The sequence below is a fragment of the Poeciliopsis prolifica genome, unplaced genomic scaffold, assembly GCF_027474105.1.
Source record: "Poeciliopsis prolifica strain line A6 unplaced genomic scaffold, Auburn_PproV2 SCAFFOLD035, whole genome shotgun sequence".
NCBI classification, from domain to species: Eukaryota; Metazoa; Chordata; class Actinopteri; order Cyprinodontiformes; family Poeciliidae; genus Poeciliopsis; species Poeciliopsis prolifica.
Genome location: NW_026562410.1, coordinates 1,378,314 through 1,666,671, shown reverse-complemented (window position 1 = coordinate 1,666,671; position 288,358 = coordinate 1,378,314). Strand labels below are relative to the sequence as shown.

At 39.5% G+C, this 288,358-nt stretch overlaps 9 protein-coding genes across 17 annotated transcripts; 4 read left to right on the top strand and 5 right to left on the bottom strand.

The window, feature by feature from the left end:
* The first annotated feature begins 87,660 nt into the window (after positions 1–87,660).
* rapgef1b (Rap guanine nucleotide exchange factor (GEF) 1b) lies at positions 87,661–125,770 on the top strand. The gene is made up of 27 exons (XM_055052250.1): positions 87,661–88,619; positions 102,510–102,655; positions 104,625–104,803; positions 106,202–106,358; positions 106,442–106,530; positions 106,610–106,768; positions 107,059–107,109; positions 107,644–107,758; positions 108,021–108,201; positions 109,195–109,716; positions 111,030–111,232; positions 112,778–112,939; positions 116,139–116,285; positions 117,778–117,870; positions 119,353–119,438; positions 119,800–119,905; positions 121,043–121,118; positions 121,386–121,470; positions 122,168–122,260; positions 122,365–122,550; positions 122,648–122,732; positions 122,846–122,940; positions 123,017–123,095; positions 123,173–123,274; positions 123,867–123,964; positions 124,078–124,206; positions 124,893–125,770. The coding sequence occupies exons 1-27, from the start codon at positions 88,538–88,540 to the stop codon at positions 125,041–125,043; spliced, it is 3,657 nt and encodes a 1,218-aa protein (XP_054908225.1). The 5' UTR covers positions 87,661–88,537; the 3' UTR covers positions 125,044–125,770.
* Positions 125,771–126,128: 358 nt separating this feature from the next.
* Positions 126,129–129,335, bottom strand: uck1 (uridine-cytidine kinase 1). Its single transcript, XM_055052248.1, has 7 exons — positions 128,887–129,335; positions 128,273–128,432; positions 127,967–128,063; positions 127,735–127,877; positions 127,570–127,664; positions 127,445–127,493; positions 126,129–127,352 (listed from the first exon to the last, which is right to left on the bottom strand). The coding sequence occupies exons 1-7, from the start codon at positions 128,974–128,976 to the stop codon at positions 127,159–127,161; spliced, it is 828 nt and encodes a 275-aa protein (XP_054908223.1). The 5' UTR covers positions 128,977–129,335; the 3' UTR covers positions 126,129–127,158.
* Positions 129,336–129,424: 89 nt separating this feature from the next.
* Positions 129,425–130,596, bottom strand: dnlz (DNL-type zinc finger). The gene is made up of 3 exons (XM_055052249.1): positions 130,208–130,596; positions 129,876–130,015; positions 129,425–129,757 (listed from the first exon to the last, which is right to left on the bottom strand). Exons 1-3 carry the CDS (start codon positions 130,493–130,495, stop codon positions 129,610–129,612), a joined length of 576 nt encoding a protein of 191 aa, XP_054908224.1. The 5' UTR covers positions 130,496–130,596; the 3' UTR covers positions 129,425–129,609.
* A 2,615-nt stretch (positions 130,597–133,211) lies between these two features.
* On the top strand, positions 133,212–150,667 carry lrrc8aa (leucine rich repeat containing 8 VRAC subunit Aa). The gene is made up of 3 exons (XM_055052247.1): positions 133,212–133,372; positions 139,532–141,650; positions 144,089–150,667. The coding sequence occupies exons 2-3, from the start codon at positions 139,542–139,544 to the stop codon at positions 144,362–144,364; spliced, it is 2,385 nt and encodes a 794-aa protein (XP_054908222.1). The 5' UTR covers positions 133,212–133,372; positions 139,532–139,541; the 3' UTR covers positions 144,365–150,667.
* Positions 150,668–151,578: 911 nt separating this feature from the next.
* Positions 151,579–156,274, top strand: phyhd1 (phytanoyl-CoA dioxygenase domain containing 1). The gene is made up of 11 exons (XM_055052716.1): positions 151,579–151,693; positions 152,485–152,643; positions 153,188–153,263; positions 153,353–153,400; positions 153,496–153,551; positions 153,627–153,689; positions 153,777–153,798; positions 154,636–154,764; positions 154,847–154,963; positions 155,226–155,352; positions 155,544–156,274. The coding sequence occupies exons 1-11, from the start codon at positions 151,661–151,663 to the stop codon at positions 155,590–155,592; spliced, it is 879 nt and encodes a 292-aa protein (XP_054908691.1). The 5' UTR covers positions 151,579–151,660; the 3' UTR covers positions 155,593–156,274.
* On the bottom strand, positions 156,212–159,807 carry dolk (dolichol kinase). Its single transcript, XM_055052715.1, is given in 3 exon segments — positions 156,212–158,568; positions 158,571–159,176; positions 159,687–159,807. Coding segments are annotated over 2 exon segments (1,569 nt in total). The 5' UTR covers positions 159,046–159,176; positions 159,687–159,807; the 3' UTR covers positions 156,212–157,474.
* A 431-nt stretch (positions 159,808–160,238) lies between these two features.
* On the top strand, positions 160,239–174,546 carry nup188 (nucleoporin 188). The gene is given in 43 exon segments (XM_055052717.1): positions 160,239–160,310; positions 161,792–161,846; positions 161,978–162,051; positions 162,133–162,217; positions 162,302–162,382; positions 162,486–162,530; positions 162,614–162,706; positions 162,815–162,934; positions 163,465–163,676; positions 163,906–164,020; positions 164,166–164,362; positions 164,481–164,565; positions 164,639–164,725; positions 164,812–164,931; positions 165,010–165,136; positions 165,228–165,386; positions 165,932–166,058; positions 166,149–166,236; positions 166,565–166,641; positions 166,730–166,844; positions 166,925–167,045; positions 167,130–167,196; positions 167,706–167,831; positions 167,924–168,164; positions 168,242–168,448; positions 168,563–168,732; positions 168,820–168,889; positions 168,980–169,047; positions 169,553–169,748; positions 169,862–169,939; positions 170,018–170,103; positions 170,484–170,629; positions 170,708–170,886; positions 171,005–171,205; positions 171,296–171,388; positions 171,732–171,884; positions 172,066–172,203; positions 172,289–172,363; positions 172,443–172,676; positions 172,784–172,915; positions 172,996–173,069; positions 173,174–173,303; positions 173,952–174,546. Coding segments are annotated over 43 exon segments (5,253 nt in total). The 5' UTR covers positions 160,239–160,284; the 3' UTR covers positions 174,132–174,546.
* A 40-nt stretch (positions 174,547–174,586) lies between these two features.
* cdk5rap2 (CDK5 regulatory subunit associated protein 2) lies at positions 174,587–209,982 on the bottom strand. Of its 9 annotated transcripts, XM_055052713.1 has the most exons (52): positions 209,805–209,982; positions 206,186–206,241; positions 204,008–204,069; positions 203,295–203,405; positions 202,596–202,672; positions 202,369–202,492; positions 202,082–202,248; positions 201,516–201,654; positions 200,850–200,903; positions 198,189–198,308; positions 197,978–198,097; positions 197,800–197,896; positions 197,255–197,469; positions 196,989–197,159; positions 196,779–196,889; positions 196,559–196,696; positions 196,292–196,471; positions 195,956–196,150; positions 195,560–195,637; positions 195,012–195,203; positions 194,750–194,879; positions 194,515–194,654; positions 194,301–194,417; positions 193,594–193,737; positions 193,403–193,515; positions 192,860–192,999; positions 190,817–190,954; positions 190,629–190,738; positions 189,360–189,503; positions 188,740–188,844; positions 187,458–187,636; positions 187,034–187,367; positions 185,380–186,925; positions 184,971–185,075; positions 184,437–184,585; positions 183,491–183,885; positions 183,169–183,401; positions 182,846–182,897; positions 181,156–181,328; positions 180,329–180,667; positions 179,248–179,373; positions 179,034–179,147; positions 178,765–178,954; positions 178,368–178,486; positions 177,938–178,150; positions 176,963–177,049; positions 176,620–176,891; positions 176,392–176,541; positions 176,169–176,307; positions 175,758–175,804; positions 175,602–175,656; positions 174,587–175,034 (listed from the first exon to the last, which is right to left on the bottom strand). In XM_055052713.1, exons 1-52 carry the CDS (start codon positions 209,855–209,857, stop codon positions 174,907–174,909), a joined length of 8,886 nt encoding a protein of 2,961 aa, XP_054908688.1. In that variant the 5' UTR covers positions 209,858–209,982; the 3' UTR covers positions 174,587–174,906. The 9 variants fall into 9 exon arrangements, with proteins under 9 accessions (XP_054908688.1, XP_054908680.1, XP_054908682.1 ...); XM_055052705.1 differs by lacking the exons at positions 200,850–200,903; positions 201,516–201,654; positions 202,082–202,248; ... (4 more) ...; positions 206,186–206,241; positions 209,805–209,982 and adding an exon at positions 198,426–199,727; XM_055052707.1 differs by lacking the exons at positions 200,850–200,903; positions 201,516–201,654; positions 202,082–202,248; ... (4 more) ...; positions 206,186–206,241; positions 209,805–209,982 and adding an exon at positions 198,426–199,727 and having other exon boundaries at positions 176,620–176,882.
* Positions 209,983–212,152: 2,170 nt separating this feature from the next.
* On the bottom strand, positions 212,153–287,698 carry col27a1a (collagen, type XXVII, alpha 1a). Its single transcript, XM_055052378.1, has 61 exons — positions 287,313–287,698; positions 282,708–282,778; positions 277,503–278,986; positions 274,172–274,225; positions 266,652–266,705; positions 264,567–264,620; positions 264,431–264,484; positions 257,687–257,731; positions 254,066–254,119; positions 253,575–253,619; positions 252,401–252,454; positions 250,209–250,253; positions 245,205–245,258; positions 243,140–243,184; positions 240,473–240,526; positions 240,107–240,151; positions 238,095–238,148; positions 237,639–237,692; positions 236,541–236,594; positions 236,397–236,450; positions 236,103–236,156; positions 235,925–235,969; positions 234,206–234,259; positions 234,054–234,098; positions 233,887–233,940; positions 233,730–233,783; positions 231,174–231,227; positions 230,527–230,580; positions 226,773–226,826; positions 226,607–226,651; positions 226,027–226,071; positions 225,619–225,672; positions 224,772–224,825; positions 223,296–223,349; positions 223,152–223,205; positions 223,002–223,055; positions 222,784–222,891; positions 222,627–222,680; positions 222,401–222,508; positions 222,234–222,287; positions 221,300–221,353; positions 221,113–221,169; positions 220,949–221,002; positions 220,821–220,874; positions 220,641–220,694; positions 219,785–219,838; positions 219,000–219,107; positions 218,683–218,790; positions 218,464–218,571; positions 218,318–218,371; positions 217,678–217,740; positions 217,543–217,596; positions 217,416–217,451; positions 217,279–217,296; positions 217,129–217,164; positions 217,015–217,041; positions 216,840–216,890; positions 216,261–216,429; positions 216,064–216,173; positions 215,767–215,985; positions 212,153–215,651 (listed from the first exon to the last, which is right to left on the bottom strand). The coding sequence occupies exons 1-61, from the start codon at positions 287,363–287,365 to the stop codon at positions 215,505–215,507; spliced, it is 5,268 nt and encodes a 1,755-aa protein (XP_054908353.1). The 5' UTR covers positions 287,366–287,698; the 3' UTR covers positions 212,153–215,504.
* Between the last annotated feature and the right edge of the window lie 660 nt (positions 287,699–288,358).

Sequence of the window (288,358 nt, the reverse complement as noted above, 5' to 3'; positions counted from 1 at the left end):
TAACCACAGACGTGTTTATTGTGAATCCATGTGCAAGATGCACCGCGGTTGTGTGTGTTCGCTCAGGTGCTTCTCAGAGCACCTGAACCTCCTCTCTGTCCTCCTCGTTTGATGTGAATGTGATCGATGAGAACCTCTGAAGGTGCCTTTCACACGCATCCAAGTTCATTTCACTCACCAGCGGTAACTCGCTCAACATCTCACTCACCCTCTCGCTCCATGAATCAGTTGGACCCTCCCCATTCAAAGTGATGCAACTCGCTTAATTAGACTTTTTGTCGAGTGATTGTGTTCACAGATTGCCGACTGCCTTATTTAGTATTAAGCTTGATTGCGGCTTTTAAATGCGTGGGTGGAGGAGATGTTATTCTCACTCTGATCACACCATTCCCACTGTGATACATGGTGGTGGAAGAGTAATGTGTTGGCAATGCATGTTTTCAGCAAGAACATGGAATCTGATCTGACTTCCCATCAGGAAAAGTAAAGAAAACCTGTTAGAGGCTGAAAAAGGCTTGACAGTTCATGTTTCATTGAGAATAGTTTGATGATATATATATATATATATATAATATATATATATATATATATTAATATATATATATAATATATATATATATATATATATATATATATATATATATATATATATATATATATATATATATATATATATATATATATAATATATATATATATATATAATATATATATATATATATATATATATATATATATATATATATCTTGATATATGTCTGTGACGCATTGCATTACGAGCAATGTAGTCCTGCCATTTTGATTACATAAAAAAAGTAATTTTAGGAATGTACCAATGCAACACAGTATGTTTTGTAAGACATATTAGAGTACAAGTTATGATATTAGAGATTGTTAGCTCAGCAACACCTCAATACAACCACACATTTGTTTGTTTTACAATATATCCATATCAGACAAAGGAAGGTTGAACAATCCCAATGTAACTCTTTGAACTTTTATTGACTCATTCCTTTTAATGATGCCGTGTATTGATTTCCCAGTCACTACATCAGCACCTAATTAGCGCGTTTCAATCTTCAGCTGCAGAACGGCAACACGAGAAAAGCTAAACCTCAAAACCAAAGGATAAACATGCAATTTTTCATGTGAGCGCACACTCCCTCTAATTTCCAGCGGAGGTTTTGCTACATATTAAAGTCAGGAGGATAACAGATAGACAGTCTGTTCGCTGAAATGGTCTGCTAGCAGTCATTCAGCCTACTCACACCATTATACCCTTCATTAAATGAGCAGAAGAGGGGAGAATGAGATTTGTCCTGCTGCTCTTCAGGCAAATGGGGCACAGCCTCTTCATCTGACTGATGCTGCTCATTGACATTGAAGGGGATAAATCCAGCAGGATCAATACTAACTTTTCGTCTCATTGATTCACTGGTACAGTCTTGCCCTTGTTCCATCCCGGAGGTTCTTCCGCCATGTTGACCCCTCCTGTCACCTGTGGCTGCAGTTCATTCGTCTGTCTACATGTAGTGCCTATCCATTTCACACGCACAGAGGACAGAGACGCAGGACAACTGCAGAAGGTCTCTGAGGTCTTATGATGTCATGTTGCAGAATGGGAAGTAGAGTTGGTGTAAAAATGATTTCTGATACCTATGTAATCTGTGTGGTAGACAAAGGGAATATTATTGAAGTACTGTTTGTATTTGTGGTTTTGATCCAGAAGGAATGTCTGATTGCTTGCTTCATCTGAGTGCTTTGTTCACATGTTCACCAAGTGCTACATGTCAGAGCAGATTTGCACCCTCATTGCATCATAGTTGACCTTTACCCTTGGAAAAGGAAATCGCACAAATGTACTTTCTGAAAGTCCCTTGAACTGTACGAGACCGTGCACTGACATGTTATTCTCACGCACGTAAAAGAAAAACTTAGAATCAGTCAGTTTTTACAGATAAGATGTCTAAATGTGAATGTAGCTCAAAGTGGGGCAGCATAATAAGAACATAGGTTTGAAGTAAACCTTTTCTAGAGCAAAACAGGAATGTCTACTGTTATTTGTTTCATAGGACATTTTGAGGAGAAAATCATCTTTGCTGGCGAGTTTGTAAATTAGATAGACATGCAGACACTTTTGCGGTTACGTTATTTAACGCCGTCAGTCTGTAAATATTTTTGAATATGAAAATCCCATTTTCAAACTTGAGAATTATCATTAGAGGGAATAGTGAACATCAATACCTACATATATATGACCTCACGAAGACATTGTTTAATTCATTCAACTTTAGTTAACTTTAGAACATATTTTAAAATTATTACGTCTTGCTAAATCGTCTCTAATGTTATTAATGGCTCACCGCTTTACTTGCAGTTTGCAACTAACTGACATAATTTTCATGTGTACGGCTGTTTTTAGTGACATTTCTTGCATAACTGAGACATTGTCACAGATGACTGGAAGTTGTTTTTTTTTTTTTTTTTAATGACTGAAAGCCAGCGGCCACCGAACAGGATAACAGCCACTGTAACCTTTTCCTGCTACAGTGTTTTGTTTCCATCTCTCAATCAGTGGTGGTCTTTGTTTATTTCTGTCCTTCCTCGGGGGTATAAAAGACCTGGCTCAGCCAAAGAGAAGCCCGGGTAATGAGGCCAGTGTCTTTGGAAGCGCTACATCTAACAGGTCATGGGTCAGTTTGGAGATACGGGGGAAATGGATATGAGGCTGGAGGAATCTATTTATATTGCATTATATTTTTGTGTGTGCACATTATTTTCCATTATATAGTGTAATATTATCTGTGCTTGCCATTATTATCACCAGCACGCAACATTTCATGAAACAACATATTGACAAATGTGACAATCAAGCGATATGGATGCACGTATGAGAAAAATGGATCAACAGAACTGAAATATGACACAATTCTGGATTTGTTTATGCCAAGAGTTTGTTTATTTATTTTGAATAAAGTAAAAATACAAAACATTTATTTCAAAGTAAGAATGAGAAGAGTTTTGTAGTTTATGGCTGAAGTTACTTCATACATTTTAATATATAAAAAAAGAAAAGACAATTATCTATTTTTGTGGTAAAAATCAAGAAGCCAAATCGAATTAAACACGAGTTAAAAACAAGATTTAAACAACCAATTTATGTTTTTTCTGGTATATAAAGGTTGAATAAGATGAAAACTAAACTGTCAAGTCTCTTGAGTAAATATTTTATTCACAACAGGAAGCAAATGTTTTAATTGAGAAATGATTTCAGATTCAATTACTTCTTCAGGTCTCAAAATAATTCAGGTTAGAGTTTTTATGTGTTCTTGCAGAAACTGCATATTAATTTTGGATACTTTATTTTTGGAGTCTTGTCGCTATTTCACTATTTCATAACAACACTGTGTCACTTTAGAACATAATACATTTAAATTGTGTGGTGTTCATCATGCAGGTGTCAATGTGTTCACCAAGAATTTATTGTTGCTCAAACTAAATAAATCAAACAAAGACTTGAGAAAAAGAAATTATTCACTACATTACAGCAGGAGACAAATAAACAGTTTTCACAGCATCTTAAGGAACCAGAGTGAGAGGTTTTATTAATAAATATTTGTTGGAATCAATTTGGCCACTAAACTCTTATTGATTTCCAAAGAAACAAGAAAATTCAAATGAGTTGAGTCATTCAACTGTAAGTAATCATGCAGTACAATAACACAAGTTTTACTACAACTCCTACAAAGTTCGAAGAGCTGGAATTTGAGATTTGCAATTATGACATGTTTTATTAGCACAGGACCAGGGAGAAGGATTGTGCTTTCTTATCTTTCAGAAAGAAATGAATATTCCTATCTGGCACAGGTCTTCCTCCTCCTCAATATAAGGCAACTTTCCAACAGCTCACAATGTAAACATGTGTGGGCCATGTGCATCGTTTGTGATGTAGTGCTTTATGCGTCCTACATACGGGGCTTTCTGAAGGAGCGACATCGCTACTGCCGTGAGATTTTTAAAATTTAAATATCCCACAGTGGCTCCGAAACTGACACAGATTTAGCTGCTTGGTCTCCTCGCGACTAGAACAAGGACAAAGTGGGAAAATAATCTACTAGATACACATTAAGATTAATTACTGAAGTCAAAACATGCAGCAATAAAAACCCGTTTGTGTTCACATTCATACTGTGGCTTTCTGACGCTGGGCTACTGTTACTATGGAAGTGAAAAACAGGAATCGGTTCCGTCCTGTCCTGGAAAATTTCCCGATTAATGGGAAAGAGAGGAATCTCTATGTTTAAAGAGCAACAATGAACAGCCATCCTGAGGATCTTTATGAATCCTACATGATGATACAGATCCAACCATATATAGGCTATATGATCAAATTTATTCACGTTCTTTTTCTCCCCCAAAACAAACTTTGTTTTATTTTTGTCATAACTTTAATAAAAATCAAGTTTTTTTCTCATCACACTGTTTCCAGTTTTAGTCCAGCTGAAACTTTTGTATCCACTAATCTGTTGGCATTCGAATGTGAGTTTGATGATCCCTTCAAGGTTGAAGAGTTAAGCAATTTAAACAGTCCAGCATCTTCCTCCGTTTACATTTGTTAGGTGGACACAAACATTTTTTTTTTATTTTTTATATTAGTCAGTGTTTGTCATGTTGCTCAGATGTGGAGTTATTTATTTACATGTAAAATGTATTGTGCCGTGCTCAACAAATTTTGTGATTTCCTTTTCCTTGTCCCCTGGAAACATTAAATGAGTAATGATTGATTCTTAACGTTCTGGATTTTCTTCTTGCAACTATGTAAGTACTAGATGTGTGGACCATACAGCTAGTGATTATGCCAACAAATTATCCATCCTAAGCTGTGGATTTCTACAGTTCTTGCCTGCTTATAAACTTTGTCCTTCCTCAGATAAGTCTGGCTGGGTTTACATTTGTGTCATACGAGTTTAATTTTCACCTCCGTGAGAGCTTTAAAGCTTGGATGTTGTTTACAACCTAAAGCTGCTTTAAGCTGATCTGCTGTGTTTCTTGGTCTTCATCCTTGATTACTAATGTTCTGAAACAAATCCAGAGGCCTTCACTGAACACACACCTGTGGAAAATATTCACCATTCAAGAAACTTTGTGAAGCAGCTGCTTTGCTCTGAATCTTATGATGAAGTGAGGGCGGACTTAATACATGCATATTTGTAGTTGTTACTTCACAAAATACCAGATGAATTTTACAAAACAAAAATTAACGTGTTTGTACTTTCTCGCTCTTACGATCCTGTTACTGTTAAACTACCAACACAAACTAAGTTTACAACTACATCAGTGGGTTGCTGTCTAGCTATAATTTGCCACAGGCGTGCTTTTTATTTGAAAGTTTTGGTCAAAGTTGTGTTTTGCTCTAGTTGGCCACCATGCATCAAAACCTTTGAGCATGTTGGGATTTTTTTTGGTCTTTTTATTTTCCTTCTTGACTCCAAAGACTTGAAACGTCTGTGTGAACGTCTCATCAGGACCCCGCGCCGTCACGGGATGGAAGCTGTTAATTATCATCTGATCCCACAACCTACTGTAACTGCACACTGCGGGGGGTTTCGGTTTATGACTTCTGTGTTGACCCAAGGTCTGCTGGACTTAAAAGCATTTCTTCTTTCACTCCCTGATATCGCCCTTATTAGGCCCGGATAACTAACATTGATTCTCTTTCAATTATTTTTCCTGCTCTGCCACAACTGGATGATTTCCTTGATGCTTTTAAGTCTGTCTGCAGGGGTTTGTCAGAATGTGTGCAGGATTTTTATTTTGTGGGGTTTTTTTTGTACAGAATATGCAGCTCTCTCCAGGTAAGTGCATTTGCAATTTTTTATATTATATATTATATTACCTGTTAATGTAAACACGATCAATATGTTTGTTGTAGGACCTGCGCGACCAAGAATAGAAAGTAAATTCACAGAACCTGGCCCTACTGGCTTACATTCACTGTTCTACTAAACATTATCTTCATAAATTTGTATCTTTATTATCAATTTGGTAGAAACTGTGGATGCCGAGGGTTATGACAAGTCACACTTTCAATTTGAGAAACAAGTAATTACTCGCTTTATAAAACTATGGAGCTGAACGCAACATGTTCAGATTGAAATTTTACCCAAGGACCAAACTTGTGCGTGTCACCCAAGCAGCTCGAGCTCACAATGCCGTGGCGTGATCAGGGATTTTCTCAATTAAACACAAAGTAATCCTGGTTGATGGAAACTTTTGAAAGGAAGTGAAAAATTCTCTAAAGCAATGCGCTTGGTTTTTATTCTTTCATTTGGATTATTTAACAGTACAATGAGAAACCAAAGCTTATTTACACAGTGTTAGTGAAAACATGTTTTCGGCTGTAGAAACTCAAAATTATTTCCTATAACCGACTGAATTAGTTTTGTACCTCACATATCTGTCATTTGTCTTTTTTGCACAAACGCTCAAATTTTGGATTTTTTCCCCTGATGAAAACTAAGAGCCAACTGAAGATTTGTGTATGTACAAGAGTCAGTCCGCCTGCCCCGCCACGCCAGACGCTCAGTGATCTTTCATGCTGCTCACAGTAGAAAATAGAAAGAACTTAGTCATTGCAGTCATGAAAGCTGTCGACTCAAATGTTGAAATTGACATTATGGAAACATAATTTTTAAAGCTTTCAAGTCGATGTGGTCATTCAGACAGAGAGGATTTAAATGACAAATTTATTTTGCAGCTGTTCAGTAAACTGAAGCATGATTCCTGCGTAACGATTTTTAATTGCACATATTCTGCATGTGAAACACAAGGTTAATAAGGTTGAAAGTTAGCTTTTCTCACTTCTTAGTGAGAGGTTTGGAAATGTTTTTGTTTTTTTGCTTTTTACAGAAAGCACCCAGAAATGTAAGAAATTGCTTGACTAAAGAAAACTTACCAACAGGCTTCTACTTTTGAAGGGAGAATGTGTCAAGAAAAACATTCTGTTTTCATCCTTTTGATTTGTAACTGAGTAAATAATAGAAAGGAGTAAATAATAAAACCAAAAACAATCATAAAGTAACTCCCTGTGTTTTCTGGACCTAAAGAAAAGACAGACTTCAAAGGCCGTTTTCTTCCGTCTTGGGTTTTGACCTGCCAATATCTGTTTTTGCTGGTTTAGATTTAAAAGTAAGAGCAACTTTTCTCTTTCTCCTATTTGTTTGCTATGCCTGTCTTTTAAAACCAGGCAAGGAGGCTAAAGAAAAAAAATCTTTCACAGATTTGGTGATTAAGTGAAATAGCATCAAGCCACTGAATGTTTTTTGTGTCCATTTTGAAAAAATGGACACAAAACAAAACAAACAAACAAACAAAAAAAAAACATTCTCGTATATTTAACCAAATAGTTTTAGAAAATGTTTGATGCATGATAAAAACATGATGTATTTGTCCAGATTTCTCACTGAGGTTAAATTCTAATTAATGTTGGTTTGTCTTGTCGAGGTTCAAGTTTAACACCTGGAGGAGAAGCTGCACATCTGAAGATGGCACATTGGCTGTGCAGCAAGAGCTGCACAGCCAATGGGTCCACTGTGGACCATGCATTTTTGATAGGAACTCAGTTTGGTAGCTTTGAAGTTTTTCTTTTTCTTTCATTAGGTTTATGTTTCTGCAAATATTTCTTTTTCTACAAAACACCTTGGCTTCAATGAATGGAGAACAAAATAAGCAGAGTCACCAGTTGAATATCGAGGTGTGAAACTCCTCCTTCTGTCACATGGCCAAATCCTGCAGGGAGCAGCCGCCCCACTGTGCCTTTAAAGTAAACTTGAAAAAAGTTTCTGTGAAGTGTAAAACTTGCAGAAAGCTGTTTTGAGTTTCACTGAGCAGGCGAAAGTCTGACCTTGTTCAGAAAGCTGGGTATCCCTGAGTGAGTTTACCATTGCCCTTCATGTTTTATGCCAGAAAATCATCAGCCTTATTGTAGACTGATGCTGTCTCCAACTCTTTTGGAGAAAGTACTTTTAGCATCCCCACATTTTTCTAGCCACAAGGACATTTTTAAGGATATTCGTGTTGTGTTTCCTGTTGCTGTTGTGTTAGCTGTGGATTTGCAGCCAAGCAACTCTTCCAATTTGCAGTGTTTAAACTAGAAATTTAAAAGATGTGGCCAAAAGGAAAGACAAATACAGCTGCATATTTGGATGACTAAAGTGTGCCATCTGAAACGAGCTACCAGTAGTTTTAGTCGCACCTGTTCATCTTTTTTTTTCTTTTTGTTCACATCAAATTCATTTTGGTTTTGAACCTGTAGATTTGGACTCCACTCAAATCTCATCCTCAGCATCCCACTGCCGCCGCCTCAGAGAAAGATTTTAAAGGTTGAGCTGTTTGCTAAGCTTGTTTTCATAAAGTCTAAAGGGAATTGCACACTAACAATAGAAGCTCTGAGGAGTAGAAGTGTGGCACGACCCACTCTTTGTTCGGTGACATGTGGGCCCAGAAACATTTGTTCATCCCTCAATAAGAGTGGGCTGAGCTGATCATTCCCATGGGAACCCCAAGTGGATGCTTGCTCCAAAGCTCGGCGCATTTGTTTAATTGCTTCTTGCTTGCCTTCTGATTGTCCTGTTTCATTTCTATCAATTTGATTCTTTTTCTGTTTTGTTCAACTTGGCTTTTCAGCACCTCTGGTTCCTCCTAACTTTTAAAAATATTCATGAAAGCACCTGTACTGAACAGGTGCTTTCATAGATCCTGATCTATTCATTGTTTCTCTATATTTGTCTTCTACAAGGCCAGGCTTTTCTGTACATTTTAAAGTGGGATTGTGGTAAAAATTTTACAGCTTTCTTAGGTTTCAGTGTTTATAAAATGACCTGTCTTTTAGTCATTCAAGCCTCATTTTTGATGCACAAGATATTAACTTGCTGTCCTGTGTGTCCTGGAGGAAATATAACAGAAAAAGACAAAACATTCAAAACATGTTATGAAATCTGCCTAATTCAGTTGTTTTTGTTTATCCATTGAAATGCCACAAATTTTTGCATGTGTGCCACAAAATATATTTGTTCAAAAATCAATTTGATTCTTAAACAGTTCAGTTCACTCTGTATGCTGTTTACGTTCGCACTGTTCTCTGCACGGGTCTCCAGGTTCTTTTAAATACTAACTTAAATAATAAAGGTAATAGCAGTCTGCTTTCACAGCCTAGTCCGCAGTGAAAGGTCAGCTTTTATGACCTTTTCCGAGGTGACATGAAAACTGAGCAAATAAATGTCACAAAGTGTTTTCAGAAAAAAAAATGTCAGCAGTTTCTAAGCAATCATCTATCATCTACAACATCCCTCTGACGGAAATGTGGAAATCATCTAACCTGAAGCAGTACGCAAAATAACTTAACTCAACAATAGATAGAAAACAAAATGTGACAAGAAATATAGCAACTGTTTCTTGTTTTTTTTTTCTTTCAAAGTTTGAAAATAAAAAAGTTTTGTAATTTTGGGAAATTCTATTTACCACATTCCTTCAGGGAAACATTGAGTCGGGAGGCACACACTCTTCCACCAAAGACCAATTAACCTAGCAAGCACACTTCTTGAGCTGTGGGAGGAATCAAAGCACCTGGAGAGAACCCACACATGAGAAACATGCAAGCTACACGCAGAGAAACCTCTGATCAGGATTCAACCCCAGGACCTTCTTCATGAGAAGACAAGAGAGTAAGAACTTTATAAAATGTGCTGAAATCATGTTTATTATTTTTATTAATGCTTAGGAAAACAAGAACGCTTCATCCCCAGTCTCAATCTCTAAACTTTGTCAGCAGTTGCAGCGTAAGACAGAAATGTGCACACATCTATTCAGCAAGGCAGCGACACTCCTCGGTTTCTCTCTGGAGTCACTAGATCACTGTCGGATTAGCCCCCTTTTTTTCCCTGCAGGCATTTGTGGTTCCCCTAGTGTGTTTCTGCATGTCCCCACAGTTTGTGTGACTGCAGGCGGCTGTTTGTGCGTGCATGTCTGTGTGTTTGCACAGAAAGGAACGCGGTGATTAATGCTGGATGTGTGGTTGCTCCCAGGGCCAGCTCGATTGGAGAGCCTCGTAAGCAGCAGCATTTTACCCACTAAAGTAAGACTGCACAATGGAGACATCAGGAGGGCATTTTGCAGACCATGAGTTTTGATCCACCTCCTCTTTTACACCTGCACATAACTTTTTATAAACTACTTTAAGTGCTAATCGGTTGTTGATGAGTTTCACTAACTGGCTGGATTCATCCAGGCTTTGGCACAGTACAACAATACATTTTCCATGCAACACCCCAGATCTTGTCCTAAGTTTTCAGTTTGTGAACTCACTAGCAAGCATTGGCTATCTGACTCCACAGGACCAACGATTCAATGATCTAAAAGCTCGGCCATATTGATTTCCCAGGTCAAACTCCAGAAATATGCTAAATACTTTCACTGCATGCTAAATCCTGTTCAGCAACTGCATGGGTTTTATGCAGGGGTGTCAGATCAAAGAGGGGGACAAACATCTGTGGATTTTCATTTTCATAATTACACACCATGATGTAAAGACATTGAAATTTGTGGTGGTATCACGATCCTTGTGCAAAGGCAGTGGAGGTGAAAGAAAGTTATCCCAATTGTCAGAACGTTTGTGTATTTCGTCCGTTAGTGTTTTTCAGTCGTCGCCCTACATGTTGAAGATGCATCTCTACATCGATGAGGTCAGAATGGGTTTGTTCATGTCCCATCAAATAAAATTAAATGTGTTGAAGGAGGTACACATTGAATACATGAATTGGATCCCACACTATAGGAGCAAAAAAAAAAAAAAAAAGAGACAAAAAAACCCACTGACCATGCCTTAAAAGAGCAAAAATTGTGCTGTTCTCGTTCCTCTAAGTTTTTTCAAATACTAACTGTACAACAAATCAGAGATTTCATATATTTCAAATCATTAAAAAATAATATATATTTATTTATGCATCAATTTGTTATCTATTTCACCATTAATTGTACTAAATTTAGTAAGTCTGAGGTTTGGACATATTCTCTTGCAGGACCGGCGAGGCTGTAATAACAGTTTGTGCCTCAGCTTTAAAGCGCAGACAAATGGTTGAGCTGTTTAATAGTCTGGTTTTGTGTGTCTGTCAGCCTTTGTCTCTGAACTTTATATTAGTTTATTATCAGTTTATGTGGCGTGCTGAGCAGCGCTCTGTGCAGAAGCTCTGACCCTGCCAGGGTCTGGCGGTGATACCGGGCCACCGGAGGTCTCTCAAGTGTCTTCGAGAACCATTGCCCCATAATTTGATATAGCTGCAGTGGAGGATGGATTGAGGACAAACACAACAGCGAACCTTTAATTATGCACCTCTATCCCTCTGGATTTCCACTCAGACCCTTCAGGAGTTCAATTATTGCCATAATTCCAAGAAGTAACCAGAAACCTAGTTTTTTTGATCAGCCCTCTCCCGTGTGGCTCCCTGCTTTTTAATCACATATAAGATCATTCTTCACCTCAGCTCTTTCATGAAGACGTTTTTGTTTGCAGGGGTTAATTTGCCAACACCTATTACCCGACTTGTCACTCTTTAGTTAAATGATCTCCCTTGCATAGAAGCAGAGCTCTGAGTTTGTTCCAGCTTCCCCGTCAATCTCCGATGGCTGCATCAGATCAGAGTTTTGCCCACGCAGAGACTGAACTAGCTGGTGATCAGTGGTGTCGGAGAATTCCCCCCTGGCCTCCTTCCATCCCCAGAAGGTCACTTTGCCGCAGGCTCTCTTTCCTTTCTTTTGGCTGAAAGAGTAGCAGGAAAGCTAATGTCCCCAGCTAATGAGAGAGACAGACAGGGGCAAAGAGAGGGAGTCGGTATAGAGGGGGGAGAAAAAAAAAGGCCCACAGATTAGTTTCACATTTTGATTTAATATGTTAATCTGTTGTTTACAGGTGAACTCTGTTATAGAGTTGGTGACATGGTGAACGTGATCTCTCTCCATTACTGAGCGGCAGAAAAAGCCCAGCCACTGCAGCTGTTTGTGAGACTTCCTTTGTAAACCGGCTTTTCCCCGAAAGATGATTAAAAGCTGCTACTTTGCTTGTGTTCACATTGCAGAGTTGCTCTGCAGACTTTGTCTTTATCGCAGCATGTGTTTGTGTGACTGTGGCTAATGTCTGCTTGCGTGTGTGTGTTTGCTCCTGCACACACATGCATGTTAATTTTTTTTTTTTTTTTTTTGCTTTAATCATCGCAGGAGCCGAGGCTATGGGCAAAAGTCAGTGGTGACCCACCCACGCTTTATTCGGTGTGTTTTGTAAGCGTGTGTGCGCGCGCGTGCCTCGCTCCTCGCTTGTGGTGCAGAGCCGCTCAGCTGCTAATGACCCGGCAAAGCACATTAATGACAAGGAACACATACTCCCCGCTGCTCTGTGAGCCACAGCTAATAAGTTGGTCAGTGAGACGCTGAAAGTATTGTGAACCTTAACAAAACCAAAATCAATGAGAAGCCCAGCAAAGCATGAGCTGCAATAAGCCTGTACAATTTCACAGCTTTGGCACTAGGCGAAGAAAGCTCCCATCACTCAGATCAGATCAGCTCAGCTCAGGCTTTTGATGGTAAAGGAAATCAGAACGTGTTTATCTATTTTTGCTAATTCCTCATTAGAACTGGTCACAGGCAGCAGGAGGGCTTTGATAGTAAGCAACGCACTATTTGCTTTACTTTTCTAAGCGCCGTTTTCTTGCTAGGCCCACTGTGTGTGTTGGCGGCACGCAGCGGAAGATTATGCTGATTTACCCTATTTTTTTTTTTTACAACGCCACATTTACATGTTCCCTCTGTTGTTTTGTGGATAATTCTGCAGCGAGTTGTAAACTGGTGAAACAGAACATTTGACTCTGATTGGGCTTTACGTCAAATAAAGAAGCAAGTGTATTGTCCAATTTTATGTCTTACATGAAACACAGTTCCCCTAATTGCTTCGATGCTTGGCAAGGTGTGTGTGTGTGCGTAGGACTGCATGAGTTTGTGCACGGCCCACACTTCCATCGCTGCATGTGTGCACCAACGGCTTGTACTGTATTTAAAAGACAAGGCAATATTTCATAGGTCATTTCCCTCCGCTCCGTGAGAGCACACAAGCCGGACAGCGTCGGCCTTAAAGCCAAGATTGAGTTCTGCTCATTTTTCTACTGCGTCTCATGTCCAGGTTTTAATAAAGCCGCTGGAAGAGTTTAGAAAATATGGGGGCTGCTGGGCGATGGGGGAGGAGGAGGCGAGGGTGTGAAAGACGTTAATTCCAGCATCGCTTGGTGCTGGTTTGGGATCTCATTAGTGCTATGTTTTACTGTCACACACACATACACACACACACACACATGCACGCACTCAAACATATTACGTCTTTCCATCTTCACAAGGACTTTGCATTGACTTCCATTCACTTTTCACTCATTTCTCCAGCCTGACACTGACCCTTACCTTACATCTACCCATCAGTAGTGAATGTTTGAGTCTAAACCAGTGACACAAACTCAATTCACACAGAATTCCCCTCAAAGATGTGTTTAAATTTAACATTTTTTGGTCTCACAAAAGCATCTGGTAGAAGTGTAATATATATAAATAACATGATTGCGGAAAAGACTTGCATACTAGTAATGTCTAAACTCACAGTGTAGCGCCAGTTTCTACATGCATCTTGTGGAAATAAGTCTCATTTCAACAGCTTTTGACAAACGCAAAGTGTAGAACCGGTTGGAGACGGGGTAGCTCACAGGTGATGACGAGCCTTTTCACCTTCAAGCTGATTCATTGTCAAATAAATATTTTTCCCATTCTGCAAAGGTAGCTGTTTGAAACATCAGCACCTTGTCACAATGATAACAAAAGCCTGTAACAGGCTGTCACAAACATCACACCTGAGATTTCATCCATTACAGAGGCATACCTCTCAAAGTGGGTTACAGTGCCGATGCCTTTTTCATTTATTTTAAGTGGTCTTTAAAAAAATCACTATCCATGCATTCTGGAGTTTTATTTTCTGACTAGATTTATTCAGTTTTTAATGGATGAAGTTAAAATGAACAGAGAAAAATGTACTTTTGCAACGGACTGATTTCTGTGAAATCCAGGGATTCTGGGTTTGACTTTTGCCATGTCTAAGACTTCATTCAGACTCCAGCTTGAAGTTGGAGTCAATTCAGATTTTTTTTGACATAATGCAACCTGTGTCCGATCTTTTCATGGCAGTCTGAACAGCACAGGTCTGATTCTTTTCCAATGTGACCGATGCGTATCAGATTCAAATGTGACCAAATGTCCAGGTCGCATTCATCCAAACTGAACATCACTGACCCTCAACAAATCTCACTATTCTGCAAGATTATTCAGAAGATTAAGTTGTTAATATGCTGCTCCGGTCAGACAACAACTTCAAATATGTAAGCCACATTGAGCACTTCTTTTCTTAGCGGTTGGCAGAACACTATTGCTCCCTCTACTGCGCAGGAGGGACACTTTCAGGTCCGTTGCCCATTCACACTATGGAACACATACAGGTCGCGTATGTTTGGCAGTGTGAACGGCCCTGGGGAAAAAAATCAGATTTGACAAAAAACTGGAAGTGGGTCACTTCAAGCTGTAGTGTGAATGCAGCCCAAGTAACAGATTTGAGTCATTTAATATCAACTGTGCGATAATTCTGCATTTTGACCACAGTTAGCGAACTTCAAAATGTGAGTAAAAAAGTTATTGGATGGATGGATAGTTGGACAGAAAGAACACAATAATGAGTGAGAGTAAAATGTAATAAATATAATCAGTCCAGTGACTCTTTGACTGTATTAAATTGAAATTAAAGCTGGATTTTCCTTTTTCACTTTGATCTGCAGGTAAAACCACAAAAGAGATTCTCATCATCTGGCCCGGTCTAGTGTAGCTGCTTGTGTCTCATTTCCAGGTACGCCCATATCCTCCAAATTCCCATTTAAGACACCCGACTATCCTCTAACTCCACAAGGGTTTGATCATTAGGATGTACAGGAGGAATCAATCCAGCAGGTGAATTCACTTCACATTCACCTCCGGCTCTTTTCAAATGACCTTGACTGCTGCCTCCACCAGCATCCCTGGGTCTTAGATGAGAGTCTAAGTACGACAGTAAGACGTGTGATGTACTGATGAAGTGTGCTATTGCACATGAGTGTGTGAGAGGGATATGAATCCAGGAAGGCTAATGAATGTGCCATGCTGTCTAATTTAAAGTTCAGCCCCTATGTAAAGGTAATGAGAGCCTCTGCACTTGCAGTGTTTCACCGCAGGCCCAGGTCGCAGACTTATTTGAAGTTGGACATCTGCAGTGAGCTCCAGCGGACACGGGGGCGGCGCGCAGAGTCTCAGAGCTGTTTGTTAACCCTGTAGTTCACTATATTTGGATCCTGGTGGTGATTACCTCATCAGTGTGACACCACCTGATCTCTGGAGTCAGCTCCCAGATTGCAGAGGCCGCATTTCCCGCCATATGGAATTACAAAGACATGCAGCCTTTGCACATGTGCAACGCACACACTGCCCGCGAGAGATACCGCAAAGACTGTGCTGTTCACGACCTGAAAGCTCAGTGAGCATCTGTGCCTACCTAAGCTCAATCTCTTCATACGCAGCAGATCCGGGGAGGAGGAAGGGACGAGGGGCGGTGGCAACAAGTGTCGCCTGCGCACAGTCCAGTTATTTTTCCATGGAGGGATGCAAAAGCCAGCAGTTCTCAAGATGCAGGTGGTTTGGAGGTTGAGATGAGCGTTCTTCAGACCGGAGCAAATGTCGATATTACACAAACCGAAGGCTGGTACCGGCGACAAGGGCCGACGTGTCTGCTTTTCCTCTCATCTTCCGCAGTGTGCAGGAGACCGGGCAGAGTTTCAAAGCCTCCTCTTTTCTCATTCTGACTCATATAGAAGAAGGAGAGAGAAAAAAAGTATCTTTATTGCACATGGAAACAGGAAATGGATTATCCACTCTTCTGTGGATTTTAGGAGTGAAAAAATGCTACCCCCTCGGAGCCACGGCTGTCATCACTCAGCTTATGGCTCGTTGCTCAGCAAGTCTCAATATGGTCAAATAAAATACCTAAAATTGCTGCACACTTTTTAGCGAAAATGTTTTGTTTTTTTTTTCAAACAATTTTAACTTCACAATCTCCCATAATTATTTTTACTTGCTAATTATTTTTATTTCATTTTCATTCACATTGTTTCAACAAATGTCAGTGTATTTTAGTAAGATTTTTCTCTGCTAAGCCAATCTGAAATTTTGAAAACGATTTGGGAAATTACATGAGGAGAAAAATCTACATTCTTTACATTACCTTAAAAAGATAATTCCCCACTATAAAGCATGATGGTGGCAGAATCATGTCGTGGGGATGCCTTTCTTCAGCTGGGATACAGCGCCTGATTAGAGTTAAATAGGAAGATGAATGAAGCTAAATGTAGGTCAGACCTGGATGAAAACTTGTTCACATCAGCAGGATAACACTAAACAGAACACAAGAATTACAGTAAGGTGGAGAGCATCAAAAATGAATCATTTATAAGATAAATTATCCAAAGTTAAGATCTAAATCAAGTTGTCACTTTGTAGAAATACTTGAAAGCTGCTGTTCTTAGACACTTTCCATCCGATCTACCTGAGCTTGAGCAATTTTGCAACAAAGAAAGGGGAAGAATTTCAGCCTGACGATGTTCAAAGCTGTTGTGACACAACTATTTCAATAAAATGCAAGAACTGACTCAAAAGGGTTGAATAGGTATGTCACACTTTTCAGGATTTAAGTGTAAAAGCATATGACCCTCATTTTCCTGTTACATCACAATCACATATTGGTTTGTCTTTTTATTTGCACAGAGACCAAATAAAAACATTCAAGTTTTGAGCCCGAAATGTGACAAAACACGAAGGCTCGCAGTGCCCATCAAAACATTTGCAAGTTCTGCACCCAACTGGCTCGGCTATGCACAACATGTGTTGCCACGTCATTCTTTTAAGTTCCAGATCCTCGGTTGTCAGACACACAAGCGTGCAAACACGCTGCAGCGAAGATGCCGGGTTAGTCTTAACTACGCTCATTAGCTGCAGAAGGCGGCACAGGTTAATTAAAATAATTCCCGGTTATCGTGCATTGCTTTGGTCAGCCAAACGATACCAGGGGACTGCTATGCAGCACAGGCTGCTCGCACACCAGTGGACGGGCTCCACTCGACCACAGCTAGCACCTAATTAGTGCTGGAGGAGGAATATTTTACAGCGAATTAACATGCCGCACTTCGGCCCCGGCTCTAATTGACGAGCCTCATCTGAGAGCTGATAGAGGAGTGCAGTTATGCAGCGGCTCAACTTGAGCGCAAGAGGAAAACATGCATGGAATGTTTAACCATTTCATAATTAGCCGGAATCAAAAAAGCTGCTTGTTTGGTGGCAGATTGAAGCAGATTTTTTTTTCCTTAATGGATGTTGCATATTCCCTCAAAGGGATGGCCTGCTTACATTCTCCGATGACCCCTACTGCATCTTTAATAGGGAGAGGGATGTTACACAAATTACAGTGCAGGCGGTGGTAAATATCCTATAATATATGTTCAGATCTAAACTCAAAATACTCTCCTATGAAGAGTGGATGAGCCACAATCCGCCGCAATAGGAAGTGATCCAACAAGCAGTCTTTTTCATCAGGCCACTCTGATGAATAGCATTAAAATCCAAACAACCTTCAAAATGCATATTCAAAACCCTGGAGTCAGCAGCAGCACATGGCAGTATTTTAAAAGAAAAATCAGACGCACTAATACTCCGCCGAAGTTTCTTGAAGGGCAGTGGGATATCTTCAGGCTTTTAATAAGACGCTAGGATCAAACCTTATGATCAGGGTCAAGCCGTTCCTAAACCATCTTACATATTCCCACACATAAAGACTGATTGATGCAACGTTTGAAAGAGTTAAAAGTAGCTTAGAAATTATTGGGGGTTGGGGGGGGGGAATCAGTTACAGAAAAGTTGGAGTAATACATAATTTTTACAAAATTACAGGGATTTAAGCACTAAACGTTAAATCTGTCTGAAGATTAAAAGATTCAATAACAACACAAGCAAACTATGCTGACTTCAGCATCTGAGAGACATTTGGACATGTTATTCTTCTGCGTTAAGTTTGGAGACTTATAACATTTAACAATAATTTATTTTAAGCCATTGCCTATTTTACTAGATAGGCAATGGCTTATCCTCCACTCCTTTTGCTTCATGCAGAACAGGGACAGTTCGAAGGACTCTCTTGAAGAGCAGACTTTATTTTAAAAAATAATTTTTCATCCATCTATTTGTGTGTTGGTGTTTGTTCTCAGCACGCTAATCCAGCAGCTAACAGGTTTAAAGCCCAAGCTGTGTATTTCAGAGACCTGGGGATCTTTTGATCAGGCCCGCGGTGCCGGCAGAGCCCAGCCCCTTCTGCAACCCCACAGAGATTTGTATGCAGCTGTACAAACTGTAGATGTTCTCATACTGGGGTTACCGCCATGCATTCCTGCACCCTCACACACTTGAGCATTAACACTTGGGAAAGGTCTTTTTTGCTGTAAAGAGTATGTACGTTGGCTACGATGCACTTCCATTTTGGATGCTGTGTGACTCTTGGTACAAAGGGTGAAAACGGTACACATCCAATTATGTTGCCAAATTATTTTAAATATAATCAGCTGAGTTAAGCGCCTTTTGTGTTGAATATTACATGTCCAAAATGAGGGGTGGGTTGAGTGTACATGATGCTACATTATCAGAAGGATTGAAGATTCAGAGACGTTTTTAGAGTTAAAGCTGAAATGCTAACATCAAAAGCTTTTTGAAGTTTTTTATGGGAATAACTTCTCATAAGTTTCCTGTTTTCTACCAGAGCAGATATAAATTTCAAAAAATTTTAATCCACTTCTCATCTTTTTTGTAAAGTGTTAAACAGAAATTGGACTTTAAAAGCCGGTCAAACACAAGTAATTTTCAATCCTTTTGCCCCACCACCCCTTAAAATATCCATTGTATTTAAAGCTGCTTTAAAAAACTGGATAATACACTTTTAAATTAACACACACTTTAAACCCACTTTTAATCTGGTTTAAAGACATTTTATTCATGTATGATAAGCAGTTTGATAAAACCTCCACTGTTTTCCCTATCAGTTTCTATGTGTCTGTCAAGAAATAAATATTATAAGACTGTGAGTCATTTATTACTTGCTAAGCAAAGAGCCATTCTTCCTGCTTTGAGAAACCAGGTGTCTGTTGGGTTAAAACTGGAGGATTGTAAGAAAATCTGGTTAAAAGGGATGCACTACCGCCTGAAATCCAAAAACTATCACGTTAAAAAGCTGAATTTAATATTCAAAAGCATGAACAGTGAGAGGCAACAGGTAAGGTTCAAGGCAGAGGTTTATTCAAAAGTTTCAATACAATTTTAATGTCTCAGGGAAATGAGTGATCTTATTCAGCAGCACACAGGATGAGCTAAAGAAGAAAATAGGGGAATTAGAGAAACACTGGATTATTCACCAGATTTAACTTGTTCATTGTTCATTCATTTTGTCTGTTTTGAGCTTCTGGCAAGTTTGTAGAAAAATATTTGTTTTTTTTTTTTTTTCGTTTGGTGTTGTTGCTCAGTAGCAGACAGATATAGGAGTGAGCTGACCAGTGACAGGTTCTTGTGGAGACAGATGAGTTTGCCTCAGAGCATGAAAGTTGTGGTCTGAACTTTTAGGGAGACTCAAGGTGAGTCTGAAATAGGTTATTCACAGAGAACTGCATCAAAACAAATCAGTGGAAAGTTCAATGGAAGGAAAAAGTGTTCTCAAAGAAGATGGACAAGCAGCGGGAATAACAGCAGTCTTGATATTCAGATCTTTCAAAGGGTTTATGAGTAATAAACCCTTTTCAACAGGCTATAATGACTGACAACGTTACTTTACATTTGTGTGGAAATGCACAAATTCATGTTCATTCAGAGAATTCAACTGGAAATGCATCGTCTGATTTTTTTTGTGATTAAAATCACTGGCACAAACTCTTGGACTGCCCAATAATAAAACAGTTTTGATTAGATATGCAAAAAAAAAAGAAATTTATATTTAATGTTACATTACCTTTTTAATTTACTGTTTTAATAATGGGCAAAGCTGAAAGCAAACAGGCAACTTCTGTATAAAATTGTTCCTCACTTGTCTTGAAAAATGAATATTATCAACGACATTTGCTAAATATTGACTTTGCGTCTGCAACTATTTCGGTTGCAGACGTACATATTTTTAATACTGTGACCAAATTGATATTTTATGTTTATGCTAACCAAATGCAATGTGCAGAAGCCCTAAATTAGTTATGTCAAGATATGTCAGGGTTAAAAAAAAAAGGATTATGGGTTTTAAGCAATTTTCTTCATTATAGTTTTGAGGGCTAAATCTCTTCATATAACAACGCATCCGTTGTTCAACACACTCACAAAAAATAAGTAACTAAATAAAATACCCAGCAGTTTTGAGAATTTAGAATTGAGTCGCCAGATTTCCAGTTGTTGGGAAAACAGTTGCATTCCTTGTGTTTAACAATTTCAGTAAACAGTGAACAAACAAACATTTTTGATGAGTATTAAGATTAGCTTGGGTAGCAGCTAGAAAAAGCTGACATTTTCCACTCTTGATTTCCACTTTTTATTTTATTTTACATCAGTTCCAGAACAGATGAGGTGCGCATTACCTTTAAAAAAAAGAAAGAGAGAAAAAGGAAAAGAAAAGAAAAAGAAGCGCTCCCTTTGTGGGATCGACGTCCACAGCCGTACACGTACGCACACAAACATTAGAGCCCACTCACTGACACATGAAAGCAGACACAGAGACGAGTAGATCTCCGTGGGCCTCAGAGAGCTCTAATGGCCTGGCAGAGTGCAGTCAGAGAGAGTCAGGGTGAAGAGCAGGGCAAGGTGAAGGCGAACAGATCCGCTTCCTGGGATCAAAAAGCAACAAACACACAAGAACATCAGTGTGCTGGGAGCTCCGACACAGGTATGGCAAAAAGAACATGGGAGAGAGAAGGTACACAGCCACCAAAACATGCCACAACAGGCAGGACAAGGCGCATTGCTTACTCTCCTGCATAAACACATGAAACGCACACTGCATTGCTACAGTAAAGCAGCAGCCCTGTCCTGATGAAGCTGCTGTTTCTAAAAGCAGCAGAACATGAATTATGCAGGTTCGTCTTCACATAAGGGGCTTTTTCTCCTTCTTTGCCGCATTCCTCTCAGCCAGCTGTTTCCCCGTTTCTTCTCTGACTTCCCTCCACTCGTTCACTCTTTTAAACTGTTTCAAACTCCTCTATTTCTTTCGCTTTTACCCATGCCTTCCAAAACATTTCCAAAGCACCCCCCCTCTCCAATTGCCTGCCCGCTGCCCCCAAGGCTCCCCGCGCTTCTCCTCCTCTGCTCTCGGCTGCACTCGCTAACCTTTTTTCATCTCTTTATCTTTGTCTTGATGTTGCATACACACGCGCACGCAAACACACACCTCTTCCTCTCTTCTCTACCTCCATCATTTTCTGCTGTGTTTCTGCTCACTTATCCCAGTGGATGGAGTGCTAAGCGGAGGAAGAGAAGGAAACCAGTGCTGCTCCAGTGGTATTGGATTCTCATAAGTGAGTGAAATCAGAGAAGCGGAAGTCTTATGCTTTGTCTCCTGCCCCCTCTGCTTGAGTTTCCCTTTTAAAGAGGCCTTTGGTGAAGGCAGTCGTTGAGGGTGAGCCACTGCCATATTTTGGATGTGTTTATGAAGAAGAGCGCAGACAGTACGCTGTCAAAATAGTTAAAGATGTGACATCCTGCGATTTTGGTTGTACCGTATGGAGCATATCCACTTTGCTCTTCTAAATTAAATTCTGTATAAATGCAATGTTCCTGTAATTTATGACAAACTTGAAAACAAACTGCGTCCCAAACTGCAGTGACCTTGAGAAACTAACTAGAAAACTCTAATTGAACTTAGGCATTTTGACCATTCCATACATAAGGAATGAGGAATGCACTCACCGTCTCTTGCAATCGAATCTACACACGTTACACATTGTGTATAGCGTATTGATTTACCACATATGTTGCTTTGGGATTTGTGCAGCTGACCAACGCTAAGTAGATTATAACGACAAGGTGAAAAGAAGTTTTATACGTTTAAGAATCCAACAACTTCGATCAGCAAAGCGCAAAAGTCAACTGATTCATTAAAATATCTCAAAAATAAAAACAGTCTGGCACAGTTTGCAAAAAAGCAGCAAAAAGTCCCAGGCAGTCTTACGGCTCAAGTGAAAGAATCTTTCGATGGGGCAATTCTAAGTCATGCAGTTTACAAATATGACTTTCATGGAAGAGTGACAAGAAGAAACCCACTGTCAGGTGTCCTATTGATTTATCATGTTAGTAATCCATATTATTCCACTTTCCAGAGTTTCTGGCTGCTTCTGTTCATTTCATTATATAGAAAACTAAGGTTTCCTATGAATTAACATCAAGTATTTCCACAGTTCATGAACATTAGATGTAGAATTTGCAAAAATCCAGAAGCAGTAAGCAAGGACATATAAGAACAAGGCGGAAACATCATACGTAGGACAAGTGAGATAGGTTGCAGGAAAAAAAAGAAAGAATACAAGAAAAGTGTAATGTGAGAAGGAAGGGAGGTAGTGCACAACAGATTTAGAAACAAAGGATGCAAAGTTGGGAAAGAACAAGAAGAAGGAAGTAAGTACATAAGAAAGGAAGATATGAAAGTAAAAGGAAGATATTGTGGCAGGAAGGCAGGAAGGTTGGACAATGAAAAACAACAAAACCTGTCTGATTTAGAAGAAACCAGTTATGCATGAGGGTACTCATTTTTTGAATGTTGAACGCATCTAAACTTTGGTTGCCCAAAAACTGCATCCCACCAAACTTTAATTTTTTTTTCTTCTTTTGTTATGTCCTTGCACTCTGGTGTAACTCAGGCAGTAAAAACAATTCACCTCCGCTGCGAGGGCCAGAGGTAGAAGTTTCAGGAAGATAAAAGCAGCTGCCAGCTTACAGAAACACAACAAGGTCACCCTCCCTTCCCAGCGCCGTGGTGGAGAGTCACCAGTGGGCCTCTCACCAGGGCCATTTTCATCTCACTCTTAAAGCAGCTGCTGTGTCCTTGTGGGATCGATCTGCTGTGCCACTGTCGGGTCGGTTCTGCCGTGTCCCTGTCAGCAATGAATCCAGGCGTTCCTAACCGGAGCGTGTCACATGGCACCAGATCTCTCTTCAGGGTCCGGCTCCCACTGACTCCAGAGAACAGGAGGTCTGACTTGTGGCCAATTCAGAACATGCAAAATCACTATAAGTTCTTTGGTTTGACAATTTCCGGACAAAAAAAAATATTCCTTCCTCTTCCGTTAAAGATGATGTTTTTCTCAATACAAAGGTGTTGAAACAATGAGCCACAAAAGCGATTTAACAGAGCTTGTCAAGATTGTCTGACTGTTGGAGGCTTGAAATGAAAGTCTGAAGGTGACGGCAACAATCACTGAAGTGGTAACCTCATAGCATCTCTGTTGCCTCCACTGGGATTAAGTCACTCTGCATTGGGCTTAGCAACATACCGTCTTTAATTCATCCACCAGAGTTAAGAGTGCTACACACAAGTTAGAGAGAGAGCATTGGTGTACAGAACCTTGTATTCAATCCCCTCTACATATGACCTTGTCCCACTTCTTTACCTTCCTCTACTCTTTCCCCTCTGCCTCACCCACAAAGCATCCTCCCATAGCTACCTCAAGACCTGTTGCATAATGGACAGTAATTTTTTTAGCTCTCATTCGAACATCTTTTTGTGTTTAATCGTGAGAGATTGAAGGGATTAAGCGGGAGATTACATATGGCAGGATTACACTGAAGAATGCAGGAGGCTCGTGGGAAGAATTGTGTGGGGGAAGAGATGTTGCGTGAGAGGTGGATGTGGGAGGGAAGCGTTTGACTTTCTGGGTGTATGAGGCTAGAGAAATTAAGTGAGTGGAATCCAGACCCAGTGTCGCTGTGAAGATTGAAATTGTTGATGGCGAGGCTGCAGTAAAACAATTCAGAGAAAAATTAAAATTAGAAGAAAAAGCAGAAACGTTAATATATGAAAGAGTGGGATCTAAACAGGATGATCCAAGTCTCCTTATTGTCACTCTGGTTGTACAGTAAAAATCATTGCTCTGTGAAGCATTTGACCCATTCTCAAGGTTCTTTGCAGTCTGTCAGATTTTCTTTCATTGTTACGCTACACTTAGCTCCATCCTATCCCCATGCAGTGATCCGATCACCACCACTATGCTTACAGAGTGAGGTGTTGCATGGTTAAGTGCATGACTACTAGTTGTCCTCTGAACATGTTTTTCCAACTGAGCAGTGAATACCAGTGAAATTTAGCTCCATATTCCAATGCAAATTTGATTATTGTCCACAGAATTTGGGCCAAATTCTGACTTTGTCTGATTCCAAGTCATAATAAAAGTTTTTTGGTTTTTTTTCCAATCCATCAATAAATGCCATTTACTTGCTGTACATTAGGAAAGTCATACATATTTGGGTACTCACTTTTATTGTAAATAGGGCGACTATCTATTTTTAAAATTTCAAAAGGTTAAAGGTCAAAACACCACTGAAGAAAATATAAATAGAAAAAATGCCTGAACATTCTTTTCAAAGTTTACTACATCATATTCCGCTTCGCCACAAAAGTCCGCTTTGCTTCAGAATGACATTAGATGAAATGATCTCTTCAAAAATTGTACTAACTTTGAACAGATCATTTGCACGTGGGGGGAAAAAATTATTCACTGTGTCATGATCTAATATAAGCAATGACACATGCAGAGGCAATTACATGCACACAGGCGCACACTTTTCCACCCCTACAGGATGGCGTGTTGCAGATGCACTTTACATATCGGGGGATTTATTCATCGTATGATGTGTTAGCTCTGTGTATACATGTTTCATTCATTTAGAGCTGCCAGACTTTGTTTAACAGAAAGTCAGGGCAGATTTCTCTGAGGCTCATTATTATGTGTCGGAACAGAGCAAGGGAGAACGTGAGAGGACATGGATAGGCACTCCAGCAAACCTCGAGCATTACTCACGTCTGCCATGTCATGCTACTGTTATCGTAATAACAATGAATAAGAGTCCATTCATAAATGAGATGCTGCAAACCGCTGTTGTGCATCATGCACTGAAAAGCATGCATAGCACTCAGAAATCAAATTGACAGCCATCAGGTTGGAGTGACAGAAAATTATTTCGCCTCCCCCGCCCTCTCCCTCATCCTCTGCTGTTTACTGTGAAGGCTCTGTTTTGCATTGGCTACAATACCTTGATGTCACCCATCGATTGTCAGCAGTTAGAAAGACGTGCACTATGCCCTGATTTGCATACAATTAGGACTGACCTGCCGCCCCTGGGACTGGACTAAGTGAGGGATGGATGGAGGTCTTTTGAGGGAGTAAGAGAGGGAGAGGAAGCTGCAGCCTGACACAGTGGCTTCTGTTTCTGCTGACATTTGCAGGACAGTGGTGGGGTCTCAAAGGACACTGTGGGCCTAGGTGTGCCAAACCTGTATTGACATCTGGGAGAGGTGTCTCGACCGTGCTGACGGACGCCACAGTGAGGGCTTAATGACTGGCCCAGTCAGGGAAATGTATATATAAATATGTACTTGCTTAAATTACCATGACAAACTTTTAAACAATACTTTTTCCTCCGTTTGCAGAGCTTACAAAGACACTTTTGGAACAGTATGGGACTTCAACTAAATATTTCTTGCATATTCACTTGTCTGCAGTTGAAACCAGATATTTGCATACGCTGTATATGAAAATAGATATTAATTTCTCGCTGTCTGACATTGAATCAGACCTTAGTTAGGATTACCGAAATATTAAATTAATTTAGATGGCAAAATAAGGCCAGAGAGAATTTACAGAATGTTTTTATTGCTTTCTTTAAAGCCAAAATTTCATATAGTAAATATATATAATAAATACATATACAATATATATTTAGAGAGAGCTTTTCTTGGCTTTGAAAACCAAGAAAAGCTTTTTAAGTTAAACAGATATGTATGCATGGATATATTTTAAGGTGCGCCTCAAACACATTGTTAATGTACTGACCACTCAGCGAGGAAGAAGCCATTACTCTAAATGTAACATGAAAAGCCAGATTACAAGTTGCAAATGTAATTGACTGAAATTAAATTTGAAAAATGAAATAATTGATGAAGATGTGGGGAAAAAAGTACCTCTAGCCCACTTTCAGGTGTGGTAGAGGATAAGTGATGTTGCTGGGCTGCTTCTTCTTTAAAGACTATGGGGATCTTGTTAGAGTGCATGGATTAATGAACTATTTAAATACTTTGACATTTCAAGCAAATTTGTGGCAGACTAAACCACAACACCAAAAATGAGTTGTCACTGGGTCCATTAGCAGGATAATGATGCAAAACATTTAGCTAAGTGAACACAGAAATAGCTGTCCAGACACAAAATCAGCTTTGTTTTATTGTCATGGAGGAAGGAGAAGAGAAGAGACGAAAAGAGAAGAGAACTTTGTTTAGCTCCATTTTTAGACTCACAGCATGTCACCACCAAAAAACCGGCAACGGCGATCCTACGATGGTATATCTTCACTTATTTATTTATTACTTATATTAATAAACAAATAAGTAAACCTCTGTAACAGCAATGTTACTTAGATTGATTTGGTCCCGCTAATAAAAACTTTACTAAAAAGTTAAAAAATTAATTCCTGATTAATATTCTCCAATCGGCTCCAGGGTAAAACAAAAATAATAAATAACCTTTTTTTTAAAACTTGCAGGAATGTGAAGTGAATCAGATAATGTCGATTAACTTTTTATATGAACTTATATGAGCAGAGCCTCTTGAAATGTAAAACTATTCCTCCAAAGAGCAGCAATGCTCCAGAACAAAGAATAAATATCTCATAAGACTCCAATTTAAGTGAGATGCATGTGCTGTAAATGTGACCTTTCTTTCATCAAGGTGTTATCTTCGTCATGTCACCCCAGTCTTCCTCTTCTTCTCTCCTTACAGAGCTGCAGGGTCGATCGGCCTCTGTACATTGCAGCACCGCAGCCTCAATCGGAGGTGTGTGTGTCCATTGTATTGAACTCCTATGTCCCATGGCGTCTCTTCTGATTCATTGACGCATTATTGGCATAAACAGCACGGCCAGTGGTGACAAATTAAAATGTCAGCAGTGGCAAAGGTGAGCCTCTCCTGTCCCCTCAGCGTCCTCAGGCTGGGGTGACTGACCATCGGCAGAACGATTGGTGATAAAACGCTGACACCAGACTCATGCGCATACACACACACACACACACACACACATCAACAAGGACGTCAGTGACAAGGCACGCTGCCCGCCGGAATAAACTAAGAGAATGAGAGGAGGAATCACTATGATGAAATGGCTTAAATAGACATTTCTGGTTAGTGATGTTGGTTACAACGAAGTATCCACTAAAAGCAGCTCCTAGTTCTCTTATTACGCCATTTATCACTAATGAGCTGCTCAGCCATTACTTTGTGACTCAATAAAACAAAAGTAATGCGGCGATTATGCAAAAGTGAGCATTTTCCCAGGATTAGAAAAATTATCCTTCTTGTGAGGCATTAAGCATGAGTAGGCCTGATGCACATTGATTTTCTGCAGAGTGTTTGGAGGAGTGAGATGAAATCAGGGCACAGTGACGGAGGACACGAGTGCTAGGCATGCTGTCAACATTTAAATATCAGGTCTGTTGGTTCACTCTCACCCATCTACCCACACGCAGAACACACACGGTGAGAGTGTAGAATGATCTGAGCAAAAAAAATCACTGAAAACTTAAGCCTCCACGTCCAGCCTGGCTGCCTTTGGACTATTTCGATGCTTGTCCGCATGTAATTGCGGCTGCTTCTGAGTATGCATGTGAGCTCGTTAATCTGTCAATGTCGTCCTACCAAAGTTCCAGCTGTTCTTTGGGTTTTAATGGTGCTGCACTGTTGATGCACTCACTTCTGACAGCCAAATGTCCAGGAAAGCCGGGACAGCCACAGCAGTCCAGCCCTCAAGAGAATCCCCATCAACCAACAGGGGCCAAGGACTCCCACTGATTGACAGCTCTGTTTTAGTCTGCATTAAGTCGTTGTGTTTACATGACACGCATTCTAACTTTCAGGGAATAATGAGAGCCTTAACTGTGTTGGTGTCTAGTTTCCCCAAGTCTGAAGACTTGTTCTGCTATATTTAATGGACGGGGGGAAGTGGAGGGAAACTTTGTCCGTATCAGATTTGGTTTATTCGTGTTCTCTGCTGCAATATTAAGCCTTATATTGAGCCATCCTTGACTGACCTGAGCGTACTGGTGCCTCGGCAAAGTGATCAAATAAACACCTCGCCCCTGCAGCCATGATTCCACCTGATCAGCTTGTGATGTAATCTAATTTATGCATGGACGTGCGTATTACACAACATCCATTTGCATAGCATCTGTGAGCACAGTCCTGTGCATCAAGGAAGAAAAATGATTTAATATGCATCTATGTCATCCAACCTGCAACTTGTGAAATAAACCTGATAGAGAAGATTGGTTTACAGAAAGCGTTTTACCATTAGAGGTATCCCTTCGAAAATAAAATACAGGCTGCTGCTTCCCTTCCTCTCCCACCCTCCATTAGACAAACACATCAATTGTTCTGTCCTCTGCTGAAAGTCAGCTGTTGCTGAAAGTTTGGCATCAGTGAAAAAAAAAAAATCAATAAAGCAAATTTGCCGAGTAATAAAAGGAAATTAGGCATTATTCCATAAAAATGTTTCTATGTAAGCCATGCTGCTTTAACTTTGCTTGTATTTGTGACTGTTGGATATTTGAAGGTCAGACTTTAACAGTATTCAGGATTACTTGACTTAATAGGTCAATTAGTAAGGGTAAATTGAACAATATTTGCACCTTTGCACATTTGACAGAAATATTAAAAATTTTAAATATTCAACTATTTTTGTAAAGTTTCATTTTAAAGCATGCACAGCTAGACACAATTCCTGTCATCACATCTGCTAAATTGATGTAATTATCCCTTTGAAAAGTTTGCATGCTTTGCTTCTTGTTGCTCTGTCTAAAGCAAAAAAAGGATTTGTCTTGCAGATATTTACATACACTGTATATGAAAAACACATTACCTTGGCTTTTCACTGTGATACAAAATCAAACCAAAAATTATGTTTTTTGTTTCTACTTGAAACACCTTCGGATTCCTGTTGGTTAACTTTGCCTTAATGCCTTTCCAATAGTGATCTTCAGTTCTGTCAAGAGGAAAGGCCAACATTTTAGTAAAATATTATTAGAAACTCGTGAAAGCATACTAAAAACATTTGACTGAAGCAATAAAAATTATGATACTCTTGGGACTTGGGATTCTTTTTATTTCAACATAAATGCTCTTGAGTTAGGTTTTGTTTCAAAGTGACTGATAGCTACAGTCTCTTTTATCTAGATGATAAACTCAATTAACCAGTGATGTCATCTTTTAAATTGTAATTCATCTCTTCAATATGCATTCTCCCTTTTCAGTTAATACAATAGATGGGACGTAAAGGAGAGAAGTATTTTGTAGGTATGTTGCTGTGTGATTTGATCATATCTAAAACTTTGATAAAACTGCTCACAATTGCCTTAAAAAAAGTGTTGACCAACATGACATGTCAAGCTTAATTGTACTTTTCCACGAGTGCAAAAGCAACTCTCCATTGCAAACTTTAGACGTTGATCAATTAGACAGCAAGTGAAAAAACTAATTTCATTTTCTAAAGTTCTGATGGTTATAAAACAATATCATATTGTTTTGTATCACAGTTCATATAGGTCATGTATGCAATTCAACAAAAAAATAAATAAATAAATAAATTGACTTGATCTCCCTCACTAAGTAACTTTAAACATCATCTTTAAAAAGTTGGTACAGTGACATTGCTCTTAATTATATTTACATGTGCCTTAGAGAATATTTAGCTTATCTAGTCTTTGCAGCTATGTCTCATATTCATGTTTAAAATGCATACTGTTGACCAGGATGACTGAAATGAGGGGAGAAGGCAGGATGTACTCTGTTAACGTAAACAGGACTGTTTTAAACAGGTTTTTTTTTTCTTTTTGAAAATAATTATCTTTGTTCACCTTTGTTTCTAAGAGACTTTGCAACAAAATTGCAACAATTCCATCTTCTTTTTGTCTCCAATTAAACATCAAACTTGTGCAGAAAGAACAAGCAGCTAATGAGTCATTGTTTTATAAGAGCTCTGTTTTTTTTTCTCCATCAGATTCCAATGTGTGGTTGCTTTTGGATGCCATCTACACATTTATGCTCAGTGTTTCAAAGATATTATTTTTTTGGCTCAACAATTTCCTGGCTTTGTGTGACTTAAAATAGATTTAAAAAAAAAACAAACAAAAGCTTGATTTTATCAGAGCATGCACAGTGCCAGCAGAGTGGCCCACGATGGCATTTTATACATATTCCTACTTCAGTTTTAGGCACATTATGGTGTGCATTCTTTTTGGTTCAGTTCGAGGGCAATGTTTTATAAATTTCTCTCACCAAAATCTCCAACAGACTTGCATCTTACTGAGAGACAATCAACAGATGCTCTGTTCATTTCCCACAGAAGTTGTAGCTGCGATAAAGACAACTGTCGTGTGTCTTCCTCTTGCTGTTCTTCGTTCAGCTTGCTTCACTGCCATATTGAGAGAGAGACACCACATAAGTCCATGAGCAGCTTTTCAACATTAATTTACGCTGTTTTGCCATTGTACTGTCCGATGCAATTTTTTTGTTTTGCTTTTTTTCTAGAATTTGGCAGGCAACGTGTTATTTTTTCCCAGTAAATATTCCTGTTGAGAAAAGATTGGTGAATTTTGCATTGTTGTCATGTGACTAGCCTGTTCTGGTTTAGGATTCTATTTCTGGTGATAACACCACAAAAAAGAGAAAAAAATGAGATACAGGTTCTTGTTGGTGGTGGTTTTTAATTCAATATAGAATTACAAGAATCTATTAGATGGTCACAATTTACGCATCAACTCATCTCCTCAAAAACTGCACCTGATTTTTACTCATCTCAAGAAAGTGTATCAAAGTCTGCTTTCTGACTAAATGCCTTCAGAAAGCAGAGGGAGTTCTTAGGTTGTTTTCTTTTGATTTACAGAATGATTTTGCATCCGCCATGTTTTAAAATGAGAGCTTTGTCTTCAGGTTGTTGTGTGTAGGCCAAAACGTTCAACTTTGGTCTTATCTGAAAAGTACTTTTTGTTCAGTATCCTACATCATTGCTGCAACCTGCACAGAGCTGGCGGCTTGAAATCATCCTAGAGTTCAAGTTGCAGAGTTCACAGTTAATTATAGTCAGCAAATTCTCCCTCCTGAAATACAGATCTTTGCAGCTCATTCAGAGTTCCCGTAAGTTACTTGGCAGCTTCTCTAAAACAAAATTCTCACTGCCTGTTAGCTGTGCACGATGTAGAAAGCCGGTGGTCTTGTTTTACAAGCTACATCTCGTCTCCACCCCTGACGTGTCTGCTTCTGTTCATCGGTGCCATGCCTACGATACTTTTTCACTCATGTTCTTTTGCAAACCTCCTTGTCCTCAACAGAACAACTTGATGTGCAGAGAGATTGAGTTACACTCAGGTGGAATTCATTTCCTAATTAGGTGACTTCTGCTGCACTGGACAGAAAACTATGTACTAATTACCGTTCGCATAAACCCAAAAAGACACAATAAAGCTTGTGGTTTCATTGCAAGAAAAATGTGGAGATCTCAAGAGGAAGGAAGAACTTTGCAAGGGACTCTATGCACAGCACAAGGTGACGTTTTTATGTCTTTTCACTGCTCATTTTGTCTGTAATAAGGATAAATTTATGATAACTAAATGTCAAACTGCAGAGAATTAACCCACTCTTGCAAACAATATCTCTTAAAAAACCCCAAATGAGGCTACTTTTATAGCATCTACCTAAATACCATTTCCTTCGCTTAATGACAAAACCAGCTGTAGTTGCAGCGACTCATTTCTCTCTTATCACCCTTTACCTCAATCATTTCACATCTATTCTCATGTTGCTCTCATGTTTTCCTCCCTGCCTTGTCTTCCATTACCACCCTCTCATAGGGACTTTTTATTTTTTATTTTATTTTATTATTTTTTATTTATTTTTTTGCCCTTTACCTGCATTTTCCCGCTCTCTAAAGCTACCTGGTGGGAGAGCTGCGGCCTGGGGCTGGAGTGGTCATGAGGTTCCAGATGGTCTGACCGGCAGAAGGTTTCTAAAACTGACCCCTCTGCAGCTGATCCTGTCCTACCTCAAACCCCAGGGGCTCTGAGCAGGAACTTGCATCTCAAGCAAGATGAGAGGCAGAGGACAAGAGCAGGACTGGGGGGGCGGTGGGGAGGTGGTGGAGGTAGGGGAGTTACATAACAGCAGAACCTGTCATTTACTGCAACTCATCCACAAAACACTCGGAGGCTGCTTCTTTTTGAAAGTGCCGGCGCTTCGGAGTTGTTTGAAGTGCGAGCAATGCACACTTTGCTATCGCTGGAGTTGCTGTGTAATAAAAAAAATAAAAATAAAAAATAAACTGGCTTGAACCATAGAGGGTTGGGTAGGGGGGATAAGGGCGGAGGGGTGCAGACAGATCACATTAGAGACAGAAATGTGAGGAAGGATTTCAAGACAACGGAGGATGGAGAATGAAACCGGAGACTCAGCGAGGCATAGATGACAGCTTGTGACGCCACATTAGTCATTGTGCGAGAAGACGGAGGTGTCTGCGCGGCCCTTTTAGCTCCGTCTCCTCTCGTGGCGGTGCCTGGTTGAGAAGGTGCGGTGCCTTGTATGCAGCCTGCGTGGCGCGTCCCGGACTGTTTAGACAGCGGCTGCAGCAGTTCTGATGGACGCACACAGGGGAGGCAAGGAGGAGGGAGAGGGGGGTGGAGGGGGGAGCGGGGCAGTGCTAATTGGGACAGAAGATCAGGGTCAGGAGGAAGGAAGGAGAAGTGAAGAGGAGAGGGGAGACGGGGAGTCCTCGAGCCCTCCGGCGGTGCTCTCTGCTTAATGATGCGTCTCTCTCGTAATTAGCAGACGGTAATTAACGGTCGGATCACCTGGGTCTCTGCGGGGTCACACACTCTCTCTCTCCCTCGCCACTCAGCATCCACTCCTCGCGACGAACAAGCGTCGGCCGTGTCCCCTCGGCTCGGACCGTGGGGCCCCCCGCCGCCACCCCTCTCCAATCAGACTTTACTAATAAAAGCCTCTTTTTCCATATGGGACTCGCATAAATCTATGACTCTGTCTAAACCAGCTTGTGTTTATTTTTCTGTTGCTGCTAGTATGTGTGTGTGTGTGTGTGTGTGTGTGTGGGTGTGTGTGTGTGTGGGTGTGTGTGTGTATGTGTGTGTGTGTGTGTGTGTGTGTGTGTGTGTGTGTACTAAAGAGAGTTTGTATGGGAGGCAGCCAGTGTTTTGTACACATGGTCTGTCAGCCTGTGTTGGACTGGGCCTCACCTCCAGGCTGGTTTAAATATTAAGACCAACATGCATATTTTAATGCAGGCCTTGTGCGGACGCAAGAAGTGGCACAAGACTGATATATAAATGTATACTTTTCAGTATTTAAACTTTTCATTTTTCTTTTTTTTTTTAAATCCACATTCGACCCAGTCAGATCTCGACTCCGTTTACCTGAACTCGGTGGGCGCGATTGGCAGAAGCAGGCTCCCGTAGACACACGTTCGATCACGCACGCAAACGCATGCAAAGAAAAATACACACAGATGGCGGCGCAAGAGACAATATGCTTTCGCTGGCTCTCTCCGCGACCGTTAATAAAACATGTAGTTGCTGAGACATTCTTTCTAGGCGAGCCCGTCTCCGAACAAAGCAGTCGGCCTAATAATACAGATATGAATTTTATCCGCATCGTGTTCGGTTTCATCATTTGTGAGCCCTGGGAATGGGTCGTGTGGAAGTTCGTACCCCCACCCCCCTTCCCCAGCTCCACCCAAATCCCCCGAGGGGGCGGCAGCAACCCTTGGGACGTTCACTTTCTTATTAATTGAATTTTAAAGTGACCTTGCAGTGATATTGATCTGCATTTGATGAAATCCACAGTGACACACACCAAGAGAGACACATCAATCCTGCCTTATGCATCCTTTACAAGCTCAAGGTTAGCGTGGAGTACCAAAGTAAGCAGCGAGTCAGAGTGATTCCTTGTGTGGAATATTTGTCAGAGTTGTGCGACGGCAGAAGTTCAGGAGTTGTGCTGAGCCAGCCAATAACAGGGAGGGAGGGAGGAGGTTCGTCCAAAGTGCTCGGTAAAGCCTGATTGACTTTGTTGTGGACAGGATATGGAAGTGAAAGAGAAAGGAAGCGGGGTTCTCTTTTTTATTAAGAGCAAAGGAGGAAAGCCAGGCGTGACAAATGCAGGAGACCGCTTTGACCTATTTTTCCGAGTTTGAATGCAGCTTGCCCTCAAGTCCTCCACCAGCAGCTCCCTCTACTGGCTGAAAATTGGCAGCACAACTAACAATTAGCAGCATTAGGGGCTTTTATTCCTCATTAGTTGCAATAAAAGTTGTTTAGATTTTTTTTTCTTACCAATTACTTGCCTTGAAGCACACTCATCCATCACGTTCCCTGTTAACAGCAGCTGCCAGTGTGAATTATTGCCTTCAACAGTGAAGCAGATGACAGCTGATTGTGGGGAGCAGCTCAGAGCTGCACCTTCATGACCATTTGGGCTCAGGGACTTTTTTCTTTTTTTTTCCTTCCCTGCTCGTTTCAACCTCAGTGGCAGGATTATGTCGGATCACATGCGAAAGCATACGGGGCAAGTTTGGTGCATGTTTCAGCGTCACACCCACGGGTTGCGAGAACGAGGTAGCGACTGCATGTGTCCATGCGTGGGAGTGTACCCGGCTGTCTGCATGGGAGTGTGAGGGCAAGGAGGGAAAAAAGAAAGAAAGAAAAAAAAAACGTGCCAGCAGTGATTCTGTTTCCAATTGTGATGTTTTTTCAAATTCATGCCTTTTGGTTTGCCACCTGTTTCAAGATGTGAGGGTTAAATCATGTCTTGTGCTTATTCTTTTCTCATAAAGATAAAATATGTTACACTAAGACCCTGGAACAAGGAACTTATTTACGAAAGGCAATTGGTTTAACTGGATTCTATTTAGGAGTACCTGTACAAGAGGACAAAATTTAAATCTAGATATATTTCAAGAAATGAATACAGGTTTTAGAAAATAGACGGATGGATTAGGAAATATAAAAATTTGCAAAACGATTTGATATCAATGGGTAATTTTCCTTTCACTTCCCAGCTCTGGACTACTTCGAGTTGATCTATCGTGGTTGTAATGTGACAGCATCTAAAATATTCCCCGGGGTGTGAATGCATTGAGCAGACGCAGCAGCAGGTCAGATTCGGAGGCAGCAGTCAACCGCAAGTCTCAACTTTCTGCTTCTTGACACTTGTAGAGACAGAAAATTGTTAGCGAGCCTCCAATAATTTCTGAGATTTATCACAGAACTCAGTTCTGCTGATTGTGTGCTTCGCTGCCACATGCAAGGGTTAATAGCCATTGATTGCCGACCGTTAATCACCGTCGCTCGCGGTTACATGGGGGAGGCTTATTGATTCCCCATTGATCAGCAAGGAATCCACCACTTCCAGCACTTTACCCGTGAGCTCACTGTCATTTAGCACTTTGCTGGTGCAATATTGTCACTATGACACCCCAGGCATCTGCGTTGCTCGGTCGCTCCCTGGTGTCACATGTCTGCTGCATTACAGAAGCAGACTGTGGGCCAGTCAGCAAAACTCTTATTCGCACAAAAGTGGAGGGAAAAACCAACAAAGTGGAGTTAATGGACCTGAGCGGGGCTTCGGAGTCACCTCTGCTGGCTCGTCGAGGTAGTAGCTTTTTTTTTTTTTTCTATTTATTTATTTATTTTGACTTCTCAAAATTCAGCTCTCTGTCCAAGCAGGGCGTGGTGTGAATTAAGAGTAGAAGTTTACTGTCACCTCCCTCCCTTCCTTGTTCTCTGTCTCCATCTCTTTCTTCTTGGTGTGGCTCGCTCTTGCCTCCATTAAAACTCTGTCCAAAGCAATGAGTTTATAGTTAGGGTGCATGTCTCAGAGAGGTGTGTGTGTGTGTATCTTGTGCGTTTTATGAGCACAGATTGGATCGTGTGTGTGTGTGTGTGTGTGTGTGTGTGTGTGTGTGTGTGTGTGTGTGTGTGTGTGGGGGTGTGTGTGTGTGTGTGTGACTAGTAAGACTTTGAGGTATCCTTTGACAGCTGCGAATTTAATAAGCAAATGTTAAAGGTAGGAGAAGGTGGGGGTGTGCGGGGCTGCACTTATGAAATATGAATGACTGTATCTGCATCTTCTTCAGCAGGCCTCGGATGGTCTCTGGTTTGCATTTCCCCAGCTTCTCCCAGAAACGGATGTGCAGTCTTTTGAGCAGGGATGTCGTACCCAATATAAATATATCGTCTTGACTTGAATAAATGAGCTACAGAGAGTTTTGATAAGTTTCATCATGTGTTAGCATAAACGACTGTTTCTCTTTGGTTTGTAACTTTTACATGCATACCGAAAAGTTGCTCCATGAAGATAAAGTCCAAAAAAGTTAAGCTCTTTGCTCAATTTTAGCATTTTTTTTAAGGCAATATTTTATGTTATTTTTTTGGCTTCATTTTGATGCAAAGACATATTTTCTGGTGTGTGGTTAATTTGAGAACCATCTGGTATGGAGGGTTTTTTTTTTTTGACAGCATTTATTTATTTTTTTCTTCATGCATATATTTTATATTATTCTTTTTTTTTCTTCAACACTGTAGAGATGACTGCAAACAGAAACAAAACAATCTTACATTATCTCCGGCCATTTCTTCAAAATCATTCATGACCCGTGAGGTACCACCTTGAAGTTTTAGGAATAAAATATTAAATATTTAAAGAAAGCTGCATTAGAACGGTCACCGCATACAAATTCACCTTCAGACGTTCACGCGTTATTTTGCTCTGTTGAGTTTTATTGCATATAATAATACAGTTTGCATTTTACAGGACACTTTAATGTTATGAAAATGCCATCCAGATAAAATAAAAAATTTAAAAAATCAGTGATACCAGATTAAATGTTGCCACAATCATATTGGAAGGGAGGAATGAAAGTGGCAGCACAAGTGCCAAGAAGCCTCAGCGCATCGCAGTAGTTTTACATGCGGAGCTAAAAACTATTTCCAAAAAGTTCTGTAGTTATATGTTGCTTCCAGAGGATGATAGGAATCTCAGCACATGGATAAACATATGTAGTAAGAAATATTGCTCCGGATGGAGAAAAAATGTCTGCTTGTTTTCTGAAAACACAGTAAAAATTCACACCGACTCAGGAGCCATTCATTAATTCAGGCCCTTATCCATGTTGTCAGTGAAGGGCCGTCCGCGAGGAAAGCTATTCTCCTGTGGCTGGAATGCTCTCTGTCTTCAACAAAGCAGGTTAAAAACAATGTCATGTGGACTGCTGGATGTCTCTCAAAGCTTTAGCTGTGCAGGAATGCGTAGCCTGAGCTCACAGAAAGCAGCCCTGCACACGCTGGAGTGCCGTGGCTTTTTTTTTTTTATGCCCATATTACCGGTGCGAGACTGCTAATGAGGGTTGTTGTGTGTGCCTACTACACCATCAGTTTTAGCCTTTAGAGTCTAGCGAGCAAGCAGCTAGTTCTCTGCTACAGTGGGAGTTGTTAAAAAAAGTGAGTGTGCGTGTCTGCGTGCGTGCGTGTGTAATTAGGGTCGAAAGAGAGCAGTGGAGGGGTTAAACTGAACACCACGACATCTGGGAGAACAGATGAGAGAAAGCTCTTTTCTCTCGATGGTGATGCACAGAAGCTGGGTTCTTGTTCTTTCACATTTCATCACTGTTTTAGGGCTGCAGGCCTAGAGGGGGGGCAGGACCCTTCTTTTGGGACAAAAGAGGACATTTTATCTCCGAGATTAGTGAGGGGTGGAATTTATGTGCACCGGAAATGGGGTGGGAGAGCCCAAAAAACAAAAAGTTTTTTTCATCTCACGACCTTGTTTGACTCTAGATGAAATTTTCCCAGAATGCGAGAATAAACTACTTTGAATGTTTTGCCACATTTTGTCATCAGAAGCTGAGAAAATCTTTACCGCACACTGCTGTATCGCAGAATAATTCAAGATTTTTTTTTCTTTACTTATTAACATGAATTCAGTCAAATTTGAGGGACAATGCCAGACTTGAAAATCTGTTTCCAAGTCTGAATTTTGACTGGGCCACTCTAACACATGAACATGTCTTAATCTAAATTGTACCACTGTAGCCCTCACTGTACGATCGGAGCCATAATCTTTATTGAGATATAAAATAATATATTTGGAAAAAAAAACAGAGTATCAGAATGAAGGAAGCAGAGGCAATGTGTGCGCTACACTTTTCAGATTTTTGTCTGTAACATATTGAAAAGTATTCCCTTCTCCTTTTGTGTTGCTTTTTCACATTAAATTCCCAAAAAATACATTTAAATTTACAGAGGTAAGATGAATAAAAAAAAAAAAAGTTTGGAATATAAATCATTTTGTGAGGCTTTTTGATTGACTGAAATATAATCAATATATATGTCTATCCAAGCAGCATTTCAGTGAACAATGTTATTACACAGTGATTCAAGTATTTCCATTTGAGACTGCTTCATATTTCCAAAACTATATTCTAAAGCTCAGGCACTTTGCTGAGTTACTTTGAATTATAGAGCAACTTGACACCTACCCAAGAAATATTCTCGTGGATCAGTGTTTCTGCTCCTCTGAAGTTTTCAGGCACTACTGCAGAGAGAAGCTTCTCTTGGTCTACAGCTGTACTTTTCAATAAATATTCAGAGCGCAAAAGATTTTTCTCAGTCAAACCGAGACGTTACCACAGGAACGAGACCTCTTGTGAGAACCTTGGTGTGTGCAGTGTTGGTGTTTACAGCTACGAAGCAGAGTTCAAGTTTACTTTTGTTTTTTTCTAGGAACTCTTTTTTTTTTTTTTTTTTTTTAGAAAAAGTTGAACACATCTGGAAGGATCTATGGTGGCAAGAGGGAGTCAGACAGAGAAGCAGTATGATGAGTTTTTGTTTTTTGTGATCTGAGTGGAATTAAAAACCTTATCCACATCGAATCAGGATCAAAATGTGAAGAGCTGAAAAACGCATCAAGGAAAAAGTCTTGATCTTCTTTTACCATCCAATCTCAGATCCAATTGCTATTCACTGGTTTTTCATCACGACGGCATGTTTGGTTGCCATTTTGTGGTGGTCAGCAGTGGTCAACATTTGGTACCTCCTTCGCAACCAGAGGGTTAGGATTAGTCTTGCTTGACTTCCTGTTTTGTTCTCAAAACTTAAGATTTCTCAGATATGATTGTGTTTCCATGAAGACCTAGGATAGATTTCAGCGAGGTAGTAGAATGAAAATCAGGTAAATAAAACGCTTCTCTTCCCTCGCATTTTAGTTTTATTGATCAGCCTTTCAAATCAAATGGTAACACTCAATCTTTAATCATAGTTTGACAAAAGGGACTTAAACTTTTTATAATAATATGCCTCACATTTATTTTGTACTTTACTTATTCCATTAAGTCTCCATTTACTGAACCTGCTCATGTGGTGTTGTCCCTTCTTGAAGAAAGATTTAAAATGGGTCAATGACAAGTGATATTTTTCCACTGACCCTATAAGTTCTCTTTGGCCAAACCAGTCTCATCAGATGGACAACTTAACGCCGCAGTGGCATTGTGGGTGGTATGCCCTCCGGTTAAGCTCTGTTTTCCTCGCCATATTTACCCAGTTCCTGTTGTTCCCCTTGGAGAATTTTCTCAGAGGTGCTAAAAGCGCCCGTGATTTTGACAGTTTGCACTTGCGCTGTGAAAAAAAAAAAAAAAAGTAGATTCTCTCTTAAATTCATTACGTTTGTGCCTTGGCAACTTAAACCTGTTCAAGGTTTTTAAATCTTGAATAGGATGGGAACCGATCAGCCTTTGAAAAGCTGAATGCTCTTTTGTTTTTCATCAACTTAAAAATGAACAATATTACCACAAGCTCAAAAATCAGTTTATGCACCAGACTGTAATAGACTGCAAATAAGTATTTAAGTACATATTTGTATACTGTGGAATAATGACAAACATTTTGATACATTTATCTTTTTGTCTCTTAGTTTGTTAAAGGAAATTGATCATTACGTTATCTTTTACAACCTGAAACATTACTGACTTATTTCTTAGCAATTTCTTCGGGCAGATGTTCTCAACAAGATCACATGTAGTATAAAAGATGCTGAAAATATTTCACGCAAAAAGGCAACAACCAAATAATTACATAGTCGCAATAATTAATTCATTTTGATTCACACTTATACATTTTAAATGTTAATTGTGAGACTAAACAACCCACAACCAACAATGTTCATAAAAAAATGTAAAAAAAAAAAAAAAAAAAAACTTTGAGCAGTTTGTGGTGAAACCTTAGTTCATCAGTATTGTGTGACACTCTTTGAGTGCTTTATATTTCGGGACCCTTTCAAAGCCGGCTCTGGATGTGGGTGGATGGCTCTTGATCTTCCCTTGTTCATATTAAATAAGTCAGATACCAGCCCCCACCTCCTAAACCTCGACTCGCAGTTACACTGGGGGCTTATTGGATGTGAGTATGAGCTTGTGTGTAGCTTTCCTTTCAGCTCAGGCCAGTGCGTTTGAATCCTTTTGAACAGGCAGTAACATGAGGCAACTATGACAGCCCGGACGACCCTTGATCACTGTTAATTACCTAAGTGGACGTGAAGCTCCCAAACCGCCGGAGCAATGCCGCTAGCAGAATTTGTCAGGGGATGGTGTGCATATGAGTTTTCAAACCTGGTGTTGTGTGAGTGCATTCAAACATTTGGGCGCATCTTCGTGTTGCATCTTCGTGTTGCCGCCATTGTGGCCGTCTGACTTTGTGCCCTTCAAAGTGAAAGGGCGAAGCTCACAGGAAGACAATCGTGTTCTTAAACGGTGTTCAAAAGCAAAGCAGGGTTTGTCAAACTTGTCAAACACGAAGACACACAAAGCTCTTGAGCAGCATGTCTTTAATGAGGCAGAGGGCATTTAAGATTTATGAAAGGAGTTTTAAAACCCGACTACAATGGACTGTCATTACACTTGAAATCAAAATAGTTACATCATCTCTCAGGAAATGATCTGTGCAAGGATTACGAGGCTGACGCTCCGAATTCTCAGGTGATTAAAAGAGAAGAACAAGACGGGGTGCTATATCAGTTTTAGTCCTGCTCGGGACTATTAATACATTTTCAGATCTTGCAACATGAAAAGGAAACTTAAAAGAAACCACACAAAAAAGATAAAAAAGTTACTACTTTAAACTTTAAGCTTGTCCTCTGTCCCTCATTTACATTACGAGTCAATGTGGGGAGCTAGTGAGTCACAGCGGCCTATCCTGTGACGCATCCTGCTGGAAACCTTTGCTGCGGACGCAGATGGTCAAAGTGTCCTTGGTTGTATCGACTGGATTATGACACAGCTCCGATAGACAGCAGATGTAATCCCACTGTTTCCCATGGGGGGAGCGAACTTGTCAATAACAACTAACGGTATGTTTCACTCTTGAAACCAGTCGGCCACTAATTAATACATTAAGTTTGCAGTAAATAACAAGAAGAAGAACATAAAACAACAAAATACACTAAGCAGCCAATGAGTGAAGTTTATATAGCGGGGCAGAAAGAAAATGTAGGTGACTAAACACGGTTTTGGATGCCAGGTCACAGTGTTTGAGAAACTGCTGCTCTCTTGGGATTGTCAAGCAAACCCAGTGGTGAATGTATTCAGAGGAGAAACCAAGAAGTCCCAGAAATAAAAAAATATGTACATAAATAAATCAATCTGTTAATTAAATAAATAATAGTTTTATGTAGAAAATTTTATTCAGGAGTCAGAGGAAAGTCGTCTTCTAAAATGACAATGTGAATAAGCTTGAGTCTGAAAGTTGAATTCAATGGAATGTAATCTTGGTACTTCATATAGAAAAACTGTCAAAAAAATAAATCAAATAATTAAATCAAATCAGAAAATTCTGAAAGTGCATCAATCTCAGTAGTCACTGTCCTGAGTGCATTGTGTGCAGCCAGCCAATAAAATATGCCAGATAAATAATTTTTAAAAATGCTTCAGTCCTCAGGCATTAGGCAAGTATTAAGGGACTTGCCTAATGCCTGGGCAAACTGCAACAGCGTTGAGAGACGCTGCTTCCTTAGGAGAGCTAATTTTGAGGAACATTTGCCTTTGCACCTATTTTTACAAATTGGGAGCCCTCGCAAACTTGAGTTTGCAAACATTTAGCACCTGCTACTAGTGGTGTGCATCTGACCTCAACTTTCTGTCCAAGATATGTGCTTTAGTGTTATAATTAATAACAGTCTCTTGGTAAAGTTTGTCTACTCAGGGGCTGATCTGATCTGTATGCTGATCTGAAAATAAACAGCCTTTAAGTAAATAACAAAATAAATTCAAAAATGGCATTTTAATCAGCCAATCATATTTAGATTTGCTGTCAGTGGGTGTTCATCAGTCCAAGGCATTGTAGTGACTTTTTTTTCAGACATGAATGTCTCAAAATGTCATAAGTGACATACAAACTGGACATGGATTGTTATGTTTAGAGAAAACCATAAAAAGATGCCTCTTGAAAAAAACAAACAAAAAAATTACATTATTTTGTTTTTAAGTTCTGCTAAAATTAATTCTGATAGTTGCCGAGCGTATTTAATAAAGTGTCCTGTCAGTAAACCAAAGTGTGATTCCACTTCTTGCTCTTGTCGTTTTACCATTTCCATTTAGTTTGTTCATATGTTTATAACAGAGCTGTCACTCTCTTAACCAAATAACAGTCATTTGACAACTGGGAAGTTGTTGTCACTTTTCCTAAGCAAATACATTCTGCCAGAAGAAAAAGAAGAGAAAAAAAACTGTGAAGACCTTTAAATATACTCTGGGTTGAGGAAGGTAAACAGAAATGGTCTGTGACAACTGCATCTGCAAGGATGACGCTGATGGAAATTTTTTGGGGAAGAAAAATGGGCACGACGCACTCAATTTGTCATTTAGATCTAATGATGTAAGCCTACTAACTGAAAATAAACAAATCATTGATGAGACATAATATAAACCAGTTAATAAGTCGTGACCAACAACTCCTGGAATAACATGTAGATTTCATTTTTAGACCCACACCTGTCTTGTATAAAGTTTCTTTATACAAGGGAGATGACTCCGGTTCTGTTTGCTAAACAATTCAGGCACGGCTCTCACCACCTATGGCAGACAAAGTTCTTAGGTGAGTGAAAATGACTTAAAATCTGCATCTGCAAAGGGTATGAATAACTTTGGCCTGAAGAGTAACACTGGGAGACACATCAAATTCCCTTTTCCTTGAAAAACGCATGCATGGAGGTTTTATGGTACAGCTGTTGTGATCCGGACGCTGTTGTTCTATGCGTTGATATTAAAGGTTCTTGGCCCGTGGATTAGAGTGAATGCCACGGAGTGTAATGCGCCTATTAGATGGATCAGATTCGTGTTTGTGAGCCGTGGCTTACTGTCCGTGGAAAGAAGGAAAAAAGCGAGTGAGAGACAGAAGACGAGAGATGCTTTGGGAGCTCAGAAAACAACACTATCAAAGGAGGGCTTCAAAGACTATCAGCTGTGTCTCCTGGGTAATTTGCGATCCTGCATTCTTTCAACTTCAAAGGGCCGCTGTGTGTTGGAATACTGCAAGTGGGAGTGAAGCGGCGCGGGGAGGGCCAGGGCTTGGACGAGGGGGGAATCTGATTTCTCTAATAAATGCTGACACCAGGCCTGTTTGATATTAGATTCGGGGAACAGTTTGATTTGTTATCGCCTTTGAAACTCTCCGGACGTCCTTCAGCGAGGCAGGCTGGCTACCGTCTTGCCCTCCCACCCCCCTCGAGAGCCAACAGGGAGAGCAGAGATGACCGGGGCTGGTAGGACAAGCGGGCGGCTCAAAAGCTGACCATTAAGGTGCTATTGACCAGGAGTCTCTTTGTCTGAGTCTTCACTTCTGTCTCTTGAGGGATTCTTTCTGTACACCCCTTGGCTCACTACTAACAGCTCAATAAAGCTAAGTAAGAAACATTTTAGGCAACTAAGAAGCCTTATCACTGCTGGATCTGTCTGACTTATGGTTAGGACTCCTTAGATCTTATTTATTTTTAAAGCAGCAAGTATTTTGGCCCTTTTACAGATTTTCCACTTAAGGTTTATAATAAAACACAAAGTAGGCAAATTCTACAATCTTATCCAAAGAGTTTAATCTAAAGTAATCATAAAATATAATGGAAATACCAAGTGGGCTGATTTTGAAGGTTGAACTTAAGGTATTCAGAGAACGTTGGTGGTTCAATGTAAATTAGACAACCTAAACTAATTAAGTATTCAATGGTTTTAAAAGCTTTTTTTATTTTTTTTGACCGTACCGAACTGTTGGAGCACGAGCAGCTGGGACGGATTATTTCAATACCTACTAATAACAGCGAGAGGAAGATGAATATCAGAAGAGGAAACTCTCAGGGGTTGTTAGAAAGCGCTCCTGACAGGGTGGGTCTCTGCTGCAGTTTCTGCATACTGTCAGGATTTTTTTTTTTTTTTTTTCTTCCCGAACAACTGCAATTTTGGTGCAATGAAGGCTCACTGTCAATCACTCCATTTAGAATGGGAAAATAAACTTAGAAAATTGTATTTACAGCTCAAGTCTGAATTTATGACTCAACTGAATGTAACATAGAAGAGTCACTGTAAACATGCACATTATTTTCATATATTATAAACAAATGCAGAACTTATTAGCAATCTGAACATTTACTCACTATCTTTTGGATATTGATTGACTACACCTACCTACCTTGCCTTGCAGCTATCATGTTGCTAAGGTGAAGTGCTAACAGTAGCACAGAATGGTGATTGTCTTGTCCCGTGTTTCTCAACCCCCATCCATCATCCAGGTCCCTCACCGCCACCCATCAAAAAATCTGTAGGCTACTTTGCACTGAATATTATCTTATTACTAATATTACTATCGCTATTGTTGATGTTTTGATTTTTATGCTTGTTTCTGTATTTGTCATCAAAAATGATTTCCCAAAGTACTAAAAAGCAACGTGAATAGAAATTATTTTTACAATGGACATTCAGTTTGAAATCGGTAGGCCGATCAGCAGCCAATAAGAGTGGGGGGAAAAATATTCTTGTTCTGGGCCATTTTATGATGTTAGTTGTTAAATATTGCACAACATGACCAGATAAAAGATGTACAGCAATGCCAGTTTAAACTTTGATCTATTTGCAAAACGACAGCGCTCTGCAACATTAGAACATGGATGGAACTTCAATTTTGTCAATCATAACTCTTCTTCTCTTCAGTGTTTCTGTCCGTTTCTGGTGCTCTGATGTCCCATTCTTCTGAGCTGCCTTCAGGAGAATGGGACATCAGAGCATCATCTGTAAAATTTCACCCGCAAGGTGATTTAGAGCTTTCAGTGGAAAAGTAAAAGTTCCAGCTCTTCTTAATGCCATACAAATATGGGACAGAAACATGGATTATATCTTCATATTGACCTGTCTATTGATTTATAGATTAATAGTTTTAGTGGATAGAAACTACAAAGAACAATCCTAATGAGTCAAATTGAAAATGTCATGGAGTCACTTAGCACCATCATGACATTAATACTAATATGAAAAGTAATACTGAACAAATAAATAACTAAAATAAAATCTAATTAAAAATTATATTAAGTGATATGCTCCTTACTGTTATTGTCTTTAAAATATATTTCTTCTTAGTATTAGATGTGGTCTCAACAAACCCATCGCAATTCAAAGGATTCTCAGTGTCCCCCTTTTGTAAAAATTTCCCATAGCGCCCCCTACCATCCTCTGAGGTCGGTACCGCCCCGTTGAGAAACTCTAGCCTAGTCAATGCACTGGTTGTTTAATAATAATTCGAATGGAGAGTAATTTAAATGTTCATGTTCTTCCGAAACATCGGTATGTTCTTTGTATATCATTTGAATGAGTTATGCTTTGTAAATATCCTCTTGTTTTTCAAAGCCATTTTATAACCAACCAGCCTTAATTTAAGCAACAGATTGTGTTTCCAGAGCTTCCTGCTCTTCTTCAGGGGTTAGTAAAATGCAGCCTGTCACGTAGGCAGCCCCATCTGTTTGGACCAAACTACAATAAAAATCCTAATTCAATAAACCGTCAAGTCACATGTGTTTTCAAGGAGATGAAGCATTTAGTACTCTGTTGAGAGCAAACAAGTATGTCAAGTGGCTAAATTCTAATTTTCCTCCTGGTTCTGCGCTTCTTATAAACATGAAAGCATAAAAAGAATACTGGTCACAATATTTGTCTGAAACCAGGTTAAGTAATAATGTATGCTTTCATCGAGCAACGTGCATGCTCATCGTTATATTTGCATCTGAACATACTCTGAGAAAAAAAAAACAAGTATTTCACCTTCAGAGGAGGTGCTGCTTGATGGCACAAGTCAAATTTAAATATTCTTTCATCTTCAGGTTTGCAAAACAGTCAATTCTTACTTACCAAAAGTGTTGAGGAGAGAAAAATGTGGAGGACAGGCAAAACAAAACAAAAAAAGGACAGGGATTTCGCTTTCTGTTGTGACATCGAAGTCAGAGTTTTGACGTTTAAAGTTGAAGGATGTAAAAATGTCCACTCAAGCCAGAGGTTTTATTAGAAAGGTTGATTCCCCATTAAGCTCAACGTCAGACTCTGACATGGCTGCTCAATGCGTAACACTTACAGAGAGCAGCGATAAGACACCATTGATTTGCCTTTATTCAGTTGATATATCAGTCAGGAGCAATCTTGCACAAGCTCTACTAATGAATGTCAAGTGTTTGTAGATAAAATGCAAGCGAATGCATTGCAATTGACGTGTACTCCCAGTTGTAGTTACTGGGCATGGCAACCAGCAAATGTTTGTTTTTGTTTTTTTCACAGTCATATTCATAAAAGTGTTCAAAGGTTTATTTATTTCAGTAAATTAGTTCACCAAGTGAAGCAAAGTAGATTAGTCACACCCAAACTGATGTCTTAAAGCCTTCAATTTTATTGATTGATGACTTTTCTCAAACAGCTAATAAACACATCAGAACAAGAACAACTTTTGCAATACAGAAATATGAACTTAATGAAACGTGACCAATACCTGCTGCAAGGTTGTTCTTCTCCAAACAGAACAGTGAATCTGACAAATGATCCTCATCAGAATGCACATTTAGTATGATTGTAAGTAAAAACATCCACTCAGGTTCTTCTATGTTTGAGCAGTTTTTCACACATACAAGTACGTATGTTTTTGGTGTGATGTCGGTGTGAAATTGTAAAGTCAAAAAATGGCAGAGTCGACCTTTCAGCTGACAATTTAGACAATATGGTGACGTGGCCTTTATTGTCACTCGTATTGAAGTATTATGTGTTTTTCTTTACAGAGCATAGAAAACATTCCTTTCTGATAATTCTGAGAAAAAGTTCAACATTCGCCCAAGGTTTCAACACAGAAGAGCACAATATACAGTCAGAAGCCCTGGACATAAACACCTGCTGTGTCATTGCCTTGCCCACCCTGTGTAGGATTCACTGACCCTTGGGACCATTATACTGTTTGATTATTCTGCGGGTGATTGATGTGTTGAACACCACTGTGGACTCTATGCATATTAAAGCATGCTTTACTATTGACCCACTGATGCATGGCAATGTGTGATGAATATCCAAAACTGCAGTGATGCCTATGACATCATGTCCAACTCACAGATGTTTGACTCATGATATCCAAACAGGACACAAGAGGCTTGTAAATAAAATGTAATCAGCGCAACACTCCAACACTCCTGCGTCCGTGCCAACCGAAAAATACCCAATCATGCTGCCCCTCAATCTCTCACCCCCCTCCTCGCGGCCCCTTGCCAGAGTTCCTTCCCTCCATTTCCCAGTCTCTCTTTCAGCTCATTAGTGTTCGCTTTTCAACAAAGAGCCATCTGGGTAAGGCTACCTGGCAGCTCAGGTGGGCCTCTACACAGAAAAAGACAGCTTCTCCTCAACATCTGTCTTCCCAGATCAAAGATGTTTCTGTTTACCCTCTTTGACTCTTTTAGTTCCCCCCCTCCCTGTTTTTTTCCTTCCATCCCATCTTGTCTCTCACTGCCTAATGCCTGCCAAAACTTTCCATACATTAAACAGGAAGTTGACAAAATGTGGCATCCTCCTCCCTCTTCTTGAACAGAGTACACAGAGTACTAAATGCTTCATCTTCTCTCCACCTCTGTCACTTTTGTCTCTGTGCCCTCAGGCTGCAGTGAATTCTTCCACACAGCTTTGTTTTCTCTATTCAGATTATTTTTAGATAATTGTTTCCATGTATTCATAATGAGGAGGATACTATTTATGAATTTTGTCTTTGCTTTCTTTCTTAGCAGTCATTTTATGAACAAATTAGCTTTTTCTTTTTCTTCTCCCCAATCATCTAATCCTGGTTGCCTCAGGTTTTATGAGGGACAATCAATCCTCACAGACTCCTTATATTAAGATTTAAAAGCTGGATTGATGTGTGTACAGTGCTTTGCAAAAAAATATTCCTGAGATAAAATTGCACACACTAAACTGACTTTTGAATGGGATGCACTTTTATTTGTATGATCATGATCAGAATAAAGGTGGCTGAATACGAACGGACACCACCCTTTTCAGATTTTTATTTGCTGAGACGATCCTACAGTGTAAAAACACCTCAGGTTTTGTTGGCTGTCATGTGACAAGATGTGGAAAAAAAAAAGTTCAAACTGTATGAATATTTGTGCAAGGTGCAGTGTACTGAATGTTTGTCGCACGGTGTCCACGAAGATCAATAAAGATGTTGGGCTATATGCGTCGACGGTAAGAAATACGCCTTGGACAGATTTATAGCTTGTAATCAGACACAGATGGGTCCCCGGTTCTTTTGGCAACTGCAGTTTATGTCACGGAAAGCTTTGATGTCTTTTTCTTCCTAGAGAAATAACGCTGGCTGCTGTGGGTAACCACCCTCCAGCCCCCCTTCAGCAGTTATGAGATAGTATATTCAGCTGATCTGGCCCTGTAGGTGCGGCGGATCAGGGGAAGTGTTATCCTTTAAGCCAGGTGCTGCTGTTCAACACAGCCGGTTCCTGCTGACTGAAACACTTCCCTGCATGCTTCTGTCTGCTTGTTGGCTCGTCTGACTTGTCTTCTCACAGGCTCAGTGTGCGTGTGAAGAGGTTACTCAGGCCTTCTGTCTGAGCTGCGAGGGTGCAAAGCGCAAATCTGGTGCCGGCGTTTGATCGTCAGCAGAGCTCTCTGGTCGCCTCCTTTCACGTAAAAACTGGAGGCGCTCTGCTGGTGCTCCGAAGCTTTTTGCTCAGAACTAATAAAGATTGATTGGCCTTCCTTTCAAAATCGATGGCGACGCTATTTTAGTTATGCCTGCTTTGCCGGGATGCGCTCTGATCAATGACAAAGCTATTTTTTGTGTCAAGGGCAGAGCCCAGTTTACTTTCAGACAGGATGAGAGAAACGCGCCTGCCTGACAGACCGTTCAAGGCCACGAAGGCTTTGAATGCTCAAACAAGCGCCTCCCTTTCTGTCCCATAAATAGTCTTCTGCCCTGAAAGTGTTGATAGTGGATTAATTGTGAGAGATTTTGCACACATTACCAGTCGGGACAATTACATCACTGTCAGATCACAACACCTCACTCGCTGTTCTACTGGTTCAGAGAAACTCTTTGAGGAAACCCAGGCAGGAATGGTAGTCGTCCACCTAATCTCCCTCTTTTCTCTTTCTTCACCCCAACTCTGCTCCTTACACTCCAGCCAAGGCTTTTTTACTGGCTTGACTTGTGAGGTGGGAGGGGGTTCAGGTGGGTCATTGTCCATGTTTCTCCTGCATCGAGTTCAGCAGGAGACAGACAACTGGAGCATGAAACAAGACTGTAGTCTGCGGGTAGCCACCGGCTGAGCTCACCTGCCGCTAAATTCACTTTGACAGGTGAGATCACAGCCTCATGGCGGGGCACTGCGCCCAGCCGAGAAGCGAGAAGCGCGAGGCTGTCGGAGCTCAGCCTCAAAGGACCTACCTTTGCACTACAGCTCAGAGGAACAGGAACGTTAATGGTGAAATATCGCATAGGTTATGTGGCTGGCTGGACTTTCTGCAGAGTGAAAATGTAAAGGCCTGAGCCGAATGTCGTTGGACAGATAGTCACCCTTTACACAGACTCATTGTGTTTCATTAAACATTAAAGATGGTCAGTAAAGGTAACACCCATTCAAAGGGTGAATCTCATTTCCCTCCTTCCCTACAACGGCATGGTTCTAAAATTGTGGTGCGAGTGCTACTGGTGGTACTTGAGCTTTTTATCAGGAAAGCACAAAAACTAACCAAATTCACCAACAAAAATGCACATTATATTATAAGAGATTCAAATTTCCTAGTCTTATTTTCAGGTCAGTCCTTCTTGGATTGGTAAATTGTTCTTCATTTTCATGTTGCAGGGTCCAGTTCTGTGTCAAGATTAATTTTCTTTGTAGATGTTATCACATTTTCCATAAGTACCCTGGACAATAGAAAACTTATGGTTTCAACTGTAAATGTCGTAATAGTCTGGCCCTGGTCAAAGTCAATCTTATCTCTGTTAACTTTTGCCCACTTGTATTTCTAACTAATGAGACTTCAAGCGTGAGATGCAGGCTGATTTCTAATGGAAACATTATTTTGTTGGGTTAATGTGAGCAGAACGAGTCTTTAATCTTTCATGACTCTGCGGAGCTTGAAGCCTTCCACTCTTACAGAATCAAGAATTAAGGATACACCAAAAATATACTGGATTTTAGGGTCACGGCTTCCACTCGTTTGCCAGCAGGAGACGGCTTTTGCTGCAGGTCATCGAAACAGCGGAAGAGTCACATCATCTGTAATCCTCGGGTCTTCCTTATTTACTTTCACCCACGTTCAGCGGAGTGCTTTTTAATGTTTCTTTGAAAAGCCGAATAAATGAAAACGAAACCAAGCCTAAACTGAAACAGAGTCCTTCTAAACTTTTTATAAAAACAACTCACAAAAAAAAAAGAAACTACCGTTTTGCTGAACTCTGCATGAGTGTGTAGGTCACGTTTTCGGTTTCTTATTTGTTTCACTCAGGTGCAAAACACACCATCAGGAAGCACACCTCCCCCATCCACACACACACACGCATTCACACGCACCCCTCTCTCCTCAAACTTATCCCAGCTCCACAGCTGCAACTCAGCAAATGTGGTGGGCAAGGTTTAATTTTCTGGACCTCCGCTCCAGCTCCGGCCTCATGCATTTTTCATCACCACCATCCTGTTCCCACCCAGTCACTGCTGCTGCACAATGCTATTGATTGGCGATTAAGCCATCAAACTGTTATAAAGAGGCTAATATTTTAAAGCTGTTCCCCTCGTTTTTTTCATTGTTTCACATCAGTTCATAAAGCCGCTCCACCTCTTCTCCACTCTCTCTACCTCGGTCCCATCAATGTATTGCAATGTTTCAAGGCTTTCTAAGAGCTTCCGCTTTCGTGCAAGGTCAGTTTATGAATTTTTGATGTAATGCAGACGAGGGTTTTTTTTTTTTTTCCTTTTTTGTTCCTATGCAATGCTTACTCTGGCATAGAGGTGATGCATTCGATCAGCTGACTGAGCCAAAGGTTGAGAGGTAACAGAGTCAGTCAGCAGGTGGACTGGAGGAGTGTCATTCACTTCACTGCAACCCCCACATGTAAGGATGTGTTTAGTTGTTAACCCAATTTGCTTATGGTAATTCTGATGGATCTCTGGAGGCTGCCTGGTGATATTGAAGGTTCAGCATTAACTTTGACCACTGGGCAAAGAATCTGCAGCCTCATCTTGTTCTAGCAACCGATGAGCACCTTGAGTTTTTTTTTTTTTTTTTTTTTTAATAAGGAGTTAATTTGCAGTATTAAAGAAATACATGTAAATTGGTTTACTCAGAGCTCATTTGTTGTCACATTTGATGCTTGCTATAAGAAAATATGTCCAGGTGAGTCTCGTTTGTCACATTAAAAAAAATTTAGTCCTAAACAAACTTTAGTTTGAGCCCAAATTTCTGTTTTTAAAAATAGTTATTTCATTTGTCTGATGTAAAATGGTGATTTTAAATGGCATGTTTTTATTAACTGTAAGCAAGAAAATATATAATTATCAGACAAAATGGTTTTCAAACATACTTGTGTCTCTAATTAGTGAGAAAATTCCTGAACTATATAGACCTTATAAGAATATTCTAATTTACTGAGAAGGTCTGAATTGTTCTGCATTAAAAAGATAACTTCTTTAATCCATCCGGTGTCACTTTTTCTGATATTTGAAAAACAAAAAGTCACCAGCGTTATCATAAACTTTTTATCATTTACATTTTTTCTGGCACTGATGAGATTTTGGGCTTTTTGCTTTGACTTCTTCTAATCTTTGCTTACCATGTGAGCCATTTAAATTATTTACACTGCTTCATTTAGTCATAAAATAAAACATCATTACAGACATACTGTACAGATAGAACACTCTGCTTCATTTATAATAACCCCTCCATTGCAACATTACGATGAAGATTCACTTGTCGCACAATAAGCTGCTCATGTCAAATTTTGAAGTGCTTTTGCCTAATAGTTTTAATTTTGGACATCTCTCACTTTTTTGACTTTCTGACACATTTTGTCTCCCTTCCCTCTATCTGACCAACATGGCACTGGTGCAGTAAATGGGATTAAAAATGAGGATAGTGAAGGACAGGAGAGGAAGTCTCAGGAATAGGCATAACAGAGCATTATCTGAAAGTCTTTAAGAAATGTGAGGGGGGTCTTAATCCTGTAAAATAATATCCAAAGGTAAGAGAATCTCATAAAGGATTGCTTAATCTTTGAATATAAGGAGCATATTTCAAAGCAAACAAACCAAAATCAGAGCTCTGATCTCAGTCCCACAGAAACTTTGTGGACAGAACCGAAAAGATGTCAGAAACAAGCCTGATTCATTCACACCAGTTCTGCCATGAGGAATGAGCTAAAATTCCCAGTAAACAATTGGAGAAAGGTTGTGAAAAGATATCCAAAAGTGTTTGACCCAAATGATACAATAAAAAAATCAACTCCACCAAATATTAAGAAAAAAAAGCACAAATTGTATGTCTCTTATCTAATTAAACTGACATGTCTCTGCTTTCCAATTACCGTGCTAATGCAAATAAGGCATAAAGGCACGGTGTAAGGTATAGAGTCAAATATATCAATATGTGACAAGAGCAAAGTATCCTACAGAGGGAGGAGACTCGGCACCCTCAACAACACAAAATACAACACTGGACTGGAAAGATAAGACAAATAAATCACAAATGTTTCTTCTTTGGGAAGTCGTAAATAACAGAAACCACGATGTGACAGCTGTAATTGTTGTAGCTAAAGTTGTGGGAAATCAACTCATTAGAAACAGTCAGAGTGGTTAAATATATAATGTGGTCAGCGCCAGTAAAATGGATTACAGAGAGGTCAGCATGTTTAGGTGAGTAATTTGTCTAATGGAAGTCAGTTTCAGTACAGGGGGCCGTGACAGCATGAAGGCTCCATCCTGGTCCTGCGGGGCCATGTAGATCTAAATGACTCTCAGATGGAAACAAGGGTGAAGAGGATCATTGAAGGTCAGGTCTCTGAGGACGCTTATAATCCTGTGACTGCAGCAGGTTCTGCTGATGCCTGTCAGTGTTGGAAGTTGAGAACTATCGGCCCTCTGAGTTTCTTTAAATGACGCGATGCAGTGTCATAGGCGACCTCCTTGCTGTTATTTCAGTGATTATGCTTTTAGACTCTAGAAATGGACTCTCTGAACTGAATTCATGCTGCAATGGCTGATTTGAACAGGAAAACTGGGTTTCAGTCTACCGCAATCTAATATCAGCACTTTATTTTTTTTCTAGTGGTGCGGGCAATATTGCTGGCTTCAGCTTTCCAGCTTCACAACATCAATACAGTAGGTTTATACTTTAAGATCAGAAATTAGTTTAAAATGTCTCCTGTAAACCTCCTCTTCTTGCCCTTGGTGTTTCTCAAGTACTTGATGTTCTGCACCACTTCCCCTCCAGTCTTCTTCTTCACTTCATCTACTCCCAAGGCCATGCAGTGAACCATCTTTAGATTTAAAATTAGACGACAGAATTTTTTATTTGTCACGAGCTGCGTTTCCATCCACCATATAATTGTGCAATTTGCAATAAATTTACTGAATGGAAACGCACCACTTTTTAAAAACTGAGGCAATTTTTCGACTTTATCTAAATTTTTCAAAACTGCAATGGTAACACTTTTTTTTTGCATCGTGAGTCATGTGATCAGCAATGACTGGTACTGGAGGAAAAGATGGAGAAGACGACAGGAAGTGACACTGCTTGTTTTTAATGACTCAATTATGTTTCCTTAGTTAATGGAAACACCGTGATTGCAAAATTGTGTTATTCCAATATCAGCAGAATATCAAAAAAGTTTTGCACACATTTGTAATGGAAATGGAGCTATAATTTCAGATAAGATTATTTCAAAACATAATCTGGGACATGCTATGAAACAATTGAAACAATATATATATATATATATAATAATATATATATTATATATATATATATATATATATATATATATATATATATATATATATAATATATATGTAATGTTAGCAAGTAATGAACACAAGTTTGAATCAATGAGTTTTACATACAATATTTAACTGACTTTATTTTAAGCGGTTTTTTTCTTCTTGTTTATTTAAATTTTACTTAATTTATCCCATATATAAATATTGTCATTTAGTCACTTATTTGTGGCCCTTTTGTTTCCCGATTATCAAGGTCCCCAATATCTAGAATGTAAAAATCTACAATTACAATATTTGAAGTATTTTGGTCTTCTGTATCCAGAGCTAACGGTCATTTGGCCAATCATTTTCTTTCCAAAGTTTCATGAAATGTTGCACCGCTTTACCAATCACTGTGATATTTGACAAACAGAAGTAACTCAATAAATAATGTAGAACCAGCTGCACATGCATGAACGTGCACGGTCCCTCGGAGAGAGTGAAGCAAAGGTGACATGAACAAAGGCGCGGCTCTGAAGAGGTGAGAATGGACACGAGATGGGCTGTTTTCTTTTAGTGCCTCTGCGTGAACTCCTGGTTCAGGAACAAGAGGCTTCCCCGTGTTAGTCCGGCATGATGTGTGTGCCTGCAGGAGAGCGAGGTCAGAAAAGATAAGCAAGTGCGTGACAATTGAGTGAAAGCAACGCTTAGATAATCTGATATAGTCTGAGTGCCAATGTTCAACTTGACTGATGGTTAATGACATGTAGCGCAAGGCAAAGACTTTATGTGCAAACTGCCTTTGTCCACAGGAACAAACACATTCATCTGATATGTTACTTCAGCGTCTGTCAGTCATTTTTCAGCTCCATTTGACGGGGCAGACAAGTGACTCATGAAATAAGCATACTTTCCCCGTAGTGCCAGTCAGTTTGTGCTCTTTAGGTCCTTAACCGCTTCCTTCAGGGGAACGCCGGATAACACGCTCGAGCAGTGTCCCCATCATCGTGATCACCTGTGACAAACCACACAGAAACCCAATCAATACTCGGCTCTCCTGAGGGTGGAGGAATTAATGTTACTCTTTTGGCCCTGCAAGCCTGTGTAGGTGTGGGGTCTCTGTTTATATACCTTTTTTATCTAATCTAAAATAGGAATAAGTTGCAAAAAAACAAAAAAGATGTAAAGGAGAATCGGAACAAAAACTCATTGAATTATGCTGCGGAAGCACAAATGAAGGTGGCATGTCAGAGACTTAAGCTCACTCAGTAACTCCTTAGCGGAAATGTTCCCAGCTATATTAATAAAACACAGAGGGGAAGATAAAGAATCTTTGTTTGTCTTGGACTAAATTAACACCCCCTTGCTATCATAAAAGTCACATCATTACAGGAAGAGCTGGAGGAGAATTAAGGTCAATGTTTGTTCTCCCACTTAATAAGCCCGGGTTACTTCCAGCTAAAAATCTGAAGATGAAACAATAAAGTTTAGGACTTCTTCCGTTCTGCCATTGGTTTAAGATCAAGTTTAAGACTGACAGTACAGTTCCTGACAAAGTAGTCTTTTTTTTTTTTTCTCACACTTCACTCATTACAACCACAAACTTTAGTGTATTTTATTGGCTTTTATGGGATGTAATACAAATGATAAATGATGTGCAGGAACAAAGGATATACATGACTTCTAAACACTGTTTCATTATTCTGTCCCCTTTCCTTCGATGCTCTCTAAATAATATTGATTGTCTTTATAAATCAGCTAATTGTTTGTGATCTCGGTTTATCTGTGAAGATCTCAAAGGTCAAATGAAGCGGGATTATGTGATAAAACTATACTATTGTCGATACTTGTATTGCACTTTATCAGAGGACCTCAAAGTGCTTTACCAATTCATGCAGACACAGTGGCTGCATTGTAGCCACAGTATGACAACAGCGAGGTTGCCATGCACCTGCGTCACCAGGAACTCTGACTACAACAAGTAGGCAAGGTGAGTTTGAACCAGCAACTCAACAGTTACCGGACAAACGCCCACCACCATCGCCACTGAAGGACCCATGAGCCAAACTCCAGCATCTACAGATAGCCATTAACCCAAACTAGCAGGCAGAGCAAGGAGTGCATTAATCTGGGAAGTAGCCAAGAGGCTCATGTTAACTCTGGAGGAGCTACAGAGATACAGAGCTCAGCTGGGGAGAACATATTCACAACTATTTGTTGTACACTATAAGACATCATGGATGCTCTTCATCAAATCTGACTGAGATTGAGCTGCTCTGCTGGGATAAATGTGCAACAAATTCTGTTTCTAATTGTCCAGAGCTGGTTGAGACAAACCACAAAAATGTGCAGCTTTTATTGAAGTGAAGGATTGTTCCATAAACCCGTGCCACATTTTTCAAATTTTGCAGAAACAAATTGCACTTTGTGTTCTTTTATGTCCACATCACAAATGGCAACTCTTTAGTCCCACTGTTCCAAGATATGAAAAAGTTCTTTGGGCATGAACACTTTTGCAAGCCCCGTTGAAACGCATACACACACAAGCGCCCTGCATGTTTGCAGAGTAGCAGATGTCCAGCAGTTTACCATCTTCATTAATTTGTTGCGAGCTGTGTTTTTTTTTTTCTTACACTTGTCAAAACCATTTTGCTGCTTGTCTTTGTTCCCCATCCCTCTCTCCCTCCACATCCTTACCGGCTCGTCTTGAGCCTCCTGCTGCGGCTACCTCCAAAGCGCCTTCCTCACACAGCCCCCGCCGCCGCCATGCCTGGAAGAGTTTGTCTCTCATTATCAGCCCTTATTGCACCCCAAACCAACCTTCACACCCAGCATGGTGTGAGAACTTCAGTGCAGCATTGTCTCATTATCCAGCCCCATTATTTCCACAAACTCCAGAGGACCAGGGCATTGCGGGACACCCGACACTCCCCCTTGGTTAGTGGAAGAGGGGACGCCGGTGGGATAAGAGGGGACTGAGATGAGCCAAAGGTTTTCCCAGCTAAACAAGATGCAGAATGTTATTTTGTTAAATTAATATTAAAATTAAAATTGAAAAGGAGACTGTTGCTCAAGCTTTATTTGTTGCAAAAATAATCGTGGACTGTATAGAAGATAAATACTTGCACTTTACTTTCATCTTAGTGTCACGTTAAATTAGATCTCACCATCGCAAAGTTGCCTTGCAAAAAAGCACAAACAGAAAATGAAAAAAAAAATCAAAAATAGCTGTGACGCCTGTGAAAATTTTGCTCCATTCAGTTGATTTTCAAACACTTTTGTCTTGCTTTTCTGTCATTTTTGTTTGCTTCAAAGCGGCAACAACTTCAAAAAGCTGTGCTAACAGTATATTCCCTCCGGAGAAATATTCCTACAAAACAACCAAGATGCAGACTGAAAAGTTTACATGAGGTAATGCTGGCTCGATTTTCCTTCGCGGGAGCGTGTGTTGTTAAAAGAAACCCCTCGTTTCAACGCAAGCTGTCATAAAGAGAGGATGCATCATAAAACATGCACTGTGTTGTCATCTAGCAAAAGACAGGCGGTATGAGGAATATTTCTTAGTGTTGCTTTAGAGGAAAAGACTCTGGTGACCAGAGGAATAACAGTTTCATTTGTTTTCCATTTCACTTTTTGTTGACTTTTAGAAACAGAAAACATATTTACAGTTAAGTTCATAATCATTTTCAATAGCGATGGACTCCAACCCGAGTCGACTATAGACACCTTCAGTCGGCTTTCTACCACCTGAAGAACATCTCCAGAATTAGAGGACTAATATCTCAGCAAGACCTAAAGAAACTCATCCATGCGTTTATCTTTATTTGCATTGATTATTGCAACAGCGTCTTCACAGGCCTGTCCAACAAATCAATCAAACAGCTGCAGCTGATCCAGAACGCTGCTGCTCGCGTTCTCACTAAAACCAGGAAGGTAGAGCACATAGCACCAGTTTTAAAGTCCCTGCACAGGCTCCCTGAAGCTCAGAGAATACTCTTTAAAACACTGTTGTTAGTTTATAAATCTAGTGTTGAAACTTTGTACATATTTTTGGTCTTTAAACAAGCTAAAATATTAGCATGCTGCTTTATCACAGTGTTGTGTGCTTGTGTGAAAAGGTTGTGATGCTTTCATATTAACACATAAACTGTAATTTAGTTTTGCGATGCCCAGGGATGTCTCACTCCAATTACAGGAATGAGCTCTGAGGCCATAAACTTAAGCTTGCGAAACTTTTTTTAATATGCCGTGTTTATGCCTCTAATGTCACCTGCACCTAGGATGTCTAAATGGGTGGTGCATTTTATTTCATTGACCTAATGCCTTTGCCTTAATAACATGAGCATTTTAACTCTATTAATAGACATTCATAGTGAAAAGAGTGTGTTGGCAGCTGGAGTCCTCTGGCTTTCTGTCATCTGCAGACAGCAGACGTCCCCTGCTGTCCCAGCAGAACTACAGCTGTAACATTTGCAATTTAAATTTTACAACTGTCAAAGTAAAGCACTCAATTTTTGACACCAAAACATTTTTATATGGTTTACCCATTCAGAATAAATTAAAACTGCATAAAATATGCAAAGACCCAAATTATCAAGGTGATCCATCAAAAGAAAAAGTACAAATGTCTTCCACCTTAGCATTATTATTATTAGTAATCATCATATATTGATCAAACAAAAACTTTTTTTTTCTTGGCAATCAAATTGTTCTTAACTTTTCAATTATATCTCAAAGTGAAATCAAGTAAAAAGAGAAACTACAAATGCAGTAGACCTGCGTCTAAACATTGTCACGCTCTTTATTGTGTCATAACAGCTGCTGATGTAAGAAACAGAGAGAGCTGAGTAGAAAATAGCTAAAACGCAAGTCATCATGTTTTATGTATTCAGTGGTCAAAATAAAACATTTAGCTAGGAGGCAGAAAAGCAACTTTTTATGTGTATTTTGTTTGCGCAACTATGGTATGAGCTACATTATGAACAAGTAATGTCAAAGTGCAGAGTAAACATGTTAGCATTAGCCTAACAATGCAGTAAAGTTAACTAGTTAGAAGACTTTATAGAAACGCTCTATGTTTTTAGTAAGATAAATGGTTAACAATAAATGATAAAGCCATGTGCTTTTTTTTGGCAATGCCTTATTGTTTTTGCTTTATTTGTGACACTTTATTTATTTATAGTGCATAGTAAAAATGTATGGTCTCGAGAAGTTTTAATAAACTATAGACGCTGCAATATGTTCCTATGAATATTAACCCAGGTCATATTCCCTCCAGTGACCTTTTTCTGCTCATCATTATTTCCTTAATGTTGCCAAGCCCACCAGGGTCCCCAAAGCTTGCAAAGATAACATACATGAGTGGCACATTTTACAAGGTTTGTTTTTTCTTTTTTTCCGGCAATAACTACTGATTTTATGAAAGTCTATCTCCCCTCTCTTTGTGTTTCAGCTGCCTCTGAAGCTGCTATTAAAGCCAATAATCAAATAAGAAAACAGAACAGCATTCTAAACAAATCTCTGCTTCATCTTCTTAATGTATGGTGTTAAATGCTCTTGGCTCATATTCTCCGACTTGAGTCATCTCTCCAGTTTCCTTCTGTCTTCCCAGAGCTCCAAAAAGCAACACATAACATTCATGTAACCAAGCTATTTTTCTTTTTTTTTCTTCTCCTTATTAATTTATTTATTTTTCATATTATGGGGGTGGCGTGGCAGAGGAGCGGGGCTGGCGAAGACACAGCACTGAGAAGCAGGAGGAGAGATGAGAAAGTGGTGGTGGTGGGGGGTTGTCTGTCCTAGGAGACAGATGGCGTGGGGGGCTGGTCCATGATGGGCCGGTGCTGGACAGGCTCCATGTGCTGTAGTGGGTAACTAGGGCCCAGGGTGGAACGTAGGCGGCACTCTGATCCTCAGCGCCACAGTATTCCTCAGGCACAGGAGTCCACTTCCCCCGCCCATCTGTTCCTTCCATCCCAGCTATGGCAAATGCTCCTGTACACACATGCACGCACTCAAAAATATACACTGGCGTAACGTACGCCAGCGTTCGTATGCACACATACGTCAGAGACTTGCCCCCTGCTGATCCGCGATTGCGGGTTCAGTTGCAGTGCAGTGTTCCTCCTCTCCCTCCTATAAAGTGAACCTGCAGCTTCGACTGGATCCAGCAAGCTCCCACTAACGTTTAGTGATCACCAACTATAACTGTTAGTAAAATACACAATTGCATTAGATTTTTCCGACACATAGCTGATGGTCGCCACTTCGAGCAAGCGAGGCCATCCATCCACAGACTCATGAGCCAAAAGCGAGCTCAGGAACAGGAGGGAAAAAAAACCTAAACGATCTGGTTGTGCACACCAGATAAACATGTTGCCATAAGGTGTACAACGCATGTCGCGGGACGACGTGCGACTCTGACTGATGCATGTCTCCCAAGAATGTTTTCTCAAATCATAAATGTTTTCTTAATTGGTCTTGTAATGAACCCCTGACACATTGGCAGCGCTTGGAGCGATAATGACTTGAATAAGATTTTAAGCATCAGGATCAAAAAGCTGTCAGTGAGTCAAGGTCAGAGTTGGCAGAGGACAAGATTTTCTTTCTTTTTTTGCATTCTAAAAGCACATGATCATTGGTAGTTGAATCTTGTTTTCAACTATGGTCTGGGATGAAGAAAAGCAAAGAGATGTAAGTGTTGAGTCATTCATTTATTAGCTTTCTTCTTTTGTCTCGGTGTTGTAGATTTCGCTGTGAGACAGCAGGAAAAAGCCCATGGACAGGTTGTCATTGGGGAATCCTGATGTAAGATTTTCAAGGGAAGGAAACAAAGGCAGGAGGTGGAACTACTCACAAAAATGCACAAGGAGACTGAGGTGGAAATCTAAATTTTCTCCACATGTGTGGAGCTCTTCTCTTCCCCTGGAGAGAGATTCACATACTGAAGTTTACCTACATTTGTCTTATTCTTTCACTTCCTATTGCTGCTTGGCCAATGTAAATTTAACTTACATGTTATTTTTATTTTGTAAAGGGCATAATGCAAATTAATCAACATGAATACATTAAGTAAATATGCCAGAATTTGCCACAAAGGCATCTGTGCGATCTCCGGTCCACTTGGCGTTCCAGTATGAATTCGAGCCACGCCACAGTTCACTTCAACCAAACTGATCTCAGATTTTTAGGTGGACCAGATTTTGTGCATTCACACCTCCCCAAATGAACCTGACTTTCTGGACAAACTGGAGTTCAATTAAGGTGAACTAAACACGGCTGGTGTGAATGCACTCCAAGGATCCAAAGTTGACGTATTTGGAAAGAGAATGTCTCTTATCAGAGAGAATTATTAGAGAATGTCCCACGTAAGGCAAATAATGTGCCATTTTTTTCTTTTTTTGCCATAATTGTTTGCTATGCTCTATTACTGTGTGGAACATGCCTGATTTGTGATTTAAAATTATTCTAATTTTATTTTTTTTTAAAGATAAAATTTTACAGCCATTGACATTTAGCATCTCTTCGTCAGCTAGATGTGAGCCAGGCCATGTACGAGTGGAAATTCTCCAAGCAGCATTAAAATTTAATTATCATTGATCAATTTTTCCTTCCATTGAGCAAACATTTAACACAATACTAACATGTATGACACTCCACTGAGCAGCAAGCTTTTACGGTAAAGAGGGCCCCTTAGCCTGCTGTCTGAAGGCCAGTTAGGGAAACATTAGACTTTAAATATTAATACAGTAATAAGGCATTGTTGGAATACTTACTGAGCTGTAGGCTCCAGACCTGCTGGGTTATTTGTCACACTCCACAAAGCTCACAGCAGGCGCAAAAAAAACCCCTCTATGAATAGCAAAGCATTTTCATCTGATAATAAAAGCACACCGCCTCTCAATGTCTGTGCAACACTGAAATTTATTTGTGACCTTATTGCTTTTTATTAAATCGTTTGGTATTGTTTGAAAAATGCAACGGCTTATAAAGGCTTTTGATAAAAACGTATTCTTGTTACGTCAAACATCAACGTATCTGAATTGGATTTTGTTGATAGAACAGCACGAGGTGAGGGATGCGTTGCAAATAAAAGTGGCTAATTATTAAAGGAGTATAATTTACACTTAACATACATGAAGCTGGTCTGTGATGCCTCGTTAAGTTTACCAGAGAAACACTGGTGAAGAAGCAACATCAGGAAGACCAAAGGAAATGCCAGACAGATCAGAAAGAAAGCCATGGAGAAGACTGAAGCAGGGTTAGGTTATAAAACCCCAACCTGGCACGGCTGTAGATCCACAGAGACATGGTGGTCCACCTAAATCCGCAGGCCGAGCAAGTAGAGAGCATTTGTCAGAAAAGCAGCCAGCAGGCACACTGGAGCCGCACGTAGTCACAGTTCAGGTGAGAGAATCTGTTGACGCAACAACTTCATGGAAAAGGAAACCCAAAAAAGTCAATAACACTAGAATATTTTGAAGATAACAATGCCAAGCTGGAGCATGAGACATAATTTTCACGCGCGGATCGGCCACCGCAGAGGTCAGACCTTAACCCAATCGGGAGTCTTTGTGATGTTCTGGAAAAGGCCTTGCAGAGTGGTCGGACTCCGCTATCATCAATACAAGATTTTGATGAAAACTTGATGTGACTTTAGATGCTAATAAATCTTCTGTGACAGTGTACATTGAGGTTTGTGGTTGCAAAAGGATAAAATTTGAAAATCTATTTTGTTTTTGTTTTTCTTTTGTTTTTTGCTTTTTCTCCCTGTGTGACATTATGCAAAAAAACAACAAAAAAATTACTGAAATGCTTGTATTTTTAAATAATCCAAAAAAGAACAGGTACAAAACGCATTCAGTCATTCAGGCTCTTCTCATCTCTTGCTGTGTGCATCTTCCAGCAACAGATGGCCAAGTGGAGAAATCAGCAACACGTTTATTTTCTCCTTTCTTTATTTTACCAAAGAATGTGTCACAGTTGGACGGCTACCCGAACACATATTTTAGTGTATGTTGACTCAGTTCCAGGAAGACAGTTTAATTTCTCATCATTTAGTGAACTGAATGCAGTGGTCCTTTGGGAATAAGTTCATTTTCCTTGCAACTATTTCAAAATTTAGACACTATGTTGAAAAATTAAAGCCTGCAAATGAAAAAAATATATATAAAAATGTTTCACATAAGCTCATAGTCAGTAAAAAAAAAAAAAAAAAAAAAAGCACAGCCTTTAATATATTTAGTTAACCTTGGAGACACACCATGGTGCCTTGGTGAGGACTTGCTAAGATGGTCTAAACTCAGCAGGGAAGGAGATGATGAGAAGATGGAGGGAGAAGTACAAACAGACTTTAAGCTACGTGTAGGAACACATGTGTGCGTGTGCATATGTGTGTGTGTGTGTGTAGGTGTGTGCGTGTGTGTGTGTGGAGGGGGGGAGTTGGTGCGTCTTCAGTGAGGGGGAGGGCATGTTGGAGCTCAACATCTGCCTGATTGGATATGCAAAGAAATGCAAATTTAAGTGTAAGAGCTGGATGCTCGTGCAAGATTTCCGAGGTAGAGAAAATAAAGGTGGTGCAGAAAGGTCAGTGGCAGTGGGGTCGAGTTAGGGGGTGCATGCTGGCAGAAGGGCAGGGCAGGGTGGGGGTGAGGGGGTTCAGTGATGTGAATTACATTGATTGCCGGCTCCCTGACAAGTGTTCAGTGATTTTCTGTCCCTGGCAGAAATATTATGCTTGTTAATCCATTTGACTCAGAGCAACGAAGGGGTTCAGTGAAAGAGGTAGCCAGGCTTCGAGTGTGTGTGTGTGTGTGTGTGTGTGTGGTGTGTGTGTGTGTGTGTGTGTGTGTGTGTGTGTGTGTGTGTGTGTGTGTGTGTGTGTGTGTGTGTGTGTGTGTGCTCTGCTTGGAAACAGTAGATTGGGGTGGTGGGGGGTCACCACAAACAGGATGCTAATAAGGCAGCGCTAATCAATGTGTGCTTGATCAGCTCTTCAGCTCTAAGTGGGCAAAGGAAGGGCGGAGGACAGCAGCGGAAAGCGTGTTGGGAAGGGTTCATGAGAAAGTGCAGGTCCAACCTCTGATTCACTCCCTCTGTTGAGAACGTCAGTCCTCAGGAAGTCCTTCATGAATGCAAATGTGCTTTCCAGGAGACACGCAGCGGGCCCAGTTGACGAAATGTTTCAGCACAGCTGCTAAAATGATTTAATGATGCACCGTCAAAAAGATAAAACAGTGTCATTTGTCTGAATAAAGTAATTGTTAAATTTCGTGGAAAGATACGCACTGAGAGCAAACGACCATTTGTTTTTCCAGTGGTAGTGATCATTTTAAATGCTATTTGGCAAATTATGTGTTATTGACATTCAACTATATAACATTCAACTATATAACTTGTCTCCTGTTGAGCCACAAACCAGATTTTGTGGTTTTGAAAAGCTTTATTGAAACATTATAGCGGTGCATTGAACGGCAGTTAAAACCATTCTCTGTAAGTCTGAATGCCTTTTATTAGGGAAATATTTCATATTTATGGGAAGAGTCAATATTTACTGCCTTGAACCTTCTTGCAAGGTAGATGTCAACTGACAAGTGAGTGGTAGATTTCTGATATTCTGCTTTTATTTGCTTCTTTTTTTCAGATTTAAAATGATCGTTCACAGGGGTTTGAGGAGAGATTTTGTTAAAAAGTCAGAAGTCATTGAAGTCTAACCTGCATTAAAATTACTGCTTTGGAGTCTTCTTTTTGGAGTACGCCACCAATAATCTTCCATTGTGAAACGTATTGCAAGAAAATATGCAAAATGTTTTTTTGTTATTGTTTTTAATCAGAGTAACAAAAACCTAATGATAGATAGATAGATAGATAGATAGATAGATAGATAGATAGATAGATAGATAGATAGATAGATAGATAGATAGATAGATAGATAGATAGATAGATAGATAGATAGATAGATAGATAGATAGATAGAGAGATAGATAGATAGAGATAGATAGATAGATAGATAGATAGATAGATAGATAGATAGATAGATAGATAGATAGATAGATAGATAGATAGATAGATAGATAGATAGATAGATAGATAGATAGATAGATAGATAGATAGATAGATAGATAGATAGATAGATAGATAGATAGATAGATAGATAGATAGATAGATAGAATATTTCTTGACATGACCTTTGACATGTCACTGTTTCCATGCAGTGCCACCATTGTTGGCACTGCATTTACAAGTGTTGCTTTCCTTTTTCTTTTTTTTCTCACCCATTTTTAAATTCCATTCTATAATATATTTTTCTCCCTCCTAACGTTTGCACTGTTTTGTCTCGGTCCATCATACTCCATTGTGATAAAATTGCTTGTGTTCGTGTGATAAAATGTGGAAAGGTTTAAGGGGCATGCATACTTTCAGTGGGCAGCGGGCGCTGTGAGGAAGAAAAGGGACCAATTTAATATTTTAAAAATGTGACATCACTGCTTTCAGCAGTCCCCCTTGAGTAGCACTTTGGCATGCAGAGGAAGCTTTAAAAGCAACCCTCAGGCGCAATGGGACAAACGATGTTCACAGGGAGAGTTTAGTGAAAAGTCAATTGCACAGGTAAGCAGCACAGTTACGTTTTGCACTTTCAGCACTTCATAAAGTCATAGAAGTCTGATTATCATTTATTCATTTTAAAAGGTTGCACTATTATTTTCATGCACTTGTATTCCCATGAAGAATTAATAATACATTGCATAATTCTTTCGTTTATAGACCTTCATTATTTAACTTTTTCCCACAGGACATTTTCTGTGTATTTTCTTTCTCCCAACTTGTTGGTTTCAAGAGTTCCGCATTAATCCTGTTCTTTACCCACTCAGAAAAAGGCCACGACTCAATCAGTCTCACGTCCCCAGGAACAGCAGCCTTTTTAAAAAATGACTCCATACTCAGAGCTGACAGCCCAAAGATGGGAAGAGAGGAATTAATCTCACCGAAAGGCCCAGAATACAAAAATAATAAATGGGAAGGGGAGCCAAACAGAAAGCCGGGGAGGGTTCAGAAGCTGGCTGAGTTTTTTGGTGAATGCAGCTCACAAATTTTACACAAATCACGAGGCACAGGAATCCACATGCACCCATAATTTGTGTGTGAGAACGAGAGGTGGGAGGGAGCAGGAGAAGGGATCAATCCATATTACGATCTAATCTGTATCGCCCTGGGCCGCTGCAAATGCAGAGGTTTGGTGTTGGTGGGGGTGGGATGTTGGAGGTTATGAAGTGTTGTCAACATGTTGTTATTCCAACTGGAGCTGGCACGAGAAAATGGGGCCACTGCATTTGCCTGTTCATATTTTATAGCGGGCCAGGTCAGCGCACACACTTTGGTTGGAGGTCTCTGCACCTCCACGGTTATCCACTGGGACAGCCTTGATGGGCTGCAAAAACAGGTTGATATTTTGGGTCAACAAATATCTTTGAGATCAAAAGTGACGGAAAGAGCTGAGAGGCTGCAAAGCAGTGGAGTGAGGTAACGATATGTGCTGATTTATGGCAGCGCTGTACACTTTTGCTCTTATGGGGAGCGCTGGCGTTGGCATGCAAACCGCGTCAGAATTAGGACGGAGATCGGAGTCAAGCAGGAGCAAGGAAAATGGATGGGGAGAAAGATTGTGAAGTACAGTGCTAAAATATAGAAGCGCCAAAGGACTTCATTTTACGGTGCTTAACTTTCTGGAAGCAAAACGAGTAATTTAGCACCCCCCACACTTATTGGTGCTCCTTCAAGAAGGGAAAACCTCATTGTTTGAAGTAAAATTGCTCTGAAAATTTCAGATTTGTTTTTTGGGGGGAAAACTGACATCAAACATGTTGGGATCAGCAACAAATTCAATAAAACAAATGTCACGCAAAAGTATTGTTCAGAGTATCTAGATTGGAAGATGTTAGGTGTGTTTGGCAATGTATGTAGATTAATGAACTCTATACAATACCATGCTATTTTCAATTAGGAAACATGACCTAAAACAAACAAACAAAAAAAATTAAAATGGGTCACCCCTGAGTCTTTCAGGAAGATAATTACTAAAACAATTTGGCCAAATCAAGAAGGAAGTGATTCACTCGTCTCACAATCAACCTGGTTTAATATAAAACTACTTCAACTGAATGACTACAATCAAATGAAAAGTAAAATTTTAGATTTTCCCCTGAAAAGTTAATATTGTAGTAAGATCATCACACTGAAGGACACTGCCAATAATTTTTTTCATTGTACCAGTTCATTCTCATCAGTCAGCCTATGAGAGAGCCGCACAGACTGAACAACGACGTGACCGTATATTCACGACGTGACCAAGGTACCTCTGAAACAGACACAGTTCAGCCATGACGGCGAGTCATTCGGTTTGTGAAAGGAAATATTTGATAAGGCTCCATCTTTGCAAAAACTCCCATCTATTTATATGTATCTGTTTGTGGAAATGAGCAATGATTCTGTTTGAGGTGGAAAAGCCGAGCTGTCATTAGTCTGTCTCAGAATACACCCACTGGCTCTAATGATGCAAAAAAGAGAAGAAAAAAAAACGCCCGGCTGTGCCTGAGCATGAGTCTTTTGATGGCTAAGAAGAAGAAGAAAAAAAAAAAACGGAAATAAGATTTGATGAAAGATGGATGGTGGCGACATGCACATCTTAAGGTGGAGAGACTGTGTTCCACTTGTCATTCCATTTGTCAGGTACCACTGTGCTGGTTTGCCCTTTGTGTGTGTGTTTTTTTAATTTTATTTTATTTTATTTTAACTGTGAATCTGTCTGTCTTGTCATCCATTCTTTGATGTCCCTCCTCTTCTGGAGCCTTTGAGGGAGTTTGGATGTGATTAGGCACGTTCAATGATTTCCACAAAGAGAAATGATCAGTGAAGATGAGCGAGCCCGAAAATGCAGTTAACTGTAATTTACTTATTTACCAATAAAAAGCCTTGCCCAGAATTCACCAAATTATATTCCTTGAGCATGTTTTTAAAAAAAATAAAAAATAAAAATAAGACAAACTCACTCCTCCCCTGTCTCTCCTGCTGCTTCATCACTGCAAGCTCTTTGGTTGTGTGGTTCATGTGAGTGATATGAGGCTAATATGTGGGGAGCTAATGCATGCCAGTCACCGGTAAAAGGAGAGCGTGAGCATTCCAAAGTGCACCGCATGCTGAATCTGAACGAGGGTTGGGGAAGACATTAAATATTCCTTTTGATTACATCTCCAGCTGCATACGCTCACATAGGGATTTTGCTTTTAACAGAATGTGCTGTACACAAGCACTTTGCAGTTTAACAAATATTTCTCCCCTGGCAACGTCTCAGCCCACTGGTGGTTTAGTACTTAATCCTTCCCAACAAATCCAACTACGAGATCCACCCAGGGCGGGACGGGGAAGTGCCATCGCTACAAAGGGAATTATTGACAGTATTAAGCTGTCTGTTTACAGTAGAAAAGGCATTTTGTATCATCAGCTAATGTATGCTTTCTATAACCCTGCAAGGGCTTTTGTAGGCTCAAACTTAGTTGCTACTGTAATGATGACAGTGACCTTGCATCTGGAGAGCCGCTTGAGCAGGTTTTACTAATGTAGCAGGGAATACTTAAGGGAATACTAATGTTAGCTGAAGCAACATCTCAGTCCTGCTTACAGCAGTTCTTACCCCATGTCTCCTTTTAAAAAAAGAAAAAAAGGGCCCGTCTTCTCATCTTTGGCTGTGTTCTGAAAACTCATTAGGACCAGAGATCAAAGAGTGGGGCAGCAGGCCTGTGAACTGGACACCGTAGGCTATTTCGAGCTATTTACTACCAGTGCGGCTATTTTGGCCCTCAAAGCGATGGCCGTCCAAATCGTACCACAGCTTTCCTCTGTAATCATGCCATTTTGGTGGCAACCATCTGCAACAAGGCTGTTCTGGAAGTGTGTGGCTGCAGAATTAAAAAGCATATTAACTGATTTGAATAACAAACTGTTTCTGTTTTCTCCCGTATTAAACGTAAGCAATGTGTTGCTGAAAAATATATTATATCGCCAAACGTGGTGTGTCCGACGCAACAGAGCAGACGGCAGTTCTAGCACACAATAATTTGTACCACCTGAACGTGTCCAGTTAGACACGTTTATTTTAACTTGCTGAGATTTGATGTGATTGACCAACACCACACAGCATATAACTGCTTAGTAGACAGAAAATGATAAATGGTTTTAAGAGTGGCATGTTTTATTGTTCAGAGTAATGGATTCGATACAAAGATGCAAAAAAAACACAAACAAATTTTATTTATGAAATATAGTCATATGCAATAGGGGTAGTTAAAGTCAAACTCTGGATGACTACTCTTCCCACTGAGCCACTGTCATCCAACATGTAACTAATACAGTATTTTATATTGTCTGTAGGAAACACAGAAATTTATGGAAGTAATGTGACAAAATATAGAAATTTATCAAGGGTTTATCAAGTATAATCGATAAACATGTCATAATGTTATTCCCTCATTAAAGACATACATGGAGTGTTGCTTTGATCGTTTTATGCATGTTTGAGTAATCCTGTAATCGTTCTACAACACCACACTTTAAAAATCCTAAAGTATCCCCTTTCATATTTTCCATATTTAACCCACTTTATTATCAATAAATATGATGTCTGAACAGAGCTTTAAGGCTTCAGATGACTATCTTTGGAGCTGTCAGTCTGCTGAGCTTATCATGCAAACTAGTTTTCAGGTAACAATGATTTCAAACAGCATAATGGAGGAGCATTGTTGTGATGACGGGCTGAAGGAGCTTCTTTAAAAAAAAACAATTTCAAGGGGTAAATTTGCAAAGTCAAATTTATTTGAAGTCATATTGTTAAGCAATGTTTTTATAGCAACTGAAGGTAACATAGTTTCTTAATTGTGCCATAAAATGACTCCATGTCCCTGGATGATACAAAATGCCCGCCCTTGAAAGCTAATTCCATGAACAGGAAATGATATTTAAACCTTCGCCACAAACACAATAAAGCCGAAACCTTCAAAAGAATGAAAATTTGCAAGATTAATAATTAATTTAATGACTGTTAGCAAGGGAAAAAAAAATATGAGCATATTTTCTTTTAAATTTACCTTCCTCAACATCTCTTCTCTCTTTTATCTTTTATTTCAGCTGTAACAGCTAAAAAAAATGACATTTTTCTGTCTTGTTTCCAAATGGCTGACCTGATCAGCTGTGCATCACGGGTTCAGGGCAAACAGCAAGCTTCCTGTCCGTGTCTCTTCACCTTTGGACAAACATGCTATACATGGGCTTGAACACATATTTGTTCACTTACATCACAAAATGACCTTAGACAGCCCACAGAGAGCAGGTGATGAGCAGGACTAACAGGCCATCTGTCTGACATTGCACATTCAAACCAAACACATTAAAGGCATGTGAGCTGTATGAGCAGGCCTGAGCTGTAGGTGTTTCTTTCTGTTTTTTTTTATGCAACTCTTCTCTCCCTCTGGGCACAGAAAGGGGAGCACAGGGACATATAGGGTTTATATTTAGGCTTTTTTCTTTTTCTTTTTCTGCAGACGCTTGTGTCCCAATCATACAGACGTACTGTAAGTGTAAAAAAAAAGAAAAAAGCAACAAAAAAGTGACTCTTAGAGGAGCTAGCAAATGATGGATGAGCCATGTGAGCAGGTGTATGACAGACAGCCTCATGTTATAGTAACCTCTTTGTATGTGTTATAGATTTTACATGACAGGCCTGCACTCCACATGCACACGCAGCCTTTTCACTTGTACTTGTCCCCTCGTCCATGTCACAAACACCCGCTCATACCAGTACAGAGCAGGCGTTTGAGCTCTCGCAAGCTGTCCAAACCTTTCATCCTCTGAAGGCCAGTCTCAGTCTTCTCTGCCTTCGTGTTGTACCTGGCTTCTTTTCAAAGCAGCGCACACTGCTGATGCACCAGCTACTGATGCAATGAGATACTTCAGAGGGAATGGATCTGCGTGGGGGAGAGACTAGTGGCCAAAACCAAGTTAATATGTGTGTGTACTGTGTGTTTGATGGACTACATCTGTCGTTTAGGTACCAGGCTGGCAGACAAGCACTGCAGGGTTAAACTGGGACACCTCCAGAAAACTTTCTAAGGAATGCCCAGATGAAGGCCTCTGTAGATTTATAGGGGTTGGCAGAGCACCACCAATAATCATCTCTTGTGAGACAAGTATTAAAAAATGAGCAGCAAAATCTATTTATGTCAGAGTGACTGACAGACAGAAAAAAATATTCAAAAAAAAAAGTAAAAACACCATCTCTTCATTATGTGCCATCATGGTGCAGTTGCGTCACAGCAAGAAGATCCTGGTTTGAAACCCATTCTGGGCTCTGTCTGTATTGAGTTTGCAAGCCTTAACCAGGCATTCATGTGTTCACTTGTGTCTCGGTGTTGCACCATAATGGACTGGGAACTCAACTTGTAACCTCCATCTTGCCCAATGGCCACCTATTGACTTCCCCAACAACCCTGACAAGGATAAAGTAGGTATAGCAAATGGATGGATGGATTTTGCCATAAACACAATGAAGTAATTAGACTTGAAATGAATGACTGAAAATGTTCAATCTTTTTGCCCATTATTTGCCCATCACTGCTTCCAACCTCAATTTCCTGTGCAAATAATTGTCAGTTCTCATCTAAATAATTGCCCAAATAAGTATAAAGATGGTCTAAAGGCTGATAAAGCAGTGCTTCATCAACCTCTGTGATGGGTGTAAGATTGAACTTGTTTAGGATCTATCCCTTAGTATGAATTTAAGACCCCAAGAGAGTTACCAACTACAGATCCGATATTAACTGCTTGTAAGTTTATTGTGCAAAACCTAACCTGTACTATCCATTTCATATGATCCAGGTTAAACCTCCCATAGCAATAAATATGATGCCCGAACAGAGTTTTAAGGCTCCAGGTCACTATCTTTGCAGTGGAGAAAGCAAACTGGGTTACTGTCTTCATTGAACCATTCATTGCAGCACACTGGAGCTGTGACATCCCAAACAAGCAATTAGATATCATTGGAAACCAACAGATGTAGCTTTATATTTTTTGGGGGGGGGGCTAAATCATCCCTTGGAACGTTGTCAACAGAGCTCTGCCAGAGCTGCTGTTTCACCTCTTTTGTCTTTTGCTGTAGTTGCCTTTTTTTCCCTTCCTGTTGCCTCAATAGTTTTGTTTGCAGATGGAATGCAGAAGAGATAATGAGGAGGATGTTGTTTCTTTTTGTCCTTGCATCCATGTCCTCCTTACGTAATACGGCACACATTCATAATTCAGAGTATTACAACACAGCATGTTTGTGTGGAGATTGTGTCTGTGCGGAAGAACGTGTCGGTGGTGCACATTCTTTTTTAAAGATCCTATAAAAGGAGTTTTTTTTTGACTGCTGAGATTGTCAACAGAAAGCACACAAAGTCATACCTCTGGTGTACTTCCTCTTACGGAGGTCATGGTTTGTTTTTTCACTTTTTAATAACCTGCCTGTTCTCATTTAGAAAGATGCTACAAAAGCTCCTTAGCAATTATTACTGAAATTCGGTGGAGAGGTGAAACTTGTGTGAAAAGAGTGTTTTTGCTGAATAACCCTAAAAAACAGCAGTGTCACTAAGACCTGGAATAGCAGTCAAGTATGCATATTTATGTATCATTAATCATTTAACGTTTAAATCACTTGTCTGAATGTTGAATATGGCAGTATGGCTGGATCACTTGGATGAAGCCAAGTTGAACTTGACTGTTAGTGACTCTTCCATGTAAGGTTTTATGAAATAGTTTAAAAATATGAACGCAGTCGATGTATTTCTCAACAAGGGCTTGTTAGACTCTGCAGCCCACATTTGATTGTGGAAATATTTCTTGTTGAAAAATACATAGCAAGATACGTCAATGTTGTTCCATCTTGAGGCAGTTTAATTTGATCGAAGTCAATTGAATGACTTAGCATTAATAAAATAAAACAAATCAAGCTGAGCGTGTAGACAGTTTCACAAGGACTGGAGTGATTCCATATTGTTTTCTCAATTTATTTGAAAAGGAGGGACATTTTGTACTACAATGCGGATGTAAAAAAAATATAGAAGAAGCATGCTGGACCATTTTTATTTATTTTATTTTATTCCATACTTAAGTTGCACCACAAACAGGTTTTCCTGGTGTGCATTTTCAGATACAGAGAGTGGGGAGTGTGTGGCCTCCTGAGTTTAGCACAGTGTGAGTTATGTGAAAGACGCTGATGTTGGTACCAGTAGTTTGGAACTTTTATTTAGGATTATTTATAAAGGAAAACTATTAGAGAGTTCTCCCTCTACTTTGAACTTGGATTTTCTGAATTCTCACAAAACGACTCCATAAAATGTGGTGAAGTTTGTTTAGCATTTCTGGCATTTTATTTGAACAAACCAGCCTGCAAATCTGCTTGAGAACACGTTCCTTTTGTATTTGAAACCCCTCAGCATCAAACAGAGAGGAATAATGTTGTTAGCTTCTGACATTTGTAGTGGTTAGCACTAGAACAAAAAGAGAATCTGACTGGTTTCCAGTTTGGAATAAAACAATGCCCAAATATAACCTTTGACATTTGAGATGAATCGAAAAGACTATTCTAAAATACTTAGACAGAATCAATTTTGTATGTCATAAAAATTACTTTTACTGTTGGCAATGTTTTTGATGATTTACATTAAGAGTATTTTGCAGAATGGACTTTACTGGGGAATGGGCTCAACAAGAATGGGTGTGCAGATGGACAGCTTCCATTGCTCCTAAGAAATATAAAAGTGAAAAGCAACTAGCCATTGTTATGATGGCTAAGAACAACTTAGATGGACCAATTAACCTAACAGTCATGTTTTTGGAGTGTGGAAGAAAGCTGATGTACCTGGAGGGAATCCTGGCATGCATACAAACTTCTACCAACTGCACAGCCTGTGTTTTGGAAATATCAAAAGAAATTGTAATTTTGTTTTGGTGATTAGAAAAGGAGAGACTGACTTTGACCGCAAAGATGTTTAGGTTTAATCCTTAGCTTTGCGTGGAATCTGATTGTTCTTCCTCTCTTCAAACTGGTTCCTACTAATTAGTCTGCCATCTATCTTCTCACAAACCACAGAGATACAACCAGGTGGATTAGAAATGAGAAATTTCTCCCGGGAATGGACAGGATTGCATGTTTTTATCTGTCAATCTGTGTTAGCTCTGTGGTCCATTGGCAACATTTCTGGGGCTTTCACTGCCTTCTGTGCAGGAGAGCAAAATTAATTTTTTCCTCCCTTATTACCTCCCAGCAAATCCCCAAAAAGAAAGATATGAAAGTCACACTTCCCATACGATGTGTCTGAGTAATTTAACTAAATTTTAAGAATTTAAGAGAGTACTTACTGTAAATAGTACATGACTGTACACAGTGGTGTACTTCCATATTAAGAAATTCATCTTCTTTTTCATATGAGCCAATCTTTATAACATTTTTAGATTTTTTTTAAACATTAGTTAATTTGTTGTGATCTTCAGGATGAGTTCTGAGAGAACCTAACATTTTCTTTAGAAAGATGTATAAGCTGAGAAAAAAATACTTATTTAGGTGGAGAAAAAAATATTGAAGTGCTCAAGTAATTATTTACCAGATTATTCAAGTAGTAAGATGGCTTTAGTTTTACTTTCAGTTTCTGTCATTCCCCCTTCCAATTGAGTAAAGCACAATAAAACTCTGTGGTGAGATTAAAGACAAGCTTATTAGGATTAATTTATAAAAGATGGTGCAGGATCATCAATCATTATGTTGATTATGATTATAAAAATGACATGTTGATAGAAATAGCGTGACAAGTGTAGTAAAAAAAAAAAAAAAACAGGATCAGGTTTTTTTTTTACTGTATTTGTAACCACTGGAGTGATTGTAAATCTCCACAAAAGTAATTTCATATCAAGTTGTTCAACCTAAAGTGGTGTGATCTGGTTTGTTCTCATCATCAGTTCAACATTAACATTGCTATAAATTATTATATACAGTTTCTTGAAATATATAATTATGAGTAAATAAACAAAACAAAATACTTTTACTATTTTTATTCTATCACTTTGGCATCAGCCTACCATCTTGACTTGATTACTCACCAGTGATCCTGATAAGTGACCCTTTGCATTTCACTTTTACTGCCTCGCAGCCGAAGCAGGTTGCAGAACTTCTCTCCCCACCCTGCAGGTACCCTTCTCTCCGAGGCGCCGGCACCAGCTGAAACGTGACACCCACAGACCAAACTCCGTCACTCCACGCCTTCATAATAACTGCTCCTGTGAAAGACCAGGGCGGCCCAATGTGAATATACGGTGACGCATCCTTGTCAACCGCTGTGTTTACTGATGACACCTGCCAGACAGTACAAATGACCGGTGTTTCACTCTGAAATGACTGGAAGAGTTGCACAATGAGGCACGCAATGATCTATTTTTAAACGCAAAAATAGATCAGTCCGAGAATTAAAATGTTACAAAAATACAAAGTGCTAAACATAACTAAACGTGTATAAGCCCAAGAGCAGTGAGTGAAATAAGAAAATGTTAAGTGTCATGAAGGTGATGACCTTAAACAGCCATTAAATGCCTCTGACCCGCTGAGCAACACAAAGAAAAGGATGAATGGTGACATTTAGCCTTCTAAAATAAGGAGTGGGTGGAGGATAGGAAGCAAAGACTCTCTGCTAACCTGATCATCTAAAGACCTGTTATTGTTCACTGCATTGCCACATCACAGGGCCGCTCCACTCTTTCCTAAGCTTTGTGTGCTTTGGCAACCAAAGGGCCTCAGGCTCACCTTTCAGGCCGAGGGTGTCCTTCCGTGGAGTCCAGCGGCTAATGGAGGCGCAGGATGGCAAGTGGTCAAGTCTCACTGTGACCCCCTGCGGCTCGTCTCATTTCATGCTCTTTGCCCTCGTTAACCTTGCCTCAGAGTTAAATGTCAGTGGAAGGATGGATGCCTCTTCTCCGAGAAAGGTCGACCCTGCCATTTAAAGGAACCTTGAGGAAAACAAGGATGCGGTTTTGAGAGGGGAGCAGCAGACACAGGGAGAGGATGTGGCCATGTTGAAAGAGAAGCAGCTTTCCAAAACCCGCAGCCCACCACCCCGTAGAGCTCTAAAGAGCACCACAGCAAAACCCTGTGTCAGCACATTAATAATTTCTCACTGTATGCAAGCTAATGTCTACTCCTCTATGTTTGCCTTCACGCCAAAATTTACCGTAGAGCTCCTTTACGTGTTCTGACAAAGTAAACTGTTTACAGTGTTCTGTTTGCAGTTTCCAGTTCCAAGTTGGAAAACCAGTGGGATTTGCTAGTTGATCCATTTGGTGATCAGCCTGACAGCTATCAACAACACAAGATGGTCGGGCTAGCTGCAATTACCCATAGATGTGAGTTACACTGCATGCCTCACATCTTTCAAACACTGTAAGATGTACACTGAAGGAGGTGGTATATTACAGTGTGTGTGAATTATCCGAAGAAAGATAACTCACTCTGTGTGTATCTATACTAAATCCAACTTTTGTTTTGGGAAATTTCAATTTTAAGTCGAATGAACGCAGTTAAGTTAAATGAACATATCATTTAACTTCAATCATGCAGTATCTGCCTTCGAAGCGTTCTTACCTTTTGTGTTTGTTTCCATGCTGTACCAGAGCAAAAGTCTATTGTTATGAAAAATCTCTGAAGATGGTGCTTCCAAATGTGAGACAAAAAACATTGGATTACTGAAGAATCATCTCACTTCCCCAATCAGAATTATTATTGTTGAAATACTCATGAATGCAAATGAAAAGTTTTGTTTGTTTGTTTTTTTTTATGACAGAAGGTTGTAAAAAAAAAACTCTCCAATTCCTCATGTCTTCCTGTTCTAAAGAGTTAGTAAAAGTTGATTACATAAGCTATTAAAGTTGGAGGTCAGGGTTACTGAAATCCCTGTGACATTCTGAAAAAATTCTGACTTTTATTGATCTTTTACATTTTACATTTATTTATTCTAATATTTTATTTATTTATTGATTTTAGTACATTTCAAAATTTTTATACAAACCTCATAATTATGCTGCATCCTTCAATCAATAATGCAGTTCCCATAACTACAACTTTTCCCTTTAAATTTGTTTTTTATAAACTGAAGTAATTGTTACTTAAGTAATTATTCTTGAGCTTCACTTTGCCGAGACTATTTCTCTATTTTCATTACGTTTGTAGAAAGAATGATAATCAAGAAAATAGCACTGTGCATCATTCACTGCGGTATAAAAAGTGTAAGACTGATGTACAATCAATAAATAATATATGCTAATTTAAAAAGGTTTTAATGAACAAGTTATAAAGATAACTCGCTGTTTATAATTATTTGCTCATTATTTCTAACTTTATTGGGAAAAATTGTTCCAATGTTCTATTTTTTAAAAAAGGAACTTAAAAAAAGTGACACATTAGATCAGATTAATTAATGTTTTTTTCTTCAGCTGTTTTTAAGTGTTATCTGTAAGTTACTTGTGTCCACATGAGGAGTGCGTTGGCCCAGTTCGTTTTTCCACTTCAGCTGCTGCTGACCTCCCCCGTCTGATTTTTTCCTGTCTGCATCAACCAGGGTCCCAGTGTATTTGTTGCAGTGACAGAATCCTCCATTCCCATGGAGCATTGACCAGGTAGTGACCTGCACATCATGTGCTTGCCAATCTTTGCCTTTCATGTTCAGTTTCTTCGACTCATGTCAACACTGACACTTATACCTCTAGCTTTCCACCTCACCTTGATTCTGTCATGGAAAAAAAAGAAGTTAATTAAAAGAAATCCTCTTCTGACAAAAGGAATAAAGCCAGAGGACCCCAACTGTTTTGTGGGTATCCCCCCCCTCCAATTCATTTAAATGTATTCAGGCTTTTAAGGCTCAGTGATTCCACCCCTCAGCCTCCAAGTCCCGGGTTTGTGACAGACAGAGGGGCCTGACCGCTGGCCAAGGTTAACAGAGCCTTAAACTGGGTTTGAGCTCTGCATCGCACGCCCACCGCCGCAGAGATCAAACATCGTTCTTGCCCCAACTCACAGTGACGACTCTCAGCTAACCAAGCTGCTTAGCTTCTCCTTTCTTTCCTCAGCCTGCAGGGAACCGCATTCAGCCCCACAGCAGACTCTAGTCCCAGTGGGACATTTCCCAGTGTGCAGGAGTACAAACCTTCCAAAACTCAGTGTGAGACTAAATGATGTCTGTGTCTTTGTGGATAAGTCTCCATTTAGGAATAGCAGTTACCACAAAATAAGAAAATGTGTCTTTTAAGATCATAAACTCTTCTTTTGTTTCTTTTTTCTTTTTACTTTAAGCAATCTCTCTCATGTTTGCCCAATTTCAACAAGCAGGCTCATCAAGAAAGCAACTATTTTTTTTAATTTTTAACCTGTAATTAATTTCTCTTTTACTTGTATTTTTACAGCATCCTGTTTGTTGTGCCTTTCCTTACATAGCAAAACATTATTAAAGTTAAACATCTTACAAAACTGAGCGTCAGAACAAAGGTTGATTTGTAGTTCAAGGCCACCATCTTCTGGTAGAAAAGAGACTGGCAGCGTCTGGATGGCACATCTTCACATGACCAACAGATGGCAGCATAGAGCCACTTAGGATTTCAATTTGCAGATTTGGGGAAATTACGATTGTCATTTATTTTTTCAGTTAGATAGTATTAACTTTAAATTCAAAACATCTGTAGTATGTGTGGTGTAACATAATATTTAATTCTATTAAACAAAACTAGTAGAGCCTGTCATTGGAAGTATTATGCTAAACGTCTAGACAAAATCTGTTGTGCTTTCAGAAAAATAGTGCCAGACAACATAAACTTTTATTTATTCAACTTTAAAAAGTTGAATAAATACATTAGTGTGATTCCAAAATGGCATAAAGCTGAAAAACACCCATTTTCTTTTTCATCTTTCAAGGGAGGATTCAGCTTGTTTTGTACTTTATTTTTGTAATGTCGCAGTTGCAGAAGTTACAAGGTAATGCCAAAATTTCTTTTCACAAAAGTATCTGTCAGGGGAGGCACACAGAACAGTGTAAATTATATTTCATCAACAACAAACAAAATGAAGGGAGATGTTTCATTTGAATAATTATTTTTAAAGAATACAAGTTAGAAACTGGCAGGGATACAGAAGTAACTTCATGAAATTTCCATAAAAAATTGAGCATGCTCCACATGTGACAATATCTCATGTCAGCCCAGTCAGTTGCATGGAGTCTGTAGCAATCCTTGAACCTGAAAAAGCACGAGGTGGCAGAGGAAAGCAACACCTTCTTTCTCAAAAGAATGAGACCTCCAGTAGAACCAGGCCCAGTAAGAGTACACCGGTAGAAGAGCCAGTCCAAGATACTTACTATGTTAGAGGAAATTAAAGGGAAAAATACTTTTAAAGGGAAAAATAGTCTGACATTTTTAAAGACAATCCTGTGCAGTGGTGAATTTCAACACGTCTCCAAATAGCAATGACAAACTTGGAGGGGAAAACATGCTTATTTTACCTCTTAAACGTCTTGTTCATAAGTTGTGTTGTCAGCATCTGTTGCAACCAGACAGAGGGAGGGATTGATTCTGCTAAGTCCTGCTTTAAACATCAAATCTCCTGCAAAATGTCTGAAATTGAAAAGAAAAAAAAAGGAGAAGATATCCATGCCATGTGGAAAGCATGTCGTATTTGCACATGTCAGTCTTTTCTGAGAGGAACTGTGATTCTAATTGGGTAACCATCTATGTAAAAAAATAAATAAATATCAGAAGCTACGGAAGTGTTGGGGTAACTAAATTTCTTCTGCACTAACCATTAAGAAAATATTTTACTCTATTTCTCATAGATTGTTATTTTTAATACTTGTGGGGCTTTCCAAGGTAATAGAATTTTTGACTTTCCCGTACCTCTACATCCTGCCCCAACTGGTCTCTTACCGCACGGCAGTTCATAGTCTTTCTTCTGTGAATTTTATCATTGCCTCAGGTAAGGTATTTCACTCCTTCCGCACCTTCCCCCGGTGCAGCAAACACACCCACACTGCTCTCGTGCACAAACAACAAGCACTTTGCACTCTGGGTGTGGTTTCTGCAGAGCAAGCAATAACACGAAGAAGGAGGCACAATGGCAGCTGGCGTGAATAAGACTCCTTGACACTCAAGGCCTGGGTTTGATAACTGATTAAAAGCAGCTGATGACTGGGTGAGCGGCTCAAGCCGAGGAAGAAAAGAATCCAACAACACATATTGAAGTCCTCAATGCATGCCTCTGCTTTCAGGAGCGCGTTGCATGAGAACATGCTGACCCAGATCTCTCAGAGAATTAAGATCATTCTGTCAGACAGATAAATTATTCATAAAACGATGACATTGAATGCTTCCTTGACATGCGAGAGACATAATAATGGTTGCTCCTTAATGACCAGGATAAGGTGCAGCATCAAAAAGGCAAGCGGCCCAGTCAGCAGTTTACAGAAATCAAGGTTAAATCAGAAGCCGTCCCTCTTCCTGCTCTTTCAGTTTTCTTTATTTTCCTGCCATGGGAGCAAGTGATGGGATGTAAACAGCTGAATGTGTAAAAATAAAAGTGCGGATTGAGTAAAACAAAGTTAATCACTGTGTGTTCTTTAAAGTTTTTTTTTTTATTTTAAAAAATAAAGGATTTCATATCAAGATAACTGTGCAGGAAACATTACATGTTGATCTTTACTCCTGTTTTTCAAGTTAAAAAAGATGAACAACTGAAATATTAAAATGACAAGCAGCATTGTGGTGTTTTGCAAGCTGGTGTCTTTACTAATTCAATTTATTGCAGTCTGTTTAGAGAAGTCACAAATAGAAAATGAAAAGGCTCTTATCAGAAACACTGACTGACTCAACTAAAGCTCCAAACATAAGAGTTCGAAATAAAAAGTTTTTCTTATAATTAACAAGTGTTCTGATTGTTCAGACCTCACTGCCGAGAGCTGATGGTGAACCAACACTTTCATTTATCAAGAAAATACTAGTGGAAATCAGAATGGTGGAAATGTTAAAGTCAAAATATTACTAGGGAGTCCAATGCTGCTAAGCGTTTAATGTACAGCTCCCTCCTCTGATCTTTTCTAAATAAAAATTGAAAAACTGCTTATAGATGGATTGATGGATGACAAAATTATTTGGCTAATTGATATGATAGGCTAATGACCAAAAGCAATCTGGGATATTTATTTAATCCCACACTGTAACATTCCTTAGATATGGATGTAGAACAGCTAATTGTGTGTAATTGAAACAATAAAAATGAAACATAATTGAAGTAGGTCCTTCAAACATGCAGAACCAATTTATATGTTTTTTTTTACTTAATGAACAAAGCACCTCACAAAATTAATTAGTTGCGCATAATAGCATAGTTAATAAAAAGCATTTCACATGCGGCAACTGTAAAATAAAACTCCTGAAATTTTTAATGCATAAAGTTATTCCATAAGCACCACATGTATTTTTGTTTAAAAAGAGCCCAACAAACTAGTGAGGATTGGTATGCTGCTCTTTGAATTGAAGTTACAACACGCCCATTGCCTTGATGTCAAGCTGACGTGTCCAATTCCTGCCACCAGGGGGCGCTGTTACACCAGATGGGATTTTTTTTTTTTTTCTTCTTTTTTCCCTGCCCGAGTCTGGGATCAGGGCATTAACGTGTGTTGTGCGCGCTTGTGTGTGTATCCAGCGAAAATTACCCGGAGACGGACGGAAACCGCTTTTGACCGTACCAATGTGTCTGGCCTGTAGATACAGCGCTCTAACCCCGACGGAATCATCTCCTGGACACGGTGGGACGTCGACAATGAGGGAATAATCGGAGGACTCGCGCGGCGAAGGCTCGTCTGCAGCTACCGTTTTTGTTGAACTGAGAGCGGGGATCACAGCTGCCGCTGCTGCTGGCGACGAAGATGTCGAGAAAAATAGAGAGCAAGCAAGGTAAGTCCTGCCCAGGCTGGACTCAAAGCGTCCTACTCCCACCCCGGCATACTGTAATAACGGGATTCCTCATAAGCTGTGGATGAATTTAACGCGGGATGTGTGTGGATAAATCTCCAGGCTCCCGGATAACGCTGCATGAATGTGTCCAGTGTAAATGGTGGTTTAATTGGGCCTCATGGATTGCTCTTTTCTCGGCTATCCAATTGAAAATAAAGCGTCTCTCTCCGTTCTGCTCGCTGGTGTTAGCTGGTTTAGCAAGCCAGTGTAAAATCAGGCAGCAGTAACATCACATATAGATGCTGTGGTTCTTAAGCTGGCGTGGGACTCCACCGGCATTTTATCAAGACTCTCTGTGATTTTTTTTTTCTTCTCATTTCTACGGTCACATAAATATAATCGTTTACTGTTTGAAAACCGCTTCAAAGAAATCTCAGACGGTTTTTTTCTGGGATGAGGAAATACCTCTGAATCCTTTGGGAACTCGCCAAGTGTCATTTAAAATGTTTTCTAACGTGGGTTTGCTGCTGGAAGCAGCGGCTAAATGTTAGCTTTTCGAGGCTAGCGTTAGCCGTGTCGACACCTGGAGTTAGTTCACGCCCAGGACCTCCGTGTGTATCTGTGCTAAACTGATTGTGCATGTGGCAATTTTTTTTCTTCTTCTTCTTCTTTCATGGCTTTGGTCGCTTGTTGTGTCTGCCTGCCTGCCTGCGTGGCTCGTTTTGCATGCAGGCGAAAGGCAAATAAAGCACTGCATTGCACTCTGGAGTGCAAACAGGGGTCGTCTTCGGTATGTATGCCTTTGGGAAGGAAACTTTACACCCGCCAGCTACACTTGCATCCCCATTCCAGCAGCTGTCTTCCCTGCCTGGCCTTGCTCATGCATCTACAGTCCTGGCCGGTGTCGCCTGCAGTGATCGGGACTCCCATTAACCGACAGGCGGGGAGGGAGTGTCATCATCCACCGCCAGCCTCACTCATTCCTCGCAGGCGTAAAAGTTTCCGATTCCTTTCGTGTCTTGCGGACAGATGACTACATATGGTCACAGCTAAATGAAAAGTCAGAGGCAGTGCAGATTCTGACTCGCACATCTGCTTTCCCAAGCTTTCCTAATTATACTTACAGAACGACTTGTAGGTCTCGTCAAGGCGCAGATCCATCCGACGCATAATTTGCATCTGATTCAGATTTTTTTGTTGTTGTTGCCGATTCCTGTCTGTAAAGGATGATAAAGCATAACAGTATTTTACTGACATGACAAAAAGAGGAAGGAGTTTAAAAAAATGCTTTCTTTAAAAAAACAAAAAGTTGGTTATTTTGGATCATTTTTTTTGGATCATTTAAAAAAAATAAAGCAGAAAAATCTATCTGTAACAATATTTTGCAGGATATCACATTTTTCTCCTTTCATAAGGTTGCAAAGTATCCTCTTTTATTTTTATTTTTTTTACACACTTAAAAATATAATGTCCACCTTGCAAGACTTTAATTTTGGGAAAAAGAATAAGTAGTATGGACCTTTTAATATTTGAGAGGAAAAGCCTCTGAGTTTTATATGTTATGCATTTACTATGTTTTATCTATATAAAGAATCTGCATTATTCAGCCAGGTTGAGAAATAAAATTTTAGCAATATTTCAAAAATAAAAACATAAAATCACTGCAGATTTTACTTTTAAACAAACTGGCATTTTAAGCTGTGTAAATTCCTATAAATTTAATGAACTTTTACCTGTAAGCTTTAAAAAAAAAAAAAAAAAAAAACTACCAGTATTTTGTAAGTAAACGTGATCCGTTACATTCAAATTACTCTTAAATATGTGTAAAACGGAGGAGGTTTGCTGGAATATCTTCATCTTCCTGACAGTTTTCCTTTCTAAACGTTTCGTGCACCTTTTGTTGGTGCTTTTAGTTTGTGACTGATCGAGTCACAAATCAAGTCACTGGAAGATGTTCTCTGCATCTCTAATTTGAAACATTTTCTGACTTGTAAAGCTTCCAGTTGTGAGCAGATGGATTTTCAGCCATCGACTGAAGAATAGCAACATGGTGCACGGGATAACTACTTAAGTGGTAACCATGGTGCGCAGATTGTCTCGGTTTATCAATGCAATGCACACATGGACCCCAAACTTCCACGGGAGAGTAATGACCAGATTCACTTGCTACATAAACATACTCCCCTCTCCCCATGGTAACTGTGTCCCAAAGTCGCCAGCTTCTCCTCTTCAGGGATATGACCCGTTCATTAGAGTTGGCTTTGCAGCTTGTTGTGTGGCGCTCCATTTTGATGTCCCATCCACATGCATAAAGGTAAATAAATAATTAAAACATCCAAGTGGGTGGTTGATTTATCTTCTGTAGCATGTATTTCTTTGCATACGCACCCACATGACCTCACCGGTGAGGCACCCGGGACTGTAATCCTTAAGCAGATACAGAGTCTTGAGAGTTGCCCAAAAACGTTGGAGCAGCTGACTTGCAAACTCACTGCTCCGTGTTTTCCTCAAGGGAGCAGGAACCGGGTGGAGAGGCGCAGAGATTTACAGCAGTTTCGTCAGTTCACATTTAGTATGCTGTGCTCTCCTTGCATGTCTACTTAAAAGTTTGGGAAGTTTCTGTGTCGGCATGCGTGACAGCGACGCGTAATGAATAGGTGATGAGCTAATGATGGCTGTTGTTTCTATTGTTTTCATAGAAACTATAAATATGATCCAGCTCAGAAACCTCACTTGAGTTTTTGTTTCCATCTGTTTGTTAGACAATTTAACATCTGAGCAAAGCACCGAAGACATTGAAATGGCAAAGATGTCCATTTTCAGCTCAGATTACTTGTTAAGCATAAATGGAGACAGTCTTTTAGTTCGTTTGATCTGCTTTTTACCTCTGTTCCAGGCATCCAGTCCACTTGAATGAGCCGGGAATAGAATATAAATGAGATTTATTACCTTTCTCCTAAGGCTGTCAGTTATATAATAATGTGGTGTTTTTCCAGTTCGGTTCGTTCACATGTTGGCAGCCGTGCTGGACAGTCTAGACACCATTTGTCCAACCTCTCTGATTCCAGATTCGTTAATCTATCAAACCAAAAACTCTCAGCATTTGGTGTTTGGCAGGTGTAAACCTGAAATATATGATTTGTCAACAACACTGCTTTCTTTAAGATGAGCAGTTTTCTATTGCTCGTCTCACTGTGCCTTATTTTTATTTTTCCAACAATACTCCCTTGGTATAGGTGGGAGGAGCTGCTTGTCATCGCAACACATCGCAAAACTGTGGTGACATTCATGGGTGTGTGGAATGGGTATTGGTGTGAATGCGAAATGCCTTTTTACTACAGAAATGTGTAATTTTCTTCATGGAGTTCAGAGTTTGTCACTGTTTGTAATTGTGACTTTCGCACCAGGAGGTAACAATAGCCTGTTAGCAAAAATTACTTTACTGAAACAAGCCTCAGATGAATAATAAAGCTAAAAACTATTTTTAGGTACAAGTGAACTTACTCTAATTTGCAGAAAATGAGATTTGGATTGTTCTGCAACAGAAGAACTCATTCTGATGCTAGGATGTTGTGTTTTTTTATTTGTATGAGCAAGAAGCTTCTTATTTCTATTTTGTTCATAAGAAATTGTCTCTTTGTGCTTTTGTTCCCTTTTTTTTAAATAAATCAGAAACTTGTGATGAACTTGCATCTTTTCCTGGGTGCAAAATATATTAATCTGCATGTTTTAAGCCATAGAAAATAAATCTTAATCTGTCACAACAGCTACTGGCACAAAGAGTATATATCAGTATCGACTAGGAAAAGCCTGATTCATGCATCTTTTTACATTTTTGTATGCAGAATTGTCCCTGTCTGACCTTCATAAATGAATCTTGCTTATGTGATGTCATGAATTTGTAGTTTTCTATGTGAGCATTGTGGCGAGTTGGCATAAATTGAAATGTTGGAAGAGAAAAGAGATGGCTCTGCATTACTATTTCCTTTTTATTTTCTCCTCAGCTCTTGAAAAATCTTTGTTTCATTTTCGACATGGAGGCAGAAATCCTGACACTAGTTGGTAACAAAGCCGTGGGAGTAACTGTGTTTTAAAATTAGCCTGTGGACTGCTCTCTGACTGGACAGTTGATAGTAGTAACCAGCCACAGCGGAACTGATCCATCACTTTCCTATTTTAGACTCCCTGCCACCCCAACTCAACCCCCCCACCCCCAGCCCTCCGTCCCTGCAAATAATGGGAGTGTGTATCTGTGTGTTTAGCTGCGATGCAAGGAGTTTCCTCTCTAGCATTCCTAGAGTTAACGCCGAAGTGTGAGTTATTCGGACGCCTTTGTGCTTCTGAAGTGGTGACTGGAATGCTTTAAGCCTCAAAATATATTGTTGTGTGATGTACAGAAATAGCAAGGCCTGCGTGCCTTAGTCGCCAGAGCTAAAGAAGTTATGATTACAAAACGCTTCCTGGGACAATTTGGTCAGCCCACATTGCTGATGAGTGATCCCACTGTTACAGAGGGCAGGCTACGGGTCCTGGTTTGACATGCTGCAATTTTTGAGGTTTGATGGGAGCAAGCTCTTCGCCCTCCCTGCACCACAGAATGAGAGGCCTGCTGCTCCCATATAGGTTTAGCAGTGTTGTAATTAGATTTTCTTTTCTTTCCTTTTTTTTTTTTCCTTTTTTTTGTGCGTGTGTTCTGTGTATGGGAAAGCAAAGAAGAGGGAGGGAATATGGTTCAGGGATGAGAAGAAAGAGGGTGGAGAAAGATTAGAGGAATGGGGTAGGAAAATGGATTGATTGCATGTTTGGTAACGACTGGGGCCGAGGCAATCGATGGGAAGTGGAAGCAGTCGGGCATTTGTAACATGAAGGTTTTCAAGTCCTTTGGTCTTCTGCGTCTTTATCAATGTCTTCCAAGGAGCAGAAGGCTGCAATAAAGGTCGTTTTCGGAGCGTCTCGTTCGTAAGTCGATGCCAGTTCTCTTTGCAGGTTTATGTCTCAGGCTCATGTCCATTTTCTAGACGCTTATCGCCTGGATGCTTCATTTGAAGCTGTGTGTCACCAACTCCACCAGAGAGGTCACTTATTCCCACAGGTGGACAGCTGTCTTCTTCATGGCTTTCCCCAGTGCATGTCACTGGGAGTTGGTTCCCTTTCATGGACTTTCATGACACTACCTTCTTGACTCAGACCAGGATTTTTTCTTTCCCTTCTCAGGGTTTGCTTTTTCGAAACAATCGACTGCGTTTCAGAGCCTGTCGACTTCTGTCAGGTCTATTTGTGGCTCTTTCCTGAGAGGCGCGATGCAACATGGGTGAGTCAAGTGGGGACGGTCACAAGGACTAGTGAGTTCATGACTAAAAGTCAGCAGTCCCATTGAGGGATGGCTGTAAAAACGCGAGGTTGATCGGCAAGCCTCAGCTCGCAGAGAACGGAACCATCAATATCTCCAGGACTAAGCTCTGTGGATAAAGGATTCTTGCATGGGCAATATAAGCTGGAGGAGCCAGGGTTCCTCCGAGGACACGGACTCCTCTCTACGGGAGGATGTGGATGAGGACGCAGGTAAAGAAACTGCAACACACAGAAAATTACTGTAGATCTGCCTTGTCAGAATTTTGTGGTTAAATGCTGTTTTTTGAAAAGCTTAACTTGTGATTTTATTAACAGATATTTTTTTTTAGCCTTCTTGCTACACGAGCAGAGGCAGTGTTATATTATGTATCTGTGCTTGGAAAAACAGACCTTCACTTGAACATATTGTCAAAGGCTCGTTCCACTTGACCGCTGCTTATGTTCTGACTACAGAAGCTTTACTGTATAAAAATGCTGCAGCGGGTTTTATGATTTAATTGTTTAGTTTTAATTGTAGGGGTGTGTACGTCTTTATTTAAAGCTCTTCTTACCAGTTTGGAAGTTTTTTTTATTTTTTTTTTTAACTTTGGTAAAATAGGTTCACTGGCAGAATAAAGTGCAGGGGACATTCCTCGCTGTGCTTTTTGTGTCATGTGGCTTTATAGAAAGTGCTCATTTGCGCTGCTGAAGCCTTGGGCGGACCCAGCTTTAAGAGGCGGCTCTGCAGGCCCGCAGCCCTCCATCACAGGCTGCCGCTTGACCTTATCGCCTCCACCATTCGTAGACAGAAGCGCAAGCCTCTCTAATTCCAGCTCTTCAGGTGACGACTTGCCACAGTTGCCTGGATGTCATCTTCGTAATCCTGTTGCACAATAAAAATTTAAAAAATCGCATAAAATAATGGTAATAAAATTGCATCGCTTACACGATGTGGTTGATTTGCTTCACCATGGTAGCTGAGTATGTTTGTTGACCCACACGTAGGGGTTAGCGCCGCTCGGGTTATTAATGTTTGTTATGAGCCGGTGCTACCCCAGTCACACTGTGTGGAATGATCCACCCTGGTGAGCCAGTTGCTCGTACAGGCTCCTAAATTAAGGGAGTTGAGTCGGTTATTGTGTAATTACACAGGACTGAGAGACCTAATGCCTTGTTTTGAAAACACACACGCTAGTGCGCTCAGCTCAAAAAAAAAAAAAACATGTATGCACCGCAGTTGGTGTTTGGATGAGTTTGTGTATCATTTGTCTGAAATAATTTGCTCAGTATTTTTAGCAATATTAGGTCTGTGTGGTGACATGTAGATTCCTCGTGTGATTCACTTACTATAAAGCAATATAAAAACGTAGACTATTGATGTTTTTAACATTTGGTTGGAACTAATTAATTTGTTGCCTTCAATTTTACAGAAAATGCTTAGATGCTTGCTTTGACTATTGAATCAAAGATGGAATCAAATTTGATATCACACCAAATGAAATGAAATTTGACATCATCTTATGTTTAGCTATGCAACAGACAATCATTTTAGTTATTAATCTGTCAATTATTTTGACTACTAATCAAGTTGATAAAAATCTGGCATATTCTGCTGATTTTCCATTTGAATTATTTTTTTATACAATGAGATTTAGAAATGTGTTCAAAATGCAAATAAACAATTCAGTTATTTAAAACATAACTGAGGTTCAGATATATTAGATGACATTGTTTTTAAGTTCTTGGCTTGCTTGAACTTGCAGATTTCAATTTGGCTTTTTAATGTCGTTTTCCTGTTAAGACTTGATTTTAGAAATTAGGAACTCATGACTTCCTCCGACGTTTGATGTTATTGTCGAATGCTAAACTTAAGTTGTTTTGAACAATGAATCGCGCTCATTCTCTGGCTGCAGTATTACTCCTGATTTCGGCTTTTTTAAAAAAAATGTTTGTCAATCCAAAATATGGAAGACCAGAAAAAAGTTTTTCTGTTTTTGGCTGAGCTGAGCTTGTCCGCTCGCTGAGACCCTAAAGTGGCGGGGTGCCGGCGGACAAAGAAGGGGAAGCTTTACAGTTGCTGCCAGTTTCTGATGCCACTCCAAATCAGGAATGAAAGGAGAAGTTGGCATTGCTTGCAAACAAGTCACTGCTGCTGTCGAGGTAGATCTATGTTTAGACGGCTTTGTTTGTTATTGGCTCCATCGATGATTGCGAATCCTTAGATTGATATCTTTTAATCCTGCCGGAACTGTAAAGTGACTTGCAGGCACACAAATTGTGTCAGCATGCATCGACCCACTTCTTGTTGGATTTTTCTATTTTGATCCGATTTTAAAATAAAAAAATATTAACTCGAGTTCAAAATATTTAGATTCATGTATTTATTACTCTTTATATAGATTAAACATGTGATAAAATGTTTTCTTTCGGTGTCAGCGCAAACCTTTCCAAACACAGAAATGTCTTGTATTTTTTTAGTTGTGGGTTACAGACGTCCTATTAAGTTAATCAAATCAATGGCATGTTTATCTATGAAAGATTTGGCCATTTGGTTCATTCATTGGCGTGGCTGCCAAGGATACATCCAAGGGAATGAAGTTTGAGACCTTTAAGCTACAGTCGTCGCAGCAGTTAGCTGTATCGCTAACCTCATGCCATGGCTTGTTACACGTTTATGTGTTCTCATTACTTTTGCTTGTACTAAAGTTGTGTGGAAAAGTTCACCTCCTTAATAAATGTAAGACTTTCAAAATGTGACAACTTATTATTGTTCATGAACATTTCAGCTGATTTTTATGTAACTGTTTATCTGCTTGTGCAGTTAGTATTGTTTGTGTTTTTTTCTCAGCAGATGTATTTAATGATTTAACATTGTAGCTAGTTGAATCCATATTGCCAGGCTTCAGGTTGGGCTTTATGTTCATTCGGTTGTAAGTGCTGACCAATCAACTGTCTCACTGGAAGGTGCAGGTTTCATAATGAAATACTGGCAAAAGCTCTTCCATATACAACATCTGTCATTTTTATGTTTTGGTGTGACAAATTAGTTTTTGGTTGTTTTTTTTTTTTTTTTGAAATGTAAAAAAAAGACTTTTTGAACATTTTATTTTAAATAGAACTCTGTATAGACTGTCTTACTTATGACTAATCCGACACCCACACGTAGCCATTAGCTTCAATCACAACTGGTTTTTTTCTGCTTTGCTTCACCACAAACATAAAACAATAGGTTTTAAAGCAACCTGCCAGCTTTTTGTTTTTGTTTGTAATGTATCAGTTGTATTGAACCTTCCCATCAGCCCTGTCCAGCCTTTATGCACAAAGGTGTCAAGAGGTTGACAAGTAGGCCACTGTACAGACAGAATGAGCTTTGTGCAGCTCTAACAGGAGGAGAGTGGTACCACTCTTCACTGCTTGAGGCCATTTACTGTTTCCTATGTTTCTGTCTCTCTGTAGCTGTCTTCTACTCAGCACTGAAGTGATCGGTTCTATTGTGGCTGTTTGTCTCTGTGGTTCAAGATCTGTCTCGTTTCTCGAGTGCTTTATAGTGAATGTTTGCTTTGTGTTCTCCTGCCAAGCAGCTGCCATTCTCTCAGAACTCCAAATTCAACCAGCAAATCAGCGTTGTTTTATTTTAGCTGTCGCAGTGTGTTCTCTGGTGCTGTTTGATGTCAGAGATCCTGACAAGTGGGGGTATTTATAGCTCTTTGTGGTTTCGTTAGTATATTGGTTTCACCCAAGGGGAACCTGCTGCCTGCCAGCCGGTACGCGCTCACTCTGCTGAAAGATTCAGTTCGAAAAGTGAGCTTTAAATGGAATCCTAAATTAAAAAAATGCGGTGATATGCTGTCAGGCGGTCACTTTAAAGACTTTGAGCTTTTTGGTGTGTCTTGGATAAATGAGGCAAACCATTTTGAGAGATGCTTGAGAAAATCCAGAGACGTACCGATTTTGGGAAAGCCTGGACTGCGAAGAGGAAGCGGCATTCGATGATGGAGACAAGGGACAGGAAATTGTACCAGCGGCTTCGGCGTCAGTAGGGAAGGAACAGGAGGGGTACCCAGGATGGAGTGTGTGTGATTTTCCATTTTCAACAATTTGCATCATATAAATTTACACCCCACCCTGTCAGGAAGCTTGGTGAATAAGACTCTTTGGAGTCTTATTTGGTACACAATAAAATAATTAAGTTATTACTTGTATTAAAGGGAGGAGGGGGGGGGTGTGTGTGTGTACAAGAGAAAGTAATATGTCACTGCTTTCAGGTTAAATAAGCAAACGCATAGAATTTCGTTTCTAATTACAAAATCCAAAGATTTTATGAATTTTTTTGGCACCTGTCATACAAGTTTAATTAGGAATGTCACAATAACAATTTTTTCTGGACGATAAATTATCCCAGACATTAATGCGATAACTTATAATATTGTCTTGAGACCATTTTCAAGTAATATAGTGGTAATGGCATAATAACACATGAATACTCTCTTAAAGATCAATAACTTTTCATTTCACTTAACATTTAACAGTGGAACTGGAAGACATTTTAAATATCCAAAATTATTAAAGACACAAGTGAAACAACAAATAAGAAGATTAAAGGCTCTGTAAAAAAAAATGTCCTTAGTGAAAGTGCTAGTTGAGACCAAAAGACTGAAGACTTTTGGCATCCAGTTTTTAGTAGAAAGAGAGAAAATAGAGAAAAAAACCCCAATAAATGATGCAAATACAAATTATTGAGCCCATTTTGATTTATTATGCGATAGTCTGACTTACTGCTTGTTGAAAGAAATCTAGACAGTGTTGAGGAACATCCCCAGACTTGCTTGTAAGATGACATCTATTTCATTTATTGCAGAAACAGAAGATGTAAACAAAGGGGTACATTTCAGTTTTCTAGATGTACAGCAAGTTGTTTACATAACATACTAGTTGCTTTGCCACTGAATGTACAATTATCAAATAATGGAATTGTTTCTGCAACACAATGCACAGCATATACATTCAATAGTGCATTCCAGTGTTCCGAGGATAGTGTTGATATTTTTTGGAAGCATTCAGGTTTTCAGAAATTGCTTGGAGAAAATGGCAAAAGCAGCCAAGTAGCTGCTTTTGCCATTTTAAGTTCAAGACTCAAAACTGAAGCTGCTTCTTTCTTTGTTTGTTTTGTGTTTTTTATGGGAATCTGAAATTAAATCAAACTTTCAATGAACTACGGCTGTGCCAAAGATAGAAACATCTTGTTTACAGTAAACACAGACAGACAGCATAGTGCAACTTAATTAAACGTGTCAAAAAGGTGAGCGCTATTTAATCCGGAGCCTTGTAGGATTCATGACACATTACCAGTGTTTCACAAAACAGTGTTTTTCATTCCACTGTTTGCTGTCTCATTATCGGTGGGTTTTTAAAAGAAACCGGGACCATCAAAAGCTTGCCGCTCGTGCGCCACAGACCGTGTTCTGCTTGTCACTGGTGCTGTTGAAAAGTCGCGCCCCGGGGGCAATTCGCTCTTGCTTCTGCTTGCGGTTGAATGCCTTTCAGAGATGAATTGTGTGCTTATTTGTTAGTGTCGCTGGATGTGAATGTGTGAGTGAAGGCCTGTGTGTTCTGTTGTACACAGGACAATTGAATCAACTACTCCTTAGGGTTCGCTGCGTTACTTTCAATGCAGCCCCAATAAAGGGATTTGCCCAGAGCTCCCATGAATATACGTTCCATTAGCCTGTCCGGTGGCCGTAATGAGATGTCGACCCATATTGAAACCATCCGATTTGTACTCCAGCTGGCAGAGAGGCTGGATTATTTGGGCACACACACATATTATGATAGAGGTCAGTCACAGCCCAGAGTAAGCACAATGTGGAATGTTTTTTTTTTTTAATAGCTTTGTTAGAGTTGTTATGCAAAAGTAGAGGGGTAAGTGATGATGATGCTAGCTTGAACTCAGATAGCTTGGGGTGAGTTTAAGTGTTCCAACAAAAGGCTAAAGTTTTACTCCTGAACTATTTCAAGAGGTGTATTTTGGGGTGTACTTATTTGGTCGCAGTCTTAACATCTTGGTATGTGTACTGGCCATTGGAGGTTGTCGTAATTTGAGAATGTTTTAGGGATCAGAGAGTTTCTGAGTGTCCTTCTGCCTCAGCTGTTGAAAGTGATTTGAAAGAGGATGTGGTTACTTTTTTTAATATTGACACTCTTACACATCCACATTTATGTTGATAAATACAGGAATGCTTTGTTCATTCTGAAAATGAAAGTAAAGCTTTAACTTGATTAACCTTTTTTTTAATTAATTTAATTTAATAGCTTTACTTTGTAGCAAAACCTAATTATGCACAACAGACTTTGTATTGCAAAAATCTTACCCATTGCGCTTAATGTCTGCATAACATTGCATTTCATCCAAACATTTAATATTAAATGCATGGGGAATTGTAACCTCAGAAATCCTGAGGTCATGCATTGTAGCTTATTTTAAATGACTGTTATGGCTGTAATTTATGATATTTATTATTCTTTGTTCTACCTTGTTCTTTATGCGGCTGTAATGGTAGACTGCATATAAAATAACTGCAACTCTGCCTGACGGTGGATGCGGATGGCAGTAAATGTATTGGCATTAGCTGCTGCCTCATTTCCCATTAAAATTCTGGTTTAGTTTTTATGGGCAAAGGTATGTTTCTTAATCCGTATTGATGTTTCAAACAAACACTGAACAAGCATAGGTGCGTCACCTGGGGATTAGGTTGGATTTGGGTTTGTTTTGTTCTAACATTGCATGTTTGAATAATTGGTCAAGTCACATGTTTTACATTGTAGTTTCTCATCTTACCATTTATTTGTTTTCTGCATGTTTTTACACTTATTTGGGACTCGGCGCTCATAAAAATATGCGCATGTCTCCCGTTATTGTGGTGAAAAACCTGACAAAGTGGGCCAGTTGTTCTATGTTTAGAGTAAATGTAATGATTTCTTTTTTTGGCTTGTCTCCTCAGATTACCATGTTGTCTGATATAATTTAGAAGAACTGTTTTTACTCTCAAACATAATCACACCAAGCAGTCAAGTATCTGATGCGGTGCTTTGTGATATGGATCTGCATCATAGATTGTCTTTACTGTGTGGCATGCTCTGTTAGTCATGGATGACCAGGCTGTCTGTGCTCATCCCCGCTCTGATATCTACTCCTGAGCTGACCCGCGGCTGCTGGTTCTGCTTTGCTAGTCATCGACATACTGAAGAGCGTGTTTGTGGAAGCCGCTGACAGCTTACCATAGCGCCTGTGGTTGATTTTGTTTTTTATTGTTTTTATCGCAACTGAGATGAAGAAAAACAAGTTGACTCACGTGCCCTTGGACATTGAAAAAAATGTGTAGTACAATAATTACAAGTACATTATATATTTCAAGTAAAAGCTGCAAGCGCTGATATAAACCACCTCATTTAGACTTTGATTGGATCCCAGTGCAGTATTGATAAATCTTTCTCACTGTTCACACATCATGCTTGCTTTGACTCCAGAAGTCATTATAAAGAATGTTAATGGGGAGATCAGTAAAGTACATTGCCAACCATGTAGAAACCCTCTATGGTCTCATTTACTATTTTGTTTTGCAGAAAACAATATGTGTTAAGTGGGCTAAGCATTTAGCATCCACTTTATGTCATTCAGTTACTCAGTAAGTGAAGCTGATGCTCTCTTACTGAGTCTCCCTGTGGCTCTCTATTGAACACCATGCCTAAACAGCACAGCTGGAAAGCTATAAAACACACCATTGGACTTCTGCCTCCATTACTTCGTAAATCAGCTGTAAGCCGTGCTCCATGCCAAGACTTTTTCTGTTGTTGCTGCTGCTGCTTTGCTATCTCTCTCGTAGCGTTAGTTCACCTTAGATATCTACAAGAGCAACATACAATGTTTCCTGCATGTCTTCTGTCAGAGACCAATTTTTCTGTTTTTAAAAACTGAACACAAACCTTTAGAAATTCCTAAATAAAGAAATGAAATGATCACAATGATAGTGAATCACATTTTCTTGTTTACTTATCCCTTTTAAGTCCCTTTTGTCTGTGGCATGGTCATCAATTAGTTATTTTAGCAGAGGCAATGTCATGCCACACATTTTAATAAACAACAGTTATTTCAGAGTTGACATTTGAAGCCATCTTCAGCATCTTAATATTGCCAAAAACCAAGGATGGCATTACTAAGCATCTAGAGACAAAAAGTGTTGGTGTTGGTGCAACCTGGTAGTGTTTAGGTCGGTGCTTTCACCATTTGACTCCTTAGTCTAGTAAAACTAGTTAGTAACTAATTTTATTTATTATGAATACATAATGGAACTAAATTCAATGTCTCTCTTTTGGAAGATTTTTAAATAATGTTTCCCTTCATAGGGTAGGATATCAAACAGCTGTAGGGAAACTGCATCTGGGATCAAAAGTAATTTTTTTAAAATTGAATTTGGTCAGCACTGGCCTGCACCCTATCTCCATGGTAACATGATTAATACTTTGGGTTTTTGCTCAGATATGTGTCACAGCATCAAGACGTGGGATTTTGCACCATCTTTTTCTTTGTACAATGTTAGCCACCAGCTTGCTCATAGCTCTTGCTGCGTTTTGAGATGTTGCTGTGGAGTAAATTCAAAACAAAAACATATCCACATGTTACTTCTGACTATGCTACGTGTGTAGTCTTTGCTCAGCTTAATCAGCAGATGGCCATGCTGCTTCTCTTTTATATTAGCTTCTTTGTTATTGTTCATACATAATTAAGGGTTTTCCTAATCTCCCCTGGGCAGAAAAAAACTACATTGTAGAACATGCAATAATATATAAAATTATCTGAGAGAGAATTATTTTATTATTCTTGTTAGTTTTTAATTCTTTAAACAGATTACTAACAGTTCTCTATTACTTTGGAGTAGGACTTGAAATCATGTTTATGTATTTTTTATTGCATTTATTAAATTCATACTTTCAGATCTGTTTTTTGTTTCCCCCACCATCTGCTTTTTCTTCTCCAAAGCTCAAACAATGACCTTTCAGACTCTTATTGCACTCCTCCTGAAGTCGGGAAAACATGTCTGTAAAAGCGCAGGGTTCACACACACACTTTCATAGACATAAGGTTCAGGAGGAGACGGCAGCTGTTTGTGTAACCCGAATCACAACCTCTGCTCTGTATCCTTTCACCCTGCAATCGTCCTGTTCTACCAGTGGAAGGAACTTGTGATGGACGCAACAGCTGTCTTAGAAGGGTAACACCTTAACTTGGCAGTTTTAATCTTTTTATACAGACCTGGACCAAACACACACAACCACCCAGCAACTGCACTCACTGCCAGGAATTGGTCAGAGATCAAAATTTTGTGGCCAATTCGAAATTAAAGATACATTCTAGCCTTCCTGACATCGTTATTCATTACTTTCATTTGGATCAAAGGCATAAGGGAGCTGTTGCTGTAAAACAAAGTTTGCAACAAAGATAGAAAGCACAAAAGGGTAAAACCAATTAACTTTATTATATTTTGTCCATTGTTTTTGTTATTTACTGAAAGTCTTGCTCTCTTGTGCTCTCTCAGAGCTTGGATGAACTGGACAGGCTACCAAAGGCTTTCTTTTAGGCTGCTACATCACTGCATAACCTGACTTCATCTATACCTCACTAATGTTGGAAATGGATGCCTTAGGGTGTTTTCACTCATGGTAGTCTCATAGACTTGGTTCGATGGGAGACTAAAATTTGTGTTCACACAAACGATCCAAACTAATTAAAATTCTCTTCACCCCCTCGCCTTTGGTTGCGATGGACCAAGAACCGCTGACGGAAACAGCGCAAAAAGCTTTAAATAAGACTCTCAGCACAACTTCCTTCTTCGTGAAATGTAAACAAAGAGTAGGGTCGGATTTTAGCGGTTATAGGATATCTCTTTTGCCTTTTGCAAAAGACCACAATGGCTTGCTAGTGCAACACTGGCAAGCCATTTCTCTTGCTAGTGCTCGACATGGCCGTTTGTTTTGGTTGCATTTACCCAGAATGCCCTGCGCTGCCGTTGCTTTGTGCTTTTGGAGCAGTCTTTGGTATGCTTGACATTCACATTCAAACTACACTAGAATTCACGCCTATTGAACTGAAATCTAGATGGTTTGGCAGACCACAATTTTCTTTTTTTTTTTTCCCTCATCAGAGTAGGATTATGCATTCACACCTCCCTACATGAACCAGACTGTCTAAGAAGACAAACTAGTTTAAGTTTGACCAATTAAAGCTGGTGTAGGCATACACAATAAAAGCTGTAGCATGGGACAATAAACTGGCAATTTTAGAGATCAGGTTTACTGCCATCCTAAATTAGTATTCAGGTTAATGCTGCTTAACTTGTAGTTTATGGATGAATCTCGTCAAAATACACTCACATTTTCTACATTAGGTGTGTGTTTGTTTACTGATTGTGCAACAAAGCCTGGCTTTGAGCACCTTGAATGCTCTCTAGACTCTCACACCACAAATCAGTGTGCAGTGTGTTTTGTTAAAGATTTGCAGGGTTTGTAGTACTTGTTTTTAAAGATCTACAAGTATCAAAGAATTTTTAAAAAATTAAGGGCTAAAAGAAAATTTAATTTGGTCAATATCTCACTGGAACTGCTCGTCAGTCAGCCTTGGCTTTCTCTTGTAGCCCTTTCAACGTCAACGTAAGCTACTTCATGATACCTGCGTCGTCGCCTGGATGGCTGAAAGAAAAGTTTCTTTCACTCTTTTGCTTAGTCCATGACTGGTTCGATTCAGTACAGGAGACCTTGCAGCCCATGACCTCACCCGCTTCCAACTGACGCCAGCGGCAGACAGGAAGCCGCAGAAAGCAGGAGTGATGGCCTGGCTGCTGAATGGTAAACGCAGAGAGGCCTGCTTGACCATAACAGAGAACCTCACTGTATTCCCTCTCTCTAGTTTATGCACCCCCCCATTGACTCTGTTTTACACAGCTTATTTTATTTCTTTTGTCCATGTAACGTTCATGCTAGAAGCTTGACTTTATATTGGAGAGGCGTTTCCGTTCAGAGAACCGATCTCAGACAGCAAAGCTTCAGGGACTGATGATGTCTGCCGAACCAGCTGCATCGAGCACGGTGGTGAATCATTTCACTCATGGCAGTGTTGCTCTACTCCGCAGCTGCAGTCTTGGACGTAGTCCTTGTGGGACTTTGTAAGCTGGAACTGAATGTCGAGCAAACTCTCGGTGTCTGCTCTCATGGCTCTGCTCTAGTGTACGCCCCACCCCGACGTTTGAATAGATTATTGGAGGGTACAGTTTTTATTCTTTAGCCCATTGGATGGAGTCTTCATGCAATAGATGCCCCTGCCTGACACAGATTGCACTATGATGCTAAAGGTTACACAGAGCATTGAATGCTCACATGAGAGGAAAAAAAATGAAAAGAAGGAAATGGGGTTTTATCAAAACTAATATTGTCGTCACAATATTTACCAGTGACGTCCCTATCAAAGGCTTTTCTGACATATGATATATTCAAATTTAAAAAGTAGCTTGTCATCTATGTAAAACCAAATAATTAGGGATATAGTGATAAATTTTTTACATAGCAATACTGCACTACATGTTGAAATTCATACAATTGAAATGAGAAAATTGTCTCTCCAGTTGTCGTAGTCACAGCGTCTTGTCCTGTCTCTGTCTCATTTAATCCAGGTTAAATGAGATGGTGTTTTTTTTTTTTTAACCAACGATTTATTAAAACATATTGAGGTTTTTTGTTTTTTTCTGCTCGAGCTTGGTGACATAATGACTACTTATAAAACTTGATGTAATTGTATCTTTTTGTTGTTGTTTTTTTGAACCAGCAACGGCAGCATATTTATGTGTGGAATGATTTTGGCTCCCATATTCATGTGACTGATTTGACCCATTTGGAAACTGAAAACTAGGTCAAATGAATTTTAAAGGTAAAGAGGTGCCAAGAGGTACATTTCCAGTAACTCTGCACATTATTAAATCAGCGTTGCAGCATAAATAAGTCATTCACTCTGACAAAGCAGCCAGTGTTTTTTTGTAGTTTTTGCTCTAAATTGCAAAATACAGGGTTTTTTTTCCCCTCTGACTGTTCAATGTAAGACGAGAAGAATATGTTCTTCATATCCCTCTTGCATCTCCGGATCAGGAGGAATCGCTGCTGGGACCGTTCCTCATCAACATTTGGCTTCTTCAGCGCTCTGTAGCTTCCACTCGGTGTTGAGGATGAGGAGGATTAAGGGCGGAGAGCGGGAACAGAGGGGCGGATATGCGCACAGCCCGTTGATCGATGGCGCCGATGAAAGCACGGCGTGGCTGGAAGTGTGCTGTGTGCCATTTACCTGCTGTTGATTGCGGTTCGACGTTGTTTTGTTCATTTTTTACTCCGCTGGCCCTGAAATGCCAGACCCCGCTGTCGTTGAGCTAAGGGGAGATCACTGCCGATAGAGGGGTAATTTTGTCACTGATAAAACCCACACTTCCTGCTGACTCCCGGTGCTGTTATTAGCGTTTATCTCTTGAATTACTTTGGGGTAGCGATATAGAGAGGGAGAAAGAGGTGAAAACAAGCAGTGAGTGAGCAAAGGATTACACAGAAATCAAGAGGTGCTCAATGTTCAAATGCAGCTGCCTGGCTCTTTTTCAGTTGCATCATTTTAGTAAATCATTTAGCCATAATAAAGCTACTGTTAGTTGTGTGCCTTGGAGCGATTTTATTGCTCTATTCACCCCTCTCGAGTCAATAGTTTATATAAGAATGTTTCCCATCAATTACAGCAGCAATAAGCCTTTTGGGGATCTCTATACTAGATTTCCAGAGACTGAAATGGCTCTCCTTCCTATTTTGCAAAATAGTTTAATCTCAGTTTGATTGAATTGAGAGCATCTGAGGACAGCAGTTGTCTTGTCATGGCCTCCATTAAGCCTGCATTAAGAGCCCTCCCAGAATGTTGTGATGGCAACTATTAATGCAAATTCAGTCATTGGTTTCAAATTTTGCACAGACTTGCAATTTCATAGAAACTCTTTTCACAAACTGATCAATTATGTCAAAGTCTTCTGCTTTTTCTTCTTTTCTAACTAATCACTGCATCTTGACTAAATTTTGATCAATTCACTTAGCCCTCTTCTAGTTTAACTTTTGGTTTCATGACGTCCCTTGAAAGCTGAACCTGCAAGATGAAAGCTTGTGGCGCTAAATGATGACATTTATATATATTTTTTTCTTTTGTAAAACATTATTTTAAGATGTGCTGTAGGATTTGCTTGTATGGTGTGTACAGTTTATTTTGACTTGAATAACCAATATGAAATTATTCTTTTGCACTTTGACAACTCCTCACTGTATGATTTTGTTTTTATTAAGGGTTCTGTTTCAAGAAGGTACTTGAAAATGTTAGTTTTTTGACTGCAATTTTTTGAAAATGGTAAAAAAAAAAACAACAAAAAAAAAACATTACAACATCCTGGAGGATTACGACAATTAAGCTCTTCCTTGCCATTTCTTAGAACGGCCCCACAACATCTTACATAGATGCTGTGGGGGAGTAAGGGATCCCCACAGTATCATACTGCCACATCAGTTTTAGGCTGAATATTACACTTTTAAATGCATCTGTCTCTGTTCTCTGTAAATGAATCAAATTGGCAAGTAATTTAACTCTGGTAAACTAGAGTCCATGTCATTGTTTTCATTCTGGCCACGTTTAACTGTTGTGTTCTTGCCTTTGACTCGCACACACTCACAAACACACGTAGGGGCCGCTGGAAGAGCATTGACTGTCCGACAGATTTATATCCAAGACAAACAGAACAGATGAAATACAGATGCTGCACATACTTGATAAAAATCCCTGGTGCACCGGCGTCTTAAGATTCCACTTTCGTTCCGGCATCTTGCTTGTGTCTACATCTGATCCTCTCTCTTTAGCTCCATTTCACAAGTGCGCCATTGTGAGATAGTGGATTTAGCTCTTCACTGAGCTTGTGCCATCTGTTTATAGATCATTTCCATTCTCTCCCCTCAAGCATGTTTACGTCGTGACTGACCACTCGGCTTCCTTTGTTTTCCTTCTGTCCGCAGATTCGCAACGATCCCATCTGTCCACTTTCACCATGATACTGAAGGACAAGTTCCACTCACCCAAGATCAAGAGGACTCCATCCAAGAAGGCAAAGCAGCTGCAGCCAGAGCCAGCAGCCAAGAGTACTGAGAAACCTACTAACAAGGTGACTGTGCACCTTGTTACCCACCTCTTATGGGAAATTCATCTGTTTTCCTACCTGCACCGTTTGTTTAGGAGTCTATTGTTTTCCCGTTCTGTATTTTGTGCCCGCTGTGGCCTTGTGTCCCCGCTGTGGCCTTGTGTGAGAGTTTTTCTGTGGGTTCCCACAGTTTTCCAGTTGTTGTGGAAGCAGGCTCCATAAGAGCAGATGTTTTAGTTTATAAAGACACCAATGACTCTTCCCTGCTTCCTGATTGAGCAGCTCTGGTCCGTCTTTAGGGTTCAGAATGTTCGAGTTCATTTGCCAGAATGATGCAATGAGGCTTGGGACATTGTTTGGAATGAGGCTTTGGACAAGACGTAGCTTGGTAACAGTTCTGAACATACAACTGTTTTATCATGTTCTCCATGAGCCTTTTTTTATTTTTATTTTATTATTATTATTTTTTTTATAATATCCCACTCTAAGTATCAAAATTCCAAAATACAAACTTTATGGCCCATATCTTCAAACATTCAGAGAATTTAAATTAAAAAATGGTTTGGGAAAAAACTTCACTTTGTGGAAGCGAGTAAATAAACCAATGCAATATTTGTGGATTTTTACACAGAAAAACTTTTCTTTCTCTGTAAAAAGAAAAAAAAGATTTTCTATGATTTTTGGTACATATTTTATGAACTTGTAATGAAATATTTCATATTCAATAAAACATGTATCGGTAAGATGCACAAATGTGTAAAAGCTTTTTTCCAAACAGTGCCTGCAGTACGGCTACTTAAAAAAAAAAATATTGATTCAAATTCAATAGCCTCGTAGGAAAAGTCATTGATCACTATCTTCATCTTTCTCCTGCACACTACAACCATTGAAGACATCAGTGTTGTAATTGAGCAGCCTCTGAATCACTTTGTGACACACTTCCTCAGTCTCTCTTTTGTTGTCGCTCTCAATGCTCACCCATCACTTTTCAGGGCATGTGAAAAATGTAGCTGCTTTTAGTTTGGAAGCTATGCTATATTTAATGTGCAAATGCAGCAGTGGTGATATTTTTACAGAAGAAAACTGGAAGTCTTATAACAGCGGCTTCTAAACTTTTTAACTTCAGACTAAGGAAACGCAATTTGAAAAAAAATATGTGATTACTACTACTTTACACCAATACTGCTAAAAATTGTGATTTACCTTCAATTTCTAGATTATTTTCTGTCTTTTCAAAATGAAGAACATTCCCAACTCTCTCTGAGCTTTAGCATCTTGACTACTTAAGAAAGACATCTAGTGTTGGACCTAAGAGTAAATTGACTTCATCCAGCTGACCATATGAATTATTAATGTGAGAGCTTAAATCCATGACACTAGAAATATACTATCTTACCAAATACTGCTTCCAAGCAGTCCATCGTGGTTGTAAAATGACATGTTTATACTGCGATGATAATTTGCAGTTTGATTTATTGTGCAGCTCCACTTCAGCCTTTCTTTTGATCCTAAATGACAATATAAAGGCATCAATAGCATGAATATTATGTTTATCTATTTGTTTATCAATATTTTTCTTATACATCTCATTCTCATTTTTATTTACATTTCTGAAGAGGATCTTAAAACCCAGCAGTTTTTGGTTTCTGACTGAACTTGTTGCAATAAGCAATCAACCTTATGGCAAAATAAAATGAGTTCAATAATTTCCATTCTGAATGTTTTATGAAGGGTGATTTGGTTACAGAGATGAAATCATTTTATTCATGGCTTCTGTTCTGTGTGTATTCATTGTTTTTTTATTTTGGATATTTAAAATGTCACCCAGTTGTTTATGAACCTTAAGGTCCTTAAGGAACCACTGAATTGGAGAACTGTGATACTAAATATATTGGGTCGCTATAAAAAGGGTGAATTATTGTTAGTTGGCATTGAAAATGTCAGTGGTTACATCCAAAGCTACTATTTGATGACGCATCCACTTTCTTCTCAGAAGGTTAGCAGACTGGAGGAGCACGAGAAGGAGGTGGTCAGCGCTCTGAAATACTTCAAGACAATCGTGGACAAAATGGTGGTGGAGAAAAAAGTGCTGGAAATGCTGCCGGGCTCCGCCAGCAAGGTCCTCGAAGCGATTTTGCCTCTGGTCCAAGTCGAGGCCCGGATACAGCATAGGTATGTATAAAAGTAACCACTGCTGAAATTCTGGACTACCTGTATCTTCAGTTTAATCTGCAGAAAACGGTTTCCTGTATATGTACATTTATTCAGCATATTTATTTTTGTGCCTTGACACAGTTTATAGCCGACAGGGAATTTTATAGGATGTTGACTTTACCGACCAAGATTGCCTGTTTCGTGACTGACATTCCTCATTTTTTAGCTTCTCATACATTTAATGTGGGGTTTGCAGTTGACAACTCATTGACTTATTTGGTGCAAAGGTTATATTTTTAGATTTAATGCAAGTTTTACTTTTGTGTCTGGCTTGTATGAGCCAAACCTTGGAAAGAAAGCTCACCTGCAGTTTTTTTTATTGTTGTTGTGGACTGTCGGGGCATGTTGGAACCTCTCTGTCTTTTGTCTTTATCCTTTGCGTCTCCATCAGTGCTGATAGGAATGGAGGCCAAAGGTGGTAGATTTTTTTGTCTTTTCACCCTCAGCCCTGTATCTAGAAGCAGTCGATATTTAGTTGCTGTAACACTCATGACCTCAGCCTGTGAAGGAAAATCCTACTAGTTTACAGCTGGCGTTTGTCCACCAAGATTTGAGTTTTGGTGAATCAAACTGTTCTATGCCAAAACATGTTAACACTACTTTTCCATCTAAAGGCGCCCATTTTCCAAAAACAGAGCTTTATTATTCTATAAAAACTAAACTAAAAGCTGCTTTCTTTGTTAAGTTAACAGTATACCCAGCTGTATTGTAACCTATAGCTCATATCTTTCCATCCCTCAAATCCTTCTAATTCCAGTAGATTCAGCTGTCTCCCACGTTCTTCAGGGATAAGCCCTGCAGAGACAGTCGAAGAATATTCCGGCAGTGTGAATCAGTCGCAACACGTTGCTACAGGCTTATGCCACACCTTAGCATTGGATCTGAATGCACAACGAGCTGCTTGGAGAAACTGCATCCCTCTTCCATGTGTTGCTATCCATGCTGCTCTCAAGGCTACAAAGCTTACTTTAATACACCACACACGTCTCTCATGGCTGACCAAAAAGTCAGCCATGAGAGCCAAAAGTATTCCTTCTCTTTGAACTCTTTCACGTTTTGACTACACCCACAAATGTCAGAGTATTTTGCTGTGATTTTATGTGATGGACTAACAAGAAGTAGCAAAAATTAATTCTTGTCAATACACACATTTTAGATGTTTTGTATTTTGCAAAGTGTCTTCCTGAAGCATGTTTTCTCATTAATTTTTTTCCCCCCAATCCCACTTTGTTTACCAATCTCTCTGTTTTTTCACCATCAATTACTTTACTACCCCACTTCATTCATTCCTTCCTGCCTCCTTACATTTTTTCCACTGATGTCTTCTTTCACATTAACCCTCATCGTCGTCGTCAGCTCGGCGCTCTCTTCGTGTCACAGCCGCGTCTATCAGAGTCTGGGCAATCTCATCCGCTGGGCAGACCAGGTGATGCTGGACGGCATCGACTTGGACGACAAAGAAAGCGTAATCGCAGTGACCGGCGTCATCAAGGCGGTGCTGGATGGAGTAAAGGTACACCGTCTGCCATTCTTTTTTCCTCATGTAGAGTATTCACGAAGGAGTCCCAAACTCTGTTTTTGTATTTCTGCCAACAGGAACTGGTGAAGCTGACCATTGAAAAACAAGAACAACCATCGCCCACCACCCCGAGTAAACCAGCGCCACCTGTTACCACCGCTGAGAGGTGAGCATAAAACACACTCGGTTGACTAAAACCAGCACATGAAGCAGTTAATTTACCCGGACGGCTTTTGTGTGCGCAGCAACGTGTCAGTGGAGGTGCCCTTGATAGATAGCGAGCAGGAAGTGTCGAATAGGACGGCTCCAGCGACCTCTCCTGCTAAGGCTGCCCCTGAACTACAAGACGAGGATGTAGCCCCACCCAAACCTCCTCTTCCTGAAGCCAAAGTGGCAGAACTCAGGTGACAATCTCACACCATCTATTCGGAGCATTACGCCTTCTTTCTAATCACTGAACATAAAAAAAATTTGAATTTCACCAGAAGTCCTCAGCAATCCTCAGATATAGATGCTTGGGGGGGGATTGAGTGTTTTTGATCTTGATTACGGTACACTTTCTATGTTCCCAGGTTCTTGCACAACTTTCAAACTGTTTTAAGCCTAGTGCTTCCTTTTTTCTTACTCTTCCTGCTATTTCTCTCATTTATTTATTTATCTTTGTTCCGTCCTTGGTCTCTCATTCTGGGAGCAGAGCACAGTTGAGTGCTGACGCTGGCCAAAGGAGACCCTCTCAGAAGGAGAAGTATGTCGGCCCGTAGGGTCGTCTGATTTCATTATAACATCCCACCCTCGAACCTCACAGCGTTTCTGGATTGGATGAAGGCATTTTGGCTTGCATGGTTGCATTACCCTGACATGTGTGTCGTCCTTGGTAACCCTCCGAAGACTTCCTCATCCAATCAGAAGGCCGCCTGGTGCATGAGAGTGTGTGACTGACCTCTGAATTGTCGTTTTGCTAGCTTCCATATCATGGTCACCTTTGTTGGCTCGTTCCCTATTTGTTTTCCTGTTTTGACCTGATATTAACTCTGAGAGTGTTTAGGTTGGCAGACAGGATGACTCCATGCCATTTACAAGAGTGGCTTTCATGAAACATTTCATCTCACCTTTAGAGAGCAGGGATGATAATGTCTGTGTTCATGTAAATATACATGCATAAGCAATGTGCATATAGGCTTAAAGGTGTGTTTTTATGCTTGTGCGATTGTTTTAAGAAAACTTTCATCACTCATTTTGTATTTGTAATTTTTTTCAATGTGTTTCCCCCTCCCTGTAGTCCACCACCAGCACTTCCGCCTAAGAAACGTCAGTCAGCGCCTTCACCAACACCAGTCGCAGTGGTTGCACCGATGAGCCGTGGCTCCAGTTTACCATGCAGTGACCACAGACAGGTGATGGATTGATTCAATTATGGATTTACCAGAATAAAATCGCTTTTCTGTTTACAGTATCTTGTGTTTTCTCAACTTTTTCAACTCAAGGAGCTACAAAAGCAATTGCCAAAGTGTGTCATACAATCTCTCTCCCCTTTGGCAGAGTGTCAGTGTTCTAATCCTTCACAATCTAACTATGCTGGGAACATGTAGGCCACAGCAAACAAATGTTTTCTAGCTAACGAGAATCACGACATGGGAATCTTCTCTTTCCGTGCAGGAATATGAGCAGGAATTCTTCCAGAGGCGCTTCTCTGGGGGGAGCCATTCCTACGGCGGAGACTCCCCTCGCCTGTCGCCCTGCAGCAGCATGGGGAAGCTCAGCAAGTCTGACGAACAGCTTTCTTCCATGGATCAGGACAGCGGTCAATGTTCTCGTAACACCAGCTGTGAGACGCTGGGTAAGGACGCAAACAGAACTCTACCGGGTGGCATTCAGTGGATTTTCACATGGGACACTTGTGGTTTGTTTTTGGATTTTTCCTATGTTGTTCAAAATTAAGGTTTTAAGAAATTTTCAACTGTAGACAAGTATGAAAAAAAAAAAACAGAGTTCAATTTCCAGACTTTCATTTCATCCACGTGACCAGCATCTGTTTTCATCTGTAGATGCATCCATCCCTCCTCCTGTCTATACATTCATCCAGCCATACATGCATAAAATTCTCACATCTGCCTCGCCTTGCTTCCTGGCTTTCTCCCTCTCTTCCTTTCCTCCAGTGTCTGCAGCCTCTATTTAAAGCTTGACCACTGTAAAAAAAACAAAACAAATGTCTGCCATGAACTCATAGTAAACTTTTGCGTTTGTATTTTCAATATTTATAAAGTGATTTAGAACTGTGGAAAAGCATGGAAGATATATGGAATCAGATATTAATTTTGGTGAAAAGTCTCGGGACGCACCGATTCAGTTTTCACTTCTGATACAGATATTTTGGGTTTTGTATCTGCCAATACAAATCCTATGCAGAAAAACAGTGCTGAATTGCTTCTGAAAGGCTTATTCTTAAAAAAAAAACCACACAAACATAAATGTACCAAATTATAAATTTAGCACATTTAAATACATCAATACAAGTCTGGTCAAACATGTGAAAACAAGAAGTGCAATTAGGAAATATAATGTAAAATAATTAATAAAGCATGATGTCACTCTGAGCACAAAGCATAGAATTAGACTGAGTAAATCTGCCCTTATGGACCAGGCATATTGATATAAATGCATATATTAATATCGAATCGGTGCTTTCCTAGATAGATCATAAACTTTCGTTGGTATAAAAAATGAAGTTTTATAAATACTTCTAATTAGTAAAAACTACTTTTTTAGAGTTAGGATGTAATAATTTTATCACAATAATTTTATTAACTTTCAGCTGTCTTTACTTTTCCAGACAACACAGAGAGTTATGACCCGGATTACGACTTTCTCCACCAGGACTTGTCTGCCGGGGACAACCTACCTGCGGTACATGCGGGGGGCTGCCTGAGCCCCCTGCCCGAGTCTCACAGCGAATCCTCGTCCCCTGTTCCCGGACAGCATCTCACGCACCCTCCTCTGAGCGCTCCTCCCTCCCAGCAGCCAGAATACTGGACTCCACAGCTCAACCAGAGTAACCCGCTACAGTCATGTCGCACCAGCGCACCCCCCGCTCTGCCCCTGAAAAAACGACGCAGCACGCAGACCTCGTCCTTCTCTGACGGGGGTTCCAGGGTGCTGTATGAGCGCTACCCCTCCCAGTACGACAACTTGTCAGAAGAAGAACTTCATCCTACGCCGCCGTTCCCCCTTTTCACACCCATCTCCCCCATGCCTCAAACCAACGGGGGAGTTTTTGTCTCCCAGTACATGGCTAGCGAGAACTCAGATGTCCCCACAAACCCTCCGCCACTTCCTGAAAAGAAAAACAGACACAGTAAGTGGAGTGAGGGTGGCAAGGGGAAAGGCAATACTGTGGATGGAATAGACCCAGGCGATAAAGCGAAAGCTAATATTCTGTGACATGTACGACAATAACCATAACTGCATTTTTGGTGTCTTTAAACAGTGAAAAGTTGTCTTTGTCCTTTTACTTGGCTGTAGGTAGGCTAGTGTTATCCTCCATTTATCCTTATTGAGGCGTACTGCTCAATATATCATGACATTGATTTTCCGCCATATTGCCCAACCCTAGGAAGTAATGAAGTATGAAGGTCAAAAAAAGGACGCCCTCTGATTGAGATGAATGTAGGACACGGGAGCAGAAAGCAAAGTCAAGAACAAAGACTAATCAAGAGAAGAGTAAATAATGAGGTTGATTAGGAAAAGGAAAGCCAGACATTTTCAGCGCTTAGTCATCAGTTCATTGTTGCATGTTTTATGTCAAAGAAATATTCAGTGTGAATAGAGACAGGAAGTAAATACTAGGATGTGCCACAATAGAGTCTGGGAGAGAGGCCACAAAGGGCAATATTTGGTCACTTCCTCACGAGCTACTGTATTATGTCATCCATACAATCAGCCCGACCTCATTGTTTAGACCATTTTCTTCTTTTTTTACTGAGTATGACCGCAGTCATGCAGAATGTCAAAAGTACAAGAAGCTTCCTGTGAGTTTACAGATAAGTTCTGCTCTTTGGTTATTATTATTCACTTTCGTGTCTATGGAGGAGTTTTGTCAGCAATAGAAATCTTAACTGGGTTATTTAATCATCAAGAATGTATTTGTGGACCTTCCTTTTGTGGATGACAAGGATTACATACACATTTTGAAGCAGGAAATACAGTTAGTAGAAGTTTTTTTTTTTAACCTTCCTGTCATGTTGCAGCAACAATCTTCAATGTATATTAGTGGAATTTTAAGTGATAGTTAGACCAACACAAGCAAGAGCATAAGTATGAACTGAAAGGAAAACTTGATTTCACAAATTGTTTAACAACTGGTGAATGGTTTATGAATAGATGCATCTTTCTATTATTGCAGGTAATGGTGGGTTCAGGGTTTATCTTTCTTAAAAGCGTTACAATTTGTCACTGCTTTGTTGGTTAAAATCTCAGTAAAAAAATATCAAACGTGTGCTACGCAGTGTTGTAAGAAGACGTTGAAATATGTTTTAAATAAATAATACATCCACAAGAAAATGCATGAATAGGATCTAATAGACTTTAGTGGATGAAATCAAATTGTAAAGAAGTCTTTCCTTATGCAATTGAGTTCACAGCGCTAAATCTTTCCTCTTCCTCCTTCAGTTCTCCAGTATATGCAGTTTATGGAGGACTACTCGGAGCCGCAGCCCTCCGTTTTTTACCAGATGCCACAGAGCGAGAGGATCTACGAGCAGCATAACAAGCTTTTCCAGGAGGTCTACGGCTTCAACGACTCGTTCAGCAGCACCGACTCGGTTCACGAGCCCCTACAGCCGCCAGCCTTGCCTCCAAAACAAAGACAGCTGGTGAGAAGCGCTCCGTGCGGGCAGCCTTTCTCGAAGTTTGCAAGCCAGTTGGTTTCATACTGTTCCCGGTCTCGTTTACCACTGTGGTTGGAGTACATAAACAGCTGGATTCACTAATTTGAGCTGCATGAGCAGAGGTGTAATTTAAATTCCTCACATTTTTTTCCCCGCCCAGTTTAGACTGAGTGGATGTGATATATTAATCAATGAAACTCCAGGCTTCATCTAAACACAGGAGTTTTATTCTTGAGAAAAGATGGAGAGTCTGTCATCCTTTTTCTTTCTTTTTTTTTTTTCTTCCCAAGGCTTCCTCTTATCTTGTCATCTGTCTGACCCACACAGCTCTCTCTACGTCTTTATTCTTGGCTATTTTTGTAGCCAAAGCAGACAATTGTGTGCAATCCTGAGGCGTTAGCTCGCCGGCGAGAGTCAGGACAAGATTTTATCAGCCAGGCATCAGATTCAGAGATTTTATCTTGATTTGAGGTGATGTTTGGGTTAATTGAGTCAACCGCCTCACAATGAATCAACGGTAAGTGAAATACAAAGGATAGATTACTGCAAGCAAAGGCTTTTTTATTTATTTATTTTTTTAAATTATTATTAGTTTAAACTTAAAACTTTTGAAGAAAGTTTAGAAACGTATACATTTTTCTTTGATTGACAACTCCTCTATATGCCTATAAGGTGACAAATCTATCTATCCTTAAGCTTTTTGTTAGTATTGCACTGACATATTATAACACACCTCATCAGTGTTTGTCCTGTTTTTTGTTGTTTTTTTTTTTACCACCGTGATTGTGTATTTAAAACAGATCTTTATTTTTATCATTCTTTTGTCTGTGAGTGGTCTGGTCACACTGCACACATTTGTGCCGCTGCTGCAGGCCCTAATCCGGCCTCGTGTTTTTTGGACTTTATGAGCTCGAGGCCTGGTGGAATAAGCCTGTTTGCCCCCTGCATAAACCCGTGTTACAGGCTTACATGCTTTGGCGACTTTACACAGCTTTGCAGAGAAAAAAAAAAAGTAATTCCAGCTGCTGGGTGGATAAGGGCTGGAAATAAAACCCAGCCCATATATTGGCCATCATATTGGCTCTGTTTGGACTATATGGTAGTTGGCCTGGTTATCTCTAAAGCTTAAAAGTTTAAAAGCAAATAATATCTAAAGGTTTATTTGAGGATCGCTGATGATTTGTGTTACCTGAAAGCCTTGGAGGACGTAAGGTTTCTAGAGAGAACTCCGAAGAAATATTTCGGAAGTATTCAAGCTATTTATTCTTAGTCTTGAATCCGGCAGGCTGAACTGATGTGTCTCAGCTTTTATCTCTCTGATTTTACCATTCTGCTGCTGCTGAACATTTGATTCAGTCTGCTCTAACTCAATCTTGCTTACTCGAGTAATCAATTGTTCACTCTTTTTCTTTTCTTTTTCCTTTAACATCATTTACTCCCTCTTCACCTGCCCTTGACCCCAAACTACTCTCACTTCCTCTATTTCTGTTTATCTTCTCTATATCTTCCTTCTTTTGTTTTCCTCCTCAGGCTTCACACTCCTCTTCCCCTTCTTCCTCCTCCTCCTCCTCTCTCTCCTGCCACCTCCAGCCGTCTGTGGCGGCCCTGGAGGAGGCGGGCTCTGGGCTGGGCCTCAGCATATCCGTCTCTAACTCCTACCTGATCGGCCAGGCGTCTTTGACCACGCCCACGGTGAGTCGCTTCCCCCTCTCCTCTCCTCCTCCTTCACATCGGCGGTCCTGGCATAGGTGCTGCTTGGCCCAGTGGTCCTGAGGTAGCTCGACATTTGAGACTCTGTTCACCTTTTATAGTTACTGACGGAGCTCAAACATCACTGTTTTTGTTGCTGTGTGGTTCTTGATTTCATTCATTCATCCAACCACCCATCCATGTGCTGACAGATGTTTTTATTATTATTATTATTATTATTATTATTATTTGTTCCTTGAAAGAATATTCAGTTATGATAAAAATGCACTTTTTGTGATTATGAGCACTTGCTGCTAGTTTTTGTGATTGTGTGCTTCTGCTGGCTTGTAGCTATCCCACTTTAGAAGCATTTCACAAAGTTTGACTTGGGACCAAGTCAACAAAACTGGGGAGTTCTTAAGCTTGTCTTCAGTAATCAAAGTATATACAAAAAAATCATTTCAAAAATTATATTACAAATCTTGCAGGAGACAAAAATAGTACAGAGAAAAGGATAAACAGTATTTCAGTAGTTGATGCTGATCATATTATGTGTAAGCCTGACACGATGATGTATTTTGCTGGGCGATAAATTGTCCCAGAAATTATTGCGATACAGTAAATGTCAATATTGTTGATAATATAGCTAATGTAATGATGCTGGCATAAAGATGCAAGAACACCCTCTTTAAGATCAGTAAACTTTCATTTTGTACGGAACGCTTAACACTGAAGACATTTTAAATATGCAAAATAAATGAAACAACCAAAATGACAAAATGGATTATTGAAGTCTCAACAAAACAAAATGACCCTTCAAATCATATTAGTCATTAGTCAAAACTGCATGATTTCCTTGTTTAAGGACCTTGTTTGCACTTTATGTTTAACTCTAGTTAAACATAAAGTGCAAACTAATACTGTACTATGCCATGTGTCAAATATTGTCAGCATTTTTCAAAAAGACTTTTTACCTATAATATTATAGGGCAGCATCTCTTAAATAAAAATGCGAACTGCACAAACAAGCATGCAGATGAAAATTAACGTGGATTTTAATTACACTCGCGAATAGTTGATTTATTGCTTTGTTTTACCAGCTTAATTGTGTGGTCACAAGTCAGGCTGCACAATATATTGTGAATGTATTATTGTCATAATATTTCCACATGCAAGACCTGCTTAGATTGCAATTAGTGCGTGGATGTTACTTTAATAGTTACCACAGAGCCGTCCTATGCCTGTATTTGGTGTGATGTGTTGTTTATTACAGAAGAAGATGCTTTGGAAGGTAAAGATAAGGAAAGGTGGTCAGAAAACTGCAACTAAGTGGTTTCAGTGCTAAAAAATAAATAAAACAGAACAGGAGCAACACTTTCAATAAAACCTCCTTATTAAGGTGGATTTCTTTTTTTTTTTTTAGTAATGCTTTTATTTACTCATAAACGGGGTTCTGTTTTCGACGAACTAATTGGAAAAACATTCAAACTTTGCAGTTTGTTGCAAGTCATATTGTTTATTTGTCATCTGGAAAAGAATGGAATGGCATGCTCCCATTAAATCGCCCCAATGACAGGTCTTTCATAAAAGAGTAGGAAACACCCGACTTCAAAATAAAGGCACACATTTTAGGAATGGTTAAACCAAATCAAAGGTATTTTATGCTTTGTGGTGTCGCATCAGATTGCCAGTTTTCTGACCCACCACAGGCTATCTAGTTGCGGTTTAAATGGATGTGTTTGGTCTGCTTTTGATAGCCTCCATTTCAAAATCCTTAATCTATAAAACACTGATTAAAGTATAGCTGAATTCATCTGTGGGGGAAGTACAAATATTCTTTAAAACCCAGTGTGAGATTTATGAAGCATATTTTTTTTTTTGCTATAAATAGGAAAGATTTATAACGTTTGGAAACAGAATCAACCAAGAATAAAAAACCCAACTTAAAGTATTAGTCAGCCTGAAATGAATTATTTTACACTGATTACAGATCATTTAAAACCAAGTTTGTGATTTACGAAACATGGAAACGACCTAAAAATATTGCATATTGTCTTTTTACCTGGATGAATCATTGCATCTCTTTTTATTTTCACGACGGGTGTAGAAATTAGAGATGTATTGAATCTTCTGTTGTTTTTTCTGCGTATCTTGAAACTACAGTTATGGAGTGAGTGAAAAATCTAATTGGAATCTGGCTCCTTTTTGAGCTCGTGACGAACAAAACATTTCAGCCTCTAACCGGTTTGTATGAATTTGATATTTTGTAGTCAAAACGTCCCTAACTTTAGCCTGGTGTGGCTAAGTGTAAAAACCCCCTCGGTGTGTTTTGGAGGGTCGACCCATGATAACCCCACGACATGGTGCGTGAGGCACGTCAAGACATGGCGTGGATTTCCCCCGGGATATCTCTGGTGGAATGCGGCACCAGATGGGCCTGATGGAAAACACATTCCCCCCTTTTCTTCTGCTCCTCTCTTCGTCCTCCAGCGTCAATCGCTGTCCTCTTTCTATCGACTGAGTTTTGCGCAATTTCCCTTTAGTGAACTCCCTTACAATAACTGCGTCATTTAGCTCATCGGAGGCCTTTCGATATTTGGACATATTTGCTCAAAGATTTTTAATGGGGCTTTTTTTTCTTTTCTTTTTTTTATGGCCTTGACCTTGTTTGAAAAATAAAATAAAATTGGTGTGCGCATGAGCGTGTGCAGCAATTGCCACTCATCTGTGTCTGCATGGCTCGGTGCAGGTATGCTCGCACAGGTCTGGTATGTGAAACATGTTCTAACAGGTTACTGCTACCTCCCTGCTGACAGGGATCTCTTATGCTGGCAACACACTTGTACACTGAATCATCTCCGGTTTCAATTTATAATCCAAGCTAATCAATGTCTCTGCAAGATTTGCCTCCTACCCCCTTTTTTTTTTTTTTACTGTAAATCTATTAGTCATCTTTGTCTGTAATTTTGTGTATACAGATATAGGTGTGCATGCAGCGCATTTCATGTTCAGACACATTCCTTCCATAAATCCGAGTTGGCAGAGGTGACACTACTTCCCATCCCGCTTTCTATTCTGTTTGCTCTGACTTCTCCTCTCTGATCTCTCAGTTCTCTTCTGTATTTTTATTTATTTATTTTTCACTTTTCCACTCTCTTTTTATTTTTTTCCCCCTGCTTTGGTTCCTCTCTACCAATCGCAGAGCTTGGACCAGGTCGCCCTGACCAATGCCACCGTTCTGGATGGTAGTGGGGGCGGTCCCAATGGTTCCCTGGCTGGCTCAATGGGCTCTGTGGCCGTCTGTCTTCCCTCTGAGTCTTCTCTCACTGACTCGCTCCACACCTCGGCGGTGAGCTCATATGACGGACTTCTTTAGGCCTTAATGAAATCTGAACGCCGACCCTCCTGCCTCTGCAGATTCAAGTTAGATAACAGCTGTTTGGGTTTCTTCTACTGCAGCACATAATGAAAATATATAGTGAGTCATTCGCCGTGTGGCATCTAGGTGTCATTATCACGTCCCGCAATCTGTGTTCAGTCTTATTACTAGTCTGAAAATAATCCCAGTGGATGCTACACTGCCTTTTTCTTTTGCCAGTAGAATTATTTTTTTTTTTCATATGATACAATCCAGTGCCACCTGTAGGTTATGACGACTCACAGCTGTTCCTTGTAGAATTGAGGTGCACTTCAGTGAATTAGAATTGTGATTGAAAAGTTATTTCAGTAATTAATCCCAAAAAGAGAAACTTGTTTCACTTAATTACCCACAGTATGATTAGTTTATTTTTTATGATTGTGGCTAACACAAGACCCAGTTGTTCTGAAAATTCACCAATAAAAAAGCAATTATAGAATTAAAAGGGTGGCCTTTTAGAAACGGTGTATACAGTCTCTTTTTGGTGGGACTCCTTTTGCATCAGATATTGCATCAGTAATGCAGTACGGCTTTGACGAACTTTCAGCTCCTCTGCGTTGTTTGCTCTGGTAATGCAATATTCAGGTGATAATACTTCATAGAACATTTATCGATTTATCAAATCTGGACTATTTTGTCACCAATACACTCACTGGATTTCTGCTGGCATGTTTAAGGCCTACTACCACCTTCGACAAGAGTTTTAAAGCCTCTATTGTAGTATAAGGAGAATAAAGTAGTAATTTTATAAGAATGCCAATACTAAAAGTAAGAAAATTAATATGAGGAATATTGAGCATGTTGTAGAGGAACACTTTATACATTTTACAAATACTTAATGGAAAATTTGAAATCTTTTAACACATCATCATCATCAAATTATTATCAGTAGCAGAACTTTGACAAGATAACGCAAACAACTACTTTGAAGAAAGAGTTTCAGGTAAAATTATATTATTTTCTGCTAATATTCTGACTTGATTCTTGTAATTAAAAGAAATTCTTCTAGGATGGCTCTATTACTGTCATATCACCTACAGAAGGGATGATTGAAATAAAAGCCACTTTTTGAAAGTATTTTCCGTCATTTGTGATTTCTCTTTCAGAAGAGAAATCGGATTTGAAAGAATCTGTTTTTATTTTTAAGCCATATCACGCAATTCTAATTCTCTGTGTAATTACCTTGTGGAATATCCAGTTTTTGTCTTTTTTGGAGTCTTTATAAAACAGGAAATGAGTCTCCTTTTTTGAATTTAATTATAGTGACAAATGAGGTTTTCAGTGACATTCTAATCTATTGAGATGCACCTGAAGCTGACCTCAGCCAGCTGCTGTTGCTCCTTCAAGGCCGTTAAAGCCTCAGCAAACACTCTCTGCTGCTTCACGCCTCGGTCTGTGTCCCTCCTCTCTTCCCCTCCTGTAGAGCGAAAGCGTGAATGACGAGGGCGGGGAGGGGGAGTATGTCAACCTATACTCGTCCAGCCAGGCCAATGGGGAGCTGCCGCTCTCCCTAAGAGTAAGTAGCAGACTGCCGCGAGGTGAAAGGCCAATCCCATTTGCACATCCCATCGCCTCGGGGTATGAATCAATTCGGATGCAGGGGAGCGATTAAAAGTAAAAGGGTCTCCGGCCCGCGTCTCTTGGCACATTTCACTCAACATGTTGCACCTCCTATTGATTCATCCCCGGGACAAAAAAGGCGATTGGAAGTGCAATGTGAGTGTAGCCAAACCAGACTACATCATGACTTCAGGTTCACAGGTTCGCCTGGGACTGAATCATGGGCTGGTGATTGTGAGGGGGTGGCTGGGCAGGGTGGGGGGAGGGGAGGGCTTTTTGTTGTTTTGACTGCCTGGCTGGTGACTGGTGTCTCTTTGGCTGCTGCTTCAGCTGTGGTGAACATTTAACCCCGTTCTGCTCTAACTCTTGACATCTCTCTGCTCCCAGAGTAGAATTCTCAATGGGTTTCCAGTAACATCTGCCTTAATGAATAACATGCACCTGTGCATGTGTAGCAGCTTATTTATTTGTGTGGTTCTATTCTTTTGGGTCAGCTTGTACCTTTGCTGCAGGTCTTTATTCTTTTTTTTTTTTATTTGGTTGGTTTTTGGTCAACATACAAAGGAGACGATGTGTGTGTGGTAGCATTCTGGCTCAGACGTTGTTTGAGTTTTACCCCTTTTGGTGTTCCTTCTGTTTGGCTTTTGTGTGTTGGGTTTTCTTTACTCACACTTAGCCAACACTTCGCACCCACTCTGCATCACCACTTCTGGGACGATGTAGTAAACGTGTCGTCAACACTTCCATTCTTCTTTTTTCTCCACCGGTGTGTTGCATGACATCCTGGCGGGATCATATGAGCTCATCTGCAGCGAGCTTGTTGTTGCATGGAATCACTCACGAATGTTGTTCTGCTTAGAAGGTTGCGTAAATCCATCGTAGGCATGAATAGGAGCTTCTTTTTTTTAAATGATTCATTTCAGCTAGTCAGAGGAAGAGAAATTATTTAATATGTCTAAGCACCCCAGTAACCAGTGCTTAAACTTAACTGGATAATACTTGAATACCAGAGTCCCTGCCTGGATGGAGTGAGTTTGACATCGACGCTTTCTCTGAGAGAAAGCATAGAAACATGGAAGCATGTTTTCCAAAGTCAACACCTTCAAGCATGACTTAGATTAGATCTAAGCATCTATCCACCACAAACAGGCCAATTTCTTTCTGGAGAACAGACAGGATATTTTCCCAAAAACAAAAAAAAAAATGTTTGTCATAAATTTGAGCCTGCATGTGTAATTTTGTGGATTACAGTAAATTCAAGCTTGTCTAACCTATAGGGGCATCGGATATAAAATCAGCTCAACCTGATAAAAAGTGGTTCAAATAAATAGAAACCCAACAATAGTGACAGGCATGCCAGTGTTGGGTGGATGCAAACTTCTCAGCAGAACTGTAGACATCAGAGGCTGACGATTGCTTTCTTTCCTTCAACTACTAGGAAACCATCGCAGCTGATGACGTACTTCAAGACCCTGTTCCTCAGATGCCATCCAGCAATAGTAAAGAGGCTTTAGACAAAGAAAGGTAACAGTTCCTGTTATGTGTGTGCTCTAAAACTATACAATGTAGCTGATGATGTGCTCTTTGTTATTGACGTGATGCAATAAATCACGTCTGATTTATAGAGTCACGTTTAATGCTACATTAAATGTCCCTTATTGTAATTTTTTTTAAATGAACCTTGGAGCTCTTTTAAACATTCTCAGGGAATAACATCCTAATTTAATTTGTGAAGACAAATAGAATCACTGCTGCTTTTTGCTGTAAACTGATTAAAACCAAAAAAAATATGGAAGATTAGTTCTTGGTTTATGAATGAACCGTTTCAAACATGCAGATGGATGAGACTCTCTGTGTTGATGGCGGATGTGTGGGTTTGGTTTAGGAGGCAAAAGACAGCAGAAACAGCCGGGAGCGTTGAGGAAGACGTAGACGAGTTGTCTCTCATAGACCACAAGGAGATCATGAGCAGGATAACGCTAAAACAAGAGGTAAGTTGACTTCCGGTAGTGTGTGACATTTTTAGTAGGAGTTCGCCAATCAGTCGGCTCCAATTTCCTTCAGTTTCGGAGACAAGTCAATTCTTTCATGTGAAACCAATCTTATCCACCTTTGTGAAGGTCTGAAAATTCTCTGTTTCTTTTTTTACTTTATTCTTTTTTGCGACTTTTCTTTCTTTTTTTTTCCTGCCTTTTTTGAGGAATCAAAACAGGGCTATAGTCTTAACCTGTCATGCAATTTTTGTTTTTTAAAATATGAAAGACTAAAGAATTTTTTTTTTTCATAAATGTAATTTAATTTAGTAGGTTTACTCCAAACTTTTCATTTATATTTGAGAGAATGAGCAACTAAAACGAGTGTGTGTTGTTTCTTTGGCACTGTCCGATTCTTTTCTATGAAACATAATCGTATTGGTGCACTGTGCGCTTCTAACACTTTTATACCAGTTATCTTTAAAAATAAATCAGAATCAGCCAAAATCGAAACCGTTAGGTTTTGAGCCAGTTTTTAGACTTCTCTTACAACAAAACCTCACAGCATCACCAGCACATTTTACCCAGTTGTCTTTGGAGCAGAAGTTATTGTGAGTCCAATCAGATCCTGCCGGTCACCACTCTCAGCCGCTGCTGCCCTCTGGAGTTTAACCTGTTAAACTGCAGAGCTAAAACTTCCTCCGCCTTCTCCCACTTCACCACCTCCTCCTGCTTTGTCCTGAGTGGTGCAGTCTGATGTACAGATGTGTGAAAATGCTGCACGCCTCTCTGCAAGGTTAGAGGCACTGTGACAGCTGCAGTTTACCGAGGGATGAAGGGAGGGGGATTGGAAACGCGAGGAGTTTCCTGACCAGAGAGGAAATTCACCGCTGTTACAACACACACCTATTTAAGTGATTTTTTTTTTAATTAATTTATTTTTTCCTTCCTTCCTGCCTTCCTTTTTTTTTTTTTTTTTTTTTTTGCACAAGTCAGATTTTTTCTTCGTCATCAGAGGAGCCGGTGCAGCAATAGGAGGTTTGGTGGGGGAGAAGAGGAGAAAATGTGCATGCAACGTTTTGGGCTAAACTGCATCAGTCTCCAGGCTCATTCGCTCTTCATCTTTTCCTTATTTATCACTCCGAACCTTTACAGAATGACGACGGTCCTGACGTTCGTGCGGGGTCGGGAGACATTCTTCTAGTCCATGCTACGGAAACAGAGCGCAAAGGTATGGTATGAAAGCTGTTTACCTACTGTGTCTCATATTTTTATCGCTGGAAAGATCTGAATTTATTTCACATTTGAAAGCCGATTTGTTGAGAACATTTCTCTGTGTGAGTGGCATTGAATGGCCTCAGTCTGTCATTAACAGTCTGTCAGCCTGTGCTTGTTGCAGTCATGTTTGATTTGTTGTCAGCTTGTATTGGTTAATCTCGGCGGCACGTCAACTCAGAAATGTTGCTCTCTTATTTTTTTTTCCTCTTTTTCTCGACAGATCTTGTTTTGTACTGTGAAGCCTTCCTGACTACATATAGGACTTTTATAACCCCAGAAGACCTCATTAAGAAGCTACACTACAGATATCCTTTCCAAATCACTCAACATGTCACGCTGGCCTAATCGTCTTTCTTTGCTGGCAGAACTTTTTTGTTTTTTTTGCCTTAATCCTTATTTACTCAGAAAAGACTGTCCTTTTTTAAATCTTTACTGAAAGATATTTAAATTCCAGCTAAGTTGAAAATGCTGCTTTTCTGGATTCTGTTCTCTATTTCTTGGTTCTGAAAGAAAAAAAGATTAGTTCATGGTGCCGTTGGATTTTCAACTCGCTGTTCCTGAACACATCATCGCAATGGTGAAACATGGTGATGATGGCATCATACTGGGAGACAAAGACACTTAATAAGAAGCCTGGGCTACAACAGAATGGTTTAGATGAAAGGATATTCACTTAATGGAATGGTCCAGTCAAAGTCCAGGCCTAATCTGTGGCAAGACTTGAAAATACAGTTTAGATGCTTTTCAGTGAGTCTGAGTAAAGAAAACTGGGGAAGATTTGAGTATCTATGTAAAACCAGCAGAAGTGATGCAGCATAAGCATCAACCAAGAGACGAGAGAGCGTTTGTATCCAATTATTGACTGGATGCTTCCTGCACATTTCAGAATTTCGAAAAGAATTTAATCATTTTCCTTTCACTTCGGTTATGTGGCACTTTGAATTGGCCTTTTATATTAAAAGGAGAGACTTTATAGACTATTACCCTTGACCACAATTGCACATATACCACATTCTGCCACAGTCCAGACACCTTCAAGAAACGAGTCAGCAAGAACACCTTCTTCGTTCTGGTTCGTGTTGTCGATGAGCTGTGGTGAGTTGAACTGCCGAATCAGTCAAAAGTAAAGCCTCGCGTGTCAGTTTAACCGGTGAGAAGACAAATCAAATAATTCCCACCTGACCACCACTGTCTTCCAGTCTGGTGGAGCTGACCGAGGACATCTTGAAGCAGCTCATGGACCTGGTGTTCACGCTCGTGTGTAACGGCGAGCTCAGCCTCGCCCGTGTTCTCCGCAAGAACATTCTGGACAAGGTGGAGCAAAAGAAGCTCCTGCGGTACACGAACTCCCTCAAACCGCTCGCTGCTCGAGGGGTCTCAGCGAGGTACAGCTGAGAGAAAGGAAAACTGATGTAGTCTTGTTTCCCCGGCTTATTGTGTCGTGTATAACTGAAGCTGAGGCTCTTTATGGTTTTCTTAAAGGCCTGGGACTCTTCACGACTTTCGCAGTCACGAGATTGCTGACCAGCTCACGCTTCTTGATGCCGAACTCTTCTACAAGATTGAGGTGAAGTGACTTCCCTTCTTCGTATTGGTTGTAATAACTCTGCTTCACTTCTTGGAAGCATGGAGAACAAGCTCAGTAATTCATTATCTTCTCCTCGTTCTGCTTTCTCTTAGATTCCAGAGGTTCTGCTTTGGGCGAAGGAGCAGAATGAGGAAAAGAGTCCCAACCTAACCCAGTTTACAGAGCACTTTAACAACATGAGCTATTGGTAAGACGTGACTTAGATCAGCCGTCTCTTCATTTAGTCTCTTCAAATGCTGATGCCTTCACTTTCTGGCCTACAGGGTGCGCTCTTTGATAATTCAGCAGGAGAAAGCTCAGGACAGAGAGAAGCTGCTTCTCAAGTTCATTAAGATAATGAAGGTAAGAAATCTTCCTTTCAAAAAGACAAATTCATATTATGGCAGTGTTTAACTTTTATTCTCCTCTTCTTATTCTAGCACTTAAGAAAGTTAAATAATTTCAACTCGTATTTGGCAATATTGTCCGCCCTGGACTCTGCTCCCATCAGGAGATTGGAGTGGCAGAAACAGACCTCTGAGGTGAGTTTTTAAAATTTTTTTCTTAAGGGGACAGTATTATGTAAAATCAACTTTTTGAGCTTTACATCCTGTTATGTTATTCCCTCATCAAAAACATACGTGGGATGCTGCTTTCATCTATGTTTGAGAAATCCTTTAACCTCCCGTGGCAACCATTCATCTGTGCAAAACGCCTTCGAGACGCAGATACCGAGCTTCCACATCACAGAGCACCCCTCCCCAGTGACTCCTCCACTCAGCTCCTTCAAACTAGCCAGCGGCAATTAGCAAATATCTAATGGAACTGCACATCAGCCTAGCTCTTCATATGAACTACTTCTCAGTGAAATGCTGCTTAAAACATTGTTGGAGTTGATACAGGACCAACGTTGTGAGGACTTCCCGAAGACAGAGTTTCAGAAAGAACAGAGACAAAGCCCCAGTTTCAATTTTTTACGTAATATTTGATAAATGCAACTGAATGTAACATAGTTACTTGATTGTGCTACAAAATGGTTCTGAAAAGTACATGATACTGCCCCTTTAATACATTTTTTTTTTTTTTTTGTATATCTCTTCACAATAACACGCTCATCTCTTCATACTGCTCCAGGGTCTGGAGGAGTATTGCACGCTGATCGACAGCTCCTCGTCCTTCAGAGCCTACAGAGCTGCTCTAGCTGAGGTGGAGCCCCCCTGCATCCCATACTTGTGAGTAAATTTTCCTGCTCAGACCTGAACAGATCTGCTGCCGCTCAACTCGACCTGACTTGGTTGTTTTATCTGATTTCTTCTCCTCGTTCATCCATCCATCCTTCCTGCAGAGGCCTCATCCTCCAGGACCTGACCTTTGTCCACCTGGGGAACCCCGACCTCATCGACGGGAAGGTCAATTTCTCCAAACGCTGGCAGCAGTTCAATATTCTGGACAGCATGCGGCGCTTCCAACAAGTGTAAGACTGGTTGCAGTGGTTACACCCTTCGAACTTCTCCCTATGCATTTTATGAGAATTTTTAGGCAAAAACTAAAAGTGCATAATTTTAAAGTTGACTAAAAAACTGGTCTTAAACTTAAAATTTTACGTTTTAAGATTTTAGTAATTTAAGATTTAATGATGACAGAACTGCAAGGATCATCACAGAAAACTTTTATCTGCAGTCCATGAATCTGGCCTTTGTAGTAGAGTTAAGTATAGTTGTGTAGAAAAAAGCCTTTGTTGAAAGAAAACTATAAGAAATCGCATTTATAAATTGTAACAAACCATGTTGGTATCACAGAAAGAATTTCAAAGAATATACATATAATTATTTATAATAATCAGATCTATGCCGTTTTTTGTCTGGATACGACCAAATTACATTATTGTGATACAATGTTTAACATTTATCAAATTGTTGACTCAAATAAAAACAATATTTTTTCATTTTGTAACAATTTAATAGTTTTCACAATATATTCTGCAACAACCGGCCCTTTAAAGACATTCTTGATCTTGACATGGCCCAAAATGAAATGAGTTTGGCACCCCTGATTTAGATCAGAGCATAGTTATGTGTTAGAATGATCTAGTCAAAGTTTAGACCAAGGTCCAATTGCGAATCTGTATCAAAGATGTTGTCTACCCTGTTCTGACCTCAGGCATTACGAGCTGAAGCGCAACGAGGAAATCATCTCTTTCTTCAACGACTTCAGCGATCACCTGGCGGAGGAGGCGCTGTGGGAGCTGTCCCAGAAGATCAAACCCCGAAACATCAGCCGCACCAAGACCGACCGCGGGGAGAAGACCTAGGGTCCCCCCCAAGCAGGCCTTCAACACTGACCTTCAACTGTGCTTCATGACACTAACTCCACTTTATTACACACTAAAAGAACGACGCAAGGAAGCTAACGGGAGACTCGCTCGCGAGGAATCCAGAACAAACTGCAGACAACTGAAATGTCACTGAGGTTTACAAAGAGCCCGGCCGCTCTGGGAGATTATAATTTGGGATTACTGTTGCTCTGACTTGGTAGTGGAAGAGCGAGGAGTCAGAGCAGACGGTGGGAAGGTGGAGAGACGCTACGAAAATTACCAAAGTCTGCTCCTTGGACTCTTTGTTTTAGAGTGGAGCTGTCGCGTGTGAGAGAACAATTTGAATGGTCCATATTCCTCCCCTCCCCCCGTTCCTTATGTATGTGCCATTTGCTGGTCACCTTCTACAACACTAACAAGTCCTCAACCAGCAGAAGCTCAGGAGCAAACCTGCCGCGAACTGTGAGGCGCACACGCAGGCTGCCGACTGAGAATCTGCTGCAACTGAACTGAAAGGGCAGGACGGCCCCTACGGACTGGAATCAGTTTGTTTTGAAACGTTTTTTTTTGTGTGTGTAAGAATCATGTATGGTTATGACATGTATTATATACAGTGCTCCTTTTGTTCTTAAAAAGGACGTTTATGCTTATGAGAAGAGCTTAGCTTCTCCTAAGTGCCGTATGTATGTGCACTAAAAAAGAAAAAAAAAAAGAAAGGCAAAAACACGAAAAAGAAATTTACTAAAGATGCTGTGATCTATGTACGTCATACTGAATCATGGAGTGCCGTGTTCAAGTGTAGAGAACCACGAAGCAATCGCAATCATGTCCCGGTCATGTCGGTGTGTAAGAGTGTGTATCTGTGAGAGGTCCTCTGTGATGTGCATGTGTGTGTCACTCCATGTGCTATATAGGAAGTCATTGGAATCCTTTTTGGGATAATAATCACATAAACCCTCAACCCTCCTTCCCCCCCAACACATCACACTGTGCTCTCAAACTCCAATAAAACAAAAAGCTCTGTTTATACTAAAACCATGGGTGCACAGGTTTCTTTGGTTTCTTAAATGAAGACACTTAAATCCTTCAAAAGAAGTTTCATTTATTGATGTACACTGTTCATAAAGTGAAAAAAAAGTTAAGGCATAGACTTGGCAGAATATAAGCAAATGCTTTCAAACTGGCAGGGGTTTTTTTTTCACCCATTTGCCTTGCAAAAGTATTCATACCCCTTAAATGTATCTATAAGCACAAATGTATTCTAAAAGGATCGAATGCGATCAACAAAATTGTAGATAATTCTATCCACACCCCATGTCTTTACCATCTTAGAATATCTAAACACAGACAGATTTTTGCTCTCCATAATGTTTTAATAATGTTCTCTAACAAACCTCAGAAGCCTTCACAGACCAGTTAAGACTTTCATAAAATTACAAACCAGTGGACCATTTCCTGATCGACTTCCTTGGGAAACTGGTTGCACTGGATTTTATTTACTTAAGAGTAAATATGGCTGAATACAAAACCTGTCAGATTTTGTATTAGGTTTGAAAGCCACGTATAATTTTTCTTTCACTACACCATGCGCTACTTAGTCCATCACTTTGTAATCTGGCAAAACGCAAGTAAGTTGAATAAGTATGAATACTTTTGCACTGTAAGAAGCGATTGCAAACCAGAACAGGTACGTCAACATAACCACGTTATTTGTATTAATTTACTTTAAATATACTACCCAAACAGTAGCAAAGAAGTTGCCTGCATGGTCACATTTAAAAGTGCAAAAGCATAACAAAAAAAAAGTTCTTAATAATCATAGGACCTGGTTTAGTAACTGCTTATTTACCCATTTTAAAAATCAAAACAAAGAAAGCCTATGGGAACACTGGTTACTTCCATACGTTGTAGGAACCATGTTAACTACAATAAAATAAGATCTGTACCTGTAACATTGACTCACTGACAGTACCCTAAACTGCAGAGTGTGTTACATTCCAGTACAGTAACTTCAGTTCACGCTGCAGCTCCACGGTCTGGACCTATCTGTTCCCGTTCACGCATACACACAAACACACACACACCCACCCACACGTCTACAGCCGCTCCGTTTCAGTGGGGCCGACTACTAGGCTCCAGCAGGACCCTCTTAATTGGAGGGTTGGTGGATCCGTTCTGCAGGTCGCTCTGCTCTGAGGTCAGCCTTTTGCAGGCTCGGCCATGGCTGTTGATGTTTCCCCGCTGCCACTTGCAAATGTCACCATTTAGAATATCTTGGATGTGCTGCACAATCAGGTTGATAGCCACTAAATGACAAATTAGGAAGTTATTAATGCTGCTGTCGATCTTGGTAATACTGAATATAAGTTGGGATTTTTTATTTTTAAAGATTACTCACCCATATTGTCAACTCCTCTCGGAATGATGACATCTGCATACTTTTTAGTCTAAAACACAATAAAAGTACATAGAAATCTAGTTTAAAATATACAGAGCATCCTCAACGATGACTACTGTACTTACAGGCAGGCAAAACTCCTCAAACGCAGGCTTCACAAATGTTGTGTATTGATTCAGAATCTGCTCCAGGTCCCTCCCTCTGTTCATGTCCCTCAGCACTACAAGAAATAAGGTTGCTTGAAATGGAAAGGAAACCTTGCAGATATGTGCGATCGGCACTCGAAGTACCTCTCCGAGACAACCTGACATCTGAATCCGTGTCCACGAAGAGCTTCATGTGGAACATCTCGCGCACTTTCTGGGGGTAGAAAACAAGGATCCCTTCAAAGAGGACAACATCCGCTGGGTAAACTGTGATCCTGTCTTCCAACCTGCAAACAAACAATGAGCTCTCAGGACACAAGGGAACGTGGCGGTTTTTCGTCACAACTTCACAGTTATAACGTGTTTTTGTTTCAACCTGGAATGAGTGACGAAGTCGTATGTTGGCACCTCGACCGGCTGACCCTCTGCAATGTCCTTCAAGGTTTTGTACATCAACTCGTTATCGAACGCCTCTGCAAGGCATTGAAGAAGAAAGTGAGAATTTAAAGAAAAAGTACAATTTTGTGTTTAAACTTCATATACACTGCTTAGACATGCAAACAGTGAGAATAAATTCATTTTCCATTACAGCTGATTTTTATTCACAATCACACTTTCAAACGTATCTTTGCTCTGAGCTCGTGTAATAGAATAGCAAAAGTGAAAGTCTGGATTTATTTACCAGGGTGATCAAAGTTGTACTGTCCTTTCAGGGCTTTCGCCTTCTGATCTGGAGTCAGCACGTTGTAGAAGCAGTCCTGGCTGATGATGGCCACCTTTCTCTGGCGATGGTCCACCTTGTTCTGCCCCAGAAGCTCCATGATCTTGGCGCAAACTGTAGACTGTAAACAATGCATCCCAATTATCCTACTATTACTAGCCAGGCCATTGCAACAACATACCTCAATATCTACATATATTATTATTATTTAATATCAGCAAAGTGTCTTTATTCCGTTATGCATTACGGTAAACATGAAACAATAAATACTTTGGACAGTCAAAATATTCCTGACTGGAAGCCGTTGTTCTTTTCCATTCGTGACCTCGAGTTCAAAGTTTACGACCTGACGTCAATATTGTTACGAACGTGCGCAGTGTTGTATTTTCTTCTAAATATTCAGGGTAGGAAAATGGCTAGCTCAACTGAACAATAGACTTAACAAAAGAGTGTTTTAGCAACGTAATAAAATGTTAAACAAGTGGGCGTGACACCTGTTTTGACAGTTTGATGAATGCTAATACTGATTCCGAGCTAAGACAACCGGTATGCTAACTACGTTTCGTATAGTTTACCTTTCCGCTGGCCGTGCCTCCGCTAACACCGATTAAGAAAGGTCGATGTCTGGGCTTTTCTGCCTCGTCTGTGACGCCAAGTTCTTCCATCGCAGTCAGTCCAACAATTAAGGCAGCAGAAACGAAAATTGGCAGCGTGTCCGACAGCTAACAGCCCTCAAACAGCGACGGCGGCAACTGCTGTCATTCTCGCGAGAATTGAGGCTATCTGGGTCACTTTGAACACCCGGCGTTCCGATGTATAACATATTAGTTTGGTTTGTTCATTTTTGAGAAACTAAGTTATTGTTTGTTTTTTCCTGAATATGTAGGGAGAAAACAGTAAAATTAAAGCCGACTAAAATTAACAATAAAATAGAGCCAAAGGTCTGAGGCGGCTTTTTATAGAAATAAAATAGAATTTAAGGCATATTGGTCATGAGAACAATACAATCGATAAAAACTGTAACCAAAAACGCACCAGGAGTGTTTCTCGCTTATTCATATGGAATAACCATGCAGTAGATATTTCGGGGGGAGAAAAATCACATATTTAAAATGTATTTGTAAAAACTTTTACTTTTCATCTGTTTCCATGGTTTGGTAACTTCTTTTAAAATATGGTTTGAAACATATTTTCTCTTAACTCTCCTTCGACACGGTCAAAAGGCCAAAAAGTTGCGTTCATAGTAAATATAAATACATATACATAGCAGCACAAATTGCAAATGCAATTGAGTTAAATCATGTTGTTTCTGGCTCATTTTCTTTCTCTTTGTCAGTTTTCTGCGAGCAGTCTCTGCTCGTTTCCTCCAAGACGATTTCTAAAGCGTCGCTTCCTTCAACCCTCTTCACCGTCTCCCCTTTGGCGGCGAGGATTTCCTCGATGTTTCTGAAACATGAAGCAGAGCAACACGGAACAATACATTTGTGAGGCGCTGTGCGTGGCTCAGAATCTTTATGTCTTTTGTCATGTTTGTTATGGTGCAAGTCCTGCAAGCTCCACCAACCTCTTCCCCTCCAGATCTGAGAACCAGCCCAGGTTGTCGGCGATGATGTGGTGGTTCCTGCACCCTTGACAGGTCACTATCACCACCCCTTTCTGGTAGGCCACTTTAGAGATCCTCTGCATGGACCTCGTGGAGCAAACCTGCAGACATGGCACAGCCCGAATCTTCAACACAAACGTAATGACGCAGACTGCGTCCTCTTAAACTACAGTTTAAGAGGATTACGGTAAACAGGCAACAATAGATTTAACAAAACTTAAACTACAGTTTAAGAGGACGCAGCTCGGGAAAACAAGACAGAAACAAAACCCACAGTCGAATAGTTGTGCTACCTTGCATGTGTAAACGAGATGATAATGTGTCGACTGGATCTTTCCCAGAGCTTCCTCTCTGGCTGGCGGCGAAGCTGAGAATCCCCTGAAGGAGCTGGGATGAGCAGGTAGGACATGATGGTCCTGTGACGACAGCAGACCGAACCTGGTTCTGATGGTCGGACGGTGAAATAATACACACGGCCCGGATACGTGAATCCGCCTGTGGTAACACCGCGATAACAGGCTGGCGGGGAGCCTCCCTCTGGGAAACTCTAATAAAGAAAGGCATCTTTGTAGGACTAGCATAATAACTGCTGTTTTCAGAGAGTTTGAGGACTCAGAAGTTTTTGAGTTTCATCAACCAGGGAGAAATTGACGCGCTTTGATGACATCATCCATCCTTGGTTTTTCAAAATAAGAGCCATGCAATGACGTCAAAACACATTAATCTAGATTAGAAGAACAATTTTTCCAGACGTTTTGTTAAAATTACTGCTGACGTATTAAATGTTGCTTAGGAAAATTCTATTTCAACGTTGGGTTTAATTGTCTTTGAACTAGTAACTTTATTTCCTGCCAACGACCAATTTTGCTCAGAAATGATCAATTAGAAACTTGGCAACAGAGTTTCAGTTTAAAACTGAATTTTCACTATAAGTGTTTTGTTGGCCCTAAGTGAATTGCGCCATAACTTTTCAAAATTTAGAGTTTGTTTTGTGCACATAGCTGTACAAAACAAACAGCACACACCTACAACAAATCAGTCAAGGTAGAGCTCATTTAGTCAAAAGGGTGAGGCACAAGGCCAGATAACTTTAACCTTAGATTATGGTAGTAAACAATGCATTTTCTTTCTTGGAGTAGAATATCAAGGAAAAATAAGATCTTTCTGTATCTGTTTGTCAAATTTTTTGTAATTTTTACCTTCATTTAATTATATTTTATTTGTTAATTTGATTCTAAGGCCATCAATATTATTAATCTTTTAATCAGGCTTATTGCATTAAGTTTCATTGTGAATGAAATGTCCATCCATTCATCCATTTTCAGATCACCCTTCTCCCTAACGGGGTCGGGAGGTGCTGGTGTCTATCTCCAGCTGCGTCGGGCGAGAGGCGGGGTACACCCTGGACAGGTCGCCAGTCTGTCGCAGGGCAACACAGAGACAAACAGGACAAACAACAATGCTCACACACACACACTCACACCTCGTGAGAATTTGGAAAGACCAGTTAACCTGACAGTCATGTTTTGGACTGAATGAAATGTGTGTTTTATTTTCTCATTTATATTTATTTGTTTTATGGTTAATGTATAGTTTTAAAATATTTTAATTTCTCATTCTATGATTCCAGTTGTCCAAATTCATTTCAATATTATAATATTTTATTCAGTTTAGCATTTTTGTGTGTGTGTGTGCAATTGTTGACATGTTCGCTCCTCTATTGGTTTACTTTTTACATTTATAACACATCCTGTGTTACATTTTGACTGTTGCAAACGTTCTCTATGGATTGATTTGCATAAGATGATTATGATCCATTTGTATTTTTGGGAGTTATTACAATTACTCGCCTAAGAGGCTATTCAAACACGAACCAAAGAAATACTTCTGAATCTATGCTTAGTGTGTCTTCATTACATTCTGTCTTTTCATCTGCTGTAACAGCCTAAAAATGCTTAGGACTTGTGCTCTATGTACACTCTTGGAACAAAGATTTGACATTGGATTTACTTCCAGTCTTGTTTAGTTTTTGTGACAATACTTTATTGTGAGCGAAAGACTAATTTGACTACATAAAGGAAATAAGATGTTTTATTTTCTGGTTCAGGGAAAGTGAGCAAAGCTAAATATTTTTTTTTTTTCCACATAGCACCACCAGGGGGAGACAAACAGATTTTGACATCAACTCCGGCTCCCGAAATTGAAATACTCTTTCAGTTTTAGGTTGTTTCAAATCATGTTTGCGTATTACGATCGTCTCGATAAGTGTTATATTATGTCCTTAAGTTTTCTACCCACAAGGCCAAACGTCAGAAGTAAACAAAAGCATGCACAGACTGCAAATGTTAATTGGAACTTTTCATTTTACCTCCTAGAGCAAGAGGTGGAGTTAATGACAAAAGAAATGCTAAATTCACTGAGATTAATAAAGCGCTTCCTGCTTAATCCTGTTGAAAAAAATGGAGGGTGTTTACGGGGTTGTTTTAGAGAACCCATACATGATACCGGGAAACTATTGAAATTCTGAAATTCTGTATTTTTCCTCTGCTGAATTGATAAGATACTGTAGACTGTTTTATTTGGGGATTTTATGCTACAGACTAATAAAAAAAGAGCACATAAACATAAAGTGGGAGTAAAAGAGCATTCAATCTAACTCTTTTTTTTTTTCAAATAAAAATCTGAATCTTTCCTTTCATTCCATGACATGCTGATCATCATCTAAGCTGATCAGAGAAGCAGCAAGAGGTCAAAAATGTCACAACTATCTTTTGATTGTTAAAGGCTATTAAGCCTGCCTGCCACAAAAACTGACCTGTATGGAAGAAAAGCCTGATGAAAGCCACAACAGAAAGAAAGATGTATAACTCTTATTTAAAAATGTTCTAAGTTCATGGAGGGAACTCAACAAACACGTAAACAAATGGTTGTTTTGTTAGGATGAGACAAACATTAATTTTATTATTTTAACCTACATGTAAAGAGCTATAAATAAAACCTAACTCAACCATCTCAACGGTGAAACATGGTACGGGAGCATCATGGATAAAGGGAAACTGGTCTTTTTACTCTAAAACGTCTTAAAATTACATTAGATGTATCAAAAGCAGAGAATTTAATCTTTGACTACCTAAGACAGAGATTTAAAAATGTGAAAAGTAAGTCACAACTGCAAATCAGCCAAGGGACGTTTGTAGACAGAAAGAGTGACGTAAACACTAGCGCCCTCTTTATAGTCGTGCTTTTATTTTGAAGGCGGGGTGCTTGCGGCACTTCCTGCTGCTTTGTGAACTCACCGCTGCTCGGCTCGCTCTCGGCTCTTCATGCTGTGCTCTGCTCCTCGGCTGTCCTGCGAGGCTCCGGCCTGGTGTCCGAGCGGCCCCAGTCACTGAGAACCGATAGAGAAATGTGTCACCCGTGTACGGAGGAGGCGAGACACACCAGTGTTAAAACCACAGGTGAGTTTTCCACCCACCTTCTGTCTTGTTTTTCCTAGTTAGCTGTGACTGCCGCAGCGCGCTGCCGTGTGGAGTCGGGATGAGACATCGTTTCCCGTCTCCGGTCGACGGGTTGTTGTTCTGGAGAAAGGTCGCTCTTTTTTGGTGAAACCCCACCCAATTCTGACTAATGGGATCATAGCCAGAGTCGGAACTCTCCTGTAATTTATTAGAAATAAAACTAAGAACTCTTTCCAGCTGCAGGCCAGGGAGGTGTTTTGTTATTTTGGCTCAGCCACATACTGCTGCTTATTCTCGGGAGGCTATAAACAGATAAAAAGAAAAGCTTCTGTAATACATTGTGTCTTTAACGTTGTCAATAAAATAATTAAGTCTTAATAAGACTGAGACTTCATTCTCAGGTCTGGTTTTAATGCTACAATAGAGGTGTAATTAGTTTATTGCCTCAGGCTATTACTATTATTAGTATGTTAGATATTGCTAGTATTGAGGTATGTCGTTTAGATAAACTACACATTTAATTATATAACATATCTGCATTTAGTATTTAATAAATAAATGAGATGATATTAGTTGTTTATTATGAAATGGTGTGAAGAGCTTTAATCAGAAAAGTAGTCAAGAAGCCTATTATAACTCCAGTGGAGCAGCTGACATATACAACTCAAGTTGACAAATGTGCCAATAAGGCAACTATTTGTTGTACACTCCACCAATCTGGTTTATATTGCAGAGTGGAGCGATAACGCTGATAGAAAGTTGTTAGAAGTCCAATTTAAAGTAATCTCTGTGTGACCCAAAGTTTTACTTCTTGGGCTACAAACTGAACACACCTGCAGCGCACCCCATCCTCACCCTGAAACATGGTGGTGGCTGCATCATGCTGCGGGGATGTTTCTCTTTAGACTGGCTTGGTCAGAATTGTTTCTTGAGTCAACAGTCCATAGAAGGACCTGTCAATATGTGAGATTTTTGAAAGCTTTGCTGAGGTTAATTCTAATATATATTTTTTTTCTATTTTGGAAAATTACTCTGTAAATAATAAGTTAATATTAATTTTTCAACATATAATTACAAGCTTTCTAAAGTTTGGATTTTACTCTGTTCCAAGATATGTATTATGAGCATCTCTGTGTGTTATATGATCTCAGTGGAGCTGTCATAAAAAAATGTCAGTCAGAACCAGTTTGACCCAGTTAATACAAAATCTTGCATGCTCCATCCAACTCCCTCTGCAGACTGGCTCAGGGACTTTTGCATAGTGAATGAAGGATTTTTTGAAACCAACATGTTACAGGAAGGTGTAAGAGTCAAAACAAGTACAGATCCACTGCAGTTTCTTTGTTTTGCTATAAATCAAACGGGCTGTCACAGAAAGATTTAGAGTAATGCTTGAACTTATTATGAATGTAAAGTACAGGGGTTAACATTAACCTGCCTGAAAACTGCTGAACCAAGGGGGAGCGAGAACAAATACCAAATTTATTAAGCTGGTGATGACTGAAGGGTGTGTTACCTAACTCTGCTGGGCGAATGGAGGGGAGGAGGTGGTCTGTTTGGGAGAAACTCTAGTCTGTTCAAACCTTGGAGGCCTGTCTCTGTTCTTTTTTGTGGGCTATTACAGAGTTTCACAACGCTCTGAGTTTAAAAGCTGCGATAACTCTGTTTAGTAATCAGAAAATGATATCCTGTGCTCAACAAATCTCTGTTTATGACCCAGATTTTTGTTGTCAGTATCAAGCATCTGTTCGCTTGTGGCAGAAGCCCTTCTTGGTTTTTAAAGCTTATTGTTTCGATATTTTTTCATTGCTTTCCATCTTAATTCCCTTTTAGGCAGCCATGTTAACGACATGTGAAACTGGTAGAAGAGAGTTAACCAAAATGAACTTGTGCACAGAGAACCCCAGCCTCTTTCTGGAACTCTGCAGATGTGGTGTCAAGGAGTGAGAAAGCGGTGCCGATGATGCTTTCGGGTCCTCTGGGTGTTTCCAAACACTTAGTTTGAAGTTGTTGGGAAAAATGTTAACAGTTGTGCTTTACATAAATGAGCTTCAAAGCCTACTGTAAGTGCCAGGAATGTTGGCATTCGTCCGTCTCTCAATCTATGCATTTCTCCTAACCGCATTTCCTGTTCAGCTAGATTGAATCCTGTGCCTTTATGGTTTCCTTGCAAATAGATGTACACCCTTACAGAGGCTGCCAGTTGAACCCTGAACTGACGGAAAAACACTTAAAAGCAAAACTAGGCTCTGATATGGAAAATCAGATATAGAACCCAAAACCATTTCCAGTGAAGCCTAAAGGTTGCTTATAAATCCTCCCTCTTGGCGTTATTTATTCAGCATGTTTGTGCTACTGAATGTTAACAATGAAAACTATTTTTGATTAAGATGTTTTCCAGAAGAGATCCTGTTTACTGTAGTTATTTACTTATATGGCATTTTATATAGCATGCAGGAAGAATGACAACATCTGGCATATTGCCAGTGTGTTTGAACCTGTGCAATTTTGCAGAGAAAAAATTTACAGAAAAAATGTGGTCTTTAGAGTTTAAAAATGAGACTTACATCAAACATTTTAGGATCTCATTTGTGAAAAAAAACAATGCTTTGATTTCCATCTTGCTTAGAATTATATTGTACTATATGCTGCTCTATCATATATCTTAAGATATATGATATATTACATCTTATATGATATGCATCATATAATATATATATATATATATATATATATATATATATATATATATATATATATATATATATATATATATATAGAGGAGCGGCAAAAGCAAATGAGATGGACTAGCAGTGCTCGCTAACAATTATAATATTTTAAATATTTTATGATGGTGATAATATTAGTGAATATTGCGTAAACAATATCAGTGGCAACATATTCCCATTAAAAAAAAATTCCTCATCTGTGCTTCCATCACTCTGTGACCTTTAGCATTTTGGAGCATTGTCATTTTGGTCTGGTGTTTGCATTTGCTGCCATGACACTCTGCCCAACTGGCCAAATATTATTTTAGCATGGAAAATGCAAGTTCATAACTCTTGCAATGTACTGACCAACATATTGCTCTCTAAGATTGTCATAGAGCAACAATGTCTTCAGTCAGAGGCCTTCTTCAGTCATTGCCAGACTGACTTCCACTGGAGATCTTTCCTGCCTTCAGCATCAGCATTACCATCAAACAATGTTTTTGTTCCTTTGGAATAAATGAAATATTTTTCATACAATTTGAATATATAAAAAACAAAAAGTTAATTTTTTAATTGTAACTGTTGTAGACAAGTGAAATTGATCAATTGTAAAAAACAACAACAAAAAAAACATGTTTGCTTTAAAGGTTGGTCTTGGTTTTAGCCTGCGGAGCACAGCCTGGACAATAGCTGCTCTGTTTAAGAAACTATTTTAGAAGAAATGCACCAATAGATCCATGAGCAGAGCGACTGTTTAATCCAGTTCTGACATTCTCCTTTTGAACACACTTATGATGTCATCTTCCTTTGGGCTGCTTAGGTCGCAGCGAAAGGAGCGGGAACAAATAACAAAATTATTAAGCTGGTGGTGACTGAAGGGTGTTCAGTCACCACTAACACACTAACACACCCTTACCGAACACACACTAACACACCCTTACCGAACACACACTAACACACCCTTCAGTGTGTGAATATTGTCAGATTAATTTATCTATCTGAATATCTGAATATTGTCAGATTGCAATAGGACTCTTCCAGACGAAATCTATTTTTATGTCCCATTTTGTAACAAGCTGACTGTGATAATATCATACATTTTTAGATCACACAACCTTTTTGTTATAGTTTACATGAACATATCAGTACATTCTTGCAACAGGCCACTTTTTGCATCTTTAATTACAAAGTTTATTTATTCCAGTTTGACAATCGCTCGCTTTCGTTCCCTTTATCAAGTGTGTGGCATACTGTCAGCGTAAACATTCCTAATGTTGTGTGCAGTGTCACGTGTAGTTATAATCTTAGGATTGCTCTGGAGTATAAATCCCATTTGTGTCACAAAATCGGCTTTGTTGTTTAATACCATGTGAATTATCTTATTGGAGGCTATTTTAACAGCTGCTGGGAAGTGAAGCCTAACATAGAAGGTTCTGTGACTCCTAATTTGGCTAGAATAGGTCAACAATACTTTTTTGAATGACTCATTGATTCCCTTTGGGATCAATGAGGTATTTTTGAATTTGAATTATTTTTGCTTAAATCTTCAGAGTAACTCTGTAACCATTTTGTCTGTTTTTACAAATTAAGAGTAAAACATTGTTAGTGCTTTGTCTCTCATCTGGTGTAAAGTTGCCTCTGCTTGCTATATAAATAATTAATCACTACTTATTGCAGGACTGCTGGAATAATATTTTGAATGCTGTTCATATATTTTATGTTACAATTCTTAAAGACAAATCAGGCAGAATCTGGAGAACTAAATCTATCTGTGTACTTTTCTTTTTTATATGTCTCTTTATTAAGCTCAAGCAGGTCTTACACGTTGGAAATATTAGTTATAATGGCGTTAATGATATTGGGAAAGTTAAAATAAATATACTGTAAGATTTTATTGTTGGCATCTTGGCATTGGTAGCTCTCTGACAGTCTTGCATTTCTCATTTGCTTAGCAAAGCCTCCTTGTTGTCTTCCAGTCATAAACAGGGGAAAAAGTTTGCAGTTTTTTTTAAGCTGTCATCAGCATGATAGTTTCATTTCCTTTTTGAATAGAAAGTTTGTCATTTTCTATTTAAACAGTTTCCTGATGTCATATCAGCATCTTTTCTTAGCTCTGATTTGTCAGTGAGAGTTACCTGATTGACAGAGCTCATCTGAAGGTCCATGGATTTTTCTAAGATGGGAAAGTGGGGTTTTGAATAAAGACAAACGTCCAAAACTTGAACATTATTTCAGGAAAAGAAGCTAATTTTGAAAATTGTCTGAACTTCAGTTTGTCTGCCAGGTATCTGTATCCAGTTTGACAATCGCTATCATGTACGTTCTGCACGGAGTGTGAGGATGACAGTACATATTTTGGAGTGTAATGCCTAACATTTGTTGATTGCTCATCATGAATTGTATCAGAAAATCAAATCTTGCATTATGTACATAAAAATATATAGGCTGAACAACCTGAAAAACTTAAGGTTGTTCAATGCTGCTGTCCTTCAGATACCCTTCCTTAAAAATTTTACACAATTTCCTGAATTCTTGATGCAGCAACTACAACACATTGTGGTAATGTTAAAAAAAACAACAACAACAAAAAAAAACTGCTCAGCATGCAAGTGGACTATTTATTAAAAGTTTTTTTGCTAAATAGCCATGTTTTTTTCAGCGAGTTCACAACTTTGCATTAAGCTACAACTATAAATTAATTAATAATTATGATGAAATACCTGGATCTTGGCTAAAGTAATTTTGTTTAGGGTGACTGAATAAATGTATCTCCTATTCTCTTGTTATCATAACTCAGCAGACAGCAGCAATATTTGATGTAACAAAATGAACACTTAGCTAATTTGCATATTGTTGCATACTGCACATTGTTGAAGCGCAAAAGAAGCTACATGATTGTTACGTGATACATAATTATATGGCAAAAAGTTTTATGTTTGAAGTAGGAGACGCATATGAAGATGTTTCTATGAGTAAGTCAGTCGCAATAAGCAATTAATCAATTGAACGGATGAGAAATAAAATAGTGATTTTTATTTCCACTTTATTTATTGGTGTCAATTGTGTTTTATTTTGGATGTGTGAAATATTCCATGTCCAGTGCTTAGTGTTCTGTACAAATACATCTTTAAGAAGAAAATGCATTATTTTGCTATTAACAATATATTACTTGAAAATGATCCCATTTTTTTTATCAACAATATTATCGTTTATCGCAATAAATACTGGGACAATTTATTGTCCAGCATAATTTATTTACCTAAGTGATAATACTTAAACTGGACCTTATTTTTCATCTATATTTAAAAATGTTATATATGTTGTGTAAAGCTAGGACTGAGATTCATTTCCCTGATAATGTTTTCAATTTTGGAGGAACAAATTGTGCATTTCCTCTGTGCCGTAACAAATACAAATAAGTGATATTTTTGTTTTTCTGCTTTGACAGATAAACCATCATGATTCCCATCACAGAACTTCGGTACTTTGCTGACACCCAGCCAACATACCGCATCCTGAAGCCATGGTGGGACGTTTTCACCGACTACATCTCAATCATCATGCTGATGATTGCGGTGTTCGGCGGGACGCTTCAGGTCACGCAGGACAAGATGATCTGCCTGCCTTGCAAGTGGATCCTCAACGACACTTGCGATGCTATGCCAAATGCGACAGGCGCCTATGCTCCAGTGCCAAAAGGCATTCAGTACGACCTGGATCGACACCAGTACAACTATGTCGACGCCGTCTGCTATGAGAACAGGCTGCATTGGTTTGCTAAATATTTCCCTTATCTGGTGCTGCTCCACACTCTCATCTTCCTGGCCTGCAGCAACTTCTGGTTCAAATTCCCACGCACGAGCTCCAAACTGGAACATTTTGTCTCCATCCTCCTCAAGTGCTTCGATTCACCGTGGACAACAAGGGCTTTGTCTGAAACCGTGGTGGAGGAGAGCGACCCCAAACCGGTGGGGAAAACGAACGGCTCCATGGATAAGAAGGCGTCGAGCGTGAGCGAGGATGTCGAGGCCAGCATTCCCATGCTCCAGCGGACAAAGTCCAGGATCGAGCAGGGGATCGTGGATCGCTCTGAAACTGGGGTTTTGGACAAAAAGGAAGGGGAGCAGGCCAAGGCGCTTTTTGAGAAAGTGAAGAAGTTCAGGATTCACGTTGAGGAAGGCGACATAGTCTACCGCCTTTACATTCGTCAGACCATCATCAAAGTAATCAAGTTCATATTGATAATTAGCTACACAGGCTATTATGTAAGCTGCATCAAGTTCAGTGTGGTGTGCTCAGTGAACATGGAGAAACTGACAGGGTACCGTCTGTTTCATTGTGCACATCCATTGGCGACTCTTTTCAAGATCTTGGCCTGTTTTTACATCAGCCTGGTCATAGTTTACGGTCTCATCTGCATGTACACGCTCTGTTGGATGGTGAGGCGCTCCCTCAAACGCTACTCCTTTGAGTCAATCCGCGAGGAGAGCAGTTACAGTGACATCCCTGACCTTAAGAACGACTTTGCCTTTATGCTACACATGATAGATCAGTATGACCCTCTGTACTCCAAGCGCTTTGCCGTGTTCCTGTCAGAGGTCAGCGAGAACAAGCTGAGGCAGCTGAACCTCAACAACGAGTGGACGTTAGAGAAGCTGAGGCAGCGAATCACCAAGAACTCCCAGGAGAAACTGGAGCTTCATCTCTTCATGCTCAGCGGTATCCCCGACACAGTGTTTGATCTGGTGGAGCTGGAGGTCCTGAAGCTGGAGCTGATCCCGGACGTGACGATACCCCCCATCATCGCCCAGCTCACCAACCTGAGGGAGATGTGGCTTTACCACACTCCAGCTAAAATCGAAGCTCCAGCTCTGGCTTTCTTAAGGGAGAATCTCAAGTCTCTCCACATCAAGTTCACAGATATTAAGGAGATCCCATTGTGGATCTACAGCCTGAAGAACCTCAGCGAGCTGCACCTGACCGGAAACCTGAGCGCTGAGAACAATCGCTTCATCGTGATTGACGGGCTCCGGGAGCTCAAGAGCCTGAAAGTGCTGCGTCTGAAAAGCAACCTGACCAAGCTTCCTCAGGTGGTGACCGACGTGGGCGTGCACCTTCAGAAGCTGTCCATTAACAACGAGGGCACCAAGCTGATGGTGCTCAACAGCCTCAAGAAGATGGTCAACCTGACAGAGCTCGAGCTCATTCGCTGTGATCTCGAGCGCATCCCGCACTCCATCTTCAGCTTGCACAACTTGCAGGAGATCGACCTGAAGGACAACAACCTAAAGACGATAGAGGAGATCATCAGCTTTCAGCACCTGTACCGCCTCGTGTGCCTGAAGCTCTGGTACAACCAGATCGCCTACATCCCCATCCAGATCGGAACGCTCACCAACCTGGAGAGGCTCTACCTGAACAGGAACAAGATCGAGAAGATTCCCAGCCAGCTCTTCTTCTGTCGCAAGCTGCGCTTCCTGGATCTGAGCCACAACAATCTGACGAGCATCCACCCAGACATCGGCTTCCTCCAAAACCTGCAGTATTTCGCTGTGACAGCAAACAGGGTAAGAAGCTGAAACATTCCTATTTATCCAATTTAAGATTTTGTGTAAAGTTACTTGCTATCAAAGTTTTCAGCAGTTTCCCTTCCAGTTTTTAAATGACAACTATCCAGATTAACCTGACCCAGAAAGAGTGAGGAACTGTGATTAAGGACATTATTTTTCCTTAATCACTTTGGTTGTTTTCTGAACTTTCACAAAAGTTCAGAATGGAGAAATCAGTCTCGTAGAACATGTTAAAGCCATTTCTGACACTTTACGACTCCAGCGAACCACAGTGAGAGCCATTATCCAGAAATGGAGAAAACAAATGTAGTAGTGAACCTTTCCAGGAGAGGTTGGCCTTCAAAAACAACTTGAAAAGCAAATAAATGACTCATTCGGGGGACACAAAATAACTCTGAACGATATCTAAATTGCTTAAGACCTCAAGTTATTTTGTGGAGGTTAGAGTTTATGATTGAAAAACAAGAAAGAGACTGGGCAAAAATGGTCTTCATTGGAGACTTCAAATGCCAAAGCCACTGTTGAGCAAAAAGAAAACAAAGACCTATATCATATTTGCCATAGTCCATATTGATGATCATTATTAGTCCAAGATAAACATTTCTTGGTCTAATGACACAAATATGGACTATTTTGAAAGGTGTGCTTCCAGTTACATTGGATTTAAAACTAAGACAGCATTGCAGAAAAAGGAACAATGGCTGAAGTGTGATGATCTGGGATGACTTTGCTTTTTCTAGGTTTGCCAGTCTAACATACTTTATGTAACCATGAATGCTGCTCACTACCAGAAAATCCTGACAGAAAATACAGACAAAAAACTTACAATACACACCAGGACAATTTATGCCAGCAGACAATCAAGTCAACCTCTGTATGGTTTAAAAAAGCAGAATTAATCATGAAATTAAATGATAATTTATGGTTTGAAACTTGTAGGTAAGATAACACTTTTTTACAACACTGTCATTATTGTTTTTTTCCTGTCATTTTGCCCCTGGTATCCCATATGATAAATGAATCGTTTGATTTAAAAATCTAACTTTCTAAAATGCAGTTACAGAATTCAGATAAAAAATGATCTGATTCCTTCTCAAGAAATGCTGCTTTGAGCTCCGTGTGCAAACAACATGGTGTGTTTTCAGTTAACACTACTATTACTGCTGTTTTACTGCGCTGGCTCGAGTGGCTTCTTGCTGAAAATAACCTCCAGCAGGTCTGTGAGCAGCCACGAATAACTCAGGACCAATCCTTTCTACTTCTTCTTTTAGTTTGTTTACACTTTCAGAATATTACTAGATGCAAACAGGCTTTAACGGTGAAATTTGTGGTAATGTCATCTATTTTAGCTGTGATTTGTTTGAAATTAAATAGGCGAATCAACTTTTTGGAGCAATCAGAACATTATAAATACAAATATATATCACTGGATTTATTTTTTAGGTCTTGTTTTGGTTGTGAATTACATGCTTAATGAGACTTCAAAGAGGCAGGCTGCATTTCAAGGAGCCTTTTATCTTGTTTTGACAGTGCCTGTTTTCCTGTCTGGTTTGTGTTTCATTCTGACATGAAGTAGAAACAGCTGGATTTTTTGTGTATTATTGCTTACTAATGTAATCACTGCTTTGCAAAAGTATTTACACCCCTTGTACTGCTCAGATTATGAATTCTCACGGGGATTATATGGGCTAATCCATCACATGTTAAGATGGGCTAGAAATTTAACAACTACAGACATTATCTTTGGCCTTTTTACAATATGCAAAAGTTAACGTTTGTATTTGGATGCAATGGTAAAATAGATAAGTATTTGTCAGTTCAAGCGAGGTTAAATCTACAGTGTTTTGCTTTAAATTTTACAGTTACGTAAACTAGCTCTGGGCAATAAATCAGCATCTATAGAAAGTACAGTAATAAAATGTTCAGTAATTTCAGTCAAATCTAAATCAGAACTGTGCAGTATTCTGGGGGATGTAGACAGAGTTCAATGAAATATGTGGATTGTTTTTCCTAGTAAAAGCTTGGTCTGGGCCAACGGGAAATGGGTTTGGGCCTCTTGTGGCCCTTGGGCCACCATTTGAAGAGCCTTGTTATGAACCAACTCAATGTAGTGCATAGTTTTGAACTCATTTTGTTTTACAAATGAGACTTAAAAAGTTTAACACTCACCCTTGGGAACCCTGAAATTTTGCTTGTAAAACTGAAACTTCTTCAAGTTTCAGGTCTTGACCTCGACTGTCTTAAAGATGGAAATCTTAAGACAATAATGGTGCAGTATCAAAAATACATTAAAACAATGTATAGTCAAAGTCATACACAGTCCTTGTGTTTTCACATTATAAGCATTTGCTGTATCACAACAAAATATGAAAACGTTCAAGCAAGGCCTTACTGTTACTTCTCTTGCAACAACTTTTTTAATCTCTCTGTTTCAGATTGAGACTTTGCCCCCAGAGCTGTTTCAGTGCAAGAAACTCCGCACTCTGAATCTGGGGAACAACTGCTTGCAGACGCTGCCGTCGCGCTTCGGGGAACTCACCGGGCTGACCCAGCTGGAGCTGAGGGGCAATCGTCTTGAGTGCCTCCCTGTGGAGCTCGGCGAGTGCCGGCTGCTGAAGAAGAGCGGCCTGGTGGTGGAGGAAGACCTGTTCAACACGCTGCCGACGGAAGTCAAGGAGCATCTGTGGAGGGCCGATAAGGAGCAAGTTTGAGCCAAAACTTAAATACTGGTGAGAAATTTAAAGAGGCTTGTTGAAGCCAGGACAACCTTAAATAGAGACGCAGCTGCATTGGCCATGAAGGCAAAAGCAAACTGACAGCTTGTCTGTTTAGGGAGCAGACAGGATCATACAACTAAGAAAGTGAAACATCCACACATACGATTAATTAGTAAGCTTTTCTTGATTGTGAGTTGCCGAGAATCTGGAAGCTGCTGTTAAATATGCATGCCACAGTGGGATCATTCTGAAGCAAAACTTGTTCATCGGACAACCTTGCACGACTCAGCTCTGCCAACGAGCTAACTGTGCTCTTTTTTTTATTTTTACTGAGCACATGGTACTTGCACAAATGAATCATGTTTAATGCTGAATTCGCCCATCCCTCCTCTGGACTTCATATCTTGGAGGAACCTTTGTTTTTTCAGTTGTCGCACAACGTGGCTCACTGTATCTGAAGATGTTGTCAAGCCAATTGTTTCTCGACTTAAACCTAATCTAGTCACGCATGAACTTATTTTCTTTTTCATCCGTCTCTTTAATCTCATTATGCTTTGATGCATCTTCTTATGGGCACAAAATGACTGACCACGAATGAATCATCACACAGGTAATCTCGCAGCTTCGGCCTTAATTCTGAGAAAGCCGCTGGAAATGATTGCAAAAAAATTAAAAAGAAACTCTACATCTAAAAACAGCCTGCAGTTATAAATTATCTCATCAGCTCGTGTGGCAAGCTGTAACTTGCACCAGAAGAAGTGGAAGTGGCTTCCGCATTTGCCTTCTACTCTTTTCATCCACCAAGTATTATTTTTGCTTAGATGTGCAACAAGGAATCAAACAATATAAACATTTTGTTAACGCTTGAATTCATTTGAAGGCAAAGTATTATGACTGAAGATAGAACCAGAGGTGGGTTCAGAAATACAGTTTCAGCAAATAAAAGAACCACCCACTGAACACTTCCTGCGAACTTCTGGAACATGTACACTTAGTCAGATAATTGAAGTGACCTTTGTTCATTTCAGAACATATTTTACTTTAAACAGTGAAATGTAACTCTAATGTACACTAAGTCACATTATGGCACCAACTATTCAGCTCCATTTGTTTGCAGATTAACGTATTCAATGTCATGAAAACTTACTTACCCCCTTACAGAATTCTTTAGTTTTTGTAAGATTATCAAAGAAAGTTTTATATAAGACAAATATCAACCAAGGAAAGGCAAAAAGCTGCTTTCAAACAGGGATTTAATGATTGATTAAGAAAAAAGTTATTAAAAACTAACATGGACCTGTAATTAATTGTGACTGAGCATATATTGGATGACTTTCACTTGTCCCAAATTAAGTAGAACCTGTTTGACAACATGAAGTAGGTTAGAAGACCTCAAAAGTCTGCACAATACCCTATTTGAAAAAAATTCAAGATTAAGAAATAAAATCCTTGATATTTATGTGAAAAGGATCACAATTCTTTTTAAGGATTTAGAACTCTATGAAACCCTAACTTTAGATATTATCCACATGCAGATATATTTGACGATCAGAAACCTTTAAATATGTTGAAAACACATAAACTGGAGAAATCTCTAAGGGGGAAGAAAAACCAATATATGTCAATCATGCAAATCAAAAGCACCATGGAAACTACTCGCCATATTGATTCACACCACAGCTCAGTCAGGAGATCTTGGAGATCTTGGAAAGTTAATTTTAGAAGCATGTTGGACGTGAATCCGTCCAAAGGAGAGAGGAATTGTCTGCAGACTTTCGCTGTATAGTCATGCTTCATGGAAAGAAGTAGACATTTGTTACTAGCGTGTTTATTCATTCACGACGCCGCCGAGGACAAACAGGAAATTGCAAAATGAAGGGAACTAGTTTCGACCGGATTCCACAAGGGAAGCAGGTTTTTTGTCGACTGAGATCGGAGAGTGAGCTATATCCACCTTCAATGCTCCAAATTAGTGCAGCATGCCTTGTCTGCTTGAAACACTTTTCTTGTTTAGACCTGGGATTTAATAGCATCATGTGGAGAAAATGTCTTACGTCTACTCCTGCCAAATGTCTCTTATTGCTAATGTAGCCTTAGTTTTTTACTGGCTATATCCTGTTAATGATCACAAACATCGTCAGGGCTTTTTCTGTTGTGTTGTAAAATGTATAGCTCAAATATTTAATGCTTTTTTTTAGAATTTTTTACAGCTGTTTTTCTTTTGATTTGAGCTTTTTAAAGGTACAGTAGGAGACAGGAATGGGCTGGTAGAAGACTTTCCCAGTGTGTAACCTTATGCAAAACAAATAACATAATTTCTTTAATTTATAACAGAAAAGTAACGCTTTCTGCTATTGGTACAACATTATAAAGACAAAGATATGGCAAAGCTATGCGATTGTTATTTATGATATACAATTATTTTATAGGCTAAAGCAAAAAACATAGAATACCCACAAAAAAAAAATAGTTTAGAAAAGTAGTTAGCTCTGTGTTTGTTGCCATCTTTCAGTCAGCTGATTGGCAGTGCCCAGCAGCATGTGAACGATAGAAGCAAAGATCAAACTATAAAGTAAAATTTCTTGAAACCAAAGGAATAACTTGACTGAAGATTACGGCCGCTTTGAAGTTGTAACTTTTTAAAGCCTTTGTATAGTCATAGATGCTTGGAGATTCCTCAGCAATATCTGCATAATTTCTGCAGATACTTCATTATTGTGATTTTTTTCAAAATAGGGAGCAAGTACTCAACAACCTGTATTGATCTGATAAGTTGAACTGGATTGATTTTACTAATTTATGTATTTTATGTTCTTGTTGCTTGTGACAGTGACACACCACTGGATTATTTTGTTTCTAACTGAAACAGAGAAGCAATGCAAGCAGTATGGCCATTTTTAAGAAAACATACACAGTAACAGTTATTAACCAATACAGCAACATTAATTTTGAATCTGTGCATCCCAGTTTTGAAGATTCACTTTTATGCACTGCATCTGAGAAATTAGACATGGTCTAATAAACCATTATCAAACAATAAATGACTGAAAAAGTGAGCAGTGAAAATCCAATACCTAAGCACAACAGCTTGTGCTGACAACAACTCTCTTCAGTGTGGAAGTTGCTACAGAAAGGAGAAAATGTAGTTAGCTATTTTTAATATTAGTACCATGATTAAAAAAAATACATCTAGGAAGGTTTGGAAATCTTAATCATTTTAAGAATCCATTTCTTTTACAAATAAACAGACCTTACTGTTTACAGTGTGTTTGATTTAAGCTGCTTAAAACAACTTCAAATGCCCACTCCATAAATATGTATCCTTTGTTTTGAAACCACAGCCAAATGCTCTACTGAAATTTATCCTAAAGGAAGGGAGGAAAAAGTGCACATTTTAAATGTAGTTGTTTAAAGAGACGTCAGAGTTGGATGAAATTGGTATTAACAGATGAACGATTTAGAAAATCAACGATTGGAAGCTGACCACAAAATTGTGCTTCGGTCATCTCTACAAAAGAACTATTTTATTTTATGCTTGTCAATACAAACATGTAAATAAGTAAACTAGGCATGTAAATACATTAATAAACTTTGACAAGCTGAAAAAAAACAACAACACAGACAGCAGTTGCATATAATCAAATTATTTTTTGGTTTTTTTTCTTAATAATGAGGTAGGGTTTTGCAAATGTTAAACAGATCTTGAAGAACTTTAAGATAAAATAGAACACAGTAAAATAAAATTGAAATATCTTTTATTGTCCCACAGTGGGGAAATTTAATATTTGACATTCTTACGTTCTGATTTCTTTGGAGATTTAGAGAAGGTTTTCCTGTAAACATTTAGCTGAATGTTTCTTCTCGGTGAAATCTGATTCATCGAGGCCTTGGCTAGATGCTGCTGATCGCAGGTGAAATGCTTGCATAATGGAGTGGGTGAAATCTATTTCATATATATCTATGAAACTTTTGAGTGTTATGTGTGAGGTGTTAGGAGACACAAGAGAAAGATTCAAATTGTGTTTGTCTTAGTGACAAATCCATCCTAATGAGTGTGCTATAGACAGACTATTAAATAATTTTTAATGCAGTGCCTTATAAAACAGATTGCTTTACATTTCATCATGTTTCATCCTCAAATTTCAATGTGTTTCTTTCAGATTTTATGAGATTCAGAAACAACAAAGTATCTGAAAGTAGAGAATGACTGCGAACTGGAAGGAAAAGGATGGTTTTTAGGTTTTTACTCAACAGATCTGAAAAGTGTGGGGTGCATTTATATTTTCTCTGATGTACTTTGGTTCCGGACTATGATTAGCCTATTCTAACTTATGATTGTTTTTTTTTGTTGTTGTTTTTTGTCTTATGTAAACTGTTCCACTACAGATCTGGCTACCTGTGTAAGATGATCTGCTCAGTTAAATTAGTCTTGGATGCTGGAAGCTGGAATAACGTGACACCCAAGTCGAGGGTGATGTAAAGTGTTCGTTCTCTGCCACATATTGTGTTTTTGCATGTGAGCCAGAAAGTTCAATTCTGGTCCAATGAGACCAGAGCACCATCATTTGCATGGTTGCTGCTGTGCCCCTTTCATCGATTGCTCTGTGCTTGCCAAGCCAGTTTCGTGACGTGGACAAATCATAACGACAAACACGGAGGTTTCTGACTGAAGATTGTTTGGAAAAAGTTGCGTGTTGCGGTGTCAAGACTGAAGCCCTTCAAGCAGATGAAGAAGCATTTTTTCCCCTATAGCACAAAGAGCTACAGTTGTGCTGTAAGTGACTGTGTACAGGGAGAGGATGTAGGAGTGACATAAACGCTGGTCTATGTCACTCCAGAGTAAATTTGATATTGTAAGCGATCATTAAGGTGGTGCAGTGCAGCCTTCCCTTCTGCAGCCTCCTGCAGAGTGTCAAATTAAAACGCAGTCGCAGCTTTTGTTGTATAGCTTGTCATTTCTTTAGTACTTTTTAACGTCACCCGACAATATCTAATCTGCATTTCGTCCTCCGTTAAAAAAAATACTGTTCAGTGCTAAGGTAGTCACAGAAAGCTTTCCCAGGTTATCCCTTCCGGTTGATTCAGATTTCCTCAACTAGACCTTTCTCTGTATTGCATGCCTTTGTTTCTCTGACCTCCAGAGCTTTGCACAGACGTCATTTCATCTCTGAGTCATGCTTTTTATGGCAGCGAGCTCCCGTTCCCCTCATGTCAGCGTTTGCGAATCAGGTGAAGGTCTGAGTTAAGGTCAGTCAGATGCTTGTGGAAAACTAAAAAACAGAAACAAGGGAAGTGAAGTCAAGCACTTCTGTTTAACTCGCATGGGCGGCCCATTTCTTTTTAAGAGTTATTTAAGCCATTTAAAAGCTTTGCCGTCAATCTGTGCAAATGTGCTAAAAGTTTTTAATTTAACGTCTGCCTTTTTCAAAGTGCAAACATTATCTGAAAAGGTGCCCTGTGTATATGTTCTGTCTGCCTTAAGTGATTTTGTTTGAGCGAAAGAGCATGGTGAATGAGTGAGCGTTTACTTGGTTAAGTTTCACAGGTTCAGCTCCACATCAACGGTTAGAGCAAACCGTCTCCAGGTTTGTTGTTTGTTGTTTGTTTTTATTTTTTCGTGCATGGATATGCTGACACGGCTGAACAGAACCAGAATCAGCTCACGACAATCTTAACTGGAAGCGAAGGCGACCTCTGCCTTCTGCGTTGACATCTCTTAATTCCTAAAATATGTGTGTTTTTACATTTTGAGGTGGTCACATTTTCATTTTAATTCTTCATAATTCCAGTATTAACTTATTTTTGAAGAAAAAAGTATTTTCTGTTTTTTTTTTAAGTGCTGAACTGCCATGATTTCATTTAATCTCTGGCTGTCTGTGTACCTTTTAAATACATGATTGTATTTGCTATCTACAGTGAGTTTATTTCTGTATTCTGATGCCTGTAGATCAGGGAATTACAAATAATAAAAAATAAAAAAACCCAAAAAAAGAAAACAACTGTTACTTTTTATTTTTCTTCATGTGACTTCTTAATAAAGCATGGGTTCGTTCAAGCTAAACTGATGTGCAGTATAGCCATACTAAAAATGACATAATTAACCCTTCGAAAACCGTCTCTTTGAATATAAACTGCAAGCTCAATGGACACATTTTTGTCTGGATCATACGTGACAATGCCTTTATGATGACAGTTTTTGCCAAGTGAATGAAACACTGGCTTTTTAAAGTGTCTGTAACGGCGAATGTTCAGATCCTACTTTTGTACACATGATAATAAAATGAACAGTTAACACTATTTCCTGTGTTTGACTTTTAATCCGTCATCTGGGCTTATCCCTGTTTCAAGCAGAAGTTAAAAATTGCTGAGACGCCACTCTTACACACTTCCGGTAATCATGAGGGGATAGGAGCATATCGAAGGTTACAACATAAAGTCCTTAAGAATTAAAGAATAATGTTTTAGCTTGCCCTTGTCTTATTATGAGATAGCTTCATGTCGATGCTCTAAAAGTGAGGGGAAAGCTGTAGAGCCGTAAAGTTTATCATTTTTTGAGCAGAAAAATATTTTTAGCACGATCTTTCACTCACATTGAGGCCTGTACATGTACAAAATGGGCAAATATAGTTCTTATCTAATCTCATCTGATCTGAAATAGTTTGGTACAAACAGAGAAAGGTTTTTAATGATTCCCTTTTCCACAGCATATAGATTTTCCAGAGACTGCAAGCTGCATTATTGGACGTAGGATTTAGGTCTGGGAATTTGGTAACCGTCCACCCCTCCCCCCAAAAAAAGAAAAAATCATTTTCTGATAATTAAGACTAATTTTATGTACAAAGTTCTGTTTTTTAAGAGTGTTTCTCATACAGGATTGATGAAGTTTTTATTTTTTCATAATTATCAGGCATGTTTATCAGGCAAAGAAACACACACAATCACTATATATGTATGTATATATATATATATATATATATATATTATTATATATTATATTATATATATATATTTATATATATATATTATATATATACTTATCGCCAGAGAGTTTTCGATTTTATTCCTATGTGCTTTATGTCACGTTAGCGACACCCAGAGGCCAGACCGTGCCACTACACCGACACAAGGCTCAAGCTGCTGGTCGCCTTGTGATGCAAGGAAAGAGTTAAACGTGCAAAATCCTATTACACTACTGCGTTTAAATTGGTTTTGACAGCTCACGTGTTCAGGCTGCTGGTTACCCGGATGATAAAGGTGACACACATACGGATCGCTTCCCAGTAGATCATAATGGATTTTATGACAGATCAAGACGTGCGAAAGGTGAGGATTTCATTTCATTTATTTATTTGTATTACTTGAACAAAACAAAACTGCTGAAGCTACAACTCTTTCTGAAACACTCTAATAAACTTCAGGATGATGCCTTCTGCCAGGATCTTCCTGCGCAAAAAAGGGGGAAAAAAGTGCAAATGTTTGGGAACATTACGTAAGAATCCTGCACCCAGAAGAGGCCGCTTATGGCTGCAGCATGTTGGCCAAACTGTTTTAGAGCAACAGATGAGTCAGTGTTACGTTTAATCGCCAACATTAAGCGACCGATGTCTTAAAAGTAGCATATTCCGCAACCCAGATGGCGCAGATGGTTACATAACGCAACTAAAAACTGCGTCAAGTTTTCACAGTGATGCTGAATCAGTTATTTTCACCACAGTTTGGTTGGTATTCGCATCATATTTGTTTGTGCACAGTTTCGCCACTGCAACTGGAAACAAACTCAAATTAAGTTTTAAACAAACAGAGAAAAAAAAATCTAAAATAAATAATTTACCAAAGTGGTTGCAACTTTTAGAAGATGCTGTAATCTGGAAAAACCTTGTGGTTGTGATATAAAGCAGTTAAAACTTTATTCAAGTCTGTACTGTCTTTATAAAATTAGCTTAATCAGAATTAGAATGATTTTTTTTCCATCAAGAAAATGTATTCTGATATATAAATCTAAATATTTATTGTGCAAATGCACTTTTAACTGTGTCTGTTAAAGGAAAAAAAAATCAAATGTCAGGTGCAAAACTTCATCTCCACACCTCATTTATTTATTTATTTTTTTATAGTACAAGCAGGATGGATATGTGGTCCTGGACGGGCTGCTGACCTCTCAGGAGTGCGATGAGCTGAGGCAGAGAATGGCTGAGATCGTGGACCGGATGGACGTCCCCGACCACTGCCGGACCACTTTCTCCACCTACCACGACGAGCAGCTAAAAACGCAGGTGACTTGGTCAGAAACACATGCTGACCCTCTGGCAGCTCTTGACAGCTCTTTCAACCTGGTTCTCTTTCTCGCACGCTTCCCGTCGCATCTCGGTGTGAAAGATGCAGGTAGGGCTGCAGAAAGTCCCGTCACGGTTAGTGTCTGGCAAACGCAGCTACAACGCATGACAGTCGTGAACTTTGACCTGTTTTTCTGGGAGTAGAAAACATTGAAACACTAGCATCATGAATACTTGCAACTGAAATTGCAGCGAAAGCCGATTCTTCAAAAATATTGACTTAGTATGTATCTTTGCTACACTTTCTTTTTTTGTTTTTTAAAGATTTTTCTATTTTTAACAATTGAGAAAAACTTTTTTTCCTTCATGTCATAATTACACACAACTTTCTATTGGTCTGTCGTACGAAATACCAGCAAACTATACAAAGGTTTGTGGTTATGATATAACTGATTTTGCAAGGCTCAGTGTGTACCTTTGCCCCAAATGGGGGCCTTTCACCTCTGATGCATCAGTTGACTGCTGTTAATATTTCGTCCTGCAGGGGAATGCGGATTATTTCATCACAAGTGGAGATAAGATCCGTTTTTTCTTTGAGAAGGGTGTTTTTGATGACAAAGGTGAGCTCTGGTGAAACCCTATCTTGTCCTGTCAAATATTTAACGAGTAATGAAAAGCCACGTGAACCGGAGCGTGTCTTGACCTGCAGGGGAATTCATCGTACCGAAGCAGCGGTCCCTCAATAAAGTTGGGCATGGTAAGAAATTTCCGATTTCTTTATTCATGTCCAAAAACAAAGCAAATAAATAAAATACCCTTGTTGACACGATGACAGACACTTTCTCCTTTTAGCCCTACATGCGTATGAATCTTTGTACAAGAAAGTTACACATTCACCCAAGGTTCAGGTGAGTTAGCTGTCATACAATATCAGAGAAAGGTCAAAGAATAATCAGCATTTAAATGAAATGTTGTGCTCTTAGGGAATAGCCAAGAAACTGGGCCTGGTTAATCCTGTGATACTGCAGAGTATGTACATTTTTAAGGTAAAGGATGTGTCTTATCTTAAAGCATTACACAGCAAATGGTGCACGACTGCATTGAGAAGTCATTCATTGTTGTTTCTACTCCAGCAACCAGGAATTGGTGGCGAAGGTAAGAAAGCTTTTATTTCTTCATTTATCACCAGAGAAAGGAATATGATAAACATATTATAACTTCAAATTGTACAACGAGTGATCATACTGGCTCCAGGATTTTCCAGAGCACAAGCTCTGATTAAAGCAGAAGAAATATTATGAATACTTAATAATTTCATATCTTCATTGTTGTGATTTTAACTGTTTCATCAGCCGGTCAGGACAAAAAAACAGCTTTCCTTGAAGCTGGTAAAGAATTGTTCATTTATAAGCCCAGGTTGTAATTACTAATTCCAATTTGAGCTTTCATTTAAAAAGTCATAATGAAAGAAAAAGCAGATAATATTTAGTTGAATCTTTTATTTCTGAGCCTCCAAAGAAACTTTACTCATAATAAAAGCGACTAAGCTATTTTAATGGCCTACGTAGCGCATGTTTTTGCCGAAATTAAAAATAGGAGAAAGCAGTGTGTGGCATTCAAAATGATGAAATTATGTTATTGCTACATCATTAAAGGTAAAAGCATCCGAATGCAATAAAATGATGCAAATATAATAATCTGATTCATCCCAAGAGTTTCCCTTAATCCCGTTCTGCATTCCAGGTATTTAAAATGCGCTGTGTCGCGCTGTGTGACAAAACTGATACATATAAATTTAAATCAGCCAAACAAAGTGCCTTTAGCCTGTTACGGCACCGTGTGTCACCGAAACAGAATGCAGTAAATCAGACATAATGCAGAAATGTGACCATTGTCTTATACACTCAGTGACAGTGGGGAGTCACAACGGTCCCTCATGATATGACGAAATGTAACTTTAAAGTCTGCAGTCGGTCATTGTGTGTTGCACAGTGACGCCGCACCAGGACGCCACGTTTCTGTACACGGAGCCCCTGGGCAGAGTGATGGGGCTGTGGATCGCTCTGGAGGACGCGACTGTCAACAACGGCTGCTTGTGGTTCATACCGGGATCACAGAGTAGTGAGTACAACACTGGACAATTTATCTGTTGGTGCATTTGTCTTTTCGTGAATTTCATCATGTCGCCACTTTATTTTCTCAGGCGGTATTTCCCGTCGAATGGTGCGCACCCCGAAAGGCACCTTCCCGCTGACAGACTTCATCGGAAGGGAGCCAACTTTCGATGAGGACAAGTTTGTCGCTGCACCTGTTAAAAAAGGTGAACGAGGCAAAGAGACCGTGTTCGGATGACATAAAGGCGTATGGAGGGAAAGGGGTCTGATTTGTTAAAGCGTCAAAATACTTATTTACTCCTTGTGCCTACAATAAGATTTTGCTACAATTATTGAAGTGCCGCCTATATTTTATCTGCATGGATTGGCCAATTTCCATCTGCAATCATAATTACTAACCATTTCCAAATGGACTGAGGCCTTTACATTGTTCACCTGGAAATAATAGATTATTTTTTTTGTGTTCAGGTGGTGCGCTTCTGATTCACGGGGAAGTGGTGCACAAAAGTGCTGAAAACACTTCTGAAGACTCTCGCCACGTCTACACCTTCCACATCATGGAGGCCCTGGACACTCGCTGGAGCCCTGACAACTGGTGAAAATATATATTTTTTGCCTGTCAGACCCCTGGGGTTGACGTCGCCTGTGTTGTACTTTCACACAGCTCATATCTAACATATGGCTTACTTGTGAACAATCATTTAATTTCACACAACAGACAATTTTATTTTATTTTTTTATTCATCCGTGTAGCCCATAAATCGTGTTTCTCTTTTTTTTTCCAAGGCTGCAACCCACAGAGGAGCTGCCTTTCCCACCTCTCTACACTAAATGACATCAAAGTTTCTGGCAGCTTACAGAGAGGAACGTGCAAGGAAGATGTTCGACGTTGTCTGCAGAAAGTTTCTGGGAACAATGTTTCACGCCTCAGTGTCTGTTGTTAATGTGCAAACCAGCTCAATGGTTTTTCAACCGTGCAGCTTTGCACCGTCAAAGCACCGAGCATTACGTTGAGAAAGCCACTGCAGTAATATGTAGTCCATAAATAATGGTTAAACACTATAATGACAGCATACCTATTTTTTCAAATGTGACCAATAATAACTGAAATAAATATTTTCAGCATTTTAATAACTGTCCCAAGAATTATATTTGGGGGACAGAAAAGTTTTTTTTATTATTTTTAGTGAACTACTTTAAATTTGTTTTGTAAACCGTTGCTCTGTGCCTTGCAAAAGTGTTAACACTTCTCGGAAATTATAAACACCAATAATGTAATTTATTGGGACTTTATTAAGCAAATCCTACACTTAGTAATGCATGATCGGAAGCACTTACCTTACCTTGACCTGTCTGTTTAATCTGTCTGGTGATACAAAATGCTAGAAAGTCTAAGCATTCCAACAGATGTCCATTTTAAGATTCAGCCTGACTTATTAAACTTCAAGGCCAAATGAGTTTTAACACAAACATAGAAACATTTTTATTAAGAATTAAATTACAAATGAGAAAGTTAATTTTTGTGTTTTTGTAGTATGGTCATTCATTCACGCAGGAGGCTTAGCGAGCATCGGCCATGATGCGCAGATCATGCAATGATACAGAAAAAGGAAAGAATTACGAGGATAACAGCATATTATTCCAAAACACGTCACAACTTAAAGATATACACATATAAAATAACGCCAATCGACACTGAAATCAAAGATCAGACAATAAATTAAAGTATTTTTTGTGTATAAAGGATGAAGTCCAACATAATGACATTTGAGGTCAAGTCTACAAAGCATCTTAAATTAAATCTCAGGGAGTCTGCTCATAGTTTGACCCAAAACATACCGATTCATCATCATAATCATAATAGTTTAAATGATCAGTTTAACAAGGAATGGTCCAGTTAAACCACAAGCACACAGAGCAAAGCAAACATTTATAGCAAAATCGTAGCTGAGGAAAGCTGCATATAAATATAAATATGCTGCAGTACTAGAGTTCACATCAGTGTCATGCAGAATCACAAGGAGAGCGAGCCCTTATACAAAGAAGTTGAGTTGGACTGCCATGCTTTTATCTACAACTTCTACAATAAGTGATCACCTGCTAGAAAAAATACACATTTTAAGGCATGTTAGCATAGCGGGCAGTCCTTTATATTGCCATGGGGGGAATCAAGACTGACAATCAAAGAACAAGAAGATTGACAAAGAGAGAAAACTTTAAATGATGTTCTTCCAAGGCAATGCACGAAAATGTGTTGATTGTACAAAAAAAGATATCAAAAATCTAAACAATACATAGGAGTTCCATATGGGACTAAACTAATTCATTCCCAATGTGCTAAACTCAATTTGCATAATTTAAGAGTTATAGTCGTCAGTGGTTGAGTTTCTTCAGAGGCAGGACAGAAATGTACACCACCACTGACACTGAGCTCATGTTTTTTTATAACCTGCTATAGATCTCCTTATTGCAACATGAAGGTGTACAGTGACAGACTTTATGTGTGCAACATCAGTTTTTGGAGAGATCAAGATTTTAGCAGATTTTTTTTTTTTTGTGCAGAGACGTTCTATCTTTTCGTCCCCCTGTCTGCTGAATCCTAAAGGGCTTCTGTTACTTGCTTTTCTTTAAGACATTTCATTCACAATTTCACTTTGCCACGGGAGACACTCGAGTACAGACAGATAGGAAATGTTTCTGTTTTGCCGTCTGTTCATTTAAAGCAACAGCAGGATGAAGAGGTAGAGCGGCAGCAAAAGATTGTCAATCTGAGAGGTGTAGGCTTCCAGCAGAGCCACAAGGGTGATGGAGCCAACAATCCATGAGTAGGTAGAGTTCAGATTGATGCTTCCATCAAAGATGAGGAACATCGCCACGGCGATGATCTGGGCAAACACGGACGTTGCGGTCCCTTCCAAGGTTTTTCTGGTGCCAGGCCAACGGATCTCTCCCATGGTGCTGCCAAAGACAGACGCAACGGTGTCTCCGACTCCCACAGCCAGCACGCCCGCATAAGGTACCAAACCCCCAGCCCCAGTGAGGATCCCCTTGGGAGCACAGGGTCCAGGAAACAGCCAAATGGGCAGAGACATGCCCAGCAGCAGATAAATGTGAGTGAGAATGAGAGGGCCAGAGTCTCTTTCATCCAGGAACAAGGTGAGAAGTTGCCTGAGCAGCTGGCCGAAAGGCAGGATGCGAAAGTAACGGACATACTCCAGCAACAGGAAAACTGCCAGGCATCCGACAGAAGCCACGTGTAGCAGCTGTTTGTCGTAAATCAGTCCTGGAACATAGGTGGCCACTACTATCAGGTGGAAATACTTCCTGACAACGGTAGAGGCCTGGTGCTTCTTGGATCCCGACTGGCGCTGATAGTTCTGATGTAGCACGACACAAGTTGCGACGATTGCCAAAAGCACCCAATACCCCAGCAAACAGAGTCTTCTGTCATTCAGGGTGATAAAGTCCAAAAGCCACATGATGGGGTGGCGGCCGATGAACAGCGACAACCATGGCATCAGGATACCCAGAACCAGAACGGCTGTCATCATATGAAAGAATAGGGAGGACACCCAAGTCTCAGACTCCATGAAGCAGAAGAGCAGGGCGAAGAAAACACCCAACAGCAGTGAACCCACCACCACCACCGGCAGGAAGTAGTTCACTGGGTCACCTTTGACCTCTGCCAGGTTCAGCGAGCGCTTGATGAGCTGGTTCAAGATGAAACTGACTCCACCGACGATGAGGAGGGCCTCTCCGGGCGTGAAGCAGCGTGGCAGCAGGTAAAGCATAATCAAACAGAGATACACAAGATCAACAACACCTCTAGAACCTCGATGACCTCCGACACCGTCAGGGTCTGCTTTGTCGTGTAGAGGATTGCGCTGCCGGCCAGCCCCGCGATAATGCAAGTGTTGGTTGGGACGGGTCTTGTAACACCCAGCGCAATCAGGGAGAGGAACAGCGCCAGCATCATGCCTGTGATGGTGATCACCATGGAGAACCGTTCGAAGTAGACATTCCCTGAGGCAGAGCACTTTTCTCTCAGCACCAGGCCCATCAGAGGCATCACCATGGAAGCGGGAACGATGCCACTGTTGGCTGACAGGCGAAACTGGAACACGGCAGCTCCCGACTTGAGCAGACGGTCCCATTTGTGCTGGACGTAGAAAGCCTGAACGACGAGAGCTATGCTGCACCAGGAGTGCTGGTTCCAGATTGCCATGTGGACACAAAGCACCACAGCCAAGACCACGACGGACTCCACGTAAACTGGGTTCACCTGCATGGCGTCAGGGAGGATGAGGCCAAAGAAGGATGGAGAGATCGATCTGAACAGATGGGTCTGAAGCAGAACGGGACACCTCGTCACTTCCTTTTGAAGGCGTTCTTCATCGTGTGGCAGGTATGTTTTCCATGCTGCAAAGATAAAAACAAAAAAATAAATGCATCAACAAATCAACTGAAGAATGCAGCGTCATAAAAGTCAATCACTGTATTCAAGATTGTAAAATCATTTTCCCAGTTCAAACGGGATATTGAACTCTTGCAAAACCAACGAAATATAGTCAGTGTGAAAAATCGCGCGTAGAAACATGCTCAGTCTGGTGTGTGGAAAGACACGGGTGATCTATCCACACCAGCTGCAACCTTTGCTCCCGTGGGCGTGGAAGTCGGGGTGACAAGCAACCACAGATCAGCTGTCCTTTCTTTTTTTTTTTTTTTTTTTGACAGATGATCGCTATTCCTTTGCAGATAGATCCAAAAATGAAAAACACGGCCTACAGAAATTCTTGCATTCTGGCAGAAAAGAGGCGACGGGCTTAAAGACAGGATGCTGCCTTCAGTGTCACAGAGCTAACACTAAAACCCAGCTGAGCACCGACAGAAGGGAAACCCACACCGATAAAGACATACAAGAGTACCCACCACGTAGATGCAGCTATAACTGGACGAACGTGCGTTCTGACGGGACAAGCTGCCGCCGTTTCTGTGTAAACCTGTTGGCTTTGTCAGCTGTCGCTCCTCTCACAGCTTGCAGGAAGGGGCCATGTTTGACAGCATGGTCACGTGGTATCGTCACCACAGCGGTCATAAAAAGACTGAAATTAACAGTTTTATTTGCTGTAATATAATAATAATAATAATAATAATAATAATAATAATAATAATAATAATAATAATAATAATAATACATTTTCTAACTTAAAAACGATTTCAAAATGTGTGTTTATTCAAAACTTATATGTCGTTCTAAAATACATTATACATCTGCAAAGTAACCGAGGATCTTGAAATTAAGATGGAATATTGCTTTCTTTGAAAGCTCTCGGTAAAAATGTGTTTTATCACTGAGTTCATATTATGAAATCGTGCGAAAAATAACGGGGGGAGGCTTTGACTTGACTTAACAAGCTCCTTCCAGAAGGTGGCACAAGAGCAATTCTGACCTTGAACGACGGCTCCAGAAGAAGAGTTTGACGTGACGGACCAACTCTCACCGACCAATCACAGGGCCGAGGTGAAGATGGCGGAATCAGAGATCAGCCTCAGGTAGTAACAGCCACACAAACTTCATTTAACATTAAAAACGTCCGAAGACTTAACTAAACCCACTGGAGGGTAAACACGTGTAAACATAGCTTAAACTTTTAATTCAAGGCAACCGACGCGTTTGACTGTTCGCCTTTTTAACAGTTAGCGCCACGCTTAGTTAGCTTAGCAACTGCTGCTAACGTTTGAAAGGCTTTTCTTAGGCGCGGCGCCGCATGTCAACAATAGCTACAAAAGTCAGCTTTTGAAATTACTCGTTATTTTAAGGGACAAATAAGTTCTTCTAAATTGAACAATCTAAGAATTGTCTTCAACAACTATCACTGCTCGTCAGGGACTAAATAAAGTTATGTGATAATGCACAAACTAACGGAACTGTTGAGTAGAGATATGACAACGGAGTTAGCTTAAGTTAGTTAAGTGTAAAATAATTTTTTGAGTTTTACAGCTTGAAGGTCGATCTGAGAGCTGAATTCAATATTCAATCTTTTAACTGTCACAATTTTTTAATTTGATCCAATAGAACCTTTTTAGGCTTAATGATGCCAGATCACAACGATAGCAGATTTATTTTTGTATATATGTGGAGTAGAGTTTAATAGCTGTACATGTAATGAGCGTGCTAAACAGGATGATGAAAAGACCATTTGACATCTCAAAGTCCCGTCCGTGGTTTCTTCAACAATTTGCAATTTTATAGCATTTTTCCTTGTTTAAAATATTACTTGGAAAAGTGAAATTGAACAAAAATGTTATCAGGCTATTTCATTTCTTGTTTGCCTGAATAATAAATATTTGAAATGATGAAATATACATTTTTTCTAACAGCATTTTATTTAAAGGTTTGAGTTATTATGACACAAATATCAGTATATTATGTCATACTGATATGACAGCAAGTAAGTAAATACTTTTCAGTTAGTATTTATTTACTAACTGAAAACCATTTATGTATGTGGGCGCAGACACCATAAGGTTTTATGCACAGGTCTTATTTAGGGATAATGCCAGTGATGAAGCCTGTCTTATTTAGACCAAGAAACCTTTGGAGAACAAATGTCTGTTTTCCATGTTTGTGTTTATTCATGGATTTTGAGATTTGCATATTTAAATGTTACGCAGTGTATAAATATTTGCTCTACAAAGTGAGTTTTGTGTTTACATTGTAAATGTGCTAAAATTGAGTTTGGAAAAGGAAATAATTTTAAAATAAAAAATAAATGTGTAAAAACTGGGTACTTACAGCGCAATTGAAATGGTTTATTACATTTGTAAGGGAACGCTGCGAGTGACAAGTAACTATGATGAAAATGATTGCGATTATATCATCAACAAGATTCAACAAATTACATTCATTTAATGTCTTCATTACTTGTTTTAATGTCATTTTGGTATCAGTTTAACTTAATTTTGGCATGTTGTTGAGAACGCAGCATTCTGCATCGCTTTGCCTGAATACACCACTTCCACTTTTCTTTCAGGAGCTGTCGAGAGTTATGGACGATTTTGCTGGGGAGATCTGCATTGAGAGACCCGGTATGTGTCCTCTGTACTTTTGTGACCTTGCTGAACATATAATCTATCAGTTTATTTCTGGTAATATGGACACCGAATAAAAAAAAAAACAAACAAAAAAAACCCAAAATATTTGTTTTGAATGGTCGCAGGCTCAGATCGAGGGAGAACTTGACAGACACTGGGACAGGCTGCATCAAGGACTTGGTTACTATAAGCCACCCAGGTAGAGACAGCAGGATATTTTCATGTCACATTCATCATTATTATTCACAGAAAGAGTGACTGTCAGCTTCTTTTGCTGCAGCTCATCCTCTGCTGGGAAAGTGAAAGAGAAGAAAAATGTGGCGCAACCTTTGAAGGACTTTGGCTTTAGGATCAGCAAATTATTGGTACGGATTCAGTTTCCTTTGAGTAAACACACACATATCAACTTTCAGTGAGTATGCTAAGATGTGTGTTCATAAATCTCACAGAATCTGGATGAGCAGCAGAGTGTGCAGCTTTTACAATGTTATCTTCAAGAGGACTACAGAGGAACCCAAGATTCCTTAAAAGTATTCTTTTTTGTTCTCCATCAACTTTTTTTTAATCACATGACATAATGAGGAAGGACTGCTGCATTAGTGGTGATGATTAAAAAAAAGTTTGTGTCTACAGGTTGTTCTGAAGGATGAGCGGCAAAGCCAGGGACTCCTTCTAAAAGTGAGTCTAAAAGTCTGCAGCTCAGTTGCAACTTTTCTGATGGCAATTTTTAAATCGGACTGGTTATGTAATTGTTTCCACAGATAGCTGATTACTATTATGAGGAGCGGATGTGTCTGCTTAGATGTGTTCTGCTGCTGCTCACATACTTTCAGGATGAACGTCATCCCTATCGGGTGAGAGGTCACAAACATATTTGATCATTCACTTCTTGATGACAAAGGTTGTGGGTTCTCTTATTCAACTCCAGGTGTTTGCTTGTGTGTGTGTGTGTGTGTGTGTAGGCTGAGTACAGTAACTGTGTCAATAAACTGGAGAAAGACTTGGTGAGCAGCTATCAGTCACAGTTTGAGAATCTCTTCAAGGCCGAAGCACCGACATGGGAAACTCACGGCAACCTCATGGTAAGGGTGTTTCACAACTCTTTTGTTTTTGTCTGGCAATCCAACACAAATTAGTTAGTAATTGTGAAATAGTTAGACCAGCAGTATTTTCTGGTCTGTTTTCTAGTGCAAATATCTTATATACCTCGTTTTAAGTAAATAATTAATGTTGATTAGAAAGTACTAATTCCACTGGCAGATTATTTATTTTTTTGTAATATGGAAAAATATTTTGCTATGTTAAGGAATTATTGACTTAAAACAAGCTCTTGTGTCTTCCTGAAAAAGTACTTGTGAGTTAGTTTTGTCTTATTCAAGCGTACGAAAATATTTGCACTAGAAACCAGACCAAAAACACTTGATAAGATTTTATTCTTGCAGTGAAGTTGCACAAAATCCCAATAAATTGCAAGAATGTTTGGGATTGAAATTGTGTATTTAAAAGGTTTGTTACATGAACACTTGCAACATGCTGTATGTGGAAAACGCACAACGAAGTGTGACCTCTTTCGTCATAATCACCAGTTGGGGTTGTTTGTGTTTTTGTTCAGACCGAGCGGCAGGTGTCCCGGTGGTTCATGCAATGTTTGAGAGAGCAGTCTCTGTTGCTGGAGATCATCTTCCTGTACTACGCCTACTTTGAGATGAGCCCGTCTGACCTTCTGAACTTCACTAAAATGTTCAAAGAACAAGGCTTCGGCATACGGCAGACCAACAGACACCTGGTTGACAAGAGCATGGATGCACTGGTTGACAGAATCGGGTAGGTTTCTTTACAGGGAGTCGGCTTGATATGATTATATTGACCAGTTTCATGCAATTTCACGAAACGTAAACATCTAAAACAAAAATGCACGACATGATCTGATTTTATCTATTTGTTTACTGGACGACTACTTCTATTTGGAACCTCTATTTTTTTCATGATTAGTTTTCTAATCGTTCTTGTTGAAGTAGTTTTAATTGATTTGTCGTGTTTCTCCGGCTGGCAGATACCTGAGCTCTCTCATCCTGGTGGAGGGAATGGACATAGACTTTCTGCACAAGTGCGCTCTGGAGGATTGCACAGAGCAGCACCAATTTTCCGGATTTCCTGACGTCATTAAGGTTCGACAAAAACTTTTAATTGAAGAAGAGATCATTTTTTCCCCCCCACAATAAGAGCAGAGTGAATTCATATGGAAGAAGTTCCATATGACTTAATTTATTTTTGTGATATCTGTATTTTTCCTATTGTCCCCCCGCCCCCCAGGAGATGGATCAGCTGTTGCTGACATTTGGGGACATCCCTCATCATGGCCCTGTTCTGCTGTCCTGGGTCCTGTTGAGACACACCCTCAGACCTGATGAGTCCAATCCTGTGATCCGGAGGATAGGCAACACGGCGCTGCAGCTGGGGGTCTTCCAGTACCTTTCATCAATGCTGAAGGGACTCCAACAGGAGTAAAAATTTTTTCACAAAAGGCTAAAACAAAAAAAAAAAACATGCAAAAACAGTTGAGAATTTTTGTTGCTGCCCTTGTGTAGTTGACTTAATTTTCTAAGTCATCTTTTTGATTCTGCCTTTCCAGTGTACAGCAAGCACAGCCAAGATGTGTATTTACGGCCTGCTGTCATTTGTGATCACGTCATTTGAAGAAGAGAGCTTACAGGTTCTGCCCGGCGTTTATGTGTTTAAGAGAAATTGATGTATGTGTTGATAACCAGCTCTCTGGTAATCTGCAGGCCAACGGTGTGGAGGGCTCTCACCTGATTGATGCGGCCTGTGAGGTCCTCTCCGCTCCCAGTTTAGCTGAAGTCTTTTGGGAAATGGTGAGACAAAATGCCAAAGGAAGAGAGATCAAATATAGCTATCCGTGTATTTCTTGCTGGTAATCCCGTCATGCTGGTGTATCTAGAAGCCAAACAGGGGGCTAGGGATGATCTTAGATAGTGCAGCTGGGATGTTCCCTCACAAAATCGGACCTCTGCTGCAGCTGCTGACCGCACTTGTGTCGAACAAGTCGACTGTAAAGAAGGTAAAATGTCTCCCTGACCAGATGCATGGCAGCCTCTCTTTGCACAGACGCCTCAGTGTTTATGCTTGTGTTTGTTAGGTGTATAACTTCTTGGACAAGATGTCCTTCTACACACAAGTTTACAAACACAAACCCATTGATATAATTTCTAAGGACGACGAGACATTGTGGAGGAGACAGGCTCCAAAACTCCTCTACCCTCTGGGTTTGTTTCGGTTCACATTTATACATTGATTTTTTTGTAGTTATTTATAGTTTATAAATAAGAGCATTGTTGACCCATCATCTGTCTTTAGGTTCAGGGCAGGCGAACCTGTGGATGCCCCAGGGAGTGCTGGGCCAGGTGATGATTGCAGGGGAACAGGGCTACATGGTGAGGTGGGACTACTCTTACAGTGCCTGGACTCTGTTCACCTGCGAGGTGGAGATGCTGCTGCACGTCGTCTCCACTGCAGGTACGTCAGACAGCTGAGGGACAGGCTGAAATATACAGCCATGATGCTTTCACTCTGTATTTAAGGTGCCTAGTGAGGGCTCAAGAGTACTTAAGCAGGAAAAAGTCACTTTCATATCAACCAAAGCATTCCTAAGTGGAAACTTCTTGAACCCTCTTAAATGAACTTTTATTTTGTTAGCTCCAGTCAACTTAAGAAAGTTTAGGTATGAACAGAGAATTGTCAATGAACGGTCGCTTGGAATTAGGAATATATCAGAATTTGCACTAGAGCGAAATCAATCATACTTTATTGACCACTTACTTATTTAGAGTCAAAACTGAAATCCAGATTTGATTGTTGCATATTGCTATAATTTAAACAATCTTCAATGTTTACCAAAGTTTGTCAAGCTGTTTGCCGTTTTGGAATCGTTGACAGTATTTTTGTCATCAAAAGTTTTTTCGAGTTTATTCAAACTAAACAGTTAATTATCTAAAAGCAAGTTTCTGAGTGTGTGTCGCAGCCCTCTAATTAATTCAGCACTGTAAACCTGTTTGTTCCAGACGTCCTGGCTCACTGTGCGCGCGTGAAGCCCATCCTGGATCTGGTCCATAAGATCATCAGCACCGACTGGACCGTGTCCGACTGCTTGCTGCCTCTCACCTCGCGTATCTACATGTTGCTGCAGAGGTAATTTAACGTCAGACAAACTTATCGAAACTTGTAGGTTAATGCTACTTTTATCCGTAGTCTTGATCTTGTGCCTTTCTCGTGTGTCAGGTTGACTTCGGTCATCAACCCTCCGGTGGATGTGATCGCCTCCTGTGTGAACTGTCTCTCTGTGCTGGCGGCCAGGATGCCAGGGAAGGTGTGTATGATTGAAGCTGGGAGATTCAGGTCGTTTGTCTCTCATTTTCTTGCCTTTATCAGAGTTTGTACAGGGGCTTGAAATCCTTGAAAATGCTTCAATTTCAATTAGTTGTGTTCAAGGTTTGGGAATTGCTTGATTTCTGCGTATCGTCCTTGAAAGTCCTCCATATTCCAAGCCGCACAGTTTTATAATAAAGTGCAGTCTAGCGTTTGCAGAGCTATAACGCTTCGAAGAATCCGAATTAATGATTTAATTTCCCTTTTGGGATCAATAAAGCATTTCTGAAATGATTAAATTGAATTGAACCGTGTTTGTTTCCTCTCAGGTGTGGTCCAGTCTGCATCACACCGGCTTCCTCCCCTTCGCCTCCAACCCTCTGACCAACATGGCCCAGTGTATCAGGTATCCCCACCCCTAATAAACCAGATCAAATTCTGATGAATGTTGATCTGATCTGTAAAACATCAGACGAATATTTCTTTTGACTAAGTGCTGAAGGAATGAAGGCAGGTAACTACGGCAACCTGCTGGTGCAGATTGAGCAGCCCAGAGGAGAGTACGCCGTAACAATCGCCTTCCTTCGTCTCATTACAACCTTGGTGAAGGTAAACATTTTCTTTAAAAGCATAATATTTGAGTCTGGTTTTTAGTAATGCATTGCATCACTTTGATCTCCTTTGCTCAGGGGCAGCTTGGAAACACCCAGAGCAAAGGCCTGATTCCCTGTGTGCTGCTGGTGTTAAAGGAGATGCTGCCGACATACCATAAGTGGCGCTACAACACCAATGGAGTCAGAGAGAGAATAGGTGAACTTTCCTGTTTCCTTTATGTCACTCTGGAAGAGCAACAGAGAAACCAGGGTGAAAGTTGACCTGTGTGCGTCTCTACAGGTTGCTATATTTTGGAGTTGATACACGCCATTCTCAATCTGAGCCCAGAAGGGGAGGACCAGGGCAGGTATGGATGGAGTTCAGAAATATCATCAGTTTTCTGGTGATTCGGAGAGCTGGACCAGACGGTCGCTTGGATTTAAGAATATATCAGAATTTGCACTAGAGCGAAATAATATTTTGTAACATTTTTATTTTTTAAGTTTTTGAAGATATAATTTGTGGAAAGTAAGGATTATTTTTCCACCAATGGACTCTTGATTTCCATAGTTGAGAGTGACGTCAAAACCCACAGTTTTGTCTGACAAGCAGGTTTTACTGCTTTGATTTATTTGGACTTTGAATTTTGGTCAACTCTATAATGGAGTATTAGGGTTACCCTAATATAGTTTTTAAACATTATGAGTATAATGTGATAATAATATTAGCAGAATGAAGTCCTAATTTTTTGAGTACTCCAACACAAAAAATAAATTAAAGTGAGAAATGTTGAGCATCTTGTAAAGTTATGAAGTTATACTTTGGTATCAGTTTTAGAACATCACATGACCATAAAAGGTTCCTGTGTCCCTGCAGCACTCCCACTCTGCAGTCCCTTTGCATCTACAGCCTGGCCAACACAGAGGCTGGCCAGGCCGTCGTCAACATCATGGCCGTCGGAGTGGACACCATAGATGTCGTCCTGGCTGCTCAGCCCAGCAGGTGAACAATTCAACATGTTTGTCCTAGAAATCCACCTTTTTTTTTCGCAGTTTTCCCCCTAAACTGGTGACTAATCTTGTGTCCTCTTGCAGCTGTGGCTCTGAGGGTCCAGGTCAGATTCTGATCCAGACGGTCAAACTGGCTTTCTCCGTCACGAACAACGTGATCCGCCTAAAACCGCCGTCCGACGCCGTGTCCCCGCTGGAGCAGGCGCTGACGCAGCACGGCGGTCACGGCAGCAACCTCGTCGTCGTCCTCGCCAAATACATTTACCACAAACACGACCCAGCTCTGCCCCGCCTCGCCATCCAGCTGCTGAAAAGGCTCGCCACGGTGAGGCGACCTCTGGCCTTTCATCGATTTATCGCTAGCGGCAGCCGACGTCGCTAACAAAGCGGTTCCATCCGCAGGTCGCCCCCATGTCTGTGTACGCCTGTCTGGGCAACGACGCGGCCGCCATCAGGGACGCCTTCCTCGCTCGGCTGCAGAGCAAAACGGAAGACATGAGGATCAAGGTGATGATCCTGGAGTTCCTCACGGTGGCCGTGGAAACGCAGCCCGGCCTCATCGAATTGTTCCTCAACCTGGAGGTCAAAGATGGAAACGAGGGGTCAAAGGTACAAAACCCTGGTGTAACTCCAGCTTTTTTTTGTTGTTGTTTTGTGTTTTGTTGTTGTTTTTTTTAGCAATTGAGCATCTAGATTGAAACCGTTTTTGTGTCGGACCTCCAGGAGTTTCTGGTGGGCGAATGGAGCTGCCTCCACGTGGTGCTGGAGCTGATTGACTCCAAGCAGCAGGGGAAGTACTGGTGTCCTCCGCTGCTCCACCGCGCAGCGCTGGCTTTCCTCCTGGCGCTGTGGCAGGACCGCAGAGACAGCGCCATCTCCGTCCTCCGCACAAAGTGAGAACACACAGCTAAAGTAAACCTTATTTCACTGTAAGGGTGTGTCGTGGAACAATCTCATGGTGCTTTGCTGTGTTTGTGCAGGGAAAGATTTTGGGAGAATTTGACGACGCCGCTTTTTGGAACTCTCACCCCGCCGTCGGAGACCACAGAGGTCTTTGTCAAATAAACAAATCGCATCCTGTTTTTGACTTTTCTGAACCAACTATTTCATAACTACCTGACTTGCATGATTTATCCACAGCCATGCGTGCTGGAGGCCTGCGCGTTCGTCATGAAAATCATCGGTCTGGAGATTTACTACGTCGTCAGGTCAGCTGGTCGACTTGAATCTGTGCCAACAGCAATGAAATTCAACATGAATTATTATCATTCCTACTCTGTAAAAACAAAATCTTACCAAGTATTCTTGGTCTAGTTTCTGGGGCAAATTATTTTAGAGCACTTGAAATAAGTCACATACAAGTGACTTTTTCAGCAAAATGTAGTAGTTTGTTTAAAGCAAGAATTCCTTACTATTGATTTTAAAAAAAGTACTAGTTCCACTGGCAGATTATTTCACTTATTACAAGACACTTTTCCCCTTTTATCAGTGAAATAATCTGCCAGTGGAACTAGTACTAGAACTAGTACTCTTCCATAAATATTAAGAAATGATTAACTTGAAACAAGCTCCTATATTTTGCTGAGAAGTTGCTTGTAAGTTAGGTCTGTTTTACTTCAAGTGCTCTAAAATATTTGACTGAAAGTAGATGGTAGTATTTTGTCTTTTTGCAGTGTCAAAACACCCTGAGTGTGTGTGTGTGATATGTTACAGTGGTTCTCTGGAGCAGTCTCTGAAGGATGGGCTTCAAAAGTTCTCTAACGCTCGGCGCTACGACTACTGGTCCCAATATGTGAAGTCGTTGGTGTGTCATGTGGCCGAGACGGAGGAGGAGGGCATCTGCTGCTTCCCAGAGACACAGATGCTGATTTCTGCGTGGCGGATGCTGCTGATTCTTTCCACCACCCATGTGTGTTACATTAATATTAATTTTTTTCCTGAAATCTTTTTTTTTTTTTGGGGGGGGGGGGATAGTTTGTAGTGAAACATGAAATCTGAGTCGTCGTGCTCTGATGTTTTCAGGCGGACGTGATGCATCTAACAGAGGATTCGACCAAACTGAAGCTGTTTATGGATGTTTTAGATGGGACTAAAGCTGCTGTAAGTCGTGACTTGAAACTCTGCTTTTTTATTTATTTATTTTAATCCAGTTCTAATTTTCCCTCTCCTGATTTGCAGCTCACCACACCCACATCTGTGCCTTGTCTTCGTCTGGGATCCATGATGGCTACTCTCCTGCTTATCCTCCTGAAACAGTGGAGGAGGTGTGTTTGACATCTTCTACGTACCGCTGCATCTTGCTGTAAAAATCTTTCAAATGTGAACACAAGCATCAAAATTAGCATGCCTAATCTGGAGTCTCACGCCAGAAGTCACCTGGAAGGAGACTAAAATCTGTCTCAGACTTAGAGGCAGTCAGTTTAGAAATCTATGATTTTAAAATGATTTGACATAGAAAGTATTCGTCTATAATAAGTGTTGGTATTTAGTGGCATTTTTGCTTGATTGCCATCTTGAATTTTTCAATCACAACTGCAAGCCCCGTGGGAACATTTGTGCCAAGTTAGATTCTTGTACCTGCAGGTGAAAAATTTGGCTGAAATATTTCATGATTAAGTTCTGCAACTCCTCTCTCTGTGCGTAGTGTGGTGGCAGCGGCTCCTGACATCCTCTCGCCCCTCGCCCTGATCCTGGAGAGCGTCCTGCAGGCCGACCAGCATATGATGGACCGGACCAAAGCCAAAATCTTCTCTGCACTCATCTCCGTGCTTCAGATTCAAGGCCTCAACGGTACAAAACGTCCCTCTTCTCTTGCCTGCATTTGAGTCAAACGTTCAGTGGCTGACGTCTGGCCAATTGGTTGACTAGGCGGAGATATTTCCCAGCTGCCCCAGCTGTTGCTCTCCGTATGCGAGACGGTGAAGGACGAGGCGCTGGCGCTCATCGACAACACCCGACACATGAGTCAGACGGGAGACGTGCTGGAGCAGGAGGACAGCATGGAGACGGACTGTCCTCGCGGTCTGCAGAAGGACCAGAGAGACGGGGTGAGCGAGAGAACGCGCGTCATGTTTGAGAGCCGCTCGCTCCGTCCTGAAGGTTTCAGATAGTGATTAGTTTTCAGCTCAGCACGCCCCGTTGTCCTCCCCCCCCCTGCTCTGTCAGGTGTGCGTTCTTGCCTTGCACTTGACCAAAGAGCTGTGTCGCGGCGATGAGGACGGCGAGCACTGGGTGCTGGTGATGAGGAAGGTCCCAGTCCTGCCGTCGGTGCTGAGCGCCGTGGAGATCAGCCTGCGCTGCAAACACAACCTGTTCTTCACCGAGGCGGCGCTCCACCTGCTGCTGACGCTGGCCCGCACTCCCCTGGTACACACGAGCGCATCTCTAAGCCTTAACGCTTCATTTCTACGCCATTGTAGTCTAAAGGAACCAGGGGTGTCCTTAATGTGTTTTTAGGGGGCAGCAGCTGTTGCTGGAGCAGGCGTCATTCAAACCATCTGCCTGCCCCTGCTGAGCGTGTATGAGGTTTCCTCAAACGGCACATCGCAGGTAAAAAAACAGACTTTACATTGAGAGAACAGCTTGTAGTTGTTGCAGATTTCTAAACAAACTGGAAAAGTATAGATTGAGTCTACGTTTGTGCAAGATTTGTAGAATGTCAATCTCCCTCCAATAATCAGTTTCATCCAGAGAAGCTTTTTATGTTTATTTTTTTTTATAGCAAAGGTTGTATTAGCACATCTCAGCGTGGACGATATGACGGCGTCACAATTTTATTTGACTGTTTTTTTTTTTAACCAGTTAAATCACAGATTTTCCCACAGGCCCCATATCAGCCCAGGTTGCAGAGCTGCATCATGTCTCTGATGACCAGATGGTTTGTGTTTCTCAGAGTTTCTCTCGGAAGTCGCAGGACTCCGCCTGCTGGCCGGGCGTTTACCGCCTCTGCATGTCTCTGATGGAGAGTCTCCTCAAGACGCTTCGCTACAACTTCATCAATGAAGCCCTGGACTTTGTTGGAGTGCATCAGGAACGCATATTACAGGTCGGACCCCTGATAACACTGTAGCCCATGTCATCCGTATGCGAGCCTGTTAATGAGCTCGTTATCGCTACATTTCCCGGAGGAGGCTCACAGCTTTGCTGCTGCGGCTGCCTCTAAACAACTTAAAACAGTTGAGATCGGATCACCGGAGGTTCCCGCCTTGTGTTTCCTCTCCGCTCAGTGTCTGAATGCAGTGCGCACCGTGCAGAGCCTTTCCTGTTTAGACGAGGCAGATCACACAGTGGGATTCCTGCTGCAGCTCTCCAGCTTCTGCAAGGAGTGGCAGTTCCATCTCCCCAATCTGCTCAGAGACGTGCAGGCAAGACTGGTGGAAGTCAACAGCCTCATCGAAAAGTGCAAACTCTTAAATTCATTCACCATTTCTCTTGTCGCTCTCTCCGTAGATAAACCTTTGTTACTTGTGCCAGACGTGCACTTACCTGCTCCACAGCAAAAAGATGCTCCACCATTACCTGCAGGTTAAGATCTGGGCGTTTTTATTACTTTCAATCACATGAAGATGATGATGTCAACACTAAATGTGCATTTTCTGATCAGTCTAAGAATGGTGAGGCGTTGCCCGCCGGCACCAGGACGCAGCGGCCGCCTCAAACCTTTAATAAAGATGCATCAGCAACAGCATCATCATCATCAGGAGGAGGAGGAGAGAGAGAGGAAGCCGAGCAGAAGGCCCTGTTGGCCGTTCAGTGCAGCCTGCTGAAGATCCTGAGTAAAACTTTGGCTACACTGCAGCACTTCACTCCAGACTGCTGCCAGATACTGCTGGACCAGGTCACTCCCTCAGATAGTTCCCCCATTAAATGAGGAGTCTTGATTATTTTCGCTGCGCTATGTCAGCAGGATGATAAAATGTTTAGTGTGGCCGTCTTGTTTTTCAGTGCATGGACCTGGCCGAGTACAGGACCTTGTTTGTGCTCAGCTTCACGACTCCCGCGTTCGACCCGGAGGTGGCGCCATCATTCGGGACCCTGCTGGCCACCATCAACGTGGCCCTGGGCATGCTGAGCGAGGTGGGCTGCAAAATGCCTCAAAGGTCCACATCGATCAGCCAAAAGTTCAAAAACCATGACTCGGTGCTGCTTATTTTCAGATGGAGAAGAGGAAGGAGCCGGCCTCTCTGAGCATCGCCTCGCTGGCCTCACTGGAGGAAATCCAAGCTCTGAAGTAAATCTTTTTTTTTTTTTTTTTCATTTCCTGCACATGACATAAAATTGATTCAGTTTCTCATTCACATAATTTTTTTTTGCGACATTTTCTTTGGATTTCAGGTCATTGCTGATGTTCACCATGGAGAACTGCTTCTACGTCCTGATCTCTCAGGCCGTCCGCTGCCTCAAAGACCCAGCCATCCTTCCTCGTGACAAGCAGAGGCTCAAACAGGAGCTCAGCTCAGAACTGGTGAGACCTCCATCCTGTTGGCCATGAAGCCCACCTGGCTTGTGTTAATGTGCAGATTTTAAGTGGCATTTAATCTCCGAACGTTTTAATATCTAACTACATGAAAATTCTTGATTACAGATATAAGTGAACAATTTAAACCACACACTCCAAATTGATTTATAGTTAATTCACATGTTTTGTTGTTAAAACACTGAAATTAGTATCAATTAATTTTTGTTGGGTTGTGCAGAAGGTTCCACTTTATTCCAATATTGCAGAATTTATATATTGTCTGTTTTAAAAAGAAAAAGTCCAAGTTTTTCCATTTTTGAGGAAATTTCTTGCCATCAAACTAACATTAAATTCTTTACATATTAACTTGAAAAGAACTCCTGAAATTAGCTGTGGAGATAATAAATGGGTAATTTCCTATCTGATAGTAAACATGCGTCCACTAGATGGCAGCCTATTGCTTCTAATGATTCTTGGTATGTGTGAAATATGCAACAGCCACTCGCTGCTGCCCCCTACTGGCTGTAGCAAAATAATTCATTTATTGAAGGGTAATCTAAATCCCTTTTTATATTTTCTCATTAGTGTTAGTTTTTTCAATTACTTTCTTTTTTTTTAAAGTTAAAAATAACAAATTTTCCCCCCCAACTTTAGAGCACTCTTCTCTCCAGCCTGTCGCGCCACTTCAGGAGGGGTTCACCGTCATCCCCAGCCAGTGGGATCCTCCCCTCCATTCAGCCCAAACCCTCCACGCCCGGATCAAAGGCAAGCCACGAGGGCCAGGAACCCATCATCCACTTGGTCCAGGCCTTCGTCAGACTCGTGCAAAGATAAACGCACAAGAAAGAACTACATTTCATACGTGTGTTCAGAAGAAACCTTTTCTAATATCGAGTCCTGTTTTTGAAGTGAACAGTTCTGGTTCCAGGCGTGGAAACATTTGATTTTAATATTTAATGTCACACTTGAGGACAGCCTGATATCTTTCAAACTGGTTTATGTTGATGAGGAAGTGAGCGTCGAGATCTTGGTGCTGTTCCTCGTTCGTTGCTGACTATGGTCCTTCTTCATTCCCAGGCCTAGTTTTATAGGTCACTATGACTAGAAAAGTTTCAAGTGCTACTTAAATATAATCTCTGCATGACCTTGTCAAACTCTTTTAAAATTAGTTCTTGTTTCAGACGTGATGGCCAAAATTTGTACTTTCAAACAAAAATGTATATGCTATTAAAGGGAGTTTTGTTCCACAGTTAGGGTTGTTTTTCCTTCAAATCAAACAGACTTCCTGGTACTTCATGATACTTTTTACTGCATTTGAACATATTTGTCTCACAGTCGCTCCTACACAAGCTAAAACAGTAGTAAAATACTTTCGTCATATAAAAAACGATAAAGGAAAATATTTCTGCTGCATTGCATGGATGGCTATTTACACAGGTATTGTTTTAAAATAAACTTTTACAGCTTTAGTACCACAATTAAAATAAAGGCAAAGGTTGTGCAATTCAGGTATAAAAAGGCTTGGATTTATGGGGGACAAGGTGACTGTTTTACAGCAGGACATGAAGGCTGGCTAATGCCGGGTTGAAACCAAGGAGCTCCGTTGGGTTTAGTCACTGCAGCGCAAAGAGGCTGCGCTGTTTCCATCCGATAAATCAGAATCTCTGTCTGCAGTTAGACTGGAAACAGGAAAACTTCTCTGCTCAGTCTCCACTACAGCACACCGACTGGGACCTCCTGGAACACACATGAAATAGTTAAGGGACAGGAGGAAGAAAAAAAAAACTGAAAATAAAACTTTTGGTTGCAAACATGCAAGACAAGCTCCAGAAACATGCTAATCTAAGGGAAAAAAAACAAAGTACATGGTGACTTACCATGATGGGAAATATAAGTGTCCTTATGGTGCTAATGTGTTTTACATCTTAGCTGGGTCGCAAAAACTAGATTAATTTATTATTTAAATGCCGTCACTTCTTGTCACGCTACAAACTTTAATGTAGTGGCATTTGATGTGAAAGACCAGCATGAAGTTCACTTATTCTGAAAGGAGCATGCTTTTTACAGTAAACTAAATAAAAATGTCCACAATGTATTTTCTGTTTAACCAACAAACAGAAAAAAAAAAACACTTGATAGTTTTTATTTATAATCTACTTCATAATCGAACGCTGTCTGGTGTTGGTCTATAACATCCCAATGAAACACATTAAAGTCTGTAGTTAGTTTTCAATTTGCTTCCACCTCATGCGAGAGCTCATGAAACTCATGCAAAGTCTCGGCCTGCAACCCAACCGCACTGACCTGCGCCTGCTCCTCCAGACGGGCCTTTCTGCCCAAAGAGGGTGCAGTAATTTGTCTAATGTTACGTCACAGAGAGGACAAAGAAGAACGACTCACTGAAGGACAATTTAGCACAGAGGACGAAACACCAGAGAAAAGTGCAGAGTGGGAACTCACCTCTAAATTCCCCCGAGCTTTCTTCAACACTCCATGAGTCAGAGACACTGGAAGACAGTGAAGGGGTTTCAATGGTGAACTAGCAGTTTGTAATAAGCTGGCCTTGTAAAATAAAAAGACTAATTCATTGATTATTGACATAATTGTGAACTAATTGATAAATCGTAAACCCATTTATACACTAAGAAAGGCCATTTTCTGAAAGTTAAACACAGAAAAAATAAATCAAGGCTATACATTTTGCATTTAATCGAATCTAAGCAACACAAGTGTTATCAGTTAATCCAAAAAGTAATTCACAGATTAATTCTATCCTATGATTTAGTCTAGGAGAACGGGCTGAGCTTTGCAATTTGAGCCCTAAAAAGTACTTTTGCTGTGAAACTTGTAACACAGTTCATAAAGTCCTACATTGGTCAATGATGACTCTCTCCATCCCCTCTTTGAGCTGGTTGGTGGTCCGCAGGCGCTTCACAGCTCCGCTCAGCATCCGCTCCTGCTGAGATAATCGGTTCTTCAGTCTGGCGATCTCGTTTTTCAGCAGCTCATCCTGATTCGGGGGAGAGCAGAGGAGGTTCGGGTCTTCAGAAGCTTCGTTAGTGAGAGCGTTCGTGGCGTGTGAGCTGGTTCCCACCTGCTGGCTGTCGGTGATGCCCCCTGCTGTGCCGGCAGCCGGCAGAGAGACCCTCCACAGCAGCTTGAGCAGCCGGCCGGCCTCCTCCAGCACCTGCTGCATGGTGCTGCTGCTGCTGGATAAACTCTTCAAATGTTGCTTTTCTCTCATCTAAAATACAGAAAATCAAACTGCTGGCCTCATGGTGTCCTTCCTGAAGAAGCCTCGGCACGACGGTGCGGCCGCTACCTGATTGTCAGAGCCCTGCTGTCTGAGCGCGTGCAGACACTCGTGCAGCTGCGCGTCCATGCTCCGTGACAGCTTCCTCCCCTCTGAGATCTGCTTGCGGAGGGCGTTGTAGTCCTCGATCAAACCCAGGACGTGGCGCCCGTTGCGGGTCGCCCACATCCGGTGGCCCGGGACCAACCGGGAAGGAGCGCCGGAGACGCTCTGTTCGGAGCTGCTGCAGACGGAGTCGGCGTCGTTCTCCGACTGAGCCTGATGTTTCGCATCTGAGGAGACTGAAACGATAACGATAGGTTCGACTGGAGTGTTATGGAGTGTTATGCCGACACCGAGCAGGATGTCTCACCATGATGGACACTGGTTTGCTCGCGGGTTCGGAAGGATCGAAGCGGAGGATCGCAGCCTTCCCGACCCGGTGGCCGGCCCGCTTCATCTGCAACACACGCAGAAAACTGGAGTTTTCATGTCCTACTTCCTGTGTTTATGTTAGGGCTGGGCGATAGGCCTGATAATAAAATCTGTGATATTTTCATACCAGAAAAAATAGCAGAAAATAAAATAAAACAATTGTGAGGACAAAGTCATAATCTTACGACCTTAGTCGTGTAATTTTTCTTTTTCTAAATATAATCTGACTTGATTCTTAAAAAAGATAAATTAATTTATTTGAAAAATAGAAATGAAAAGATTTTCAAAAAGGACTTCTTGTGTAATTACTAGAATACAGTTGTAATATTAACAGAATAAAGATGTTTTTATCAAAAGATTGTATAAAAATTATGATAAAAAGCTTCAACAATTATAAAAATCTGATATGACAGGATAATTCTGTGTGGCGCTTTATTAAAATAGATGCATTTATTTGCACAATTTCAACATTCAGCTACCAATAACTTGATGCTCATGTGATAAAAGATTAAATATTTCCTTATTAGTAAAACTTATCCCAAAGTATAACTTTACAAGATGCTCAACATTCCTCATTTTAATCTGATAGCTTTTTTTCTGTTCATAAAATTACTTCCTGGTTCTCTTAATTTCATGACTTTGTTCTGATAATATTAACGCTTTATTCTTGTTCTATTTCAACTTTATTGTCATACAACTTCAATTCATTAAAATTAAATCTTATTCTGGTCCAAATATTCTGGCATAGACTTGACTTGAATTCAAAGTCCAAATAAATAGAAATAGTTATTAGGCAAGACGATGGGCTTTGGACGGGCTAACAACTAAAGAACCCCCCATTGGTGACAGATTTGTTTTTAGAAAAATCCAGCTTCCAAAACTAAAAATCGGCTCTAACTCATTTCATTTGTACCTGGAGACGACAGCAGGTAGTTGATGTTGATGGTCTCAGAGTGACCGGGTCCTCTGAGCAGCTGCTCCTCCAGTCTCTGCCGCAGCGCCGTGTTGGTCTGGATGCTCCTCTCCAGCTGCAGCCGCAGGTGTCTGATCTCGGACAGCAGCTCTCCCAGGTCCATGGAGCCGGACGGCGACACGGGGTCAGGATCCGGTGCCTTCTGACGCCGTTCTGACAGGAGAACAAAGACAAACACCTCAGGTGCTACAGAGAGCCAAAAGAAGAGCAAAACTGCACTGCATGAGGAAGGTTAAAGGTTGCAACGTACTCCATGTTGACCCAATTGGTTAACTACCGATATCTGCCGATATCTTAAAGAGTGTGTTACTTTGAGTTTCTTTGATTTCTTCTAAGAATGTGAGAACTATGAGCGATTGGTGCAGGTTACCATGCTGGCTGGAGTCGTTCTTGATGTTTTCATAAACCTGCAGCTCCACTCGCAGCGACTGCAGCAGCTGCTGGGAGTCGGACAGCTGCTGCCTCTGGAGCTTCACCTCACACTGCGACCTGGAAAGAAACTAGGAATGAGGCTCAATAACTGATTCAACTATGAATATAAATATGCTTGGATTAACGTCGGAGGATGCATTTTATATAGTTGATGTAGAAAAAGAGTGAAAACTGGACTGAAAAGCCAAACACTCAGGAGTTTTTGGATCTAAAAGTAAACCTGATTCCTGGTTTTGGGTTGCAGTCTCACTGAAGTGTGTGAGTAGCCCTGGGGTCAGGAGGTCACGCACCAAACACACAACCGTTTTAAATGACTCAAGAGCGTTGGTGTTGACCTGTGCAGCTCCTCTCTGCTGGCCTGCAGGGAGTTCTGCAGCAGCGCTTTCTCCTGGCTGCTTTGCTCCAGCGTCTCCTGCAGTCTGAGGTTTTCCTTCCGCAGAACTTCACTCTCCTTCCTGCTCTGCTCCAGCTTGGCTGTCCGCCGCGCCAGAGTCTCGCGCAGCTTCTCATTCTCCTTCTGCTTGTCTAAAAACAAACAAAGGCGTTTTGTAAAGGAGCCTTCAGGACCAAAATAAGGAAATCAACAACTCGAAAGCAAATTTACCTCGAGATCCCACATTGAGCTGCTCTTTTAGCACTTGATTTTGTTCCCAAAGAAAGCAAACTTCATTAACCAGCTGACCCTGCTCCTCGCTGCCCTGAATAAAAATGTTTGTGGCTGAAAAAAAAAAAAAAAAAGAACAGGAGAGAAACATATTTAGAGAGATTTCTGCTGTGTCAACCAGAAATGAACCGGGGCTGCAGTCGGCTTTACGTACCTGGGTCTTTCTCCACCTCGGCTAACTTCCTCTCCAGCTGTTCTCTCAGGCGGTCGTTGGTGCGAATGCTTTCCTCCAGTCGCTGGCGTAACGCTCTGATCTCCTGGAGATGTTCAGCCAGCAGGTCTGACAAACACGGACACACACAGCTAAATTATAAGGAGACTCTCCAAGCTAAGGTAACTCCCACTGATGTTTTATTTATTGAACTGTTCTTCTGGTCGGTGAAATGACTTTATGTGGACATGCTAAAGTGTGCATGTAAATATCGGGCTAACCTTTCAAAGCACATGCAGTTTGTTTGTTTTGGACTTTTATAGGATCCTGCAAAACTACATTTGTAGAGTCCTTATAGTTTGCTTCAGCTACAGTTATTATAATTTAACAGTTGGAATTTGAGGGGATTTTTGGTGGATATTTGTTGTATGCTTTCATTTTCAAAACTGGTACAGAATTACTTAAGTCTTGGCTGAAAATAGGTTTGCTGCAATCTATCAAGCAAGAAAAGATAGGAGAAGAATCAGTTAAATTTCCCTTGATTTGCATGTAAAATCCTGATAAAATTAATAGTAGCATTTTTCTGAACTTAAGTAAAAATCAGATTGAACCAAGAGAATCTCTCTATTTCTTCCGTTGAATTAAAATTGTCTACCTCCCTCTAAACCAGAAGCACATTTATTATCTTTTAATCATTAAAAATGCTTTGACTAAAAGTTTAACTGATCAAAATATGAAAGGAAATCAGAAAAAGTTGGATCACTACAAACTATGTACTATAAATTTATGGGCATATAATTAAAACCTTTACAGAAGCTCACAATAAAGTGAACAGTTGTGTTAGCAAAACAGTTGCTGCACAAATGTTTTACTAGTATTCATTTGCATAAATCAGTATTTGGTTCATGGTGATGCACAGCTTCTCCAAATACTTGCTATTTGTTGGACTTTGTTTGAAAATCTTTATCAACAGTTATACCATGTGGAAAACAACAGCTTACAAAAGGAGAGTACATTTTCTGTGTTTTTGATACTTTAATGAAAAGTTGATTTGATTATTCTACTGATAGTTTCTCGTATTTACCTGAATTCATAGTGCGAGGCAGTTCTCCTCCTTCTCCTTGTGAGTCGACGTCTCCACCTTGTTCATGTGTTGCCGTTTGAGGCTCTGCGGCTTCCTGATCCGGGCCTGGCTCCTGCTCTTGGTGATGCAGACTGGTCTGCGCCATAATGGAGCGATGGAGGTCCAGCTCGCTGCGTAAGATGACGTTGATCTCCTCGTTGCTCCTCAGCTGCTCCTGCAGCCGTCGGTTCTCCCTCTGCAGTCTGCTGGAAGCGACTTTGTGAAGAGATGCGCCTTTCTCGGCAGCGCCTCCTGCAGGACAGAGGGCTGCTCCCGAGTTCTCAGCAGAGTGCTGCTGGCCTGAACAGAAACAGGAGGATGTAGTTAATCAACCAACTTTAATTAAAAATGTCCTAAACTAATACTTCTGGACACTTTGACTCAGCTTCCAGAGACGTCTACAAGGTGTTCGTAACACGCTTTGTTTCACTTTGCTCCTTTTTTTTTTCCCCAAGAGGGAAACAATTTGAGGAGTGAACCAGATAGGTGCCACTAAATAATGCAACTTGGAGTAGCGGTGGACTGAAACTGGACACCAGTTCTGGCTTTGGTCAAGCAGCACGCCTCAGTGGGACAGAATGGACCTGAGTGGAAAACACTACAGGCAGAAACTACACAGAGGACTGAAGTGATCATAAGTGACATTACACCAGGCAGGAAGTGGTGTAATCACTTTTAATCACTTGCATTATACCTCTCCAACCACTCTGACACCAAAGACTACATACACTCCACACCTACAATTATCTTGATTTAAAGGTTGCTCAATATTTCACGAGGAAACTCACTGTGCGCTCTACTGCCACCTTGTGTGGCGGTGCTGCTGTGGCAGGAGGAAATCGTCACGTCCGAGCGGCTCAGGTCGGACTGGGAACTGCGGCGGCTGCTGGGAGTCTGACCACAGATCTGACTCTGGAGGCTCTGGATGAGTCGATTCTTCTCCTGCAACTCCTTCGCCAGTCTAGAAGGAGTCAAGTCAAATTCAGTGTGTGTGTGTTAGCTCTTTTATAAAAGTTCGTACACTTAGAACCTCTTCATATTTTGTTACATTACAACCACCTTCATTTTATTAACTTAGCCTAAGGTTCACACTGACGCAACCATTTTGTAGATAAGGTATTTGTAAATGCTTGGACTAATATCAAGTTGTATTTTAGTCCTATTTTTACCTGTGTGGGTATGTTCGCTCATTGGTACATTGTCTTTTAATTGGGTTTTTGACATCTGTACTTGTATGATTTGTAATTGTCGGTGTCCGGCTGCCGCTCTTGGCCAAGTCTCTCTTGAAAAAGATTTTTACTCTTACTGAGACGTACCAGGTAAACATCTTATTGAGACAAATGGATTTAATGTGGTAGAGAAACAAAAAGTGGCACAGAATTGTGAAGTGGAAGGAAAAAGACCAATGGTTTTTAAACATTTCTAAAAAAAAAAAAAAAAAAAAACGTGTTTGTACTCATCTTTTCTGAGAGCAAAAAAGATGAAAAGATGGTTTGTAGAAAATTTCTTTGTCTTCTTTGCTAAAAATCTCAAAAATTAGCCACACTAATTAGAAAAAAACAAACAAAAAAAAAGCAACTTTCTTTCAACAACAGCTCTCCTTTTGGCACTCTACATATAAAATACATTGAAGATTATGGTTGAACCTCGACAAAATATGAAAACATGACAGTGGAGCAAAATAAAAAAAAGGCACTCAAAAAGAGAGAGAGAAATCAGGAGACGGTGGGAGACTATATAATGATCCTAACAAGAAGGTTTTTAGTTGACGTTTGGGGGAAAACACTCAGCTGGAAATCACCACAGCAACCGTCACGCCGTGCGTCTGAATGAAACCAACTCACAGGTCCAGTTGCTCCCTAGTGCATTCAGCCAGGCTGAGGTTTTGCTGGACCAGAAGCCTGACGTGCTGCTGCAGCAGCTCTCTCTCAACGTCTAGCTCCAGACGCAGATTATCTATGTCCTGCTGGATTCTACACAGGCTGTCATGGGGATCGACCTCGCTCTCTTCGTCAGAGAGAGATACCTGTTGATGCTCCTCAGGGCTGCTGCCATTAGTAACGGGTTCATTTTCATCACACTAACTCAGAAAAAATTTTCAATTCTTTGACAGCTGTGAAAATGTTTCAACTCTCTGAAAAAGCTAAATAATTAACAATACTGATCTAATCGTGAACATCAGCTACGTGGTGCGGCCTCTTCAGCTTGGCTTGAAACACTTTCATCAGATAACAGAGGCAGTTTCAGCTTCACCTGGTTCAAATTTTGTCAATAAAATCTTCAATTAAGCACATTTTGGTATACAATTATTAATCCAAGAAAGATAAAACAAAGACAGATTAGTCGAAAGTATGCAGAATGTTGGATATTCATTTCATTTCTCAAATCCATCCTTACATGCCTGTTGAAAGTCTTAAATGTCACAAGCATGTTAGTTACATTTAAATTTTTAGATGGTGTGATAAATATGGAGCGTACCTGCGAGACAGTTCTAAAGCTGCAACATCCTCACTAACCGGATGAGATTCCTCTGGAGGACAGAAAAAGAAAAACATTTGTCATGAACAAGTTTGTCTACAACAGAAATAAGTATCTGCTGCGCTAGCTTCTAATAATTATTTTTTGTTTTTAGACACAAACTGGCACAATAACTATGAAAAGTAACTCAGTCATATCTTTTTAGAACTCGTATAGATATTTTTTTCAACACTGACTCCCAAGTAAAAGGTTCATTGTATTCCCCCTCCAATGCAAACTGTAGAGCAGATATCATGTTCTTAGACAGTAACTGCAGTGACCACCTTTGTCCAGCTGTCCCTCCAGCTTGTCCAGAAGGTTCAGACTCTTGTTCAGGTGTTCCTTCACCACCTCCCCCATGTAGTAGTCCACTTCTCCAGAGTGCAGCAGGTCTTTGAACGCCTTGCTCAGCTCCTCCAGCTGGCGGCGCTGCAACACCCCCAACCTGCGGCTCTGCTTGATTTGCTCCCTCAGTTGTGACAACTCTCTGGCTTGAGACTTCACCAGAGAATCAAGCCTGTCAAGTGGTAAAAACATAACAAATTTGTTTACAACGTTTAAGTTTCGATCAATAAATAGAGTATATTTTGCGCAATGAGCTTTTACCTAGCTGGTGACGTTGAGCGGCTGCGGTTTTGCTGCAGCTGTTCGTTTGTGCTTCGGTTCGGTGTTCTCTCTTTCCACAGGTCAATATTCACAACACCGGCTCTGTCCGTAGCTGACTGGTTTTCAGCCTCCCTTTTCCCACTCGGCTGCCCGACCCTTTCTTGACTGCAGTTCACTTTGTGCGCGCCGTCTTTCTCCTTGATAGACAGCGGATCTGAGGTGTTGGCAACCACATCAGTGGAGAGGGAGTTTCTGTGCAGGAGGCTTTGCATTTGTAGGATGACTTTTGCCTGGTTTTCCAGGTGGGCTTTCAACTCTCTGATTTGCGCCTGAAGCTGCAGCGGGTCCTCTGAAGCCCCGAACTCATCATACATCTGTAAGTTTTTCTGGCTAACCTACATAGACACAATGGGTGGTAGATAAAAGCTTAACGTGGCAGATTAATTCACTGAGAATATGTGTCAACCTAAAATAATTAACGAGTGACATTAAGACTGGGACTGGGCATTAATACTAGAATAAAATCATTGTTTTACCAGAAAAAAGTTGTGATCTTAGGAGAATTAGGAGAACTATATGAACAAAAAATATATAATTAAATGTGGAATGTTGAACATATTGTGAAGTTATTTTTTGGTATAGATTTTACAGATAGGGAAATACTTCATATTTTAACACATCATTATCAGTAGCTTTATTTTCTTGATAAAGAAAGCGAGAATTTTTTTTAATTAAAATCGGAAATCAGACCTGGTATGAAAAAAATAAAACATCCGATTTCATTTTTAAGCTACATCGCCCAGTCCTAATCAAAACAAACTGCGCTAGGCTAATGTTAGTGTCTGCAACTATTGGACTGGCACTTAAACTTAAATATCCTGACCAAGGCAATCAGCAGAATTTAATCACATTTCATTGTTATAATAACCAACATCAAAATGCCTACTTTGGCTGAGCTGAGAGCCGGGGAACTTGGGTAAGGAGTGCTAGAGTTTGAGTCCAAGTTTTCGGTGGAGGAGAAGGTGGCATGTTCGTTTTTCAAGAGCGAAGGCAGGCTGGACGCACTGCACCTAGGGTTCACCCCCAAATCTAGGTCTGTGGAACAGAAATACAGACATTTAAAAAAGGGACACCTTCACATTCAAGATAATTAATCAATTTATATGCAGCTAGATTTAATCGAGGCAAGAAATCAAATTGAGAGGTTAAAAAGTGCTTGAAAGACATCCCGAACCTCAGAGTGAAACATGCAAGAACCGATCAGTGAAACATTTTACTTTAAGGGAGCTGCAGGAGAGTGCAGAAGCAATCCAAAGTTAAAACCAGAAAAAAAAAAGGCTTTGTGTGTTACGAGACCCAAACTAAAAAAACACTTTGCTTTTCCATCCTCATGCGCACAAATAATGAAAGAATCTACCCACGTGTGAGATTAGTGTCCACACAGCAGACAACATGCAAAGTCTGCCTATAGACTGTCTACCTGTGCTACTGCTCTCTTCCCTATCGTTCTCACTCTTGCCACTGGTTTCGTAACCCAGGTCCTGCAAATCCACCTGCACGCTTTTGTGTCCCTGCTCAGGAGCTGCTATTGGAAGCAATATATTTCATGTTAGACAGGAATCCTAGAAAGCACAGGGAAGATGGAGTATTCGGGCCATGCTAAGAAAAATAACAATACGGTAAAAAAATTATGATAATAAAGTCATAATACTATGACTATATTATAGTAATTTTATGACTCTAGTCTTGTACGAATTTATTCGTACAAGACTACAAGAATTTACTCTTGTAATCTTATGACTTTATGCTTGCATTTTTATTTTGCGTGGTCCTGATACTCCATCATATTTACAGACTCAGAACATTCAATTCAACATAAGATATCTAACCTTTTCTTATAGTTTCTGTAGAGGATGTACTGGTAAGAGCACTGGCCAGTTTCTCCTCTAGGTTTTTGTACGCTTTCTTTTTCTCCCTCAGAGCCTTATGTAACGTCTCCAGTTGGAGCTTAACATCTGGTGGTAATCCTTTGTCATTGTGATCGACCCCGCGGACCTCGCCTTCTCTTCTGTGACTTCTCTCTTGCTGCGCGGAGGCCTGGAGGTCACTTAATCTTTGAGAGTAATCACTGAGAACCTTGTGAAGGTGACAGAGATCCTGATAGAGCTTCAGCCCTTTTGTTTCTGATGAGGCAGAGGACAGATTGCTACTGCTTTTCATTCCTTGCTCTCCAGATTCAGTCAGTTTACTTCTCTCTTGAAGGGCTCTCTGAAGATTGTCGAAATCCTTCTGGAGGTCGGCGTCTAGTTCTGATTTATCAGAGGTCGGGGAGGCTGTGTTTTTACAGTGGCTGGCTATTGAGGAAACAGCAGCCTCTGTTGCACTGAAGCACTTCAGTGCAACACTAAACATTTCTTGATTTAAATCGGGATTATGACAACCTTTCTTTGCATCTTGGTCATCCCTTGACTCGTCATCTTCAAGCAACTCTGTAGTTCCATCTCTTTGCCTCCAGGTGGGGCCATTTAAATGAGAATTGTCACGCCGTGCAGCTTCATTTGCAGCCCTCAACTGCTCCTGGAGCTCTGCGTTTAGCTTGCTTTGTTCTAAAAGGGCCTTTTGCAAAGAGTCTGCATGCTGCTGCAACTCAAGCACAGAGTTCTCAGTTTGGTTGCTGGCTTGATTTGGGCTATCTCTGTGCGAGTGTGTGTGAACCTCATGTAAAGCATCTTCTATTCGTGAAGAGAGACCATCTGTTACAGATTCCTGATCTTGGCTCTGAGAAGAGGCGATGGCTTTCTCCGCCATGCTCAGGAGCTCAATGAGCTGGTTGTTGAGCTCTTCCTTCTCCTGTAGTGCGTTCTGCAACTCCATGCATCTACTGTGGAGGTCAACGTCAGAACCCACAGAGCCAGAACTAGGGTGCGGGGCCAAGCTGCCCTGGTTGTCCAGACTGCAGGCTGTCAGATAAGCGATGGTGGACTGTGCAGCCTGCAGGGCCACAGTCTGCTGGGCACTCTGTCTCTTCTTTTCCTCCAGTTGAGCATGCAGCTCCTCTAGATCGCTGAGCTGCTCCTTCATCTTATTTATCAGGACCTCCTTTTCCTGGCATTCCTGGTGGAGGAGCTCGAGTTGGGAAAGAAGAGCAGATTCGCTGTGGGTGCGATCCACTGGTGCTCTGGAGTGAGAGCCCCCGTCTGACTCTGCAGGACTGCAGCTAGTGTGTGAATGTCTCACGGTGGAGGAAGGGGAAGCGCTGGTTTGCAGTGCTGAATCTGAGTTGGTATGCAGCTGCTGGTCAGAACCAAAAACATCTTCCACAGCAGAGTGTTGCTGTGCATCAGTCTGCAGTGGGTCAGGGGTCAAAGACCGCCTGCGAGGGCTACCTTCTGCTCTGAGCCTCACAGGAACAGGGAGGCGAGACTTGATACCAGCCTACATTGGAAACAACAGAAATCAAGTAGATATTAGGAGCACTGCGAGTCAGAGCTAATGAAAAGAATATATTCTGCCTTTATATTTCTAAAATTGCGTTAAACTTGCCCTGTGTCTTGTGACATGCTGCTTTGGAGACTTGTGGTGTGTTTCACTTTGAGGTCTCGAATTCTCATCTGCAGAGCTGACATTAGTGACAGCGGTCTCGCCAGCCGATGTTTTGCTTGATTTCTTTGTAGTTTGCTTTGGTGATTTAAAGACCAAGGAACCGCGTTTAGGCTTAGGCTGAAATGTTTCCAAAGTCCTCCTTACTTTAGCCTGCCCATCGCTGCTGCTCCCTGAGACTTCGGTGCTCTCTTTTTCTTTACACTCAGTGGATTTCAGTTCCTTCAGGAGACCCCACAACCTCAGATTTTCTGATCGAAGTCGGTGTAGTTCCTCTCTGCAATTAGAAACTTATGATTACCGTGACGTTCAGGTAACAGAACGTGAAAATAATAAGATCTTGACTTGACTAAGCAAAAAAACCAACCTCTGATGTTTCCTAGATTTTGACACAAACCCTGCCGGCTCAGACGTCTGCGCCAAAGCCTCTGTGTTGCTTTCTGCGCTATCGTCGTCTCCGCTGTTTGACAGGGTGCTGTCAAAGTGAGCATCCTCTCTACTCTGGCTGGTCATGTTTCCATCACCAAGCAGATTTTTAGGTGCAGTCTAGAACAAATTGATAAAAATGGGGCAAACAATTTTCAAAACGTGTTTAAAATTTCATCAAATAAAAACTTACTAAATTAAGGAATGTCATAAGTTAGTGTCCCTAGCAACTAAGCCTGCTGCAGTAAGCAATAAATCTATTCATCGCATGATAAATTAAAACAAGCTCAATGAAACAAACAATTATTTGTTTTTCCTCTTTCTACCAAAGATAGGATGACAAAAGGCTTCAGTAGGGTGCTTTGGTCTCAGCTGGCCACTTTTTTTTTGAAGGGCTCTCTGTTTACTGGGACTTCAATATCCATTTCATTTGCTGTTTCGGTTGTTTTATTCATTCAAATTGGATATTAAAAATACAAATTAACATTTAACATTAGTTCCAATGTTACATTTTTGCCAGAAATCTTTGAAATAATGCACTTGCAGTACAATGCTATTACTTAAATTTGGTCATCTCACTATCACCTTTGGCAACCTCTAAAAGGTTTCCCTGCAGCACATTTAAATCCATCATTTACTCATTAGGAAACTTTTGCTGACATGGATTTCATGGGTTTTACTTATGGAAATCGGAGGGAAAGGACTGAAGGCAGATGCTCATTACACTTTTCTGAATTTTTGGGGAAAAAGAATTTGGGTTGAAACAATTATTCGGATTAATCATGATGAACTGATTATTGAAATAATCGTCAACTAATTTAGTGATCAACTAATCATTTACAGGAGTATACTTCAAATTCACTAAAGATAAGTCATATTGCATTCTAGGCAATATCCTATCTTATTTAAATAGATAATTTGCTCATTTTAATATATTTCTATTATTGTATAGAAAGGCTTTTCAATGAGACATTTTTTTAAATCCAAATAATCGATTAACCATTAGAATAATTGATAGGTTAATCAATAAATAACATAATCGATAGCTGCAGCCTTAGAACCATGTTACATTCTCCTTCTACTTCACAAACAGAAGGAAATTGTATAGACTCTGTGTTGGTCCAGGTCATAATAAAAATCAAGTTTATTTGCATAGCTGTGACAAAAAGTGAATAAAAACTCCCGTGGTAAAAAATAATTTTCAGTAGCAGTTAATATCTTGCCTTTCTTAAGCTGCTGGTCTCTGTCTGGAGTGCTTTGTCTTGACCAGGAACACGTTTTCTTTCAGTGTCACACTGTGGCTGCCTGTCACACATCTCCTCGAGCTGCTAGAGTAATGGGATGGGAGGCGAGTGTGACACATATGGCTTGGTAAAAGAAAACTTAAAGAGGGAACAGAATCCATAAAACACTGCACAGCAACAGCAGAATGGCATGACGTGTCTAATGTGGCATGGTGAAGAGAAGCCGTTTCATGAGACACAGAGATACAAAAAAAAAAAAAAAAGACAAGGAATGGTTAGGAAAAGGGAGGACAGAAAAAAGGGCAGCTTCTACTATAAACAAACAACTAACTTGTTAGAGAAACTAGACATTCAGCTCTACAGACCAAAGAGATATCAGTAACAGGCTGAACAGAGCAGAGGTTAAGATGTAGGTTAGGAGTTCAGAGAGGAGCTAAAAAGGTGGATGTTAGACAATGACTTATGATTCAGTTAACTGACTGAACTTTAAACAAACTCTAAATAGCAACAATTTCCCATTATCTAGGATTTAGTCAAAGACTATAAAAAAATTCCTGTTGAACTTAATGTATTGGGAGCTGTCTTTTATGACCCCTAACCTGTTTGAACTGGCTTCTGCTGGTCAGATCTTTGTCTTCCTTTTCCAAAGCATCCCGCTCTGACTTCTCCATTTGTGATAATCTGCTCTGCAGCTCACTGTTTAAACTCTGAAGCCCAGCGACATGCTCCTGCAAATCCAGCACCTGCAGCATAAAGGGAACTGTTGTCAAGATTTTTTTAATGTATCATTTTGTTTACGTTTGAAAAAAAGAAAAATAACAATCCAATCTAACTATTACATTTGTGTCATGTACTGCAGCATACACATCTTTCCCCAAGTGCAGTTATTGCTCCACAATACATGCTATTGACATATGCATTATATTCAACTAGTTTAGTAGACTGTTTTACCAAAATCAACCATTTTAAATATAACACACTGGAAAGAAGGTGACATTTTTTTAATCTAATATCTCTAAAATCAGTCTAAAAGAAGCCTAATAATAAAGTTCTAGCATGAGAAACAACCAAATCATATGAGATCAGTCATATGTGGATGTTTTAGCATATCTGGATTTAGGGTGTCTTTTGTGTATTTTAAATTGTTCGCAATCAGTGCTAATGATCAATTAGCACTGATCAATGTATTCCAAATGCATTTAACTTTCTAAAATGTAGACTCAATTTAATAATGATTCTTTGTTTTGTTTCTTTATTAAATCCATTTTATATTCAAGTCATATAGTGCATGCTAATTAAACAACCACAGAATAATACACAAGGTCCATACACTTTTCTCACAGTAAAATTCAAACACTTACAAAGGTATGTTTTCAAACTTTTCCAGCACCTCACTTTAGAGATAAAAACAATACAAATGAAAGAAAACTGTTTTAGTTCACTATTTTATGTCATGTATTACTGTCATTAATCAAAACAATGTGGCGGATGCAATGTATATATTTCACACCTGAATGTATACTCTTATTGTGAAGGGGAGAAGGTGAGGTGAGAAGACACCAACGGTTGTCCCATATTCTATTTTTGGTTTTGATTATGATTTTATTTTTTATATCTTATGTTCTCAAATGTCTCTTACAAATATATATATACCCTATACACCTCACTGGTCTGTTAAAGTTACAAAAGAAACATCTCAAAAGAAAAGTGTTCTCAGAACATTTTCTGGCAATAAGCAAACAGAAGTAGTTCTGGTAATTCTAACTGACCTGAAACAAAAAAAAATTTGGTCTGATTTAACTTCAGACAATGAGGAAAATAAAGCTGGTGATTTTTAAAATATCTTTAAATATTTGATATGAGCTCACCTTCTGCTGAAGCTCCTGAGGAGAAAGCTGAGGCAAGCTATCATCCGGGCCTTCTCCCACACAGATACTCATGTAAGAAGTCTGATCTCCAATGAAACTCAAGGTTTCACCTGAACACAAAAACCGGCATTTAAATCTCACAACTAAAACGTTGGAGAAATCATTACAGTGCATATTTTCAGTTTTACCATCACTGGTTCCGCCAACTCCTCCTCCACGGTTCTGAATTGCTCCCAAGCGAGCCTGCAGGGATGCATTCCAGCGCTGGGCGTCCTCAAGCTGATGTCTCATGCTCTCCAGTTCCTTAGGATCAATGAGGTCCATACCTGAGCAGATCCACATGCAAGTATATTTACAACTCCACCACATTTCTATTTAGATTTTTAGTGAAGGTAACATTTCAAAAACAACCTGAAAGTGAAGCATATTTTGCATCTATATATTTAGAATAAATTTTAGTAAGAAGTTAAATGAAGCAATTAAATTTCACAGTTATTAAAATACTGAAATTCTGTATGTGGACGAGAGCAGATGGGGATATTTTCTTGGAATAATTCACATTTTGGAAAAATGTGTGTGTGTGTTTGTGGGGATGGGGGTAAGGTGAAGACTTCTTTGATTTTTACAATAAATTTATGGCAGATCTAAAAACTAATTAAAAAATAAACTAACATCTATTAGTAATTAAATTCCCACATTCTCATTTCAGACGAAAAAGAAATCTAATTATCAACACTACAGATGACTATAAAAGACAGATTTTCAATTTTTACATAATTATAATGATTATGTAATGGTGTCACTAAAAGTTAAAGCAAAACGTCATCGGAGCCAATTAGCCCAAGTCGTCTGTCCTGCAGTCTGGGAGAATGTAAGCCATGGCTGCTTTACTTACAGCTGACCTATTTCTACACCTGCTGCCCTGTAGATAGTAATGTATGTGGGAGGAGCGTGCACTTAATCTGCCCTGTGGCATCAGACACGCATGCATGCATGCAGACACTTGAGCTATGATGTTTAGACAACAACCTCAGCCCTCAGAGAGGACTTAAATGAGGCTGTGTACCTAAGTCATGTTATATTTGACTGACTAAAGGAAGCAGAGGTAAAACAATTGATTGGATTAATTGTGATGAATCGATTACTGAAATAATAAATTAATGTAGTGATCGGTTAATCGTTAACTAGAGTATTAAAACTCAAAAAAGCAAATTTCACAGAAAACAGAGTAGTATTTAACCAAAACACACCTTTTTCTAACCAGTTATTGAGCGGTTGATAGAAATTTAATCAACAGATCAAGCAGAAAGTGCTGAGCTTTTCATGCTGATTTTTCAGCTGCAGTTACTTTCTTTGCTACAAATGACTAAGTGTTCACTAAAGGAATGCCGTTACTGTATTTAAGCAATAAAACATTTACTTATTTAAAAAAAGGAATAAAATTTTTCTGCTTATTTGCATCTTTTAATACATTTACAATACTGATTCAAAAAGGCTTTGATGAAAAATCTGCAGAATGTGCCAATTTTCTTTTAATACAAATAATCATCTGAAAAATCAAAAGGTTAATATTTGCAGCCTTACTTGGAAGTGTGAATTCTGCATGCTGCAAAACTTTCTGAATGAGGAGTCATTTATTCTTTTTTTTTGTTCAATTTCTAATTCCACCAGAAAAATATGACAAATATATCAATCTTTCATTGAAGCTGTTATATAATAATGTAACAACACATGGTTAGAATGGGTAGATTAGTAAAGCAAAGCAGATGGAGAGGTGATGTGTACACAACACAAACATTTGAAAGGAACAGTTCACCCTGACAGTTGAGAAGAGAAACATAGAGCAACAGAAGCATTATTTTTATTGTATTTATAATGGGTTTTGGGAGAATACATGTATTTAGTGACCGTGCAATAAGTTGCATTTCAGGTACAGACAAAGACATGCAGATGAAAAGATGATTAGGTACAGAGCAGCAGACAAACAGTGCAGACAGATGAGAGGAGGATAGAGCAGATGTGCATGCAGCATTAACAAACAGGAGCCACAAGCTTTTCAGACAGATGTGATGTTGAGTCATGAATTAAAACACTGCACAAATATGACAGACATTTTTAGATTTCCTAGGAGCTGAGTACACACTGACGTTAAGCAGTTTCTTCCCATCATTCCTTGTATTTTCTGTACTTAATTATCAAGATCATCTAGAGCCCAGTGTGTTTGACTGCACCTTCTCTGAGTTTGGCTCTCTGTATCTCTCTCTCCAAGTCATCCCTGAGCGCCTCATTAATTCTGACGCTGTCTTCTAGCTGCTGCCTAAGCAGCTGAACGGCTGTCAGTTCCAGCTGCAGAGCATGAAGACGTTGGCCACTGAAAAGCACAAGAGGATGGACAGAGTTAACACCCACACAAACAACCTAAAATCAGTCATGGGCGTAATCAAATTGTTGCTTTAATTCGTTGGTATTATATTTTAATTCCTTCATGTTTAGTTGGTTTAAAAACAACCAATAAAGAATAAAAAACAATTGTGCTGCAGGTTTATAATAAACTTGCAGCACAATTTTTTTCTCTTCATACTCAATTTCTGTTACATTTAACTGTTAAATTAAACACAAGCACAATTCAGATTGTAGGGATTATAGAGTTTTAGCCCAGAAGAAGAACTCGGTGCATCAACCCCCCAAAAAATGTCATCAATATTTTCTGAATATATTAAGTCACTTTTTATTTTATTAAAACATATAAAGAAGCTCATTCCACATCTTCTTACCTATCTGGCTCCTTCACAGTCCTTACTAAACTAGAGTACAGCTGTTGTTCAGCTCTCAGGGCTTTATTTAGAGCATCATGCTCCTGCTGCAAGGCTGAACGATGGGGCAAAGCCTGAGGACAAAAACAGGAACCAGCTTACTAATGAGTAAAATGTTGCAAATCATTTGATGATGAGAATTAAATCCCTACGTCTTGCTGGCTGTCTCCTCCTATCATGGTTATTTCTCTCTGAGGCAATGCAGGTAGGAATCTATCCATGTTGGAGCCAATCAGATGGTCTTGAGTAGAATCATTCTGGCCGTCACTTCCCTGTCCAAGGCGCTGATGGAGAACCTGCTCAAAAATCAAAAAGGAACCATGATGCATGACTAAAGAACACAAAGCTTGAAGTCTATGTAAAAAAAAAAAAAAAAACTTCCTTTAATCCCAGTTACTATTTGCTTTAATCACCAACAAATTCTAAGGACTCCTACCAACTCCAAAATGAAATACTTTTGCAGACTTGTTCTGGCTTGTTTGTAAAATGAAAATACAAAAGTTCCCAATAATTTATGTTAGACTTTAAATATGGAACCTGCAAGCACTCTGAGAAAATTTTGTAGGTTTGAAGAAAAGATTGCAAGAGCAAGGAAGACTGGAAAAAGGGATTTAGGGACGGAAGGATTGGCGGATTAATGGAAGAAAGGGAGGCAGTAAAAAAAAAAAGAGTCTAACGAAGGACACAAGGAAAAGTTAAAGGTGGATAAACTGATAAATGAACATATGGATGAATGCGCATCACATATATAAACGCCAGAATAAAAACTGGCCTAACTGGAAAAAAATTTATATTTATTTAGACTTTTAAATCTAAATAATGCTGCGTGTGGGACCCCTACCATGCATTCAGTTCTTACATTAATAATCTCATCCTTGGTCTTCAGTGTAGCAGTGAGGGAATCGATGTTAGCAGCTTGACCTTCGTTGCGACCCTGGAGCTCAGACAGCAGTGACTGGAGATCAGCCAAAGAAATCTGGAAGTGAAAATAAACAACCAGAATAACCAATAAATAAGCTCCTGCTAACATTATCCCAACACTTAATGTGAAAATGCACTTCCTGCTCACAGACCTTCAGTTCATTTTCCCTCTTCAGAGCTCTGTTCAGTGCTTCAGTTTTCTGAGCCAACTCCTTCTTCAGGACAACAACCGTGTTCTTGGAGACTGGAATGTTCTCCTGATTGTCCTCAGTGTTTCTTCTTGATAGCTCAGCTTCAAATGAGACGAAACAGAATCAAATGTAGGATAAATACAAAGCCCAGGTTTAAACATCCAAAATAAAGACTTAAAGCAGACCCAAGTCTCACCTTCTTTCTCATCAAGTTTCTCTTGCATGATCTGAATTGTTTCCCTGAGCTCCAACGTGTCATCTCCACCGGCCTTCTGACTCATCTCTGTCAAGACCTTGTCCCTCTCCTGACCCCGCTGCAAAAGCTTCTGCAGAATAACATTACAGCACATAAAGATAATATCTGACTTTTGTTTTAATGTTAGTAGCCCAAAAAATTGTGTTGTTCATGTTTTGTGGACATTTGAAGTCGACAGCTTAACAGCAGTAAAGGATCTTACGTCAATGAGGTTGTCTTTCTCCACAAGCAGGGTTCTTAGTTCTGCCGTCTCTAAATAACTCTCTTGGGTTGTTGACGAGCTTTTCCTCTCAGCTTTGGCAAGCTCCTGTTGCTTATGAGCCAACTGCATCTTCAGTTCCTGAATCTCCTGAGCACACTCAGACAGCATGCGGTTAAAGTGCTCTGCAGACTCCTTAGGAGAGAAAACGGCAAATAAACACAAACAGCACGTTAGACTTGTTTTTCCCACCACTCCATAAACAAGTCTTTAGCACTGGAAATGTGAAGAATAATAAAGTGTTGCTTTGATAGCTGATCTTTTGTAAGAAAAACAAAAAAGTTTAGACAAAACATCGGAAGGACAGATGAGAGAATGAATGGATGCATATTAAACAAAGATAGCCAGATAGAAAACCTTTTAGACAATGGGATCCAACTAATGTCTGGACATCCAAACATTTTCAGACTCCAATTTATTTCTTTCAAAACATAAATACCTGAAAACAAATATCTTTTCCTCAGCAAGTCAGAATTTCTCCTTATCCCTACCTGAGAAAACCCTGCATCATCATCATCACCACTGCTGCTGGCCTCTGGTCTACTACATCCTTCCTGATTTTGATCTTTCTATTGTGACAATAAAGATCTCTTTTAAATATATGGAAAGCAACAGTGAGTATAACTTCCGTACAGACATGAAAGAGTGTTGGGTTTATTCCTGGCATTAACTAACTTGCAACAGATGTAAAATAGATATAATCTTGTTAACTAGCTTAATAAGATATTCTGGAATGGATTATCTAGTTATCATTTAGCTAAAATTATCTGCATGAAGCAGCATTACTCAACTTATACATTGGAAGAAAACTGCAATTATTTTTGTCTTTTGGTATTCATGAGACATGTCCCATGAATACCCCCCACCAGTTACGCCCATGCACTGACCTTAAGAAGTTGGTCCTTGCTGTTAATTGTAGCCAACAGTCCCGTCACAGCGCTTTCATTGTCATCTACTAGTCTTTCTCTGGCTTTCACAGCCTCAGCCAGCATTGCTTCTGTGACCTTTAACCTCTGGCCCATCTGCTCAGCTAGGTCCTGAGCGTGACTTTGTGAGTGGTTCAGAACGTTCTTCGCCATTTCCTACACAAAGCGACAAATTTAGAGACAATGCGTTGCAACTTCCAGACCAGGCTGGAACAAGACAGCTGTGACAACAACCGAAAGCTAAAATCGTCATTACTGAACGTATTTCAAAGAAGAAAAGTAATTCGGTAAACTAACTTCCATATCTTTAGTCTTGCCCTCCAAGGAGAGCTGTAGCTGGTGGATGATGGAATCTTTCTCCCTCAGTGATCTGTTCAGATTATCTTCTACATCTTGCTTGGCTCTCTGCAGGTTCTTCAGAGTGTTGGCAAGATGTTGCAGCTCCACGTCTTTCTCCTTGATCAGACTGTCAAAGTTCTGCAAGAAAAAAAAGAAATTGCTATACATCAAGCACATTCATGTTAAGATGCTTTACAGTCAATTTTTTTTTTTAAAGCTACTTACATTGATGGTTTCCTCATTATGAGTGAGCAGGTTATTGAGCCGGTCCAAGTCCCGCTCCTTTTCTCTGAGCAGCAGCTGCAGCTGGTGGATCTCATTGTCCTTCTCCTCAATGGCAGCAAATTTGTCATCCAGAGCTCGCTGTGGGAGAGCAAACAAAAAAAGTGTCAAAAATCTAATTATTGTCTGTCTGGTGAGCAGATGACATTAAAGGCATCCCAACCTCCAGGGCGCTCTCATTTTCTTTTAGCCTTTGCCGCAGCTTGGCAAGCATGCCGTCATTACTCCCAGGGCTTTTGCTTTGCTCCAAGTCTCTGATCATGTTTATGTATTCCTGATAATCAAGAGTTAAACATATATTTCAGTGTTCCAAAGGAGATTTTTTTTAAATGAAAATCAAAGAGCTCTTTTGGTTAAACATAGATTGTGTCACCTGTAGCTGCTGCTCTTTATCAGCCAGAGTGGTTGTGAGCCTCTGGATGGTGACTTCATGGTTGTGCAGCTTTCTTTTGGTTTGTTCCAGAATCTCCTGGTACTGCTGTTCCAGAGCACTTTCTCGTTCTTTCATCTCACTGTTCACTTTTTTCAGCTGATTGGTGAGATCCTGGGAGAAGAAAATAATCACATAAAAAAATTTTAAAGATTTTTTTTGGAGGGAGAAAAAATGTAAAGGCAGTAAATGCCTTCATACTACTTTACGTTTAGGGCTTTGTCTCCTTTCTTTTTCTGTTGCTGCATGTCTTCTAGTTCCATCTCAAGTTGGTCCTTTGACTGCTGCAAATCAGCAAGTTCTTGTTCTTTCCTATCCAAGGCACGCTGTAGTTTTTGGGCTTCGAGCACCTTGGTGTGATGCTCCCCTTGGAGTTGGGCCAACTCCGTTTGTTTTTCCATTAACAGGCTTTGATGCTCTTCTACTCCCTAAATAAAAAATTTAAAACATTTTAAAAAAGTTAAATTTAAGATAGCCGTTGTTTTTTTACCAATACAGAGATGCACTAAAAAAAATCTACTGCTGATGTGAATCGGCAGATTTTGGAAGATGTATGCTTAGATTACACATCCTGTGAGAAAGTGTGAGAGAGAACCACAGAAAACAGGAAGGCTGAATGTTTTACGCTTTAAGGCCTTCAACCTCTTTCTGTTATGGCACAGGATGAGGTTTAAAAGCCATGGAGCGAAACCTCCATTGTAGAGTAGAGTGAAGGTTTGATGCCTTAGTTTCTGTAATAGACAGTAGGAACAACATGCCTGGTATTTCTGCAGTTGGGCTTTATGTGCAGCCTCTCTGGCCTTGGCCAAAGCATCATCCCTGTCCTCAATCTCCTGACAAAGTTCCTCGATCTGAAAAATGCACAGTCATTTTAAGAGTGTGGCATTTCTTAACATTGATATAATGGTGTTGTTTCTTAAATATATCTCAACCTCTTTTTCCTTTTCTTTGAGGACCTGGGTAAGCCCTTGGATGGTTTTATCTCTCTTCAGAGCGTTTTTCTTCTCTGTGTCGAGCTCATTCTCCTTCTCCTCCAATGTCACAGAGAGGGTCTATCCACAACAGACAGCAAATAATGTTATATAACATATTTCACATTCAGTTATTTAGGGAACATGTAACAGAATGTAATGCCTTTTGTACCTTGCTGTGATTCTGTGAATCCTCAAGTGTTTTTGTCATGTTTTCATTGGCGCTTTTTACCCGGTTGAGCTCTTCAGTCAGCATTTTATTGATGGATTCCAATTGATTTATATCACTCTTCTAAATAATATCAAAAGACACACAAAAAGAGAATAAAAATCAAATGAAATAAGTTATTGTAAAGCATTCATCACTTCACTTAGAAGGGCACAGATCAACCTAGACACCATTACTGACATTATCTACCTTTACTTTGACAGGGGCATATTGATCATTAAACTCCTCAGTGAGATCTTGCAGAGACTTCCATTCTGCCTCTCTGTTTCTTAGTTTGACTCGAGTAATGGCAGCGCCGGTGTTTAACCTCTTCAGCACGGGAATACGACTGCCTGACGGGGCAGACACTTGGTGCTTAGAGATGCAGCGCAGGAGCTGGATTAGGTCAGAGACTACAGATGGCTGACTTGAGGACCTGTGGAGCATTGCTTTTGGCTGAACTTTTCTTCTTGGGTCACTGTTGGTACCGTGCCCAGAAGGCAACAACTTTGAGTCCCAACGTTTTCGCTTATGCAGACGATCTGCAGGCTGGTCAGAGGAGAAGTCTCTGTTGAGAGACTGTAGAGAAGTGGAGTGACTTTTGAATCCCTGCCTAGACAGCGTTCCCTTGCGCTGCACCAGATCGAGGTACATGCTCTGTGAGCGGTGACGTGTGCCATTCAGTCCAATATTCTTCATGCCTCCATCTAGCCCAGAACCTGAACCCAGTCTGCTGCTCCGAAGCCCAGAGCGACCAGGTAGCGCTCCTTTACCGACGATTCTATCCAGACTCACACACCTTCTGATGCGATTCTCCCCGTCAACGCTCCCATTATCCCTAAAAAGCAATCCTTCGTGGAGTGGCTGACACATGGTATCCACATCGGGACTGCCGACCTCAGAGGACCTGAGGGGAGTCCTAGAGTGGGCGCCTCCCCTAGAACTACTCCCAGGGTTGTTTCTGTTGTAGATATGGACAATGCACTGGATCAGGTGTTCCTTCTCCGTCAAGAATTTCTGAATCTTATTGTTGTGTTCATCTTGCAACTGGTTGATATTAATATCACACTGAATAACCTTCTCCAGCTGGAACACACATTTTCCACAGAGGAACTCTCCACGACCATCACGGATCACCTCCCGACCCAACACGTGGGACAGGATGACCTGCAGCTTCCTCTTCCCCGATGAACTAAATATCCAGCGGCACTGGCTTCCCACCAGACGGACACCACATATACGACACGGGTCCTTCATGGAGCCTTGGATTTTGAATAATCACACGCTTCGGTTAAGTCCAGAAGACCTACGTCTGCCGCATCAAGTATCCCGTGACTTAATGGCTATCATCCTAACAGCTACAGTCCAGCCATGTTGCATTTTCTCTCTCTCCATCAGCAAGCAGGCATAGCGGAGAATGACTGCGTGCAAAGCACAATAAGCCCTAAGCCTTAATAATCCCTGCCTCCGCCTCTCTTTCCCTCTCCCCTCGTATTCAGTCAGATCAAATCCTCTGAGTCTCTTGTATCGGTGGTGTAGCCAGGACATTTCAAAAGTACCTAGTACTCTGTGCACGTCAAGAAGTGATCAATCAATATTGTTGTTGTAGGGATGGGCATTTATCATTTATTGTGACAGATATTTTTGATTTATTGTTGTCACAATAAATACCAATTAATGATGGTTACAAATCCCGTAAATTATTCTTATTGTCAGAATTATATATTTTTTTCCACTGTTTGTTCAATGAGAGTATCAATAAATATCAATTATTTTAAAATATGATTAAATGCAGTTACTGTGTGCACTTTAGTGATATGAATTACACTTCTTTGTGTGACTTGTATCTGGAAAAAAGCATATTACAAACGGGCATGTTTATCAAGAGTAGCATTTGTGTTTGTGGGGCTATGATTGCTGTACCATGCAAAGAGTTACCTAAAAAATGAGGAATAAATAATTTTTATCATCACTTTTATCATTATCGCAACAGAACCACAAAATGTTGTGGTAGCGCTTTGAGTCCATATCAACCCAATCCTAACAGAAACAAAGACATTCAAAATCTGTACATGCATCAGGCTGTTATTTAATGTTTTGGGCTCCATATCAGACAAAAAAAAAACAAAAAGAAAAACAGTTAAGCATCATCATTTCTCTACTGATAATAACAAGCTTAAGTGTAACTGGTGGTAACACTCTAAAACCCCAAATTTACTACACAGAAAGTCTGATGTCCCTCGTTATTAAAGCTGAGGGGGGGAAAAAAGCCCAAGGAGGCACACACTAGTAGACAAAAGCAAGACAGAAATCCAGCAACTAAATGTTTCCAGATAGCCACAACAGTAACACAGTAACATAGGTAGTGTTACTGAGAACACTACCTGTGGGCACTTGCAATCTATATATTTGAAGGATCTTGCATGTTTTTTTCACAGTTAAGATTTTTGTTGTGATTTGGGTATCTTGACCAAAACACATTAAGGTCTGATTTGACAAAGAAGGCAAAACATTAGAGAAAAGTCACAGCATATGGTCCAAAAGGAACCAGTCACTGTGCCAAAAATAAATAAATAAATAAACATTTTCTTGAAGAGTTTCTAGAAATATCTAAAAACCACCAACCTGTTGGTCTGGCTGCACTTTGTCTTTCTCTCTTTGAAGCTCGTCCCTCAGTTTCTGGAAAAGAGACACCCAAGAGTCCTTTTAATGTTGCTTATATAGAGACATTGGAAAACAAACTCCCCATCACTCTCCCTACAGCCATTGGAAAAAAAAATTATATATCCTTGTTACTTCTCAGGATTTTAAAAGGTAAAGCATCAGCCAGGTGCAGCTGATCAAAAGCATTAGTGATTAACCGATAATCAGCAAATGTGTCAATCCTCCAGCCCAGCTGGAAAAACAGCAGTGACCTTAGAAAATCAACTGTTGCTGCCCATCAGTATGTGAAAGCTTAGAAGACCATTTCCAAACAATTTGAAGTCCACAATTCTACTGTAAGAAAGATTATTTACAAGTAGAATGTTTATAAAATAAACATAAGGAAAGAGGAGGGTCCAGCAAATTTGCCACTTGTTTAGACAGTGATTTTAACAGCACAATCGGGACATGACTAAATCTTTTTTATGAAAGATGCTAGGGGAAAAAACTTTTTCTCGCAGAAATTCTACTACCCCTATGTTTTCTCCACGTCTGTATCATAACAACCTTTGAGTTGTTTAATTTCAGATGACGTGATAGAAAAAGATTAGAAAAAAATTAATCTGTATGAGAAATTTTAATTCACACCTTAAGCTGCTGGTCCTTTTCTAGAATGAGCTCAGAAAGTTGCTTGGTTGATTGTGGATCTGTCTGTGAATCTCCACTGTTCTTCTGTTGGATCAAAGCATCCTGGTTCTTCAGGGTGATCTTGAGCTGCTTAATTTCACTGAAATGAGTAAAAAACACAGTTTATGTATTAATTGTTCTGAACATGTTTAACTTTCATTTATTTCTCAGGTCAAATGGGATGTTTTTCCCATTTGACTCCTAGATTTATTTCTACATGAGCAGATATTTCTGTATCTATTATTGATAGTGTTACACCTTCAAATAAATATGCCGTTCTTAAATGACAATGTACTTTCTGCTTAGAACATTGACAGTTACAAAGATCATTTCATGTTCAAGACATTTTAAACTTTTTGATCAGTATAACTACTTCTGGATCTGATTGGATGATTCAGACAAAGTGGTGTATTTCTGCAGCAATACACCACTTTTTACAGATTATCTGTCTTGACATGGTGACAGTTTTAAAAATGATGTAAATATTAAAAGTTACATACTCCAGTTTTAATCTTATTCTTTCTTACTTGTCACTCTTCTGTAGAGCTTGCTGTAAATCCTCTACTGAAAACGGGGCATGGATATCTGTTGAAGCAACAGCCTGAAGTTGCTTCTCCATGTTTATATTCTTAAGCTTCTCCTCTTCAGCAATGGCAGCCATCCTCCCAACCTCTTCTTCTGCTGCCTGTAAATTCTGCAAATGAGGAAAAAAATGTTGTTTTTTTTATGCTACTGTACATATGAAGATAATACTTGATCTTTATATATACAATAAAAGATCTTTATCTTTTAAATTACTGTATTTTGGACTCACCTGTTCTAGTTCTGCTATCCTTTTGTTGAATGCATCTCTTAATGCGCCCATCTCCCTCTGAGCTTGCTCCCTCACTCGCTGGGGTTCTCCTGATTCTCGACCTGCTAGACTTTCCAGCGCTTTACTGGAATGAACGTTCACAGGTTACCTCAGGTTAATGAGAACATCCATATGTAGTAGTAGAAAATTTATTGCCAGTCGACATGAGTTTTCTGAAAAATACGTACGATGCAGACACAAGCAGCTCCTGTTTCTCAGCTAGCTCTCTCTTCATCGACTCCAACTCCACCTTAAGCTCTATGTTCTACAAAGAGTTATAACTTTATAAAGAGCAAATTCAAACAAACAAAATAATAATAATTCTAAGTTCAGATGCACCAATCAATCTACCGGATATCAGAACTGACCACTTTTCTTTTGATTCGCTTTGATCGATGTGTCAAACACTGAAAATTCAGATTATTTTTTTCTGTTCATATCTAAGAACTCTCACTATTTTCAGTCAATGAATGCATCAACAAGATACAGCTTAGGGAATAATGCTTTGACATAGACACTGGAATAATATTTAATTTCTTTAGGATTAAAAACTAGCATCACTATGAAGAAAAGTGCAGCACATTTTTTGTTTTATAATCCTTAAAAAAAAATAAGAACAACATTTTAAAGTTTAAAATTGACAGGTCAGATTGCACCAAAAACCTTGAAGTTGTAAGGGCCAGGAAAAGCTTGACTGGTACAACTAAGAAGGCCAAGGACAGAAAGGACTTAAGATCCTATTAGATAACCTTAGGTCCTTTAATCTAGATGATCTTTTGATCTGTCCCTTCAAACTCTTTCAACTTTAGTCGGAGGCATGAAACTCGACACTGATAGAATTGTGTAAATACCATGGCACAATGCATTTGATACAAAATAAATAATACCGTTTTGAAAATGTCTTCAGTGGAGTCATCACATTTCTGCTGCATACGCTCCTCCATGAAGTAAATGCGAAGCTTCAGATTAAAGTTCTCTTTCTTCAAAGCTGTAATTTGCTGTTAAACATAAAGGTATTTGATCAAATCCTGTCATACATAAAAGGCATTTAAGACATCTACGTAGCTACGAGTCAAATCTATTTGTGGAAAAAAAGGTCATTACACAAATGCATAGAGGGGGCATGTGTGGTTATTTTCAAAGGAAGAGAAGCATGTACGTGTTTAGCAGACTGTGCATCATTGTGCTGGAGGGTCAGAGCAGCATACATCTGGTAAGTGGGGGTTGGGTGCACTGCTGAAGGGAGGAGGTAGAAGTCTGGACCCCTCTATAAGCCTCGAATCATGCAGTCAGTCTGAAGCATGAGCCCAGAACCTGAACATGCATTCCATTCAAATGCTGAAATCAGAGTTTAGCCCACCTCAACCCTCATCCTCCTACACACATGCTCCATCTTCCAAATGTCCATAAATGGAGCGTCTTGGTTTAAAGGAAATAGTTAAAAAAAAGTTCATAACTTGCATATTTAAAGCGGTGGGTTAAGGCGTTAACTTTAAACTATCAACATGCTTCTCGTGTACCATAATTATTTCATTACAGCGCAATGAATCATAAACATTTTCTATAATAAAGAAAGAGTAAAGTTGATACATTTACTCACATTCTCATAGTCCTTCATGGTGAGAGCTTTGACCGGGGACATCTTTTCAGGAAAGGCCAGAGCTGAAGAACAAACAGCTCATTTTCACCACATTTAAAGTAAAACTTCATAACAGAGTTTATAACACAGTGGAAACCATTGAGGCTACATTAAAAGCTAAACATTCACCTTCCTTTATTTCAGAGAGGAGGAAAGCAAAAGAGAAAGAAGTGTCTGTTTTGTTTTTTTTTTTAAAGTACAGCGACACAGGAGGTGAAACAGCTTCTCAGGGTTTCCCTGTTTAAGCCAAGTGAAGCAGTGAGCAGCTGCTCATGTAACCGTACAACTCTAACTCTTGACTCACAATTCGCTCCTGGGTTAGTAGGAGTAGGATATTTTACCAAGTAAGCATTATGTAAGTTTCCACATTGAAATGAACCCAACAGACATGGTTAACATACGAATAATTAAAGTAAATTTGTCAGATAGTCATTAATATGTTCCTTAGATTCCTATTTTTTTCCATTTTTTTGTACTTAATACTTCTCCAGATTTTATTACATTCCCAACTTTTGAGTGTAAAATATTTGCCTTGAGTTTCACAAATAATGAAGCAAGCCTAAGCTGCACTAGACTTCCATTTCGTTAATATAGTAAAGGGTATATTTCACCATTGTTGTTGTTGTTTTTCTGGGTTCTGGCCTTACTTCGATCAGTTCTACTTGAATATTGATAACAATCTATTTCTGGATTATTCAATAATTAATACACATTTTTTTCTGTTTTAGGTGTCTTCATTAATGTGAAATACCATAAACATTTAGTCATTCTTAACATGTAACACTTTGCAGACTTTTATTTCCAGATGAGTTTATGGCAGGTCAACGCTTTGATGCCATCTCTAACTCAAGAACCTCTTGGCACCACTAAGAACCACTCTTGTCAAGTGTTAAAGCTAATTGCTGCCTACAAAGATGAGGAAGGCTATTACAGGACATCAAAGAAACTGCAGCTTGCAACATTTAACTTTCTGCAGAATACTGAGAAGATGCAGTAAAATGAGGGCTAACTTACTAAAATATAACAAAAAGAACAACTAAGTTAATAAAGGAAGTATGAGCAAAATAAATTCAATTGTCCTTAATTTGTGCTTTAGAACGTAAGTCCTTACAAAATTACTGATGTTGATTATTGAGACAAAAACAAGCAGTCCATTTAAGTTTAGTGCTTGATTTTACAGACAGTGTCAAAAATGGAGAAGTGCATTTTTAGGTAGACTAAACAGAAAATCATATTTTTGGTGCACAATACTTCAAAAACATCATACTGACCAAAAACAGATTTCCACGAGAAAATCAAAAGAAACAAGTGGAGAAGCCAAACAAGCTTTTAAACTTGATTACTAAATGGATGTTTAAGTAATGGAAATATATATGATAAAACAATAACTTATCATGCTCATGTTCATGCTTTTGTTCATTTTAGCAATGAAAGAGAAAACAGCAGAAATCAGTTATCAACACCATCTGTAACTAATAAACTGAATCAAATCTGCAACAAGAGAATAAAAGAATAGCTAAAATCTATTATTTTAGGAAAGCAAACAATTCACTATCAATCTGTGAAAGTACATCTATTGAGCGCTAACTATGGAAGGGTTTGCTTAAAATAACAGAAACTTCAATTACAGTTTATCTAAGATGATCCCTCATAATCAGTTAGGCTAACAAATACAAATAAAGATTTCTAATTGGAGGTTTATTTGAGATAAAGGTTTCAAGGTTGAAATTAAAATGATGAGTTGATGCAAGTGGGCCCAAATCTTCATGTGTGTGAAAGCTTTCTGTCTCTTCTAAAAACAAAAACACATCAATCAAAAAACAAAATTAAGATTTCTCTGTGTCTATTTACATTAAGTGAAAATAACTTTAAAAAAAAAACAGCTCCATATAATGATGACCTATAGTTTTTTAATTCATTTGGATGTAATAGTCTCCTAACTACTGGCATACAGCAAACAAAGAGGTGAGTATATAATTTGAAAGGTGCTTGCTGATAGACATTACTTTATTCGCTCCTCGTTAAGGCTTTGGGAGATAAAATTGTGGGAGGGCATGCCAATTTTGCAGCAGAATTAATGAATACACATGAGAATCACACACCCGGGCAAAAGAAGAAACAAAGGAAGCTTTACCATACCTGTCATGTTGTCTGAAGAAAACTCTCCTGCATTTATGGAATCTGGGAGCCGGCAGCTGGAAACAAACATTCATTTGTTAATCGTGCAGCGTTTACAAATACGCAAGTATAAGTTAGCAGTTCTACTCTTATCGCTCCCTGAAATTCTGCTGATATAAGAAAGAAAGATGCATCAAAAATATCCAATGAAGCTCAGCTCTCGACATACATCATGTGAGAAACAGGGACACATGTTGTTTATGTATTGCTCATACTGGTTAGTTCCACTGAGCCCTAAGGACGCTCTATAAATAGCTTCAGAATGAATCCGCTTCATTTCCATTCACTCTGGCATTGAGACCTTTCTCTGTATTGTTTTCTTTATGTACGGTCCAAGAGCTGGACTTTGATTAACACAAACTGTTTACCTGGATTTTTTTTAAGTACCCAAACTCTGTTTAGGTTTATGCAAACAGTGTGTTGGTTAAGGTGTAAGAAAAGGCATGTCTTTAATGAGAGGTCCCTTCAAAGACATAAAAACAAGAATTGTGTGTAAGTGACATCATGTGCCAGAGGCAGCCAAGCTCTTGTGTTCACACAGGGAGGAGGAGACAAAAATATAGAGGTTGGAAGGAGCTTTCATTTGCTAGACAAGCAGAGTACTGTGGCCCAGAATCAGCAAAGCATCACACAGTGGAGGGTCAGTGGTGTTTCTAACTCAGAACAAAGCACAAAGCAACACACATCTGGATAGCAACAAACAAGAACACAAATGGGTATGCCTGTGTCCATCACTTCCACATGTATCACAGCTGATTTGTAAAAAGAATTATTTCCGAAGGAAAGGAGAAAGAGCTTTATATAAAAACAAAAGACCTAAGTGGTTCCAATTCTATGTTCCACACCCTGTGCTTTGACCTTCATATCTAATAATACAAAGCCCTAAAAAAAAACTTCCTCCCACTGCTTTACATTGCCCATACTTCAGCTTCTAAATGAAAGACATACAAGCAAAACAAATAATTATAGATTTAAAACTTATGGCAAAACGTAATCGAAGAACGACCCTATTTTGATCATAATTTCAGAGTCAGACGTTTACAGTACCTTGCCAAAGTATTCTTGACCTTTTTCACATTTTGTCACCTTATAGCCACAAAAGTCAATTCATTTTATTGGGATTTTGTGAAATAGAACAACACTAAGTATTGCATAATTGCAAAGTGGAAGGAAAATGAAACAATTTTCTAAATGTTTTACAAATAAAAAACTGCAAAGTGCTAGATGGGTAAGTATTTCATTCCCATTTGCTCTGAAATCCATTTAGGGAGCCAGCACATAAAAAGGGGCTTAACAGAAAACCAACACTGCATCACGGTGGTATCAGCATCATACATATCAATAGCCAGGAACAGGGAAACTGGTCAGCACTGCATCATACTGACCAATTGGGGCTGAATACACATGCACATCACATTTTCCAGATTTTTATCTGTATAAAACTATAAAATGATTGGGGAACAAAACATCACATAAAATCCAAATAAAACACCCTCACATTTATAGCAGTAACATCAAAAATGTGAAAAGGTTCATGGTCTGAGCGCTTTGTAAGGCACTGCACATCTTAGAATATTTTAGTTTTTTTTTATTTTGTCCAGTCTCTGTGTTTTTAAGGAATTTAAATATATCCAGAGTTATAAAGCACATATTTAAATAACCTCCAGAGTCAACCTATGGCACGTCTTCATTCCGCTTTAACCAACAGCAAACACTGTGTTGGTGCTTGCTGTTGTATTACATTTATATAACATTTTACATTAAGTCAGAGTCATAAGTGTTAACATGAGTTAAAAAAAATAATCTGGAATTATTATTTTTTTTTTTTACAAAAATTACAACTTTTTTGTAAAGGTGTAATTTACAAAATCCAAACTGAATATATATATTTGCTATGTCTGTTTATGTTTTCTATCTGTTTTGTCCAATATGATATATGTAGCTGCCTTTCTCTGCCACTCTTGTGAAAGAAGTCTTGATCTCTTTCTACAACTGCTTTATCTGGTTAAATAAAAGCTCAATAAAATAAAACAACTGATGTAATGTGAGGAGAACAATCATAATACTGCCCAGTGTAATATTCGTCCAAAAAACACTGAACGCCATTAACTATGTGTGGACAATCATTGCATTACTGAGGCTTCACATGACAAGCAGCCTCTTCCTGTGTAAACGAAGAGTCAACACAGTACAGTGACAGCAGACAAATTACTGCTAAACATATTCAACATAACAAACATGGCCTTTAATAAAACTAAGACATAAAAGAGGACACAGTGACAGCTCGATGTTTTGTCAGTGAGCCCTCCAATGGAAATGCAAGATTCTGTAAACAATGACTTCCTCTTTTTCTCACTTTGTTCAGCTGCAGATGTCAAACACAAAACCAGCTAAGCACACATAATTTTGAACAATCTTATAATATATATATATATATATATATATTATATATATATATATATATATATATATATATATATATTTATATATATAAAAAAAAACTCCAGGCATTACACGAGCCACCAGAACAAAGTTCATATTTTAAACAAAACTGAAACAGCAACATGAATCAGGTTTCAGAATTAGCCAATTAGCCAATAAGTAACTCACACCACACATATCAGATAACATCTTAAATTACCGAGGCAAACTTACCACCTGCATGAGCGCTTTTCCACACCACAGCTGGACTGTGTCAGTTTAAGGTTAAGCAACCAGCGATACAAGTGTAAACGAAACAGCACATATATAACAAGTTTCACAGCGGAACAGGAAAGCAATGAACTAGCTAATTCAACAAGCGCTGTAAAAATGTATGCTTACCTACCACAATCACAATCTTCGGTTAGGGAAAGCACGAGTGGGGGGAAAAAAAACCCAAACTGAAAATAAATTCAGCATGACAACTACCCCTCTTGCACAAAGCAAAGAGGGAGACGTCGCTGCTACAGTCGGAGCACATTGGCTCATAATTTCCGCTTTAATACACCCAGAATGACATCTCAAATGCCGCCCTACTATCACAGCATCATCAAATTTGTTTGATATGAGACCTTTTTCAAAAAAACATTGTTTACATCTACAGGCATCATTGCCTAGTCCTTATACGATTTGCTTAATTGATCTACTGGAAATAATTTTATAACACAATCTAGGTAAAAATACAGATCGATTATTTACTGTCAAAATGTCAAGTGACGGGACTATTCATTCCCAATGCAACCTTAACGACTTAACAGCATACATTACTAACAATGTTTTAGTTAGCCTTAAGCGGTTTTCAGCGTTAACATATCCTGAAAAGCTTCTCCATTATGACGTGAAAAGTACTTAAAATAAAACAATACCACATAAGATGAAATACTAACGCCTAAAAGGGCAATTTACATATATTAACATACAAAAAGCAATTTATTTAATAGCTCGCAACATGCAAGTCAATATTGTATAATAAATATTGACTAAGTGGAAACAAACAGGGCGTTAGGTGACAGGTTTATAAATGACTTAGCTTCAACATACAACGGTCTGACATGCTAGCTAGCGGCAGCCCGCTAGCTTTTCTTGTTTTAGTTTTTACCTTCCGTTGACATCAACAGGGAGGGTCATGTCGTCGCCAAGAACGGAATCCATTATAGCAGTAAACTTATAAATCGTTTTTGCCCACAAAACAGGTCATTTTACCGCGCAGACGCGCCGTAAACCTCGAAGAGCAGATAAGAATTCAAAATAGTTCAGGCTACCGCCATTACGATATGGTAAACGTCACCATTGTGCACGTTGAAAAATGATGATGCGTTCGACTGTTGTAGGAATTTTTAAAACTACCTGAAAGAAGTCTTGTTTGGACAATTTCAGAAGCCAAGCAGAGTGACTTACATTTGCAACAAGACAAGGGACGCTATAAATGTTCCATTCTCCACAACATATTTGCATCTAGACATACGTATGTGGGCAATTATTTTATGCAACAATAAAAATCGAAAATTTTAAACAGCTGGGAAGGAGGCACTGAGATGGATAAGAAAAGCAAAAAAGCTATTGGTCCAAACAAGCACTCAAGGGAGGGCCGTGAGACTCAAAAATATTACTGTTGTCATTTTAAAATAATTTGTTCCAGGCGAAGTCCACCCACATGGGCACGTCACTGTCTCTGATAAAATGAAAACATTACTTAAAAACAACAAGGCTTATGAGTAAATTATCCGACACATAAAATGTAGCCAAACGACAGAAAAGAGAGCTATTTGTAAAATTAGTGGTATTGCAGAGCTATCAGTGGTATGAGTGCACGGTCTTGTATCTGTTTTCCCCTTCCCTTAAGTGCAAAAATGTCTAAACAGCACAATGCTAAGCTGTGACCGTGATGACACTGAAGAGTTCCTTCAAGATAACTTGTGGTGAGCAGGGTGTGTTACAGCATAATTAACACTTACTCTAGGCAAATGGTAATTATGCCATTTAATGAAAAGCGTTTACAGCAATATGTAATCTGGACTTTTTATGACGTTCAAAAACAGTTCTTAGAGGCGAGGTTAAACAAACAGTCTTTCAACTGGTCCAGCTTGAAATAAAAAATGTCCAAATATCATTAGCGACACCATGTGGTGTAAAAGTTAACTTCAACCAGTGGTGAAAATAAGCTGTACCACTAAAAGATTTAGCGCCAATGCGCATGCGCACATGAACGCTATGTCACATACTGTTTACTCAGCAGATTTCTTTTCAATACATCCTACCTGCACACAAGCAAAGGCAGTAAAAGTTTGGACCAAATGAAACCCAACAGACTGTTGAGTCATTACTCATGCCATTCACTCCCCCTGACCAGCAGGGGGTGACAGCAAATCGCTTGTGTTGTGTTGACTTTGCAGCAGTCTCTCATACAGAGCATGCATGTTGTGACAGTGGAGAGGAGGAACTCCCCTCTAACAGGAGAACCAGAACTGGGCTTAGTACTAGTACCCATCTGCCATGACTGACTGAAGGTGAGAGAAGACAGAGCAGAGACCCAACACGTCAACTGATCCAGGAGAACTTTCCATGTTCATGGAAATGAAAAGGAGAGGGAGAACCGTTAGGCGATGGCAGCATCATGTCAGCCAATGCTCTTTTCCAGGAAACAACTGCAGCTAATCAATGCCAGACGAGGTGTAACTTCTGTGGAGAGAAAAATAACTGAGAAAACAAAAAGCTTAGTTTCTAACTAATCTTTTCAGTTAGAAAAGTTTTAGTTTCTAACTGAACTGATTGTGTAGTTAGAAACACCAGAGCGCCACCTTCTGGCCTATCTCCAGATCATTTCAGTTCAGAGTAGGGAACTATTTCTGGCTTTGTTTTTTCCCCCTCGTGGCCTGCCAATAAAGCTGCTTTATTTTGGGGCTTTTTTTATAGGGTGGGTCATTTTTGACCCGTAGGACAAGGGGATTAAACAGAATGTTAAACTCGCACAAGGGTTAACCAGACACCACCTTCTTCAGATATGTAGTGTTAAAAAGGTGATGAAACTATTTATCTTTAGCCGTCTATTTCACAATTATACAAAAATTTGTGTAGGTCTATCTTATGAGATACCAAATAAAACACATTAAACCTTATTTGCTTGTTCAAGGCATATTATTAATACTTTTGAAAGCACAATATTCATGCTTTGTTGTGTTTAATAAAGTACCTAAGCTTAGCTAACCACTATAACTGGGATATTTTCCATATATTGCTGAGTTTTTTTGTATTATGGTGTGAGAATTAATGTTCCAAGATGACCCCATCAGGAATCCTCAGATAAAAATTGTGTGAAACCAATGTGAGTCTAAATAGAACACATACTGTATAGGTATTAACACCTATGACATTATTACTGTTAAATGTGTTTTAGCAAACAGATTTAACAAAATACTTTCAGTGAGGTGAACAGTAAAAATCCACAGACAAATTTAAAGTATTTATTTAACAGACACTGAACAATGACTAAAGAGCGGACAAATAAGAGATGAATGCACCAGAAATGATCTCATTCAAAGTTTGATGCTTTGCTGCATTTGTCTGATATTTTCAAACAGGTTTCAATTATGAATGCAATAGAAAATTTTTGCTCATGTAAAATTATGAGGTATTCTTAGCTCATTTTCAGGAAAGATTTATAAAAAAAAAAGTAGAAACCATTTTCACATATTTGCATAATTCCTTAAAACACAAGTTATAGAAGAGCACAGTTCTCATACAGTACATGGTTGATTATCATGAAAGAAATAAAAACAATTAAAAAAATTAGAAAAATAAAAGAAATAATATTGCAATAAATTTGTTCTCTGGAGCCCCAAATTTACACATAAAAAACCCATAAACTTCAAGACCAGTTGGGAGCACGGCTATATAACATTGTCAATAAGAATAGTTTTGCTTTAACTAGCAGAAATTTGCGCAATCTGCAACCACATTAACAGCATTAAATAACATTAAATTAGCAAGAGGGAATCCACTGTATACAGCAAGGTTTACAGAATTATATACACTTGATTCCAGCTACAATATTTTTTTTTTTGCCCTGTAAAAACTTTCTACTAGTTGCTAAAAATATTACATACAGCTCAGCGGGGCTTTGTACATATTTTTGGAAATGGTTTAAACCCTGCGATTTATGCCGGATATAAACTGAAATATTTGAGAATTGTAAAAACAAACAAACAAACAAAAAACAAAACAACAAAAAGCTTAAATTTAGCTTTTATTTAAATGCAGAGTGGAAATGAAAAATAATTTGGCAATTATGTCACGATAAATGGGCTCATGATGTAGCGTAGTGTAATGGAACGGGTAAGTTGTATATAAACTTTTTTACTAAGCAAAGCCTGCATGCACTATATGCATATGAATAGTTTAGCAAAGTGGTGTATAACAGCACTATCACTAGCACCTTTGAAAATGTTCTCAGCACCGGGATAAAAGATGGAGGTTTCCGTTTTGATTCCTGTACCCGCTCTCCATTCTTCTGTGGCTCAGATCTCCTTTATGGACACCCTATACATGTACTCGTTTTGATTTTAAATGCTCAGCTGGTGCCGACTATGTATTCTGTTTTTATTCATTAGTGAGGAAGCAAGAACCTGAAGCTGTAATCCACAGTTAGAGAAGATTTACTAAAACACTACTGAGAACTTAAGCTTGTCTTCCTCTTCCTCAGTCTGATATCGATAGCCCTTCCAGTCGTCAGTGGCATTCGTTTGTTTTTGGCTTCGGCTTGTGACCACTGTCCTTCTCACAGCAAGAAGAAAATGTAAATCTTCTTTTCAGAATACATAAATATATGATTTGGATAAATTCACCTGTGAAATACCATGAACAGATGAGCACCAAAGGCAAGTAAAATGGCACCCCATTTGACATGAAAAAAAAAAATCTTCCATAAACAGCTTAAACCAGATACTTGCATACATTGTATTAAAAGACACAACAACTTTTCTCTTCATTGTCTGTCATAAAAGCATACTGAATGTTTCCTATTTTAGGGTAGTTACCAAAATTACTAATATATGCTGAATATCAGGATGATCAGAAAGAGAATAAAAACAATGCTTTGCACTTTGTATGTGTACGTTCTTTGTGTCTGGTAGATTTGTCATTTAAACTGCATGACTGTGGTAAATATTAATTCCCAAGATTTCTATGGGACTGAAATCGGGGCTCTGCCAATCAGTGTCCATTTGGAACACTGCGGACAAGCTTTAACGTCCTGGATAATGTTTTGAGATGTTGCTTCAATATTTCAACATAATGTTTCTGTCCTCATCATAACATCTATTTTGTGAAGTGCAGAACACCCTACTGCAACAAAACACCCACACATTGTTAGTATGCTGCCAACCCAATGCTTCATGCATGGAGCGGTGTTCTCAGTCTTGCAAATGTCCTTCTTTTTCACCAAAAGTTGTCCCTGAGTGTATTTGCAAACTGTGATCCGATTTTTATGTTGCTTTTGCCATGATGACTTCTTCTTCGGAGAGTGGCCTTTCTGAACATTTCGACACAGGACTCATTTCACAGTCGATAATGAATCCCTCTTCCCAGCCTTACATTTCTGTTTCGGGGGTGATACATACATTAGCACCAAAACGTGTTCATCTCATGGATCCATAACCTGCCTCTTTCTTTGAAGGTATGACTGAATATTCTCACGCTGTTTGTATTTGTATGTAGTTGTTTGAAGAGATGAATGTGACAGATTCAGAAATCTGGAAATTGTTACCCAGGGATAATCCAGACTTGTGAAGGTCCACAATTTTCTGTTTCTCTATCTTAGCAGATTTTTTTTTTCTTTACAAGGAAGCAGTGCCTTTTTAGGTATTGATTTACAATAAAGCAACAGTCATGTTCCTCATTCAACTAAAACACCCTGAATTAACCTACCAGAAGCTTGCAAAAATGACATCATACTCTGGAATTTACCCATCTTCTTAAAGCCACATAGTGCACGCAAGCCTCTGAATTTGAACAGCATTTTAAGAAATCTCTAAAAAATCTCTTACTATTCTGGCATTTAGCGAATCCAAATAACACAACTAAAACAAGAGAAGCACAGTCTAATCTGATGTCAGACATTGTGGAGAAAAAGCTTATGTGCTTTTTTGCACAGTGTACTCTAGCATCTGGTTTTAAGCTCTATGTTCCAAAATATATATATTTTTTTACTTTTATCTATTGCACTTAAAGATTATTAATTTACAAAAGACATACATGTATAAAATCAATGATAGAGCATATATATATATATATATCTATATTTACAAAATCCCAATTACTTTAGGTGCTATGACAAAATCTGAATATTACACAAAGTATACAGACTGTATACAGTTGTGGAAATAAGTTACTTCAAATATTCACTGCTGAACTTGGCCTCCTTTCACTTAAAATGTCCTGGAGACATTGCGTGGTATTTTATCCTTTAACATGGAGATCCGCCCGATGGAGCTTGAGGAAGCATTTGTTGGTCTGAGAAGCCAGTAGTGCAAGAACTCCCCTGCTCCTGTAACCCCGCCGCCTTGCTCTCCCTGCTTCCTCCTTTTCTCTCTGCTTGCAGTCCACTAGGAGTTTGGTTGTGAAGCAGTGTCTGTTTTGGGCGGGAGGGAAGGCAGTGAGTTTTTTTCTCACTTGGACAATGTTTGTCATGTAATCGTGAAAGGTCACGATTACATGACCTTTCTGGTCTCCACGCCTACATGAAGGTGATTTGCAGGGGGAGGTTGTCCTTCCCTTTGTGCTCAGAAGACTGACGCTGTGGCCCTCAAAGAAAGCAAACTGGACCGATCTCCAGGTGGTAATGTGATGCAGAGTTTGTTTTTGGGAGGTTGTAGATGTCGATCACAGGGAGCAGGGTTGGATCCAGGGAATGGAACACAAACTGGGTCTGGTGCCAGCGCCCATCTTTTCTCTAAAAACACAATAACAACAATAAATAAATACATTTTAGTCAGCAGATTTGAAGATAGTGTGAGAGCACTAGGTCTGAAGCCCTTTACACCAGATTACAACATCGTAAAACCTACCCAACAGGAGTCCTCCAAAACATCTGGCTCGAGCTCCCCTCCCACTGCAAACACTTCTCCGGTCCAGGCCTTGAATCTCACAGACCGATGGTCTGGGAGCTGATTCTCAGCTGACCTCCAAACTGAGATGTTCAGACAGTGGATGGTGATGTGCTGAATAGCCTCTGAGCTCAGGAGGTGCAGGAAGTTCATTTGGACACGGCCAACCTCAATTGTCGGCTGTAGAAGAAACGAGATCAATGCAACATTGCCCATTTGTGTAAACATTCATTAAAACTACAGTCGCATCTTGTATACCTTGGAAACCGTTATTGGTTTAAGGCAAGTTTGTCCACCACCAGTAAAGCTGCAGGTGACTTCTATTGTGTCAGATGAGCAACCAAGATTGGGATCTATCCAATAAGTGCCTGAGAAAAAACAAACAAATTTGGTTTAAAAACTATCCAAACAATAAAACACTCACTCTATTTAGCTTAACAAGTATCCCGTCTCACCGTCATTTAACTTCTGTTCACAACTGTGAAGGTCCCTGCAGATACGGGCGGGATTGTCTCGAGTGCCCAGTGGGTTCTTCAGGCTCTGGATCAAGTTACTGAGGTAGTGGAGGGTCTTGAAGATCTCTGCTCCCTGGTCGAGCATCGGCAGGTCCATTGCTGGTCTATGCTGGAGGACAAATGAAAAGAATCAAAGATTTATTTTCTTAAATATGCACTCGCTGCTAGCCATGCTGATAGCTAGCATAATATACTAAAGATAATTTAAGTATGTTGGCTTTATTTTTACTGCCTTGACAATGTATTTTAGTGTAATGTGGTTTCAGATAGTTGGCCTGTTAAATATGGTTTTAAAAGTCCAACAAGAGACAAAAGTCGAAAAGCTGCTGTAATAGCTTTAAGGGAACCATAAAAGTTCTAAATATTGTTCTTTTATCCATGTTGATGTTTTTAAAGCAAAATTGCAAATTGCTAAAATCGGAATCAAAACGTCAAAGTGATATAAAAACTCAAGATTGGACATCAACTACTAAAATCTAATAGTTGCACAAAATAACAGAAATGTAGAATCTGACCAACCTGAGTCCTGACAGGATTGGGCGAATCAACAATCACAAGGCCATCTTCTTTCTGCAGAGCAGAAATCTCAGATTAATTAATTTAATCAGTTTCAGTGCCATCGTTTGGAAATTATGTTTTAGTAAATCCATTTTTACAACTTGTAAACCTGAACAATTAGCATTAAGGTACTTACAAATGAAAGAGGGATTCCAGGAGGGCCCTAAAGAGAGGAAAAAAAGTTACTTAGACAATGAGTTTTCAGTGGCAGAAATGAAATTTGGTATTGTTTATTAAAGTTGAAACCTACTGGAGGTCCAGGACGTCCACGAGGTCCAGGTGATCCCTAATAAATAAAAACGAACATCCAGTGGAAACTTGTAAACTGCTCTGACATATGGGAACTCTAAGGCACCCATTTTTAGTATTTGAAGGGAAGAAAGTTAATATGAAGACATACCCTAGGACCTTGAAATCCCTGTTTTGAGAAAATACAGACATGTATTCAGCTTGGGAATGATGCATAGTTTTTCTTTCATATGGTGCTTAAAATTGACTGCATGTAAAATAGACCAGAAACAAGTCTGAAATACTTACATTCTCTCCACGGTTGCCTTTTTGTCCTCTAGGACCCTGTTAGAAGACATTCACAGATGAGTCAATACTGTAGGGGAGAAAATGAAAGACGAGAAAAGTTGAGAGAAATTTAAGGAATACTACATACTGCACTTCCATTGGGACCAATAATTCCAACAGGGCCGACAACTCCTCTTCCACCCTGCATGAAAACAACACAAGAGGATAAAATGGAACGGACTGCAAAGCATTGGAAAACTCACTAGATTATTAAGCCATGTACCATTGCACCCTGTGGCCCCTTCGGCCCCCGTATGCCCTTTGGCCCAAAGTCTCCTGGAGGACCCTGAAAATGGAAGCAGACCTCTATAAATTGTCAGGACTTAATTAAAATTTTTCTCAAACAAAATATGTCATTTAATTTGCATAATGAAAAAATCTTTATTGCTTTGTTTAAAATAAAAAGAATATTGTAATAAAAACAAAAAAAAATCCATACTTTTTCATACTTTGGATTATCTTAAATTTTTCCAGGTTTTAATTCGTATAATTCTATATTAGCATCATCACTTCAACCTTAAACATGGATGGATGGATTCATGGAGAGATGGATAAACAACAGACAGATGGATAGTAAGACAGGTGAATGGATTGAGAGATAGAGGGATGGACAAAAGGACGAATGACGGACGAATATTAAATTAATGTATGATTTCATATTAAAGATCCTTATATGAACGTGACAATTTTTGTGACATAAAGTGAAATCTAAATGTTTTTGGTGAGATTTTATTTTCCATGAAGAAGATCCGTCATATAAATTTCTTACACTGGTTGTGTCCTAACAACTCTAAATTCTTCTTACATTTTGACAATACAATGTTTGATTCAATTTGTGAGTTGCTATTTTGAGATGACCTCACCTTTGGTCCAAACACTCCAAGAACTCCTGGAAAACCTTGTTCTCCTGCATCACCCTATAGAAAAAATAATCAAGTTTAAAAATGAAAATATCCCCCGCTGCCCCCACCCCCAGTTTTCATAATAACTAAGTCTGAGTAACACCCACAGGCTGTCCTTTAGGTCCTCTGTCTCCCTGTGGCCCCTGTTGTCCCATTCCACCTTTGAAACCCCTTTTTCCCGAAGGTCCACTCTGGCCTCGAAGACCCTGCTCCCCCTGAGTGGACGGATAAACAGTAACATTATTGGTGAAAACATGACCAATAATATGTCAATGCAATGACAACCAAGGAACTGTAGTTGTTCCCATTTATTTTTGTCCTTTCACCTTTGGTCCTACTCCTCCCTGATCCCCGGGGAGTCCTGGAACGCCAGTTTTGCCGCGTCCACCAGATTTACCAGGAAGCCCTACCACCCCATCATCACCGTGCTCTCCCTATTCACAAATAGAGAAAGTTAATGATCGGTTCATAGCACCAGCATTTAAAATATCACTTTGAACCGGTACACAATGTTGGGTATGTTTCAAGAGTTAAATATGGAAAATTGTTTGTGTAGAATGTCACAGTAATTTTATACAATGACAACATATAATCAGTCAACAGCTGTGTGAATGAAAACTTTAATGAAGTTAAAGTTTCTCACCGGCATGCCTTTGCTTCCATCTTTTCCCGTGGTTCCATCCTCTCCAGGTACTCCCTCCTGCCCCTCTGGACCCACCACACCTCTGGGACCAGGAGGACCACCCCCACCCTGAGGAGAATGAAGGCGGTACGACCGGACTGATCTACATGCTTCACAGTGATGCAGTGGCTTACAAAAGCATTTCGATATCCGAGCCCTACATTTGGTTATTTCACTTCTCTGGCTTAAGGATTCCTTGTAAACATGACTAATCAGGTGACTTCTGAAGTTCATTGGTTACATTGGATTTTATTTACAGGTGTCAGAATAAATGAGGGAGGTAAAGACAAGTGGATGTTGCAAGTTTCAGGTTTTTCATTTTTAAAACATGTGTAATGTGTAATTTTGCTTCTGCAATTATGCAAAACAAGATGTTGAACTATTACACTCCTAAAATGATTTTGATTTCATGTTTTATTATTGCTCTTAAATTTATCTTCATTTTAGACCATGTAACTAAAATGGTTGTGAGTCGCTTGTTGTATTTAGCTAAGAATAGTTAGTCCATAATAGTGCTGTAATATGCCTTGGAGTAAAAATTGTTGTATAATATTGCTGTCATCAATACTTTTTTGATGACAGCAAGTGATGTCATCAATAAAATATACATTGAATTTGAAATTATAAGTTTCTGATGTTGAACTTAATTTTTTTTTTATTCTTGGAGAAGATTTCTTTCTTTGTTTGGAAGAACTTGTATCAGTGAAGAAGTCACAGCTTTGTCCTACAGGAAGTCAATGACGTACCTCAGTTCCTCTAGCTCCTTTTTGTCCAGGTTGTCCTTTTTTGCCTTTTTCACCCTGGATGAAGAAAAAAAACAACAACAAATTTTTAAATGTGAAACACTTAAATAATTTTCACTTATAAATTGTTTCTATTTTTATGAGTGAATCAACATTTTACTTTCTCTTTCTGACCTCAAGTTTCTAGTTTTGTCAAAGGCCTGTTTATTTTAACATAACGTTGCACTAACAGTTAACCCTATTTACTGAATTAAACAGCCCAGTAAATGATCTGGAAATCTACAACAAGCTCATTAAATGCTCTTAAAAGAATCGTAGCAGTGCAACAAGTTCTCCGGTCTGTTGTTTAAGTGAACTAACTTGGTCAAAGTACTGAAATGTCACGTCTTCCTAAATTAGAGAGGTAAACACTATTAACTTAGACTTAACAGAGAATCCACCTTTTAAGTGCTCAAGTCTTTTTTTATAGTAAACCACATTTCTGAGGACATATCTGTTGAATTGTTCAAAATTTGTTTTATGGACTTTTCCCTCTTTCTTTCTTTCTTTCTTCCTTTGTTGGTTTCTTTCTTTCTCTGTTTCTTTCTTTCTTTCTTTTTTTTCTTTCTTTCCTTCTTTATCTTGAAACAGATTTAGAAACTTTCAATTCAGCATAGTTTAGTAGTACAATTTTCTAAACTACATTTTGTGATGCGGTGACTTAACATCCGTTGTCAAATCATTGCCCCAAATCCCCGTTGAACAATGTTTATTTTAATGCTATACTTTGTGATTCACATACACCAAGTATCAGTTTCAGATTGTGAATTTCTGCAAAAAAATTTCTTTACAGATATCTCGCATTTCTTTACATCCTTACTTGGTCTCCCTTGGCCCCTTTGGGTCCTTTTTGTCCACGAGGCCCGGGATGACCCTGCAGTCGAAATTATAATTATTTTTTTCCGTAAATGAAAGCATGTCAAGAAAACCTGCATGAATAGATGTGGTGTTTGTTTTGCATAAACTCTGCTCTGTGTTACATTAAAGTTTGGTCACTCACCGGTTGTCCAGGAGCTCCAGATCTGCCTCGTTCTCCATCCAAACCAATTTGACCCTTAAGAACATAATGTTTAAACTCTTTATCAAAACACCTAAAGAACTTGTTTTGAAATAATCTGTCGTTCTTACTTTATACCCTGGGTCTCCTGATTCACCCCTCTCTCCTCTATCACCTGGAGGTCCCTGATAACACAAAACATATATAAATATAAACAACAGATTTTCTGATTCAATTTAATGTGTAGAAGAACAACAAATAGAAATATAGAGAATCAGAGTCATACAGGACTTACCATGAGACCTGGAGAACCAGGAGGACCTTCCTGCTTCCCGTCATCACCCTGCTCACCCTGAATAGAAACAATTTAAAAGTTGTAAAATCAAATTGGGATGCCTTCGAGACTCTAACTTCTACATCAGAACAATTTGTACTTATTACACTGAAAGATCAACATTACACATAAAGTGAATGAGGTGTACCTTTTCACCTTTTGGTCCTGGACGCCCCATGGGGCCCTGTGGTCCCAGATGGCCCTGTTGCAAAGTGACAAGAAAAAGTAATGAAATACTACAGTCCCTTATCAAATGATCCCTAATCTTCATGCAGTTTATGAACTCAGTTTACATCTGAACGCTTTATAGAACCAACCTCCACTGCAATTGAAGCAGGAGAATTTGACTGGACCATCATGAGATACATAAATGTCTGGATCTAAACAGATCCAGTTCCTCTTTAGTTATATGTGTCTGCTTAGGGTTGTTGTGCTGTTGGAAGGTAAACTTTCATCCCAGAAAAAATATTTTTGCAGATTTTGCAGAAAGGTTTTCTTCCATCGTTTTCCTGAATTTAGCGCCATCCATCCTTCTACTAGCTCAAATCTACTACAGTAGGGGTATCATTTTATGGTTTTCAAGAGTTCAATTTTCATTTCATGTGATTAAAAGAACTTCCTCTACATATTTTCTGTGTTGCTTTCATGACTTGTAATGGACTCCTTATGGTTTTTTTCCCCACAATAACCTTCTCTTTGCAATTTTTCTGTAAGAAGAACTGATTCTTCTCTACCCAACACAGCTAAGTTGAGGATACCCTCTAGGTTAACCATGCAACCTCTTAACCGAAGTTAAACTTTAGCTAGGTTAACCTAGAAAACCTCTAACTAGAGAAGAATTACTAGAGAGGCCTGGCTAATCTCTAGGTTAACCATTAGGCTGTCAGTTGCTGCAGCAGATTTTAATTTCGAGTTTAGCACTTCAAAATTATGCTTGTGACAAATTGTGAAAACCATTGATCATTTTCCTTCCACTTTGTGTTGGCCCATCACAAAAAATGCCAATAGCATATATTGAGGTTCATAGTTATAACATGACAGAATTCAAGTTTTATGAATATTATGCTAATAATTTCTCTAACCTCATAGCCTTGAAGACCAATTTCACCTTGTTGACCCATTCGGCCCGGAGCTCCCTGCGTCAAACAAATATGCAGGTAATCACACCATCCATTATAACATCTCAAGTGTTTTCAGTTTAAGTAATGGCTGCTTTAAGTGTGTCTTTATCATTACTGTTCTACTTTACCACATGTCCTATAGTCCCTCTGGAACCCTTTGGCCCTACAAATCCTGGCGGTCCAGTCTCTCCCACTGTTCCAGTTTCTCCAAGGTGACCCAGCTGACCCTTGGCCCCCTAGACATGCATAAAGCATAATAATTAACTCCAAGGATTTGAAGCAGATGCTGTCGGTCCCTCTGTTCTTGAATTTTTGTTGTTACTAAGTGATTTTAAAGTAATTTTATGTTTGTACCTTTAGGCCTGGTTTGCCTCGTTCACCGATTTTACCGGGCTTTCCTTCTGAACCCTTAAGTAAAAACAGTGAAGAAATGAATTGATAAAACTCAAATTAATGCTTAATGGTGAAGGCAGTGAATTGTGCATAAATTTCAAGCAGACCAATGACTTACCCGGACGCCAGTGAGTCCAGGACTACCAGATGGACCTTCCTTTCCCTTTAGTCCAGTTTCACCTTTTTCACCTTTGTCACCCTCCTGACCCATGTCACCTTTTTCTCCCTGATCACATAAACACAAGTGGCTATTTGAATTTTGGCTGACTGATTATGTAATGTATTTTCTCAATAACATAATTATACAGCATTAAGTATTGTGTGCAATATGTTTACCTTTGCTCCATCAGGACCAGCTGGACCAGCTTCTCCCTCTAGGCCTGGCTCTCCCTGCACACATAAATACATACAAAACTCCAAAGTGAACCAACTTTCCTGCTTTTCAGTAAACCAAGTGGTTTCATAACTCAGTTCAGACAAACTCACCCTCTGTCCTATGAGTCCTTGCTCTCCGATGTTCCCTGCTGGTCCAAGCCCCCCCTGAGGCCCAGAAACAGTACATTTTTAGTGTTGACAAAAAGAACCGACATAAAACATTTGGGCATAATTACGATGGTTTAGTTTGCTTGCCTTCTCCCCAGGTTCGCCTGGAAGTCCTGGTTCGCCCTCTTTGCCATCAGGACCCTAGAATAGTAAAATTATAAACCTGATTTAAAATGTTAAGATAGTTTCACTGCATGAAAGCAATACATCAATGCTAAGTTCCATCTTTTACTATCTTAACTGTAGTCAAAATGAAAAAGGATGCATGTCAGCTGCGGGTAATTAGTTTAATAGAGTAGATAGCTGATATAATTTATTAATCCAGTAAAAGAAGCTAAGAATTACATATTTGTATTTTACTTGTAATAAAAACAGATGTAAATATATGTATCTGTGCAACTCTTTGAATAAGTTTGTAGACCTCTTAAACGTTTTCCAATTTTCTCCTCTCTCAAACATTAATGTATAGATTGAGATTGTATGTGACAGACCAACACAACATTTTGGAAAAAAAGCTTTCATAATTTACCATTTTTGTTTTATTTACAGATCAAATCAGATTATGCTTTAATTTGCTTTAAGACCACTTTTAAAAGTGTAACTTAAAAGTCAGAGAGAACTTTTCGACAAGTTTAAAGCAGAGTTAAGTGATTAAACAATATCCAAAGCTTTGCCAATGAAATGAAGCAGTGTTCAGCTCATCATCTGGCATTGTCAAGAACATGAAATACCTGAACACCTACCAAAACACCTAAAGTGACAGGCTGGGGAAGTGGCAAATAAATTAAACACAGAAGAGGCCCGTGGTAATTCTCTGCAAATATCCACAGATCGGGTGAAAGAATCTCTTGACAAGACAGATATTAATCATTCTACAAATCTAGCTGCTATTGAGAAGTGGCAATAAGGAAGCAAGTGTTGGAAGAAAGCTGTGAAAAATCCTGCCTCCAGTTTGTCATAAGTCATATAGAGGTCACAGTTAACAGGTAGGTGTAGTCAGATGAAACCAGACTTCAGATGCAAGTTTTGCTACATGTAGGGAAACTGACTGTGTCCATCATCCTGAGCACACCAACCCCATAAATAAACATGGTGATTACAGCATCATGTTGTGGGAATGCTTTTCTTCAGCAGTGATCGGGAACATGGTTAGAGATCATGAGAACAAGGATGGAACTAAATCAAGGGCTAATGCTAGAACGACAGAATGAGCTGCAAAAGACTTGGGGCTTTGGTGGAGAAGCACCTTCCAGACAGACAACATTTCCAAATGTACAGCTGGAGATCAGACATTGTAGTGAGAAGCTAAGGCAAGACTATAAAATAGATTTTTCCATCTGACTGATCTTGCAGCTGCAATTAAGAGAAAAAAGTGCTTCTACAAATTATTGACACATAGGTATGGTATACACATTTAAGATTTTATTTGGAAAAACATGTGTTCCCAATTTATGTGTTAGTCTGCTACATTGAAGCTCAAGAAAACACATTGACACTTGTGGATGCAATGTGAAAAGATGTGAAAGGTTGAATAGCTGTGCACAGTGTTGTATATTTGCTTACCTTTGGACCAATTTCTCCTAACAATCCAACAGTTCCTGGTGGTCCGGGTGGTCCCTGCAGAAGATAACATGGTAGCTTGAATGATTATTACATTAAAGAAATCAGATCTAGTACTATTTGTGGGAAAAAAACAACATAAATTGAAAAACAAGCAGATTAAACCTTTGTGATGACCTAACCAACATAATACGCAACTTATTTATATTTCATCATAAAATACAATTTCTAAGTGTAAGATTATCATGTTGGTTAGTCTTCCATTAGAAAAATTTGCTGACTAGAGGGAGTAATAGAAATCATAACTCCCCAGCTGATGTATAAAAATCCAAAAAATGAAGATTCACTCAGACTTCCCACATTTTCATTCATTTCTATTTCTAAAAAAATACTCAAAGTAAGGAAACAAAAAGAAGGAAGGAAGAAAGAAAAAAAGAAAGAAAGAAAATATATGACAACAAATTTAATTCCCATAGAGGAAATCTTTATATATCAGAGATCTATTATTGGTATTCACAGGTCAAAATCAAATGTGCAGTGCTTGCCTGAAATTGATTAGTCTGTGTTGTCATGCAAGATCACGCAACATGCAGCCTTTGTTGTCTTGCATGACAACAAAGGCTGCAGCAATAATTAAAATATTACTTAAGTTATCAGCACAGAAATTTGGAAAATGAACAAATATGGAGGCAATGTCTACTAAAGCTATATTTTCAAAGCTCTTTTTATCTGCAATTTATGCTACAATAAAAAAGAGAAATGAGACAACTTTGTGACAGCTTCTGTGGGAATGTTACATAGAAACACAAAAATGAGAAATATAGTCAAGAGTTTATAAGTCCAAACATACTGGGTCGCCGGCTATTCCCTTTTCCCCTGGAGGTCCAGAAGGCCCTTGGATTCCCTGAAAACAAAACAATCTGAAATTAACACAATAATTGCCAAGAAACACAAGTTGTTTATACAAAGTCCTTATTTTTTATTTATACAAAAGCATTAATAAACAGATTTTAAAAAGTTTCTTCTTCTTTTGGCTTTCAAAGCAGATATTACCATATTCATGGCATCTGTCTCAGCGACACCAACCCTCTGCCAATTCTCCTTCACTACATCCATGAAGCTCTGTCCAATAAATCCACCGCTCCTCCTCTACATACAGTATGTTTGACTTATCAATTTATTGATTATTGTTTATTTTCAGTGATCTATGTCTCAGAAAATAAACAACAACAACAACAAAACAAAACATTGAACTTACTGGAAAACCTTTTGGCCCAGTGTCTCCCGGCTCTCCGATCTTTCCCTGTGGGGACATAAAGGATGGAAAGACAGGATTAACAAAAGTCAGTTGTGGAAATCTAGAGCTGGTTAAAATCAAACCTGTCCTAAAAATATTTTTGTTTATCTTGACTAAATATATTAATGAAATCAGGTGATTAAAATGATTATTTTGACTTGTGTCTGACAAATATTAGAAGTGTTACTAAAAAGATAAGAGATAACATTATATTTACTTCCACTTAGTATTAAAATAACAAAACATTTTCAAAGGGTTGAATACTTTCGAATGGAATTTTATATGCTCCAATAAAGGAGCATGCAATAAAAATGGGGTAATGTTCTTGTTCTATGGCCACATATGTAAGTCTAGTAATAAACTCTACAAAAAACCCCCAACAAAAAACTCTGAAAAAATAAAAAGTGATTCTTTTTTATATTTGAGTCTGGATCTCAACCTTGCTGGTTCAAAGCAGAGGTTCTTTGAGAACATAGTAGCCAAAACAAAACAAAAACCTGACATAGAAACAAAAAAATCAAATGGTGTTCAGGAGCTTCACCTGTGATCCTGGGAAACCTATTTTTCCTGGAGGTCCATCAGAACCCTTCAGTGAAGAGAAAAGATAAGATAATCAGTGCCAAGTTCATTGTATATGTACTTTTCCTCAGATAAAACAGAAGACAAGTGCAGTTCGCCACCAAAATAAAAAATAAAAAACTACTTACCTTCTTGCCCTCTGACCCCATCTCTCCTGTTGGACCATCAGGCCCCATTGCTCCCTGAGAAAACAAGACACATGTCACTTCACCAATAGAGGTCACTGTAGCACCACCAGACAAAACAACCAGGATCCTCATGTGAGGGTCACAATATCTGAAAACTCCACTTCTACAAAAAACAAAACAACGACAACAAAAAAAAATACATCAATGCAGAGTCTTGATATACTAAAAAGTGGCTGGCCTTAATAGTAGTGAAACTCACTGGCCTTATTCTAATTTTACCACTGAATTCAGGGTAAAAGAATTCAAACTTAAATACACAAAAGATCAACACAGATCAACTGTTTATCTTACATGAGTGACACCTTCAAACATAATTAATCCAAATTGCTGCAAACTCCTGCTTGTCCAGGGACCAATAAAAACAAATATAAGTCAGGGCAGTGTTCCAGTACACTTCATCTGCTTTGCACCTGCATCCAATCAACTTTCATAGCTTTACTCTGGAAAATGCAGCGTTACCGACATAGCGATGCTCAGTAATTAACAGTGAATACATTAAAAATCTCTATGAATCTCCTGGTAGTAGTTTTTTTTTTTCATGGCAAGTTTCTCAGGACATCACACTGAAGGAGGCCTTGTTGTTTGACTGATTGATGACCAGGCGCAGTGGGGGTCTGGCCCACAAGCAATAACAATAGCTGAAGTGCTATAAGCCTATTATACATAGAGCTGGATGGCCACTGCTCATTAACATTCCTGTCTGGGGTACCTGCTGCCCGCTGGTTCCATTTACATTGGCTGATTAGCCGATGAGTAGGGAAACTATTCCCCCCTGCACTTCCAGTCAAATAATTAACAAAAAGAAACACGCTACATCCAGTAACTTTAATGTACCGTGGATTCAAGGCTCTTTTCTGACTAACAAACATGGCAGACAAAATAAATACCAAAAGCATGAATTCAAGCAGTTCAATTTAAACCAGCTCAGAAGCAACCGCAAACTGCTGAGTTGTAGGAATAATGCTCTGCAACATGGTACATATTAACTCTGGATTTGTTCCTTCGATAGCCAGAGAAATCATTTGTTCCAGATATCTTAAAATGCAAATATTGGAAACAGTGTTGGATTTGTAATACTTGGGACTCTCTTTTAAGTTGTTTTTAAGCACACAGATATAATGCAATCCCAGAACTTTTCCACATGTTGTAACATTAAGATGTTAACATACTTCATTGGGATTTTATGTGAGAGATTACAACAAAAAGGTGATGATTGTGTCATGGAAGGAAAATATGTATTATTAATATTTTTTTTTGTAAAAACCCTAACCCATAGTGTAATATCCATATCCATTTATATTCAGCCACTTTTTCACTCAATTATGCCATTTGTTGCTATTAAATTTACAAGTTATTTTCAATAAGCTTTTATAAGCTTTTCACATCCAGAGACTGAAATTTATGTCATTTCTACTCAGGTAAAAAACCTAGAGACTGGACAGAGAACTGGTGTGAACATGCATATACAGTTTCCAAGTCTTGATCCTCAATGGAATTTAGGTCTGGACTTTGTCTAACACATAAAAATGTGTTGGAATTTGATCCTCAACCATTTCATTGTTGCTCTGGCTTTCTGTCGCTCTTCAGCTGGAAGCTGAATCGTCGCTCTCGTCTCCAGTGTTTTGTGTCAATCTGACCTGAACACATTCTGTCACATGTTTTCCGGGTCCTCTGGCTTGTGACAAGCTAAAAACAGGACTTATTGTGCTTTTCTTTGCCTTTCTTCTACACAGGAATGATTTGCGGAGGACACAACTCTATGACCTGAGCCTGTCTTAATCCCCTAAACAATTTCATCCCTGACCTGTCTTGTGTGTTCCTTTCCTCTTATTATGCGGTTTGTTCTAAAAAACCAAAAGCAAAACAAACAAACAAAAAAAAAGCTTAGACCTTCACAACACTACTGGACATATACTGAGAAGAACGTGAGCAACACTTCCAAACTATGGACCTCTAGAAAAGTTGAACTGAATTTATTCAGTGTAAAGGGAGCTGAATACAGCTGTACCCTACATGTTTGAGGTATTTCTTGGTAAAATCTTGGAAAATCATTAATCATTTTTTCCACTTTTCACATTATGCAACAATTTGTGCAAGTCTCGCACACAGAAACTTAACACAGCATCATGAAACCTGTGGTTGTAACATGACAATATGAAGTTACTTAATTCGGTGAGTGAAAATAAAGACAGCACTGGATCTAACTTTTTTATGTTCTGAAGCCATCCTGCATTTCAATTTTGAATCTGAGTAGAGGCAGATGTTTTTCTGTCACTATTATTTTCTACATGGAGCTTTACACAAGAAAGACGTATGGTGTATGTACAGCAACATTTTTCTCATCTTGCATCTTCTTATGAGTCGTTTCAGCTTTATTTTTAAGCCACTGTTGAGTGTTTTCAAAAATAATTATTTTTTTTTTCCGTGACTTGTTTCTTGAAATGTTTTGTGAAGGTAAATGAATCATTCAGCTTTCTAATCTTGGACAAAGCAGGGGGACCTGCTGACATTAGCACTAACCAAAAACACATACTGGAGTGAGAGTGTGCCCAGGCCAACCACAGCAAGGCCAGTGTTCCATAAAGGCTTCTGACAAAAAAAATAACCTCAGGGTTATTTTCTCCTCCTCACATGCGAAACAGAAAAAAAAGTTGTCTAAACTTAGAACTAAGATTCTTAGATTACATAAGCATAGGATTAAGATGTTTTGGCTGACTTAATCTTCTTTGCCTTGAAAACAGAGAACAAACATAACTATATTAAAGCCACTGTCTCCAATATATGATTGGTGCATAAGCTTTGAAAGCAAGGTATTCTTTTTATTTTTGTTTTTCTAAGAAATTAATATAATCATGGTTGGCTTCAGGTGTGTATTCATTTCAGATTTTCTATCTATTTTTAACAGAGAAAAAAATGCCAGAACGAAATTGATCATCAACCTGTATACACCAAACCCATAGTTAGACATGATAGTGGTAGCATTATCACCGTCGTCATCATCATCATTGTCATATGTGGATGATTATCTTTGACGCTGATATAGAAGATTATCAGAATTGTTACAAAAAAGTGGATGGAGCTACAATCAGGGTAACCCTCCAGGAACACTTTTTGAGGATTGAAAACTCTTCAAATCAAACTTAAATCTGATTGAGAATCTGTGACAAGACAGAAGACATGCTCACACTCCAATGCCAATGAGCTTACAGTGTTTTGCAAAGAGAGGACATTTTTAAATGTGCAAATTAAATGTGCGGTTTTACGCAAAAAAAACAACAAAAGACTTGTGGACGTGCCCGCATATAAAAGTACTGACTCAAGGGAGTTGAGTCAAATATAAAATATGGCATGCCACTCTTATATTTTTTTTATTTGTTAAAAATGTAAATATATGTATCCTTTTGCAGCGACTTAACAATGATGTACTACCATGTATTAATCCATCACATAAATGCCAGTAAAACTGATTTAAGTTTGCTGATGTAAAGTGAAACAATGTCTCTGAGGAAGCTTGATGCCACCTCACTCGGTTCCTGATGTTTTCTGGTAGTGCAGAAGTTGCAGAAGTAGCTGTTTATTTCTCTCATAAACAAACATCGGAATATTTACACACTTGCTTGAGCCACACTGGCTGATGCTGGAACGCCTTCACAGCAGATCAGCGATTAAAGCTTGTGTCAACCTGCTGGCTTACCCGCAAGCCTTTGGGTCCTCTGGTGCCGGCTGGCCCACTTGCTCCGGCAGGGCCCTAATGAACAAAAGAAAAAAAAGGGAATAAAGGGGGAAGGAGATGGGGTAAAAAAAAGGATGGAAAGATAAAACAAAGGTTTACACTGACAGACTAGAGGGCCCCCTGGCTATTGACCCCAGGGAGGGAGCAGCCTGACCTCGGGAACACAGTATAGGGTTTGTTGTTAGATCTGTCACTCACACCAATTAAAGAGCCCGCTCAGGAATCCTGTCCTGCTGCCCCCAAAGTTCCATGTTTATGTTTGTTTTGGTGGCTCAGTGGCCCCCACTTTGAACCGGGGCAGGGCCTGCTCTAAGCCACGCACGGGCCACAGTAGAGACACACCTCAGGGACGAGGGGGGCTGGTAGCAGCTTGTAGTTGGTTATAGGTGTTGGGTTTGTGACTGACAGGCGGATAATGCGCGTTCAGTGGGAGGCCGTCAAAGTTCATAATGCTCAGGAAAACTCTGCAGCATATTGGGAATTCTACCCTACATAATGAGATCGTCTACAGTTGCTGGACTTATAGTTCTAGTAAAAAGAGCATTCAGTGATTTTCTTTTGAGTGCAAAATAAAAAAAAGGAGGGGAAAAAAAAAAGTGATGACTTACTGGTCTTCCTGGTGGTCCAGGAGGTCCAGTCTCACCCGGTGTCCCTGGGTGGCCCTGTTGTGTTTGCACATATGCACAAAAGACAAAAAATTTCAACGTTAAATTACAAAAGAAAATGATAGAAAGGAGCTTTTGTGGTTTATTCACAAGACATATAGCTAAGTCTGCAGATATTACAGTATTTGGAAAGAAGTTTCTCCAGAGTTAATTCTCCAATTTGGAATTAATTACAGACGTGTTCACATTAATTTGGTGTAAATCAACTAGACTGTGCAGAGTTTCCTTAACAGGAATATATAAAATTTCCTGCTGGAGTAAGACTCTGTGCTTGAAAACAGATTTAATGTGCAAATAGAGAAAATCAGAGAGGGCAGAGGACAGCTTAAGGAGCTGATTTTAAATAAGAAAACATGCCACTTCTGGCTCCTTTTTTCTCTCGCTTCTTTTCTTTTTTCTTTATTTTATTGGACTCAATTTACCGGCCGGCCCATTTGTAAAAGTCGAACGGAATAATGGGGAATGTTTTGGTCAGACTCCCCAGAACATCTGAGAACAATAAAATCCATTCAGTCTGCTGGCCTCGCAGCGTAGCAGGCACCTCTGACGTCATGAGTCCACAGAAATAAAACATCGGCGCTTACAGTAAGAGCTTTCTGTTAACAGCTTCTCTCATTTTTAGTGATGCCTTCTTTTTCCAAAGGGTCTGTTTCTGCTTTGGAGATGAGGAAGAGAGCCAACAGAGAGCTTCCTTTAAAGTGAGAGTGTGTATGAGTGCTAATGTCCTCAGGGGAAATCCAGCTGGCTCTGAGCCAACAGCAGTGATAACTAAATCTTCCTCCTCTCCAAACAGTCATATACACTGAATGGTCCATAAAAGAAAAAAAAACAAAACATTAAAGTAGCCATTTTTCTGAATTTGAAAGTGGATTGTATGGGTTTATTTTTTAGACCAACTTGGAGCTTTGTCAAAGAAAGCATCTCAACTATGCCTCACATATGTCTAGACTGAATAAGCAGTTGTTGCTGTTGAAACAAAAGGGAAGTGTGTGCAGTAAAAAATCTAAAAATAAATCAACTCACAAAGGTGATATTAATTTATGTGCTTGTTTTGGCTTCGTGTGGTGGAAAACTAACACTGAGCATCGCCACGAACAAACGAGACTTGATCATAGCAGCACCAGGCTGCAGGATTGCTTTATTTTCTTCCCAGCAACAGTTAATAAGAGTTGATGGGAAAATGAATTGAGAAAATGGACAGAGCAATTCTGGAAAATAATCTATCAGAAGTTGAACAAGACATGACACAGGGAGAGGTTCACCTTCAGACACTATGGAATAATGTAAGACATTTGTGTTTTTATATCAATTGAATTGAGAATTTGTGAAAAGATTCAAAGATAATTCTTCCAATCCTGATAAAGTCTACAAAAAATAATCATCCAAAATGTTGGTTTCTGGATGTACAAAGTTAAAGGACCAATACTCAAAAAGTCCTACTGCTGAATTTTCAGCAAAATGTTGTTTTTTTTTTTTTTTTACAAAGCACTATTCTAGTAGGGCTGAACACAAATGAATACAGACACAATAATGCGCCACTTTCTGTTTGTCTATCACACATACAGTCTCCCCCAAATTAATAAAAAGAAAAAGTTTGTGGTTGCAGTGAGAACATTTTTAAAAATGATTAAGGAGTGTGGATCTTTTTACAAGATAAAGTATGGAAAAATTCAAGGATTTTCAAACGTGTCACATACAGTCACAGAATTAGAAACAAAAAAGCCCTGAGAATTCATAAATAATCTCAAGGAAAAGAAGTGTTTGTAGCTCCAACAGCCATCATAAAGGATCATGTCCTGCAGAACTCGGGACGATGCCAATACTCCTGCAGGACTATTCATTTTTTTTCATCTTTTTATTTTTTTTGGAAGATCTTTTTGGCATTTGGGATGATTTAAAACTTTCCGTAGTAATAAGATCCCAATAGCAAAATAAATCATTGTATGGGTTCTATTGGAATAACCACCCCTTTGTTTGAGTAAGTATTGCACCATTTACAACTATACTGCTTTGACCATATGGTGAACATGAGATGTAACAGTAAGGACCCAAATAACTCAAACAGTGAGGAAACTTTTTCACACTTGGATTATCATAAACTAGCTTAGACCTTCCTTCCAAGTGGGGAAAAAAATTATGAATTCAGTTTTTTAAACAGGCATTAAAACATTGTGGCAAAACAAAGCCAATAATGCATAAAGCTCACTTTGACGGACAGATAATTAACACAAAGTTTGTGACTGACTGGTGGCCATGTGAATTTGAAGAAATATAGGGGTTAGTTCTGATAGCTGCCCAGTAGGTGGCAGTGAAGGGAGTCACACTTCAGGACCAGAAGGTCAAGATGAAGAGCTGCGTCTTTTCACAACCCTTGTAATGCAAAGGGTGTCATGATACATTGTGATCTTTACTGATGAACCACCTTATGTCTATATTCATGTTTAAGTTTATGATTGAACATTCTGATGAGTTAAATTAATTTTTTTTAGTTTTTCTTACCGTTGATCCTTTTACTCCGGGTGGTCCGGGAAGGCCCATTTCTCCTCGGTCTCCCTAAAATGCACAAGTATAAAAGTTAGTTTCAAGTTAAGGGTGCATTTAGAAATAAATTGATCCATTTGTTTTCATTTCCTTTTTTTTTTTTTTGGAGTTTTACCTTCTCTCCTGCCAGCCCTGCCTCTCCCACAGGTCCGATGAAACCCACCAATCCCTGAAATGTAAAAATTCAGCATTGGATGGATGAATGGAAAGAGTTTCCTGGATAAGTGGCTGTGGGGGGGACCATCATTCAACACAGGAAGGAGCAATGTCAGGAATTCTTACTCTTTCTCCCATGGACCCAACTTTTCCTGGGACACCGGCTTCTCCCTGCAGATGCAAATCCACTGTCATTCATTGAGTTATTATGAAATATGCATCACTTCTGTATTTTTGGAAAATGGAAAAGAATGGTAAATGAGTTTGAGTTCATTCACCTTCACTCCCTCTGGACCAACCTTCCCAGGAAATCCTTTTCTTCCCATTCTACCCTGAAAAAAAAATAAAATAAAAAATCAAAAGAGCCATATGACTACTAACAGTGAGGAACCGACATTCACTGAGAAGTGAACGCATCGTTAACATTCATCACAAACGCTCTGTGAATGGAAAGGGTCTGTTTACGGGACCAGTTTAAAGAGAGATCAGTGGAAAATCTCCAGGGTGCATGCTGATTACATCGGCAGGTAATCCTGACAGGACATTTAGGCAGGCTGCAAAAGTGTTCAGTGACTGAAAACTGTTTCTTTTTTTTTTTTTTTTTTTTATGAACCAGCAATACCTCTAGGTCAGAAATGTCTCAGCCAAACTCCGTGAGACTGAGTGACTCAGTATTTCCAAAGTTTTAGCTCACAAAGGTTGGCAGCCGTTCTAAAAAAGTTAAATCTTACACTTTATTTCACTCAAACAGGCAATAAAAGTCAATTTAGGTTGCAATAAGAGGTTGAATAGTTGCTCTCCTGGACTTGTGACTTCCTGTCACTTGATTTATATTCATGTCTGCAATTTTATGACTAAACGGATACAAAATAATAATAATAATAATAATAATAATAATAATAATAGTGGAAAAAAAAGGTGCAGTGCCAAGAGGGAATGCAAGGAGCATCATATAAAAATGCACAGGCGCTGGAAAAAAGAAAGGTAAGGATGAGGAATCATTCCTGTTAGAGCAGTGAATGTGCAGGTCTACTCGCGGCACCTGGCCAGAGATAAATCACAGCTCCCGCAGGAGCCAAACAGTACTTCCCCTCGGACAGAAGACAAGAAACTGAGTCAGATTATGAGACAAGCAGGTGGGCGGAATGTGGGCAAGTCAATAGGGAGTCAGACTGATAGAAAGTGCAGAGAAAGAAAGATTCACCTGTTACATCTGGAATAATAATTAAGTCAGAAAATTAAATTGGAAACATATATGACCGAGTATGTTTTTTCATCAGTTAATAAAATGTCTGCAAGAAAAATAAAGTAAAAACTTATATTTGCTATTTCCATTTTCCAGTGTTTTTATATTCGCTTTAAATCTGAGTCATCTCTGAACATGGTGATGAACGCTATCACCCCCTGGCGGCCAAAGTGAAGGACTACACATGTTGTTATAGAGACTTGCAGCAGTCTCAATAAAACGGCAAAACATGCAATTTCTTTTATTTGTCCTGAGAGAGGAAGAGAGATAAAAAAAACTTTTTAAAATCATGTTATTGCAGCCCATGATTAAAAAAGAGGTACAATAAACGTTTCCATGCACAATTAAATATGAGTACTAAAACAGAACTGCAGTTAATAGACTGCAGAAGCATAACATTTTTACTGCCCAATTTATTGATTTCCCAGCAATGTTAATTTAAATTTACAAACGTTCTTTTTAAAATGACTTAATGATGAACAAACAACACAAGAGGACGGAGATTTTGTTTACAAAACTACAGTAGGAGTCATGTCTGTAATATAGGACAAAACTATTTAATAAAATCACATCAGACAAATTATTTAATGCAGGTATTTTCAGTTAATAAAAAAAGAATACCAGTATGTTTATCTTATGTGTTAATTTGAAAGGAATAACCAGATTTGTGGAGATTAAAGAGTGAGCACTTATCATATCTATCTGAACTTTGCATAATCCAAAACATATTCAGATTGATTTCTCATCTCACCTCAAGTCCTGATGGTCCCGGTGGCCCGATCGGACCCTCGTCTCCCTGGAAACAGAGAATACAGATCTCAGGACAGCTTATGTTTTTGGGATATCAAATGTTGCTAGCTGACGGCAGGGCTGGTGCCATGAAATGTTAGTGTCTTCCCTTGATGTTGGGTAGTGTCGGTCAGAATTACCTCCAGGCCAGGAATCCCTCGGGGCCCCGGTAAACCTCGGTCTCCTATTTTTCCCTTGATTGGGGAAAAATAAATGCAATTTCAGTCAATGCTGGGGTTTAAATTTGGGTTTTAACACACAAGTTTCCAGCCAAGGTACCCTGGTTCTTAAAAAGTTGATTTCTACAGAGCTTAACATTAGTGGAAATCCCTGCTGTGCTTCAACACAGATGGAGGGCAACTGCCATGTTCTGATTCGTGCTTTAAGTCATGCTTGTTGAAAGCTGGGCATGTTAAGTGGACAGTTTAACTCACCTTTGGTCCTTCGACGCCGTTCTCTCCCGGTGGTCCCATGTCACCAGGAAAACCCTGACCCCAACGATAAGAGAATAGACATCATTTTTGTTTCAGAATAATAATAAACACCCCCAACAGAGCAATCAAAGTGCAAACACAAACCTCTGGGCCTGGTGGTCCAGGTGCTCCATCAGGACCTTTCTCTCCTAGTTTCCCCTATTAAAACAGTAGAAGAATTTAATGAAATATTTTTGTGCTGGCATTGTCTCATATGCAAATGTGAAGTGCTAAAACTTTATTATATGCTTTTCCTTTTATCCATAGGCACACTGCATGAATACTAGGTGTGCTCAGTTGTCTACCAGATGACCAGATTTATATTCAAAATGAATTCCCAAGGCCTTAAAAAGAGCAACAGGTCCACAGCATCATTGATCCTCTACCATACTTAACAATAAGCATGAGTTTTTACACTAAACTCAGACCCCATTTGATCAGACACACTTATAGATAAAGTCTCAATATAGTTTGTCAGTTTGTAATGACAGGAGAGAAAACATTTTTTCCCTGACAAATCTCATAGATACACAAGCACAAAAATATTCTCATCCCTGGCAAAAATAGATTTCAAATTATTCAACTTGGAAGTTTGTTTCTTGAGACAGACATTAATCATAAAAAGCAAAACAATTTACACGGACTTCAAATATCAGTTTTTAGTCACATTTGATTAAAAATGGCAGGTTAATGACCAGCCTCGTCCATGTTCCCACTGGCATAGTGATAGTTTATCAAGCTACCTCCACAGATTTTCTGTGAGACTCACGTCTCACTGGGGCTCTTAAAATGCTCAGGAAATTCATGAATAACACATTTAAAGTTCCTAAGCATAATCATCAACTTAAAAGAAGTGAAGTAAAGATTTAAAAGTGCTTTAGTTACATTTAATTTTAAGGAATTGTCGGATCAGGTCAGATTAAAATAAAAGTTTTTTTTTTTTTTTTTTTTTTTACAAAACATTATCAGGTGTGTCCAATAAAAAAGATAAAAAAACTGACTACATTTAATATTTAATAGTAAATGTGCAGCACTTAAAAAGAATAAGTACAAAAAAAGGACTTTTATGCCAGAAATCACATAAAGAGATTAAGTCATGTTAGCTGATATCATTTTAAGCCTTCAGTCTATCAATCAAGATAAAAAGTGTTTCATAAACATTTTAACATATTAAAGTAATCTTTGAGAGTGATCAGATCTAACCTGTGGTCCTGGTTTCCCACGAATGCCCGGTAAACCTGGCGCTCCTTGGATACCCTAACCAGTGCAAACAAGACACATTCAACAAATAGTATCCAAAAAAACTTCTAAACAAAACATTTGATTCCTCTTTAGGGAAACAGACATTAGACATGCATGATTTTGCTCCATACTCTGTATCTCTTGAGGCCACTTAGGTCTCTGTTGCACTAGATTTTACTTACAAGCAGAGAGACAAATGTGAAAGACTGACAGAAGAGTTTCCATAAGGTGGACAGTAGACATCTGGCTAAGTCATTTTGTGGAGGCAGCAGCACAACAGCGGTTGTGTAATAAGGGATATTCATGATCAAAAGCAAGTGTGCACAGAAAGGCCTAATGAGGTTTAGTCAGTGGGGGGCCTTGCGAGGACCATGTGAGAGGATTTCCACTATAAAATGTGCTACAGAAGATGCCTACCTTATCTCCTTTGAACCCAATCTCCCCCTGCTGTCCAGGAATCCCAACGTCCCCCTGATATGCAGAGAATGATGCAAATGCACAGAGGATGACGAATGGATTTTGGACAAAAAAAAAAAAAAAAAAAAAGAGAGAAAAGTGCAAGAAAAACATTAGGGAAGTGGGCGTAATACTCTACCTTATAAATACTCTACTTTTTTCAACACACAAAACAAATTAGTACCCTATAAATCGCAACTGTCAATGCACAATGAATGTAGTTCAATGGATAAGCCAAGGTCTTCATGTGGTGTCAATATGTCTGATAACAGTCGCTTCATTCCACTGCACCATCTGTTTCAGAGAGTGAGTCAGATCTCACCAAATTGAGAATTGCAGCAATTTGCTCATTTTAGCTCCACTGTGAATGGAGACAACCAAAATGAAAGGTTTCTATTGCTGGTGGAAGACACGTTTTGAAATCTGTTTGGCTTTTCTCATTTTCTGATTTAACTATAAATCTTTTTTGAATCTTAGTCAAACGAACTTGGAGTGCTAGCAAATCCTTCACGCAATTCAACCGAACTCATTTCCATTCAACATTTGAAAGAAATGTGATCCAAAAGAACTACAAAAAAAAAGCCTTTTTTCTGATGTAAACATATTAGACCATCAGGAGTCACTTCATAATATTTTCCATCTCCAATGTGACACATATCCTTTATCAACTGAAATACAAACAAATCTGTAGTAGGGGGAAAACACAAAACAACTGTGACAATTGTTCTCCGTAACAGCTAAAAGGACAGACAAATAATGGTCACAGAGGCTGCCAAGAGGCCCACAGTATCACTGAAGAAATGGCAGGATTTTCTGATTAGCACTGTTTTTGTTCTACATGTGACAACAATCTACTGAATTCTCCGTTTGTCTGGACAAAGGAGCAGAAGTGAAAGGCAGAACCCATTTCTTTGAAACACCTGATCTTGGCTGTTTCTCAAGACGTCGTGCAACAATAGGCTAAATGGGCTGATGAACCCGAACTGTAACTTATGGCCGCAACTCCAAAAGGAAAGTTCTGGTCAAAAACAACAGTGAGCATCAGCAAATAAGCAAAATCTACAATATGAGACACAGAGGAGGCAGTATCATGCTGTAGAAATAACTTTCTTTAGACTGTGCAAGACTTTCTGACAAGATGGACTCAACTGTAAGCAGTTCTAAATAGACTGCTTAAGTTTTTTTTTCAAACCTGTTTTCCCTCAAACAGACAAGCTTGTTGTTAGTTCAGTCGAACAGGATAAAGTATAAATTCATATTATGTCACATTATGTGTGTAGAAAGTATTTCAGGCTCTTTGATTTTTCTGTTACAATAAAAGCGTGCACCTTTCAAGCTGCTCTAGGGCCAAATTCAGTTCAAACCAATCCAGTTCATTCCAATATAACTCCATCATACAGTTTCATTCAAATTCAAATGTAAATACATGAAGCCCAATGGCCTCTAATTCCACTGCAGCACAAGAGCATTATTTGTGCTTTTTTGTGTTGTAATAGTCTTTAGAAAGTGCACAAGCTTAAATTTTTTAAAGCTGATTTAAGAAGTGTGACTCAACTGATTGGAGAGCTCAACTGAACAGTAATTTTACAACAAGATGAAATTACCATCAACCCAAATTTTTATAGCTTCTGTGTAATATGGTGCACACACACATCTGTTTCAAAATGCTTCAGAATATGAAATGTTTCAAAAACTGATTCTTTCAATGGCTAATCATATTCAGTGTTCAGAAAGTTTAAGATTTCTCACAAATGCAGATCAGAAAAAATAATATGGCAGGCAGGTTCAAATAAAACCTTCCAAGAGTCTTGTTGTAACAATGTATAAAATAAAAATAAAAAGTATGTTTTAGTAATGAATTTCCAATTACAATGTGCTTGATATCTAAAGGCTGAGTACATTTGCATAAAAAGAGCACATGATAATCACATGCTGCATATAACACAGGCCAATAACAGGAATATTGAGATCACCTTATCACCTTTCAGTCCTGGTTCTCCAGAATTTCCGGGTACCCCCTGGAGAAAAGACCCACACGCAGGTTAGAGTTACAACATACAGTTTGCTCAGAGGACAACAGACCAGGAGTCAGTAGTCCGGGTCTTGGAGGTTTTAGATGTTTCCCTGCTTAAACACACCTGAATCATGAACTGGTCAGCAATTTTATTCAGGTGTGTTGGAGCAAGGCTACACATGATACATGCATGACGTCTGCTTTTGAGGACCAGGAATGGCCATCCTTGCGACTCCAACCATTCTTTTGTTTCATAGCACATGTAAGGCTGCCATTGACAAGCAACGCAAGAATGGACTTTCCGTCTGTGCGTTTCAGAGATTACCTTGAGTCCAGTCGGTCCGGGAGGGCCCATTTCTCCCACAGGCCCCATATCACCCTAAAGCCAGAAAAAAGAGGGGAAAAGACAATAACCGTTTAGTGATAACACATGCATAAAGTAGAGATAGTTTCAAAAATATTCCTTTGACACTTAGACAATGTGAACAGTATCTAATTTTGTTTATCAACTGCAAGAACAAAAATCATTGCTTCCAGATCATCCATGCACATATCACCCTACAGAGAAGAATGCATGATAATATGCGAACATTCACAGGCCAAGATTATGATTCATCTCAAGCCTGAAATAAAGGAGTTTTGGCTGCGTGTATCTAATGTTTGCCTCTTTGAATGGGGCTGTATCTCCATATGTGACAAAGTAGATTATTTAAGAACATGACATCGAAAAAGTCCCTAAAACAAATCAGATCCTCTGGCATCGAGACCTTAGATGGAGAAAAGCTTCTCCCTAGTTATCTGGGAACATCTAATGCAGATGAATGATGTCACGAAGCAGTGCTTTGAAAATGCAATTTTTGGGGGGCTTTTTCACATTTTTGTCATAATACAATCACTAGCATAAATGCGTTTAATTATGTCACTGATTTTTAGTCACAGACCAACACAAAGTAGCATATAGTGTAATATATTGTGAAGTAGAATAAAATGATACACGGTTTCCAATTTTTTTCACAAATAAAAATATAAAAAGTGCAGCATTTTGATTGGTTTATATTTTGCAGATGCATTAACTCAGTACAGTTACAGCTGCAAGTCATTTGACTTTGACTAGACCAATAACATTCTTTGATTTGATCCCTTACACTGTAACTCCACCCCAAATCAAATCTTTTGTTGCCGAGAACAGTTTTTCATTTTTTGGGACGGCTGTGTTTAGCTCTTCTCATGGACTGAGCTTCACTGTCTCAGCAGTCTACCATATTTCATAGAAGGGATGGTGTGTTCAGGAAGATGTGACATTAATTTTCTGCAATAGATGGTGTTCTACTTGCTTTTTGGTCTCATGTGACCAGAGCACATCCTTCCATACATTCAAAAATGGTTTTCTTTTTGACCAGAATTGTGGACGGTTAGCAGTGGTTCTGTATAGAGATCCAACCTGAGACTAATACATTTTCTCCAGAGTTACTATGGGAACTCTTGCCTGCTTTTCTGATTATAGCAATTATTGCGCAGTTTGCCAGTTTAGGAGGACAGCCTTGTCCTGATAGGTTTGGAAGATGCCCACTCCATTGTTGGATGAGTTAAATAATGCCCCACTTCATGTCCAGCGCACTGGGCATCTTTAGCTGGTGCATTTCTTGTTCTTCAGAATATTATTTAGTTCATAATATTTTCTGACAAACCTCTGAGATCTTAAATTAAATTTCAAAAAAGTGAACCTTCTGCATTTATTGGCCCATGGATTTATAACCCATAACCAGCAGATATCTTGGAGAAACCATTCACCATTATTGGAATTAGTGTCGAATTTAGCTCCTGCACATCTCGCCCATATTCCCATATTCCCACATCCCCACCCACTTTCCTGCCCATACCACATAGTGAGGAACACACCGCCAACACAGATACGCCCAACTTGACTAGAACCAAGCCAGACTTTAACTGAGTAGACTAAGACTTGGCAATGGAGAAGGGGCTTTATTAATTGATCTTTGAAGGCTTTTGTTTTGATGGGTTTTATCTAATAAGGGTGGCTGAATGCCAATGCATAGCATCTTTTTCACATTTTAGTTCTGAAAGCTTTTGGAAACCGTGCATCATGTTCCATTTTGCACTACTTTTTATTGATCTATCCATAAACCATGAAAGTTTGTGCCTGAAAAAGAAAAATATGTGGAAATTAAGGTGTTGAAATTTTTTTTTTCAAAAAGCTGTGAATTATAAGCTATATAAAATTTAGTCCAGAACAACCTGTGCAGCCAGGCTACAAAAAAAAAAAACAGAAAGAAAAAGTTACTTTAAGGACATGGCCCAGAAATTACATTTCTGACACTCGTAATGAGAGACAAGGAGAGACAACTTCTGTCTTTTGTATTTTGCGTAAACAAGAACAGCTGTCTAGACATTTTCGTCTTTCCTCGGTGGCCAGCCTTCATTTAAAGCTTTCAGCAACGACTCCCCAGAGGAGGGTGTTTGTATACTTAAATCATTTAAGTGTGGCTCATTGCTGCTGGTACGGCATGCAGTGGAGTCAGATGGGTGTAGAGGACATGAATGTGGAGTCGGAGCTATAATCAACCAGTCCCCCGATTACAGGCCTTCTACAACCGCTAGTGGCCTAGAATAGACCAGCTAGGAGAGACAGTGACAGCGGAGGATGGGACACAACAAGAGAAACCAGGGAGACATTATAATCAGGTCCAATTATGTGGCTGTTGGGTCAGAGAGGCATTCAGGATAAGGTGATGGGTGGGCAGCGGGCAGCTACTGGACAAAAATAGTTAATTTGAAGATGATGCACCTTGAGAATTTTGTTCGATTCAACAAACTTTTGAGAACTGTCAACTGTGTACTCGTCGTTTACAATCAATCCTGGTTCTGTGTTTCAAATATGTTCATGGCGACCTTCAGATTGTGGGCAGTTTATCACAAAAGTACCTGGCGGAGTAAAATGACGACGGGTTGAAATTTGCGGTGCGCTACTCACAATTAATCCAGGGACTCCGTTCGGACCAGGGGCTCCTAGGTCACCCTAATCGGAGAGGAGGGGAAAGATGGAAGAAGCAGCAGAGACACAAGTGTTATTGGCATTTAAGAAAAAAAAGGGCAACAAAAAAAAAACATGTTCAGAAGAGTGACTTAGTATTCACTGAAGCTTATGAGAGGCCGCTGCGTGCATGTATTGGTGGGTATGTATGTGTTAAAGGTGAAGGTGGTGTGGCATGTGAGCCCCATCATCTCATTCTGGCATTCTGAAATATTTAAATTTGTCAAAGCTCAAAAGTTAAGAAGGAAACTTTATGGATCACAAACTATTTATCTCAATGTTAATGGTAGCTTAATCCTTTCTTTAAATCCTCAAATATGACCAAAATTAATTTTCTTTTAGTCAAAAAAGTCATCATCTACCAGATAAGTTCAGTTGTCACTCCTATTAATTACAGACTCTTGCTTCATCAGTGAAGAGTTAATTTAGCAATGAAAGACCAAAAAAATAAACAAAAAAAACCATTTGTATCATTTAACGATATTTTGACCTCTTATTGGTTTTCTTTACAGAGGAATCTCACCATTTTTGTAATTGAAGTAGATCCTAAGCAAGACAAATAAATATTTGACATGCCTGATTCATAATTTTGCGTTCTGTGGTTCCCTGTTCTGCTTATCAATAAACATTGCATCATTTGCAAATGGTGTTTTTAGAAATAATTGAATAGATTTGTGTGTGTTTGTAAACGCATATGTTCGAGTATGTGTACACTTTATGTACATAAAAGATGTGTTTATTTTGGCTGTGTGCTGTGTGAATATTTTTGATTTAATGTGTAGTGTCTGTTTTACTAGTTGCTAAATAAATTTCTATTTTATGTCAACTAAATTTTAAATTTTTCCAGCGGCAGCTAAACTTATATTAACCACTAATATTATCAGAGCTGTAGATTTCTAACATGTTTATTTAATATTATTATTGAAATAATAAGAATCTAATCTTAAAATACAATTTAGAGTTAAATTACTGGCTTTCAAGAGCTGATGAATCAGAATATTTTACATTTTAATATTGTTCTGCTTCAGGTTTACCGGAATTGCTTCCAAGTGGCTGAATGTGTTATTTTGTAACCACAGGAAAAAGCATAGGAGCCTTTATTCGGCCAGGTGTCTGGCTGTGGGCAACAATGAACGGTGGAGGGGCAACCCTGTCTTACTCTCTAAGCTCCTTGTATTACATGGCCTTTGCAACAAAGGGATGAAATGACAAAAAAGTTTTGAAAGCATACAATTACGTATGCCCAAGTATAACTTCATGACAGCAACTGGCCCTTTTCTAGTTGGATGACAATACTTATTCTCAGAAAAATACAGAGAAAGAATCTAATAAGATGAGGCATTAGAGTAAATCCCTGATCTGGAAGCCCAAACCATTGGGGAAGTGAAGCTGGTGTTTTTCTCTAAACCTAAATGCACCTTATGTTCATTATTCAATTATAGGTGGGTCAAACTGCAAGGTGCTGGCAGGCTTGTATTTTTCCATTCAGGCAGAAGAAGTGGCACATTTGTAAAAATTACAGGGAATATCTAAAAAATACCATTTGCATGTGATCTGGAACGGCTGCATTGATGAATTACACGCAATTACTCATCCTGACGTCTTATTACATCATTTGGTGTTTTTGGATATGAGGTTGTAAAAAGGTCTACATGTGTGGTGGTGGACAGCTCACAGTGGTGAACGGAAAGGCCTTCGCTGTAAACTGCTCACCACTTAACAGTGTGGGCTTTTTGTAACTGAAAGCCAACTTAAATTATTTTCAACACACCAAAAGCATGGGATGAAACCGAATACACTAGTAAAACTTGTCCCCCGTAACTTCAAACAAGACAGAGAAGACAAATGGGTAGAAAGCCACATCATATAACCAGCAGCTAAAACACAAGGGGCAATGTGAGTCTGTGTGCGCGGCTCAGAGCTAAACTCTCACTCTCAGCTTGTGTGTGTTCAAATGTGGACCGGAAATGGTTTTACATGTGTAGTAGGTTAATGTGGAACATACTGGCTCTCCGTCTGGTCCAGGTGGCCCTCTCTCCCCAAAATCCCCTGGAAACCCCTGAGAACAGAGAACAACTTCAATTCTGTGAAACCATTAGGCATGTAAGAAATGAATTTGCTACCACTTGGTGGCGATAAAAACAAGCAATTTGGGCTTAGATTGATAGCGTGGCGCTTTTTTAAAAACTTGCACACGAATTACATATCCAGCATTTTACAGATTGTTGTCAGCTCTTACAGTATTAGGTTAGGTTTTATTTATTAATTATTTTGCTTAGTATTCGTAACTCGGTAACTTCTGTGAAACATATCAAGCAGTTAAAGGACTAGGTATTAGCTAAGTATGAAGGCATGGACAAATCTTTAGGCACACCTGCAAAAGACATGTAAAAAAAAAGTTTTTAAAACTAATATAAATTCTATTGGTGCATTTATTCAGCGATGAAAAAAAAAATTGCATTTTCATTTGTATTTTGCCACAACTCACAGTAAGCACTGAAGGAGGAGAAAAAAAAATCTCCAAATCTGACACAAAGAGTGGCATCTCTGGGCCACCAATAGCAACCATTAGATGATAACTCCATGCCAACCAGTTGCATCCCTTACATTTTATGTCCTAACACACAAAATGTAAACATGTGGAGTTTGCTAAATGCAACCGTGATTTTCATTGCAACTGCGTGCTTTGGTCAGAAGAGACTGACTGTACAGTGCAAGTAACTTTTGACCTTCATTTTACACAATGGCTTGCTGCAAGTGAACGCAAAGCAAATCATTTTGAGCTCCATTGCCATAGCAGAAAATTTCCAAATACTGCTTTAATAATAACAGAATCTTACAATTCAAATTTAGAGCAAACATTTACCTATTTAATCTTTTTTGCTGAACAAACAAAGCTCTGTTGCTGCAAATGAACTGTAATAATGTTACTTGTTCAATTACTTAAAACGAGACCGTTATGGTGCTATTAAAAGCATTAAATCTATTAACTTTAGGGTGTGGGTAGCTTGCTGTTGGTAACTTTAAACTTTGGATGGGGAGAAAGTGAGCCAAGCGATTATTCTGTCCACTTAGCAGCAATCGGGAGGCTAATCTAAGCTTTACAAAACATTGGTGCTGGAGCAGAGAGCAACCACATCTGCAAAAAGCCCTACCGCTAAGAGCTTTAGTACGGAGACGATTCAGCGCTCATAATGACTACTTTTCACTACACTGGCCTCAATGCATTGTTTTAACATGATAATTACTGTGACCTCCAGATAATGTCAGTTATTTCTGTAAGAGCGAAGATCCCCCAGATAAACTGCATGTACGTTTTATTTTAATCGTTGAGTCATCTTAGAAACACAATCTCCCCACTAAATGTAGTTCTTTGTGTTTGACATTTTAATTCGGAGCAAAATAAGTCAGGCAGAGATATTTTTTTTTAATTTTATTTAATAGAGGAGAAAAAAGGGGTCATTGAGACTCTCCAAGAACCAACAAAGAAACACGGAAAATAGGATCAGTGATTGGGCAGCTTGAAGAGGGAATGCAAGTGCAAACAGAAACCAATTAAGTGTTGGTGATTTTTGTGTGACAAAACAGACAGATGTGATGAAATTTTTTTTTTTGCCCGTATGCAATCCATTTTGACTTTTTCTGCCAATCAGAACAGTGGAAATCCAATCTTTTCACCCAGGAAAAAAGTCTCATTTGAGCCACGTCCAAAGTTTGTTTCTGAGTGTTTTCAAAGCGCCTGCAGTTAGATTGGTCATGTCGCATTTTATCCGACTTTTACCTCATCAATACGAGACACGCGGCATGCGCCCAGATGTGAATAATAAAACCATGAAATTATGAAAGAAGCACATCACATTCCAGTCCCACCACTCCTGACTCTGAATACACATTCAAACAGACTTCTCTACAGAAGTTTCAGTAAATGCTACAAAAAGTTTGTTGGTATTAGTTGTGCTTCATTTTTATAAGCTCCTTTCGTCTTGTTATGATCCTGTGACAATACTGTCAGCTCTCATTGCTCAATAGACTTCAAAACGTATATGGCTGGACCCTTTGTTACTTCTGGAAACATTACTCTGAGGTGTGACATCTAAGTTCTTCTTCTGTAGATGTGAGTTGTAAATCACTCATTCAGAGGTTTGATAGAAAGTTAAGGATGATGATAAATAGCTTAAACTTAAATGTTTACTGTGGTCTGAAATATTTCACATGATTTGTTCTCACTCAGGAAGACTTTCTACATCCATTCACCATGTAAACAGATCCTGGCTTTGTTATAAATAACATGACAATAGCTTGAAAGGCCACAAGGTTCACTCAAACCACTAAGGTCTTTTTAGGGATTAGTTATTTTCAGACCCCAGAGGTTAGTTTTGTTCTTGACTCTAAGCTGCTCATTAATTACAGCCTCTATCATAGACTTGAGGCCCTGTTCGCACCGAGCCGATTTTCAGAGAAACCCCAACATGTTTGTTACAATCCAGCTGCATGTTTACATGTCTCCAAGTGATCGGATTCTCAGACGACAAGACGTTTTGAAAACCAGGTCTGGGTAAAGGTTTTCGGGAAGTATTCTGGATTTGTCTGAAATTCAAATTCAAAAGAGCTATTTACGACAGGTCAGATATGAACTGTTTAAAACATCTCAGATAATCTTTTAAAAAATCTTACTTTAAGGAAACCTTCTCCCTCATGTGACATAGAAAAATACTTTCATTCAGTAGCAACTTCAAACAGATTCATGTACGATTTTAAAAAAATGGCACTGAGTTTGACAACAGGCAAAGAGAGCTGCCCAAAAAACAAGTTAAGATATATTATTTAAAAAGAAGCATCAAATGGAGAAGGAAAACTGCTGGCAATGTACTTCGGAAAGTTGTTGCACACTCTACCGTTTTCGATATATCTTGGTCTGTAGGAAATGACAGAATGTGTGTCTGCGTGCGTGTGCTTCCTTGAGAGAGAACAAGCGCTGCGGTTATGACCATTAAAATGTCTGGCTCAGGTTTGAGCAGTTCTCCTGTTTTTCCTCCTGGAAGACGAGAGCGATCTCTTAAGGATCATCCTGTCAAAAGCCCTCACGCTCCGTTTTTTCCTACAGGAGCAATTAGATGCCGATTCCAAAACCACTGAAATTACATAACTCCTCCTGACACCTTCTTCTCACCTCCTCCGTAAACACAAACAAAACGGCGGCTTTCATGTCGAACTCAGTGACGCCTCAAATACACAGCTACTGCTGTTATACATCATCTGCAATGTCCTGCAGGAGGGGAGCGATAAAAATGTGACGGCAACTCTTCTATGGGAATGTTTTTAGATTTACACGATCTGTGAAACAACCAGAAACATTTTTTTTATGGCAGAAACGTGTCAGTCTGCAAGCCTTATAGAAAACGTGTATGCAGGAAAGGCATTTCCAACGCTTTAGTAAAACGCAAACAAAGCCACAAAAATGTTATAATGCATCTATACCGTCGTCCTGAAGAGTTATGCTTCTATAGTTTAGTTGTCGCTTCTCAAAGCTTCACATTAGGAACCTCCCGCCCCTCTCATTAGAGTGTTCAGAAGTTTTGGCAACACAAATATCATATTTACTGAAAAGTCAATAAGCAACAGCTGCAAAATGATCTCAGCAATGTGTTTTGGGGTTACACAGTTCAATGCATTCTTTCAGACTGACTTTAAACACTATTTAACACAAAAAGTCTTCCAACAACCAGCAAACGAGTTTACTCCAACAAAAACTTGTTTAAGAAAAAGCAGTAACGTGTAGAAATAGTAGCTATACAGCACTCTCTGAAAATCTCTGACTTTGAGTTGCTTTGGATGATGGAAATTTGCTCTTGAATGCATCCATCCTCTGGGTTGTATACAGAATCCTCGAAACAGGTAGTTGATATAAGAAACTGTCAGCATTTCTTTTCCTGTCCTCACTGTGCATAGTGGCAAGATAAACATTATCCACTTCCAGCAATAGTTGCTTTGAGATTTTAAAATGTTGCATGAAGAGTTGTTATTTACTTGAAGGAATTCCTCACTTTTGAAGGTCAACAATCTTACTTGAAGAGCATGTTTTTTTGTCTTTCCTACTTTGAAGAGAAAGTACAAGAAATAAGCCTCTGTGAAGTTATATAAAGACTGTTTCACACTTTGAAAGGTATTACCTATGAAAGAAATAGAATTGTAATTACCATATTATATATATGGTAGTGGTACCATCATACCACTACCTTAAAAGATGAATTTATTTCAAGGCAGAGGTTTGGCTTAATTTTTACAATACAAAGCAATAGTACATCTCATGCCTTCTTTTATGTCCAGCAGCCTTAAACAATGAGAGCTTTCACAAGTCTTTAAAGGTTGCTAATTACGCCATAAAAAGCTTCTAGATTTGTCAAGAATTGTTTTGTTGCAAATGTCACTAAAGGGGTCTGAAAATGTACTAAATATTAAAAAGAAACTGGCAACAATGGCAACCTCTACTTCTACCTCAAATTTTGACTTCAGTGGATTTTTTGTTGATTTTTCTTTTTTCTGGAACTTAAAAATTCAAACTTTTGCCATATTTCTAGTGCCTAAGTATAAGAACAGCATTTTTTCTCTCAATACAAATGAAAGCTAAGTAAAAAAAACCCAAAACAAACAAACAAACAAAAAAAACTCTTGTGTTACTGCTAATGTGTAGTTCAGTGTGGCAGTACTTAGAAAACCTTTTTCGAAATGGTACTGGTTATGAAAAGTTGAGAACCTCTGCATTAGCATAACACGTCTTTGTCAGTATGATTTCCACCTGCGTGTGATATTTCAGTATTACTTTATGCAAACTGCAAACTTTGGTTCAAGTGATGGATCATGACTTATGGTTTAAATGTCTGTGAGGTATGGAAGTGGTTTTAATAAACATATACATATATATATATATATACACATAAAAGCTTATCATAACACACATGATCACATTTAAAAATGATTATCTGTAAAGTATGTTGAGACAAAACTTTACCGGCCTACCCATCTCGCCCCTCTTCCCTGGTTCACCCGGAATTCCCTGAAAATCCAAATGTCGAGAGGGAAGCAAGTGAAAAAAAAAAAAAGAGTTCAAGAAGGACAGAAAAGAAAGAAAAAGAAGATGAAGTCAGTGAAAAATATGCAAAAGACATATTACAACTGAAACACTCATGGACGACACTGATTTGAGCTCAAAACACACCATTAAAAAGCTGAAGTGTCTCCCACTTCATCTGTCGCCAGATGTGAGGAGCAGCTGACTGCAGCCCATTAAACATGCTTCCAAACCCTCATGGAGGGTTTTCGACACTCATATTGAGAACAACCACTAGTTTCTCCGGGGTAGACAGGCACTGCAGGGTTTATGACCCATTTTGTTGTCTGGTGATGAAGGGGTCCTGATTACAGCCTCCCTTGCTGTGACGCAACCCCCAACCCACCCGGATCATGCTTTGACTGGACAAATCGCTTTGTGTTTTCGAGGCTGTACACAAGCAGTGGGCGTGGAGATCAGGCAGTTCAAAGGTTTCCAGAGGGGGGTTTTATCATATGAGTCATCAGCACTCCCACACACCAACATCCTAGACAGCTGGAGATTACATCTTGTGTTATAACAACTTCAAAACAGCTGAATGGAATTGGCAGGAGAGCCATCGTTTCTTTTTTTTTTTTTTTTTTTTTGTATCTCAATGGGAAATTGCAGTGTCTTACAAAAGTGTTCATGCATGTCAAACTTTTTCACATTTTTGTCGTATTACAACCACAAACGTCGATGTCTTTTGTTGGAATTAGGTCTGAAAATATCAACAAGAGTTAGATAACAATTATGAAGTATAAGGAATGTTATTAATGGCTCAAAACCTTTTGCAAAATAATAATCTAAAAAGTCTTCAGTCTGACATCTGCTTGTAAAATCCTGTGCAACCAACTGCATTCAGAAGTCAAAAATAAAGACCAGCCATTAATCTTTATATAAATACAGCTGTGCTGTGGAGTCCTCAGAGGAGTGCGAGGGAACATTAGTGAAGAAAAAGCACCACAAAAGTTCAAGGAATACACAAGGAGGTTCAATAACGTGGAGAAGCTTAAGGCAACGGTAAGTTAAAAAGCTAAAAAATGGAAGGAAACAAAAACATCCACTTCAAAGTTTATCTCAAGCTGCTGCAAACATATACAAAAGGATGAAGATGTCTCTCTTACAGTACTACATGGTGGTGTCAGCATCATACGATGGGGATATTTGTGCACTGAACAGATTGGACTATTCTGGAGGAAAACAGGTTAAAGACTCAAAACACATGAGATTAGAGCGGATGTTGAGCTGTCAGCCGGTTAACTAAACATACAACCAGTGACACCTTGCAGAGGTTTAGACCAGGGGATGTTTCTAAAATGTCCTGGCCAAAGTCCAAACCTAAATTAGAATTGAGATCGAGCCTAAAAAAAATCCAACATGACCAGGCATGAGGCCATAGGCATTGTGTTCTGAGCCCGATCCGACCCGACCAGTTAACCCTAAATACGGTCCTGAGCCTGAAGTAAACCCGACATATTTTAACTAAGGTTCCACGGCTTTTGTGTTTAGACCACAAATTGGGTAAACAGTGTAAGTTCTCTTGTTTTAAGCTTTTGTTTAACGTCGTACTGCTCCATTTCGTTGTTTGTTGTAACAGCAGGACGAGCCAAGTGCAAATCAGTTTGAAGTTTGACTCGTATGATCTTACCTACGCTGCTTCTGACAGTTTGAGGAATTTCTGCACCCTACTTGCTTTCATTATTTCCTCAACTAGTTAAACTATCTACTTCTCTATTTAGACTATATAAGTAGATTAACACAACATTATGTCGTGCATTCATGTTTATATGCTGTATGTATCGCAGGCTTATTAAACACGCCACAGAAACCCGAGTCCAACCCGAACCTGATTATAAAGCAAATAATTCTGACTCAACACCATCCCCAAATTCAGTCTGGGTTCGGGTTGGGTTCAGACCATCTGTAATTGCAGCAGAATCTTATTTTACAAAGTGCTAAAAAAAAAGGATCCATCATATACAATCCCAGTAAAATACATAAAAATTTGTGGTAATAATAGAAAATGTGAAAGAGTTAAAAAATGTGGATTGAGGTTCGCTTGATCAGCATCTGACAATACTTGAGAGTGTGTATGTTTGAGAAGAACTCACTCTTTCGCCATCAGGGCCAGGCAGGCCGAAAAGGCCTGGGATTCCAATGAAACCCTGCAGGAGAAAAGAGAAGAAAGCAAGGGCACAGTTGTGAGTGCTTCGACCCTGTACAAGCAGCTAGGAGAAGAGCAGCTCCCTTCGGCTCTGAGGCTGGGTTTCAGGGCCCGACATTCCAGCATGGGGTGGGCTTCCATGAAGAACCAAGCCATGAGGCAAGTGTATATGCCCATGGACTGCATGGTGCTGGCTTCCACGATGTAGTCCAAGGGCACATACCCTCACGCCAGGGATCTCTGAAGATAACCGGGGGCGACACACTGGGCTGTCAGTGCAGTGGAGACAACACACACACATACACACAAAGGAAAACAAGCACAAACGTCACAGTTGAACTGTACGAGAACAGTCGAGATGCGTGTTATTGATGAGCATGAACCTGAGCAGGTTTACATTTGCAAAATGTGGAATATGCACCAAACGGGAGGGGAAATATGAAAAGGTGGCTCAGTGAGAGGGGGAGAAGGGACTAGAATGCCTCCTTAAGACAGCAGGGCCTCATACGGAGCTTAAACAGGAAATTCCAGCCTTCGGGGGCAGGGAAGACTTTGGACAAGCCAAGGAGAGCTGATAAAGGACCTTTATAGGAACACAACATAAAAATCACTTTGTGTCCCTGACTATGTTTCTTTCTGTTTGTAAGCAGAAGCTGATTGACTAACAGATTTTCAAACCGCTACTGTATGAACTAACACACTGTTTACGCCTTGTGTGAGGGCGCTACCTTTTTAGCCCACTATTAATAGCAGCGCTTACTGCACGGGTGACCGAGATTATGTTTATGTGTGCAGAGGTGGATGCTGGAGCACGAAGTACACGCATTCTTTTCATGCACGCATGCATGTGGATGTTGTTTCACTGAGCTAGACAAGCATGCTTTCATGCAGCACCGCATTTACAGCATAAAGGACTCGTGGTGTGAGGCTCTAAATAAAAAAAAGGAAAAAAAAAGTTATCTGGCTAAACAAAGATTTATGTGCCCCCTTCTACAAACACTGTGGAGAGAGAAGCGCCAATGAGCTGCCTGGCTGATCATTACATTCACTAATTACGCTAAAGCACCACATTTTTATAATTTTATCAGATAAAATCAAACTTTAATGCCACATTCCCTTACCCGAATGCCTTTCAGCCCTTTTGGTCCAATAGGTCCTGGTAAACCCTGAGAAGTAAGAAGAATGAATACAAATTTAACACCTTCATTTTTTTTTCTGCTCCTTACGTCAAGAGAACAAGTTTCAGTCTAAACCTCATTCTGGCTCTGGGATGCACGATCATTCAAATCTGGCTTCAAGCATTTATGTTACATGTTGATACAATATAAAAACATGACAACATTTCCATGCAAGGCAAAGACACATTCAAAATAATATGTGGGAAAACAACTCTATCTCATATCTGATAAATACTCCAGTTGAGCATCCCAGTAAGGGAGTGTTGCTGTTAATGTTGAACATTTTCTGACTAATGCAGGTAACCTGCTTAGTGTTTTCCAAGACTTTTTTCTTCCAGGTCATCTGACCAGTATAAGCTAATTCCACTCTGGCTCTCTGCCTTTCTTTGGCCCTGACCACAACTGTACCAGTCACAGCAGAGGATTTACTGCACCTGCCTGCCAGGATAACCTTTGGCACCTGGGCTTCCGATTGGACCCTGCTCTCCCTGGTGGGTAGAAAGAGAAAGAAGTGGAAGGGACAGAAAGTGGAATAGATGAACACAATTAACACAAATCCTAATCAAGCTTTTAATTCATAAGATATGGTCCAAGTTATAAGTCACATAAGGAGACACTTGAGGAGCTCCAAAGAACACTCAAACTGCTTTCTGCAAATATAAATGACTCATGTAAAGTATGCATCAGTGAAAAATGTCCCATATGAAACAGTTTTGCCAGACTGCGAGGACATTTTTCAAGAGGAATACATTTTTGGTAAACTGGAGATTTGACCAGACATGTACCAATGATTTGTTTGACACACTGCATGATTTTACACCTGACTGACCTTAATCTGTGGTCAGCAGATTGGAAGCTAAATGTCCTGGGTTTTGTCTAGTCAGTGATCGAATTTTACACAACTTATAATGACAATATTCCAGTATGAAAGTAGTTGCTGTGTAAAAAAAAACCCTCAAAGCTATCTATTTCCACTAAGTATTTTCAGCAGATAGTGAAGTAATTTAGATTTTCTAAGTTCTAGAAAATTTAAATTACTTCACTATATGTCACATAAATGAGTCAAAAATTAACTTTTTCCATTCAGATATTTCATTGAATTAAATTGTTTTTTTTTATTTTCAATGGACCTGGAAGGAAAACCATGTTTCAAAATGATTGATTTTTACATTTTGATGTAGATTCCTCACTAAAGTTGTCTTATTAAGGATTGAATAATATATGCTGTAATTGTTTTTAGTTTGGGTTTATTTATTAAACAATTTTGTACTGTACATTTTTTTCCTTATTTGTGAATGCAGATGTACTACAATGCCTAAACATTTCAACGTGATGTAATACATTTAAAACTAGCTTAAAATAATATAAATCAGTTTCATAACTCACTAAAGTAAATCTCCAGAGTAAATATATCTCTTTGCAGGGAACTAAATACTAAACAAAATATAACTTGCGTGGATTAAAGTTTGATTTGACTAAATTTCTGATCTTACTAAACCATCAGATGTTACATGCAAAAACAAAACAATTCAGTGGGTTGCAGTTCAATGTGTGTGCTACATTACAGAGATATATAGAGAACATTATCTGAATGATGGAAGCTGATGAACCTCCAGTTAAATTTTTTTGGCACCATGGACTGGCTCTGATATTCATATTGGATTACAACTTTAAACAAGGTTTATAGAAATGAAATTCTTCTGTTTTTTTCTGTAAGTATTGTAAATCATAAAATACATTGTTTCACTAATCAGGATGATTCCTACACTTCTCTACCAGTGATAACATAAGATTAAGATGATAGATAATTAGCTTTGTAAAGTCTCGCAATGCATCGTCAATCATTATGGATGTGCTTAAATTCACATTACAGGCATTGCCTTTGATGAAAGCTGTTCTTTTCTCCTCTCTTTCCCAAATGTTTTCTGTGCAGAAGCCTGTAGATGCTGATTAGGAGGTTATGCGTGTTTATGTAACTTCTGGAAAGCATAACAAACACACACTCAAAGCAGGTTGTGTCCGAATTTCACAGAGAACCAGTATCCATGTATAACTTCCTTTGACGCAGCCCACGCTTGCCACTTGCCATTCCCTCTCCTGGATAAATATAGTGCATAATGCTGCTAGTTAGAAGGAGACAAGGCTTTGGCCAGGGGTGGATTCAGATCTTTAACTGACCAGCAAAGAGGGTGGGAGTGTGTGAGTGTGTGTGTAAGAGAGGAGCGAAGGGGTTGAGGACTCAGCCAGACGTACTTTACAGTAACAAAGTCAGCAGAACTGCATGAGCACCAGCTGGCTTGTGTAGAGCACAATGCCAAACAGTTGTGCCTGTTAGTCAGACGTCGGTGCTATGGTGATTCAAACTGCAAAATCACACCATCATCATCCACATCATCATAACCAGCAGCAGCAGCAGATCTGTGGGAAACTGGGGGGCGTTTGAGGGAGGACACATGCAGGAGATATTGTTAAGAGAGAAGAAGTGCTCACTCTTTGTAAGGAGCGCAGCCGGAACTCCCTGAAATGATGATGTCATGGAGGCTTACTTAATTAAATCCAAGTTTCTCTACACTAATAAGGAATCTGAGTGTTTATGCACTCTCAATGCACTCATGCAAGATAGAAAAAAAAGTCAAATAAGCTTAGCAGTGAGAGAAATGTTGCACAGTAAATTATCTGTAGTCACAAACGTGATTGTTTGGATGCTGGCAACAGCAGGAAGACAGAAAAAAATGACAATGGGGAGAGTTTCTACAGGCTGCAACTTAATAGCCATGAATGTGTCACTGCTGGCCTAGTTGGCGTGTTCTGGTTTCTCCACTCTATTTTCTCTCTCTCTTTGGCATCACTTTCTAATATCCTGAGGAGCGTCACTGCAACACAGTGCTACAGCCAGATGTGAGTTCTCACCAGTGCTTCATAACAGGCTAATCTAATCTGGCTTCCCTGCAGGCAAAGGCAGGGTCCTCACACACACATACACAAGCACACAGAGACAGATAGAGAGGTCAAACAACTATAAATGATGACTAAAGAGTTAGAAAATGAATGTAAGACTGAGGGATTAGATTTAAGTCAAGTACGCAAGATGAAAGCAAGACACTGATGAAAGCTGTTGAGTGGATCCAAGACCCTGTAAAAAACTGTACAAATGGTGCACTGAAAAAAATACCAATACATGATGAATATTTTCACATTTTATAATGTTATTGATGAATATGGCTACATGCTTCTCAAGATTTTCCTCAAAGCAAAATATGAAAAGTGGACATGCTTTTGCAATCAGCAACACTGAGTCCACATTTTGTGGGACCATCTTTTGCACCACTAGAGGCTATATTTCTCATGTTTCTTTTCTGAGCTCAGACTAACTTGGATGGCAAGCATCCGTGAAGATCAATTTTCAAGTCTAGACACAGCTTCCCAGTTTTATTAAGTTCAAGACTTTGACTTGGCCATTTGAGCGTCTGAATGTGCTTTAATCTTCACCACAAAGTTCAGTCTTCCAGAGTCTCACAGGTTTTCTTCCAGGTATTACTTTTACCTACTTTTCCTTTAATTCAGACCTGCTTCCCTGTCCCTAAATATAAGCTAAATATAAGCATCCTTACTGTATGGTGTCACCACCACTGTTTTACTGAATGGACAGATTGCTCTAAGTGATGATTCAAAGTTTATTTCCCAAAGCACAGGGGTCGACATCTCATCTAATAAGAAAAAATTCATCCACATGTCTGCTCTTTTCCCCAGGTGGCCATAGTTGCCCTTAGCTTCATTTAGGAGTCTCAGAGTAAAGGGGACTGAATGCAAATGCATGCCGTGCCTTTTACATTTTTCTTAAAAATACAGAATTGTGATTATTTTCCAACCAATTCAAAATCATGTACTACTTTGTGTTGGTTTATCACATAAAACCCCAATAAACAGACAGCGAATTCTGTGGCACCAGGAGGAAGATATGTAAAAAGAAAAATCTGCCAACTTAAAGTCAACAGCATGTGAAAAATAACAGGAACAAGAGTTTAAGCATGCATAAACTGCAGAAAAATACATACTGTCTCTCCAGGAAGTCCGGATGGACCGGGGTATCCTTTCTGTCCCTGGAGAAACAAAAATAAGAAAAGATGAGTGTGGGTAGAACAGATAAAAAAAACAAAGTAAGACGAAAAGATTTCCACTTCAATTATGGCACATGCTTGGAGGGTTTCTCAAGTTGGTGAATGGCAAATTTGCAAAATCTGCAAAGAAAATGCATGTTAAAATTAACAACACCGACAGACCGGTTTAGTGCCATATGCAAGAATTCAATCTGCTCTTCTGTCAAAGGATCAGAGTTTCCACTGGCTGCGTTCACAGAGTTTTGGTGCCAGGTTCATGGCATGTTGAGGATATAAATGCCTTCCTGTTTGAGTCAGATATCAGGACTCCCGGACTGCGTGCAGGGCAACTGCAAAACGAAAGACAACCCGATTGTGTTTTTCCACAGATCTGCTGACTCCAGAAACACAAACCCCAGTCAATGAGTGTAGAAAAACTAAATAAAATGTGGGAGGACATGCCACCGCAAACCACAGCTTGAAAGATTGAGAGAACAAGGCAGAAACAAGGAGAAAGAGAGAAAAAATAAAGTAAAAACAGACATGGTAAATATGGAAAAACTCAGTTTGCCTGGGTTCAGAGTAGCTTAAACCATTTGATTTCAGCAGTAGAAAAGGGATGAAGTAACCAGGTTGAAAGTATTTTAACCTGGTCAATATCGCTGTCTTAGAGGTTCAGGACTTTAAAATATCATCCTAAACATGGATCTCAGCTTCTGATTAGCTGCTACAAAATGTATCAACAAAGCAATACTTTTGAAAGTAAAACTAAGAACAGTTCTGCAAAACACATGAAAGACAAAAAGGATTGAGTCCCACCATCATTCTTAAATCGTGTGATCTTATTTAAAAAGCGTCACTAGAAGTCAAGTGAACTCAGTAATGGAGGAGTGGTACATAAAGCAAAGGGAGAGATTAAAGCAACTGCAAAAAAGAAAGAAAATGATGATGGGCCAGTTTACATGCTAGCTTTTCAATTCATTTCACACACACACACACACACACACACCCACACACGCATACACACTGCTTGTGCAGAAAAAAAACTCAAAGCTCGCATCCCCAAATCAGAGTTCTAAATCTTTAGAGCTGATTCTTATCCTAAGAGTATAAACTGTGCACACCACATTGTGGTAAGATTGAATAAATGTTTATTCAGCAATGAATGGTTTGTCTTCAAATTTCAAAGAACCACCAACAAATGCACTTGCATGATATACGTCTGTGTCCGTGAATTAGTACAAATTATATAATCTTTATGTCCCAAGAAGAAATATTCACTATTAATTCGTGGATGGGGTGAAACGTTGTGCATTTTTCGACCCCATAAAATAAAGAATCCTGCATTTAGCTCTGTAAACAATTAACTGACAGAGAGTAAAACTTTCAGTAGATGACAGGAAGGCTATTTTTTTCTGTTTTTGTCCTGCAGAGTTGTTCTGTTTTTACCATTTGAGGTTTGAACCTCTGTTCAAAAAAATTAAGTGCTAATCGCCCCAGAGGAGCGGAAGGCTATAATGATGTTCTGATGTATTTTTATAGTTCTGAAAGAGAAAATAGTAGATTTTTATGACTGAACTAAAACTTTACAAAAATCTGATATCAAAATTAAGATTTCTTCACTTTTTGAAGAAGGTTTATAAAAATGTTAATTTAAATGACTGGGACGCAAAAAAAAAAGAATAAAACAACAACTCAGTTTTCATGTGTTTTGAACTGAAGTAGGACTCCCTTAAAAATGAGCATGCTGTGATGTATGTGCCTCTTTATTTCACATCATTTTAGATTATATACCCGGCGGTAGAAACATTTACAAGGTCTGTTTTCCCAGGCTGATCAAAGAACCCCCAGCACACACACATGCAAACACATGCTGTGGATCCTGTGCATTAACTGGAGCCTTCAACGCTAAGCCATGTCGTCTCAGATCCTTATCTCACTCGTTATTATTTTTCTAATGAGCGCATCCATTCCCATCAGCGCGAGTGTATTTACAGTAGCACTTGTTTAACAAGCATGTGTGTGCAATCAGATCAGCCCTACCAGAATGCTTTTATTTTGCAGCAGCTTTCCAATAACGCCCTATAACCTCCTCAGTTATAGGGAGTGCTGCAGGCAGGGCAAAGCACATTTTTGCACAAAGAAAATTGAAGACACATTGCGTCTACCCATGATAAGATAAGGGAGGCTATTTAGTTTCTCTTTTCTGTACACATTTGACTGCTGGGATGCTCAACTGAGTGCAAGCTTGTTCCTACACTAAAGATCACACTTTACATTGCACTGGTGGTCTGCCAGATAAACACCTCATTCATTTAAGCTTTCATCTCTCCAAGATCCATGAAGGCATGGAGCCAGAAGGTCGCTCGGTAATTATCTGGCTCCTTGCACGCTTGCATGTACAGTAGAACATAAATGTTGATGTCTGCCTGGAAGAGATAAACAGCCTGAACTAAATGGACAATTTGGATAAAATTGAGCTTTTAGTGTTATCATTACAGCTACATCACTGTAAGTTGAAGTATGTTTTCCAATGAGGTTCAATTGACAGATTAAAAGTACCTATAATTTGAGTATATATTGCACGTACTTTTCATTGATCCCAAATTTCTGTGGAGAAAAAAACTTTTCCTTGTTGGTTTGATATAATCTAATATTCTGATATTTTCAGAAGTTAAGTGTGTTTTCACAAACTGTAAGCAAAGATTCATCATAATTCACAAAAATAAAGGTTTGAAAATATCAGTGTCTGTGTAAATGGACTATATATATGTTTTATTTGAGTTAATTCAGTAACTGAAATACATAAAACTACATTTTTTCAGAAAAGTCCAAATAACAGGTTTCCAATAATTTTTTCATTTAAAAATGTCTTACTCTTCCAGACTGAGGTTTGAGAAGCAAAATCAAAAATTAGAAGTCCAAATGCTCTTTTATTTAATCGGAGCAAAGGACTTTTCTACAAAAATTAAGGTTTTTGTCAATGACAGTGCCAGCAAGGTGTGTTAAAATACTTCAACAAATGTGGCTCTTCTTAACTTAAATGTTGTAAATTAACCAACTGGAATCTTACAAACCATGAACTCAGAGTCTGGACTTTCTTAAAATGCGTAAAGTCATCGAAAAGTTGAAGAAAGTAATAAAATTCTTTAAAAAATATATGCATATTTCTTAATTTTCTGGCAATTAGGAAGAGTAAATATAATTTACCAATATGTACCATTGTAACGTAATATTAATCCTGATAGAGTTGAAACAGGAAAGGTTTCATTTGATTCAATGTCAAACAGAGAGAAAAGGCGACCAGCATTGCTTAAAACAAGGAGCAAGAACACGATGGGAGTTTTATTCGAAACAGGTTTTGAGAAGCCACAGAGAAAAACCTGCAATGCATAAAAAAATGGAATGATTGATGAGTTATTTTAGCTTCTTCAGGGACATTACATCAAATACTTTTACTTATGTTTTATGGGGTAATCTTTCTGGAATCGCTAAAGTTCCTCTTTGCATGAAAAATCATTGGCTGTAATCCATTTAAAAGCAACTGAGCTTACCCCCCTGCAATGAAAATATTGAGTTCTTTTTAATTTGCATGCAGATTTGTAATTTTGGAGACTATTCTGTTAAAAAGTCGCAAATGATGTACATGAGAAAAGAAAAGAGGCATGTCGAGTTGCTTTATAACGCAACCTAAAAATAACATGCCTGAAGGTGGTCACTGTTTTTTACAGAGCTGCCTAAAAAAATGGGTACATGGATGACATATCTACATTATTTGAAATGCTATGAAATGCACATCATCTTCAGGAGGGAAAAGCTTGGATAAGTGAGAAGAGACAGCTTATGTAGCAGAGAGAGAGGAGACGCAGCCACATCGGGGAGAAGTGTGGCCTGCATTGTGGCCTTGTAGCTGAGGTTTGGCTCGCAGCATGTCCCCCTCTCCCTGACCCTGCCCGCCATACTGAAAAGCCATTCAGGGTCTGCTTACTAGAACAAATGTTGTACAGAGCGGAACATGCTCGACCTGGCCAGTGGTGTAAAGTCACACTCCACTATGGCGCTTTTAAAGCACCGCTGCTTTCTCCATTAAAGTTTTCCATGAAAACCTCACAGCCAAATTCCTGAATTCCCGCTCGTAGCATCAAGCATAAGGCAGATTTAGGGTCTGCTCTGTTGGGTGAACTGGGGTGGGTGTGCAACAGTGTCTTGAAAAAAGGTGGAATGGAAAAAAGAAATAGAAAATAGCGTATGTTTTCCCATTGTCCTCGACCACAGAACTCAAAGCTAAACAGCAGGGAAGCTATGCAGACAGCTCTGAGATGACCTTCAAATGACATAACTATAAAAGCTTATGTTTGTTTTGAGTATTTCAGTGTATGTCTTGGTGGGGAAGACCTGCATCGGAACTTTCCATCTGAGCCGTCTATGAAGAGAAAGAACAAAGACGCAATATAACAGCAGAGTCAGACGACTGATTCATGCATTTGTCATTGGGTGGAAAGTTGTCAAAAGTGGAGCTACAGCTGGTTCCTGTGTATTGTTCTCTGCTGAGTAAACCTTTTTGCATCCTGTATGGAAAGCTGTTACCTTCTTGGGGTTAATTTAACAAGCTTCCTTCCGTTGAACAATACCTGAGCCTTACTCGAATGAGGTCAGCCCATTTGAGTGTATGTTGTTAATGTTGCTATGGCAATAATGATCCAGACGCCAAGCTATTACGTCACTCTGATATGTAGCAGCTATATTTTGCTTGTGCGGTTTACTAAAGAGAAGCTGCAGAGCACTTAAGCTGCTGTGCATGATAAAGTTATTTACACTTCATCCTTCTTCCTGATTGATGGTCTCATCTATATAGTAAGCAATAATTTTGAACGTGATTGAAGTGTTAACATTCATGATGCTACTCAAATACATGAACAGGCTTTGATTTGAGCCATTCTTTGGAGCTCATGTTTAGTTTTTCCCTGCTGGAAAATCATCCTCCATCCCAGTCATAAGTCTTTCGCAGCCTCTAACCAATTGTCTTCTTGTGATGACAAACCAAAGATCCAACTTTTTTTTTTTTACTGTTTTCTTTCAACATTGCCTTTCTTTTTATCAATCTTTCAAAGGTGGAAATTGCTTTAGTTCCTGACTGTAAGTTGTTCTTTCAGCAGATTATCCTACCTGAGCTGTAGATCCCTGCAGCTCTTCCAGTCACCATTGGCCTGTTTGCAAAAGCTTGCCGCACTTTTCAGAATTTTACTTTTGTTCTACTTCAAAGTGAGGGACTGCCCTTTGTCGGTTTATCAAAAAAAATCCCACTAAAGTAAGTTAAAGTTTCCAGGTGAAACATGGACAAATATCAGAACCATTTGAGGGGTGTAAATACTTTTGAGAAACATGTTATATGAGCTTTACGACATGTGAATCGGTCGTCACTGTCAACTTGATTGATGCATCACTGGCTAACCTTCCAATAGGCCTTAAAATCACTTCTATCTCGCTTTAAAGGAATCTGTAAATGTTTTCCACTACCCTAATTTCTTTTCCATTCTGGCTCAGTGTGTCAGTGTGGGTGAAAGAAAGAGGTAGAAACACTCAAATAGACACGCACACACATAGGGAAAAGCAGGCTCTTAACAAAAGCCACATGTTAAGCTTGAGGTAAAAGAAAAAATAATCTGCTGGAGTCTGACACTCATCCATACACTATTGTGACTCTGGGAAGAAAGGTACTACATGAGGACAAGCTTTCCACATCTACTGAAATGCACATAAGTGGCCTGTTGTATTCAATTACCCAATAATGCTTTGACTTTGTTTGACAAGGTTGCATGAATCAGCTGTAACCAATATAAAACGTGGCTGGCAGTGGTTCCTCTTTGCTTCTGTTTGTTTGGAAAAAGACAGGTCCGGCAGTAAGAAGCACCAAAATACACTGGGGGAATGTGGAATCAATTTTACTTTCCCAGTTGCATTAATTTCAATAAACTGATTTCGGTTTTTTGGGGTTTGTGTCAAATTCTTATTCAAAGCAACCGGAAGAATATGAAGCAGCGTGGGTCTTTTCAATGTCTGCAATACCAACATTTACATTCCAATATGACAGTTGATAGACCTGGCAGACAGAAACATAGCCAAAAGTTGAAAAGATGGATGTTGCCAAGGCCATGTCTGACTAACTAAAGATGTTTTGTTAGTTAAGAGAGAGTGCTTTGTGCAGCTCCTCAATTCTGTTTTAGGAACTTTGATAATATGAAAATTTGATTTGAAACTGCACAATTTGAATCTTCCAATTCCAACTCCACTTTTTTTTCTTATGGAAAACCCAAAGTGTGTAATTTCGAGTGAGAGCAGATTGACATTATAGTTTTGGCTGCTGAAAAATATAGTCTTCCTTTATTTGTCAAAAAAAAAAAAGTCCTTTGTGCTCTGCGTAAGAACCCATCTCCACAGAATCTGGCGAACATTCAAAAACTAAAGATGCACAACAGGAGAAAGAGAGGAGAGAAGCAGGAAGTAAGAATCTTTACATACCAAACACATCATTCTGACACAGCACTGGCACTGAACGATTATGAAGTGACGCAAGTGACTCATACAGAATCTGATTCCAAGACTCTTTCTGTGACATTTGGCTGGTGTGCTCACGTACAATAAAAGCTGGTAAATGGTCAGCTAAGGACATTTATTACGTATGAGGTAGTTATTTAATTTTACCTTTCGGCCCTCTTGTCCAGGCTGTCCAACAGGGCCAATAGTCCCTGAGTCTCCCTGAAATACAATGCAAGAAGATCAGTGAGGACAAGAAAAGACGAACGTTGCAGATCAGTAGGAGCCATAAGAGAAGACATACCTTCTCTCCTTTAGGTGCTGGGCCAGGTGAAATGCCAGGATCTCCTTTTTTCCCCTGAGAACAATAATTTTATATGGATTAAATACATCCAAATGGTAGATATTTTAATCCCACATAAAGAAATCACGAAATTATACTATTCTGTGAAAAGACACAACTTAAAGTTACACAGTAAGTAAAATTCATACAATAATAGGCATGGATTTCTTAGTTGATTAAGAGCGGCTGCAACACACACATACATACCAAGCTTCATCGTCAGCAGGTAACAATAACAGGGTTTCAGCACATCAAAGCAATGAATCGGAAATTACACCGACTGGGTGCTGGCTCCCTCTCGTTGCCCTTCGGGCTGCCAGCATTTACAACTTTGCTTCATTTATTAATGATGAAAGGGCAAAAACTGCAGTGACCCCCCACCTTACCCAGACATCAAACACCTCATAATCTTCTTTTCAACTCACTTAACAGGGTTAGAGGAGTATAATCTCTGCCAGGTTGCCAAACAACAAACCTGACTGATGATTCATGTGGGGGGGATTTTAAATCCTCACTCATGATCATTCTACATTGCTCCTTTTTCATTTTTTTATTTGAAAAGCTAAAACTGAGCTGTCTCAGGAGTAGCTTGACTGAGGGTGAGGATGTTAAAGTGGGAAGATTTATTATCTCATGGCAGCTCAGACTACAGGATAATATCTTAAAACTTTTAGAGAAGTTTTGTACAATGAACCTCGTCAATGTGTGTAATATTGGATTTCATTAACAACTGGTGTACTCAAATCACAACACTGACAACTAAAAAAAAAAAAGCAAGATGAGTGAAACATTCTTTTAGAAGATGTTGAACCTGGCAGTCATACTGTAAAATAAATACGATTTCACATCCATAAATGAAACAAGTCTTGGTGTAAGGCAACACAAGATATGCAAAACAGTTGCGACTCTCTAATGATTCACGATCTTTTATGAGGAACAAAATTAGACTGTTTAATATTAAGCAGATGGCTATAATTGTGTTACTGGTTCAGTGTAAGGCCCCTTTTGAATTACAACAATAGAAAGGTAAGAAAGTCTATCAGTCTGCTGTCTTCTGTTGACCCAGAACTAGATCTGCAGGTAACAGGTCCAGGGGGAAACCCAAGGCATCCCTCCCACTAACCCTCTCCACTATATACTTAGGGATTGCAAGGCGTTTGCAGACCAGAGGTTAAGTACAGCCCTTCTGGTGTGTTTTGGGTCAACCCTGGGGTCTTCTCCCAGTGGGAAAACTCAATATAGAAGTGTTTAGGAGGCACTCTGATTGTCTGCCTGAACAAAACTGATGCAGGGACTGCACTTCAAACTACTCCATGACGACAAATTCACTTTAGGTGCTTGTATTCAATACCTCGATATTTTCTTGAGTGTTGTTCCAAACACACAAAGTCTTTGCTAATGCATACAACATTTCAGACCGTTATGGAGGATGCAGAATTTGTCTTGGGCAAGGTCATCTCCTTTTCACACGTTAAAATAGGTAAGATTTATTTGGAGTTCTTATTTTCCGACTCTTAATGTCTTTCCCTGACACTTGGATAAATCATTTCAACCCCCCCTTGGTGTCAATGTACTATTCTCTTCTTTGTACTCAGGTTACGGTAGAAGCACAGAGTCAGCCTTCATACAGAAACTGCAAAATCTGTGCACGGTTTTTTAAACTTATTCAAACATTGGATAATATTGTGTCAACAATTAAAGCCTAAAATAACTTGAGTTCAGTTTGGATATTCTAACATAGGCGGAGTGGTGTTAGTGAGTTAATGAGCTGTCAAGTATCGTGGCTTTGCTGTGAACTTTAGTGACCCCACTTCTGCAGCAGTAAAACTCCATAGCCTTGTTTTCCTTAAAGCTTGCACACGCACACACGCACACACACACACCTCCACACCCCCCCCCCCCACACACACAGAAAATAATTAATATGCAACATGCCTTTGCAGATATACAGTCAAATTAGGGCAGATATAAAAGCATGGTTTACTGTTGTTTTTTTTAAGAACAAAATGATTACTTGTGATTTTAAGTCTGACTAAGACCGTTTACCTTTAGTCCAGGTGGACCAGGTCTACCAGGATTCCCATGAGGGCCAGGTTCGCCCTAGAAAAAAACATCAGATGAAACAAAACACATAAAAAATATTGTAGGATTCTTTTCAGTCTACAAGTAAAAATGCATGATGTGTGCCTTTGCCATAGCAAAGACAAGATTAAAGAACGTCTGGAGAAACTAAACCATACTGCTAATATGTTTTAACTTTGTGTGTGTGGGTGGGTGTGTGCATGTGGTATTTGGGGTTGATGTTGCAGGGGGGCTCATGGAAAATGGGGCTCCCTGGAGCCGCTCCAACATATGGCTGTGTTTTCCTGTCCATAGTTGGCTCATGATCCAACCCCCACTTCCATACATCCAGCCACAAACAAACACACAAGAGCCAGGCAAGTTAATGACTAATGCTGACAGTCCAATGTCACAGACTTGCGAGTTTGAACTTCACCGCAGATCTCTGTCTGTCTGCGCTGGCAGATTATGAGGAGATGGACAGAAACAGAGCAAGATCAGTCATGGTAGTGCATTGGTAATGTGAACCCTCACAGTCTATCCAGCACCCCCCACCCCATGGGAAGGTTCAGCAAAGAAACTTTGGGAGCCAGGGAACGAATCCATAACTGCTTTTGGGTTTGAGCTGTTGCCTGCAGACAGGAGCGTGGGGGGTGGGCTGCACAACGCTCATCAACCCGTCTGACTGTCTGCTTTCAGGAACCCTGAGAGAGTCCTTCCTGTTGAATTTCTGACCTCCCCCCTGTTCTCTGTATGTGATGTGGCACCTTAAGGCCCCTAACCTATCCCAGTTCAGGGGTCAAGGGTTGGCTGTGTTGAGTGTAGAAGAATAGCCATGAGTGCTTGAGGAACTGGGTCAAACAAACAACGAGGCTTTAATGGTCAAGGTCTGATCAACTGCATCAAAAGCCGACACCAACTGTCAACTAGACTCTCAAAGACCCATTTTTTCCAAGTGAGAGAAAAGAAAAACACTTTGGGGTTTGGACTTGACTATCCAGTGCCACAAAAATGCCCTTTGAGAAAAATTCAAAAACAGACTTTTTGGTTTGGTGCAGACAAGACTGCATAAATCCGTTCTGCTGTAATTGATCGTTCTGTCAGAAACTGATGACAGTTTTGTCTTGATCACCTAAGGCAGAAAATTTATTTATATACAAGAGATCTTCTGTTTTTTGCACATTTCAAAAGATGAGATTGTTTTCTTATTGTGATGTAGAGTCAAGATCAGGATTTTTTTGCCAAATCATTCATACTCCATCAACTTTTGCCAATTTTGACACTTTATTCCACAAAATCCAAAGTACAGTATCTCACTGTGATTTTAAGTAACAGAGCAGCAGAAATGCAATGGAAAGGAGACAAATACATGTTTTTCAAATATTGTACAGTTAAAAATACGAGCATTTGTGTTCTACCATTTAACTTTGAACAGGTGGACTTGTTTTTAGAAGCCATCTACAGAATAAATAAAGCTCACATGTGAGTTATTTAATATCAGTATAAACACAACTGAAACACACCATGGTAAGGTCTGCTCACCAGTGAATAACAACTGCAAACCTAAAGTGATCGTCAGGGCATGAACGGCATCAATCAAAAAACAATCCCAGAAGCTCATCGTAACTCTGGAGGAGCTGCAGAGATCCACAGAAATATAGAGGACACAGCGACAATTCGCAAGAAGATGTTCTGATCAGATAAGATCCTGACAGAATAACACTCAGGTTTGAACAATGCACCACTCCCTGAACACATCGTTCCCAAAAAGTGCAACTTTGCAGTGGCAGAATCATGCTGTGGGGATGTTTTCTTAGGTAGGCAAAGAAACGTGGATGCAGTTAAACACAGAGCAATCCTGGAAGAAATATTTTGAGACTCTCCAAGATTTATGTCTCTGTTGAGGCGACACACTTTTTAGATTTGCATCCAATCTGCCACAAAAATGTATTAAAATACATTACAGGTTGTGGTTGAAATATGGCTAAGTTTGTTGCAAGGCACTGGAAGTCCAACCTTCTTCATTCATAGAAGACTTTTTGTTTCCTACTACTTTAAGAAAAAAATGCTATAAAATAAACATTTCCTTTTCACAATGTACAATTCTTCTCTTCTGAATGCTGTGACGTTTTAAAGATCTTTTCATCCCACACACTTCCCATTTCACCCTTGAGTTTTAGTGCAGCTGGCATTCCATGGGAGGCGGTCTGTCCACACAGCATTAAGGAACGCTGTTGTGCCCTAAATAACCTTAAACAAACAAGGCACGCTTGAATTACATGTTTCAAAATTAAACCAGCGGCTTACCACAGGTTGGGCAGTGCACTAGCGGGCATGGGCTGGCACTGGGGTTCGGTTGTATATGTTCTTGTTTTTATGTAGTGTGCCTTTCTCTTACAACAGGTGTCTAATTAGAGAGCACTAGGGTGGAGCACAAGTCAGCTGAGGGCTACTAAATAAAAAAAATTTTTAAATAAACCACTATTCAGTGAACAGGGATTCGGGGCGTCATTGTGGTTCATATAAAAATGTTCCCATCCAACACATTCTTTGTGGACTCCAAACATTCATGTTCACGTCCTTTCAGCTATTTTTTCCTCATTCTGTCTTATTGAAAACCAGAATCCTTTCATCAATCTGACAGGACAGAACAGACGGACTTCTGAAGATAGGACTGGATTTTATTTAGTGGTTCCAGAGCAGAAAGGAGCATGAATATAAACCAAACTTTTCAGATTTATTAATAAATTCCACTACACCTTTTTATACACTACCTTCATGCAAAATACATTAAGTTTGTAAAATGACAAAATGTGGAAAAGTTCAAGGAGGTGAAAACTTTTGTCACGCACTACACTCTATGTTATACAACTTGATTCTCGCTGAGTGATATCACCTCTATCATTACATTCCCACACCGAGATTTAAATGGCTATGCAACAAACAGACCCTGGCACATAAAACACACTTCAAATGCATATAAAGGTAGAAAAAAAAGATAAAAGAAGTACTCTGTGGTATTGAGCCAAACAAGACTCTTTGGGACAACATCTAATGACCTAACATAAAGTAAAGTGAGCATGCGAAACCACTTGATGTCCTGATAATTACAGATTGTGAGCCGGACATGTACACAAGAAAACATTTTCCTCCAGGGGAAACATTTCACTGTTCGTTAGAGATTCAAAAGCATGTCTAGCCATTGTTGATTGAGAGGAGTGGAATTCTCAGCTTAATAATGTCGCGTAAATTACAGCAGCAGACTGTGTTAATGAGCGGCTTTAACAGCCGGTTTCAGAGGTAAATACATCAGACACCAAGCCGAGGTCTGGTCAACTTCAGTTCTAAGTAATCCAACGCATTAGCACAACAAAAACAGTAAAAGCTCATAAAAGTCATGACGAGTCTGAAATTGACTGGATGGAAAAATTTAGATATTTATTTGCCCAAATATAAAAATGTATGAAGGTACTAACAGGGACTGCAAAAGTTAACAACTAGAAAGTGGTTGTGATTTTTATTATCCTGAAACATATTAGTCATTTTCCAGCACAGGAAGCATTAATCACAGTTTAGAGGATTATCAAGACTCTCACAAAGCCGACACGTTGCCAAGGGAAATGGTCCCAACCATGCTTGTAGGCTGGTTTTAGAATGAACAAAGCTGTCTAGCCTAAAATTTTAGAATGGTCCCTCAATCAGACCTATTGCAAATTTATCGAAAATGTGTTAGGATACCAACAGATTTAAATAACTCCACCAATTTTGATAAGACCCTGAAGCCTGAAGTCTGTTATTGGCTACAAAGCAGTTTGGCATTTCTGTGACTTGCTCAGGAACATTTATCCAAGTGTTAGTGAGGGCGTAAGTGTCCATTTAAAACTCTAGGTGTAACATTTTGATCTTCTCTAGAGTAGAGAAAATCCACAATAAGACAAGACTTGTGCACCCAAATCTTGGTTTAAAAAAAAAAAAAAAAAATTTTGTTTGTTCTATGATCCTTTTCAAAAAAAAAAACAAACAAACAAAAAATAAACACTTCAAATGCATTAATAAAAGCCAATAAGATCTTACTACTGACAAGTTTATGTAAACCTCTGACCGGACTGGTCAGATCTGACGTTTTTCTCATTTCTTTGTGTTCAAATGGGTGGATGAAGGTTTCAAGGATTTATTTAAGGACAGAGGAGCGCTGTGCAGGAGGAAGCATGGGGAAAGATGGGTGACAGAGATTTTCTTCCTCTGAGACAAAGACCCCTTTGACCCATGAGGCTCCAGACAACTCTGTGCAGGCAGTGCCCGAGACAGACACCGGCCTGTACGCCCATGAAGCATCCACTTTTCCTCTCACACCCTCCTACCATCCTCATCATCGCACACCCACAAACACGCCTGGAGGAAAAGGTCGGATTGGTCATTCATGGACACCTTGCAAAGCGTCTAAGCAGATATTTGTTACTATGACAACGGCATCTCACACTCACATGTGCCAGACCAGAGGTCAAGGTTCACGGGTGACGGTTCTGGGGCTCAATGGGCCTCTGTGTATTACCATACAGAACTCCAGTAATCCAGGGCTAAAGAAGGTCGGGCGGAAAAATGATGGAGGAGTTCACTCTCCGGCTGACTCCCAAGAGTAGAAGCTTGGGGGTTCACTCAAAAAGCTTTGAGTGGAAGCTTTTCCAAAACTTCCACTCAAAGCTACGAGTGGTGAAATATAAATAAGTCAATTTATATTTCACCACCTGTAAGCTTGAAGCCTAGAGCTGCTATTTGGAGTTGATTATGTCCCTGATGTGGTGAATCTCTTTCTCTAAATGGAAACCACACGTCCATCTGGTTAAGAGGCGTGGCTTTTGGAGAGCATTTGTTTGCACAAAGTATGTGTTTCCATCTGTGTAAATATGTGTACATGCATCCATGTGTTAGCACACACACTTGGCAGCTGCAGTTGAACTTGATAAATGATTTTGTTTACAGGAAAAGCTCCATAATTGGCCTTACTCTTAATATAGGAAGCCCATAAACACATATGCATACATCCTTGCTTCACAGCGTGGGATTAGTGCAAAGGCATGTACACAATCCCATGTTGTAACGTCATAAATAAAATGGCTGTGTGGTCAGACATTGTGAACTTTGCAAGAGATCCTTGTATTTGCAAGAATCCCTTGTTAAATTTGCACCAAAATCATTGATACTTAGTAAAACTTGACTTTCATCTTATGCACTTTGCGAACTCTGCATCAACATTTAAGGATGAAGGGTGGAAGCCAGGGCAGGGGAAAACAACTATAAGAATAAGCCAGGTACATATGGGCCATTAAGCTGTACTCGTATCTGCGGTGGAGAAATGGAGATTCACATCTCAGGTTGGAGAATATGTTTAAGGGACAATGGCAAGCTGCTTTGTGGAGGTGTACGGAACGCAGTGCCATCTGACTTTTTGTTGTTTGCAATGGAACTTGAGAGGTTGATCTGTGCTGCATGAAAGTAAATGCAGAGACATTCTCAAAGAAAAACTCTCTTAGGCTACAAAAGACTTGAGAGTGGAACAGAGGCTCCAATGAAACGGTGTAGCTGAAAGTCTTTTCATGTGTTAAAATGGATCAAAGACCAGTTTTAAATCCATTTAGAAATCTCTGGCAAAGATTGCATAGGTTTTGCGTGCGAAACTGTGAAATTTACACACATTTTCTCTCCACTTTGACTGAAATGGAATTATCTTACAAATAAGAATCGGCTGAGGGTTCAGCCTTAATGTGCAAAGTTTGTAGAGACACTGAATAAGAGTTTTAACTCAGGGGGACAGAGCAGAAATATACAATTTTTCCAGATTTTTTTTAAATCTAGAAAATCATGCATCCTTTTTGTTTGACTTGAACAAAAAGTTGTGTTCCGTATTGTGTTATTTGGATAAATAAAAATTCTTATCAAAGTCTGTGCAAAATTTTAACAGTAGATAAATATGTTATATTTACATTTTTTGAAAACACTGCTGTATTTCAGAAAGCACAGAATATTGGACTCTGAATTACACTTAGTCTGACTAGGTTTCACTGCACTGAGGAGGCCTTTCTAGCTAAATTGAAGTTTAATTTACCTAAATGTGATTTGGATCATAAGCATTGCTTATCTGAGATGAAATTGTGGAACTTTAGGTTTAATTATCTCCAATGAACCCAGAAAAAAGACCTTCTTATCCTCCTATACTTTTATTCATAATAAGGTATACTCCAGAGTAAATTGCAGAACTTTAATGTTGAAATGATCTGAGCTTTCTTCAAAAACCACAAAGTCAGTAATCTAGAGAAGAAAGAGCTGAGCCGCAAAACAAAGCTTTACCCAAATCTATGTCTTAACCCTCATGTATGGTCATAAAATATGAATAACTGAATATAGTAACTGAAATGATGTTCCTCTGTAGGGCGGCTAAGCTCAGTCTGGCTCAATCCTACGTTAAGGGAACTTGGAATAGAGCTGCTGCTCCTCCACAATGCACTGAGGTGGTTCATCTGGCCAGGCTGGATCCACCGAAGAGTTTCTGAGCAGGTCCAACTGGGCAGAGATGCCACCACAGATCCATTTATAGGTGACAGACTATAAATGGAGGGCTGCATTTTAGTTTCATGTGTTTTTTGGGATTTTAAACTAAACACCACGGGACAATTTCGAGATGCTGATTGCACCGGCAGGAAAGTTAAAGAGTTCACCAGGTTCAAAGAAGCTCTTTGTGACAGGGGAGAACATTTTATGGCAAACACTCTCACAGCTGTTGAGGAAATTTTCTAAAAGCTACAATTCTTAACTCTAATTGTGCCACTAGTGGATAAAGTGAGTTGTATAAATATTGACACAATACCTCATTAAAATGGATTCAGATGTAGTAAGAATATTTCTGTTTTTGACAAAGGCAGTAGAATATGGTTGTCCAAATTCTCCACCAACTTTTAGAAACATTTTCAAAACCATGAATTTCAAGGAGAAGCAATTTAGCGAAGGACATTTGCTAAATGAAGACTCTTGAATGAGACTACGTCTGACTAACTGGTTTGGAAAAATAGAATCCTTCATTAGTCTAGAGCAGGATTCTTACGAAGCGTCCGTGAGGCTTGCTACAACAGCTCAGTTAGGAGGAGAAAGTCCAGTGAAGCCGTGTGTTTTCAGTCTGTTTACTGTGCTTTTATTAGGCATCCTGTGGCACAGACATGCTTTTGAAAGGCCGTCTTTATAGCAGTTTTCCTGTTTATGCTCAGGGGTGGGAGGTCAGCACTCGCAGCCTAGTGCTGAACATGGTCAATCCGCCTGCATAGGAGAACTTTGTCTGCAAGCATGCAAAAGAGCTTGCGTGCATCAGCTGCTCAATGAGAGGGATTTAAAATGATGTGGGATCTAGCTGCTTCAGCACAGAGATGCAGCCTTTGCTATTGTAATAAGCTATGCAAGAATGTGTCAAGAAACGATACATAGGATATGTCTAGATGTGTTTGGTCAGCCAGACTTACCTGCGGACCCCTCTTGCCTGGCAGGCCTGGTTTCCCTGAAGGTCCTGGCAGTCCCTGGAGAGAAAATTTTCAATCAGTGCTCCATGCTGACAAACCAAACAAACAGTCTCTTCAGTACCCCAGTAGTCTTCTACAGTCATATTTGTCAAATCCATCAGCTCAGGTTTTTTGATGAATGCTTAAATGCTTCTGCTCTGTGTCAAAGAAAAGTGGTCCTCTTTCCCTCTGAAGTAATTCAATCTCCAGGTGATAAGAGTTAAAATGTATTTATCAAAACTGTCAGAGCTCATGCGGCAGGAAACTGCAGAAAGACTAGAAATAACAGGTCATTTCCTGCGCCACTCAATGCCTCTGTGTGTCTCTTTCAGGCTTCTGCTCATTCGTTTTCTTTTAATTAGAAAAGAAGGACAGGAGGAAGGAAAACAGAGCTGCTGTAGCTGCTTTGGCCGACATAAGGCCTGTGGATCCCATGATTAATATTTCATATAGATGCTCTGCATTTAAAAGATATCCTCAATTTATCTTTGTCACATAAATTTAAATTACAAGTTTCCTCATCTTAGTGTCAGACATTCAACATTTAAATAGGAAAAAGGAAAAACATTTTGTGATCGTCTGAAATACTTTACATTCAGAATTGTATGCTCTGAAGTGTAAATTCATGTTCACATCAATTTCATCTTCAACCGATTTTATACCTCTTAAAAATATAACCAGGGTTGCACCGAATTCAATTGTCAAGCTAATCACTGGTATAAGAAGATTGGTGATCTGCTGATTCCTATTTTATCCAATTTTTAAAAAAATTGACACTGTATTGTACGGTCACAACACATAATCAGTGCAACTGCTCCAATACAAATATAGCGACAAACTTGCTAAGCTGATGACGGTGGGGTGACTTTTGTTTAATTGCACACATGCAGATGTGCCCTGGTGGGCAGATTAGTCAATAAGCAATCAATCAGTGAAAGGAGACAGTGCCTAGTTTTCAGTCCTCTGTGGGGGTAGATAAAATTGCTGGATAAGATCTGCTTCAAATTAATTCATTAATAGCACTTGTGGTATGTGCATAAAATAGACCTTTCCACAGAATTTGTCTCTTTCAGTCCTTCATCTCCATCACCAGGGACAGCACTAAAGAACTGGCAGAGAATACTGAAGATGAGGTAGTAAAGCTAAAGCAAAGAAGTGAAAAAATAGGAAAAGACCATCAATTAGTCTGGAACATTTGGAAAGATCTTACATTATGGGGTGCAGATAATCAAGAAAAAAGTGAGGGATCAGCCCACAACCATTTACCTTGGAGAAACTTATCCAAGATCTGAAGAGATCCACAAATGGATTGTGATCTTGCAAACCTCATATGTAAGTCAGTTTCACATTTGCCAGAAAACATTCAAAGTACTGGTTTTAAATCCTGACTGTCCTTCATGTTTCCCTGCCAGAGAAGGCTTGGAAATAAGAAATGTGCAATCAAAATCAAGCTTTTTGGCATCAACACAACTCACTCTGTTGGGAGGAACAGAAATGCTGAGCATGAAGAACATAATTTTAACCGTTAAGTATGGAAATGGAAATATTATGCTCTGGTTTTCTTTTTTTTTCTCAATAAGGGTGACTTTAATGCATCCTGTAGTCGAAGGAGCCATGTAACATAAAATCCTGGAGGATACGTTTCTATCCTCAGCCAGAACACAGAAAGTGGGTTGTGGAAGGGTATTCCAGAAAGAAAACGAATCAAAACACCCTGCCAAAGAGACACCACATTAAGTACTAGGAGGGGCCTAGCCAATCTCATGACCTCAATGTAATAGAAAATTTGAGGAGAGACCTGAAATTTCGAGTTGCCAAGTGGCAGCCAAGAAACCTAAAAGATTTAAAGAGTTTCTTTACAAATGAGTGGGCCAAAATCCTTTTTGAGATTTTGAGCAAACCTGGAGACCACAAGAAATGTGTAACTGCTGTTGACTGCCAACAAAGGTTTTATGAAGTCCTAGGACATGTTTTGTTGGAAATCAAATACTAACAAAGGTAAATTCAGATCAGCTTCAATATAATTCATATTATCTGGATTTTTGGTTGATATTCTCCTTCTCCACAATAAAATGAAACAGCCATAAAATCAAAAATTGTACAAAAGCAAAATGGGCTTAAATGTTTATTTAAAGCACTTTATGCTGTGAGATTTAGTCAAATTAAGTTCTGTTGGTTGCAAGAGTATTTAAGCTCTAACTGTTTAAATGTCCCTAAAAGCTGGCAGACAACTGAAAAATTAAATCTAATTGCCACATAACCACATTAAATTTAAACATATGGCCACTACATTAGCTTAACAATTTCACTTGCAGCATTTATCAATTTAGGTACTATATGAAATAGATTCAGCTGCACAACTCAGGTTACGAGAAGACTTTTCAAAGCGGTAGGAAAGCCTGTCACATTAGTCAGAAGAAATTACCTTTGCTTTGCTAAATTAAGCAAACAATAGTAACTTGTTGTAGCAAACAGTGTAAATTTTCTTTTTTAATATTTACTTAGCATAAGATACTCTGGTAATTCCCTCTAATCTGTCTATCCCACAACTTATGCCCAGTTTGGAGTACATTGCATCAACAATACAAAAACCACAGATTACTTATAAAACCTAAAAAAAATACAGAAAAATAAATAGTAGTATGCACACATTAATGGTGATGAAGTAGTCTTAGTGCATCTGCAAAAAGCAGAGACCTGGAAGTAAGAAATTACTTAAGCTGAGTGGTCACCTGTAATGCAGACAGATTCTGAGGCTGAGTGTGAACTGACCTCTTGAAAGGGTTAAGCTGGGTTTCAGCTTCAGGCGACACACTGAAGACCTGACCTAACCTTGTGCGTGTATTGAGAAACTCAGTGTTTGCCGACTGCTTTGACCTTCAACCCCGAGCTGAAAGGGGCTCAGTGTGACCTTGACTAGTCTCTAACAGAGGAATCTGGTCAAGAGATGGCAAAGCGTGAAACGCGGCACGTCACAACCATCCTGGATGGTTCAATGAACAAATGGAGAATGTAAGGAAGTAAATTAGGAAATCCTAAACTGTTCAAGACAACGGAAAATGTATTTAGAAGGCTTTTTATTTAAAGTGTTTGTGTTTGACTTAACTGGCATCTGTAAAAAGTTTTGACATAAGTTTTGACAAAATTCAGAACCGACTGGCTTGACTCTAGTGCGACATTAATTTTCTTTTCTTTTTCTAGAAAAGGCCACCCAGAACCAGCAACAGAGAACATAATTCAAATTTCAATTCTCAGTTTAATTAACCTTTTTGTGGTACTACTTCAAATTACTTACCGGTGGGCCAGGGTCTCCTTTCTCTCCCTTTGGTCCTGTCAGCATTGAGAACTGTGTTGGTGGCACCTCCCAGCTCTGGAAATCATCAGTAGCAGGTGGTGTTACTATGTCTGTAGGCTTGGTAGGTCGAGGAGTGACTGAAGCCTTGGTAGTTTTGGGTTTCTTTGTTGGCTTGGTAGTTTGTTTAGAAATTGGCTTTGGGGGCTTAGCAGTTATAGTTTTCGGGACTGATGATTTTTCTTTGGATAGTGTTGGTTTAGAGGGGGTAATTTTGACATAATCTGGTTGGGAATTGGGCAAAGAAACTTTGGATGGAGAAACCTTAGACTTGGGGAGTATTTTCTTGGGTGTTGTGGGCTGAGGTTGGTTTAGGACTCTAGCTTGGTCTTGTAAAACAGTGTCAATTTTGATTTTGGGGGATTTGGTGGTTGGAGTGGTACATTTCTTCTTGTCTGTTGTTATAGTCTCTTTTGAGTTGCTTTGATGAGTAGGCTTTGGTGGTGGTGTGGGCTTAGCAGTTTTGTGATCTGACGCTTTCAAGTTTGGGGTTGGAGATTTTGCATGCGGCGCTGGTGTCCTGAGTGGTGCTGTTACAGTTTCAGTCTTGGTTAGGGAAGAAGGGACGACGAAACCCAATTGGGATGTGGTTGGCATCACAGTTACTAGCAGGGGAGTGGGTATGGTTGTCTGATTTAGCTTTTTTTTATGGGTGGAGGTCACATACCTAACAGCTGAGGCAGCAGCGGCGACATTCCTGGCAAGGCTCAACTTTGTGGTCTTCCTTGCGGTGTCTGAATCACCACGCTTAGGGGTAGTAAGAGTAGCTGAAATGTTTGTTACTCTTGGTAGAATAGGTAGTAAAGGAGAAAGGTTAGGCCTGTAAGTGTCAGCTTCCCTGCATTGTTTCTTAATGTATTTGCAGTAGTTGTGAGCTGCCTGTGCAGAAGGGACCAGATCAAACTGGCAAATTGCTCCTTCAAAGTATCCTGATGCTTGGTGCTGGCTTGACTTCCCCAGCAAGAAGGAGCCTTGGAGTTCTGGAGCCAGTCCCTCCTCACTGTCCCACCCAAAGTCTGCCTGGACACTCTGCTCTCCGCAGGAGGCATATAGAGTCACTGTCTTTCCATTAATTTCCAGTGCCAGCTGGTGCCACTGGCCATCATGGGGCTCATAGGGCAGTGTCACTGAGGTGTTCAGTCCTGTGTGTAGGACTAGACTACCTGGTACAAGCTGCAAACCAAGAAGGAGCTTCTTTTTGCTTGAAAGCAGAGTGAAGAGGAAAGCACTGTTTACACGATGTGAGCGAACACTCAGGACCAGTGCCAACTTGGGCCAGATGGCCGCTGGAAGGACTGAGTGCAATGGAGCCTCAATATGCGCCCTCTGGTTGAGGATGATCCCTGCTCTGAATGGAATGACCCCTTCTGGCACAGAACGTGACGGCTTCTGTCCCTTAAGCCCCAACTTTTGGAGGATATCAACATCTGGGAAAAAAAGAGAATGCAGTGTTAGTCATGCATGCCTGTTGCTATATGCTCCATTTCTTATCTGAACAGCATGCTGAGTTTTAATGTTTAGAACGAAGACTACATTAGCGTTCTGTGTAAACATTTTTAGATCATTTAAATAGGTTGTATTACATTGCAATTTTATTAGGATACAATGGACACTGTGGTATGGAATAGCACCATAACATGAAGACTGCAGAAGAGCAATCAGGTTTACAACAATTTTATAGCCTAATAAAAGACTTCTCCTACCCTGTATCTTGCTATTAACTTTGCAAGGATATTTACATTATTTACATTTCTACATCTGCAGAAAGAACTCCTATTCACTTCAAAGAGTATTAAAAACACCTAAAACTTGAACAAAAGCTTTTCCTTCCACATCTTCTATTTTATTCGATGTCAATACTTGCAGAGTGTGCTATATATAATCAACCTAATAGAATATGAAAAAACTTTACTGATGCATCTTATTACCAAAACAAAGCATAAGAATGTAAACCATATAAAGCATTGAGCTACTTTGTAAGACACTTTCAGCTTAACACTGCAGGGAAGTAAGACTATTTTGATTATTTTACCTATTGTCTTGGTCACTGAATGAGCAGTTTCAGAAATGTTCCTCAAAACAAAGTTGTTTTTTTCTCAGTCTTAGCCCATAAGCCACTTGTGATGTCTTAAACAGCATTAAACTGGCCACAACAGTAACATGTTTTCTGTTTTAATGGTCTGCAAATTGTCAAAAGAGCAGCCTGAAATAAAATGTGATGCAACGTCTGTAAGTGTTGGTTCTAATTTCAAACTACGTTGCCCACAGCTTACACGTCTTGAATTACGCCTTATGTGATTGAAATCAGGTTATTTGAAATTCAGCTGCTTTGAAGCTAAAAATAAATAAATAAAAAATTCTGTAAATGTAGATGTTGAGACTAAAGCAACATCTTTCTGAACTTTGTATGCATGTCTTGGAACCCAACTGCATCCTAAAGGGGCTTAAATCTTTCTTTTATAGTTTTAATAGTCAGCACATTTTGTCACAAGTCAAAGAGAACTACTAAATATTAAGGTGCACCGTGAAATTGGCAGCAGATTGAAACAAACAAGTGTATAAAATTAATTTCCAATAAGCGAGCTTTAACATGTCTTGCAAAAAAGTACAAAAAAAAACATTTATCTTGGTTTTATTTCAACATATACATCTATTCCATAACCTGGAGAATTACACAATAATTTCCCAAATTTGTAGTTTTTCAGTGAAGCAAAGAGACAGCTCTGTAACTCAGAGGTGTTCTAGGAAATTTGTTATAAATGTGCCGGTGTTATTTACAGTTTTGTAAGAGAAATAAGAATAGATTGGAGTCAATACTATCAGTTCAAAGCTTTAAAAAAATAGACCTTTTGCCACAAAACCTCTGAATGATCAATCTTTATTAATTAAAGTATAATATCTATAAATACTCTGTGTATTTTGCACACAGTAGCTTACTTGCATAATCAAATATGTTACATTTAAAGTTCAATATCAATATGATTAGCTTTGGAAAGCCTGATATATTCTTTTCACACATTAAATTATCCCAGTTAGATTTTTGGATTATTTGACTTGCTTTCACCAAAATAACTCAAGGTTATTGATTGACACTGTGTTTTCTTCAGATATTTAGAAATGAGCATACAATCTCCCTCCCTGGAGCCAGAATACAGTATGCAGCTTTTTATACAGCTTTAACTCTGTCAGCATTCAGTCTCAAAGTAGTCCCAGCTTTCATCTTCCCAATGACCTGTGACCCACAGGCTCCGCACTATCTCTATTGTCCTCAGGGTAACTCGCTCTTGTGGTTGCCTGTTTAGCATACTTCTTTAGAACAAATCTACAAAATATAAAATTGCATCTTCCTGTGTCTTTCTGGGAGCAGCCAGTCACTGCATGTTGGCATTTTGGATCATTTCGGTCGGCTTCTTTCGCTACATTTAGTGCAAGACCTTCGACCATGCACTGAGAAGAGGGATGAGTTGCCTTAATGCGCAATGTTCCGGAAAAGCATTGGTCATAAAATCTTTGTCTGGAATAAAAACATTTGGAAAAAATTATTACGGTCAGACTTTTGAGTTGTACAGTAGACGACAACTGCTGAAAGTTATAATGCAGTGTGCATTTATTTTGTGGAGAGAATATACCTAAGATAGGGAACAGCTGCTTCGGTGCAAAAAGAGTTTTTGAATTTATGAGTCAAAGAAAATCTTTCCAAATAAAGGTTTAAGATGTCTTCACAGTCTGGTTTTCTAAAGCTTTTCTTGCCTCAAAACATAAGGTCTTCGTAAAATAGAACTACGGAATACACTGAGTGTATTGTGTAGTCATCCTCAGTAAATTTTCCTCTTTGTGTGGTCTCTGGCAGCAAGGAACAGCAGGACGAGGCAGTGAAGCAGGACATGCATTACATGTAATGTACATACTGACGTTTCCAAAGTCCTTATTTAACAAATTATACTATTATAGGGGCATAGTGTACATTAACCCAGTGGTTTCATAGCGTAACATACATGTTTGAACATCAGTGTGTCAAGCACATGGCAAGAGCTCATAGCATTGCTCTGTGCCAACTCACTAATGTAGCACAAATACAAAAACCAAGGGTCTTTGTAATTTTATCCGCTGTAGAGGATGAAGTCATCTATTCTCACTCAAGAGATCTCCCCTCAGCTGCCCCTGAGCACTGCAGTGTGAGGAGTTATGATTATTCTCATTCTTCATATTCTCATATTTTTCTTTCAGCTACTAAAGCTGAAAAGTTAAGAAAAGAGGCTTTTCCTAAAGGTTGTAACCTTTCGCAGTCAGAATATATCTGTAGAAACAACAATCTGGTTGCACAGTGTGAATTAAAAACATCTTGGGAATAACATATAAAGCAAAAGGCATAATTTTTCCTCAATTGAAAAAAAAAAGTTTACTAAAATCATTTGAAAAACCTTTTAAAGACATGTTTTACTTCAAAACCTATGAATTAAGAATTAACAAAGAGGCTAAGTCTTACGTAATATTGTTTTTCTATATGGTGATGACTTACTGGAGTAAATCTGGAACTTCTTCAGCAAGAAAAACCACCAAAATGGTGAAAACGTAACTGGACCTGTTATTAACAGTATTGGTTCCTGGCAAGAAAATCATAAGTTCAATTCTCAAAAAACTTTGCATGTTCTCACAGTGCCTGTATGGGTTCTTTACAGGTACTCTGGCTTCCCCCAAATGTCTTAAATGATGCATGTTTGGTCAATGAACCACTTTAAATTTCCCTTAGGTGTAGGTGTGAGTGTGAATGGTTGTTTTAAAACAATGGAGTAGTGACCTGTCCAGGGCGTCGTTACCTCACCTCTTGCCCTCTTGCCCTCTTGACTGCTGGAGTTATGTAGCTCATAAATGTGAAGTGAACCACAAGGTCTTTTTGTGGTTAAAATGTCCTAATACCATTTCTTCTTTAAATTTGCTTCCTTTATTGATTTTGAACTACAGGTATCATCGCAACAGCTGCCTCAAATTCACAAAGAAATCTTGCTACGGCTTTGAACTCTCCACAGCTTTACTGAACAGGCAAAGGACAACTGCAAAGTCACCTCAACCTTACATATATTTTCTTTTGCCTTAACTGTTTTGAATATACAAAGAACAGGAATGAATGGAGATGAATAATAGTCTTACCTTCAGAGTGTACTTGTGTAAGTCCCAGGTAACAAGTACAATATAAAACTGTACAGAGCAATAGGGCTCTCCTGGTAAAAAAAAAGGAAGAATAGTGTTAGAAGAAGGAAACAGTTACAGTATATGCAGTCAGAGACTTTCTTTCATTTTCATTTGATTAAAAACATGTAGTTTTAAAATCCTTCCTTAAAGGTTGTCTTAGGTTTGATAATGCGGAGACATGCAATTCCAATCCAGTTAAAATATTGTGAATTTCTTAATAATCTTGCATATTCCTTTTCATCACAATGTTTCAACAACTTTCTCTGAGCTGTAGCATCTTTGTCACTGATATTTATATGAGGCGTGGGCACCAAGGAAAGGTTTGGTACATGCAACCTGTTAAGCATATTATTGACATTATCACTTTTTGATATTAAGAAAACATCTAATTGTAATATTCACAAAAATTATCAATCAGTTTCCCTCACATTGCAATGTTGATTGTCATTTGATTTAATTGTGCAGCTTTAGTTGGCATTCAAATTGTGAATTCATAATAAAACTAATAGGATTATTGAAGTTCCCAGTTGGAAATGCAACCAGAATGTTTCCAGAATTGAAATTTTGACCAGGGGAGTCCCAAACGGCCCACAAGTCCACATTATTAAATACATCAAGCAGAGTAAAAGCTGCAGGTATAAACTGTCTATCAGCATCTCTGACAGCTTATCTATTCAAAAGACTGACATGAAGTCTCTGTGAACATATTCCTTCCTAGCATATTATATGCATTCAACCCAGTGGTTGAATGCATATAATTGAGAATACTAAACTTTATTTACAATGCTATTAGAAACAAAACTGGCTTGTATTGTTATTGCTATCAACCACAACAGAGAACAATTCCCACAATTAGAACACATCAATGGAATTAAAAATGACATCAATCCGATCTTAAATGTGTTCCAGTCCTAGGCTCATAAACCAGTGGAGTTTCCTAAGTGATATACTTAGAGCACAGCCTAACTATAATTAGAATTACATCATCAAGCACTGAGTCAGCAATGGTCATTTAGACTTATTGTTGGAAGTGCAAATAAACTTCTTAATTCAGCTTTCAGTAAGTTTTGGATGCAAGGGAGCCCTGCTATATTTTAATCGTTCTCAGACTTGTTATCTTTAAGAGTCACTTGAAGACTTCAGTCAACATCTTCCACACACACATATCTGAAAGCCTCTGAAATGACTAACCTTGCTTTGCACTTCTGTACTTATTCAATTTCATTCAAAGTTAGTAGCTAATATTTAGACCAGGATCTTCAAAGCGGCCGTCACACAAAAATGTGGTGCATTAAAAAAAAGCTTTTGAGGGAATGAAGGCCATTTTGTGGACCGTGAAATTGTGTCATATCTTTTAGGTGTGTGTGTCACTTTTCATGTTCCCTTTATCAGAATTTTACATATACATGTTGGGATTATCGACTTCTGCTAAATCAGGTGAGATTAAGTAAGATTATCATTGGTTCATTCCTGTGTTATTTGAACAATAGTTGTATAAAGGCGTATTCTGTAGCAGTGTGAAAGTCTCTATTTTTCAGTTTATAGGAATAGTGGATTTGACAATCAATAGAATATTTACAAAGAACACATCTCTGTATAATTACTTTCAGTTCAAGGAACTGTGTTATTCGGAAACCCGCTTTACAGCACAAATTCATAAATTATCCTGAGATTAACGTTAACATCAAACCAAAACACAATCTTTAAGAAAAACAACTGTAAGCAACTGAGTTTCCATGGGAGTAACAACAGGAAGCAGGATTCTGCAAAAGCACTTAGAGCACCTCTTTGAACCCTCCCCCCCCAAACACAAACACACACAGGGCTGCAGGTTGTGGATTTTGGAGGCCAAAATACAACCATACACTTATCCAATAACTCTTATTTTCTCAAACCAATATGCATTCACACATGGCGCTAAACAAAAATATCTCTCTCAGCAGTCTCTACAGCGCCAGGTGTGCAGCAGAACCTAAAGACTGGCCCATGTTAGTATTGAGAGCTCAACAAGGGGACCAGGCTCTAGTGACAGTCAGGGGAGCCACTGTTTACTGCTGGAGGTCATCCAGACACACATGGTCACACACACATTAGAGGAGGAAATGTGTATAGCAGCTGTGCCTAGAGGGCCACAGAGAAGCAGACAAACAGGGTTCCAAATACAGCAATGTGGGAAAGAAATTAATGAAAGCAGCTGTCTTAAAACGTATCTACCTGCACCACCTCTGACAAAGAGTTGTCTCCGTGTTTAAAGGAGTCAACAATTAGTCTAAACACAGACGAGCATCAGAATCCCGTTCAGACCTGGATAATTATAATCAGAGTATGTGTGCAACATGTACATTTGTGGTGTCTGCGTCGTCTGCTCTTTCAGCCCCTAGATGCTAATAAAGCTTCATCACAGCCATCCCCACACACAGCTGGCTGTGGTTTTCACAGGATGTGTGTGTGTGCGCGTGCTTGCGCGCGTGTTTAGGTGTGTGTGTTATCTCCATGCCTCCAAGATAATTACAGTCTGATTTTGTCTTGTCAACTGAGAGACCCATCCTCTGAAATCGAGTCATGAATGCACTGGTTGTTGTTGCAGTAAAAACAACTTTTGCTTTATTCCTCGGGCCGTTTGCATCTGTGGAAACTAGAACAAGTTTACCCAGGAAGCAGCGTTGTTTTCCTTGGCTTCTGCTTATTCAAAATTCTTAGTTTCTTGTTTAGGTTTCTATTAGAGTGCTTTAGAAGTGCCCATGACAGGTAGGCTTTTGCACAGCAATTGAAGTTTTTTTGTTTGAAATGAGTCATAAATCAGAAAGGCTAACATCAGTACATTCAGACTAGTGTGGTTTTATTGCTGCAACCATGAGCAATGACATGACTCGCATTGGAAATTCTACCATAAGCTGAGTAGACAAAATGCAAGACGGATGAGCAATGGCTCCTATGATGTTATCCAATGAAACAGACAATGATTTTTATGTTATTCTAAACCTCTCTTTTGAAAGCAGACCTATTTGATGAAAGTGGATTATTACACACATATTCCTTTAGTGTTTTTTATAGTATCCAAGTAGTATATGGAATTTTAACAGTGATTAACAAAGCTTGCATTCCTTGTAGGCACTAAGTCTGCAATGGTTTTACTGTAACTGTCTTGAAACCTGCACTGTTTTTCTGCAGACATCAGTTGAGGTTGGTTTGTTGCAGAAGGGAGGTGCAGTCGGATGGAGTGGGAGGAGAGGGGAGTGTACAGGTTAGACACAGAAAGCCCAGTGTATAGTTTCCATTTCTGTTCATGTGTTTAGACTACTGACTGATTCCATGCAAAGGTTTCCCAAAGGAGATCCTTCCGCACCCCCCCCACACACACAAGTACTTGCACACAGTGGAAAATTCCTATAGATGAGAAGACCCTAATGACACTAATGTGGAGGCCACTCACACCTCCATCACCAGGTCTCTTTGTGTTCACTTGGTGACTAATTTCAGTAATGACCTAATTCAGTCCTGCAAATGATAAATACCTAAAGGCTAGCAAATTCATTGGAAATTAGATCTGAATTTGATTTTGCAGCTAATCCTAAGGGTTAAAACTGAGTTACCCCCCAACCCCCAAGAAAAAAACAATTACCTGTCCAAAAGCTATTAGATATAAAGGGCGACACCATGTGGACGCCTACTGAAAAACAACTCAGGTAGGTTGCTTTTATTGCGCAATTACATCAGCAGTAAGGAAGGGCAAAGCGTTTATGGATGAAGCTCAACAACTTGTTCTGATGATTCAGCTGTGATAATCTCTTTGTTTAATTAAAGAACATAAAAGTGGTTACATCCCTGGAGATAATAAAAAGATAATAATAACTTCGAGCAAATAGCGTGAGGAGAGAACCATGCATGTCCTAAACATTGAATGAATGAATGAATGAATGAATGAATGAATGAATGAAACTTTCATTCATCTGTGGACATCTGCAGCCTATTCCCCACCACAATTTCAACACTAATTTCAGATTAAACGAGCAATAAGGTTAGTTTTAATGGCATTTTCTTTAAAGCACTAATGCGTTGTTGGCAATGCGTAAAAGTGGCCGCTTGGAACACCGGGACAGTGGAAAATATCCGACGGCGCAGAGGATGCTGATGAGCCTCTCATTGCATTTTATAGGTCCTAATAATTGCCCCTTATTTTCCCTTGTGTTGTCAGATGAGTCAGGTTAGATAATCTCGCATAGAAGATTGAACCGTTTAGGTTTTCCAACATTCAAAAAAATAAAAAAAAAATACAAATAAAATAAACATAAACGTGAATTGCAAGGATTATAGCCTACATGTATTGCGTAGCTTCCATGTTTTATTTTAATAATGACGTAGGTTAACTGATTCCTGCTGCAACACTAAATGCTTCACATCGATATGTGCCATGATCAATATTCAGAACCTCCTTTGACCCCATGCGGACATCAGTCCTGGACCAAGGAAGCCGGTATCACAGGTAAGAGTGTCTGAACGGATCCCACAAAAAAAACATCAAACATAAAACAAACAAACAAACAAACAAAAAATCTTACTTACTTTGTATCTAGATGAGAGGTTCTGCAATCTCTCCTTCGGGTGCCTAAATTCATTTGTATTCATTTGTCCTGCCAGTCAAAAACCTGATCCGTTAATCACAGCGTGACTCCTTTGCGAGGGGGGCAGAAAACACCGGCCGCCGTTTCACGCATTTGACAATCTTGAGATGAAGTTCCAGACATAAAACGTCACGCTGAGCTGCCTGTCAAGCTCGACATAGAATCCTCCTGGTTGTCTTGTTTGACAAGAGAGAGTTTCCAGGTTGCGATCGTCTGGCGATATTCCTTTGTGGCTCATTCATTTATGCCGATCCAGATTGAGGGACGCTGCTGCGGCCGGTGAGGGAAGCTGCGTGGGTTCTTCTCAGCGGGGTTACGGAGTCAGAAGCGCTGGACTCATCGCTTTCCTTTTTAAATAGATTTTTCTGAGGGTACAAACGATGGCAAACGAACCGCGCCGCCAGGTGTCAAGTTACAAGCCCAGCGGTTGGAGAAAGCAACTACACGCCTCTTTCTCCAGGGGGTGGCCACACGGGATTCTGTCCCAGAGACTCTGGTTAACCATATGAATGAACCACGGTGACAAAGTTGGGCTGGATAGGCACCGAGTGAGGATGTGCTTGCAGGGCGCACAAAGAGGGTCTATCCAAAGCTGCACCTGAGGCTGTCAAACTGTGATGCCGCTGGTGGTCAGCTGGTGTTTGAGATATTGAGTTATTTTTTATGAATTTCAGTCTGAAAATAAAACTATTTGCCGATCTGTTCTACTTAGAAGAACACAGGGCTGTGAAGACCTATTTTCTCCCCTTAGAGATGGCTTTATTTATTTATGTTTTTATTGAATGCTAAACATGAATCTCCTGGTACTAATATTAAGTCGTTAACGTTTTTTGTTTAGTTTTTATGGCCACACCTAATTACAGCCAGATTTGGTGAGTCAATAAATCATTCAAAAAAATATATATGTGTATCAACATGCCTCAATCCAAATTAAGAAAAAATTAGACGAGAATCAAACACACTGACATGCATTGCTCTGGAAAGTCC

What these genes read in the sequence shown, in the direction of transcription:
- rapgef1b (XM_055052250.1), top strand. Translation starts at nt 88,538, where the DNA reads ATGGGCAATATAAGCTGGAGGAGCCAGGGTTCCTCCGAGGACACGGAC. An exon ending in CTGAGAAACCTACTAACAAG is followed by an intron (nt 102,656 to 104,624) that starts GTGACTGTGCAC and finishes CTTTCTTCTCAG; the next exon opens with AAGGTTAGCAGACTGGAGGA. An exon ending in ATTAAGAAGCTACACTACAG is followed by an intron (nt 121,471 to 122,167) that starts ATATCCTTTCCA and finishes CCACAATTGCAC; the next exon opens with ATATACCACATTCTGCCACA.
- uck1 (XM_055052248.1), bottom strand. Translation starts at nt 128,976, where the DNA reads ATGGAAGAACTTGGCGTCACAGACGAGGCAGAAAAGCCCAGACATCGA. An exon ending in GAGGCACGGCCAGCGGAAAG is followed by an intron (nt 128,433 to 128,886) that starts GTAAACTATACG and finishes CATTGTTTACAG; the next exon opens with TCTACAGTTTGCGCCAAGAT. An exon ending in TGTCAGGTTGTCTCGGAGAG is followed by an intron (nt 127,665 to 127,734) that starts GTACTTCGAGTG and finishes TATTTCTTGTAG; the next exon opens with TGCTGAGGGACATGAACAGA.
- dnlz (XM_055052249.1), bottom strand. Translation starts at nt 130,495, where the DNA reads ATGCTAGTCCTACAAAGATGCCTTTCTTTATTAGAGTTTCCCAGAGGG. An exon ending in ATCTCGTTTACACATGCAAG is followed by an intron (nt 130,016 to 130,207) that starts GTAGCACAACTA and finishes CCATGTCTGCAG; the next exon opens with GTTTGCTCCACGAGGTCCAT. An exon ending in TCAGATCTGGAGGGGAAGAG is followed by an intron (nt 129,758 to 129,875) that starts GTTGGTGGAGCT and finishes TTCATGTTTCAG; the next exon opens with AAACATCGAGGAAATCCTCG.
- lrrc8aa (XM_055052247.1), top strand. Translation starts at nt 139,542, where the DNA reads ATGATTCCCATCACAGAACTTCGGTACTTTGCTGACACCCAGCCAACA. An exon ending in TCGCTGTGACAGCAAACAGG is followed by an intron (nt 141,651 to 144,088) that starts GTAAGAAGCTGA and finishes TCTCTGTTTCAG; the next exon opens with ATTGAGACTTTGCCCCCAGA.
- phyhd1 (XM_055052716.1), top strand. Translation starts at nt 151,661, where the DNA reads ATGGATTTTATGACAGATCAAGACGTGCGAAAG. An exon ending in GGGTGTTTTTGATGACAAAG is followed by an intron (nt 153,264 to 153,352) that starts GTGAGCTCTGGT and finishes CTTGACCTGCAG; the next exon opens with GGGAATTCATCGTACCGAAG. An exon ending in ACCAGGAATTGGTGGCGAAG is followed by an intron (nt 153,799 to 154,635) that starts GTAAGAAAGCTT and finishes TGTGTTGCACAG; the next exon opens with TGACGCCGCACCAGGACGCC.
- cdk5rap2 (XM_055052705.1), bottom strand. Translation starts at nt 199,481, where the DNA reads ATGAAGGACCCGTGTCGTATATGTGGTGTCCGTCTGGTGGGAAGCCAG. An exon ending in TCAAAGTAAAGGTAGATAAT is followed by an intron (nt 198,309 to 198,425) that starts GTCAGTAATGGT and finishes GATATTATTTAG; the next exon opens with AAGAGTGATATAAATCAATT. An exon ending in CGAGGTGGAGAAAGACCCAG is followed by an intron (nt 179,148 to 179,247) that starts GTACGTAAAGCC and finishes TTTTTTTTTCAG; the next exon opens with CCACAAACATTTTTATTCAG.
- col27a1a (XM_055052378.1), bottom strand. Translation starts at nt 287,365, where the DNA reads ATGAATTTAGGCACCCGAAGGAGAGATTGCAGAACCTCTCATCTAGAT. An exon ending in GAGGACCCAAAGGCTTGCGG is followed by an intron (nt 226,827 to 230,526) that starts GTAAGCCAGCAG and finishes TTGTTTTCTCAG; the next exon opens with GGAGCAATGGGGCCTGATGG. An exon ending in AGGGAATAGCCGGCGACCCA is followed by an intron (nt 224,826 to 225,618) that starts GTATGTTTGGAC and finishes TATCTTCTGCAG; the next exon opens with GGACCACCCGGACCACCAGG.